Source organism: Calonectris borealis, chromosome 21 (assembly GCF_964195595.1).
Source record: "Calonectris borealis chromosome 21, bCalBor7.hap1.2, whole genome shotgun sequence".
In the NCBI taxonomy this organism is placed as follows: Eukaryota; Metazoa; Chordata; class Aves; order Procellariiformes; family Procellariidae; genus Calonectris; species Calonectris borealis.
Window position 1 is genome coordinate 6,976,527 of NC_134332.1, and position 278,133 is coordinate 7,254,659.

At 49.4% G+C, this 278,133-nt stretch overlaps 9 protein-coding genes across 34 annotated transcripts; 7 read left to right on the forward strand and 2 right to left on the reverse strand.

The window, feature by feature from the left end:
• The first annotated feature begins 1,002 nt into the window (after nt 1-1,002).
• FUBP3 (far upstream element binding protein 3) lies at nt 1,003-42,025 on the forward strand. Of its 11 annotated transcripts, none has more exons than XM_075170528.1 (20): nt 1,016-1,174; nt 1,437-1,544; nt 8,079-8,184; nt 14,505-14,555; nt 15,033-15,066; nt 17,022-17,071; nt 18,668-18,739; nt 19,490-19,547; nt 22,160-22,322; nt 23,226-23,324; nt 25,351-25,455; nt 25,849-25,951; nt 26,622-26,722; nt 28,012-28,153; nt 32,857-33,017; nt 33,874-33,947; nt 34,430-34,506; nt 38,592-38,663; nt 39,390-39,517; nt 40,656-42,025. In XM_075170528.1, the coding sequence occupies exons 1-20, from the start codon at nt 1,088-1,090 to the stop codon at nt 40,662-40,664; spliced, it is 1,800 nt and encodes a 599-aa protein (XP_075026629.1). In that variant the 5' UTR covers nt 1,016-1,087; the 3' UTR covers nt 40,665-42,025. The 11 variants fall into 11 exon arrangements, with proteins under 11 accessions (XP_075026637.1, XP_075026640.1, XP_075026629.1 ...); XM_075170529.1 differs by having other exon boundaries at nt 15,036-15,066; XM_075170537.1 differs by lacking the exon at nt 1,437-1,544 and adding an exon at nt 2,023-2,409 and having other exon boundaries at nt 1,085-1,174.
• A 10,589-nt stretch (nt 42,026-52,614) lies between these two features.
• On the forward strand, nt 52,615-60,714 carry PRDM12 (PR/SET domain 12). Its single transcript, XM_075170981.1, has 5 exons — nt 52,615-52,828; nt 53,688-53,878; nt 54,889-55,044; nt 59,241-59,352; nt 60,332-60,714. Exons 1-5 carry the CDS (start codon nt 52,615-52,617, stop codon nt 60,712-60,714), a joined length of 1,056 nt encoding a protein of 351 aa, XP_075027082.1.
• Nucleotides 60,715-63,175: 2,461 nt separating this feature from the next.
• On the forward strand, nt 63,176-73,017 carry EXOSC2 (exosome component 2). Of its 6 annotated transcripts, none has more exons than XR_012676767.1 (11): nt 63,221-63,383; nt 63,473-63,574; nt 63,716-63,761; nt 63,986-64,075; nt 64,389-64,454; nt 64,620-64,688; nt 65,556-65,732; nt 65,910-66,038; nt 66,914-67,050; nt 67,900-71,942; nt 72,259-73,017. XR_012676767.1 is itself a non-coding variant. In XM_075170540.1 (9 exons), exons 1-9 carry the CDS (start codon nt 63,259-63,261, stop codon nt 66,992-66,994), a joined length of 885 nt encoding a protein of 294 aa, XP_075026641.1. In that variant the 5' UTR covers nt 63,176-63,258; the 3' UTR covers nt 66,995-67,726. The 6 variants fall into 6 exon arrangements, 1 of the variants encoding a protein (XP_075026641.1); XR_012676768.1 differs by having other exon boundaries at nt 67,900-69,318; XR_012676766.1 differs by having other exon boundaries at nt 67,900-67,985; nt 69,179-73,017.
• Nucleotides 73,018-74,859: 1,842 nt separating this feature from the next.
• ABL1 (ABL proto-oncogene 1, non-receptor tyrosine kinase) lies at nt 74,860-156,742 on the forward strand. Of its 2 annotated transcripts, none has more exons than XM_075170543.1 (11): nt 74,860-75,207; nt 132,509-132,682; nt 133,441-133,736; nt 140,055-140,327; nt 144,194-144,278; nt 144,640-144,817; nt 147,006-147,190; nt 149,297-149,449; nt 150,029-150,118; nt 150,445-150,609; nt 153,010-156,742. In XM_075170543.1, exons 1-11 carry the CDS (start codon nt 75,072-75,074, stop codon nt 154,707-154,709), a joined length of 3,435 nt encoding a protein of 1,144 aa, XP_075026644.1. In that variant the 5' UTR covers nt 74,860-75,071; the 3' UTR covers nt 154,710-156,742. The 2 variants fall into 2 exon arrangements, with proteins under 2 accessions (XP_075026644.1, XP_075026643.1); XM_075170542.1 differs by lacking the exon at nt 74,860-75,207 and adding an exon at nt 122,875-123,029.
• A 5,379-nt stretch (nt 156,743-162,121) lies between these two features.
• QRFP (pyroglutamylated RFamide peptide) lies at nt 162,122-162,508 on the reverse strand. Its single transcript, XM_075170993.1, has one exon. The coding sequence runs from the start codon at nt 162,506-162,508 to the stop codon at nt 162,122-162,124; it is 387 nt and encodes a 128-aa protein (XP_075027094.1).
• A 4,774-nt stretch (nt 162,509-167,282) lies between these two features.
• On the reverse strand, nt 167,283-181,620 carry FIBCD1 (fibrinogen C domain containing 1). The gene is made up of 7 exons (XM_075170982.1): nt 181,549-181,620; nt 176,028-176,504; nt 174,871-175,030; nt 173,989-174,125; nt 168,392-168,488; nt 167,844-168,023; nt 167,283-167,542 (listed from the first exon to the last, which is right to left on the reverse strand). The coding sequence occupies exons 1-7, from the start codon at nt 181,618-181,620 to the stop codon at nt 167,283-167,285; spliced, it is 1,383 nt and encodes a 460-aa protein (XP_075027083.1).
• A 12,872-nt stretch (nt 181,621-194,492) lies between these two features.
• Nucleotides 194,493-215,470, forward strand: LAMC3 (laminin subunit gamma 3). Its single transcript, XM_075170983.1, has 28 exons — nt 194,493-194,925; nt 198,951-199,255; nt 199,442-199,572; nt 200,498-200,664; nt 201,084-201,272; nt 201,447-201,564; nt 201,645-201,743; nt 202,071-202,207; nt 203,996-204,112; nt 204,425-204,623; nt 204,853-204,965; nt 205,230-205,448; nt 207,313-207,501; nt 207,584-207,829; nt 208,176-208,329; nt 208,446-208,588; nt 208,670-208,848; nt 208,940-209,078; nt 209,527-209,732; nt 210,032-210,108; nt 210,406-210,540; nt 210,869-211,013; nt 211,137-211,298; nt 211,638-211,740; nt 211,853-212,052; nt 212,310-212,456; nt 212,655-212,754; nt 213,422-215,470. Exons 1-28 carry the CDS (start codon nt 194,508-194,510, stop codon nt 213,670-213,672), a joined length of 4,788 nt encoding a protein of 1,595 aa, XP_075027084.1. The 5' UTR covers nt 194,493-194,507; the 3' UTR covers nt 213,673-215,470.
• Nucleotides 215,471-216,308: 838 nt separating this feature from the next.
• Nucleotides 216,309-229,050, forward strand: AIF1L (allograft inflammatory factor 1 like). Of its 2 annotated transcripts, XM_075170585.1 has the most exons (5): nt 216,309-216,438; nt 221,452-221,518; nt 224,476-224,517; nt 225,698-225,860; nt 227,543-229,050. In XM_075170585.1, the coding sequence occupies exons 1-5, from the start codon at nt 216,361-216,363 to the stop codon at nt 227,628-227,630; spliced, it is 438 nt and encodes a 145-aa protein (XP_075026686.1). In that variant the 5' UTR covers nt 216,309-216,360; the 3' UTR covers nt 227,631-229,050. The 2 variants fall into 2 exon arrangements, with proteins under 2 accessions (XP_075026686.1, XP_075026687.1); XM_075170586.1 differs by lacking the exon at nt 216,309-216,438 and having other exon boundaries at nt 221,498-221,518; nt 224,395-224,517.
• A 1,511-nt stretch (nt 229,051-230,561) lies between these two features.
• On the forward strand, nt 230,562-275,860 carry NUP214 (nucleoporin 214). Of its 9 annotated transcripts, XM_075170565.1 has the most exons (37): nt 230,562-230,683; nt 232,223-232,418; nt 233,261-233,412; nt 233,670-233,735; nt 233,817-233,874; nt 234,359-234,429; nt 234,777-234,840; nt 235,571-235,674; nt 236,272-236,378; nt 237,006-237,072; nt 237,649-237,772; nt 239,636-239,797; nt 240,906-241,362; nt 242,750-242,925; nt 243,597-243,688; nt 244,280-244,369; nt 244,746-244,895; nt 245,139-245,297; nt 247,501-247,604; nt 248,139-248,321; nt 248,816-248,901; nt 249,002-249,085; nt 249,415-249,660; nt 250,397-250,558; nt 251,535-251,643; nt 254,998-255,073; nt 255,746-255,854; nt 257,072-257,177; nt 259,263-259,336; nt 261,159-262,925; nt 264,428-264,501; nt 265,029-265,185; nt 267,420-267,569; nt 270,367-270,538; nt 274,012-274,154; nt 274,982-275,006; nt 275,712-275,860. In XM_075170565.1, the coding sequence occupies exons 1-37, from the start codon at nt 230,642-230,644 to the stop codon at nt 275,743-275,745; spliced, it is 6,198 nt and encodes a 2,065-aa protein (XP_075026666.1). In that variant the 5' UTR covers nt 230,562-230,641; the 3' UTR covers nt 275,746-275,860. The 9 variants fall into 9 exon arrangements, with proteins under 9 accessions (XP_075026666.1, XP_075026659.1, XP_075026665.1 ...); XM_075170558.1 differs by having other exon boundaries at nt 233,670-233,874; XM_075170564.1 differs by having other exon boundaries at nt 233,670-233,874; nt 274,012-274,097.
• Nucleotides 275,861-278,133: the final 2,273 nt, after the last annotated feature.

The window sequence follows — 278,133 nt, forward strand, 5'->3', positions numbered from 1 at the left end:
TCCTGCTGGTCCGTGGCGGTGGGAGGGTTGTGACTGAGGGCTTAATCAGACCTGGGGGCTCTGGCCCAGAGGACGGGGAGGTGCCCAGGCACCTCTGGGAGCTCCAGGTCTCGGCTGGAGGGCTCCAAGGAGCAGGGCAGCACCCCGCGTCCGGGAGCCCTGGGCACACCATGGCAGTGTCCAGCCATGGCCACGTGGGTCTGAAACACGGTCCTCAAATACATGCACGAAAACAGGCAGGGAGTGGGCACGGTGCGACGATGCGTTTCCCCGGAGGGTGTTAAATGGTGCTTGCTGGTGGGGCACCTCTGTGGCCACCACCACAGCAGGGACAAAGGGGACGGCACAGGATGGCCCAGGCAGGGACAGGGTGGCAGGGAGGGGATGGCCCAGGCAGGGACAGGGTGGCAGGGATGGCAGGGAGGGGATGGCCCAGGGACAGGGTGGCAGGGAGCGGATGGCCCAGGGACAGGGTGGCAGGGATGGCAGGGAGGGGATGGCATAGGGACAGGGTGGCAGGGAGGGGATGGCCCAGGGACAGGGTGGCAGGGAGGGGATGGCATAGGGAGGGGATGGCATAGGGACAGGGTGGCAGGGAGGGGATGGCCCAGGCAGGGACAGGGTGGCAGGGAGGACATGGCCCGGCCTGGCAGGGGTGGCCCAGGCAGGGCCGGGCTGGCAGGGACTGGCGGGGCCCGGCTCTGGCAGGGCCGGGGTGGCCGGGGCTGGCAGGGGCCGGCACAGGCGGGGCCGCGCCGGCAGGCGCTGGCAGGGGCAGGCGCGGCGGTCCCCTGCGGGCAGGGGGGTCCCGGGCTGCCCCCACGCCCGCGGGCGCCCGGTGGCGGGCGGGGTCCCGTGGGGCGGGGCAGGGGCTCGCCCCGCCCTGACCCCCCCCTCCCCTCCCGTCCGGCACGTGAGCGGCCGTGACGTGCGGCGCGAGCCCCCCCCCCGGCCCCGCCCCGCCGCGGCGCCCCCGCCCCGCCGGCCCACTTCCGGCGGAAGCGGGGGGCTCTTTCCCTTTCCGGGTGCGGGTCCCCGGGCGGAGCGGCGGGACGGCGCGGCGGCGGGCGGGCGCGGGGCGCGTGTCATGGCGGAGCTGGCGCAGGGGCAGAGCGCAGCGCCCGTGGGGATCAAGCCCGAGGGGTTCGTCGACGCTCTGCACCGGGTCCGGCAGGTAGGAGCCGGCTGGCGGGCTGGGGGCGGGAGGAGGCCGCGGGGCGCCGCTAGGCCGCGGGGCTGAGGCGGGGCGGGGAGCCGCCGTGAGGGGCAGGGCCGCGGCCCCGCTGCACCTCTCCCGGGAGGCCGGAGCCAGCGGCCTCTCTCAGGAGCCCCGGAGCTGTCCGTGCGGGGGGCGGCGGCGCCGGGGCTCCGGGGAGAGGGGCAGGCCGGGGGAGAGGCGGGGGGCGGCGGCGGGGCTCTCTGACAATTCCTTCCAGCGCGAGTCGCGGCTGACACGGCAAAAACGCAGCTCTGCGGGGAGGGAGGCGGCCTGCAGCCCGCGGGAGCTCTCTGCTGCGAAGCTGTCGTCGTGCACTTTGCAGTGGGTGGGTGTGAGCCGATGTTAATTCGTTTTTTAAACGAGGCCTTAATTGTGCGTTAGGCTGATCGATAGAAACCCTGGCAGAGGGGGAGCTTTGCGTTCCTTGCTGGGAGAGAGGGGGGGAGTGAAGTGCTCCCCAAAGGAATCTCTGAACTTACACAGCGCTAAAATGGAAAGCGCCCGGACCTGCAGAAATCAACGCCCTTGTCTTCAGTACAGGATATTGCAAATATTTGTGTGCTGCTTGGTTTGTGGAAAGTGGCTCCAGAAACAAGAAGCTGCTGCTAACAGTGCAGATTTTGTGACTGTTCATCGCATCTTTTCTTCCATGTCTGTCGCAGGTGTTTGTTCCATCTCTGAACAGGTTGCACTTTACTCGTGCTTAGTAACTGCACTTTAACAAGGTGTAATACAGCTAAACACCAGGACCACAGCCCAGCTGGAGCTTAAAGACCCTGACTTTATTCTTTCCAATGTTACAGGCCAGGTGGGAGAAATCTCCTTCTGTTGCCCAGGCTCGCTTTTCTCATTTCACTGTGAAACTTCTGAAGAAACTAAGCTGGACCCTAAGACTTTTCAAGCGATCGCTCTAATGGAATTTAAGTGGCGTACCGTCACTCGCAGCTCACTTGTGGATCAGTATGGCAACAATGTTCTGTGCGGTCTTCAGCGACCCGTACAGAGGCACTCGCTGTTCTAGATGGACACCCTGCACCTTCCCAGAGGAGATCACGAGCTAGTCTGCTCGCCGGTTGTTGATTTCTTTTTCAGCATAAGTATTGCAGTAGGCAAGTTGCGTGTTAGCTGCCTCCCGGATGAGGCCACACGTCACTTTTTTCAGTGGCTAACAAAGCGCTGTGGCCTTGATGGTATGTGATGTCTGAAAGCTTTGCTATTAGCCTAGGGTTATCTACGTGATGCAGTTAAATTGAGAGGTATTGCAGCTGTGTTTGTCTGGACCTGGTTGTCTGTTACTGAAGGCCTCTCATTGCAAAAACATCTCGTTGAATATCTGGTAATATTATCGCCTGCTAGCAGTTGAATAATCTTTGAATAACCTGTTTATGTAGAAGAAAATAACTATTTGCTGGTAAGTTGCAGCTTGTTGAAATTATTTTGTGAGTGTGTTGAAAGAGCCACCATACGTACCACTCATCTGATCAGTAACACGTTAATGTGTAAGTGGGATGCCTTGGACGGTATTAGGCTAAAACATAGCACTAACTGAAAACTGATCTGAATCGGTGTTGCGTGGTTGCTGTCATCATGTTTGTAGGGTGAATCTGTGGGGCTCGCTAACCCACACGTGAAGGAGATGGAATATTAAATAATTCTGTAACCTAGCTGTGCTCACTTACTCTGATTTTGCTGTTCTTAAGTTCATTGTACTTGAAAGAATGTGTTGGGTTTCCAAGAGCCTACGACTTGAGTTAGTCTCAACTGGAAGATTTCAAAATCTTCCAAGCTGCCAACTTCGGGTCAGGCGCTGCAGCGTAGCAACCTTCTTGCTATCTTTTCATGCTGGAAACAAGTCTGTTGAGAAATGTGCGCTCTGCACGTGTTCATGGGAGCACAGTGGCCTACATTTTTGTGCAGTGAGTTACATACTGCCTGTTGAATGTGATTTATTTTTTTTTCCATTAGTATTTGTAGGATGAAAAGAATCATTGGCAAGTGCTAAACTATTTTCCCCCCTGCAAAAGTACTTGATTTAATCTAGTTCTGTAGAGGATTTGTAAGGGAGTAGGTAGTCTTCTGCACAGTTCAGCAGGTCTAAATTGTCACTGGTGACTTGTTACCAAATGTGAATGAAGATGGTCTTCATTGCTCAGTGGATGGATGTTTACCTCACCACCCAGGCAGTCTGTGATGGAAGCTCCTGGCTGAGAATCGGGTGGGATGTGAAGGCAGTTACACCTAACACTTCTCTGGAGGTGACGGCAGAGCTTTCACAGCGTGTATTTAATGTTGTATTTGCCTGAACTATACTGATCTGGTACGTAGATGTCAGCTTTTGTACTGTTTCTGGCGAATGCCATAACCTTTTCTGAGTATTACTTTTCCTTTAAGGGGATGAGGGAGCAGAGGAAAAAAAACTCAGTCATAGTTCTTCCTTCGTGGGTTAGTATGGCATCCCTCGCTTGACATTTGAACTCTCGAAGTTTAATCTTACACTTAACACTAGTAATCAAGTTTACGAAATTCAGTTCTCATGAAAGCGCTGTCATTAAAATTGGGTTGTGGAATACAATGCTTAGTTATTAATAACAAAATAATTCAGGACAGGGAAGACTTTCCTGATCAATCACAGTAACAGTGTTCCTCAAAGTCACTGGCGTGTGAGGTGAGATAAGAGTAAGAAATTTGGAATACCTTTGAAAGAAATGATTTGTGTGTTGCTTTCGATGTTCGTGCTGGACTTGTTTGGATTTTTTGTGGACTCTTAAATATTTGAGGTGTATCAAAAATTACTTTTTCAAGTGAATGCTGGGGCTTTGAGATAGTCTGTCCTGCGTCTTCTGCACCACGCCTCACGTGAGTGGATTAGTTCATGGATCATAGGTGGTGACTGATCTGTCCGGCTGCTCCTAGGCAGGGTGGCTTTTCTTCTGTGGCATTTTGGGGTGGGGGGGAGAGAGGATGTTTGCTCCCCTTTTGAGTAACGGGATCAGAAAATAAGCAGAGCTGCCTGTGCTTTGGACAAAAATGGATTTCTATCAGACTGTCCTTGAGTCTTGTTCTTATTGACAAAACAGTGTCTTGCTTGGTTCTTACCCTCTCCTGTTCTCCTTGCCACTCTCATTTTCAGTGCAACGCATGTGTTTGCAGCACTTACTGGTTCCCTCTCTATACATGTGCTATTCTTCTTGTAACCTGCCATATGTACTGCCTGAATCTGAATTTCTGGGAACGCTATGAAGAGGGAACACTATGAAGAGGAAAGGCTATGGCTTGGTAAGGCTGTAGCGTGCCATCTTGGGTATCTTGAAAGTGCATGAATATCCTGAGACTTACTGAGAGTCAACAGGCTGTATGTTTAAAATCCCTTTCTATTATCAGGCTCTAACTTCTAATTTCTGTGGGGATGAAGGGGTCTTAAGATTTACTTTTCTTTATCCCCTTGCAGAGTACTTTTTCAGATCATCCTCAGATAGATTTAGGGCTTTGCAATTACTCAGTATTTAGGAAAATCACCTGTGACATGAAACTTAAATGGTTGTGGATGGTTTTGCTACTTCCTACAGAGCTCTGTCTGTCATGTAAACTCGAGTATTCTCAACAAATGTGAAGAGTAGCAGCAGCACTAGAATTGTCTGGAGGGCCAGATGACAGCGCCTTATTGTTTTATATTCCGCTAATACCCAGAATCGGTGATTTTATTGGTTGCAGTTCTCTTGCAGGACAGCATGGAAAGATTCTTCCCAGAAGCTAGGCCCTTTCTCTTGAAAGCTGAATTCTGCAGATACTGGTGTTTGCGTCCTGCTGTGCCTAGCAAAGCAGCTTCATATTTAAAAGTGTTTTGGTATTACACCATTTTTAAAGACTGTTAAAGGTATAAGAGGACAGAAGTGCAAGGTATAGGAAAACACGTATTCCTCACACAATTTTGTGGGTTATTTTGTTTGTTTTTCTTGGCTTTACTAGTGCAATTTGTAGCTCAGGTTTGTCCTGTGTCCTTTAAAGTGTTTGTTGGAGAGCTTTATTTCGGGGAAATGAGGTGCAGAAACAGTTCTGTGGTAGTGATGCTTTTTTCCAGTGTATTTCAGAGCTTAGTAAAATGGATGTGTTGGGTTGGGGGGGGGGGGGAAGAAAAAAAAATGAAGACTGACATACAGCGGGACAAAAGCAGTGATTAGCAGTACATTACTCAAGGTCATTTGGTCAGATAAGGGCTAGGTCTGCTTATTTTTGCTGTGTTCTAACTTTTGTGCTTATCTCCCTGCTGAGCCTATAGTAAAAACTGAGGCTCCCATTTTAAGTTGAACATAAGAAGTTAAAATGTATTTTAACTGCTACATCTACTTAAGAAGCTCAACTCTTAATTTTGCATGGTATTTTTTCCTGCTGTAGTGAGGTGGTGTGTTGTCTGCCTGTAATCCGGTGGCAGCTGGGAGGCTTTAGAGATAAGGGTGCAAGTTTAAATAAAGCAGGGGGAAAAAAAAAGGAGGAAAGTAGCCCAAAAGTTGATAATGTAAGAATTGCTTTGACTCTCTTATTTTGCCCTTTACTTGGAGGGTTCTGTGCCAGGGCGATAATTGTGTGCTAAGCACGAGTAGGGGTTTGCAAAGGTCTCCGGCTCTGGGAGCGAACAGCCTTAATGCCACTGATCTGTTCATGCACACCTTTGTGCTTCATGCTAGCTTCCTTTTGCAGGGCAGCTTCTGCTATCCACAGACTATTTTTTTCTTTCGCTTGAGCGTGTGGTGGGTGATTTCAGCTCCAAACTATCAGCTAGCAATTTCCACAACTTACAGATTTTTTCAAGTAAATAACTACTAACAGAAAGAGAGTTCATAAAGGGCATGTTAAAATCAAATGTTCCAAAACATGCCAGGGTATGTTATACCTAACACTGTTCCTTTTGGCATACGTTTGTAAGTTATTATGTGAAAGCTGTTAATAGATTGTTATAAAATATATTTTTAAATTTCTTTTTCAGCATGGAGGTAGTCAGGAAACATCTATGCTCTTTGTACCTTCATTAAAATCATCTGCATCCCAAACATAAGGGGAAAGCATGTGGGCAAAGGGCTGGAACCATGGATGCAGTACAGTTTTCAATAAAAAAGCAAGACATCACCTGGCACTCCCTAGTATGGAGTGGACAAGGGGTAGTCTGTGTTAATGCTTTCAGAATCAGATTTCTGTGGGCTTATTAGTTTTTGGAGATGTTGATACACAAGGTGCTTGTCATCAAAGCTTTGCTACATGATCACTGTGCTGGTCCTGCCGGAAGACTATTCTCTAGCTCCTGGCATTTCTGACACAACAAAGTTGTTGACTTTATAAAAGAGGACAGGAGGGAATAGACTATGAGAAGAAAATGGTCAAAACTTGGAGCCTGTTTCATGCAAGGCATTGAAGAGAATGTTTTCTATTCTCTTTCTAAAAGCAGTGCCCTCAATCTTTCAAGATTATTTCAAATAGCTTTTTTTCAGTACCCTGTGGTTCTGAATCTTGGGCAGTTGTTTATTCCACTGCAGCAGCCAATAGTGTCAACAACCAGAGTTACTGTAGATGTCTTTCTGTTGCAGTAGAACTCAAATTTTAGAAACACCTTTAGTTATATTTGTCATTTGCCCTTGTCTTCATTTAAAACATATCTGTGCAAAATGCTCTTTCATCTATTCCTGTTGCTTATTCTCTGGTGAAATCCCAGTTATAATAGAGTGAGATCAGACTACTAGTAAAGAGCCTATTCAATGATTTTCTTTTTGCTGGAAAAGGAAGCAAACGCTGTAGAATACACTGTGCTTTATATTTGTTCTGTAACTACTTTGTTCTGCACTTGCTTATTGTAGCAACGTACTTTATGGAGGCAAGGGGTGCTGTGAGACTGCAGGTTGCCTGAACCTGAAGGGGGTATTAATTTGGGTGCAGCACCAAAGTAATGCAGCTGTATGTTTCTAGAGTGGGCTTACATCAGTTAGCTTGGAGAGCAGGTGAAAGAGCTCGCTTCTGTCAGCATCCATCTGTACAGATCCAAATGTCATTAGAGACAAGCTTAACTTTTCACTTTTGTTAAATGGTGGTTAGGTCTCTCTCCCACCTAGTTTACTTGCTTACCTTAGTCCCCTTACTGTGATACCTGACTGTCTCCTCTTTCCTGTAAATATCCTCCTTGCATCCTGGCTTGGCAGGGAATGGCTGTTACCTCTCTGTAAGGGATGGAAGCAGAGGCACAGGCAACGTTAGAAGTGTTTGTGCTGTATTGACCGCTGCAGGAAATGGAAACTAATTCTGGGCTAATAGTTCGCCCACTAGCTTCTTCTTTGTACAGTAAACACAGCGTGATACAGTCTCTTCGACAAGGAGTTCCCAAACCTGTCCTTGTGCTGTGTAGTTTCACGTTCTTCTCCCTCTGCTCCCCCCACTGATGTGCGAGTATGCATTTCTACATATGTGGATATGCACGGACGCAGAAGGAAGCATGTGTCCTCCTGCACGGCTATGGTGGTGGCAGCTTCTCCAGGACAAATTTGGTGAGCTAGTTTGAACTCTTGACAAGATTTAGCTTGTCAGCTGTCCATTGAGTGAACAAACCTGAATGTAATGTTCCAGGGAGTAAATACCTACTTATGATCAGGAAGAGGAACTGAGTGAATGTGATCTTAATTAAGCAGATATTAAAAGCAAGCAGAAAATTGTTTACAACTGAAAGCACTGCTATCTTGGAACTGTTATAAAGCCACCTGTATAGCAAATAGCTGAAAGAAGATTGGACTGGGGTAAATGCCTTATTGGAAGAAAGTGTGTTTAGCTGTGATGGCTGAAACTTTAGGTATGCTAATTGTACTTTTATCCCCTGTTTTTATAGATTGCTGCTAAAATTGGAGATATTCCTCACTTGAATAATTCCACAACACTTGTGGACCCATCAGTCTACGGTTATGGAGTGCAGAAACGGCCCCTGGATGATGGAGGTAAGCTGGCTATGATTAGTCAATCTTGTGGGTGCAGCTCCTGAAATTCATCTGTGGAGGCAGTTGTCTGCTTTAAGGGCAGAAATCAATGCATTTTTCTGTGTGTAGAAATTTTATACAACATTCCCTGTGCTGTTTAGTCTTATCTAGATAGCACAGGGCTCCTAGGCATTAATATTATTTATGTGAAGCAATTCTTTCTTAGTTCGTGAACTTTGGGAATTAGCAAACGAACTCTGTAATTTAAATCTTGTTCTATGGTAGTTGGGGGGAGGGAGAGAGGAGGATGTGCTTATTGGAACTGTGCTGGAGCCCATGTATAGGGTACCAGATGTACATAGTAAAGCTGTTCTTCCCTGATGACCTTTATTTTCTGAGAACAGGCAGTGTAAAGGGACAGTATTACATGTGCTCCTTTCCATATGTAGCAGTGGTCACAGCACAGTAGTTGAGTCGCTGTCAAGAGTTCTGATTGCTTAGTACATGAATTTTAAGGAGAAAGGGTGTTGATGTAAGTTGATGCAAGTTGGAAGGAAACTTCCTGTATTAGGTTTAGCTTTTTTCGTAATTATTCTTTGAGGATTCTTAAATCTCTGAAGCGTTTAACATTGGCCACAGCCAAAGAATAACTTACTGGGTGGACCATATCTAGTAACTGTAATGAGTTAATATTGTATGAAGTGTTACGATTTTAAAATAAGTTATTAGTTTCTTATCTTTGGTGGAAACAACAAAAATGTTAGAACAGGTGTGGTTTTTTTTTTTTACAAATCTAATGATGTGCACTGTTACAAGAAGTGTTTAAACTGTATTATCTGTTGCGGTATAGATTCAAAGAGCTGACCTTTTCCTGTGGTTGGTTAAAAAAAAAATATGGCTACGTCTTCCTTTTCGTATTTCCTCTAGTATTTTTACTGACACAGGTAGCCCTGCAGGGTGATTCTCTCCCCCACAGTCATATTCAGGAGTACTGAGGAGATAAGCAAAGCTTCTGCCTAGCACTTCATTTTGAAAATAATTTTTTCTGTCTGATACTAAGCTGCATGAGGCAAAGGCTGAAAATACTGCATGTCTGCTTCTCATTCTGAAAAAACGTGCTGGAGCACGGGGAGAAGTTTCTTTTATGTGGAGCCTCTGGCTTGCTAACACTACTGTTTTCTGAACACATGCCACAACCCACTTTGTTCTCTGGTGTTGGCTCTGTTTGACCAAGAGGTTGCTGCTCCTTTGGTTTGGTGTTTTAGGAAAGAATGGGTTTATCTGGGTGAGTCTCTGCACCTTATATCTCCGGCTGGAGCATCACTATGTCTGTGAGAAGTCAGAGGCCTGGTATTACTGGTATGTGTTGGTTTCTGTATGGGAAGGTGCTCGGCTGTCAAGCAGGCTGTTCAGCGTTGAAGAATGCTGAACAACTTTGAGCTGTGTCTGAATGGCTTAGATAAGTGGCTGTATGTGGAAAAGAATAAAAGTAGCCTTCTAGGAACTAGTCATTCATAACATTAGTCCTACCTGTTTCTTTCATTGATTCATCAGACTGAACTGAGAAATTTGACCTCTTGACAAAATGGTTTTCCTGAACTTTTAACATGTGAAATTGTCGTAGCGCTTAGTGACAGCGCAAGTTAGACTTTGTACTTAAACTTTTACTGGTGAGCCCTATTACTTGCTGAGCCTTGTTTGTGTTGACGCAAACCATGTCAATACAGTTGGAGTGTGGGCTGTAAATGTACGTTACTGCTGGTTTCTTGTGGTGTGATAGGTAACTCCTTGCAGCAGGTTTCGTTCCTGGGAGAGCCTTCCAGAGTGGCTGTACTCTTGAGTGTTGTATTGGCGGTTGATCTGCTGATGTAAAGACCTATGAGTGTTTGCTCACCCTGGGTGCTTGTTCAGCACTGGGCCTTGTTTGTTCTTAAATTAGCTCCAAGTGCTGTATTTGCCCTTGGGTTCTTCATATACATCTGTAGATGTTACAACTTTGTCCAACTCCCTTCCCAAAAATCTGATCTGTGAGATCTTAGAGGAGAAGAGAAACGATGGAAGTAATATTTTAAAGGGCTGGAATTTAACTAAGGAAACAGAATTGTCAGGGTAGAAGCAAGAGTTCTATCGCTTCTTTCAGTTTTGGTCGTCTTGGGTTTTATTTCTAATGGCATTAGTAAATCCTGTACTGCAATACAATTGTGTGATGAGTTCCCCACCTAACCACGTAATCCTCCTGCGCTGCTCTTTAACTGCATACCCAGACCTGCAGCCTGGCAAAGGAACTCCTGAAGCAGCGAGTGGTTCTTGCTCTGTATTTGTCCGTGCTATGACCCATACCTTAGTCAGTCTTAGGCTACCTGCTCTTGCTGCCATGGCATTGAAAGTCTATAATGCAGCTTTGGCTTTAGGCATCTGGAAGATGCAGCTGCTTTTAATAGGACACTTAAATTAGGAAAGCACTTCCCATTTGGATGATCTTTTAGCCCTCTGTTAGCTGCAAACAAGGGGCGTTGGGATTGCGTGCCCACACTTTTCTCCATTTTTTGCTTGTCTGTGAACCACAGTTTGGAGATGTTGTCAAAAAACGATTATTTATATTGTTAATGCATGCTCTAGAAATTTTATAGTGCGGGGGTTTGGATACATTCAGCTGCTCTGGATAGCTTGGAAACAAATCTGGTGGTAAATCTTTTGATTGTTTACTTTTGTATACTGCACATTCACAGCTGGGTGCAGCTCTCACTGCTTCCTTATCCCTGTGTAGCTGTTAGAAAATTACTTCTGTTCCTAATACTCCTGAAAAAATTGGGTTCAGGGGAAGTATTTACGGTGACAAGAAAACTAACCGTCTTTCAGGAAAATCTAATTCTGCCTGTCCATTTTTGTAAGTGGCTGCTGGCTGGCTGATTGATGTCAGCTTAGGAAGTGGTCTTAAGACAGGGTGACAGTGTGGTGGTCAAAACAAATTCAGCTGCTTTTAGAGCATTTCCAGGAAAAATAGATTTGTCATAGTATTGGAAACCAGAATGTGTGAGTGCCTTCTGCACTTCCCTTAACATAACCTTCATCTGAAACAAAGAGCTGCTAGGATTGGCCCTGGTGACCTGGCCTGTTGGTATTAGATGGAGCTTGAGACTGATTATTTCTCTTTTCCCTGGCTTCTTTATTTCCCCTTTCTGGAAACAACTTTAAAGTAATCCTGCAAATAGCTATAGCGCAGGGAGGAGATCAGGTTTATTTGTACTGCTCACGGTAAGTCGTAGTCAGCATTTATATGGTCACTTGCAGCGGTTAATGTTTCTCAGCGAAGGTGAGCACTAGAGATGAGGTTAGCTCTGAGCTGCAGAGAGACCTGGTGGCATCTTGCTTGTGGCTCACTGCTGAAGATAGATCCCGGCCCTCCTGTTAATGGCCAACAGCTGCTCCTGGCCTCCATTCTAATTAATGGGTCCCTCTAATTACCAGCACAATTTAATAAGTTTACTTAATGCTAAATAATCCTTAAAGAAACAGCCTCCTTGTTCAAAGGAAGCAGGAAGAGACTGATCGCCAGAACGTTAGCCTTTGTTTGCCCTGTTTTGGACTGCTTTGAAGAAGTTTCCAGTGATGTATGTAGGGTTAAGCAGCAGTGTTGCAGCTGAAGGCTGGGCCATCCTTTGAGTCTGGGGAAACAAAGATGAGAGTCCTTGGAGAAGCCTCACACCCCCCTCTCTCCATCCCTTGACTTCCCCAAGCTTCTGTGGTGCGTCCAAATATGAAGACAGCCTGTTTTGGTGTAATAAAACTTGATTGTAGTAGAGCCGAGGGGCTGAAACACAACATGATCCTGTTGTACAGAATACTTTATTCTTTTGCTCCAACATGTTTTCAATGAAAATAGCGATGGGCAGGAGGAAATCTTGTCTTACTGACGATGAAAGTTAGTAGTGATGCTCCTTGACACATCTGTAGCAGCAGTAGGACCAGGGCAAAAGTCCCAATCTCTTGGCAAAAGTTCTAGTGTAATACACAAAATCCCAATGTTCATCAAATCTCAACTTCACAGATCACCATTTTTTAAATAAGGCAGTTTAAGGGAGGGGAAAAAAGCCTATAAAGATTTGCAGTGAAGGGAGACACGAAAATTATTAGGTTTTGACCATTTAATTAAAAAAAAGCCTAGCAATATTTAATGATGAAGTATTAGGGTAACTAATGTCTTCCTTTTAGCTTTCTAAAATTTATGATGGTCCCATTTTGGTTCAAAAGTATGAAATACAACCCTGTTCCGCTGCTCTCCAGGAGATGTGTTGCTCTGATTTTATTCTAGCCATGAAGATATTCTTGATGAGATTGTATATTCCCATCATGCACATTAATTTAGTGGGAGGTGCTGCTCTGTTTTATGGAGTGGAAAAAAAATTCACATCTGTTTTGAGGGTCTGTTAGGTAGAATTCAGTTAAGGTGAAGCCTGAAACAGAGTGAAGAGTTATCAACCAGCAGGTGCCATTAATAGGAAATTGTGCTGATTTTATTTAGTATTTTTCCTTATTTGCACTAAAATGACTGCATTTACAGTTAAATTGTACTCAATAGATGTAAAAGGGGGAAATATGTTTGTGGCTGTCAGAGTTCAGCCCCCTCCCTGGTGTGAAGAGGGAGATGGTGAAACAGAACATCAGCTTTCAGTACTGCAGCGAGCACGGTCTGCCCCAGCTCTGCCTCTCTATTAGTGCCTGTCTTTCAGAGCAAAATGGGCATGTTGGAGAAGGAATGGACCTTCAGGTTGTTGGAACCAGGAGCCATATCATTTCTTTTTTCCCCCCCAAAACAGAGAAATTATAACCGACTTCAAGTAAATCACTCCCAGTTCTCTCCATCTATCTCAGCTCATGGAGAGGTTATTTGTGAAATGTGGAAGGAATGATCTCTCACATAAGTTATTGTGGCTTAATTTTTTTAACTAATTTGTACAATGAATATACAGTAAGGGGTTGATATCTGCCTGGGGTGGTGAATGGCTTACTATGTATAGTACTTGGAATGAGTTGGAGATATTATTGTGTACATCTGAAGCATTATTTCTCTGACTGATGTAACTTCTTGTGCTCGTACAGTTTTCCCCTAAGAAGTTGTCTTTTTCAAGTGCAGGATTGTGTTACAAAATGAAGGCTCCTCCATTCCTTGCGTGAACTTCAGGAGTTGATTATAGGATGTGTTTCTGTCTCATAATTTGTGGGCAGCGGCTGCAGTGGAACAGACTGCTAAGAGAGCTGTTACGGTGAATTGAAATGCGAAGTGGATATTTAAATAAAGCCTTGTAGTGTTAAGAGCACTCTTTCTGGCATCTTGGGATGATGGGTGGCCTGGTCCTTGGCAAGGGCAATCCCATACTACGGCAATAGCCACCAGACCTACTGCGCGTAGTAAAAATATTCAGAGCACAGTTTAGGGCAAGATGGCGAGATTCTGAATTTGCTTGGTCGTATTTGCTCAGCTCTGCGGTAGTAGCTTATCAGCTAGAGCAAATATTCCCCATTACATCACCCACCTTTTTCAACTGCAGTATTGATAGTTATCAAATTAGAGCTTTTTATATTCAGGGTAAGAATATGCAAAGACAAATCTAACGGAGTCAATACGCAGCAGTTGTCTTATCACTGAGCTGGGGAGAGTAATAAAATATATATGCTGTCGATATTTGGGTCCTGAACTATTATGAAGGTATTGACACGCAGCAGAAATACAGTATTGACTCTCTTTGTCTATTTTATTTGAGTAAAGTGTTTGGCCGCAAACTTTATGCATTTTTCTACCGGATTTAGTCAGTGTGGGATGCATCCGCTTTCTAACCCTGCCAGCTGATTGCCAATTTATTTCAGGTCAAAGAATGTGCAGGTTGCTGCAAGGTAGTTTGAAACAGCATCTTTATTATCACAGCTCACATGTTGGCCGGTTTCATTTGTTTCGCTACTTGTGCCCTCCAGGCATGCAATATAATCTTTCAACTGGTTGTTAGGACCAAATGGTCTGGTTTTCAGCTGGTTTGCTGCAGGCAAAGTCCAGTAGGAAGCCCAGCAGGGCATGTGTTCCCACTTTGCATGAGTTGGTCTAATGATATTTTCCCCATTAATGTTTGGAAGAAAGATCTAATCTGTGGGGGCTGGGGGCGGGGGGGGGAGAAATCTGTTTGAGGGTTGTCAGCTGGGGAGATAACTGCTAATCATAAATGGACCACCAGCTAAAGTCGAAGATATGCCTGGAATGTGTGTATTCAGTAAAATGTGGTGGTGTGGTTTTTTTTTTTAAATACTGTTTGGGTGCCACAATTTACTTAACAGACCTATTCCTTTAACAGGTCTCCGTGTAAGTGGGCTCCATGGAGCACAGATAAGAGACACAGAGAGAAGTACGTGCAAGCGGTCTTTAATGCTTTTTGCCTAGACTAAATCTCTTGAGTCTGCTCAGCTTTTATTTTTGTTTTTTAATACATACTAGTCTGCTTGAAATTTTTCTTCTTCCCCCACCTTACCCCCCTTTTTTCCTTTTTTTACTACTTTGGGCTTAATTTGGGAAGGGGGGAGGTTAGTTGCAGGGATTTGGATTTGGGCAGGCAGGATTTTCTCCCATGACTCTCAGCATGGGGAGACACAGATCAATTCCCTATCCTGTGTTCAGCTGGACACTGGGTTATGGTGTGCGTTGATCAAGAAATCCCCTCCTGTTTTGTACCACATAACGCATTCATTTCAGTCACTGAACCTAAATTACTGTTTTGCTTTTTTCTTTTTTGATGAAATGGTAAGAACTCTTTTTCTATAGGGATGAAGTTAGTTTATCCGTGCTAATGCTTTGATTTTTTTCCTTTTTTCTCTCTCTGCCACAGTAGGTAACCAGTTAGGGGCCCTGGTACATCAAAGGTAAGCAGTGGGTTATGTTTTATTATTTATTGATCAATTCTAATTGTTTATTGATCCACCATCTGTAGTAGTGTTAGGAAGTCAGAGGTTGAGAATGTGGAGAAACTGTCAGCTTAGGTTTTCTCCAGGCTGAGGTTTCTGCTAACCCTTTAAGGCTGTTTGTTGTGATGAAGAAAGAAGAGTTGATGTGAAACTTGGATTTGGTTCCTGAAAATCTGCAGGACCCAGCAGAATAAATTCTCTCTCCTCTCCCTTCCCCTGCCCTAGGAGGGGAAGAAAGAAAAAGTAAAAAAAGCTCTGGCACTTTGACAGAAGTTGGAAGTATTAAACGGGCAGGTAGATTTTTTCTTTTTTTTTTTTTAATTTTTTATTTTAGTTTTGTTGGTGTAATATGACCTGGGATGACTCCTTTGTCAAAGATGGTTTTGGGAGACGGAAGCAGGTATGAGTTGTTGTGCAGCATGTCTTAGCATCTAATAAAAAAGTAAAATTCTCAGTTTTTCTCAAATTGTGCTCTTAAGGAGTTGACTGTCTTGTTTTGAGTAGGAAGGGGAGAGCATTTCTAAAGCTGGATTCACCTTCGGGCTAATAGTAGTGCATTTCCATCATAACCAGCTGTTTATGGAGGGCCTCAGCAGAAAGGACAAGCGATATACATAAAGACTTTAGAACCTTCAATTTTTAATGGTTAGGTTAAAGCTAATTTCCAGGGCAGCACAGAGAAGGGTGGGCAGCGTTGTCTGCTCTGCGGCTACCTGCCACCTCTCTCCTGCCAGGAGTGATGTTCATGTAGGGAATTGATTAGACTGAAAAGCATGAATTGGTTTCTTTCTGGTTTTGGTGGTTGGTTTTTTGCTAGGTTAGCTTTTTGTCCAGCTGCAACCGTTCTTCCAACACAGGGTGGTTAACAAATGATGCAGGATAGGACGTTTTGGCAACAGGCTGGGTTTATTCCAGAATAAAACAACTGTAATTCTTGAACCTCCCTGTTCTGTTGCGGGTATGGATGGCACTGTTTGGTTTTGCATCTCTGCTGAGATGGGCAAAGGTGAGCCTCAGGACAGTGGAGAGTACTTCATCTGCAGATGAGCTGAAGTCCACTGTGTATTTCATACCTTCCCTCACTGATCTAAAGCAAAAAATGGGAAGATTTTAATATACCTCACCACAAAACCTGCATTGAACTTATTATGCAGATGTTTCATTGCTTTTGAGATTGCTGAACAAATTGTATATAATACATATCTAAATATATGGAGTTTGCAAATTCCATATTCATTGTGTTGTATTTTCTATGAGATAGAAATGGCTAAGCAAAAAACCATCCAAGGTAATTCCTTTCTACTTGACTATGGTCAGGTCTTAGGAAATTGCTTTGGGTGCTATGTTTTGAGGCAGAGACACATTGAAAAAGTCCAAAGAGCAGTAGATATGGAAGTCTCGAGATAATAAGACTTCAAAGGATAATTGAAGACAGCTTTTATAAATTCCAAAGAAAAGAATGATAAGGACAAGCAGGCAAAAAAAAAAAAAAGTCTGTGAATATCGGAGGGGGCATTCATACCAGGATTGGCTTTGATGAGTGTCCCTTGACAAGAGCATATCCAAAAGTAGTAGGCAGAGACTCTGGCTTGGAAGGTCTAGGATAAATATTAAAGAAGTTTTGCTGTTGTTCTGTTAAACCTGTCTGGAGCAAGAATGACAAAAAGACGTTCTGCCATCAGCTTCATTGAAGATAGTGGAGAGTAGATGGGAAATGTATCCAGCATAGGAGAAATTAGGTGACCATGAGAGGTCCCTTCCAAAACAAATGATTTTGACTGTGATGTGGTGTTTACTTGTGTGTGCAAAAGCCTTATGTTGTGCCTCATTTCCACGGCAGGGACGTAGTTGTCTTCCAAATTGTTCTTTGTAATGACTATTTGACTTTTTTTTCCTTCCTTTTTTTTTTTCAGGGCTGTAATAACAGAAGAGTTCAAAGTGCCTGATAAAATGGTTGGATTTAGTAAGTACCTTGGATGCTCTTGATGTTTCTTGATGTGTTTTTCTGTGCAGGAATACTGTTTATTCTGACATGCTCACGAGTTTTTGTGCTTAATAGCTTTGGATAAACCTTGTCTAATGCTGTCTTCATGGGGACGAGATGATCTGTGTTTAAAATCCAGGTGCAAACTGCATGGAAAAGCTTGGTGTCCCAGTAATAAGAACAAGACTGTGTGATACAAGTTACTGGGAGTTTTCGTGATTCTCTCCTTTAAATTCCCCTAGCATAGTACATAAACAAGTCAAAAGTGAATTTATTTCCCATCACTGAAACATTTTACTTCCTTTGAGTATGCAAAACTGAGCTGAGGGAGGAAAACAACATTTAAATGTTAAAATAAGAGTTGACTCAAGGCAAGTTAAACAGAATTTTGAATCTCTTATACATTTGCTGCAGGGAAGCGCAACCAGCATGCAGATGAGAATTTTTCCTAGATTTGCATTCCTGATACTGTTTTCTTTCAAGCTTGATCCTAATTTCTCTCTTCCTCTTGATGATCATTACTTTTCTTTTCAATGGCACCTCCTGCTGATGTGTTACTACAGTGATTGCATAGACTTTTCACTGCTAGATCTCTGTGTATCTCTTCCAATTTGATCTATGGAGAGTAAAAAGGAAAATAACAGGCCATGATAGTTACACCTTAGTGCGTGAAGTTTTGTCCTGACTCTAAAGATGCTATAAAACTGTAACTCAAATCCCTGCAAAGGAAACGCTTACTCTTCTCCTGCCAGATCTCTTCGTTTATCGGTCCTGGTACCACATGTGGGGGAATGTTGGAGGGATGCTGTAGCTCTGTAAGAGGGGAGCTTCCATGCTCTGGTGGTGCATCATCTCTGTGTAAATCTAATCCTGGTTCAGGGACACACAGATGCAGGAGGGTGGCAAACCCACAGCTGAGAGATGCTTCTGTGGGAGCATCTTGAGCCAGGCATACCTGTTTGACTTGACGGTTTTGCTCTTTTTGCAGTCTGGGAAGGATGTGAATGGTGATTGGCACATAGCGTCTCCTCAGTATATCTCGTTGTGAAACAACGATGTGCCGACTCCAAGAGTTAAGGGAGATGGGTATTTGTTTTCACCTAAGGTTGATAGAGCATTTCAGTATGTAGCAGTTCTGTCTGAGGGCAGACCAGCCAAATAGCATGTCCATTGAAAAGAGGCAGTAGAATATGAGTTTTAAAGAAATAAAAGCAAAAGTCTTTGCCTTTTTCAGTACCCCAAATAACTGGTTTATTCATTCAGGCTGAACAAGATATACTTAATGACTCTTCTAGCAGCACTCCAACTAGTGCCTTACTTCTTGCATACTATGTATTTCCATTCCAGTGCAAGACAGGCTTTTTTTTTTTGTTTTTCCAAGCAAATAGAATAACTTTCAACAGTATTTTAATGTTTTTCTGCTATGATAAATTTGGTCATGCTGTGGATGCCTCTTCTGCAATCCTGGAGTCAAACTGTTCCTTTATAGATAGCTGCAGCGGAGTAAAAGGGGGGAGGTGCTCTGCAGTTACTTGGAAAAATGGTATGTTCTGATGCTTGTTGAACTCATTTCAGTAATCGGCAGGGGAGGAGAACAGATCTCACGGATTCAGGCAGAGTCTGGCTGCAAAATTCAAATTGCTCCAGGTAAGAGCCTCTTTGTATGGCGGGTGAACAGGTTTTGATGTTGAAGGATGTTGTGTCCATTAGATCAGGTGCCTTGCCATGCTTATGGTGTGTTATCGCCGTTAACTAGGTGATATATACTAGGGTAACGTGTGGGAGAACTGTTGTGGGACTGACCTCCCGACTAGCATAGAAAACATCGGTTTGTCGGGTGTTTTGGGGAATGAAACAATTAAGATGAAGGAACTGTCTTTAACCAACAGATGGGTACAGTGCAAATGAACAATCCTTGTTGTACTTAGACCTGAAGTTGCCGCTGTTGAGTTTTCTCCTGGTGGTACCGCTTTGCCCAGCTCTGTTGTTTGTCTCTGATTAGTGTGGTCAGCTCCAACTCCTGACAGAAGACATTTCAGGAGGGTGGCAGCAGCTCGTCATACAACTTGCTTTGCATCAAAAAAATGGGACCATCTGTTTGTTCTGTGCTAGCGCCTGTTTGCTTTGGGGAAGACTGTACTACAGTGCTGTACAGGAAACGGTTGATGAATGTAATCTAAGTTCTTACCCCTCCCTCTAATTGGTGGGGAAGGCTTTAAAAGAATGCAGACATCCAGCAAATCATTTAAAATATGTTGACCCTGGATGTCTTTGAATTCATTAACGTTCTCTGTGTGCAGGGGGGGCGGTGCTTCCATTAGTGCTTGATATTTACTGAAACAGCTGCCATTTTTTTAATTCCACGTATTAAAAGTTTTCTTCTTGTTTCCTTTGTAGACAGTGGTGGGATGCCTGAGAGGCCCTGTGTACTCACCGGGACGCCAGAGAGCATTGAGTGAGTTCTGATTTCATTTCTCTGCTTTCTCCTTCTCTCTCTTCTCCCTAAATGCTGTGCTCTGTCAGTGATGCTACTTGGTTAGCCACACCAGCAAATGTTGGCCTAGAGAAACTTGAGGGTCTCTGGAGCATAGAACCTCTTGGTCTGATGCTTTAAACGGTGCACCTCAAAGGCTTTTTTCCAGTTGCAGTTTGAACCCTCTGCAGAAATTTCCGTGGAATTCCCCTCCGCAGGGCAAGGTTGCTCTTAGGGCACCTAGGATGCAGTTTTCTAACTGCAGCTTTCCAGGATACTGAGCTAAGCTGTTGAAGGGCACTTCTCTTCTCCCCTTCGCTTCCCTACTGCTATTGAGATGACCATCCTTCCAGCTGAAGAAGGGCTGCATGAGACCTCCAAAGCCTGTCGGTGCCACTCCAGAATAATCTGGAGGTATTGGTGTTGTTGCAGAGCAGCATGAGGCCCATGGGTGTACTTGCCTCTGCATCGCTGCCAACAAGAAGCAAAGGACTGAACCAAAGTCTTGAATTCTGATCCCTGCATGGTAGAGACACGTGGCCAGCCAGAAGGGGGTTCTACTCTTTAGACCTATAGAAACTTTAGGGACAGTGTTTCCTCCCTCCCCCTTCCCAGGAGCTGAGTTTGAGACTCTCACAAACCAGTTGAGGACCTCCTGCTGGAACTGGATCCAGGATCCTCAGGCTTACAGGAACACACTTAACATATGGAGCTGCTCTTTCTCTCCCCAGCCTTTGGGTAGGTGGGTTTTTTAAAATCCATCTGGAAATCTTTGAGTTGCATTTGATAGTGAAAATACATGGGCGCAAAGACTGTCTCTCTAAAGAGAAGACACTCATCATTCTTCCATTCCTAAGAGATCTAAGGGTACTTAAATCTCCTTATTCTACCATAATACTGCAAGCAGTGAGCCAGAATAAATATAATTGACAAGCTCACATTATAGGGCAGGCACCGTATTCTTGCTGATATTGAAGTGCTTTTCCCCCTTTAGCAAAGGATATTTCAGAACAAGAGCAAAATATTAAAAAGCTGGGATGCTTGATGAGATGCAGTTGGGGGAAAATGGGGGAGAGGTACAGTTAAGAGTTCATGGTTCTGAAATAAGCAGTTAAATGTAGTCATGTCCAAGGCTGTCTTTAAATAAAATATAAATAAATTAAAAAAAAAAAGTGAGAATACTCAATTAGTGAAGCAGAACAAGGTGTTGAGGACATGGAATTAGGCAAAATTTAATTTACTTTTGTGCTAAGATTCTTGTCAAGTTGGTTGTTTGAACTATTTTTTCAGGCTACTTGTAGAAAAAGAAAACGAAGTAAGGAAACCAATCTAGATGTCAGACTTCTTTGCAAAGGGTTTTGTGAGGAGTTTTTTCATTAGTTATATCCAGTGGCAAACTAAGGGTTAATTTCCAAATGATCCCTTCTCATCTGAAATACGTTGTGTATTGACTGTTGTAGTCTTATATTGTAACTAAAAGAACTTTATGCAAAATACAAAGGTAGATGAATAAAACCTCTTAAGACTCTTCCAGAATATTTGAAGCGGGCTTCCAGAAATTCCACCTTTTGCCTTGATTTGTGAGAAAGTCAAGAGAAAGCAGTGCTCTGATCTGTGTGCAGCCTCAGATCACCACCCCCTGAGCTGTCTCGGGTGAATATCTGCTTGTGAGGCATGACTTCGTACTGTTTCTTCAAATCGCCAGAGAGAAGACAGTCCTCCTAGGGTGCCTGATATGGCTTGGTATGAAGTGGAGAGAGGGCAAGACGCTGCTTTAGAATGAATGGTGACTTTCTTCTACCTACTTTGAGAAGGGTTGTGGGAGAAGGGCAGGAAAGGCATGTGTTGGTACTAGGAGCCTTCCAAGATGAAGGAAAACCCTATCAGTTACCTCTGACATCCTAAGGATTTTAGAGAAGGGATCTTTAATCTCCCAAATGCTTCTTTGTGTGTCTCTTCTCACTAGGAGTAGAAGAACCCAGTCTTTCACTGGTTGCTGCTGCAGTATCTTTGCCTCGCTTCGCGGTGTAGCTTCAGCACCTACTGCTTGGGGCAGAGGCTGTGTTAGAGCAATGTTCTTGTGCTGCTGGTAAGAGCAGGCAGAGAAGAGCCAGGCAGTTGCCTGTGACTGATCGGAGAGTGGTTAACCAATGTGCTGTGTTAGTATCAGAGCAGTGTGTGGTTTTTGTCTTGACCAAGAAGGAGAACAGAGCTTGAGTTTTACCAAATATTGTATACATGTTAAAAAAGTTTAGTAAAGATTAGAACCTAGAGCATCTTCATTCAAATTAAGCACCCAAATGCTATAGCTCAACTATTATCCTTAACTTCCAAAGAGGTCAGAGCATGCTGCTGCTCTTCCTTCTCTCTTCCCCTTTCAAAAATCAAACTGCTTATAAGTAATCATGACAGGGGAAAATATACATCAAAGAGTTTAAAAAAAAAAAAAAGCAAACATTGTGCTAACTATGGTTTCCTCCATCTTTCCACTTCTTCTCCTCTCCCCAGTCGCTTCCCATTCCAATGGTTCCTGGTCTCTTGGTCACGTGGAACAATGTTGTCTAATGGTTGTTTCCCTCGATTCTTTTCCAAAGACAAGCAAAACGGCTACTGGGGCAGATTGTAGATCGCTGTCGGAACGGACCTGGTTTTCACAACGATGTTGATGGCAACAGTACGATTCAGGAGATTTTGATCCCGGCATCCAAAGTGGGTCTAGTCATCGGCAAAGGAGGTGAAACAATAAAACAGTTGCAGGTGCGCAAGATGCATTTACTTTAGGGCTCTCTTCCTTACTGCAGCTTCTCTAAATCAACAAGAGCATGCTGAAATGGAGAGCCTTAAATGCTCTAACCTTCTACAGCAGGGACTACTCTTCTGCCTTCGGAGAGCTGGACTCAAATCCAATCTTGTGTTACAAACAAAATCGGTTTGGCCCCAGCTACGCATGTAGTGGAGTTTTGCCAGAACTGTGAAAGAAACTAGTGTGCTTTAGATAACATTTGGTGTGTGCTGTTTAGGAGGGGATCCTTGTAGCCAAGAAAAGGCTATGTCTAGTCTGCTGCTGCAATAGTTTTTAATGCCAGCCATGCTGTTGTAGAGTACTGTGCTTCTCTTCTGTTGCTGATCTGTGATAAAGCTGGCGTGTGTCTTCTTTTTTTTTCTCATCCCACCCCTTTCTAATTAAAAGTGTTGTGTTATGTATAAATCTGTGTTCCTAGACATTCTTTATTCCTCCATCTGGTACAAGTTTTTTAAAGAAAGAATAGAGGGTTTCAGAAAAGCACCTAGGTGAAAAATGTAGTTTTTGAGTGCTCTGATTAGGCCTCTGTCATCTAACAGTTTTAAGGCTGGTCACTTAATAACTATTATATGCAGACAGCTACAGATTTTGGAAAGGGCTGAAAAATCAGTTGTTGAGGTGGAGGGGTTCTCTTTTTGCAAGGTATTCAGCTGCTTGAGAACTTCAGGAGTAGCACACTTTCTGGCAGTCCTTTACACTCTAGGACTATTACTGAATTTGTGCTATAAGTACCCGTGAAGATCTAAAGTAGCGTTCTGTAAAGCTGCTGATTTGACCTACGTAATGTTTAGTAACCAAAACATAGTCCCTTGTTTTAGGGACTCTGCTTAGCAAAGTGCTCTGTGCTTTTTCTTCAGGAGCGAACAGGTGTGAAAATGATTATGATCCAAGACGGTCCATTGCCTACTGGAGCAGATAAACCTCTCCGTATTACTGGAGATGCATTTAAAGTACAGGTATGTAATAAAAGTAAGCACTTGCCCCAGAGAATTCGGGAGAAATTTAAACTTTAGCGTATTTGTGAGCATCTAGTGGAATTGAATCCAACTGTAAATATAATGATCCTTGCTGGTTTTGTTTGTTCTGTAAGGTTGAAGTTTGAGTAGAGCAAGTTAAAACACCAGACTAGCAAGTGTTGGCTTGTTTACAGCGTAACCTAGGAGATCTCACTCCACATAGATATTAGACACGGGTAGGAGAAGAGCTGAGGAGGAGGGTTTGGAGAAAGTAGCTTTGAAATGCTTTCCAGTCCGTGAAGTAAAAATCTTAGCTATATGTTACTTGAGCAAATGGGTTCTTAGTGACTAGCTTAACCACACATTTGAGAAAGTTTTGTGGAAGATTCATTATCTCAGACAGCCAATTGACGCAGGTAATTTAAAAAAAAAAACCCCAAACCCATGACAACTCCTGAAACCAAGGGGTTTGCTTAATATTGGTACCTCAGTCTCCTTGTGTCAGGGTTCTACAGATGTGTTCATACCTGCGATTCAAAGCAAAAACCCATGATCAGCCGGAGCCTGGAAAATTGCAGCATGATGGGAATGCTTGAATTAAAGAATTAAAGTTTAGCTGTGGCATGTTCCACTTCTCAGCAAGTGCTTTTCATACCTTGTTAAGTACTTAAATCTAGCTTAGCATTCCTGGCTCTAATAAAAATAGTTCTGTTTCATAGGATCTCCCTAATCATAAATTGCCGCAACAGTTGATGTTGCTCAGGGATAGTATGTTTGGGTTGTATTTTTCAAAACTCTTATTGCAAGTGGGATTTTAGATTTAAATGTGGGTTGTTTTTTTTTTTCAAAATTCTTATACTTATCATGGAGGTATAGATATGCAAAAAGGCATTTAATGGCAGTCTTGCTACTTTTAACCAAATCGTACTTTAAGTGCTGCTACTTCCCAGGTGATTTCTTCTGCCTTGCAAGATTTGCTGTTGTCACATCTTCCGTGCCATAAATCACGCCAAGCAATCATGGAGACTGCATAGGCTGGAAGATCTTTGAGGCACTTAGAAAAGTTGAGCACGCTTAGGAAGCACTTAAGAAGCTTGATGAATCCTTGGGTTTGGTGGGATTCTCTGGATGCTGCAACAGTGTTTCTTAACTCTCTCAAATCCCTATGAAATCTCTCCATTGCCCTTATTTCTGTTTTGGCATCTCTGAAATGTCTTGAGTTGTTTCCCTCTGTAAAAAAAATACCAGTGGGGCATGGAAAATACGTAAAAATGTGAAAGGAGTCAGATTCACCCATGACCCTCAAACTTGGAAATAGAACCAAAATGTCAAAAGCTTGACTGGTAATATAGAGAAACAAAGGCTTTGGTTTTGACGTGTAGGCTGTTTTTTTAATGGTGGCTACTATTGGCTTATTTCCAAGGTACAGTTTTACTAGCTGGGCTACATGCAAGCTTGTGAATGGCCTTGAGGGCTGCAAGTAGGTAGGAAGAATATTCATTTGTGTCAGAAGATGTCTTGCTGGATTACTGCAGACTTGGGCTTAACTTTTCTGAGTGTCAGTAAGCTCACTGCTGCCCACCTGCCTCCTTGGTACATGCTCTCTAGCTCTTAGTGGACATACTCTCTGCTATGCTACCACAGCTTCTACCTTACTATGTTGGTTTCAGTTCTATCCAGTAGGAAAGGGCCTTCCCTTCCTTTAATTTAAATACAAAACAAAACCAAAAAAAAATCGAAGATATTTTAAAAGCTAAAGGGCCTTTTTGAAAGACTGAAGGAAGCAATTGCACACAAGAAACTGCCACCTTGCACACTTGGCAGGTTTTGTCAGACATGGAAGATGCGATCAAGAGCAGATCTCCATTGAGTGTGGTAAAAGAAATTCTAAATCAGAATGCTGTTTCTGTTAAGCAGATGGAGATCGTTTTGCCTGAAGCCTGACCATTAGCCACTGTTGAGGCCCTAGCACCAAGATGGCAAGCAGAATAATTTTAAGCTAACTGTAACTTCTTTCCCCATGTAGCAAGCAAGGGAAATGGTACTGGAGATCATCCGAGAGAAAGATCAGGCAGACTTCCGAGGCGTACGCAATGATTTCAGTTCTAGAATGGGAGGAGGCAGCATAGAGGTATGTTTTCTTCACGAGTACTCTGCTAACCTCCCTGTGGGATGGGTAGGGGGTGGAAGTCATCAAATTGCACGTGTAACCTGTAAGCTTATTTTTAAATGCATTGTGTTCTGTTGCCAGAAGAGTGAGTCTGGCTGCAAAGAAGAGGAGTTCTCAGGGACTCCCAGATGGCACTTTTGTAATTGTCTTTTTAAGCTGTGTTCTTGTAGTGCAGAGTTCATTTAGCCGGGAAGGAATTGGTGGCCACATGTTTGTTTTTCTTAAGCGATATGGTTCTGTAGCCTGGAGCTCCCTAATGTGGCCTGTCCTCATAGTTAAGAGGATCTCCTTCTAAAATCAGAGTGATTCAGTCTAGTTCTCTGAGCTTTCATACTGCTTTGCCTTTCCCATCAGGTCTCTGTGCCCAGGTTTGCTGTTGGAATTGTGATAGGAAGAAATGGAGAAATGATCAAAAAGATTCAGAATGATGCTGGAGTTAGGATTCAATTTAAACCAGGTTTGTGTGAGGATGGAGAGCTGTTACTTTCTGACCAGTGTTCCAGTTTGGGATTGCTAAAGTGAATCTGATCTGAGGTTACAGCAGCTAGGCTTTCCTGATTTAAAGGTGCATTGTGACTCTTTCTGAAACCCGTTTAAATATGTGCTGCTTCCTCATGCACTTTCTGGTTTTCAGAGAGTAAGATTTTACACAGCTCACCTGCAAATATTAGATGTCACAACAGTCATATCTTGAGTAGTAATTATATGGATAAACAAAATAACAGTAACAAAAAACCTTTCATTTTCTGTTAAAGAATTCTCGTTCAGGACATTAAAGCCTTTGGGGATCAGGAGTTGATTAATTCTAAGTAACTTTCTCTGGGTCCTTGGCTGTCTGATCACCTATCAAAGCTGCCTTTGTCCTCTTAAAATTATATCAGTCTCTTTCGTGGCTTTTTGACATTTGAAAGTGTTGCCTTTTGAATGTTGTTCCCTCTGCAACGTGGGTTGGGTTTTGTCTTCTTTCAGTCCATGCAAGAGGGCCTGAAGGTGGAGGGAAGAGGTAGCTCTTGGGGTAGTTACATTATGAGAAAATGCTGCTAGCAGTGGTGGTGCTAGAAGGAAGCTTTTGTTGGCGGGTGTATGTTTTCTGCTTTTAATTTAGTGTTTGCCACCTCTCTTCACAGATGATGGGATTAGTTCTGAAAGAGTCGCACAGGTCATGGGGCTTCCCGATAGGTGTCAACACGCAGCACACGTCATCAGTGAGCTCATTCTCACAGCACAGGTGGGTTCTGGAGGTTCTTGGGAGGAAAGTGCTTGTATGAGAATGTAGTCTGCACGCATGCAGCTGTGTGGATGGATGCCACCATCTGAAGAACAGCAGTGTTAAATTTTCCCTCTAGTAGGCCACACATGCTGCTGCCCAGGACAGAGCTGCTAGGTTTGGTTTTTGTTTATTTGTTTTTTTTAATGTGATATGGGCTGACTGAGCTATGGGAAGGTCTCCTATTCTCAGGCAGTATTATGAGGCCTCATTGTAGCTCCACATTTACCCCTGATGTTTAGTTGTTCCTAGGTTATTTGGAAATGGTGACCTGGTGGAGAGAGGAGTCCAGCAGTAGTGTGAGACAATGACTGGAGGCTCTGCTCAGTAGGCCTAAGTAATGCTTAGACAGCAGAGCATTAACAGTGCTCAGTGGTGCCTCCTCTTCAGACTCCAGTCCTCTGGTCTAGTGGCTGTCGGAGGCAGGGGAAGGCAATGAATGCTCACGTATGTGGTCACTGTGCTCTAAGAAAGACACCAACATATTGCATTGCCCAAGAGCAAGAAGTATAAAGATGGGTGAAGTAGTAGAGCAGACTCACGAAAGAGGTTGTATATTCCCTTTGTAAAATGAGAAGTAAAGGTGTGAGGCCATTCCAGACCTGAGCATCATTTGTCCATCAAGGGTGGGTCTTGATATCTCTTCTTGCCCTGATATTTGGTTTGAATACTTGATTTCATACTTTTTTTAATAATCCACTTAAATTCTGAGGTCTGTCATGGTAGCCTGTGACTGCCCATGGCCTTTGCTTTTGGAGAAATCAGTTACCCAAAATAGGTATGTCCTTTAAGTGTCTTTGAACTTAAAAGCTTCCTTTGGAAGTTTTGGAAAATATGCATTTCAGCTGAGTAATTCCAGCAGTTCTTTAAAGAATGACACTTGAAAGGGTTTAGAAGCAACTTCTGTGTGTGTCAGTGCCAAGATCTATTGGTTGCTTTAAGGAAAGCCCCCATCACAAACTAAAAGTCCTTTAGTAGTTGATGCTTGTTTATAGGTTTATTTCAGCAGATATAAAGGCATGCATTTAAAAAATATAAATATCTTCCTGAGTCAGGAAGGCAACTGTAACCTATGTTACTTGGCATTTCTTTAAAGTGCTTCAAAATCTTGAATGTGAAACTGAAGTCCAAGAATATCTTAATTCAGTGCCATTGATTGTAATGCAGTTTAACTTACCTTGCTTTATTTTGTTTTTAATGTGCATTGGGGCCAGCAAAAAACCACTGATACAAATTTTTTGCCTTCCAAGGAACGAGATGGCTTTGGAAGCTTGGCTGTCGCCCGAGGAAGAGGTCGTGGCCGTGGGGACTGGAGTGTTGGAACACCTGGGGGCATGCAGGAAATAACCTACACGGTGCCAGCCGATAAGTGTGGTCTCGTTATAGGCAAAGGTAGGTCCGGTGAAACTAAATACTAGAGCTTGCAATCTTTCTCTCTCGGGATGGTCGCATTCTTGCTGCCTGACAGTGAGGCTTTGGAGTTTTCTGTAATTGCAGGTATTTAGTGGCCGGTGAATGCAGCATAGGAACAAGCTATAAGCGCTTGTGGTTGTTTTCTTTGTGGTGCTCTCACTCATAATTGTACTCTCCAGGCCCTTGTTCACAATCTGTAAGAGACGCTCTTCATGCAGAGCTGTCAAGTAAGCTTGTTAAAACAGCAGCTGGCTGAGAAAAGGCAGGTTCATTTGTGGATTCTTTTTATGGAGAATTCGTTTAAAGGACAGTTTATCAGGGACAAGCAGAACAGTCATTTTGTCGTGCTGGATTTCTGTGAGTGCCACGTGATAAAATGGAAGGTCTCTGAATGTGGTAATAATGGTAGCTGCTTCCAGCCACGTACCTGAGGTGTCTGACGAATAAAGTGAAGAGCAGGATTTGTCCGTACCTGAGCTTGCATCTGAGCCTGTTACAGAGCAAGCTGGTGCACCTTGTCTCGCTCAGACAAGCGTGGAGGCCCCGTGGCTGCCTTAGCCATTGAATCTCTCCATGCTAAGGAGATGGACGAGGAGTCATCTGGCCTTCCTCTCAAGGACCAGTACAACCCCTAGGCAGTTATGAAACCAGAGCATCAGCAGCAGTCTCAATTTGTCACAGAGCATGAGCTACACTGCAGGTAATGGCAGTACTTTAGTTAGAGTACTTACATAGAAGAGCTCTATCACTCTGAATTATTGCGATGCTTCTGAGTTAATACACTGATGTATCAAAGGACTTGTATTTAATTTTTCCATCTCCTTATTTCAGAAAGAATGACATATGCCTTAACTAGTATTTAAGTAATCACAGTTGGCTTTTAGCCTCAGCAAAGGTGAGGTGATTAGAATAGGAACAGATTAGCTACAGCGGTAAAGGAGGCAGAGACTTGAGGGCATTGTGCCATGTTTCAGTGACATTTAGTTTTCTGCCGTCCTGTTGGGCAGGAGCGAGCTCGCAATGAAATGCGTTGTGGCCTCTTTCCCCTGCTGCCCAACCCTGCTGCACCTCACTTGCTCCCTTCCGTGGGTCTGGCCCCTGTGGCACCCTGAACTGCTGCCTTTTTGGATGACAGGGGACACAGATATGGGACACAGGCATGTCAGCAGTGTATCTGCAGTTATTTTCAGGTGTTGTTCTTTGCCGTAAACCTGTTCACAAACCTGAAAACTTTTTTCAATGTGAAAAAACACCTGCTCTCCCCATTATGCAGAAATTGCAGAGCAATTGTGCTTGATCTCACTGAACAGTCCAATTGGGCAAAAGATCAAGCAAAGCAAATTTTAAGCCCACAAGTGAGAGTAATATGTATGGAAAAATAAAATTATAATGAAACTTTATTGCTGTATCCATTAGTCATCCTTAATAAAGGATCAGAAAAGGTCACTTGTTGTTCAGCAGTGCACTGAAGTGGAGCATTTGTGACTACAGAGAGCACTGTGTGCTGAAAAGATAAATGCAGGTAGCGGAGTTGGATGTCCTAGCATTCAAGTGCAAGGCCTGGCACAGGCTCACCGTGGGGGTGAAGGGTAGCTTTTTACCTTTGTTTCCACAACAGCAAAATAGGGATTCTTACCCGGCCAGATCAGAAGCTTTCTGGAGTGACTAATTACTAGTTGTATGGTGATTTGAGTGCTTGTAGCTTTGTAATACCACCTTGTAATCGGTGTTCTTACAGTGCCTATGCTCTTAGTCTATTGCAGCCTTCATTTTTGTCAAGTGAGTGATGACTGTGGCATTGCCTTTTGGGGCCTGGACCAGGATGGATGTACTACGCTCTCCATATGTTGATGCAAGGCACCTGCTGCTTCTTGTTTCTTCTCCCACTGCCTGTGGGGCAGTGTAGGGGAGAGGGGATGTTAGTGGGGTTTTCTTAACAGTGACCAATTGTAAAGCATTTGCTTCCCCGCCCTGGGGAATGCAAGTGATGCAGGACTTGGCTGTTAGCCTTCTCTGTAAAATCTGGCCGAGTCCTGTGGGCCCGCGTAGCTTGGTCTGAGGTTAGCACCCAAGCAATGGGTATCTTGGGCCCCCGGGTGTAGTGTATGTGATGTGGCCAGGTAACTGCTGCTGTGCTTCCAGCTCCATGTCACCACTCGAGAAGGGGGGAAAAGAGGGAGATGAGGAAGTTTCTCAATTTCTGCAGCGTATATGATAGAAGATCTAGGGCCCTTTTCTCGTGGGCATCACTTCTCAGCTTGGGAGTGTGAGCCTTTACGAGCTGATAAGAAGTGCTCGGCTCCCTGCAAATCCTGTGCGTAGCTTTTTCCTCTAGAGGGTGGGTAGGTGCAGCTTTTCTTTTCTGAAAGGCTCGAGGAAGGGTGGAGACGAGCGCCATACACATGTCAAGCGCTTTCTCTGTTTGGTGGTGCTTGGAAACAAACCGCAGCCTCTCTGGGCCCCCGCTGGATTTCCATGATAAATACAGCAATATTGACAGATAACGTGGCCGGCCTGGCTCTTGTCAGCTCTGCCTTTTAGCAGGTTTGATTAATTGCTTTACGATTTCACGTCCAGCTGGGGGGCCACTCTTGGATCACTTCTGCCCCCCATCAGGTAGAAGAATGGAGCGGGCTGCTGAATGCGTCTATAGACAGCCACCATGTGCCGAGCGGGTCACCTCATTATGGGGGAAGATGAACTCCTTCCAGCACCGTGCAGCATCATGTTGACTGCGTCACTTCATTTGCGTGCTCTGGAGGCTGAATTGGGATAGCTTGGATGGGAGGGAGCACTTTGGCATGTACCAGACTGGAGGGTAAGGAGGAGAAGGGCTCCAAGTCCTGGTGGCGGGGGGTGGGAGCTTGCAGCCTCTGACCAAACCTGGAGAGCCAACTAGCTTGATCCTGCAATATGGTCTAGGAGGGACCTGATGTGGAAGCAGTCCCAACCACTACAAACGTGGTGCTGAATGCTAAATGGGGAAATGATTTGAAATCTATGTTCTCCTTGCTTCCAGTTTGAGAATGCTTCAATTCTTAATCCCCTTTTGGAAGGAGAAACTTAGTCTGCTGTGTGAGTAGCAACCTATGGTTAGGCCTCTGTCGCCCAGTAAAGAAGTTCTCCCACTCCTTCGTGATCCAAATTATGTTGGCTAAAAGGGTCCTCTATTTTCGTCAACCAGATGAAATGGCTGTTGATTCAGATCTCACCTCAATATGTAAAAACCAGAGCTTCCAACAAGTCTGTATCAGACAAAAGCATTACATAAAAAAAACTTCTTGGTTTTGAAGCTTCATCTTACCGCTTTCCCATGCTTGACTGAAAATAAGTGGGTTGGCTTTTGGCTGCACAGTACAATCCCTGTTGTCTGCCCAGGGATGTGACACGATTATCTTTTGTTAAATGCATCTTCAAAAATTCATTTAGAAAGAGTTAATTGCCCTTTGGCAACTTTTTCTCCTCCCTTCCCCAAGAAGGCTTTAAAATGTTAAAAAGGTCACGAGTCCATTACAATGAAATGAACAAGTGTCTGTAACATCCACAGTTTGTTTTGAAGTTGTGCTGGATGTATAGAAATGGAAATGCGAGCAAAATTGAGGAGATTATTTTTGGAGACTCTTTTTAATTAAAACCAAACAAAAATCTCTGGTTAGTTTCCTTTGCTCTCTTTCCTGCTTGCTGTGTGTCCTTTTGGCTGGTGAATTTTGGTTTGAGATTTAAAAGTTGTAAAACTCCTTCCTTCCCCGCACCCTTTAATTTCTCCAGTTGAGTGGAGCTGGTCTGTAAGTTGTGTGAGCTTCCAAAAGAAGAATTGAACCATTGTAACATTGGCTGAGGCTTTTGTTAAGCAAATTTCATTAAGAGACCGGGACCTAGCAGGTCTTCAGGAAATCAGATCTACTTTGGCTGGCCCTGCCGCATCTTGCTCGAAGCACTCCTATGCTCTAGTGTATCCAGATGGCAAAGTAGCCAGATATGTTCACTGCATTCACAACTAACTCTGAAACAGTGGAAGACAGCCTGGAATCCTGCACTACTGCGATTGCGTGGAGGGATGCGTACACTGCGGTGTGAATAGAAAGCACGATGAGCGGGGAGGTTTCTTTAAGGGAATAAGCTATTGAACAGCACGTGATTGTGAGAAAGCTTAAGCTTTGTTTTTAAGCTACAAGGTAGGTAGCTGGTGGCTTTTTGCCTTAGTGGAATGAATTGTCTAGTGATGGAAAAAAAAGCCTCATGGAAGAAAGAAAAGTTTCAGTTGCAGGTGATTTTCTTTTCTTGAGGATTGTGAACACCTGTGCAAAACCACCGGAATTCAGTCAGTACAGTTTTTGCATCTGGTTTGTCAAAGTGTATCTCAGCCATGCTGCATTTTCTTCGGAGCCTAGTAATGTGCACACAAGGGGGACTGTGTGTATTCTTAAAAGAGCACCATCCATGACCCCAAACACCACTGCAGTAGCTCACAGTTTCAGGTCATGCTTATGAGGCAGTTTAAAGGAGCAACATGAGCTCAGGTACTGTGGTTTCTTATGCTGTTGCCATCCTCAGCCCACCTTCCTTGAGGCAAGCAGAAGGTAGTTGAAACTATATTCCATTACCAGAACCTGACTTTGATATGCTTTTATGGAAAGAGATGCTGAATATCCCTTCTTGTATCTTTGTTTTCTTTTCTTCAGGTGGTGAGAACATCAAGAGCATAAATCAGCAGTCGGGAGCCCATGTGGAGCTCCAGAGAAACCCACCTCCAAACACAGACCCTGGTGTACGAATATTTACAATCAGAGGAGTTCCCCAGCAAATTGAACTCGCTAGACATCTCATAGATGAGAAAGTTGGTGTAAGTTCCATCTCTGTTGATCTTCGTCTGTCTCTTCCAGATGTGATGTTTTCATTCTTGGGTACATGTAGGCCTGGACTTGCAGGATGGCACAGAATACACATGCTTACGTTATTCAGCTTCAAAACCATTTGCCTGTTAGCAGCTGTCTTGAACTTTGGCCCTCCAGCATCCATTGGACTAATTTTTGCTGTGGTCCCAGAAGGATCTGACTGTTTGCTGACATAATCGAGGGTAGTGTGCAGCTGTATGAGAGGGAAGAACAGCAATAATAAGGTATGAGAAGGCTGTCAAAGGAGATTTTTTTGAAGGGAAGGCAATAGTGTCACTGCGTGAGAATGACACAATCCTGGCATCATCAACCTGAAAGTAATACTGAACTCCTTGCTCCGGTAAATCCAGGATGACTTATCTTCCACTTAATGCAGTGCTGTGGTATTGAAGCTTAATAATGTCAGGCTGGAGTACTACTGAAGGGGGAGACTTGGATAAAAAAAAGTGTAGAAAATACTGAACTGGGGCATGGTAAAGCTGAAAAGCAACATTTATGCTGAATTGCCTGAGAGGAGAATGCTTGATATCAACCTCAGGATCCAAGTTGTTCAAAGGAAAGCTTCCAACTGTGCTGTAGTCCTGTTAGCCCCTTTGTGGGGTGGCTGGAATTGCTTTTGAAGCTGGGCTCCTGGAGTGTGCTGACAGTCCTGAGAACTTCGTTCTTGGAGAATCAGTCACTTCTTTCAGTTGCTGGGGTTTAGCGGAACGTGTCCCAGGCTGTCTTCTCTTTCTTACTGCTCATACTAGCTGCCTCCACCTTGTGCCTAGAGCTGGCATTAAATATTTGTGGATTCTGTGACAGGGTACCAGCATGGGTGGACCTGGAGGATTTGGTCAAAGTCCGTTCAGCCAAGCACCCGCTACACCTCATCAAAAGTAAGCTTCTCTATCTCATCACGGATGGGCTGTGGGGAATGCCTGGGAGCTATAAAAGCACTGGGAGAAGGGTGCAGGGCCTTGAAGGGGTGATGTATAAGTGGAGCCTTTTAAAAAGTGAGTGTTCAGAAGCAAGTAGCAAGTGAGATTAATCCTTTAAACCTGACTACAGGAAGGACTTTAGCTATTAAATTATAAACAAGGTAGGTATTGGCGTGTCCAAAATTCCTGTCTCTAGTGCAGTGAGAGCATGGAAAGAAGCCTGAACTGCATACAGGAGAAGGAGTGCTGTTCAGTATGATGTGTCTTCATCTTGGCTTCATGAACAGACCAATATCAGGACCAATATCCAGCAGTCACACCTACACAGCATTTCCTTTTGTTCTCATGTTCACCTGTTTGCTCAGCAGTGGGCAACTTCATGTATGTGGCCTGTTAAGAATTTTATTGTCTACTTCAGCGTGTCTTTTTGTCCTCTGCAGTGGTCCTCAGGCGTTCATGACGCAGGGTTGGGGCAGTACCTACCAGACGTGGCAGCAGCCTGGACAGCAAGTCCCAAGTAAGTGTCTAGGACCTGGTTTGCAATTGCTGCTTCGTGCCTGCAAAACACAGGTTCACCCGTGAGACCATTTGTGTGAAAACAGCAAAATAATTTCCTGAGCAGCAGAGGTGTGTGGAGGCGTGCTGTGGTGTTTGAGCTCAGAATAACCTGTAACGAAAACCGTAACGCTTTTTGTGCACTTAACTGCTTACTGCTTGTTTCTGCTGTCTTTGTCTGGAAACTCGGTCCTTGCTGTCTGTTCCTAACAAAAACGTTTCTGCCTTAGGCTCTCTTCTGCCAGGATTCTCCAGGCAAGCACTGGCCAACCCACTTCCCCCTAACCAGGCACACTGTGTCTGGTGGTGAGCCCTCCCATCTCTTTGTCCTTGACCTCATCAGTTCTTGCTTATTTTCTTTTTTAAATGTTCCTTATGAGCTCTTCTCACTGTTCAACTCCCAGTCTGATAGAAAGACTGGGAAAGAAGATGCAGAAAATGGAAGAAAGGATAGGCACAGTTTCTATCCTGGTTCATCCACGCTGGCTGTAGCAGTCTCCCCTTTTTTCCTTTTGAGAGCTGATGAGAACTGCTCAGCCTCCACAGTGCTAAATGCTCAGAATGAGGCCAGCGGGATAACCAGCTTTAAATAAATGAAAAAAAAAGCAACAAACAGTGCACACATGTCTTTAGTCATGAGTTCAAAAACTGAACCCAGATCACCCCTGCTGCTGGGCTTTCCGCTTCAAGCCAGCAGCACTGAGTCAGGGTGGCTGTTATTCTTCAAGGTTTGAAGTGGCATTTCTTCCTAATACCCTGTTCAGTCAAAATTCAGCAGGTTGGAATGAGGAGTCCCCCTTTTTAGAATAATTGAGGTAGTAAATGCTAGTGGTGATGTTGGTAGCTGCATCATCCTGTGTCTTCAACAGCCAGAGCAGGTTCACAGTCTGCTTGGTAATCTCAGAGCTCATGTGATGGGCAGTAATGTTCAACAGACACTTTTCAATCACAATTTTTTAAGAATTATGAGTTTTTTGATGGCCTAGTCTTGTGAAAACTAAAGCTAAGCACCAAAAAGTGTGGGGGGGTAATTTTAAAGGGGTTTAATGAAAGGTGCTTTTCAGTGCTAAGGCTGATTTAGCAATGAAGTAGATTATTAACTTCAGTATAAATTCCCACCCTTTGAGGTGTCTGAGAGGAAATGTTGGAGGAGCAATGCTTGCAATTGCACTTGTGATTCCCTCTAACACTAATCACATTTTAATGTTTATGAAATTGTGCATATATGAAATTTGGAAATCCTCAATGCTGCATTGTTAACTTAGTGCACTTCTAAAATGTGTGCTACAGTAGGACCTAGGAACCCTGCATGTGAAGTGTGTGTTCAACTCTCAAAAAAATGCATCTGGAAGAGTCCTACTCCTTAACAATTACAAAAAAAATTACAAAAAATTACAAAAATCATTACTTTCCCTTTGAGCTCTAGGGACCTTGTAGAAGGTCAATAGTTGTTCTATTTTCAGGACAGCAAAATGCAATGGTGAGCTTGAAAGGACTTTTTTGTACAGGAGTGGAATAGTATGGTACTGAAGAAGAGTATTTTCCCATTGGCTTCTTTTACAGGAAAAATTGTTACTCCTGTGCACTCCCAAGAGCACTGGACTTCCCTGAGCTTTGGGAAGCAGAGCAGTCAGTGCAGCAGGGAAAGCTCTACAAAAAATGTCATTTTTATCTTCCCATAAAGCCTTTGAATAAATGCTTATGAAATGTGTATCGCTATTTGCCTTGCAAGATGCCTTTAGAAACTCACCTTAGTAACTTAATCTTCTTTCTTACCTCCCTGAAACATCCTCTTATCCTGCCCACCAGCCACTGGAGAAAAAAATCTCCCTTCCTGCAACATACAGTCATGTCTCAAGCTCACACCTCCTGGCTTTGGAGCCTGGTATAAGAAGCACAGACGCTTTGAATCCCCTGATTACCGATAATACAGCTTGTATCCCGATGACGACTGCTTTGCAATGAGTTTGTCAGGCTTCTGGTGGCTCCCAAGACGAGTGAAGCATCCTTCCTTGCCGTTATCCTTCCCCTGTATGGGTTTAGTACCACAAGGCTGTGTTTTGGGGGCAGATGTTTTATTTCTGCTGTGGAACCTGATAGAAAACGTTGGCTCTCTAGTTCCATATCTACTTAGGATCCTCCATGTTCCTGTTTGTAGCCAGGCATACTGAAGGCAGTCTTGGTAAGGAGAGAGGACAGACAAGGTAATGGTGTGCTTTAAGCAGCCTTCACCACTTTCTTCTGCTACAGATCACAATGGTACCCAGTCAGGCCAGGTGGAGTTCACCAAGGCGTGGGAGGATTATTATAAGAAACTAGGTAAATACCTGCTTTTGCACTTTAAGTTTTGATTTGAAAACAGTCTTGTGAAGGGTCCCTTCCCCGAGTGCTGCAGCCCGTTTGTTCGCGGCTCTGCTAGCCCTGTCAAAGAGCCGGCTGAGTCGTTCTCGGAGCAGGCTTCCTAGGGACAGACTCGAGAGTGCCCTCCTTGTGGGAGGAGGGGCAGACCCCCACCCCCTACACATGTATTTAGATTTTAATTACTTCCCCCATCTTAAATAAATTAACTGGCTGGGGAAACATTTTGCTGTGAAATGCATTTAGCTGCGTGTCCTTTCAGCCTGCTGCGGACTGTAATTCTCCTAGAAGAAAAGGCATTGAAGGAGGTCCTTTGTTGGCATTAGCAGGTGGACAGTTGAGGCAGCCTTGACCTCTGCCAGAAAAGGTCCTGACTTGTAGCGTTGGTCAAGTCTTTTAACCCGCTTTTATGCCCCTGGACAGGACACTGCTGCCCTGTTCCCTCCACCCACTTCACACTTGCAGTGTATTATATTCCCCCTTCCCCCCACTTCAAAGCCCCCCTTCGGCCGGCGAGGGCTGTGCGTGGAGCACAGGCGGCTGGATGGGCCGGCGAGAGCTCTCCTCCACGCGAGTCCCCTCTCCTTGCCTGCCGTCCGTGTGCGTAGTGGCTCGTGCTCAGCACTCCCGCTCTCGCTGTGCCTGCCTCTCTCTGCAGTTTTCTAATTGCTGTGTTTTCTGTTCAGGGCTTTTTTTTTTTGTTTGCTGCGTGTCTGGCTGAGGGCTCTTTGCTCTGCGTGTGACTAAGGGAAGTGCGGGCATCCCGCCTCTGCACCCAGCTGGCTGGACTCTCCCCTGCAACAGCACTTAGACGTGCTGGATTGAAGGTGTCTTAGTGCTTCAAAGAGGGGGAGTCTCTCCTAGACCAAGGTTTTGGGGTCTGCGAGGTTGCTCTAAGTGCAGGCATTGGCACTGCTTATCTTAGTGCCGTGCGGGAGTCTGGAGACCGTGCCGCAGAGCCAGTCGTGGCTGTTAGGAGGGTGTTGTGGATGCCTCTCTGGACAGCGCGTGTGGGGGTAGTGCTGAGGGCAGATGGAGCTGGCTGTGCTTTGTGCAGGGCTCACGGCTCCCTTCGGTCCTGAGGACTCTGCAGCCAGTAGCAGTTTGGCTACCCCGGAGCTGCGTGCTGGGGCAGATGCTACCCTGGAGGCTCGTGTGTGGGCACGTTGTACAGGCATTGCCCGTCGGGGCTCCTTCAGATGTGCTCTGCTGGTGAGAGTGGGGGTGAAGGATGCAGACCCCTGAAAACCAAGTGAGATGACTCCAGACATGGCCGTTTCCTTGGCAGCTCCATGGCTGGAGGTGGAGGGGACAGGTCTCAGTTCTGTCAGGGGTTCGAACCCTCCATCCCTGTGCTAGGTGGGAGTGGACTGACGGCCTAGGGTGGTTGATACGCAAACTGAGCAGCTCCCAGCAAATGTTCTTTGGCTTGAGCAGGTTCCAGCATGGGGGAGACTTGGCTGAATGCCCTTTAACAGGGCACAGGTGAGATGAAATCACGAACTTGAGCTTTTCCTCAGCTTTCCCTGAACTGAAGATGCCCAACACTGTAGAAAGGTGGAAGCTGAAGTGTGAAGTCTGGGCAACTGAGATAGGTCCAGGGCCTGTCTAGTGGAAAGGTAGATGTCACTGGCTGGAAACTGTCACCTGTTCCATATTGACGTGCCCCTTGTTGTCATCTTTGCACAGGCCAACAGAGCCAGCAGCAGAACAGCCATCCCGATTACAGCAAAGCATGGGAGGAGTATTTCAAAAAACAGAGTGAGTGAAACAGGGTTATTGGAGATGAATCAACTCTTGTTGTAAACAGAGTTAACTCTAATCCGATGACTTGCGTCTCCATCCCCTGCCATTACTAGCTTCCAGTCCTCTACAAAACCCCTTTGGTCCTCTCCTGTTGGTGATGGTGCATGTAGTTCTCCCACTGAAAGCTCTCAGTCATGCTGTCTGCTGTTGTGCCTGGGGAGAAGTGCTCCCATTGAACCACAGTAGACCTCGTGTCCACGCTGGCAGTTGGCCTGCCTGGGGAAAACATAGCGCACAGCAAGACCTGATGCAAACAAAAATCAGAAAGCTGAAGCTGGATTGTTGAGAGGGTAGGAGAGCTCTGTGCATGTGGAAAAACATGGGCCTGGCTTTCTCCACTCTGTTAAGAAGCGTGTGATGCCGACTTCTGGATTTGCATTTGACACCGTGCTGCTGGAGCCTTCGGGCCAAGGATGAGGGTGCAGGCCGTCAGACCCTGTCCCTGCAGCCACAGGAACAGTCTCTTAACTCTTTCTGGTTGCCATTGGCTTGTAACTTGCAAGCCAGCTCAAAGCCTGTCCTGTCGTACCCAAACAGCAGATAGCTGGTGTCGCTCTTTCAGATGTCTGCAGCTGTCGGAAGGGGGCTGGCTCTTCTTTAAGCTTTACAAAAGGAGATCCTAAGCCTGGGCTTGGCCCTACTGAATTGCTCATCTCTCCCTTTTCCCTTCTTTTCCTCCAGGTCATGCTGCCAGTGCTGCTTCTCAGGCAAGTTCCCAGCCGGACTACACAATGGCTTGGGCAGAGTATTACAGACAGCAGGCTGCCTACTATGGGCAGACACTAGGGCAGGCTCAGGCCCACAGCCAGGTCTGTATTCGTGTTCCCTGAACCCCACTGCTCTTTCCCTTGGGGAACTGGGTACGTTGGCCTTGCCCTGGTGGGGGGACGCTGCTTTGGGTTCACGTGGTGAAGCAGGGAGATATTTTGTGGCTGACGAAGCGATCACAGAAGTGAGAAATTGCTCACTCCTCCCTGTCGTGTTGTCTCAACATCAGAGTCTTATTTCCCTGTACAGGGTGAGAGGGAGAGGACTGGGAGGTTATTTGTTTCTCTTGGGGGCCTTTCCTCATAACCCCCAGGCTGTTTTGTGGCTTTGGGGAATTAAAGTAAAAGGAGTGATGGAGCCAGGCTGGCAAGGTAGCGCAACACTGGCACATTGTGCAATCCGGGACCACGTGTGCAGGCTTTGCCTTTTCTCTTGCAAACTTTGTGGTAGGACAGGAGCTGTGCGCTTGCCTGGGGAGGGAGCAGCCTGCCCTGAGAGGGAGGGGAAAACTGTTGAAAAATGATTTGGATTAACCAGCTGCCAAGTAAAATCTCACCTCACCTGTCACTCAGACCACCGGAGGGTTGTGTGGGATTTATCCTGATCGTACCCACAGGGCTTTCCTGAGCACTGGGTTTGCGGAGCGAATGACTTAGTATTTGGCAAAATACTAAGTGGGATCAGACGCTTCTCCCCACTGAACCGTGTTTTTCACTCCGGCTCCTCGGAGCAGAAGCTGGTCTGGATGCAGGCGGTGCGGGGAGCCAGCACCGTCCTCAGGCAGCTGCAGCCTCCCCGCTGCCGCTCTCCGGCACCGCCGAGGTCGAGCGGGGCGAGCCAGGTGCAGGAATCGGCGCTTGCCGCGGGCGCTGGCCAAGTGTGACCTAGAAGCGGTGATAAAAGGGAGTTCTCTTCATTCCTCTCTCAAAGTCTGGCCCTCTAGAGAAGAGAGATCTTGTTCGATAAGAGGCACGAACTCCTGGAAGGAGAGCTCAGGGATAGCAGGCGTTAGGGCAGAGATCTCTTCGATAGCGGTTTGAAGCATTGTTTGAGGTATATATCCTGCTCGGCTGGAACGGGGAATGAGAGACCTGTCTGTCGGGGGAGGAGGGCTCGACAGCGTTAAGAATTTTCTGCCGCTGAGTAACTTCTCCTTTTTTCCCCCCTCTCTCTCTCTAGGAGCAGTAGAACAAGGTCTTCGTGGCAATTTTTTTTTCTTGGAATCATTGTGGAAGAAAACCTTTTTGTAACAGAGGTTTCTAGATTTGCAACATTTTGATGAAGACTTTTCTGTTTGTTTGTGAAACACTAGTTGTAGGATAATCTATACTGAACTTTTCTAAGAATCAGGAACAATTAGTAATGTACTAAACTTATGGACATGCTGGTAATTTTGTTTCCAAATTTGTAAAAAAACCTCCGGGATTCTTTTTGGAGAGAAGCCAGAGAATTTGCAGGCACCAAAACGCACCCCAGAGCTGTGACATTTCAACATGTGGTTTTTTGTGTGTTTTTTCCTTTTAATTTTCGATCTTTTCTGTTGCAACAGAAAGAGTGGCTTGGAAGTCTTAGGTGGTATGTAACAAATCCTAAAAAGAAAAAAAAATTTTAAACAGTATTTAAATATTCTTAAATATGTAAATTCATTAAATGTTTTACTTCTAATTTCTTGTATCTTGGCTGTCTTTGATTTTATTGCATTTTTTAAAAACTGAACTATGATATGTATTGTAATTAATTATGTGAATTCTGTATTGAGACAGTTACTGTTTTGCTGTCAGGCAAGTTATGGGTGGGGGGGCATTTTGTAGGGTTTGTATAATTTTTAGAGTCTAAAGGGGTAATATAAAAATGTGTTAATTTTTTTAGCAATACATTTTTTCATGTCTCCATTGCTAGTTGCATTTATGTATCTAAGACCTCCAAGCTTGTTTAAAAAAAAAAAAAAAAAACAAAGCAAAAAAAAACTTTCCTCTATGCTCTCAGAAATATAAATACTGTTATTTTTAATATTAAAATGAATCTGCTATTAGTACCTTTAACAAACACTGTGGAACATAAAACCATATAAAAGGTAGTAACTATTTTTTAATTCCAAGGTGTTTTTTGCTTTTTCATTTCTTTTAAATATTTTCTTATCTAATATTTGTCAAATTACCTAGAGAAATAAATGAATCTAGTATTAACCACAGTATGCGCTAAATAATTTTGATTTAATAAAAGGGATAATATGATTTCCAATGTTTACTGTAGTGTTTCTTGTACAGATAACAGTGTATTTTTAAAGGAAAAACGGAATTGAAGCTATTTTTTCTTGCATTTTTAATTGCCCTGCGGGACATTCCGTTTTGAAATGTACTGAAGTTACTGTTCTTGGGTTCTTTCCTTATTTTTCCTTATGCTTGAAATGTCTAACTATAAAGAAACGCAATTGGATAATGTTGAGCATGGTGTTTAAAAAAACAAAAAGTGTTCTTTTTATTTGACTGACAGTTGCATTTTACACTCTATATAATAAAATTTCCACAAGGTGTCTTGTGGGTGAAGTATTTCCAGTCTGTTTTGCTCAGTTTCTCCCCCTCCGCTTGCCGAGGTCCCCGCGCAGCGAGCCGCCAGCCCGCAGACTCCTGGATTCTCTCGCCTTCGTGCTCGCGCTGTGTCGCCCGAGTAGTTTGGGATGATCAGTGAAGTCAGCTTGAGCCTTAATTCTAGCGAAACTCTACTAATGTCACGTCGAAGTGTCTCTTGGCACCGTGACACCGAGGATTTCCACAATAAGGTGCTGTAATTGTAGCTCTTTGGGCCAGAAAGAGCTGTTTTAGAAAAGGGAAGTTTTCTATAAGCCAGAAGAAGCATGGATCTACAGCAGTATAAATGTTTTATTGCTCGTCGAGGAGGCGGCAGCCCCTAGTTTTAATACCCTGAACTTGTTGCTCTTCCACAACTTTGTCTTTGCGGCTGAATCCGTCCAGGGCTCGCCCTCCATCCTGTGCCCTCCCTGCAAACGGGGTTGCTGGAGCAGCGCTGGCCCGGGGCGGGAGAGGGGTGCGGAGGGTCAGGGCTCTGGCCGTTCTCATCTATTAGGGGTGCTAAGGAGCAGTCACTTTTAGTTGTATTCAGGCCAAGTTTGGCGACACCTCTAGCCCCTTCAAAGGTCCCTTTCTTGCAAAACGTGAGTTTTGTGCTCCTCCAACCTAAAATAGCTCCATCCACCGCGCCCCAGCCAGCTGCAGGGGAGTTACGGACGGGGGGAGGGAGGGAGGGAAGAAGATCCCATCTGCAAGGCAGGGAGCGGGAGGCATGTTGAGAGCCGGAAGAAAAGGAGATGTAGCATCTCTAAATATACCTCCAGAGAATCAAGAGAGACATTGAAAGATGGGATAGTAAAAGCCACTTGGAAAGAGGGGAGAGGGGGGAAAAAATGGCTAGAGGAGGGCATAAAGGCTGCTGATGGGAATTGGGAGCGGGCATTACCGAGAAGACTTCCTTCTAATTCATCTTCCAAGCTCTGTGCCAAAACAGCATTTGGCATGGTTCACAGGGAGCAATTGTGTGATAATGAACCCTAAGGTGTCCCTTAATTGAAGACTGAGTATTACAGATTGTGCCAATAGTCGTAAATGGCACAGGATTGTGGGAGGATGCATTTTCTTAAATGTATCTGTAAGTACAGATTAGTGAGTCTCCCCAGTGAAATACCCATACTATAAATTATGGAAATATCTCTTTCTGATGCAACCTTTTATTGAGGGGGTGGGGCAGCAAAAGAAATAGTTTGCAAGCCTTTGAAATTTGGCCTGTCATTAAGATGGTGCCTGCAAAGCTGGGTTTTCATCAGCAGTCTGGTGTCCTGGAACGCTAAAGTGCTTGAAACGTTCCCAAGTTCAGCAATTTGTTTTCCATTATTGCTGCCTGCTCGGGCCGGAGGGGCCGCAGCCATTAAACTTCTTTCTGTTGTGAGTCCACGATGGGCTGGAGAGGGGCAGGGCAGGAGGCGAAGAGATGCCTTGGCACCTCGTGAGGGGCGGGTGACCTCTGGGTTCCTCCAAATCGCGCTCCAGCCCTGCTGCCGTCGGGGTCTCTGGCTGTCCAGGGGGTCCTGGGGGTTGGTGTGACAGTCAATCCCACCCCAGAGCTGGCCAGGGCACCTCGTGTTTCACTCTGGGGTCTGTAGGCAGCTCCTCCTGTCTCCTGGCTCAGGTGTGTTGTGCAGCCCAGAAGCTGCTGAGGTGCCTTCAAGCCAAGTCTGTGGTCTCCAAGAGAGGAACCGCTCAGCTCTGGGCAAATTTAATCCTCAAATAAAGTGGATTAAGCACTGACTGCATTAGTTTTTGTGGCAGGGAGGGTTTGTCTGCCCCTTGGGCAGAAACTGGATGCTGTCAGGAGCAGGGCAGGTCCCCGAGGTGCCGCGTAGGAGCCGGCATGTGGGCCACGTTTGGGGCTTTGGGGTCTGTGAACAGCGGTGGGGACGGCACAGCCTTTTCCTCCTCGCAGGGGACCAGTGCCCGGCACGGGGCCATGTCCGTGTGTTAATCCCGGGGGACAGCGAGGAGCTCCCGTAAGAAGACCTTCAGTTTGGGGACCACTCTGCCTCCGGAGCGCGGCGTCTGGGGACAGAGGAACCGGAGCTGAAGGACATCCCAGGTGAGTGCCCCGGCGGGAGGTCTGCAGCCTCGGCTCATCAGCTCCTGCTCTTTCCTATCCTTTACAAATAATATTCCTTCCTTCAAGCACGATCCCCTTCCCGAGGCCTCGGCACAGGCACACGATGGCTTCGCTCCCCCCGGCATGAATCCATCGCAGTTATATCCAGCAGCGCGTCTTTCCCGGGGGGGCGCGGGCGCCTCGGCCCCATGTCCCGAGGGATTGCCCGGGCTGTGCGGCACCTGCCCCGCTCTTCGGGCACAGAGACTTCTTTCTAAGTAGAAATTTATTGCGATCCTTCTGCAAGCCGTTTCTGAGCAGCAGCCCGAAAAAGCACGTCACTAAAGCATCTTGTTGGGTTCACGATGACCCCGATGCTCTCCTGTGCTCTATATTCGGTGTGCCTGAACAGGCAAAGGCTATTTTGGGAGCAGAGGGGAGACTTTAAGATAATCTAAAATACTTTCTTTAATTTTGCATGATTTGAGAACGAACTACATTATGGACATTGCGAGTTAAACCGAAATGATTATTGAAAGAGACAACCAGGCATGGGACTTTTTTTTTCTTCCCCGAGTATTAAATATTTAATTGCATTAGAGCAACAGTATATTTACAGTAAGCTGGGTGGGTGGTGGATGGCGTGGTCGGAGGGAGAGCTCGTGGTATTTAACTTGAGGCTTTTTGACACAATGTGGATGTTTGTGAGGTCCCACTCGTGCTGCTGCTTCTCCTGCAAACCCACTCGGTTCCTCTCGCTCTCGGGGGATTTTGGGGGCTGTTGGTGCTTGTAGGGTTGTGGTGTGGGGCGAGAAATCGGGATCTCGCGGTGACAGGTTGTTCCTGTGCAGGTAAAGGTGTCGGTGTATCCCATCAAGCAGCACACGGGTGTTTTATTCCACGTAAGGAGCTGTTTAACCTTCGTTTGGCGGGTTTGGAGGTTTTTCCCCTGGATTAGCTGTGAGTAGCAGCGGTGCAGGGTGGCCGTGGCAGACGGGGCATTTCTCTGCCTCTTGGGGCTGGGAAAGACACAAAGGGAATTTTCCACAACTTTTCACGCTGGAAATCAGCAGAAACCGGGCACTGGGAAACTGCTTACAGGAGGGACACGGGAATTAGGTGACGTGAGGATGAGTTGAAACAGCCACAGCTCCCTGCTCCGTTGGCGAGGGGACAGCAGCCCCTGGAGCCGAGGGCAATGAGCGGGCGGGCACCGAGCCCCCGTCGTTGTCTCGGCATCACCTCGGCGGGTGCTGGAGATGGAGGGGCATGGTGGGGAGGGACCAGCCACCCCTGGGACAAGGGGAACAGGGTGCCTGGGTCCCCCCTGCCACCTCCCTTCAGGTCTGGGGCACCTGGTTTGAGTCAGGCGACCCAAAAGAGCATCTCTGGGGTTGATGTGGGGGCAGGTACCAACAGCCCCCCCAGATTATCTTCCCACTCTGCCCCTTATCACTTGAGGAAATCCTATTTCAAGGCCTCTATAAAGAAGCCTCTGATCTTTGCAGAGGCTGGCTCGCTCCCCTTTAATCCCGGCCGGGCCGGGGTGCAGGTGCCGCGGTCCGGGGGGATTAGACGGTCCCTTCCCTTTGTGCGAGCCGTCACTCACCGGCGGCCGTGCCCCGACGAGCCGCACCGACCGGCGGGGCTCCTTGTTTGGGCCATTCACCGGGGAATATTAAACTTCACCGACGTGGAGTCATTACACGGGGAGGCAGTGGCCGCCGCTCTGTTTGTTTTGGAGAGAATAGGGCCGGCAAAGGGCAGGAGCCGCGGGAGGGCTCGTCTCTCCCGCCTGCCTCCTCGGCCCCGCGGCCGGGGTCACCTCGCTGTGGGGCAGCCCCGCTCCTGGCACCCATCCCTGCCCTCTGCCTCGGCCGGGCACGGCCTCGCTGCCTCCAGCGTGTCTGGGCTCGTCCCTCCCCTCGTCCCCTGGCCCCGGGGATGCTGCCCGGCCGCGGTCCGGGGAGGCTGGGCTGAACACCTTGCACCCTGGTCCTGCCTGGCCTTAGCTGCCATCTCCTGACGCCGGCTCCTGCAATCCCATTGCAGCCAGACCCTGGCCCGGCCCTCGTGGGGAGCATAGAGAGGAGGAGGGGGGAGTAAGGAGGCTCCCACACGCCCTCTCCCTTTGGGCGGCTCACCCTGCTCTGCCCTGGGTGCTGGCCCTCTCCAGGCTGGTGTCTCGGTGCAGTCACCAGCGTGGGTCCCAGTCCGGCAGCTGGAGCTGCTGCTGCAGGAGAGACGGCGGTGGGATGCGGGAGAGACGGCGGTGGGATGCAGGAGAGAATATGGTGGGATGCAACTGTCCCATCCCCAGGTCACTGCCAGCGGGGAGGAAAAGGTGCAGAGATTTTCCTGCTTCTCCAGTCCAAATCCCCCCTCGCTGCCCCTGCTCCGCGCTGTCGGGGAGAAGCCTCTAACGGTGGGGAGCACCTTTGGCATCCCCACTGAGTGCAGAGACCACGGAGATGAGGGCAAGCAAGTGGGGGCTGTGCCTGGCCCCACAGCCTGGCCCCGGCCTCGCCAGGACCCCCAGGGAGCACCCGGCCACTTCGAGGAGGCTGAACCCCCCGGTGCCTCGTTCACTCCCAGCCAACACGTTTCGTCGTGGGCAGAAAAGCCATCATGAAGCTATTTTACACTTTGTGTTTCCCAGCAGCTCAGCAAGGGCCTCGCGGTGCTGGGGCTGCCTCGGCGGGTGCTGGCATCCAGCCGCCCCGTGCCACCGGCCCTGCTCGCCAAGCCGCAGTACCGCGGAGGCGGCCGAGGAGTTACCGCCGTGATTTGCCACAATCACATTTCATTTCAAGGCTGCCTGAGCCCCGTGAAGCAGTCGGACGTGGCCAGGAAGGCGCGGATGGTGGTTTTTCCTCCCCTGTTTGCTGTTGTGCACTGTGACCCCCTTGCCAAAATAATCCTGGAAATACTACTTTGAAAAAAAGAAAGGGAAAAAAAAAGGCAAGAAAGCGAGCCAGAGCGGAGGAGAGAGCACTCAGCATCTCTGCTCGGCTCCGTGGCCTCCCGCAGAGTGAAATGGAGGCAAATAATGCCCTAAAGCTCCTTTTCCGAGCAGCGCAATCAGCTCGCCTGGTTCGGAGGGGCTGCAGCGCTCCGCACCGGAGCGCTCGCCGGGAGGGTCATGGTTTCACCGCACCAAACTCCCCCCTGCCCAGAGCCACTGGGCACCCGCCGAGGGGCTGGCACCGCTCCGGGGCACCCCGAACCCTCCCCGCTGCTCCTGACCCCGCCGGAGGAGAGCAGGGACTGACAGACAGCACGTGGTTTGGAGGGGGCGAGGGTCCGTTTGGCTCCATCCCATGGATGTGGCACCTTAGGGACGGCCGCTCTCCTCCTTTTTGCCCCTGGGGAAGTGGCAGGACATCCTCTGCGCCACCCACCCCTGTGTGCCCTGTGTTGGCACAGGGAGGGGGGATGCTACAGGCTGCCGTGAGCAAGGGGTGTACAGATGGGGACCCCCCCTCGGTGCCCCAGGAATGTGATGAAGCACCCCAAGCGATGGGGCAGGGGTGCTGCGTGGGCCCCAGAGGGGTGGGGAGGTCTCACCCTATGGGGGGGACATGGGGACCAGTGAGGGATCCCGTGCTGGGGCTGGGGGCAGCCAGCCCACTGGAGCCCCCCAGCCCAGGCTCACCCCAGGCATCGCCTCGTCCCCCCGCATCTCCTGCTCCGGAGCGGCCGGCGGCGGCGGTGGGAGCGTTCCCGGGCGCAGGTAACATTTGGGCGCATTCCCATAACCGAGTGCCGCCAACTGCTGCGGCGGCAGGGCCGGAGCCCCCTCTCCAGCGCCGCTGTTTGCTTTGCAGCCTCCTTAGCCCCTATTGAGGCTTTTCAGCTCCGGCCCCTTCAGGGGGTTTAAGTAGGTAAAACCTGAGGAAGAGGCTATTTTCCTCCCTCCCTTTTGAGTCCTGCCTTGTGCCCAAAAGGCCCCCTTGTTTCACGCGTGCCAGTCACCTGGCTGGGCCCCCCGCCCCTTTCTCTCCCAGCCTCTCCTTTCTTTCTCCTTTCTCTCTTTTGACTTTTCCAGGAGCCCTCGCTCTCCAAACGAGCTTCAGATTGGATCCAGATTGAGGTCCCTTTGTCTTTCAAGGGTTGTACTAAGCTAATTAAATGTGATCCCAACAAATAAACGCAGATCTCCCCATTACATTCAGGCCTGCCTTTCAGGCAGCACCGGGCGGCCCCTCACCCCCGCCCGCTGCGCGCAGGGTCCCCCTCATTGAGTCCTGGCCATTGAAAGCACTGCTAGGATTTCTTTTGTGCCGGGGGTCTCCGAGCCCTTTTTCCATCAGAAAAGACCCCCAAACAGCAGCTCGGCCTTTGTGAGTTTGCAAGCAAACGCCAAAGAAAAGCCCCCTGAATGCTTTAATAAATGACACATTTAGCAACTTCGGAGGCGCCTGGCTCCTGCGGCAGCCGCAGGGGTGCAATGATCCCTCCTGCCCCCCCTTCCCTCCGGCTCCCGGGGCATTTGCAGCCCGTGGAGGTGCGGGGGATGCGGCCAAAGCAGCTGACCGCCTCGGCTCCCCGCCCGGCTCTCGCCGCCGTTCCCCCTTCCCCCGGCGCTCGGCGGGACGCACGGGGCAGGTGATGGGGTCGGCCTGGCCGCGCCGCGCCGGCCCCGGGCACCAGGGCCCCGGGCAATGGGCAGGGCGCAGCGGGGCTGTCGGGGATGCGGAGCTTTTGAGTTCGGACCCTGTGTGTCCCTTCGCCTGGTATTAGCGCTGGCAAATCCAAAACCGTCTTTAATAACACACACAACCCCCTCACCCCACCCCGGGTCGGGGGCTGCGCTGGACTTTTCTCAGCTCAACTAATATCTTTTTAATGACTTTGGGAGGGGGCAGAGCCCGGCTCTGCCCTAGAGCCTGGATTGCTCCAAACAGATGTTGGGGCAGAGGGAGGGGGACGCTCTTCCCCTGCCAGGGACTTTCTTCTAGAGTTCAAACGAGAGGGGAGCTTTCAATCACCGCTAAAAATGTATTTCTCCCCATTGAACAATGGGCTCCTTTCTGCGCCCGGGGGGACCCGGCTGCGATCGCGTTTCTGCTGCCGGGGAGGAGAAACCTCCGGTTTTAGAGCAGAAAAACTCAGCTCTGAAAAGCGCTCTTCCCTGCGCCGGTTATTTAGCAGCTCCGCATCCCACCTGCCTTCACTCCCCTTACAGAAAAAAAATACCGCAGTAACGAAGAAATAATAATAATTTCGCGGCTGTAGCCGTTCCCCCGCCGCGCACAGGAGCCGCCCGGAGATTTTTGCGGTAAAGCCGGGCAGCTTGCAGGCTTCGAGAAACGAATATCGGCTGTCGCCGGCCCGGGGCAGCGGCGGCTCCGCTCCCCTGCGCGCCCGCGGAGGCAGCGCCCGGGCCGGCCCCATCCCCGGCGCGTCCGCCCGCCGCGGCCCCACAAGAGTTAAATTTTAAAGCAAATCAAATTCCCATTGGCCACTGTATATTATCTCAGCAGTCTTCATTTGATACCTCTTTAATACAGAAAGGAGCTTTTCAAACCCCTTTTCTCTCTTTTCTCCCCGCCACTCTTTAAGAGCAATAAATGTTCAACGGCAATAACTATAAATCAATCTCCGCTCTGTTCAAATCCTATTCATGCGAAGGGCTGGAAGAGGGGAGAGAGCTCCCCCCTCCCCCCCGCCCCCCAAAAAGCAGCTGCTGGGCTCTAATCTCCTTTCTTGCACTGTCATTCACCCTCATTTTTCCTCCATCACCCCATCCCTGCAATCTTTTCTTGTTTTGCTTTTCTTTTCTCTCTTTGCTGCATTATGATCCCATGTCTCCCCTCATCAGACCCCAACCTTGTCCAGATCCTGACCATCCCCTTGTAGGCTGTGAAAGAAAAGAAGAGTCCATGGATGTCAAATTGGTCTCAAAAAGACCATGAAAGATTGATTTGCTCCACTTTTCTTCTGCCTGACATTATTTCTGAGGGTCCTGAATGGGAAACCAGAAAGTCTGGGACTGGAATAAAGATGTTCTCTCTGTAAGGGGGAGACGGGGGGGAAAAATGCCCATTTACTCCTGGCCCATCAACCCTGCAAAACAGAGCAAAAGAAAAGAGGACTGTGGCTATTCAAAGTCAGACCAATATGTACACCTCCCAACAATATGCCAATATACTGAGGGCTTCTCTATTAACACCCATGAATATTAAAGTGCTCACTAAACGCTCAGAAGGAACTTTGGGAATATACACATGAAAATACAAGCAGCATTGTGCGGGGCTCAGAACAATGGGGCGGCGATAATGGCCCTTCTCTATTAACAGCCATGAATATTAAACTTGTTTCCTCCTAAATGTTAAAAAGGAGGGATAGCTGCGATATTAAAAAAGAGAAACGGGGAGGGGGGGACGGGACACACACACCAAAGCAGGGAAGAAGGACCGGGAAGAAGCTTTGGGAAACAGCTGGGGATATTTAAAACCACGTAGAAAATGGAAGGATTTCTTTTTTTCCCACCTTTTTCCATCACCCCCTCCGGCCCCCCCGCAGTCCCCCGCAGCCGGGGCCGCAGCGCAGCCCGCACGGGAGCCGCGGCTTTTTTAAAAGCTTCTATTTTTTTTTGTCCCGGGATAACTTGAGGGTTGGTGTGTTTCCTGGGGGGGGGCGAAAAGCAATCCGAGGGGATCGCTTGCCTCGGCGGCCGGAGGAAGACGTGTGTTGTGAAAGCTTTCCACCTGATGCGTTATATTTAGCAAAGCTGAAAAATTCACACGCCACGTCGGCTGACGGCTCCTATAGCCAAAGACCAGAAAAACAAAATAAACTTATTTTTACACATATTAAAACCCAAACCAAACCCTGGCAGGTTATTAACCTCCCCTTTCCAGGGCAGCGCTGCCTCTCTCCGGGCAAACACCCTCAGTAGCCGCAGGTTTGGGTTAATTCCTGACATTTGCGCCTCTCCTTGATTGGGTTAATAAAAATAATTGCACCTGGGTTGTAACATCATTTTCGCCAGGCAGCCCTGCCAAGGGGAAAAGCCGCCCCATAGCCTCACCCTATAAAATACCCACCCGGGGGCTGGTATTGGGGGGGGGTCTGGCTGTGCCCAGCTCCTTCTCTGGGCACGGTTTGGACCGAGCGGGGCTGCCCGGGGGTTTGGAGCGCAGGAGCCGGCCTTTGAGTGCTTGAGGAATTTGGGGGCCCATCCTTCTTCCCCCAGCCCAGCCCTTTACAGACCCTCGTCCCCATGAAAATCAAAAGAACAAGGCTAAGGAGAGGGCTCTAAGCTCCGACACAGCAGGATTGGGTTTAAATCCAGGAAAGATTAACCCTTTGCTGAGCCGGCAAAGCTGCGGGCCCTGAGGGAGGCGAGCACTGAATTTGTGGGCACCGCTCTGGTACCACCTTCGTGGGGGACAGGGGTGGCTGCGAGGCTCCAGGGGCTCGGTGGGGCGGGGGGTGGCGTGGGCACCGTGGCTGGCCAGGGAATATTTTTGGGTGCGGAGTTGCTGCCTTCCCCGGGGTGGGGATTCGGCCTGGGGGAACGAGGTAGGACACGGTTGCCATTGCGGGGAGGTCCACTCCGGCCCTTTTCACCCGTGGGCACAATTACCGGCCCTTCCCACCTTCCCCTGGGAAGTGCAACGAGGATGCGGGGGTTTGGGGACCGGCCGGGCTGGGGGTTGCAGCCGGGCGAGTCCGTCCCTGTGTGCAAGCGGGGACCAGCCCCGGGGGCGCGTACCTCCCCCCCGCCACCTCCGCTTTGTGCTTGGGGACTGTCCCCGGGATCTGGGGGGCAGCGCTGGCTCCTCCCGGGGCCGCCGGTACTGGCCCGCCGGGCCGGGGATGCGGGGGGGAGCGGGGAGCCGCGGCGGCTCGGCACCCGCTGGGGGAGCCCCGGCCCGTTCCCCCGGGGCCGCGGGGGCCAAAGGCCGCCGAGCAGCGGGGGCTGGTGGCGCCGGGGCCGCCGATTTCGTTGTAGCCCGCAGCCAACCCAAAGCACCGCGTTTCACCCCCAAAACGAACGCGGGGGCCGGGCGGAGAGCGGGGCCGTGCGGGACCGTGCCCGAGGGTGCGCCCCGTCCTCGGGGCACCGGCGTGGGTATTTCTGCCGGTTTCGTTGCTTTTTCGCCCTGCCCGGGGGCAGGTGCCCAGGTCTGCGTTTGCCTGGGTCGGGGGGTGCAGGGGCCTGAGCCGGTGCGCGTGTAAATGCGCGTGTGTGCATGTGTGTGTGTGCATGTGCGTGTGTGCTCGCCGTGTCCCTCCCTCCCTCCAGCCACCCCACCCCCGGGGAGGGGAGGGAAGGAGGGGAGTGGGGAAGGGGGGGGCTCCGACGGCTCGCCTCGCTCCGGCAGCCCCAGTCTCTCCGCCAACGTCAGGGAGGTCATTAATAACCAATTAGGAGGGTCAATGAAGCTCATATATAGCCGGGCGGGAGCCGCCGAGCGGCACGGAGCCCGGCCCGCCGCCCGCGCCCCGCCGAGCCCGGCCCGGCCGCCGCCGCCTCGCCCCCATGATGGGCTCGGTGCTGCCCGCCGAAGCCCTGGTGCTCAAGCCCGGGCTGAAGCCGCCGGGGCTCTCGCTGGCCGAGGTGATCACCTCCGACATCCTGCACAGCTTCCTCTACGGCCGCTGGAGAAACGTCCTGGGCGAGCAGCTCTTCGAGGAGAAGAGCAGCCCCAAGACCGCCTTCACGGCCGAGGTCCTGGCTCAGTCCTTCTCCGGAGGTGAGTGGCGGCACCAGACCTCCCCCCCTCCCCGGACCCCCCCATCGGCCCCGGGACGGGCCCCCGGTGCCCGGCGGCGGGATGCGGCTCCCGGCGCCCCGCTCTCCCCAGGCGTGTAATAGCAGTTGACTGGGGAAGAAGGGCTTTAAATTCATTTGGTTAACTTGGGCTTGACCTGAGAAAGTTCCCACTTAAACCGCGGGCTGGGGAGGGGGCCGGGGGGGCCGGGGCCGCCCCGCATTCAGCCGCCCGGGACAATATCTTTTTTTTCTCGCCCCGGCATCGCTGGGGCGTCCCGGCTCCCTTTTCCCCCTCTCGGATTTCTGTTCCTCTCTTAATTTACCATGAAGGCTAATTCCATTTCCATTCACGATATGTCAACCATCTCATCTCCCCATTTTGTAAGAGGAATTCCTGGGCCCTTTTAAACAAGCCCTTGCGCCATTCAGGCACAATGTACCGCTACAGCATTCCTAAAGGACTAATGAATTTAGAATTAGCAATTTCTTTCTAGTTGAGTTTAATGAATGCAGATCACTTTAACAGCATGACAAATTGCTGGATGGGCCGAAATAGACACCATTTAACCCCCTTTCTCAGCCCCGCTCCCTCGCCCAGCCCGGGTTGCTTTTCCCAGGTACCTCCTCAATGCCCCCGGGGGAACCTTGTACCGCTTTGTGGGAGCCCGGTTGGGCGTTTAAAAGGCTCAGACCCGGGCTTTGGGCTGGGGCCGGGATCCCCGCTGCCCCCCTCCCCGGGCACCCCGGCGCGCCCCCGGCCCTTCCCCGCGGCCAGCCCGGGGAGCGGTGGGGCGGGAGGCGGCGGGTCCCTTTTCCGAGCCCTCTCCCGCCGCCCGCAGAGGTGCAGAAGCTGTCCAGCCTGGTGCTGCCGTCGGAAGTGATCATCGCCCAGAGCTCCATCCCCGGGGAAGGGCTCGGCATCTTCTCCAAGACCTGGATCAAGGCTGGCACCGAGATGGGACCGTTCACGGGCAGGGTCATCTCGTCGGAGCACGTGGACCTGTGCAAGAACAACAACCTCATGTGGGAGGTAACGACCCCCCCTTGTACCCCCAGCCCTGGCTGGCCCTGGGAGAGGCAGGGACGGGGTGCTGTGTGCCGTCAGGCACCCTCCCCGTGCCTCAGTTTCCCTGTTCATGCAAAGATCTGGCTTCCTCCAGGGCAGCAGAAGGGCAAGGCTTCTTCAGCCCTCGGGATGCAGCCAGCTCTCAGAGGAGCCCCAAAACACTATTGCTCGTGTGCCCTGCAGCAGGATCACACCCTGCCCTGCCCTTCCCTGCCGTGGTGAAACAGCCGGTTGGCCGCTGCCTGCACCGTGCACGGCGGGCGAAACCAGCTCTGCTCCGTCCCCTGCTTTGTCCCAGCCCCAGTGCGGTTAACCCTGAGCGAAGCCGTGGGGTTTGGGGGGATCTGAGCTGCCAGGACACCACGCATTAATGCCCAGCTAGTAGAGGGGGTTTTCCTCATCTTTTTTTTGGTGGTTGTTTCACTGAGTATCAGACTTGCACTTTTAAATTATTATTAATTATTATTTATTATTATTATAATTTTATGCCTGATAGAAACTTGCCTCACCTTTCCTGCCACCCTGCAAAGCATCGTCCCCTGAGGGCCAGGTCTGGCAGGCACCTTCCTCCTCCGCCCAGGGACGCCCCTGCTCCTGCGGGCACCTGCGGGATGCTGAATAGACCCTTTGGGGCTCAGCTGCTGGTGGGGCTCTGCTGAGAAGGGGGACTGAGGCAAGAAGCTGGGTTATCTGGGTGGGCATGGGCTGGTGGGGCCAGCGGTGCCAGCCCAGTGAGAGCAGGGCACCCTTCTTCAGCTCTACTGCGGATGCATGGCTCAGCACCATGAGCAGGAAGGGTTTGGGCATCTCCTGTCTGCAGGCAGCAGCTCCCAGCTGCCAGCAGGGTCTCAGCCCCGAGACTGTGCTGGCTTTGAGCTTGTCCCTGGCTGGGGACTTTATCCCAGAGGCAGGAGGTGGAGGGGCTCAGCCCGTTGTGGGCAGCATCGCTACCGACCGCTCTCTCCCCCTCCCAGGTCTTCAACGAAGATGGCACGGTGCGGTACTTCATCGATGCCAGCCAGGAGGACCACCGCAGCTGGATGACCTACATTAAATGTGCCCGGAACGAGCAGGAACAGAACCTGGAGGTGGTCCAGATAGGGAACAGCATCTTCTACAAGGCCATTGAGGTAAGTGGGGCCGGGAGGCAGCTGGGCAGCCACAGGAGGGGAGCAGGGTGCTGGGACCCCTCACCCCACAGACCCTGCCTTGTTCTTTGGGCTGTGTCTGGGGCATCTGCGGGAGCACAGGGTGGCTTTGCCATCCCTGGCACCAAGATCCCCTGGGAAAGGCCATTGCAAGGCATTCCGGGAGACCCCAGGGAGCAGAGAGTGGGCCTTCTCCTCTCTGTCCCCTTTCGGTGGGCTCATGGGGTGATGTGTGCTGAGCAGAGGGAGAGCAAATGCTGCCCAAGCTTGTTTTGGGGTGTAAAGTGTGGAATGAGCTGCAATCCTGGCCCAGCTGGGGCTTTGGGCAGGAGCAGGGTTTTGCTGCTCTGTTGGAAAATGGGATTTTGTGCAGAACCTGCTTCTCTGTAGCAGGGAAAAGTTTGGGGGGTTTCTGTGAAACCCAGGTGCTGAGTGCAGGCTGTGCCTGACTCTGCACAGCGTTCACCCGGGGGGGTCACAAGCAGCTCTGGCTGTAAACAGAGCTTGAGAGGAGGATCGGGGCTGCCGGAGCCGGGCAGCGAGCCGCAGAGCAGGCAGGGTGCGGTGCTGGCGCAGCCGTGCCTCGGGCTGTCGCAGCGGGCCATGGAGAAGGGCCTCATCCAGGCACTTCCATACGAAGCGCTGGTGGGTGCTGGCCTGGCGGGGGTGCAGGGGCAGGCGCTGGATCCCAGGGATGTCCCGGTCTGCTGTGCCGTGGGGTGAAGGCTGGAGGTACCCCCAACCTGCAGCTCCCTGCGGGAGATGCTGGGATGGAGGTTGGTGTCCAGCTCCCTGGCAGTGTTGATGCTGCATGGGTACAAGTCACGCAGTGCCAGCGCTGTGACGGCGGGGACCAGCCCTGCTTGTGCACAGAGTCCCCATAACCCAAAGCTGTTGCAGGTGGAGGAAGGTGGTAGCTCGGGGAGGTGTCCCTGTGCAGCTACTGCAGCTTAGAGTCGAGAGAGGGAACATCTCCCACTCCAGCCCAGCCCAGCACTGCGGGACTGTCCCTCTCCAATATCGGGTCCAGAGTCTCACACGCTCAGGAGCGTGGGCTCCTGCGGCTGCTGGCAGCTGGGAGAGGGTCTTAGCTGGGAAGCAGCACAGGTGCCCACTGGTTCCGTGGGCAAGGGCTGCTCCCCGGATCTATCTGGGCTCCTGCGCTGGCTGCCAGAGGAGCAGATGCTCAAATGTCCACGGCACAGGACCACGGCTCAGTCCTGCATTGAGCCAGCGTCAGGGTTGGGTTTGGGATTGCCGCAGCGGGATGGGAAAGACGAGTGGGTGGGTAAGAAGAGAACAGGTATTTTCTTCTGCTGGGGGGCAGTCCTGTGTGCCTCCTCGGGGCTCTGCCGCCTCTCCCCCTGCAGCGCTGCAAGAGCCCCAAGTGCTTCTGTGCTGCTCTCCCCATCCTGGACACCCCTCCATAGGCCTCAGCTGTACCCGTTTTTAAGACCTGATATTCTTGAGGGCAGCTGGGCCTGTTGTGACAGCAGCTTAATTGTTTTTTATTACTGTTCTTAAATTATGCAAAGAAGTAAAATAATTCCAGGTGGCCGTGGCGTAATTAGGAGTAGAGCCGTGTTTCTCACACCTTGTGCGTGCACGGATGATGGGGCAGGTGAGCCGGTGTTCGGGGAGGTGCGTGCAGAGGCCCCATACAGTCACAGTCAATCCGCAGGCTTGCTCCCGGGACTGAAGCAGCGAGCGCCAGAGCGGGATGAATTTAATTCCCTCAGTCCGAGCAGAAAAGTTGAAGTGTTGAGAGTGCTGAATCCCGAGTGACGGGGAGGTGAAAGTGGGGATGAAGGGTGCCTGCGGTCACACTGCAGCGTGCTCCCTGGGCACGGCAGGCGCCCGGCGGTGCTCCTGCTCCCGCTGCTGCCAGGTCGGCATGGGTCCCTCCGTGCCGGGAGGAGCAGAAGGGGCCGGGGCTTTCCGTGTGAGAGTGCGAGGAAGGGAAGCGTGGAGTGTGCGAGGAGCTGGGTCACAACCGGGCAGGACAGGTTGAGGATCCGCATCTCTTGTGGGCTCCCCATTCCCACCCGTGCAACACGCCTGCAGGCAAGCATGCATGCACACACACATGCAGTCCAAAACCGAGCGCTTGTTCAAACTCCTTGGGGTTTGTGCACCCAACAAGAAAAGGAAAAGCAAGAGAGGATTTTCCATTTGTGGTTCTCTCTCTGCTCGTTAATCCCCTACCGCGGAGCCATGGGCACATAAATGCAGCATCTCAGACCCGAGCGAGCTCCCCGCTCGTTACCCACCGCTCCTGCCTTGTCGCCCCCCTCTCCACAAATCCTGGACCGCGAGCACAGCATCAGCCCCAGACCAGCTGGAACAGCTCAGTCTCGGGCAGGATACGCAAACACCGATCTGATCCTAGCGGTGCCCTCTCTCAGCAGCACATGCATCTGTGCATGGGCACAGCCTCCTGCCCCCCCGGCCCTGCGCCCGCTGCATGTCCTGCCCGGCGGGCACCAGGAGCTGCCTGGCTCCTGTCGCTCTGCACCCACCTCTGCTGCACCATGACTCCAGCACAATATCTCTTAGGATGCCTTTCTCACCTACCCACCACAAAATCTGATTTATTTGGTGTCTTTTTCACTATTTGCCTTTAATATTTTTTCATGTGTTTTGCCCGTTCCTGCCCTTACTTGCTAATTTGTTTTTTCCATCCTGTTCTTCAGCAATTTCAAGTTGCCGCTGCCGGAAAATAAAGTGAGGGCAGCAAGTTTTGGCCTTTGATCTGAAGGCCATGAGATTCCTGGGGGGCAATTTAAATTGCTTTGGGGTGTATGCATCGGATACCTGCTGCTGGGATGTGTGCACCAGCTCCAGCAGAACATAAACATGCATGCACACATATATGCACGCATGCAATATGTTTTATCCTTTTGGCGATTATTTTATTCTACTTGCTTGTATTAAAAATAACTCATTTTCTGTTAAGAGAAAATGACACCAAGAAACAGCACTAATTTGGGTTGCGAAATGATATCGGCTTCCCCTGCCTCCCAAACTCCTACTCTGCAGGCCCAGTGAGGTCTTTATGCAGATGGACGTCGAATTCCCACTGCTTAAAATTAGGCACATTTTCAGTGCTCACAGGTCCACAAAATGATCGCACATTTCAGTGATCTAACTTATGATCTGTGTTTCACATGGATGATGCTTTTCTTGGACTACTCTATGTATGGAAAGCTGTCCTCTGAAACAGGGGACTTTCCCATTTCTAAATTAGGTTCTTAACACCAGGGAGCTGCAAGGGGAAAAAATGTGTATTTTTTATGAAGCGATGTTGTTGTTAGCGTTGCCTGAAGCAGCTGCTCCAGTGTGAGAGCATCCCTCTTCCCAGCCAGCCCGGCTGCCCCGGCAGTACAGGAATACAACGGGAACAGCAGGGGAAGAAGAAGTGCTATTGTTTCGGGGAAATGGGAGTGTGGGTGGTGCAAAGCCCTTCCCTGGCCCTATAGATCTCCTTGGGCTGTTGCAGGCACCGGGGCTTTGGTCTGGTTTGTAGGCAGCATCTCGCACCTGAGCCACTCTCTCCTATAGCAGCCCCCGAGCTCTCCTACCCCCGGGCTGACGAGCCCTTCACCAGCGCATCTGTACTTCCACCTGCTAAAATAAGCCCCAGCGGGGTCGGGTGGGAGATGCTGCCTGTGCCCTACAGCAGGAGGGTGCCGATGGCTCTGTCCAGAGCCGAAACGCTCTGCAGGAGCACTTGGCCGGGGCTCCGTGTCGTGGTTCCCTGCTTCGGTGTCTGTGCCTCGCTGCGGTTCACGGGTCCACAAATGGCTTATTTTGATGTGTCCTCGTCTCCCTGAGCTGCAGGGACCTCTGGGTCCTTCACTCCAGAGACCCCAGCTCCATCTGTGTGCTCTGTAGCTGCTTATTTGCCTGTCACGTTGTTTGTGGCCCAGCCTGGAGCTGGTGCAGGTTTGTGCCGGTGGTGGATGGTGCTGAGCCGTGCCATCATCTTCAGCGCTGCAGCCTGGGCAATGCAGTGCCTGCCCGGGGGGTGTTGGGGACGGCTGGCAGGTCCCAGATGGCAGCAGGGTCTGGCAGGAGATGGGGTATGGCCAGGGTAGGTCCGAAGCGACCAACTGAGGATGCACGGGGAGCTGTTTACCATCCCCTCCCGACACCCCCGTCTGTATTTCTCTCTCTAGATGATTCCTCCGGACCAAGAGCTGCTGGTTTGGTACGGGAACTCCCACAACACCTTCCTGGGCATCCCGGGCGTGCCGGGGCTGGAAGAGGAGCAGAAGAAGAACAAACATGGTAGGTAATATCAGAAACAACCACGGGTGCAGCATCCCTACCCTGTTCCCAGCTCTGAGGCCATGGGGTGGGCATGGGGCAGGGACATCCCAGGGGGATACATCAGATCCCCCAACTCTCTGGGGACAAACACAGGGACTATGAGACAAATCCCTACAGCTTGAGCTGGTCCCCAGTAATTCAGGGGGTCACCTCCGGGCCGATTTGCCCACAGCTATTGCTGGTGTGGTGGCCAGCGGCCGCTGCCCGACCCAGCCGGGCAGGGAGGAGCAGGGCAGGCGGGAGGAAGGCAGCCCCAACGCACTGCGAAATGCTGAGTGGACGCAGCTGCCTATGTCCCCGCTCTGCATTTAACAGATCTTTCCCCAAATCACCGTCGCAGGAGCCTTGTCTCTCCCAGGCTTTCGCTCTTTGCTTGTCTTGGTGGTTCCCCAAGGCGCTCCTCCGCGGGCAGGCAGCAGGGAGCTCGGGCGCTTTTGGGGGTGCTGTGCTCGGAGCCAGACCCCACCCACGCTCCTCTTAGCGAGTGGGTCAGAGCCCAGCGGAGCAGGGGGAGAAGCTGGGACCGACACAGGGACGGTGTGCTGCTGCTGAAGAGCCTGGGCTGGAGGCCAGGGCAGCGTGGTTGTGGGCTGGGGGTTCCTGCGCTCGCCCCCTCCAGCTCTACTTGCAGCCGAGGGAGGGGAAAAGCGCTTTTTGTGCCCATCTATAAGGGAGACAGATTGGCTTGAGTGTTCCCCCTCACCTAAATCTGGGTGAGCCCGTTCCCAGCTCTGGCCCCATCACAAAGCTCTAAGTGCCAGCCTGCGACCCAGCTCTGCCCGGGATGGGTGTCTGCTCATGGGCACCCTCAGCGGGCAGAGGAGCCAGCAAGGGGGCACGGGGTGGTTATTTAGGGCAGTCAGCACCTTGGGGGCTCGGGGAGGGGGTGAGCTGCTGTGTCGGAGCGCAGTGCCTGACTGTCCCCTGTTGTCCCCAGAGGACTTCCACGCGGTGGAGACAGGGGCCAGCACGACGGGGCGCATGCGCTGCGTCATCTGCCACCGCGGCTTCAACTCCCGCAGCAACCTGCGCTCCCACATGCGCATCCACACCCTGGACAAGCCCTTCGTGTGCCGCTTCTGCAACCGCCGCTTCAGCCAGTCCTCCACCCTCCGCAACCACGTCCGCTTGCACACCGGCGAGCGTCCCTACAAGTGCCAGGTTTGTCAAAGTGCCTACTCCCAGCTCGCCGGGCTGCGGGCACACCAGAAAAGCGCCCGCCATCGGCCCCCCAACGCCTCCCTGCAGGCTCACTCGCCGGCCCTGCCCGTGCCCCATCCTGCCTCCCTGGCCCATCACATCCCCACCATGGTGCTGTGAAGCCCCGGCGCGGCAGCGGGTTTTCGGACAGCAAAGACTGGCGCTGAGTCATGCAATGAACTGGGGGGTGTTGGCCCTTGGCAGAGCTGGGGGGCAGAGGCAGGGCTGCTTTGTGTGTTGAAGGGGGGATGCTGGTTTATTTTTGGAGCGTCACTGTTTGCGTGGGGTTTGGGAGGCTGTTCGGTGAGCGAAGGGACCCCCCCAGCTCTGCAAGCCACTGCTGCAGCCGCGTCGTGCGGGATCCTCTCCGGGGAGATGCGGTGTAGGGTGGGCTGCTGGTCCCTGGGGTTGGCAGGGGGAGACGGGCGAAGGGACACAGCGGGATGTCCTGTGTGGATTTGTCGGTGCACTGGGGGAGGGCTGGGGCAGCCTAAAAGCTGGGCCTGGATGAGTCATGCCTGGGTTTTACAGATAATTTGATGGGTAGAAAAATTGCTCTTCTCCCTCCTTCTCTGCTCCAGCGAGTGTCCGGCCACACGCCCCGTTGAAAGGCTGGTACAGCCCTGTTGCGGCCACCCCATTCATGCCCGTTTGTCCCAGGCGCAGCTTTGGCCCTGGTGACTCTTTCCAAGGGACATATTTCCCTCCTCGGGAGCCCTGATTTAGCAAACGGTCGCGTTTCGCCCCCCGCCCCAAATCCCCTTGCCTGCCCTCCTCCAGCCCAAGCTATGTGTTGGGGTTTGCCCGACACCTCCGAGCGATGCCATGGGCAGAGGGGACGTGCCGCAGGGACGCCCCCAGCACAACGTGCCAGCTGGCAATGCCCATCCACAGGCAGGTTTTGCGGGGGACCCTGTGCTCTGCCGGGCTGTGCCGGCTCCAGCCCCGGGAGCATCGCTCCCCATCGCTGCCCGCAGCTGTGAGGGAACCTCTCGGCTGTTACTTCGAGTGCCCTCTGGGGACAGAGAAAACCCATCCCTGGGCCAGCTCTGTCCCCAAGGACAACTCTAAGCGCCCTCTGGAGTCCTGCCGCAAGCGAGAGGAGGGCTGTGTATCATAAAGCTTAAAAGAAGGTATTCTAATATTAATTATAAGTCTAAGATGTATAAAGTTCTCACAAACTGTGTTTTACTTCCAGAAAAAAAACAAACTGTCACTTTAACTTTGTAAATATTTATGTAAACATTATTTACAAAACTTTGATATTATATATTATTTGATTGTATATGTACACAGTGTAAATACATTTGTACCTCTCTCTTGTATTCTAAATAAAAATTACTTGGAACATTTATCATTTAGAAGATGGGTAGTTTGGAGAGCTTTATTTTGCTCTGTGCTGGGGGAAGGATGTAGCAGCTGGGATGAGTAAATGTTTAGACTTAGCACAAGGTGAATAAGGAGATGTAGCATCGTCTGTTGGACCAAATAGTGCAGTTGAGAAGATGAAAGATCAGCTTTGGGCCACAGACGCCCTTTTGCAGGTCTGAAAGAGAAGGGGCGAGTGCTGGCTAACTAGGGAGCGGGTGGTCTTATCTGGTCTGGCACCTCTCTCTCTCCACGTCTACAGTCCCTATTTGAAGGAACAGCTGTTGATATCCTTTGATACCTTCCAAGAATTAATGGTCATATTTCAGCTGTGACAGGTGCAAGTCTTGCCTGAAAGAATAAAGTTTGATTTTGGCCCCGAGGAAGCAAAGCATTCGCTGAAGGTCATCACTGGCTTCTTTCTCCTTGGTATTTTCTCAGCAGCTCTGACAGTCTACCTGGTGTTTGAATTAAATTAATACAACTTCCACACAAACGTACTATTTACCGTTGGAACAGCTTTGCCAAGGGAAGGGGCAAATTCCTCGTCCCTTGGAGATGCTCAAGCCAAGCCTGAGCGCCGTCCTGGCGAACGCCTTCCTGCAGGCCCAGCCGTGGGCTTGCCGCAGCAACCTCCGGCTGAAATCCCCTGGCCCGCCTCATGTGGGCGGACAGGCCGGCCTGCTGCCCCCCCCACCCGGCTCCCTTCGGCCTCCCCGTACGTCCCTGGCGGGCTGCAGGCGCAGCCAGGAGCCTGCCTCTCACCTCGGAAGGGGATTAGGGGGTTACCGTCAGAACGCGGGGGAACAGCTTGTGTGTGCACGGGTACCCCCAGAAATTAGAGGCGCTGCTGCCCTCCAGGGCAAACGCACCCTTCGCCCGCAGTGCTGCCCTTCAGCTGGGGGTGGCCTCCCAAAGTGGGGTGCTGGGGGCGCAGGGAGAGGCCCGTGGGGGCCTGGTGCCCCCCTGGTGCGGCAGGGCGGGCTCCCAGAGTTGCCCCCGCTGTGGGGCTGCCTTCCCGCTCAGCCCCATCGCCTACCGGGGTGGGCTGAGGCACCTTGCCCGCAGTAAACATGGCCCCTCTCTCCCTTTGGATCCCAACGCAGTGAAGCCCACGACTCCCTTTCCTGCCAGGAACCAAAATGGCCGCCCAGCAGGCTCACCACCTTCCCATCACCCCTGCCCTCACTCAAGATGGCGGCGCCCGCGCCTCAGGCACGTTCTCGCCAGCAACCAACATGGCGGGCGGAAGGCGCGTGTGGACGGATCGCCGGGGTTGCACCGCCCGCACTCAAGATGGCTGAGATCACCATGCGGCTGCCGGTGGCCCGCAAGGCGGTGGCGCCGAGCGCGCCCCGCGGCGGCGAGAAGCACCTGGTGGCGCCGGGGGACACGATCACCACGGACACGGGCTACATGAGGTGGGGGCAGCGGCGGAGGCGAGGCAGCTGAGGGGGAGGCGCGGGCCGGCCGGTCTCGGGCTCTCCTCAGGCGGCCGCTCTCTCCGCAGGGGCCACGGCACCTACGTGGACGAGGAGAAGCTCATCGCCTCGGTGGCCGGCGCCGTGGAGAGGGTGAACAAACTGGTGTGCGTCAAAGCGCTGAAGACCAGGTGAGCGTGGCCGCCTCGTCCGCGCAGGGAGCGTGAGGCTCTTGTCTGCGCTGCGCGAGGGCTGGCGCCCAGCCGCTGGCTGGGCCCTTTTCTGGGGAGGATGAGGCGTTTGATGGGCTGCTCTCTCTGTCCCGCTCCCAGGTACAACGGCGAAGTCGGCGATATCGTGGTCGGGAGGATCACGGAGGTAAAGCTTGGGTTTCCTGACGGACCGAGGAGGAGGAAGAGGGTGGGCCGCTGGCCGGCCGCCAGGCTGGCGTGTCTTGGTCCAATGTGGAGCGCTTCCGACGTTCCTAAAAGCACATTAGTGTCCCTGCACAGCGGCACCGCGAGCGCGTGGGTTTTAAAGCGGTGAGACTGGATTCTGTCCAATTTTTGAGTGTATATCAACAGATTAGTTTTCTTCTCCAGGTTCAGCAGAAGCGATGGAAAGTGGAAACGAATTCCAGGCTAGATTCAGTCCTGTTGCTGTCGTCTGTGAATTTACCTGGTGGGGAACTGGTGAGTGTAGCTCACGCAGAGCAGTCCCAGAGCCCTGTCGTCTTCTGCTTCCATGGCAGCAGCTGAGGCACTGGGAAGCTCTGGAGCCCTTCCCACAGTTAGCACAAGGGTAGTGTTGGGTTTTGTGTAGTGCTCCGATATCTTTAACTGTGAGCGTTATTTGGACATAAACACTTCAGTGATCTGTCTGATTTTCCTTTGGTGACCAGATTGCATTTTGCATGGCGTCCTAAGGTCCCCCCGCAATGTAGGTATTAACTGATGTTTTCTCATTCTGAGCTACAGGTAACCTTTCTTGCATTGTGCATTTCAGAGAAGGAGATCAGCAGAAGATGAGCTTGCGATGAGGGACTATCTGCAGGAAGGGGACCTCATCAGTGTATCCTTCCACTGCTTGTACTCAGACAGAGGAGCCAAGGGTGTGGGGAGAACAGCCAGACCTTGGCTAGCCTGGCTGGTAGTGAGAGCTCCCTGCCGGGGACAGCCAGCGGCTGTTGGCACTGGGCAGCACTAGGGACCTTGTCTCCTTAAGTGGCACTGACAGGCAGAGGTCCAGTCTGTCTTTTCTGATGGGGCTGTATCACTGCACACCCGGAGTCTGAAATATGGGAAGGTAAGTTGTTCAAAAGCACTCGGTCTTGGTCTAATTCTGCTCCAGTTGACTTGTATAAGGCCTTTTGGAGGGATTTTTAAGAAAAAAGCTCTGGAGTAGAACAGGATGTTGCTATAACCCATTCCTGCAGGTTAGGAAGAATCTTAGCTCCTACGCAGGAGCGCCGAGCAGAGTTTCCCCAAAGCAGAGAGAGTGCCCTTCAGTTGCCCTTTGAGCTGCTGCTCTCCCTGTCCACAGTTACAGCCTGCAAGCCCTGTTTCCCCCACTAGCCGCTTGGGAATTAAACCCTGGGGAGAAAAATCTTCTGACTCAAACTTCATTACTACTCTTCTGCAGGCCATTGCCCCTCTGACTTGTTTCTCTCTCCAGGGCTCTATTTTAGGCTTTATGCAGTTGGCATTTCTCTCTGGTTTTGTGCATTGAAATAAGCCAATGGGCCATTGGAGCGTAGGCTGCAGTTTGGGATTACGAGACCAAGGGTATTAGCACTTAAAAGATGAAAGCGAAGTGTGCTTATTGCACAAAGGGTGAAGGACAGCGATTGGATTAAGAGGGAAAGTGTTCTGCTAAATTGGGCCTCTCGCTTCTCATTTTTCTGCAGGGATGGTCGATGTGTAGTTACGATCAAGATGTTATTAACATTTGTGCTAAGCACTTAGAGTATTCTTCATCTTCAAAGGACTGCACAGGCATTAGCTGATCCTCCCAGCACTCCCAGAGGCAGGCAGGTTTTATATTCACTGTTTCACAGGAAAAGGTGTTAAAATTGACTGGTTCCTAGACCAGGAGTGGAGTGCGTGTCGGTGACTTGATGTTATCTATGGTGGCTCATGTCTCTCATGCTGAGTCTCGTGGTCTCCTCTTCAGCTTGGCCAGGGAGTGCTCGTCCAGGTATCGCCCTCTCTTGTGAAACGCCAGAAGACTCACTTCCACGACTTGCCCTGTGGTGCATCTGTGATCCTCGGCAACAATGGTTTCATCTGGATCTACCCAACTCCAGAGCAGAAGGATGAAGAGGCAGGGGGCTTCACCACCAACTTGGAGGTGAGCGTTCAGGAAAGATGAACTTTCTCCTACCAATGATGTTTTGTTAGTTTAACATAGTCAGAGGCACATGAATAACCTGAGACTTTCAAGATTTGGTATTAGGCAAAGCTTTTTTACCTTTAGGCTTGTGTTATATCCCTGTGTATTCATCTCTTTTCCCCTGTCCTTCCTCAGCCGGTTCCCTTGTCTGACCGGGAGGTGATCTCACGGCTCCGAAACTGCATTGTGGCTCTGGTTACTCAGAAGTTAATGCTCTTTGACACCAGCATCCTGTATTGCTATGAAGCATCCCTTCCTCATCAGGTACCGAAACCAGTGTTGTTTACTTTATTCCATACTGTGGGGAGAGAATGGAAAGGCCGCATCAGTTGCTGCTAAAGTCAGTAAGTTAGGTGGTAGGGCTTCCTTTTGACTTTCCAAAGGATCCTGTGCTAAGTGACAATATGAACTTCCCCCCCTTCTGCATAATATAAATTGCCTTGCACATTTTCAGGCGTAGTTTGAAGGATTCTGCCTCTGGCGAAGTCCAACTATTCCTATAAAGAAATAGTTCCATTTTTTGACAGATGCGTATCCCTTGCTGGGATTATGGACCCTCTGTGATCCCTGTGAAAACAGTGTTAAATTTGGGATTGTATGAGGATAAGGTGCACTTTAAGAACAAATGAAAAAGCAAGTGTCATGTACTGTACAGAGACCGGTCTTCTCTTTTTATCCGTATCCTGCACTGCTGGAATTTGACCTCTTGCTGTACAGCTTTTCTCTATGATTTCTGCCAGCATGATCACTGGTAATTCTCTTCTCATAAATGGATGAGATCTGAATTGTCTTCCACTTTCATTCACAGTAGCAGCCTACTCAGCTAGGTGGGATGTTCTTTTGAACTATACTTCTGTTTAAGTCATCTCACCCCTTCCCAAATACTGGTGTGTGTCCTTCAGGAAAGATCGGGAGTTGTCAGTAGCATCTCATTTGATTTCTTACGGTCTCTGTAAGAATTGCTAACTCTGGCAAAGTTGACTTTGCCTTGGACCCTCTGCTGTGATAGTCTTGTTTGACCACAACCCTCTAAACTGACTTGCTGCTCATTGCTGTGTGCCAGGGACCCTTGTCCTCAGAGAGTGTGCAATAGTAGTAGTTGCTTTTTGGTGCCAATGTTACTCTTCTTTCTACTCCAGATCAAGGACATTCTCAAACCAGAGGTGATGGAGGAGATCGTTCTGGAAACCCGACAGAAGTTGCTGGATCTGGAGGGATAGGGCACATGGCTAGAAGCAGTCATCTGAAGTCCCAGCATGGCAGCTTTTGATTCTCAGTAATGTTTTTTTCAGTGTTCTAGTTCCCAACATCCATTCCACACTTCAGAAACCACCAAAATTACCCATTTTAACTCCTAGGATACCTCTTGAGCCCTTTTAGTACAATAGTACTAAATAGTGCTTAAGTACAATAGCCTTTTAGTGCAGCAGCCTGAAGAATTGATACCTGACCTTTATGAAGATGTAGATGCAACTGGGACATGTCTCATAGCATTTGTTGCTGTGTCTAGTGCCCCTGAACTTTAAGCAGAATGATAGAGAGGAAGGGATGTGTTTTGTGATGTTTCTCTCTCTCCAAAGGCTTTCTAAATGGTTTTGATTTTCCTTCACTGTGATCTAGATCTGCTAGTCTGTCCTCTGACTGAGAGCTCTTGTTTTTCTCTTTAAGACTGCAGATGACAGGTACAAGTCTTTAGAGGCCAGGAGTATCGACACCCTTGCTAACCATGTTTTGGGTCTGGCTGTTCACGGCTTCCGTGAGATTGGATGTGGCATGATGTGTCTGTCCATGTGAGCCAGGAGCCATGGGCGAGCAGTGCCTTCTCAGTCTGTGTGCATCCTGTTGGTCCCTGTTTTATGCCTGATGTGGTGAGCTCCTCCTCTGAGGACGCTCCAGTATTGTTCTGTGTTAAATATTTTACATTTCAATAAATTTTTGAAACAGATCAGTCATTCAGGAGTGGGTCCATTAGCTTGTCTTTCTCCAGAATGAATTGGGTCTAGCTTGAGGGCTACGCTTGGCTCGAGTGTCCTTGTGCCAGGAGACTCAGAATGGTTGCAATGTCCTGTTCTCTTCAACTGTTGCTCCTCATCCCGTTAAAGCAGGACTTGACCTTCCTTTTCAGCGTACCTTCTGTGCAGAGTTCTTCTGTAAGTAGATTGTTCACAGTGGCGCTCTCAACATTGCTTCCCTGCAGGATCCCATGGAGAGGTGAGTCATGCAGCAGCTGTGTCTGGGGGATGACAGGGAGCCCAGTATGACACTGGTGAAGATCCTCAGGCCAGTGGTTAGAGGTGGGCATGCTGAGCCAGACTTTGGCAGTCAGTCACTTGCCTTCTCTGTGCAGAATGGATGTGATGCTTTCCTTAGAACATCCTCTCAGATCTCTGATGCTGTATTACAGCCATTTGTATTATATATGTATTGTATATATATTGTATTTGTATTTTATTAGAGCTGCTTGCAGCGCAGTGCTGTAATTTTTTAAAAGGATGAAAAAGCAAAATATCTGCTCTAATTATCACTGAATCTAATTCTAACGTTGCAAATTCTTATGCTTGCCCCAAGCAAAAGGAAAAATTCTTTGCTCAGTCTTTTCCTGGGAAGTAGAAATACCCTTTGTTGCTTCTCCTCTACTTTAGACTGCTCTGCCTGCGGTCTAGAGCAAGCACTAGGTGGCAGCTTCGGATCGTGTTTGTAGTATTTATGTTCCCCAGCAGCTCTGTCTCATTGCCCTGCCAAATAGCAAGGCTGGATGTCTGCCACCAGCGCTGCTACCTAAATACTAGAGCATTAATGAGCTCAGTGGCTAAGGACAAGCAAGGACATGGTTAATCCATTCTGCTGCTGCACAACTCAAACTTCTGCCCGTGCTGCCGCTGCAAAATAGTACTTAACTTCTTGGGGATATTGGTGGAATGGTCTACACAAGAGCCGGGAATTGTTATTTTTAAGTTTTATGAGGGATTCCCTGGTAAGCGTTGCAACAATCACATCCTCAGGATGACTTGGGAAATTTGAAAACTAAAGGTTGATGGTGACACTTTCAGGTCTGTGCTTGAGGCTGGTAGCAGCATTATCCACATCTGTGTGGACAGGAACGATGCAAAAAGGCTAAAAGCTTTAGCAGCCTCTGCATCTTTCAATTAGAAAAGTACCTCTTTTTTCCCTATCCAATTGCTGTAGTTTAGCAGCTGTTTATCTTATTACTATATGGGGAGATTCAGGGATTTCTGCTGTGAGGCTTCTAGGGATAAGCATACTGGGGATATACAGGCAATGAGATAAAGTATTTGATGTTCCCTTTTTTAAAAGCATTTTTGAAGGCTGGTTGAGAGGTCTGTATTTAACCCAGTAGATCTCTTTGCATCTCTGCTACTTACATTTAAACAACTCTGTGTCAGTTAAAGGGCAAAGGGGTGAAGAGACTGTACTTCACTACCACCCAGAGAGAGTTGATGTCTGGAAATGGTTCTGCTGAACTGCTACAGGAGTGCAAAATGCTTCTCTGTCCTCAAGCAACCTCTCTGCAGGCATCTAACAGGTCAGAAAGGGGTTGTGGGGGTTATGAGGCTCTTGAAAGCGCTGTCGGTAATGTGGTGGAAACATGCTGAGGAAGTGTGCTCTGGAGGTGGTTAATTTAGAGTTGGATCATCCTCATGGGTACCAAGCATGAGCTGTCAGACCTGCAAGGTGAGACAGTGCCAGGTTCTCATAACACAGATCTTTGGAAAAGGGTGTTGGTGTCTCTGCAGCAGGCTGTGTGGGCTGCACAGCTGAGTTGTTACCTTCCCCCCCCTTTTTTTTTCTTCTTTTTTTTTCCCTCTACACAGCAGTCTTTAAAACTGTGGTCTATTTCCAGGCTTCTTATGCTAGCCCTCTCTCCCCATTGTGAACCTTTTTTGGTTATTTATGCTCAGTAAACGAGTATACAACCTGAAAAACAATGAGCTCAAGATCTGACTGCTTCAGCTCTAAGCTTTCCGATTCCTCCTGCTCGCTGCAGCATTCCTGATATTTTGGCCTTGGGGATGTATTAAATGGGGGAGAGTATGTGACTCATCCAGTTCCCGTGCTCCTGAATACCTGGCACTTTTGTTTTTAAGCCTGAGAACAAGAGCACCAGCTGGTAGGGTTTGGTTATGGATCTTTTCTGACGTGTGGGGGCAACTGAAGGTCCTGGTATTTTCCTCCCTGGCCACGAGGGGTCATTACCGTTCTTTGCAAGCCCAGACCTAAACTCTGTAACAAGGCTTCAGCGAGGGCATTGTTGGCAGTTCCTGCAACCCCATCAAGCACAGCTTTGCAAGCCAGCAGGTAACAAGAAATGAGAGTGACAAACTTGCGTGGGGAGGGAGAAACTTCCTGAACAGTTTCAAAGGTGTCTAAGAAAGGTGCCAGACCAGCTGCCATTTACTGTTGATTTGGCTGAATCCCTGTTGACTTTTCGCTCTCTTGATGAATGTTGAGGGCCACCAGTGCTCATCTGTCTCGAAAGCAACTGGATGTGCTGCTGGGGCTCACGGCTCCCATATGGAGAGACTTCAAGTGTCACTGCTCAGTCATGACCCAAAATATGGGAAATGACTTTTCCCCAGTGCCCAGCAGAGATGAGTGAGGAGTCAGACGAGGTCTGGGGGAGGTTCTGGTGTCTCGGGTAGGTCGAGGAGCCGGGGTCCTGTTTTCTGTAGGCAGGTCTGCATGGGAGTATGGGCAGGCTATATAAAAAATGCTTTTGAACAGGAAGTGCTTGAGATATAAAGGAGGACTCCAGCAAAAGCAGTGTCCTCTTGAATTCTTGAAATAGAATGTGGGATTTTGCTGTCTTGAGTTCTTGAAATAGTCTGTGGGATTTTGCTAGGCAACTTCTAAGCAGGAACGGTGAAAAGGAAGAAATTATGGCTTCCCTGGTTTAAGAACAAAACCATAGTCGAAAGCAGGGTGGGAAAAACCTAATAAGTGTTCATTTTTATATGGGGAACTAAAATGCCCATGCAGGCATTAAAACAGTTCAGACCAATCTGATTTCTTTGGTCTGTTGGCTTGGAGCCTGTTTGTAAACCAGCTGTAGCACCTGCCTGGGCTGCTTACTCCAGGGTTAATACATGGCACAGACGTGCTTGAAAGTGGAGCTAGTAAATAGTTCCCTTGCTGGTGAGTGCTGCCTGCAGAAATGAGAACACAAAATCACTCGTCTGTGGAAATAATTCTCCTGTTTCTTGGTGGCAGTGTTTGATTCATGTACTAATATGAAGACTGGCAACCCTTCCCTTTACTCCAGTAATAACCATTGGGATTTTAAATTTGTGCTAATGGGTTATTAATCCAATTACTGCTATTATTATGTTACTTCTGTAATGTAATCATCCACATGCAGTTTTGCTGTTCAGTTGAGAATGGTATAAATACAAAGCTTTGAGCAGACCCTAGAAGATACTGAAACCCCACTGAGATTATAGGAAGTCTTGAAATGGTTGTCTCAGGTTCTTGCGGACCGCTAATTAATATGCTAAGGTTTATTATTTGGTAAAGAGGTTGAAGCTTTAAGATATTGTTATGAAGAAAATGGAGGAAACATCACTGCAGCTGTTGGGTGTAACAACCCACACTTAATTGAAGGTAAACAGAAAAAGTACTGAAATTTCTTTTATGAAATATATGGGATGAACACAGGCCACATGCAAGGCTCGGTTGAAAGAAACAGTCTGTAGATTTTTTCGTAGAATCATTAAGGTTGGAAAAGACCTCCAAGATCATTGAGTCCAACTGTCATTTAATTTATTCTGCATTTACACAATCTTTCTGTCTTCTCCACTAATTTCTGAACCCACTGGGCAACTTCAAATTTGTTAACATGAGACAATCATGTTCACAAAAACTGGCAGCAGGGTAGGGGACAGAAAATACAATACCCTTCAGGAACGAAAAGAGGGCAGAATCTTGCTATGATATTTGGGAGCAACCAGCTGGCCCATCTGCCTGCGTATAGTCCCAGATTAACTACAGCACTGCTTTGGGAAACAGGAAATGCTTTTGGAGCAACTGCTGCGTGGAAAGAGGTTGGGGACTGCTGGCAAAGGACCTGCCCCACTTTGCTGCTTATGATTGCAAAGCATCAACCTGATTGTTGACCTGAATGATTCATTCACCTAGTCTGTTAAATAAAAGGTAGGTACATTCATCTGCATAGATCTCAGGTGAGGCAGGGAGAAGCGTATATACAGCCTGTATTGTCCAGAACACAAGTCCTGCTTATACGCAATGACCTTGGCGTATTTTGGTCAAGGTCTTCTGAGTATCATGGACCTGCGGTAGTCTTCTGGAGTTCACTCTGCTTTAGCCCTGCCATGGTAGGAGAGATTATCCGGGATGCTCCAGTCAGAAGGGAATAACTTTTTCAGTAAATGATGGTTGGTATTGTTTTTTGTAACAAATTTCTCTCGGGCTGCTCGGCCTGTGTTGACAGACAGCTTTGTTTCCTCAGTTTCCTTCAATCTGTGGGAGCTGAGCAGGGGGTTAGATCACCGCCGTGAGAAGCTGATCTCCACTCTTGAGATAAACCTGGAGAAATTCTGCTGAGTTCGAGGGATGTGACCCTGGATTTGGCTCATCATAATGTACCAGAATTTCTCCCTCCTGCACCTCAGCACCTGCAATTTGAGTCACTGATGGAGAAATGCAATAGGAATGGTTTGGGATCAGTCTCCTGGCTAAGAATTAGTGATGTAGGAGCAGACTGGCACAGCAGAGGTGGAGGACCCCGTAGAGCCGTATGAAATGCTACATTTCAGATGCTATTGCTGGAAGATGAAAAATACACGTCTGCCAGGGACCTTGAATATGGGTTAGGAGACATGGAATATGTTTGGATTTGTCACAAGGGAGGAGTCAGTATAAACAAGCTGCTCTGTGCCCAGATGGTTACCCTGCGCAGGAGGCTACTGTACAAAATTGCATTTGTGTGTTCTCCTGTTGATGAGTGGGAACCACAGACCTTTGACCAAAACACCCCGACCTCAAGCTGCTGCCTCAACCCTCTTCTATTCCCAAGGTGAACTGGAGAATGTACGAGAAACTATTATCTTCAGCGTCGTCGTCTGTGCTTTTTAGCTCAGTGAACTCTCGTGCTGCACATCTAAGGGCACCACAGTGTAGGCTGAAGAATCTGGGGGTTAACTTCATCTTTGTACCAAATGGTGCACAAAAGTAGATCAATAAAATATTTGTTCTATTGTCACATCCATTGGCCTCTATGGCTGGTTTTGGTATCACGTTCCGCATATTAGCAAGGAAGTCCTTTGTGCAGGCAGGGTGACTGATCCCTGGTTGTGGAAAAGCTGATGGTTGTGCATGCAGCTGACCCAGTAGGGATCTCTGCAAGAAGTCCAGGGTCCAGAGCTGGCCAGGGGCCTCAAGACCTGTGTGCAGGAGGGGTCTCTAGCTGGCTTGAGGGCCAACGAGCTCTCATTGTCAGATCTAGGGGAAAACAACTTGGGTGGCCCTTGCACAGGGGCAAGGGATTTGACATGAGCTTTCTGGGCCCTTGGGTAGCATTTGCTGTTATACTAGCAAATCCCTCTTCCACCTGCCATTTCCACCACCTTCCCCTTCACCCCACTCCCCTCCTGGGTCCCCTTCAATTTCCCTCATCTTCCCCTTCGTGCCCTCTCCATCCACTTCATCTTCCCCTCAGATCCCTTCATGGCACCCCCATTTCCCTCATGGCTTCACCCTGGAGACGCCTTTGTGTCTCACCCTCTCCTTCACCCCCCGTTCTCCTCACCGTCCCCCCAGCCCCTGCTCGGCCCCTCATTCCCCTCAGAGGTTTCCCCCCCCATCTCCTCAGGGGCTTCCCCCTCGGAACCGCCTGACGGACCCCATCGCCCCGGCTCCCCTCACTGCCCCACACCGCCCCATTGCCCCCGGGGCGCCCCTTCCCCGCCCGGCAGGTTCCCGTCATGGCGGCGGGCGCGGCGCCCGGCCGGGGCCGGGAGCGGGAGCGGGCAGCAGCCGGGCCGGGCGGGAGGCGGGGGCGGTGGAGGAGGAGGGGCCGGAAGGGGATGTGACCGCCCGCCCCACCGGCCGGGGACGGGGCTGCGCCGCGCCGGGGGTTCCGGGATCTCCCTCGCCGCCTGCAGCCGCCCCCCGCCAGTCTCGCTCCGCACCGCGGGTGCCCCCGGCGGCAGCCCCCGGGGTACCCCCCGCCTTGCGGCCCTTCGTCCCCCTCCTCCTGCCAGGCCTGGCGGGGCCCCCCCCGGGCGTGCGGCCGCCCGGCCCCTTCGCCCCCCGCCCGGCCCCCTCCGCGCGTCCCGCCGCGGCCGGGCCGGGCTCGGACCCGCTCCCGCTGCCCACCCGGGCCTTGCCCGCCGCCGGCCTCTCCCGCGGGGATGCAGCCGGCCCGGTCACCCCCGCTTGACCTCTTCTGGCTGCTGTGTAGGAACCGGCCTCCCGGAGCGCGTCCCCGGCCTCGCACCCCGTCCCCGGCACCCGGCTCCGTCTGAGGCGGGGCAGCAGGCCGGGAGGGCAGCCACCTGCGCCGGCCCGACGGCCCCAGCGTTGCTTCGACGCCACCATGGCCCCGCTGGCCCGCTTCGCCTCCGCCGGTGTGCGGGAATGGTAGCGGCGGCGCGGGCGGCCCGAGGCTTGCGATGGGAGAAGGCGAGGCACTGTGAGGCAGCACCGCAGGAGCCCCCGTCCCCTTCCCTCGCCCCAAGGAGCGCGTGGAGCCCGCCGGGCCCAGAGCTGCCTCTGCTTCGCCTTGCGAGCCGACATGGTTTCAGCGTACTTGATCCTGCTAGACTTCAACGATACTTGAAGCCAAATACGTGGCTCTTTGGCCTTTTCTAACTCAATGCTATGCAAAAGAAAAGGAGGAAAAAAAAAAAGAAACCTTGACACTGGTTGCAGTGGGAATGGCTGTTTCCTGCCCTGGGTGAGCCTACATGTGGTTTCTTGCTTGTGAGACGAACTAATTCTCCTTTACCCGGTGGAAGACGCACTACATATGGCAACCTGAAACTTTGGTAACGCTTGTTCATTACTAAGCAGTTGGAACTTTTACTCATTTTTTTTGCATAAAGTCACCTAAGGGGCCTTGTTGCCGTCTTCAAAAGCATTGGAGGAATCTGCGCTTGTCTTAATTCTTCGCCTCAAGTGACTTCATCACGCAGCGAGTGCAACCAACGCACCCACCTAAAATACATTCTCCTTCAAAGCTCCTTCCCAGCCTGGACGATCAGGGATCACAGACTTCTTCAAAAACTTCTCATCCTGGGAAAGGCTGCCCATAGTTACTTTATGGGGCAGCAGCCTGGAAAAGTTCTTGGGGACCAAAGGAGGCCAAGTCTGCCTGCCCTGCACTTTATCAAAGGAGCAGGGAAGAAGGAGTCATCGAGGCATGGGGGCCCGCACTGTAACGTCTTCGTCGAACATGGTAAGAGGTTTCTATTGGTACTTCTTTTGGTTTAATTTTGATTTTCTGAGCTAGATGCAATATGGATTTATTCAAGGGCACGGTGCAGATACAGAGGTACTGTACTTTATGGAAGTCTTTTGTTTTCTCTCCCTTGCTTCTTAAGGCAAATCTTTTGTGATTGTTTATTAAGAAAATACTTAACTTGGATCAGATTGCTTGAAACCTGGGCAGAGGTTATTATACAGCTAAATGCAAAATACCAGGAAGTAACTTTTTAACATTGTACAAGTTTCTCATTTCTGCCTTAGATGTGTTCAGTTTAAAGTCTGGGAAAGTGTTTCATCCTTTTCAAGTTGTCTGTTTCATAGGTATAGACTAAGCACACCTGATGGTGATGCTATGGTCAGCAACAAGTGTCCTTTAATTTATGAAAGAGACTCTGCTACTTGGGGGGGAAAAAAAGACTTATTTTGGAAAGTTTGTGGATACTGCTGTTGTGACAACTGATTGGAATAAAACAGTTTCTTGTTAATTTGCATAGTGTGTTTACAGCACTTTTGGTTAGTGGCTTCTCATAGCTGGTTAAGCCTTCATCTCATGCTGTGATGAATTTAAGTGCTGGAGGCTAAAAGTGGCCAAGTTAGGAGCACAGCAACCCTGTCACTTGCTGGTCTTCCACAAATTAAGAGAGGCCTGAGAATCTTAGGAAAGAAGCCAAATGAAAAGCTCAGTAGGAGTCAGAGGTAGGTTTAGTAACTGTTTCAAATGTCATTGGGTTTTTTTTCCTGTTTAAAAAAAAAGAAGACTAAAGAAATTATAAACTGAAGGCATCTCTACAAAAGTGAGATGCAGAAATGCGTTGTTCCACTAAAACTTTTTGGAGTAATCCCTGCATTTGCATAATGCTTTTTCAATTCCAATATTCTTTGAGAAGGCACGCTACTGGCCACTATCTTCCGCTGGAGGATGGGATTTTGACAAAGCTTCTTCAACAGTTTTATCCTCTTGAGGAGGTTTATCTGTGAACAAAACAAAACTGCATCTATAATCTTCATATAATTAAAAATTAAAATACTTGCTGTGTCTGAGAGCACAATCTAGCAGTTAGTAGAAAAGTTTTGATTCAGTTTTGGTTTAGCTGGCCTTTGCTTTCAAACTTTCTCTCCTCCTTTGTTTCTAGAAGGGACCATGAAATCCTGTGCAGCGTTCAGCAAAGACACAGACAGAGATGCTGTGTATGTACTACTGTGTTGAAATACTGTTTTGAGTTACATCAATGTAATTTCTTCTGATTTCCCCCACAATGTTTGTGCACTGAGGTTATTTGAGAATTGAAGGTAATTAAGGGAAGGTTAGAGAACGTAAGGGCTGATAAACCCGCTGCTGGATTTTTCCAAGCCACGCTTTCAGTCCTGTGATATACCCACTCCTCCACCCCCAGTTTGGTTGCTGCTTTTACTACTTTGGACAGAGTTTCAAGGTCAGATGAGATACAGCGAGAGCGCCAACTGCAAGCAGTACAATATTCTAACTACCTTTGGTGTTTTGATGTAGCAGAAGAGCCAGAAATGCTCCTTTTTGATCATCTAACAGGAATAGGCAGATGGTAACTTCTTGCCAGTATGACCTGAGGTCAGAAGATCCTAGCACATTTGCAAAGAAAAATAGCATCTATAATGTCCATACGCCATATGTCCACAAGAGACCTCAGTGTCTTGATTTAGAAAAGAATAAACTTGAAAGGGGACATCAAGGCCAGTACATCTGTTAAGAGAGCTGCAAAAGATCAGCCTCGCTTATCCACATGAGGAAAAGTTTCTTTCTTTGAGTGTATTAAATGGTTCTTCGAAGTACAGATAGTAAAAGGCTGTACCACTGTTGTTTGTTGTTCAGCTCTGTTTTGAGTTTGAGCTACTCCTATCCTGAAAAATGCTATCTTAAGTTACCTGGAAAAATACAGAGGAAACAGAGTTCATTTTAGGAAGTTCCTCATCTCCCTCAATTTTTTTTTATTTGATAACTTGTCTTTGAAATATATGTAGCCTGACATACTTTATAATTAATGGACAGAATAATATTTAATGTTTTCAGTCCTATTCAGAAATGATTCCACAGGCTGTAGTTCATAAAAATAGATTGGCATTTTTTTCAGGGCTTAAATTTCTGCATGTTTGTCTTTCAGTACTTTGATTACACAGTTTCTTCTAAATGCCAAACACTGTATCTGGATTCTCTGCCACACTGTGGGAGCTAGCTTGTCCCAGGAAAATCATGTTTCTTGCTTTTCATAACTAAGAAATGTTTAAGGAGAAATTCCAGGGTGGGCTGCTTAAAGCAAACCCCTTGAGAGAGTTGAACTCTTAAAGGTACATGTTTGAAGTTCTTGTGTATTAAAACCCATGATAAAACAAAAAAAATGCTGAGTTGGTAGTAGCATGGCTCTCTCGTTACGATTGTGTTTGGTAAAGCTGTTTTCATAACCCTGTTTCGGTGGGACCACTACCTGCTGAGTTCTACTAAGGCTGGTTCAGCAGACACTTAGCAGTGATTTTCAGAGCACTGAAGATCTTAATTGCTTCAGTGGTATTGAATCTTAGCTGAAAGGGTTAGTAAATATTATCAGATACTGACAGTGTAAGGCAAAATAACTTTCAGGGAAGTAATTCCGTTTCTCAGTCATCATGCTCTGCATAGCACTCAAAGCAGTGCGTCGAGAGGCTTCTGAAAAGCAAGGAGGCAACTGGCCAGGAATCAGCTCTGCTGGTGGTCAAATGTTCTGTGAGAATAATGCAGAAAGGCTCTAAATTTTGTCATGAGTTGGCAATTGAGAAGTGCATTAAGGGGGAAAAAATAATGTATGGGCAAGTTTTGGGCTTCTTTCTTTGTCTTTCTGCACTAAGGGTGTTTTGCAAGCTGGCGTTCACTCTGATGTAGTTACCCTGGGCAGCAGAGCAGCCCTTGACGGGATTGTATAGATTTCATCTTGACGCAGATTACGCCATCTCTTAGACTGCTTGCAAGCTTGAAATTGAGCGAAAGTATAAAGGCAATGTTTGCCTCTTTCCCTGTGCTTTTCTTGGCTGAGAAATGAGTCTATCATCATTGCTTTTTGGGAACATCCAACTGAAAGAAAAGCTGTGGTCAGTAGACAGTTAATGGGAAAGACTTTGTAAATGCAGATCGAAGTTTGCACAGTAGTGTATCTTGTGCCTTTCCAGAACATTAATCTCAGCAAAACTCAGACTTCTGAAAAGAAACAAACAAATCGTTAAGGTGTGTTCCCATGGGGCTCAACTCTGATCCCGGAGTTGGCAGTCGTTAACTGGAGTGATCGGCAAACACCACACCTTCTCCAACTGTCTTGGGTAGGTGTTGCTGTGCTGAATGATGAGCAGATCCCCTGAAGCATCTTGGTAGAACAGTATCTCCAAGCAAAAGCAGCACCTGAAGGCTTAAAAAATGAATTCTAATCATTAGTTTTGTGATGCTGAGGTGAAGAGGAGATGCTAGGATAACTGCTTAGCAAGGTGGTAGATTTGGTCCACAGGTTTGAATTCCAGTTACTGTACAATTGACTGTCGCGATGCTGCTTGGTCAGCAGCAGAACAGTGTTCTGAGAGGTGAAATCCTGAGCGGCGTCTCTGCTTGTGCGAGCCTGAAAGGTTGGGTTTTAGATGCATTCTTTAATGCATAGATAGTGATGATGACTGGGAACGTGGATCATCCTTCCATGGGCACATTGGTGGGAACTTGAGTGTGATTTTTGGATTTAACAATGGGAAATTATGGTAAACAATATCTTGAAATATAGGTCTTTTAAATGATGCAACAACTTTGATGTATGTATTTGCTGTCATTGGTGCCAGTTTTGCTGTGGCAGTCAGAGAAATAATGGATTTGGGAGAAAGAAGAAAACTGAAGAGGATTTGAGTATAAGACTTATATGCTGCTTCTTGTTATATATAATGGATCACTGCTAGATATCAACCTGGTCTTACAACTTTTTCATTGTCTTGTGTTGGAGACATTCTGCAAAGTAGTACAAATATGGCTAACTGTAAAGTTGGTAGAAAGAAAAGGAATTTTCTTTTTGAATCTGTGTCACAGCTTTACACTAGCAGGGAGTGATAGTTGTTCGGCTTTGAGCTTTAATTTAAGTATCTGTAGAATATAGTTGATAAAGCACTCGCACAAGAATGTTCTTTTCTTATTCTTTCATAGTGACAAAATGTTTTTCTGATCGTTTCTGTTCCAGCAGATAAGTGATAGGGAAGCTTAAACGAGCTGTTTACCTTACTGTAAAGAGAGTCGAACTCCAGGAACCGGGTCCATTTTCCTTATACCTTTAGTGCTGAATATAGCTGTCAGCCTACTACAGTCTCTTTCATCTTGTATCTGAACTTTTCTTCTTACCAGGGTGCTGAAAACTTTAGTGCTTTAACTAGGAAGTAATTGTACAAAATAGATCCATAGCATAAGCTTGCCACAGCTGCCAGTTGGAGATACGCCCTGTGAAATTCACTATTAGGAAAAAAACCCAATTGAAGTATCTTTTCCTATATTATTGATTAAGAATTGATTTTTAACAGTCTTTAGATTTAATAATCTATCTTGTTTTACGCTGTTAAATTTAATGTTTCAACTCTTTGGATTGTGGAAATGAGTAAATTACTTTATAATTGGTTCTTTCCTCAGGACTTAGTGATTGACCAGCATATACAAGTATTTACTACAATATATACTATTATAATTATATTGGTTTTTATTATTTTTATGAAATGCCAATTGTTTTCATACCATGTAGGAAAATGCATAATACCAAGAAGTTTTATTTATTTTTCTGTTGTGAGTAAAATGTTATTAAGAACCGTATGGCTTTGGAATATACTTTTATCAGCCGGGTGGTCCAGAGCAGGTTGTGATCAAGCAATAATATATGACTTTGTACTCATTATCCTTTATCGTACAGGTGAGGTCAATATATCTTCTTTATATGCAATATACGTTTATTAGATAGTCAATTGCCCATACATGGAAATTATTTAAATGAGATTCTTTCCGTACTAGAACTCTGTTTCTTTAAACCCATGTAGTTACAAACCCTGCATTTATCTCTTTCCATTGTTCCTTAGGGCATTTTTATACTCCATCTCTGCTTCACTCTGCAAAACGTGAGACTTGAAAGGAACTGCTTTAGTACTTCTGATTCCACTTCAGACCTTTCGCCTGAAACTGTATCGTTAACATCGGCCTAATAGGAGTCCATTATTTAGAGCCTGCCTTCAGTATCTCAGGTCTGCGTTCTAAAATGACAAAACTTTCTTCGTTGTTGGAGATTTGGCAGCTCCCAAACTTTAATTTCCATCTGTATTAGGTGAGACTTATCCCTGGCTTTTGAGATCATTGCTTATGTATCCAACTTCGATGTGCTTCAGTATTAGCATGGTTAATGCTGACATCTGCTGCACACCAAATGCAGATTTGTTTACTGCCTCTGACTATATCCCTTTTCATCACACAAAGCTCTTGCTATATTTTTCCCTGCTCCAATTATCAAATACCAGTAGGTTTTGCTAAGAAGCTCCTCCACAAAACTTGATCTAGGGTTGGAATATGTTAGGAAAGAGACTCAAGACTTGCTAAACTGCTTTTCCACACACTGAGGTGGAGGATGATGATGATGGGGAAAGGCTAATCCTTTTTCTGGGCAAAAGCCGTTCTGTTTTGTGCACTGACTGATCTTTGATGACTTGCCATGTTTAAGCAGTTCATCTCCTTCATGATGAATAGGTAGTGGTTGCTCGTATGCCAGACTTTCATTAGATTGTGCTGGTTCTGCATTCTTATTTACAAATTTTAATAGGAAGGCTATGTGAGAAGATCAGGACAGGAAGGCAAGAGAAAGATGCAGGGTATTAGAATAGAAATCATTGCTTGTAAGCGATCATCTCATTCAGCACACTACAACATTTACCAACAAACTCACAGTATTTTAAATGGAAGAATTTAAATCTTAAGCTTGAAAGTGAGCAGTTGACACAGTCCCAGTGCTGAGAGTTGGGAATCCTGAGTTTCATCCCTGCGACCGGCTCTGTGGCACGTGGCAAATTGTGAGGGCGCAGAAAGGTGAAAATGGCCTTGGAAAGTCTTGTCCTGTTGATTGTTTTAGGGTGGGGATGCTGTTGTGCTGTGTCTTGGAACAATAGGGTTGCGTTTCTGGCTGTGCTTATAGGAACTCTGATAAAGCAGACAAGAAATAAATGGGTGAGTATTGTCAGTCTTGGACAGTTGTGCCGTGTTTACTCATGTGGATGCGACTGTAACCACTGTCTTGGCAAGGTGTCAGATAAGGAATGCTGTTAACTGATACCAGGCTGTCTGAATGCAGAGCTGCAGTAGTTAGCCCAGCTCTTAACATCCAGCTGATACCAGTGGCGTGTACAGGTTCATAGGGTGCTGCCTTAAGCCTGGGTCCCTGTTTGGAGTATTTTAGCATCCCCAGATTTCCCAGAACATTACTGCAGCTCCACACCGTAAGGTATAAAATATGTATTGCCATGGTACTGTGTGGGAGTGGACATTCGGTATGTTATAGGTGTTATCTCTTTCAGCTATATAAAATGCTCTGATTGATTCACATTCATGCAGGCTGAAGGAAGCGTTTGAAATACTACTGTCCTTCTGGAGTTATTGTTGCAGATGGACTTTGCTTTCCTTTTTTTTTGGCAGGGGGAGGGGGCTGCCGTCTATCTGCAATGTCTGTTGATAGCCATATAAAGAGCGCTAGTATCTTCACCCAGCAGTCTTTTGTCATTTCAGACGTACTGTGCCATTTTTGTGAGAAGTAGTAAGTCTCCTTATAAAAATGTCTGTTGTGAATCGCAGAAGTCCATTACTGTGGGAACGTGCAGACCAGTTGCTTTTGTTGACTGTCTCATCAGTCAGCTCTTACCCTGCTCTATGCTGATTGAAGATCAATCTAAACAACCTGTAGAAGTTATTAATCTGCTTACCAGAGTATCCATTTTATCAGTTTAAAGAGGAATCTTGGATAAAAAGGGTAATGAACATCCAGACAATTTTAGTAAGTAAAGCTGCCTAAGGCAATGTCTTTCCTTAGTTCTTAACTTCGTTCTTTCTTTAAACTTGCACGTTTAATGCCAGTTCTGCCCTTAGATATTAAGCGTAACTTTTTGTGAAATGGCTGGAAGCTGCACCGCCCTGATGACAAAATTTGGTATGAATCTGCTAAAATGGTGTGTTATGCTCTGGGAGGAGTCCCTTTCCACATGTCTCATTGTAATGAGGGGTCAAGTGTATCCTGAATACCAGCTTGCTTTAGTTTTTGCCTAAAGTACTTCCTGAAGTTAGTGTTGAAATTAGATTTAGGTTTTTTTGTTCTTTCCCAGGATTTCTTCCTTGCTGTTGCTGGTTAGGTTGTGAAAAGCATGGGCTTGCTTTTCCGCAGAGTGATTGCTGCTAATTTACACGGATGCAAGCAAGATCATCATTCTTTCATGAGCGAGGAGACTGCCTGATTTATGTTGTGTCATTTCTATGCACTGTTTTTACCTAATGAATAGAATTTCACAACAGATTATTAATCATTAAGACTTTGGTTTCATTGTGTGTATTAAAGAATCAATATTGCTAAACATCGCCTGCCTTGAGAAGCTGCTTATCCATTAGTGCTGCTTTTCTAAGGCATTTTGGTGCATTCATCTTTTAGACTGACTTCAGTTCCTACCTTATTCCTACCATATCAACTCAGTACTTCTCATATGCCTTTCCAGGGCCTGAGTCGTGTCCAGTCTGCCTGTCTTTAGAGTAGACTCTCCTTTGAAGTGCCAAACAACAAATCCTGTTTGGTCCAGTCTCTCCTTAGAGCTCATAAAATAGTAAAACACTGAACCTTATTCTGCTGTGGTTTGCACTCCACATTTGCATGAAAGAGGGAATGGTGGCCTCGGAAGCTGGGAATAATGTGTGATGAAGACTGTATTGAATTACATATTCTGCTGCCTGTTAAATGCCTGGGTTTGGGGATGGCAAAGCTTGCTGAAGTACAGGATTCCCCCCTTCGTTGTTCTGCTGTTTGTTCCCTGTCCGACGTCCATCGCCGTTGGAAATACAGAGTGACCTGGGCATGTTCCCTGTGTTTCCCGTCACGCTGACGCTGTATAGGAGGAAATTTCACTTGCTCTACGCATCCAGAATCTACCAAGACACACACATCAACTCTATCAGGTTTTTGCAGTGACTGCAATGAGCGGATCAGCTGCCAATCCACACCTGGTGTAACTGGTGGCTTTTTCATGGCCTTTTTTTGGTATGTGTTCCCAGAATAAACAATGCTGTTTTTCCAGAGGCTGAATGTGTGAATGGTAGTGGGATAAGGACATGGAAACTTTAAATAGGAAATTGTTTGGGCTTTCAGGAAATGTTTGCTATTTCATTTGTGTTCAAGTTGCTCAATTTCAAAGGCTGCTTTTTAGGTGCGCTCTCATTTAATGTAACTGGTGAAGGGCTGCGCCCGAGTTCCCAGTTTTCTCAGTTTCTGGCATGACCACAGTGGGTTATCAACAGGGCTGTTATGCAGTAAACTCAACTGTTTTCGCTTGGATTTTTGTGATACCTTTAAAATAAACCTTGAGAAAATTAAACTGTCATTTGATGCACTGGCCACCAGGTGTCGTCTTTGAATCTTTTTAATAACTTGGTCTGGTTAAAACAAACCCCCTGCAGTAAGAAGTGTCTTGGAAATGAGCAAAAGCTAATGGCAAGAACCAGGGTCGGAAGTGACAACCATGAATTTCAGGAATAGTGGCTGTCAAGTCTTTTTAGTTACTTTTAGAGCCTATAATCTTTCTGAGCTTGCTTGCTGATGAAAAAGAAGTTGGCAGGTGATGTTTGCTTTTGCTGTTAATGGGAAAATCTTGCTCCCTCACCTCCTCAAGCTCCATTTCAGCCCATTCTTCATTTTTTAAAACAACAGAAATAGTTTTCAGTGCTGTATTCCTTTTCACTTATTGCTGTCTTCTGTATTTGATCTCATTCCCCTACCTCTTTTGTTATGCCACACTGACTTTTTAAAATTATATACATTTTTTTTTTTATATATTAAATTGTGTGGTCCTCTCAGTATAGAAATTGATTCTGTAAATCCTCTTGTAGCATTGTGTCCGGCATTTCTAAACATGTGAGCTTTTCCTGGCAAGGATGCTCAGGGAATAACTGAAAACAATATTCAGCCTGTTAACAGCTATTTACACAGTTGGTGCTGTCTGAATGTCAGAATTGCTATCACAAAGCTAATTGTGGAGTTAAACTTTTATGAAGTCATAACAATGCTAACAAAAGCGAAGCTGTTATCTAGTAATACTCTATTTCAGTCAAAGCCCTTTTGGGTGGGAGAATTTTATAATAATGAAGATTTAGTGCATCTAGCAAAATAGTTTAAACTATAAATATGTATGCTTGAATGGGTTTTTATTATTTTTATTAGCTCTAAGCTCTCTTCATATACTCTGTAAATCTGACAACACATAATGTTCGTTTAAAAGGTACATTCTAGTTTAGCCAGAATTACTGGAACCACTATTAGAGCTATTGTTGTCTGACTACACCTAATGTTTGCAAATAACTTAGGAAAGCTCAAATGAAAAATTTTGAGTTAATGCCAAGCTGTTATTTCTTCTTAAATATATTTAACTTGATGGATAAGAAGATGCATTTAAAATTCTCTGCAATCAAACCTTTACTTACTTTAAGACTATTGATGGATTGCATTAAATGTGTTTGCTATATACATTTTCTTCCAAATGTGCAGCTATTTAATAGAAAATAGATGTCCTTTATTGGAAATTAACTGGAAGGAAGACAAAGCTGTTTCCATCATTTGATACTGTTGATGTTCATATAGAAGCAGCAATTTCTTTGGGTTCTGTGGATTGTCTGTTATGTCTAAATAGTGCCTCCCACACAGAAGTTTGGATGTCAAGGTGCTATCATGTTTCAGATATTAAGCAGTAATTATTGTTATGAGGTGATCACATAAGACAGTGTAAGTGTTGCTCAACCCTTCACATTCCATGTCATTAGGAAAAAAAATCTGTTGGGGAAACTTCAGTCTAATTAGACCTCACTGCAAGGATTATTGGTGCTTTTTACCTTGCTCTTGCTAGAGAGTGGGTATACAGCGAGGCTTTGTATGATGACAAGTACACCACCAGATGCGTTGTATTGCTCGCTAAGTACAACTTGCAGACATATTCTAGGAGTTCATTCTGGAACTGCTGCGGCGATGGGTCTGGAGAGGGCCAAGTCCTAAAGGCTGTTAGTGGTTAGCAAAATGCACAGTGCTAATAACACCTCTTAAATAAGTAGGCAATATTTTGAACCAAGCAAAAGAATGAATTAGAATAATAAAGGTTGGATTTTTGGAGGCAAATACTAGCTTGAAATGCTAATACAATAATTTCGGTTACTGCAGTTTTGCCTCTGCAAAGCAAAGGTACTGCATGACATTGAAGACCTGCCGCAATGTTGGTAAGGGACCTCTCAGGAGAGTAATTGCGAACTTCACTGAGCAGTAGCATGGCTTTGTAATCACGGGTAAAAACACAGGATTTGAAGAACATTAAATGAAAACAGTGATCAGTGCTGCATTTAGTATCAGGTAAGGATTCAAAGAACCATAAAATGTTAATGTGAAATATTTGCATTCCGCTCACTGGAATAAGTAGCATAAATCCAGTGAGCTGTTTTTGTTCTAACTTGATAACTTGGGTTAGTCTTCCCCAGAAAAGTGAATGTTACAGTGTATTAGCCATGTTCACATCATTTAGTCCTGCATAACTACAGAGGCATTAAAAACATCAAGGTGAAAGACGCAGACACCAACAGAGCAGATGCTTTCCAGCTCAGCCGTCTCCCTCATCTCCAATGTTTCCAAATTAGGAAGTGGTGGGCTTCAGCTGGACTTGATGATCTGGAGCCCCTGGTATGAGACACGTTTCATGGCCACCAGATAGGCTTGAATCACCCGGTGTTTGGGGTGCCTCATCACCCTGGGCTGGGTGAGTCACGGCAGCAATGGCGGAGTGCTGTCTGCCGGTTGATAAAGGGTGGATGTTGTGGCTGAAATGGGGAGATTGCTGATGAGCCGCATCTGAAATAACTATACCGTGTGGTGTCTGAAGTGCTTGCTTGGGCTGAAATATTTTGGCCGTTCTACCTTTAAATTAGTTTAAATAGCTCCGTGGATGTCACCGTTTTTAAATTCCAGAATTAGAAGGACGGCCGCTCTTCTGTAGTTATGAGGCTTTCATCTGCTGAAGTTGTATTTCAGAAAGTTGATGTGCTGCTTGTGAAATGCTCCCCCAAGGCAAATCAGGCCCTTTGGGGAGGGGGACTGAGGACTGGAGCGAATCAGACAGGCATTTTATGTTTCAATTATTAATATAGTACTTTTTACGATTCTCAAATTGGAATTGCTAGCAGCTGAATTTTAAAAATGTACTACTTCTAAAAATGTTAGAAGTAAAACTAACCCCATGCAAGTAAAGGTGCTCTCTTCTACCTCGGAGACCTCTTCACTACAGTCTTAGACAATCACACTTGGATTTGAGTTCTCTTTATTCTTGCTTTGGTGTGTGCTGTGGTCGTATCCGTAGCCAGCCACCATGGAGGTACCCATTTGTGCAGCGTGCGTAAGGGATGAGTCTGTGAGAGCTTTACAGCCTCCTTTGGAGAGGAAGGTCTTACTCAAAGGGAGATGCATTGAAAAGGTAATTGTAGGGTGCATTTCTGCCTTGTAAAGAAATTCTGATTTATTTAAAATGGATACAAATATGCTGTACAATTAAAGATTATGTATTCAGCATCATCGTGATAAAAGCTGAACAAATGGATTTCTTTAGACTACAACAAATTGGAAGAGAGTAGGTTGGACACTTTCCCTTGCTCCTCTCTCCCCATCAAAAAAGTGTTTTTTAAAAAAAAAAATCTGAGTGTAATACTTTAGGCAAAGTACTATCAAAAAAAGGGTGGGGGGAAGGAGGTCTGTGGGCCAGCTTTTGCTAAGAAGTTCTGTCAGTGCACCTAAACCCTGACACTACTGCTGTGAGCCCAGCTGCTTTGCGAAGTCGTGTGAATGCAGGTCCTGCCCAAACAAAGCCCCACCAGTGCCAGGGACATGGTGCTGGCAGCTGCCTGTATTCCTCCCCTTGCACGATGCAGCACCTCCGACTCCTCTTGAGTACAAATCACCCGTCCTGACTCTTGATTTTGGAGGCTCACGCATCAATCTGAGCATCCTGGGTTTGCTGCTGCAGTGAGAGCTTTTAGCCTGGGATCATACCTGGAATGTTTTATGAAAGGTTTGGCTAGAGGAGCTGGCCTCGCCAGGGGTTGGGCTGGGGGTGTTGTGTGAGATGCACACGTAAAAGCAGATAAGGCGGACAGGGGGAGGAGGACGACGGAAATGTGCACGGCTTCTCCGGGGCTCTTCTGCCGCTTCCTGCTGCGGGGGCGGTTATGAGCCAGCCTGGATGACAGAGCTCCTGTTATTTTGAAACGTAGTGTACCACAGATAAACCGCGACAAGGACCTTCGTTCCTACTTTCCCTTATGCCACCTACACTTTCCTCCCACATCTGGCTCTTGCACACAGTAGAAATGAAAACTCTTGCTACCAAAACCAAACCAAGTAAAACAAAAGCCCATCACATGCAGCTTTTTCTTTCTGCCTGGCATCAGCTAGTGTTACGTTTGACAGAATAATTGAGATTTTTTTTTTTTTTAATCATTTCCCCTCAGTGTGAGGATTGTCCTTGGATACGCAAAAGGTATATTTTCAGGCTGGATAATTGAGGTTTGTGTAGGTAGTGATTCTAGGGATGCGCCAGCGCCGAGGCAAATGAAATGCTGCATTCTTCCTTGTAGCAGGGAACAGCAGTGTGCATCACGGGTAGTTAACAAGTACCTGGTTGGTTTGTTCGTAAGTCAAAAAACAGATCCTTTGTCTTTATGTTCTTTGTCATCACAAAGCTGTAACTTCTTGCTCCATAAGCCCATATAAATAGGTAATAAGACTTATTCATAGGAGTGGAAGAGGGTTAAGAAAAGGGTGGAAGTACCTGAAGATACTCAGGGATGGGATAATTTGGTTTTGCTGGTTTGAATTAGAAGCGCTGCCTTTTGTACAGGTAATAGTGCCGATACACAGAATGGGATGCACGGTCATTTTGCTTTGATTTTTCATTGGGGTGGGGGAAGATTAAACTCTTCTTGTATAACGCTCTCTAGTAGCTGCCTGTCCGATAGCCTCCTGTACTCTGCAAATTTGTGTAGTATATCCCCTGACATTTCACATGCACCTTGTAGCTGCTCACCTTTTGTCTTCCAGTGTGCTAAAACTCTTTTGGTTTGGTTTGGTTTTGGTTTTGTCTCTACCAAATTGTTGCTTTTTCCCTTGGAGAAGCAACTGTCCATCTTCAAATTGGATGCTCTTGCAGGTTGGCTGATTGCTTTGTATTGCATTGGACTATGAAAATCCTGCTGTTGAGCTGAAGGAACTGAAATCCCTGTTTAGAAAAGAAAATAATTTCTTACTGCCCGCTAGAAAAGCTGTTGGCCTGCACTTGCAGGTGACCTGCCAAGGATTTAAAAAAGAAAAATTGGATCTTATCCTCTTTTTTTCTGGTTTTAAGATGGTCAAAGCTGGCATGAAAAATGGTGGTTTTCTGAGAGGGGCTTTGTCTGCCCTAAGCAGCAAAAAAGAGCAAACCTAATCTTGTTTTTTTTCTTGGGTCAACTGTTAAGCTCTTGGATATATTAGCTTGCTATTGAAAATAGTATTTCTTTCTTTCTGCCCCTTTATGTAAAGGGAAGTAGATGCCTTGCCCACTCAATTTGCTATTTTGACATCTTCTTTCTATAGTTCTGCGTAGTTGTTCCTGCTGCATTTTGGGAAGATGGTGCTTAGAGACTGACTGTGTCCTTTTCGGGGCAGCTGTACTTGAAACGCTGGTGGCATTCGGATAAGTTGACGTGTAGACATCCCTGCTCTCCTCTCCCACCGCAGCCTGTAACTCGAGCTATAGCTCTCATCACAAGAGTGTTGCAATCTCAGCTTGCTGCTTCTTTAATTAAACATACAATTTGGTGTAACTTGTGAATAGTCTGATTTTAGCCAATACTTTGGCAGTCTTTAATGTGCAAAATATTACCTCCAGCTGCTTAGTGGAAACAAAAAATCAGACCCGGCCTTGGGAAACTTACTTTTCAGCTTTCTTGATGAGACTGATCAAAGTTTTTACCCAAACTCATCTGTATGACTGGATCATACTGTCTGAGTGGTGGACAGAAGACTGTTGTGCGTTATAATAAAAAGCTTTGTTTTGAAAACCTGTATTTTTCTCTTAGATTGCGGTTACATAGGATGGGTCTTTGATTTCCACTTTGTTCTCAGCAGTTGTTGAGGTCTGACCTGGAGCTTTGCTGGGAGGCTGGCGGTGTGATTGCAGCACTTTGGTGCAGGACAGACGCTCACGACTTCCAGTTCAGACACCTTCTTTCTCGTTCAGCCTGCTGATATGTATTTATTTTAACAAACAGTAGCAGAAATTGAAGAAACAATGCACAGGTCCACCTCTCAGCAATTTCCCTTCATCCATCAGCCCTGACCAAAACAGCGATGGGAAAGAAGAAACATAATTGTAGCAAAACGTTATCCTTCATATGTCTCCTTCATACTGTAAACCCTGTACTTTAGGAAAAATTGTATTGCTGGACTCAATAGTCCAGAAACATTGTCCTTCCACTTTTTCCATGTTGTCCCTTTCCTGCAAATAATATTTTCATAAGATGCTGTCTGAATTAATGCCATTTTTTTTTTATATGAACGGTTGTCTTTCTAGTGTTGTAAAATAATCCTTCCAGCTGAGATTGAGTTCATCATTCAGCATCCATATTCAAAGAAAACGTCTTAAGGATTACAAAAAGCTAAAAGCCGGGAGGAGGCCATCTTGCTTTTGCGATCCTTCGGGCTTTGAGATTTTGGTTCACAGCACTTGGTATTTTTTTTACCTCATGTCTGGGGACATTTTATCATCCTCCTCTTTCCTGTTCCAAGCAATTACCATTTATTTTATCTTCAAGCAGCAGCCTGTGGCAATAAATTTTAGGAAATTCCTTCCCGCCCTTTATTAAGCCCTACATAATAGCTTCCGCTACTCACTCATACATTCATTAAGAAGAATTAAATGAGTGCTGGCGGCCATTAGCAGAGCGTTTAATAACCTCTCCAAGGGAAGGTGCAGCAGATTGGAATAAATGAACAGGAGCAAAAACAAATGAAATAACTTCATAGAACATGCTCAACTGATTTGTTCTTTAAAAAACGACTTATTTGCATGAATGTAGTACTTTAAAAGGTGCTGGTTTGAGACCCCTTGAGAAGACTCCCCAGTTCAGAAGATGCACAGGCAGTGACAGTGAGCACTTGGCTGTGGTGCCTGGTGGAAGGGTTGTGGGCTTTTTAGGGAGAGAAAGGGCATTTTAGTATGTCCTGCCCACTTCCCCAGCTGCTGACGCTGTCGGCAAGGCTGATGGCTGTACTTGCGGATTCCGGTGAGGGCATCTGTCTTGTAGGAACTGGGCCATAACTAATAGCTCATCTCCTCTGGTATCAGCCACGCAGCAGTCTTCGGATGCTAGTGATGGCTGATCCCTGCCAGGCTGGGTTGCGTGAAAAACTGAGACCTGTTACCAGTAAGCCAATTACCCCCTCCTCCATGGGTTCCTAACTTCTGTTTTAAAGAAGATTCGCTCTCAGCTAACATTTAGCAAATGACGGAGTCTAAATACCCCTAAATGGCTTTTCTGAAATAAAGATAATTTAGCAGGTAGCATTGCAAGCAATTTGCTTAGGAGATCTCAACTTGTAAAGCACCGGGACTATTGATAGACCTGGAGCTGCATGTTACAGCATGTGGAGTGGCTGAAGAGTTTTGCCACTAGCTCTAGTCCTTTCCACTATTTACAGTATTTTAATGTCCACGTGCATAGTCTGATCTGTGCAGATGGAGGAAAGTCGCTGGGACTCATGTGGATTAAAGTGCTCTTTTAATAGTTTGCGAGGGTGCTTAGCTGGATATGCGCTTCCTCTTGTCTTGGTGGAAAATAAAGAGAGCTTTAAGATGACACCCGCAAGTGTTTCACCAGTCTGGTCCTGCGTGTGCATTGTGGTGGCTGGGCACGCTGGCTCAGAACAAACACTGTACGCAGGTTGGACTTCCATTGTCGTGGTTTAAGTGTATCTCAGCCTTGCTCAGTAACCTTTAGTGCTCGAGGATCTAATACTGCCACGTTGTTTTAGCACACTTCAAAGCTTCAGACTGACTTTTGCTTGAAAAATAGAAAAATTCTAGTAAATAAAAAATGCGAAGACTGTACAGTAGTAGCTTTTATGGCTAGCGTTTCATAATGGAAATGCTGACAACCTTAATTTCATTTCACTGTTAACCTGTTTTAGAGCTAAAAATATCATGATTCAAATGTCATTCAGGTATTGTGGATGACAGATTTTTGTTGAGATTTTGTGGGGGTTTTTTTCTATAGTCATTTCTGATCTCATTTGAGGAGCTCAACGAGTTGAGAACAATGACACAATAATTGCTGTTATTGAACCGAAGATGCAGTTTAAGACTTTTACCTGGATCACTACATTTGATTGATATTTTAATTTGTTTTTTTGGCAGATGAAAGATAATGAGAATCAGTTTGCCGTTGGAAATATTTGCTCTGGAGAATTCCTAATTTTTTTATTATTATTTTTTCCCCTACTTCCTAGTACATATGCATGTTTCCTGTTTTAAATTCTTCATTATATTTTAAGCATCAACAGTATATGAATGGAGCGAATCTGCACAAATCATTTCAATATGTGATATGCTGCTAATATGCTCAGAATATCTCATTCTAGCCTCTGTGCCAGATAATAGCTCAGATAATAGCTTTCAGACACATTGTAAGTAACATTGGAGAGAGATGTTACGGACATTTGTTTTTAATGTACAAATGTATATATGAACCTGGTTATTTGCATTGCTTTTTAAATGGCCTAATCACCTTTCATCAAAGGGATGGGGTAATTGGGAGAGGGGAAGATTTTGATTGAGCAGGTTGGTTTTGGATCTATGTCGTGCTGTGATACATGGACAACAAAGTGTTACTTACAGCAGAAATGAGCCTGCAGCTTAGCAGAAGAGCAGGATGAAATACTGATGATGAGCTAATGTATTCTTATGGGGTCACTCCCCTGCTAGTAAATAGCAGTATTGGTAATTCTTGCTATTTTCTTGCAAGTTTGCAGTATTTCCCAGTTAAGCTCTGGCTTCTGAATGCAGGCAGTAAAAACATTAAACACAACCAACGAGCAGCCCTACCTCCGTCTCCTGTTTTTCCTTCTTCCCCCACTGCTTTCCTTGTGGTGTGAGTTGGTGGTACTGGAACAGGTCTTTCTCCATTTTAATTATGCTGGAAGCTTTTGTCCCAGATTTGAGAAATTTAGTTAAAGGGACAATGTAAATTGCAAATGGTTGCTCTCATGCTAATAAAAGCTAAAAATTGTAATAATATCTTTATCAGTATGAAACAATTCCCCGATCCTTTTCTCCTCTCAAGTAATACAAGCCATTCAGCGCTGTGACATTTGATCGGGAATGCAGGCAGCCGCAGCGGCGAGCGGCAGCTTGCTAATGGATTTCTGATTGTTCTCCTGGTCCATTCTCCTCCTGATGAATGGTGCAGAGTCGGCTCTTGCAGTCTGGGGACCTGATAAAAAAAACTCTTTTGCCATCATGTCATTACATTTCTCTGGGAGAGGAAAAGAGCAGATTTCCTCTGCTGTCCCGATGGCTTGCTATCCTGCTCAATTAGAGAGAGATATATAGAGGAGCAGCCTCCCTATTTGAAGCTGAAATTAGTTTTACAGCTTATGTCACGTCTTTCCTGGGCAGCTGGTGGAATCCCTGCTTGCTCTGGGGAGGCTTGAGCAGGCTTTCCTATGCCTGTTTCACTTTGTGAATGCCTTAAAGCACTGATGCTACACAGCTGATTGATGGACTCATGGGGGGGGTGTGTTTCTCTGCCTCCTGGACACAACACCTTTTTATGCCAGACCTCTACATTTCAAGCGAATGTTGCCACGTCTGCCTGGGGTCAACACGCAGAGTCCCCCTCCAGAACTACCTTCAATAGCGCTATTATGCAAGGAGCTCTTAAATGGATTGTGACTGTTGGTTTAGTAACTCAGATTATATGGGTTTGGGATGCCTGTTCTAGGACTTGTGGGTGCTAATGGGGAAATTCAGGATGATCTTTTTACTTCAGTTGTTACAGGATGACAACCATCTTGAAAATAAAATAACAATGTAGAAAAAACCCTTAATAATCTTGGGAATGATTCATTAAAATGTTTTTATCAACTTAAAAACAGCATTTGCAGCCCCTCTACGATCCCTAACAACTTTAACCAGCTCATTCCTTTCCCTTGAAGGATTGATTCCCTTCCCACTACTCCCGGTGAGCTATGAAAGTGAATTTCGGGCTTTGTAATTAAGATATCTTGATTTATTTCTGATTTGTCAACATGACTAATGAAAGGGGTTATGTATTACAGCTCCTTTCACTGCTACGCTCTTGCATGTGGAGGCATTTTGGGGGCTTTGTGGGTGTAAATCAGCCGTGTGCCAGCCTGCAGACTTCGATTGCTGGAATAATGGCACAGCTTAGCCCAGTGAGATCCCCTTCAGGCTGTGCACCCGTGTGTTTTGTTTTCTGGAAAACTCCAGGTGAATTTAGGCATGGGTTTTGAGGTTGTTGAAGATAGCTGGTGATAAACTGTGTTGTAACAGACCTACATGATAAACATTAATAATACTTTGCAATACGTTTTATTCCCATGCCTCTGAGAAATACCTGATTTTGCTTGTATTTCAGTAGATCTATCTTCTTCTCCCCCTCCCAGTTTTAGAAAAAATAACTAAGGAATTGTTGGCTTAGTCAGCTTAAAAGTTTGTTTTGTGGCTTAAAAGTTCAGGCTGTGTGTTTCTTTCCATCACAATCTCATTATATTCCACAGCTACCTCTGTTGGCCTAGTTCAGATAAACAGTATTAACTTGTATTAAAACCCAAACGCTGTATGTGCGGCCTTTCCCTTCCACAGATAAGTTGTACCAAGGTTAAGTCCCTTCCATGCAGGCAGTTGCCTCTAGGGAGAGCTGATGTACAATCCAGGGGCACCCCGTGCCCGGTGGGTTTTCAGAAGCAGTATTTATTGGATTCACCTTCTTGTGAGGAGAGCATCGTTTGCTCAGCACATGCTGTCTTTTGGTAGGATTTTGAAATGATAACTCCCATAGCTGTAAGAAGCTTTTAAGCGAAATCTTCATGCTTCTCTAGAAAGAAGGCCAGTTTATTCTCTTGCTGTTAGTCACTTGTTTTGACTGGTATTCTTGACATTCTCGTTTTTCCTATTTTCATGATCTTTCTGCCTCTTTGTTTAATCTCTAGTCACTTCAGAAAATGCAAACCGGCATGATTTCCTGCAAACCTAGTACGGCTCATGGATCAGTTTCAAAGTCATCGACCCACTGAGCACTCGTCACAGGAGGGCTAATGTTCCTGATGTAATATTTGACGGTGTCACGTTGCCCAGTCCAGTCCCTGCTGAGATATGCAGCTGGAGCTCTCCTCTCTGCTCTTTTGTTTGACTCCTCGATAAAAGCAAGTTGATTATTTTAACTTGTAATAGTTATACCTCCATCCTGTGGACAGGCTAATACCAGATATCTGTATAGGCTTCCATTATCTCTTCATTCATAGTGCAGAAAATGTGAAGAAATGTGCTCCTTTTTCCTGGGGATCCATAACGCTTTGGTTTAGTAATTGGTTTGGGGCCTTGTTTGCTCTTTGAACTACAGCCATTGGGTGGTTTTTTTTTTTTTTGAAAGGATGCCAGCAAAACGGCATATTCAAATGTTTCCAAACTTTCCCGATTACGTAGAAAATAATCACTGTGCCAGAACCACCAGGAATCTTTCTTATCATACATGTTTTTTTTCCTTTGATTACAGTCTTGCTGAAAGGCAGTGTTTAGGCAAACATTCCTCTTTGTGTTCCCTGGGATGGGTTGTCAGTTTGTTAGACTTCCAGTGGTCCTGTTTATTCACGTGTGTCTTTGGAAGAGTTGGGACGCAGCAGGTCGTTTTCTGCTTTTGTTCACTGCTAAGCAATTAGAAAATAATTTATGGCTTTTGTTTCTGCTTTCAAATCCCTTAAGAAAATGATGGCATATTCTTAACCCAAGAACTATGGCACTGAGACCTCTGCATCAGAGAGAAGCTGTTCCTCATCTGCGTTAGCACAGCACTGGGGCACTCTGCTGCTGATTGGGCCCTTTGGCTGTTACTTAAAATTAAATGAATAATGAATTTTCCCATTCAACCAGAACTGGGTAAGTGGTAGAAGTGATGTACGTGCTAGATCCCTGCCTGGGAGCAGCACTGTGACTGAAAAATTGAATGCAGTTCAGGCACGCTGGCTGATGTGCATCAGTACTTGCGAGTACGTGGCATCATTAGCACTTTAGGGTCCGTCTGCCCCCCACTAGAAGGTAGTTGCTGCGTGTAACAAGCAATTGAGGTTTTATCCTAACCCAGTAAAACCTTTGTGTGGTGGGTATGGAATTAGTGCCTAGGTTTACTGATTATCTAATAGCGTGGTCTTCGGCTGTTTAACCTGCTGAAGGATAATTAAAAAAAGGGAATGGCCAACATAGCGACCTTATTGTTAATCTGAGTATGACTGGGCAGAAGTAAGAAGTGCTTTGTGCGCTGAAAGTAGTTTATAAGGCTTTTCTAGATTGCCTTCCCTCCACCCCCTGCTCTGGGCCTGGCATTTTTTTCCCAGCTTGACATAAATGTTTGGCTAAGGCTAAAAGGATGAACAGAATTACATACTATCAGCAGAATTAGAAGGGGGGGGGGGGGAAGTTCTTCTGCCAATCGCATCATGCGCTGGGTAGAGCAAAGACTTGACTTAATGCATCTTATTGTGTTTGGCATATGCTAAGCAGGATGCAGATACAGTGGGTGCAGGTCATCGCCCACTGCGTGTTTCCCAGGCTTTGGGAGAGCCCTCCATCCAGGAGTTTCAGCAAGCCGCGGGCTGGAACGAGCGGCATGTGTTGGTACCGGCTCTGCAATGTGACCTCTCCTGCATTCTCCAGGCTCATTCCTGGCATAACTTGGCCTTTCCATCCCCACCCCCTGTCCTGGCTGGTTCATGGTCAGGCTGGAGAACCGTGGTAACCCCAGCAGCATGACTGCTTTGTGGTAGAGCCAGACCTGAGGCACACTTAACAGTTTGCTTGGAGGGCTAGAGATCAGTTCTGTGTCTGAGCCCCCCGTGGCACTACAGAAACACTGTCACAGGAGGGGCTGGCACGTAAAAAGGCTCCGGTCCTGTGACGGGTGTATACCGGCTGTGCTAAACCTGACAGCCAGCATTGCTGTCCCAGCGATGTAGAGCTCATGTAGCAGGAGAGGTGAACACCTGAAAACCACCTGGCTGAAGCAATGACTGACATTAAATTTTATTTATGTGGAAGAAAATAGTTGAGTACCTTTGGCTTACCAAGCTTTAGACCTGTGCAACCTCACCATGTGAAGCTGCTTATCCTTGTTAAGGGTAGGGTAACATTTTCCGAAGTAATTTAAATAGAAAAAGAAATCCATAATGCTGGAGCAAGTGTCAGATAATGGGTTATGCGTCTTTACGTGTGACCTTTGGATTATAGCAAAATTCCTAACAGGCAAGATCTTTTGCCTTGGGTTTTCTTCTAGGGTGTGCTCATCAGCCTGAGAACAGCCGTTGGTATGAGACATAATTAAGGTTTAATTGGAGATGTCCATTAGGAGGATAGAGTGAGTAACACTGGGAGAAAATAAAGAAGAGAATAAACTGTGAAGGTTTAAAAGAAGAAAATTTAAAGAAGAATAAACTGAGAAATGGAAGCTGATGCAATATTGGTGCAATGGAGGAGCAAAAAAAGGGCTGAGGAGCCACGCTGGAGCCAAAGGGCATTAGAAGAGCTGAGCTGGCAGATCAGATCTCAGAAATACAATTGCCTGAATTATTCTGGGACGGAAGAGGAGAGGAGCTGAGGAACATCAGGGCATGAATTTGAAGAGCTTGGCAGTGAAAAGGAGTGCTTTTTGGATGACAGAAGTATAAATGGAGAAGGGCAGGAGGCCTGTTGGAGTAAAGTGACAAATGGGAAAGTGGTTTGCTGGAGGGCCCTGCAGTTCTTGGAGGATGTATGGTAATGCTCATGCCCCGATGAATGGGAGCGGGTGTTGAATTACTAGCAAAAATGCCTTTTCTCCAAAATATCATTGCTAATCTCTCTTTGTGTCAGTGCTGTGTTTAAATAGAAGTTTACAGCCCTTGCTTTTGTCATGTCAGAGTTTCAAGGGGTTTTGTTTATGTCAAGCATGTTTGCAGTGGCACAAGGGAGGTAAATTGCTCTTCAAGTGGTACGTGTCCCCGGTGCTGCTCTGGGAAAACAAAACCAAACCCCACAAATCAAAAGCCCCACAACTGATCCAAAAATACGCTCCCGAGCCCTGCTTAGCAGGCCAGTTTGTCCTGGAGGGACTGTAAGGCTGGGAAAACCTGAGTGAACACCCCTTATCTTCCTTGTAGCTCTGCAGAAACTGAGGCACTGAGAAGTGCAACGGCTTGTCCTTGGCCGTGCGGGTAGTCCAGACTGGGACGAATTGAAGACTGGCAGCCATTGCGGATTGCCTAGGATGTTTTGCCCTCTAAATTCTAGCCAAAATGAAAATAGTTCCCTTAAAAAAAAAAATTTAGGCAGCCTTTATTTAAACATCCCCTGGAGTTTCCTTTCTTTTAAATTGCATGCCGAAATGCGTTTGAAAATTCCGCTGTTGAAAGTGGAAAACTGCACGTTAGCAGTTTCCATTGAATTTTCTAATTGTGAGCATGTGCATTTAGTGCCTTCAGATTTTCATCGCGCCCTTTAGCAGAGTTGCTTCAAACTCTTTATGGAGGGAAGTGCCTTTTCCTAAGAATTCATGAATGTTTGAAATGTTGAGAACAGATTTAGTATCTTTTGACGAGAAGGTTAGCCTGGTGTTTAGAGCAAAGTCCTGGGAGCTGTAAAAGTGCAGGGCTATTATGCTAGCGGAGCCAACTGACTTTCCTCTCTGTATGACCTCCAGCAAGTCCTCAGACCTCTTTGCATATCATTCAACCCAGCTGGAAAACCTAAGTAAACAGCAGGAACCTTGCTGGAAGCCAGAAGCCTTGACTGACTGAGTTATTCTGGGGAAATGAAATGTCATGAATTAGAATCAGGTAAACAACATGTAGATTGGATTGTTTTAAAGAGAAAAAAATTCTGTAAATATCCAAAACCACTTTGATTTGGCTTAGTTTGAATGGGTGAAGTGATTGCTCTGTCCTACTTTACAGCAAAGGAAAAAAAATTATACTTGCAGTTTCCTTTTCATCAGACTGTTTACAGAGTCTGTAGAAATCGAGTTAATCAATATTTCTATTAGACACACGCTTGGGCCCCATGCCACAAGCACTCATTTTTAAACCCTTCAATCTTGTATCATTTATGGAGATTGTATTGTCAGAAATAGTGCTGTAAATAATTTATTTTGCTGCCAGTGCTTTTCTAAAGGTCTCTAGGCGTGATGCAAGATTTCCTCCAGGAGCTGTAAAGCTTCCAGATCAGTTTGCTATGGCAAAAGGATTTTTTTTTTTTTTTGAGAGACAAGTAGGATGGTAGAAATGATTGGTTATTTCAGGGAGTGGCTGGCGCCTGGTTTTTTTGCATCATTATTGTAATCTAGAGTAGAGCAATTAGTAAGTGAAGTTATTGCCATCTCATTGTTTCGTGGGTTGTGTGGAATGAGTCAAGTTTCTCGGTGTGCACAACCTCCTGAAACCGCACATGTCCCTGTCCGAGTCGGTGCCCGTGCGCGTGGGTTCGGCGTGTACGTGCACGGCCAGGACAGTGCGTGCCCTACGGATGCGCCGGTTAGCTCGGGTGCTGGAAGCAGCCAAGGGACAGCATGAGGTGAGAGCTAAGCCAGCCTGCTCTCGGCCCTGCTGGGCTGGGATGAAGATATACTGGTGCTGCAATAGGTAACATGCTTCAGCGTAACAGATTGTGTTTTTCAAATTGTGTTGTGCAGCTACAGCAGAAGTGTAGAGACTCCGGTTTACATATTTGATGTTTCCCTCTCTCTCAAGTGACACCGTTTCTAACTAGATCATCAGTTGCAGAAGAAATGTGGCACCGTCTTCTCTTTGTATTGTTCCATGCAAATCCCTCGTGGGCTGCCTGGGTCCCCTCTCCTCCAGGCAGCCGGTGAACACACATCCTCAGCCATCCAGACCGATTGCAGCTGGGTCTTCCAGCCTGCAACAGAAGGTTGAAATCTGTCAAATTGCTGTAACTTCTCAGACACTAGAAACTTTGCAGATTGAAGAGAAAACCCTATAGTGGGCCTAAATAAACATGAGCTATGTTCTGGGAGGCTTGCAAGAAAGTCACTATTTCCAATTTACTCTTGAAAATCTTCCCAGATCTTTAACGCTGTTATGGATTTCTGGGTAATGAGTAGAGAGTGCAAAGAAAGTTCCATGTAAACTGACTTGGTTGCTCCCCAAACAAATTAGAAGGCAAGTATCTAACAGGAAGGCAGGCACAGGTAGCCTAAATTATCTCCAGAAGCTTCATTTGCTGAAAGTGTAGATCCAGAGAGCTGATTTGCTTTAGTGATGGTGTATCAAAGCTCTTTCTAGAGCATTAACAGCCAGTTGTCCAGAGACCACTTGGGTATCACATGCTCCATCAGTGTGCTGCTAGTCTGCATCCAGCGACGACCCGCAAGGATTGGTTGTTGCTGATGTAAATCTTAGTGATTCCTGGAAATGCCCTTGCCTGTCCTTACCTTCAGTTATGCGTAGAGAAGTCAACAACTTCAAGTGAATTAAGAATATGAGCAACTGAAGAGAGAAACTCTGGCTTTTTGCTTGGAGGAATAACCAAGAGCACAGCCTGGCCACTGTTGTATTGCAGATGGCGATTTACAGGTATCAGGTGAAACAAACAGATCCTGCACTTCCTACCTGGATCGTGATGTGCCTGATGCAGCTGAGGAGCCTCCGTCCCTGTGGGCACGATGTTAGTGCCTTTACTAACGGCTTAGCCAGCCAGGCTCTGGCTTGATTAATAGATGAATCCTCAAACGCCTGTTCTTAAAAATTGCCTCTTTTAGTGCTTTGGGAAAACACTAAGTGTAATAGTTAAAAACAATTTATATCGCTTTGTGTCAGGTGTAAAACACTGCATTTTGACTCAAGTTGTAGATTAAAGTGGGAGGCTGTGTCTCTCCTTCTTTTTGTTTTAAACAAGCTGCATCCTTTATTGGTCTCTCCTGTGTGCCTCTATTTAGCCCCCAAGGTGGCTGTTTCATATGAAACAGTATCGTTAGACTTTGTTGTCAGTGATTTTTGTGCTTCAAAGGAAAGGATCAGAAATTGAATTTATCAGGTTTTGTACTGAAAGAACTAATCTCGCAGTATTTGAAGTTTCCTTCTTAGATAATTTTTTTCATGGCTTATTTTGGTTTTGTTGCATGATCCATCCTGACATTTCCATCAGTGTGCTTAGATGCACGGGCATTTTGGGACAGTGAATTTAGCTGATGGTGTATTTGTGACTCTGCTTTTCCAAACGCTGCAGCGTGGTCCTCTGACCCCAGCACAACGGTTCGTAGCTCTGCCACTTGGTGACAGTCTTTCAAAATAAAACCATCACCGGTGAAATGGGGGTTTGAACTTACTGACTAGTGTGTGCTTCTCCTCAGCAAACCTCAGTATAAATAAGTACTGATATATAATAATTTATTTGTATGTGAAGTAGAGGTGTAGATACCTAGCTCTCTGATGCCAATTTGCTCTGAATGCCACGTTATCACTTCCTATTAAATTACTCCTTGGAACATCATGTGCTGGTAGGACTTTTTTGTGGCGTTATCAAACCCGGTAAATGACAAGTCTCTCCCTCTGAGCAACGCTCCAGCGATGCTGTCACCAGGGGTGACACATTCCCACATGTTCACACCTTGTGAGCAGCCTCTCAAAGGCTCTTTACACCACCTTGCTCCGTCTCTCCATAGATGCATACAAAATCCAGGTGCCAGTGATGTTTCTGCTAATTTGTTCCAGGCTGGCCTTTTTTCAAGTGAAGAAAATATGTTTTAAGCAGGTTTCCTGGGTGGTGTCTTTCTGTCCGTGTGGTAGCTGGTCCATACCTAATAACTTGCAACCAAATTTAACCCAGAAATAGAGGGAGAAGCAGGGAAAATTCAGCTGTCAACCTTCCTGCCCAGTAAGAGCTAGTCACTCCAGCATACATGTCGTGCTGGATTAACCGCAGCATATCTTCCTGAAGTGGAAGGCCAAAAAGTCATAGGTGTTGGGGGAAGCTCACAAGAGGAGAGAAGAGCCTGCCAGGCTGCTGAGGGACAGGTACGAGGAAAGACTGAAAGCAGAGGCTCTCCAATTTCTCATGTCTTTTGTACAGCATGTTGCACAGCCCCAGACAGCTGCTTTTTCCATGTGGCAGACAGAGCTGGGGCTTTTTCTTCGGGGGGGAGTACAGATATGTCTCTGCAGGGCAGGACTTGGGCAGTGCTTGCCCTCCTCCTAGTCAGGCTTTCTGCAAGCTTTCCATCTTCCCATTCCCCTCCCACCCCCACGTCTCCCTTTCTCCCCTCTTCCAGTGGGCCAGGCACACAGGTCCTTACTTAAATTTTGAAATCTTCTATTCACAGCCTGGTTTCAATTTCCTGGTAGTGCTCAGCAGTTTTATTCTCTGTACTCTCTACCTAAGGTTAAAGAATAAAAAAGGATGAGGTTTTTTTTTTCCTTTGAAAATCATATTTGGCCATTATCTAGGTTTCAAATACAGTTCCTAATAAAGGACAGTACGTACAATTACTGTGACAGAGACCAATTGCTGTCTGAGTTGTGGAAGTGCTGAGGTCCGACTTTGTAGGTCTTTTTTCCATTTATCTTCTCTGATCAAGAAAAGCTGGTGCAAATGTTTGAATAAATCGCTGTAAGCTCACAAAAGATGTGTGTTGCAATGTATCCGTCGCTTTGGGGAGCTTGCATTTTGAGAAGAAAATTACTACCATCGTGTTTGCTTGTGCTGGGATTTATTTTGGCCACCAAAATTGCAGATATTTATTTTCCTTCTTTTTATTGCACATTTAATCCTTTCATTCCACTGTATTTTATCTTCTCTTTCCATTCAAGTCTGGTAAAATTCTCCCAGAATTCCAAAGCAGTAGAAGAAAACAAAAAATTAGCAGTTTGCTCTTTTTCTATATGGCACCACTTTGGCCGTTGAAACATTCATGAACCCATCCAGTATTGAGCTATTTTAGTGGATTTCGTGCTGCTGGTGCCAGGAGAACCTTTCTAGCAGATACAGTCCTGGAGCAAATCGGTAATCTCAAGAATTCGGGATTAATTTACTGGGGTTCTGAAATCTGGTGTGCTACAAAGTGACATAATTTGTGTTGTATTCGGTTCAGCGCAGAACTGTGCAGCCACACAGTAAAGTCAAAGCACTAGTGCTTTTAGTAGTTTTTTTATGTTTTGTTTTTAATTTGCAGCTATATCCCAGGATTAAAATAAAGACAGAAAGAATACCTGGTAAAGACTAGAGTTTCCTCTAGAAAAAAAACAGCTTAATGGGGTTGCTGGAGGCAACAGAGAGATTCTGATGTAGGGCCTGTTTCTCACCTACTGCAGCCTTCGATTAAAGCATAAACATTGCAGTGGCAGTTTCCTTGTTTGATTTGGCCTGCTTCTTAAATTCCCAGGGTGGGAACGTTGGTGTTATAGAAAATGATTTTCCATTTTCAGCATTGTGAAACCTCCGTTTCTGAGCTGTCTGACCGGGGAGCGCAGATGCCCACACACCGCTGGCCAGTTGAGCACGATTTCTCACCTAGCTGAGGGCTGGGCTGCAGGTGAGCAGGAGAAATCCAGGCTTCTGCAAATAGCGAGAGCAATCCCCTTATGTTTCCATCCTGCTCAATTCCAGACAAAAGGTCATTCCCAACACAAACTCTGAGGGATTCTTGGTTTTTTGCAACCTGAGATGCACCGGCCTCTCCTTGTGGTGTGCACGTCTGCTGGTCTCTGACATGGGAGGACAGCAGTCTCTCTAAGCCGTCTTTATGTCTCTAGCAGCAGTGTATCCTCTGTCTGGGCAAAGGATACTGTCTGCAGTGCTGCTTCAGCTGCTGCTTTCAGACAGCGTCAGCTCCCGGCTTCTGATTCTTAATGGTTTGGAGAGCACAGAAGGGGGAGGAGGGGCAGAAATCCTCCATATTCCCGATTTTGACATGGTATTAGTGATATAGGTTGGTTTTCATGCCATATGTTTAAGGTAGGGCACAGTTCCCTACTGTAAATCTTCTGATGCAGAGAGTAATACTCAGAAAACAGAGCTTTATTACTGAAGGTGTAGGATGCTTTAGGTTTATGATAGTGAGCTCAGAGTTTCCAACACAATAAAGTGTACTTCTGAGAGTTGTGGGTTAGCAGCACCAAGGACACAGTCTGGCCCTCTTTCAGAAGGCTGGTATCTGACTTTGGGTTGTGTAAGTAATTAGTTTGGGACACTTGGCACATGACCACAGTCAGACGATGATATATCGGATTATTTAGATGGCTTGATGTGCCAGAGAGCTGAATTTTGATTCCACTCCTTTCAATCTCGCTCGAGCCAGTACACTGGAGGAGCAGGGGAGCAGCTTCTGCAGCTCAAAGCTGGTCTGCTCCAGCTGACCCTAAAGAGCACTTGCTCGTGTCAATACCGGAGACTCAACCCACTTGGAACCCATGTCATGAAGGATAACACCACGCATTTTTTTCTGTGTTCTTCCTCTTTTCTGCATTTCCTGAAATATTAATAAGCCGTTTCAAAGTAATTGACATCGGTTTCTCATCAGCGGTGTCCATGAAGCAGCGCTCCGTCGCTAGCCGTGATGACGTTGTTTGGCACGAGCTGCTGCCAGGTGAGTGAAAGTTGATCTGGAGTTGTGGAGTGAGTGGAAATAATGTGGCCCAGGACATGTGTATGTAATTTGTTCAGATGATTCAAGTGAGATCCATGGCAACTGAGATAAACAGAGGAAAAGATACTGGAAAACCAGCAGCGGCTTCATTTTAATAGCACAGCCTTTATTACAGACAGCTCAGATGTTTACTATAAGAGCTCCATCTTCCTGCGTGTCTCTTCCTCCCCACCACCCCCATCGCTTTGCATGCACTTAGTCATGAGATCGGATCGCTTCTTGGGTAAAGCACCGCAGGCCAAATTCCACAGTTTCTACCGGAGCAAAAAGCCATCGGCTGTCTTCAAATACGGGCTGCAGAATTTCTCTCTCTCTTTTTGCACATCCGTGATTCAAAGGACCCTAATAAAAACGCATCTTATTTGAATTTCCGGTGGGTCAAAATACACTTTCTGAAAGCGTTACAGATTATTTGGCTAAGTGTGATGTCTGAGCTCAGGATGTGCTTTTGCTGGAGATAAAACTATTGGGCAAGCATAAAGTCTGTGCTGTGTAAAGGTAACGTCTGAAATGGAAAGAGTGGAGTAAAGCACACCACCGCCGCTCTTCCCGTGTGAAGTTAAAGTTGGCTAACCTGTGGCTGTTGAATAACAAACAGCTCTTGAGAAGATCGAGTACGATTTCCATGCCAGGGCTGTATCACGTGCTTGGCAGCGGGGCTGTGCTGGTGTGTGGGCTTCTGGGCAACTGACACCTCAAGCTGCAAGTGGAAACAACCCAGCAAGAGCAGCAGACGCCTTGTGCTGTGCGGTGGAGAGGGGACTGGGAACGAGGACCTGACCTCTGTCTCCAAGTAAACGATCCTGATGTCTCTGCTCACTGCCCAGGGTTGTGTAATCTTGCGTAGGGCTACAGTTGGGTATGCTTATCCCAAATCCCACCCCCCAGGGGAGCTGGTGGTGATTCACCTCTCTGAATCATAATTCCTGACAGTTTTCTAATCGCTGCCCTTAGTGCGTCCTTGCTTCATGGGCTGCAAATCCAGTCTGATTGGAAGAAACAAGCTTTCAAGCAGTTTAAAAGCTGTCCAATTTCCTACACTGATACTTTAATCCTGCATCAGAGTTCTATCTTTGTTTCTTTTCTCTGTTGCTTTAAGAGTGAACTAGGAGACACAAATAATTGGAAAAAGAAATTTAGTTAGCTGTAGAAATGTGATAAATATCCAGTAATTTGATTGTGAGAAAAAGCATGGCATGTATACAGTTTTCAGTTCACAGTTTAAAACTGAGTGTATTTATCTGTATAGAAAATCTGCTCTTTTTGTCATAAATTGGCAGATCCTCAATTCTCTGTAGTTTGAAGATACTGCAAATACCAATAAAATAAATCTAAATCTAAATAAAGTTGTTTGAGTGTACTTTCACTCTAGATACCTTTTTCACATCTGGTTCAATAGAAAACTCCCGATGTCTATACAGAGAATGCTAAGTTGTGTGTGCTTTTTTTGAATGACTGAAAATAAGAATTAAAGCGAATTTTGCAAGTATCCCTAAGTCATCGTTTCGCAGTAGGAATGGAGCCAGGGCACTGGTTGCTAAACTCTCCGTTAACTAACCATGTGAAGCCATCCTGCATTTCTTAGCATGTACATGCTCCAGTCCCTCTGCCTGCTTGCTGCCTGCTCTTCTCCTGGTGGCTCCAAGCTACTGTCTGCTCCATATTCTTGGTCACAGACATTGCAGTGTCTGTGGCAACACTGGCTGTGTTACTCTGCAATGTGAGAAAATTAATGTTAGGTGCCGCCCGTATATCCCTTGCCTGCCTAGGTGCAGGTCTGGTGATACTGCCTTCACTGTGACTGCTTGCGTTGAGCCTGCAAGCCAACAGTCAGGAACCCTCTGCTAGGAAAATATTTTGCCTGTGTGTTGCATGCTGTAGAGAGTGAAGTGTGAACAGGTTTGTCTTAGACATTTATCTTACTTAACTTGGCTTGAAGGGAATAAGCAGGCTCTCTAGCAAGGGTGCCTTTTTCCTAAGATGTGTGTTATCAATGTTAGTGCAGATGATAAAACAAGACACTCATCTTTCTCTCTGAATTTTTTCTCCACTTCATTATTCAGTTTTACGTTTTTATGTCACTTCCAGTTCTCTTATCACAGTGAAATCTTTCAGAGTGGATAAAAACTGAAAGCTACAGGCAGAAACCAAAATTTTTCAGCTGCCTTTGCTATCAAGCAGCAAACATAAGTCAGAAGCCCGGTGTTTATTTTGCTTTTATTACCATTCCTGTATGAAAAAATGTACGTAAAAGGTCTGTTTGCTGACTTGCAGTGATTGGGGGAGCAGAAGAGCTGAGTGAAGGGAATCAGGAGGAGATACAGAGTTCAGTCTTGAGTCATGGAAGATGCTTTCCCCAATCCAGTGTTTTTGCATGTATCTGTCCCCATGGTGGCTTCAGGTATCTTCATAGAGTCCACCGATGGTACAAGTGCTCAGCCTGTTTGAGTGTTCCCTAAATGTTCCCTCCTGGAACAAATTTTCTCTTGCTTTACCTGCCTGCTGGCGGGTAGAATTCAGAAACTGGGAACCAGTGTGGAGAACTTGGGAGGGATTTTAAATTTGTGGGGTGCTTTGAAAGGGTTGCAGCTTGAGAGCAGAGGTTTGCATGAACACTCAACAACAGAACTGGAACCACAAACCGGCAGGGAGAAGGGGCTGAGCCGGACAGGTCAGAGGAAGTGGTGGGCCAGCTCTCGCAGGTGTTCAGTCAGGAGCAGACTATTTTCCATAGGATTTCAGAGTGGAAACTGAAGCTTTCCTAGAAGTATTCCTGAGGAGCTGAAGTGCCAGTGATTAATATATTTCCAATAAGGTTAGGAAGTTTGCTCCCCGCTTCACGGGGGCGATGCCTGCTCAGGAAGAACACCTGATTTGTGCGGTTCTTTGGTGGCCAGTTTCTGACTGGAAATGTTTGGAGCCTGTTTTGAAGCTGTGCAGAAGAGCGTGCTTGCGTCATCCAGAAAATGCAGTGAGTCAGTGAAGTCCTGAGGGAGCTGTAACGGCTCAAACAGAAACTTGGAAAACGAAATGGGGATGGATTTAAAGATACAGCATTTGTGGCCGCTGCTCTGTTTAGAGATGGTCTGCATTTGTCGAAGGCATTGGTGATGAAGGGGTTCAGTAAGGACTTTGCTGCTGTAAATACAAGTGGAGCTTTATAAGAGTGATCCACCCGGGGCAGGGTGTGGAACTGGAAGAGGGTGTTAAGCTAGTTCTGCTTGCCATTATACTCAGTATTTTGGTATTCAGGGAATCTCCATGAATTCTTCATTGATATGTGTGTTTTGGAATGTTAATGAATAACTTATTGGGAGGGACAGGAAGGAAGGCGGGGGGCAGCCTCTCGGTTTGGCCCCCGCTCATCCTTTTCCTCAACGTTTTCAACCGCCTTCAGATTTGGGATGGTTTCTACAGCATCACAAGCTATGCTATTGCTGCAGTGCAGCTGTGTTGGGATTGCTCTTGGGCCATTTCATCTGCCCTGAGAAGACAAGGTCCTGTTAAGAGACCGCCGAGTGGTTTGTAAACACGTGCCCAGGTCCTAGCTGGGTCGCAGGGGGTGTTAGAAGCACCTGCTGGTGCCACCACCATGGGGAGGTTTGCTGTTACTGGACGCTGCTCTTTCTCTTCACGTCCACTCGCAGCTAGACAAAATGGATATGGGATACCTCCTTCCTTCAAACCAAATGTTGATTCACAGGAGGTCGTTTCAGGGATTAGGTGTGCTCTTAAAAGCTTTCGGTTCCTCTCGCAGGTGAAATAGCCAAGGTCTGTTGTGATACTGTTGGTGCATTGGTTGTTTTATCTGAAAACTTTCTGTGGTGCTAACCGCTGCAGTATTTGGGTGCCTCAAAACCACAGATGAATTAATCTTTATGATATATGTCTGGAGGGGAAAAATATCCATACAGTGGCATAACAGTGAAGTCAAAGATAATGTCTCGTGCTTCATATATTCCCTATTGAATCCCTAGCATTTTTGCTTCGGAGTTGAGAGCCCGTTTTCCTCATTTACAAGGCCAACAGACTGAGGCTGTTCCTCCCAGCAGAGATAGTAGAACATAGCAAAAAAAACCCCTGACGGATCTCCCCGCCGGGTAGGCTTTTCCCCTGCTGGGACAGAGCACTTGTAACGCAACTGGAGGTGCTGAACTTTGTTGATTTTTATCTGAGCACGACAGAATAAGATGCATCAAAGCTAGCTGTCTCTTACAGGTAAGGTGATCCTCCAGAGTGACTTTTCCGAAAATAAAAGAACCAGTTTCTGGAGGGCCAAGAATGAAGAAAAATGAGAAAACCCGGCTTTTCCCATTTGTTTCTTTTTTTTGAGCAGGGCAGCTCAGTCTCTGGGCTCCCTCGGGAGTCCTGCCGGGGTGGCTCGGTAGCTGTGTTTCTTGACAGGGTGCTGAAGCGTTTTGAATGAATGTTCCTGTCTGTCCCACCAGCCTGGCCTCGTCCTGCTCTGCAAAGCTAAATCAAAAATCTTCTAGCTCCCAGGGCTTGCTGCTGTCTCTCTATGGTTAGCTCATTGCAAACCGTGGATCGTTTGAATGAGTGCAGTGGGATTCCTTGCTGGGCCTTCAGTCCCCCCGTACTTGCTAATTCGCTCTGAATATACCCCTTCCTTGAGTTTGCTTCCGTTGGGTTCTATACTGACCTATGTATTCTTCCATGTGTATAGGCTATTCTGACACTTTATTATCAGGAATATAAAAATGTTTTGTGACTGTAATGTGCATGCACTTCAATGTTGTAGTTCAGCTTTAACTCTCTTGCTGTAGCTATTACATTCAGACCATGAAAGCTTCATTAGTTCATTTTGATTGAAGAGTGATATGGTCCCCAGCAATGCTTATGCAAATTGATGACTCATTTATATCTTTAGAGTTGAATTTAAATATCTATAAATTTTTACACTTAGGCAAGTAATTGCATTACAGTTTTGCAACTTCTGTGAAAGTTTTTTTTTTTATACCTAAGGCCATATTTCAAACCTGTGACCTCATTCCCATAAAGCAAAGCTCTTTCATTACATCATAGCTGTGCAATTTGACTTTTGATAGCTGACATTTGCATTTTTGTTGGATCCATTAAATATTTGTCTGCTTAAAAAGCGGCCAGCTATTTACATGTTAGCATGTAAATGTTAATTAAAAAAAAAATTAAAAATTGGTGTTCTTTTGGCCTTCTTGCTGGCAGTTCTGTTGAAAACAAATTAATTGTAGTTTTTCCCTTCCATCGTCACCCTCTGCTTGGTTTCCAGCAAAAATGATTAATGATTCTTTTGCCTTTGCAGCTGCACTATTTGATTGCAGTCTGACTTCACTAGTGATACATACGGAAAAATTTCTGCAGTTAATTGGACGTTATCAAATCCATAGCAAGTGACCAAGACCATACTCAGATGTAGTTGTTCTCCCTCTGTTGCAGTGAGCAGGATCTCTGAGGGCAGGTTCCACTCCATGGCACTTTCCCCCTTTGTTTAGTGGTATCAGGTCACAATTTACATTGTCTAAATAAATAGTTGAGGAGCTTAGTGTCCAAGATCTGCTGCCATTCACTTTTCTTTGAGGCACTGTGGTTTCCATGCTGGTCCGATTAAAGTTAGATTTCAGATAAGTTGGATGAGACTTGTATGAATCCTTTGGGGTGGGAAAGATCAACATATATTTGAAACAGTACAATGTGTCAGTCTCTTACAAGGTGCCTGTTTGCAGGCTTCATATGAACGTTGAATATTTTAGCTTAATACTTATTATCCGTAGCAATCGCCAACCGTCTTTGAATCCTACTGAATTCCAGCACTAGCTTCCCCTGCTGAAACGGGTTAAAACACATCTTTGATCACTCTAGAACTTTAAATTGCCTTTTTTCCCTCCCTGAACCTCTTCTGTCACCTATTTTTTGCCAGCAAGTCTTGTGAAAGCAGCATCCCTTGTGATTCAGATCAACTGACTGTCTGGCACCGGGGACTGACGCAGGGCTAGGGAGGACCCTCCCGCAGGGAGCGAGCCAGGGGCGATTGCCTAACCCCCCCTGTGCCGCACCACGCGTTGCTCAGTAGTAGGATGCTCGGTGAATGGGATTGAGAAAACCTTCCTCTGCGCACGCTGGAGAGGGTAGCACCAAGATCAACAGGAATGTTTTCCTGGCACAGTAGGCTCTGGAGCTGCAGAGTTAAATTCCTTGCTCAAGCTTACCCCCTTGGTAACACCTCCATGCCACTGATTATTCATATTAAAAACAAAAACAACGAAGGGATAATTGCCCAAACTTTGTAAAATGGCTATTTTTGCACATTCAGCCTCAGATGGCGTTTGACCCTTAATACAGATGGTTTCACTTAATGTATTTTGTTTAAACAATCCCTGTTCCTGGAAGTGGTTTCAGAATAGGCTGTTCCTCATTGCTGTTCATGTTTGCTTTTTCTTATGATATTACAAGAAGCTTGAAGACAGCGGATTCAGAAAAGGGCAGTAATCAGTGTTAACAGGCATTTGTGGAAGCCTTTGTATTTTCCAATTAAGGTACTGCAACTTTGTTGACTCCTCACAGCTTTCAAGACTGAAGTGGTTTGGAGCGCTTTTGTCGTTAGGCTGTAGAGCTCACTACATTTCTGTTATTCCTCGGTCTGTGTTAGAGACCTCGGGGAGTCCCAGCACATTTATGTGGAACAGCTTGTCATCTGAGATATCTGCTTTCCCCTGGTTTTCCCCCATGGGACAGGCTTCTTGGTGCTCCGACACACAAACCCCTCCTCTTTCTCTTGGATACAAACGGAGCATTTCTGTGTGAGGGGAAAAAAAAATTGTCTGTTATCCTTGGATCTAGCTCCTTTTCATGTCTGTTGTAATTTCTGCATGTGCAAGCTTTTCGCAGATTGTGCAGGATGTGTTGTTGACATTGAAGGCGGCCTGGGCGAGCTGTGAAAAGCCGGCATCAAGTTCAACGTCAGGAGTCTTTATGTCCTGTCCTCTGCCACAGCCACGCCGCCACGAGGCAGCTCCGCTCGATGGAAAGAATGCGAGTGCTATTGAAGTACATGAGAAATGTGGTTTATAAACTGGAGGTTGGTGTATCGGGTGTGTCACTGAACGTTTCACATCCGTATAGTACCTTCTAGCAGTGGATCTCAAGGTTGGGAGGTGATTTGTAGTTAGCTTGTCCAGAAGCCAGGTGACATGAAAATCTTTTACGTTTGGAAAAAATGGAGGCACAAGTCGGGTAATTGGTTTATCTACAATTACAGGAGAAATCTAAAGAAAAGTTGGAAATAAAACTGTGGCATGTTTTTTCCTACAGCATATGATTAAGCTGAATGGTTAATTTTCCCTTAATTTATTTGTTTGTTTCCTAAAATTATTTTCATCTTAAAATCCAGACCCTGTTTGAGCGGTTGACAGCGTAAGCAGAAGCGAACCAAGCTATTATCAGCTCTTTCCAAAACAATAACCTGCTAATTCTCCCAATGAGGTTGTGACATCCTTTATATAACACTTCAGGTACAATTAAAAAAATGAGAAATCACATAGTCTGTGGGGTTTTTCCTTCTTGATCTTATAAATGGTATGTAACATAGCATAAAATACTTCTGCATTACCCTCTTCAGTATCTTCTGTTATCCATGCAATATGAAGCATTGGCTTCATCCCCCTCCTTGACTCCAGAGCTGCTGGAGATTTCTAGTTGTGTTTCTTTCTCCAAACCTTCCTCTGCTTTGAGATTAATTTTAAAATAGGTTCTCCTGGCACCCTAACTGCAGTGCGTGTTGGAGGGAGGGATTAGGGGAACACAGCAGCTCTTTTACCCTGAGAAAATCCTCTGGCCACGTTCCAGGCATGAGACTTGCAAAGACTGAGCTGAACCAAGAGAAGGGAGAAAACTGGGACGTGTGGTCTAACAAAAACCAGTTGGCTTTCGCTCTGGGTTTTCCCACCTCTTGTTGGTTCAGGCCAGAGCCTGCCTTCTCCTTTAGTGGTACATGTTCTAGGCTGCTTTTGTTAGCTCACTTATTTTGTAGGCCTTAATCTTTATTCTTGTGATAACTTGATATAACTTATCTAGCTTGGCTGGGCAGGCAGAGGAACTTGCACAGGGAGTCTTGAATACACCATGGACTAGTGAAGTTAAGTCTGGGCTTTCTGCACTACACTTCAGGTATCATCCAGGTAATCCCAAATTTTTATATCGGATACCATCTAGTAAAGTCAAACAAAGGAGTGTCCATCGTGTCCCAACTGGGCAATATGTGGTATTTTCCATTCCTGTTGCAACATGCTGGGAGAGAGATGCAACTTCAGAAAGTGTTGGATACTGTTTATTTTTACTGAGAGTGTTGCATGACTTCTTTCATGGAGAAAGTAAGAACAAGAAAATACAGTACGAAATTGTACCAGAGGCTCACAATCTGTAGAAATAACATGGAGCTTAGTTGATCCATGTATCACTGACATAAGACTCCAATATGGATTGGAGTTTGATCAGAAATAGGAAAAGCTGTGAATTTAATTAAGGGTGGTATCTTCTACTTGGAACTTCATGGAACACCCCCAGAATCAGGAGAGGCTTACAGGGGAGCTACAGAGGAACTTCCTACCCAAGAAAGGGTTTCTCACGAAGCTGTATTTTCAGAGAGTCTTGTCTCTATTGCAGCACTGTTGCATATCTGTCAGCTCTCTAGGAATTTGAGGCATTGCCTTCCCTAGATCCAGACTGGAGCACGGCCAGTTACTCGAGTACTTCCATTTCAGGTGGAAGCAGGTTTCCCAGTGCTCAATGACTCTGTGGTCCATTTGATGGTCTCTGAATGATTAATGAAATGCATCTATATCTGGTCCATTCCTACGTTCACATTTATTTCTTCTGGATTTGTTTGTAGATCTTTCAGTGGGAAAGGCTGGTGAGATTAAGCAGTCCATCCAACTCAGTACTTGCCAGTACAGATCATTTTCTCAGTATTTTGAATTAAGAAACAGTTCTCCTGGCCCCTTCGTGATGCCAGCACTGTTATTTGTATGAACGTGTAGTGAGGGAGAGTCTTCACATCGTTGAACTGGGTCGCCACACGGTTGTGCGAGTACCGGTGCCAACAAAAGGGAGAAGATGGGAAAGGTGGGACTGCGGCACTCTGGATTTAGATGGGGTTAACTGGCCGAGGACCCTTACTCTGTGTTAGCGTGATCTCTTCCCAACTAATCTCGATATTTGCCCGTAGCACTTTTCTGCTTCCTGCCCTCATGTTCCATTGTGCAAATTTTCAGAGCAGTGGCAGGTATTTTACTTAATTTTTTTCTTTTTGTTTAATCATTTGTGCAGGTCTTCAAAATCTACTTCTCTCCCTGTGAACAGTAAAGTGACTCAGCTGAGCCTGAAATGCAAGATGTGGCAGCTATAGGGCCGGTGTGGAGCAGGGTTGGATAGCTTATAGGGTGCCGACTGTTGCTATTCATTTATACTTCCGCACTTTTCTTTATTTTCTGTCTGGTATGTGGGCAGACAAAATCTACAATCTTTATTCACGCCAACAGCTGTAAACCTCAGACCACATGTAATATATCTGCTCTGTGAATGGCTCTGATTAATGATGGGCAGGTAGGGTAAGGGAGGAATGAATAGAAAGGAACTTTGGATTTCTCAAAATACACGGAGAGGCAGAGTTTGGGGTTACTGGAGATCAGTAGCACTGATTTCTTTTTTAGACCTTCCTTCTCTTTATCTTGCCTCTTTTGCCTGGAAAGGCAGAAAACATGGAGGTATTGCACAGTCTCATGCCATTTTCTAAATCTAAATGCAGATATGACAAGCATTATACTCTAAGCATACCAAGGAAACTCATCCTGAAAGCGTTTAATTTAAGAACTTTTGCCCTGATGAATTCAGCATCAGACTTTTTCTTTCTTTGTCTTAATGGTGTAACCTAGAGGGAATGTTCCCTAGCTTTTCCAAAAACATTCAAATTAAAATGCTTCTTTCAATGTGTTTTTATGTTTAGGAATTGAAAAACAGTGTTCTAAACCCTTGTGAAAGTTTAGCAGTAGGTCTAGCACTTGAACTGCATCTGTCTATGCTCAGCAGTGCATGAGTAAAATGGATACCTCTTTCTGCATCCTTGCTCCAGTTGGACCAGGACAGAGGTGTGTATATACACTTTTACATTTGCCTTTCTTCACAGTGAAATAGCTTATTTCTGTCTGAAGTTTCTGCCTGTGGCCCCAGTCTTCACAAGAGAAAATACTGGTCCTGCCTTTACGTCATAGTCCCAGCAGGACTCTTAAAACTCCTTATATTGTGTCTTGACAACAAAATAAAATGCTGAACTGTTTAGAGGGAACCACGGCTGCAGGCAGTTCTAATTAACTGGAAGCTTTTCCTTTCTGGGAGAATATATTTGATTTCTTATACTGGGAATAATAAGCAATTAGTGCTATGGAGTACCACTTCACCTGCAAATCTGAGGGCGGATAAACACTGTAATTCAAATCAAGTGACTGTAGATTCTTTTATATAGCATCTTTTATATTTATATAGATGCTTTTATATTTGTATAGTTACAAAGGGCTTCTACTTTCTCAAAAAATATGTACTCCCCTGTGGATGAATTAGCAGAGTCTTGAATTCCTGATTGGAAGGCACATTTTGGTTTTGGTGGGGGTTTTTTGGGTGTTCTTTTTTGTTTTTGTTTTTTTTTTTTTGTTTGGTTGTTTTTTTTAAAGTACGCTCGTGACAGTGTCAGGAAATGTGTATGCTGTGATCCTGTAAAGATTTCTGACCATGGATATTGATACTATTCCGAAGTTTAGGACTAGATCCCTAGAGAGGAGCGATCCTTGCAGTTGAATTTATCCTAGTCTCCTGTTGCTGTGGGTGTTACTTGAAGTTTTTGGCATTTCAGAAAACGATCTTTGCTGAATTCAGTGCTGAAACAGCTTAGGTGAGCGAGGACTAGAGGAGCGGTGTACGGCTGGGTAGGGAGCCCTCGCTTGCCCTGAAATAGCTGTGAAAATGTTAATGCTGCTGTGAGACCTCCTTTGTGTGATCAACTTTAAGGCAAAGGAGCTGAATTGCTACTAGGTTTGATGGATTATTTGTTTATTGATGGATTATTATTTGTGTCTGCTATGCATGATTTTTTTTCTTTGCTTTTCAAGTACCTTGGTGATTCCTATACCTGTGGCAGCAGCAAGTGTGCTGGACACATTCACAGAGCTGTGTCCCAAGTTAAATTCTCCACTTGGGAGAGAAAATGCAGCACAACTGTATGGGCTGGGTGGAGAGAGCAAGTGGAAGAAAGAAGTTTCAACTGTTCCAGCCATATTAATTCAATAGCTGGTGCACAAAAGGTTTTTCGTATTGGCCAGAGTTAAGGTGTGCAGTACAGGTCGATGTTCCCGAAATGCGAATGACACGATGTGGGTAACAACCAAGCGTGTGCGTTTAAGGCACTTGGGCTGCTGCTGGATGAACCTCGCCTCCTCCATGTTCCTCCTAATCCCTGCTGGGTCTAATGCAGCAGTGGTTCAGTAATACTTGTTTTCTTTTCTTCTTCTCCCCTTCCACCCCCTCCTCATGTGTAATTTGATCTCTTAGGCCTGGTCTTCTGCTTTGGCAGATTTTTCAGCTCTTGAATGGAAGAAATTAACCACTTAGTTACTGTCGGGACTAAAACACGTTTTGCTGGTCCTCCTGGCTCTTCCTGCGTACGTGCTCAGAATTACACAAGATAGCCATGCAGTCATCAGCTTTGAGCTCCCCGTTTTAACCTCTTGTGTTAACTTTACTTTTTCATCTGCATTTCCTTGCCTTTTCATTTAAAAGAAATACGGAAATGCTCCCACTCAAGATCTGAGTCAGTATTTGGCAAAGAAACTTCTCTGAAATTTATTTTCTGATACTTTCCAAGTATGTATCTTTTCTGATTGTGTCCTGGCTGTCTGTAAGCCCTCTCTGCTCTGGTCTGGCAGAAAATACTGAACTTCAGTAGGAGCCGTAAGCTGATGTGACTCTACCTATCGCACAGAAACTCTCAGTCCCCGCTCCCTCTCTCACAGCCTTAATAAACTGACCAGACGATGAAAGTTAGGTAATTGTAGTAGGTAGGAGTTTGTGTGATTTTTGTGTCTTTAAGGTAAGCTGCTATATTTTTTCAGTTCTGAAAAGTGCAAGATGCTTCTTTCTTTTTCTTTGCCTGCAGATGTTTCAAAAAGCGTTTAATGGAAGAGGCCCAAAACTTTTTCAGTGATTTGTGAAGAGCCCCTTTGGACTTGAATTTAACTTTGCAGGCTTCAAATGCTAATATCCCAGGCAATTCCCTGTGGAGCTCACAACCCATCTTGCTTTTTTACACGAGTATGGTGAAGACAGACCATTGCAGGAATTTAGTAGTACCCTCTGCCTTGTTACTACCTTAAAAAGAAGGATTCTGCCCTGTTGCTTGAAAGGATTTTCAAATAGTTGAACATCCCATCTCTGAAATCCCACCACTTCTCAGCAGCCTCCTTCACTTATGAAAATTGCAAATAACAAACATCTGTTAAATCAAGGAGAAAAAACAACAAATGCACATGCTTTATTGCAAAATCTTTTGGTTGTCTGTTGATGTGTACAGTGGACTTTTTGTAACCTGGCTTTTTTTTTTTTTTTTGGTGAAGGTTCTTCCTAGGAGAGTGGGACTTGCTAAGTCCAAGTGCCAGAAGTGTTAATATTTCATTGTATGTGCAGAAATCACTCTATGCTCTTGCAGGGCCGTTCAGGCTGTGCTAGATGGTTTCTGAAGGAGGGAAAACACTCTTTGCCCTCAGGTGTTAACTAGCCTTTGTTCAAATTCATGTGTGGTGGGTTGTGTTTTTTTTTTTATTTGCAATAATGCTTATTGTAGAGTGGTCAGAATAGTAGCAAGAGGCTTTTGTTTTTAACATGCTATTTTAACTAGCTATTGTAAAGATGTCAGCTGAGCTTTGAGAAGAGCTTCAATGGAAAGGTAGAATACTGGTCTCTAAAAATGTTTTGTACATGAACTGGAAAAGGAAAGGCAGAGATGCCTATATAAAAAGCTGGAAGAAAACAGACAACGGTGGAGTGGTTCCGAGGCAGGGCAGTGCTGGAGAAACTCGAGGTAGCGTTGCACAGATCGCTGAAGGCACGAAGGTTCAGCTGAGCAAGGTATCTGGGCACAGCGGTAAAACCACCTGAGTCCTGTCTGGGTATACTTTATTAATGCCAATGGTCTTACTGATTCCTAGTGATCAGCAAAATAAGTGGTAGTCAGAGATCCTTCAGTGTCATGGTTGCTTGGGCTTTCTTCTTAGGTGCATGGACAAACTTGGAAGGTTTTAATGGGCTAATGTAGTCATTCCATGTGCAAACACCACCAAGCATTTCTCTCACCCTCTACCTGCTACGTGAGAGGTATTACAAATAAATCACCAGTAATTGCCTTTTTGTGTAGTGCTGTCATTGCCAAGTAAGCAGAGAAGGTCGGAGTATCCTCGAAGACTTGTTTTCACTTGTCTTTAGGACTAGTTACAAAGTGTCAATGAACAATTGTTGAGACTAAGAGGTGATTGACTCAAGAGACAGTTGTTTAAATCTGAGGTGGCTTTTAATGGGCTGGGTGTGGGATGTGCACTCAGCGCTAACCCTGCCAATCTTGACTCAAATTCTGCCGTGCTTTCTTTGGCATACCGTAGTAAAGCTCTCAGGACTTAATGTGCACGACCCACTGAAGTTGTATTCATTGCAAACAGTTTTACAAGACTCCACCAGACAGTGTTCTGTGCTGCATGTGCCAAGAAGGTAGAGTTTAGTAGCCAGGATTTTAAAGCTGCTAGTCCTCTCAATCTAATACACACCAGTATCTTCCCAGAGTTTAGCACGTTGTATCTAAGAGTGGATGGAGGTGTTTAATGGTGGAGGATCTGAAAACCTGAAGGAAAATTGGAATCTGTCAGACAAAGCTGCACCAGCCCCCAGGAAAACAGGCAATACCGCATTTGCTGTCGGATCAAAGCCCAGCTTTGTTACAGCTGTGTCTATAGCACATGCTGTTGGTCATTCATGGATTTCAACATAGGCTTCTTTGATCATTTTCATATACGCATATATTTTTAATCAGGTAATGGTGTTAGAATGTGTTATTTCACTACGTGAAAGATGTCATCAGAAGAGAGCTGTGTAGTGTGGCAGTGCTCTGTGGCATGGACCTATTTTTAATCATAAAGACAGTGACCTGTGAATGCCCCAAATCACATGTAACCTTATCACTTACTAAGAAAAATACATCTTAAAAATGATGTGATTCTACATTTCGTTGCTCTGTATGTCCAGAGACAGCAAAGTGCTTTTACAACTGGCATTGAGTTAGTCTTTAACACCTGTGGGGATATTCTCAGCTGCATTTAAAGAGCAGCAAGATAAGAAACAGGTAACTCATAACTGTAAGCAAGAATTTGCTCTTTTTCTTACTCCTTTGCTTTAACCACTACTTTGTGCTGCTTCTGTTTCAAGTGACTTTTTCCATCCCAAAACAGCTGAACGTGCCTATCAAAAAATGCCCAGTGTTTGAGGCTTCAAATTCTGTTATCTTTCTATGTTTCAGAAGAGGATTTTAAAATAAAATTAAGCTCTGCTTTTAAATGGGTGACGAGCACTCAAGCTGTTTTTAATGGTATCGCAGCAAAATTCACTCCAGCTGCTAACGTCGTGGGATCATGCCAAAACTCACTTTCTGCTCATGGAGTCCAGTCCTTTCGCTGCCACTGTCGTGCGTGTGTGTGATCGTTCTCTCTTGGAAAAATCTGTCCTTAAATTTTGGGTAGCTTTAAGAAAGTAAAGAACAAATAGCTGTGTGCTAGGAGAAGTTCAAACACGAAGGCAGTTGACTAAATAGGTTTATGCTCTTGTATGAGCATGAACAATAAAGGCTAATGGATACTGGATTGCATTAGCAAGAGCAGAGCCAGCAGGTCGAAGGAAGTGATTATTTCCCTCTTTTTGGCGCTTGCGAAGCCACATCTGGAGTACGGCGTCCAGCTCCCTCCTTCCCCCATAGCAGACGCTGACACGCTGGAGGGAGTCTGGCAGGGCTGGAGCAGACCCCTGGGGCCGAGGGAGCTGTCTTCGCCCGGTCGGGGAAGAGGGGGCTGAAGGGGTCCCAGCACGCTCGTAACCACCCAACTGGTGACCAGGGAGACTCTTCTCAGAGGTGCACAGCAAAAGGAGAACAGCAACACTTAAAACTTGCAGCAAGGCAAAGCTGGATAGATATAAGAGGATGAAAAGTGCTTCACACTGCCCAGCAGACTCGGTTAAAGTTTAGCTGCAGAAAGCCTGGAACAACCCGATCTAGATAGATAGCCGCCCTCTAAGCAGGAGGTTGAACTGGAGACCTTCCGAGTCTGCTCCCAGCCAAAATTGTTTTGCCATTCTGCAACAGAAAGCCTGAGTTGAAGGTTGCATCAGTCACTCTGTAGTCCAAAAGTCTGCACGCTTTCCATGACTGATTTTATTCTAAGATGTGTATATGACAAACAAACATGAAAGGGATTAATAGATGTCAGCCGTAAGAGTAGCAGAGTTGTGTGACACCACCAATATGGCTTTTATTTCTGTATCACCAGTTAATTTCATGGCATGCAGGAAAGGCAGAGGGTATTTGCTCAAAGTATTTACAGCCTAGTTTGCCCTGACACAGAAGAAGAAATGTTGAAGGATGAAGTTTGTAGCAGAGGGACCACACAAGCTTGTCTGTGGAAACATAAAGGGAATTAATTTGTTTATCTACAGAGGAAGTTATCCCAGGATAGCTCTTTGTGTTTAACTCCCCGAGTGGATGCCTTTCTCCTACAGTGAGGTTCTTCTGCAAGCGGGTTAATTTAATTTGAGATGAGGCATTCTTCTTCTGGAATAAGAACCCCAGGAGTTCATCAGGAATGTAATCCGCATTAATTCTGCCGGCGCTCATTGTATTAACCTTAATTGTAATGGCTGGGTGATGTTCTTGGGGGGCAGCCTTTGTACTGGCAGAGGAATGCTATGGGGATTCTGCATTCCTACAGCTGCAGCTGAAGGAGAAGCAGGATGGGGATGCTCCTCACATGGAAAAGAAGTTGCGTGCAAGATGCCTGGTCTGCTCTTACAATGTTATTCATCCCAGTTGCCTAAACATGACACTGGGCCTAAACACGTGATGACTGAGCTCCTCCTGTGATTTATATAACCTTTCTCCTCCAAATCTGCTTTTAACTCTTTTATTTCGTGTTTTTTTTTCTTTTCTAGTGCAGTTCTGCACAAGTTCTCTGTTGGAGTCTCATCTGAAGTTAGGTGGGCAGGGAACAAGTAGATAGGTGTTGGTTTCTCTTGAAACTCTTGTGCTTCCATAAAGTGGAAATCCTCCTCCAGAAGTGGAGGGAGGAAGGGAGAGCGTGGGGAGAACTGCATCGTTGTGTTTCTGATGCACATGCAGGCTGCCAGAGGTGGGGGATTGCATCTGTAGCCTCATCTCTTCGCTGGACTAAGTTGAGGAAATGTTTAAGTTCTCTCTCTGTTTCCTGGTTTATTAAATGGGGATATGATATCCATGTTCATCTTTTCTAAGAAAAAGCGTGAAAGCCCTTTGAACATCGCACTGTCCTTACCGTGATTATTTCTCTGCTAGAAATGATGTGACTTGCGGTATTTAAAAAAATGCAAATGCTATTACTGCAGTTCAGTATGGGTTGAGAGACCAAAGATTTCTTTCCAAGCTGTCTTTCAAGTGTACGCCCCATGGATCAGAAGACTGAGGCAAAGTAGTGCTGTAAAATAATGTTTAAAGAGTCTGAGCAATGTTTGCTGTTTCAGAGGCACGGTCCTCAGATGCTGGAAGCATGCAGAGTTTCCCCTAAAGTATTAAATGTTTCAAAACGTTGGAGAGCAAAAGAGCACTAGCTAGTCAGTAACCTTGCCAAAATAAACTGTCAGATGTGGAGGGAAGTTTTCAGGGACAAAAATGAAGATCTCCTGCTTTGTTGATCCTGTGTGTGACACAAGTGCTCCACACGTTGCGGTGGGGTTTGTGATAGGGTCGGCTTCCCAGGCCATTTTCCCCAGCCTTGCTATTTTGCACCCCTGATGAACTCTGCACCCTTGAGCACCTCTTGCTCCGAGCAGCAAAAGCACCCCAAGGTTCAGGAAATGAAAGGGGATTTTTGAGTGGAAAAAAATGCAATTGTATACACACCCAATTTGCTACTCCCTTATATATATATTTTTTTTATATATATATACACACACACATATATATACACACACACACATACAGAATATAAATATATATAACAAAAGTGATGATTGTTTTAAAAAGGAGACACACAACAATGCTAGAAAGTAATGTATAAAAAATGCAAAACTGGAGAGCCACAATTAAGATGTAGCCTTGAGAAACCTGCAAGGGAAAGGCACAGTTTGTAGGGGAAAAGAATAGTAGGTAGTGGGAGAGTGAAAACTTTTGGCCCCTTGTCCAAGAGGAGTAGTAATTGCGAGTGTAATTGCATCAGCTGAGATTTGAATATGTTTGCCTGTAATTATCACAGAGATGTGCAGACAGCATCTTTTGGAGAAGGACCTCCAGCTCCCTGGCAGATTTTGTGCTGGTTTACCAACGGGCATAGCTCCGTTTGCTTCTCCCTGTTACAAGGCGCAGCATTTAAACAGTTCCCTTAATACGCTGTGAAATGACACGCTCTTAAGACTTTGACTATTGCCTACAATTCACTTGATTTAACAGAGCCATGCACAAAGCACCAAAGCAGCAGCGTTATTCCTGAATCCTGCCTTTCCCCCCTTCCCAAACCAAGGAGGGCTCTCCCGAGTGGGGGAAACTTGTTGATTTTTTTTTCTCCCTCGCGTTGGGAGAGGAGGCAGGCAGGGTGCAGGCAGGCAGGCAGGAGGAGGGTTAAGGAGCGAGGGCGTTGCTCGCCTGCCTGATGTCATGGAGGCAGCAGCGGTTGAAGGGGGCCCTTTGTTGGCAGCGGAGCCCCGGCAGCCCTGCCTGCACCCAGCGCCCGGCGGCGTGCGGGCAGCTGCCGCAAACTGCGGGCAGAAGTGACTGCCCAACTTGGTTGGCTTTGCTTTTCTCTTCGTTTTTATTTTCCCTTTCCCCCCCCTCCCCTCCTCTCTCCCGCCAAAAGAGTTGGGAAGGAGGGAAGATGGCTGGAGTTAACTCCCCGGGAGAGGAGATGCGGGGCCCCAGGATTTTCCGCCTCTCGGGCTCGCCCTTGTAATGGTTTTCAGAGCGCTGGATTTCTTAGACTTTTCCTGGATATTTTGTTTTAGACTTTTCCTGGATATTTTGTTTTAGACTTTTCCTGGATTTTTTTAGACTCTTACCGGATTTTTTTTAGACTTTTTTTTTAGACTTTTACCGGATAATTCAACAGCGCGAGAAGAAGCTGAAAGGGGGGGGGGGGGGAAGGGAAACCAGACAGCCGAAGCCAAACTCTAACAAATGAAAATGTTGGAGATTTGCTTGAAATTGGTGGGTTGCAAATCGAAGAAAGGGCTTTCCTCCTCCTCCAGCTGCTACCTGGAAGGTGAGTACCCAAGGGGGCCGGGGTCGGGCCGTGCCCCCCGGGAGCGCAGCAGCCGGGGCCCCGGCTGCTGCGCTCCCGGGGGGCACGGCCCGACCCCGCCGCCATCCCAGACACGACTTTTATCCCTTGCTTGCAAGCTGGGGCCAGGCTTGGGGAGACGTTTGGTCCTGGCCAGCTTTAGGCTGGGCTTTTGCATGTGGGGGCGACGGAACCGAGCGGTGTACGCGGCATCCAGACCCCAGGTGACTTTCATTAACTGCAGTATACAAAGGGAGCGCGGCTCTACCATTTATGGTTGTAAAATGTCAAGTGATCTTATTGCCGAGCCCATAAACAAAGCCGTATCTTCAGGCCTCGGCTTTAACTTTTTTTGCCCAGGGAAGGATCTCCCTTATTTTGGACGTGAGAGGAGGATGGTAAAACCAACTCCAGGCTCAGGAAGAAAATTTATATGAATCCTCAGTAAAATATTTTCAGCGTGCGTTAATACATCATCTCTTAGTTCATTTTGGTTATCCCCTTGTAAGTTTGCTTTCCACAGGCGTTCATTTAACTGAATTTTCTTGCATATTTGCTTTTAAAAGGTGATTTTTGAGTTGCACCCATGGTAATTTTGAGATGTTAAACATATGGACCCGACCAGTTCAGATCGAAAGCCTTGGTGACAGAGGCACTGTGCCGGGCTGGGGGACTTAGGGCTGAGATCTTGCTTGGCGTGACCTCGAGCAAGTTCTTCACCCCGGCGTGGCTCCCCCCTATTCAGCCCCAGCCCCTTCGCTGCGCTAGCGGGGCTGTGTCCATCCCACCGGGGCGGCCCGGCCTTCTTCAACTTCTTTTGTGTTGCTGGATGTTGCTTCAGTAAAAATAATCCGCATGCCAGGAGGACCGTGCTAACTCATCAAATCAGAGGCACGAAAGGCAGCAGCTGATTTCCTGGGGCCTATCGCAAGTCGCTGTTGCTCAAGTCTCGAATATTCAGTGGAGAAATGGTCCTTGGAAATTCATAGGTTAGGAATCTCAAAATCTACAAATGGCTTCTCGTGGCAAACCCATCTGAAGGCATTTCGGATCAAGAGTCTGTATTCATCAGATGCATTTAGTGGGCCTGAAGAATTTTCTGTTTCTAAAATCAAAGAACAGTTTCCAGAGGACTTGTTTTTATTTGTTTAAAGTTAGAGAAACCTAATGGTAGGTGGATGCGTCTGAATAGTTTTGATCTTTCCTATGCAATTGAATTCTTCTGTGATCTTTTTGGTCTATAAAACCTCTATCTGTGTCCCCTGCCTCTGGTATTGCTCGGGCACGGCCGGGCTGCGCGTTGAGGAGCAGCTCCGAGCCGTGCTGGGCCCCTTTCTGTGCCGTTGGATCTTTCAACACAGCCCTGGGAGAATAGGCAGAGCGTCTGGGGCCTCTCTTCCCTGCAGAAATGAATGCTAAAGGATGATGTTACAAGGGTGTTACCCTGACTGTTTTTGCAAGTTCTCTCTTTTGTGTGTGTGACAACCACTCCCCCCCTCCCCAATTTGCGAGGCATTTACATAATAGGATTAGAGCATAGTTTGACTTGCGCCATATAGGCAGTATTGAGTTAAGAACATGATGGTTGATGCAATAAATATTGTAGTATTTCCACCTTCTGCTTCCCTGAGACTGTGGTTGCATATTTATTTTTTACAATGGGATGGGAAATGAGCATTGAAACAACTTTTAAATGATCTTCTATCAAAGTAGCTCAGTCTCATTTCTCAGCTCAGCATGGGGCAAAGCCGAAGTCAGCATTCAAGCGGCGTGTTAAAGGCGAACAAATGTGGCAACTGCACCCTTAATGCTGTGACAGTGGGTTAGGACATAGGCAGCCCAGGACCCACCGTAATCGACTGTAGGGTTCTTGGAAAGCAGGGTGAGAAGTGAGGATCTATAGTCATCTGGAGAGTGGGGAGTGAAAACAACAACAACAACAAAAAAGTAGGCTTTTGTGTTATTCCTTTCTAAAGCTGAAGGTCCCCACGTGGTATTCCTAGGCAGCTTTCTTATTAAAATTATTGTGACGTTGAGGACTCTTCAAAAGAGTAGTGGTGGCTAGCCCCAAACCCCTGTACTCCAAGGGCACAAGTGAAAATATGCTTGCGTTATTACCCTTAAGAAGATAAAGGTTTTTACATACAGATTTGTTAATTTTGATAGCAACCGCTTCAGCTTGCAGTCCTACGAAGGCCAGACTGACAGATCGTGAGAAGTGGGCAGGCTCGTGTCAAGGGCCACAAACTAGGGACCATTGCTCCTGAGTCCGAGCAGCCTGGGATGGCCAGTCCGTTCCCATGCGCGTCCCACAGCCTCGCTGAAGCTTCTGAAGGGATTAAGGAGATGATGGTGATATCATTGGAGGATTTAACTCTGCTCTTGTTATCTTAGTTGTATGGGAAGCTTTTGTGGACATGAGGGGAAAGCTGAAAGTTTCTTTACTGTGGTAGACTATGAAAACTTGAACGTAACTGCTTAAAGGATTTAAAGTCCATTAGTTGCGTGGAAAATCAGTTGCAGCCAGGAGGATAGATTAAATTTTACCTAATTCAATTTCTTATTTTGGTTTTATGTGTTAACAAAAACACGACAGTGTTTGGTTGATGAATAGCATGGGACTGTAACAAAATCAAATCTATCTGTTATATTTTTAAACACACTTCTTGAAAATACTGTATTGAGGTTGACTTTGATATAGGGCTGATTTAGAGTCAGGTGCAGGTGTAGGTGTACATGTCTTTTGACCAGGTAATCAGAAATGTTTGTTTTTCATAGTGGTCCTCTTCTGAAAGGCTTTTATGCTCTGTTAGTTTGCAGGGACGAGGATTGTTTGTAGAGTCCTCTTTGTGGTGGTGTGGAGAGATGGCAGGTGCTACGTCCCATTGCTGTGCGCTTTGCGGTGTACAGGCAGGCTTGCCTGCTTGCTGAAAAAGTTGAGACCTTTTCTTAATTTGATCAAAAATAAGTTTAAACTGATTCTAACAATTACTGAGATTTCATGTTGATGTTTGAGCTGGCCATTTTTTGCCCTCGTTTCTATTCTCACTAGTAAATATTATTTTAAAATGTGAGAGATCTGAATTTCTGTCATCTGCTTTCTCCTTTCTGCCCGTGCCAAACTGAATAATTCCTCACCCACTTCACACCAAGAAAGGGTAAAGAGTAGAAGGAAAGAGGCACAGCAAGTACTGCTGCCAATCTGATCTGGAAAACAGAACGTGTCCATGTCCCAAATAGGGGCTGAAATAGTCTTGCTGCCTTTTTGGGCTTGCTCTACTGCTGAAAGGCAGAAGTCTTGTTTAAAACCTGTCAGTGTTCTCTGTGAAGTTTAAAAACTGTTCTGAGGACACTAGTAAAGTCCTTTGTTTTCTAACTGAAATGATTTCTGTCCTGCCAGCTGTCAGATTGGCGCTCTCTCTTTTTTTTTTTCCCCTTTTCCTTTAGAGTGTCTTGTTACAGCTAGAGCAGACGAGCCTGGGGAGGAGCAGCAGCCCGTAGCCATCGCTTCGTTCCTGGAGAGTTTCTTTTTTATGTGTTTGGGCAGATATTGAGCCAAACCCAAATCTGCAATGCCAGCGACTCGTCCTGCCCTGGTGTCGCTGGGCTCATCAGGCAGGTCTTCGGTCAATCTGTTAGGAAGAGCGAGTGCATTAAGACGGTGTTGCTGCCTCCCAGGAAAGAGCCTTCTGTTTGTTTCCTCTCTTCCTTGGCTATTTTCTGCTCCTCACCTCTTGGCCTCTCATCTCCCATCACTCAGTAGAGTTCTTCCTTTTAAATATGTTTCTGGCTTTGTAATGGCTTGCTAGTTATGTGCTTGCTCCAGCGGTTCGCGCCTGTCCCATCCTTATTAAAAAAGCTGGCTGGTGGTGCTTGCTGCCATTTCCCATGGGTTGTGGTAAGGAAAGTATCATCGTTTCATTGGAAGAGCTGTAACTGTCTTAAACTGACCTAAAACTGATCATACACAGACACGTTTGTCCTTCCCTGAGCAATCTGGGGCTGCTTAGTAAAATAGGGAAATGTAACAGTAAATCTCCATGATTCTTGCTCGGTACTTCCCCTCCCCAAGGCTCAGAAACGGGCAAACCTTCTGCTCCTTTAGTAAGGAAACCAAAACAGAAATTGTAAAAGTTTTCAGAGATACGCAAGTGTCATTGAAATTCACTTGGATCTAGTTACTTTCCCCTTCCTCTCCCAGAGGTTATAATCTAGGGTCAGGCAGCAGTTTAGTAGCAGATTTGGGAATAAAATCCCAATTTCTGCCATACCCACTATTCCATTCCATACATCTCCAACTGTGATTAGCTGGCTGGAGAAAGATGATATTTACCATGTCACTAATGGGTTATAAATGGAATAAACTCAGTGAATGAACTCGAGTGGAACCTGCAGGCTAATATAAGAGTGAACTTTCAAAAAAAAAAAAGGGGGGGGGAGGGAAAACGCAAAACAAAAAACCCAAACAAACAAAAAACCCAAAACAACAAAAAAACCAACACAAACAAACAAACCCCAACCTCAAAAAAGCCCCAGATGACAGAATCATCTCTTGGAGGAGTGGGAGAAGCCACATCATCAGGGGTGCTTAGTGTTAGACGAGGTAAAACACTGCAGTTGACTGTGGGGGCCTGTTTGTGCATGGGCACTGAAGCAGGAGCCATGGCTGGCCTTGTTCTCTCGTGTTTGCGTTCAGCAGACTTGGTTTTCAGTATTTAGAGTGCCAGAGGTTGCTGGTGGCCGTGCAAGAAGGGGTGCAGCCTGCCTGCGGGGCGAAGGCGCCTCGCTGGGGGTGGAAATAGGGTAGCACAGCTGGGGAGGCTGGCCCAGCACAGGAGTGGGTCTGGTTGAGAGAGCCATTTTTGGCTCTATTTTGGATCTATTTTTGCACTGCTTCATCTCTGTATAGAACTACACAATATTTAAAAAGTGATCGTTTGTCCTCATGCTGGCTGTAAGAACATGGACTTGCCAAATATCAGCCAAGAGCAGAAGCAACAGCGATAGCCTTTGCTGCAGAAGGTTATATGGCCTTTGCTGGAGAGGGTGACAGGAGAGGCCGAGCATGATCTCACTAAAGGGATGAGTCTGAAATAAAACACAAAACCTTCCTTTTTTTTTTTTTTTTTTTTTTTGGAAAGATCTGGTTTACAGATTTTTTTTTTCTTTTTTTTTTTAAAAAAAAATCCATATTCCATCAGGCATAGGGAATCTGTGAGGGCCACTAAGGAAATACTGGGACAGGGAGGCGGCTGCTCCATCATATGTGCTCGGAGTCGGGAACATTTGGATGTATTAAATCTGCATAGTTATTCTGCCATTTATCATAATCTCTTCCAGGGGAAAAGGAGAGTAGGGGGAATGTAGGGAAAGGAGAAGCTTTAGATAGCATGTGCTGTACCTCCACAGAGATTACTAGATGTATTCTGCCTCTAGAGCTCCCTCGCTCTAGAAACCTTGTGGAAAAAATGCCAGCACAGTTTGTAAGGCCACAGGATGTTTGTTTTGTAGGGAGACAGGAGGTCTCTTCCTTCCCTCGGGACTGCCCGCAGTCAGCTGTGGAGGAGCCGAGTGTAATTCTGTGCTTCTGCCTCTTTTCCAGCCCTTCCCTTAAATTACTAAGGAAATTTGCTTGCGTTGGTCTAGACCAGAATTGTTCATATCTGAGAACTTCTTACACAGTCCCTAACAATGATTCATGACTTCATATAAACAGTAATTAGCAGGAGAGAGTTACGCTTATGAAACCTTTTAGTGTGCAAACATAAATATCTCCTGGTAAAAACTTAATTTACGGGAGAAATGAAGACATTCTTATGGCTAATGCGTCAAAATAAAAGCTGCTGTTGTCTTATTTCAAAGTCTGCTCTGCTTTAATTAAGAGTCATCATTTAGTTGGTGTTAGTGGAGAACTGAATTACACCATTGCCTCAGGACTCCTCCCAGGAATCCAGGTGTCATTCGGAGCACGCTATAATCAAAGTAATAAATTACAGTCTTGCTGGGACGCAGCAGAAGACAAAGTGGATGCGTGGAAGGAATCACAGCGCAGAGATAGCAAACTGAATTACGCTCGCTTCCTGCCCCATCGCCGTGCCAGGATACCCTCCTGTAGGTATAGCAGCCGGGCTGATTTATTAGGAGGAATCTGGCCCATTGAAGAGCTCAGCAGTGCTGTAAAATTGTAGTTAAAACTAGCAGTAGGAGGTGAAGAAGCTGTAGTGTCTTGAAAAAGACCCTCTATACGTCTGAACAGCAATGTCTAATCCCTGCTCTGAAGGACTGCAACGTCTAGGCAAATTGACTAGAGAGTGGCTGCTGACAGCCGGCTGGACGTGGCTCCCAGATGGACATGTCCTGTCTGCCTCTCTCACTTCATGGTTTTGTGTCCTGAGTCTGCTGACAGCCTCCTCTTGGGGCCCAGACCTTTAAAAGTGTGTTTTGTCACGGTCTATCAAGCTTCTGCTACACTCGGGTCACCACAACTCTGCTCTTTCCTTTACGCTCTGCTCCGTGTTGACTCAGAGCCTCATCCTCCCTTTCTTGCTGCCCTTAAGCTTCATTCAATCACTGCCTTCCCCACCCTAGCTCTTAACTTGGGGTTCCTATCTTCTGGAAACGCCAGCCCTAACCCAACTCAAGAGTTGGGTCTTGCATCGCCCTGTCGTGTTCTCCCGCGCAGCAGCGTTCACACGCAGCGTGCATCTCCGTCGGAGTGCCAGCGGCTGAGCGGGGGGGGCCGACTTGGGGGATACAGAGGATACGAGCCTGTCTGTGTGCAGCATCCTATGTATTCACTGGGGGACTTGTGTGGTTTTCCAGCTTAGCAAATTCTCCTACATTTATTTAACAGCCCTTGCTCTTGCCGGTCCTGGGGTTTGCAGACAGTTATCACTGAGTCAGTGTTTGTAGGAATGTCATGGAGCAAAACCAGCCTTCCTTGACTTTCGCACTGCAGCTTGTGGGTGTTTTCGGTGTTTGACACAGTGTTGTCTCATGGTCTGAATCGAAGCACAAACCTTGGCATCCGTGTGTAATGAGTCAGTCCCAGCATCGCCGCGGCCTGGGCACGAGGGAGGGATTCTTGCGGAGCGCTTGGCTTTCCTCCCGCATCCCCATCCGCGGCCGTGCATGAGCCGTCCTTCGCTGGGCTGCGATCACGCTGGAGTTGGAGGGAAGCCTGTCTTGGATTTCCTGCCTTCCTGTCGAATCAGTCCCCCATGGGGAGGCATTTTCCTTCCTAACGGAGGTTATGATCCATCCCACCGTGCAGCATGTACCGGTTTGTACCATATTTGGGGGAGAGCATCGCAGCGTTGCTCCTTGCTGAGGTTGTGTATCTGCTACTTGCAGCTCTCTGCTGTCTGTCTGTTCCAGGTGTTTACTGATGGTGTAACTCCTCGGAGTATCTCCAGTCACTGCAGCGCCCTGTGTTTGATAAGGGAGCTTAATGGGCTTGACAGGATCAAAACGTTTTCATGGTAAAATGGTTACAGCTTAATTTTCTGAAAGTGGATTTTCTGTTTCTTTTCTCATTGTCCCTCTTGAAGCAAACCCAGACTATTAAAATGTATTCTCCTGCAGGAAACACGAGGGGGAAGCAAGGATGCTTTAAAAAACCACCCAACACACCACCACCTTTTCTGGCTGTGGAATCGTTTAGAAAGCAGAATTATTTGACTTCTCTGATTCACTATAAAAATATCTATCCCTGCAGATATGGTTTGGCTAGGAAAACAGGCCCAACAGTGTGTATACTTGCTGTTTTGCTCTCTGCCCACATATATGATACTACCTTTTCCAAAGAACGCAGTAGTACTCGTGTTCATAAATAATCACCAGAGAGCATTTACCAGTGATCTGACTGATACATCGAGGATGCCAGATTGGCTGTGGGTGAATAGTGGCACTTTCACCACCGAAGCTTAGAAAATAATGGGATTTGTTATTGTTTGTAGGGTTGGGGGTTTTGGGTGTGGTGGTTTTTTTTTTTTTTTTTTTTAGCATTTCCCCATTGGTAAATGTACTTTGGACCTGTCCCAATCCACACTTGACTTCCATATGTTTTCTGGTGTCAGTCGTATCAGTTCTTCACTGGGTTATTGGTGCAGCTTATGCTGGATTTCTGACCAAACAAGCAATAGTGTTAAAAGCATATTTTGGTATGATTGCATCTACATAGCAGCCCCTTGCTAGTGAGTATTACAAGTATAAAGAGAGAACTGTGCTCCCAGATGACCTGATAATGTAGAAGACACTTGGCCTGGGATTTCTCCCTCCAAAGCCCTCTGCATTTGCCTGTGCAGAAGAGGGATTCAGCAGTGAGCGGGGGGAGCAGGCGGGGGCTGGTGCTGTGTAATGAAGAGCAATTTCGTGGCGTGAGGGGCTGGGTGTGATCGTGCCATGTTTCCTGTCCCTGTAGCTGCACTGACACGATGGTTTGTGTGTGGTGCTGTGACCTCGCTCAACGAACTCATCCAGATGGAAAATAACCCTTCAAAACCCAAGATTTTCACAGCTTATTGTCCTGGGTTCGTGCCAGCACAGTCACCCGCGGGGCTGCCAGCACAGCTGGGGGTGGCACATTGGAGTGAGGGTGCACAGCTACCTGGAGCATCACTGCCCCAAACTCTTGAGTCATGGTCTGGAGGGGAGGGTTTGCCGGAACGACTGGAATAAAATCCCCTGATGTACTTGGACTTGCCTGATATTTACTGAATACTACACGCCTAATGTGCTGCAGTGTACAAAAAACTTGGGCAGTTGGTTTTTACTCACCTGTGAAGCTCAGTTTTTAGGAATCTCTTTTTCTGGAGGTATCTCGGGGCTCCTAAAAATGTAGAAAGCTCATAGTGTGAAGTACGCTCACTGCTGCGCTCTGGTTTCGAGAGCGGCAAGCAGGAGAGTGAGTGACAAAAAAGGCACATCCTTGTACTCAAATAAGAAGGGAAATGATTAAAAATACTGTGAAGAACACAAGTATGTATCTCATTCTTAAATACCATGTCTTATAAATCTCGCCCTGCCTGGCTTTCTGTGCTGCACGTTCTGGCAATTTCATTTATAGGATAATTAAGGGATTTACCTTTTAAAGGTCTTGGGTTTGTTTTCAAATCTAACCATTCCAGCAGTCAGGCATGAGCCAAAGGATTTACAAGCAGCAACACCCTATGCGAGCAGCATTTACTGGAGGGAGGGAGGGAGGGAGAGGGGCTTTCCCTCTCCTGCCTGCTGTGGGAGGCAGGAGCTGGGGGCTGGGGGACAGCTCTGGGACGAGGGTGTCCTGCCTATGTGGCAGGAGATCTACATTAAAGAGCTGTCCGTATCTGTCCTCTGACGCACGAGGAGCACACCTGTCAAGAAACAATGTAAATTAGAAAATCGGAGTGCGTGGGTTTACCAGATGGCTTTTATCAGCAAAAATGAACCTGCCTTTCCCCCCCGCCCCCTTCTTTCTCCAGAAGCCCTTCAGAGGCCGGTAGTGTCGGACTTCGAGCCCCAGGGTCTGAGCGAAGCAGCTCGCTGGAACTCCAAGGAAAACCTTCTGTCCTGTCCTAGTGAAAATGACCCCCATCTCTTTGTTGCACTGTATGATTTTGTGGCGAGTGGGGACAACACTCTCAGCATAACTAAAGGTAAGGTAACTGGGCAGAATGGTACTGGGAGTGTGTGAGAAGGCGTAGAAAGAAAAGTCACTGTGGAATAACTGAGTTATACACTAAACGCTATGGAATTTTTTTTACTGTGGGAATTCTTCTTAAACAAATACAAATACTTCACAAAGTCATAACCTTTTAAAAGGTTAAAACTGTCTGAAGTTTTTGCATTGGGCAAGAAACTATTTGCCAAAACTAAGGTCTCCATTAGGAGCAAGAATTTGAACTGAGAAATTAAACTAAGCTGATTTTTTAGAGGCTGGCCTTTATCATTTTCATAGTTCTCCAAAACACAGTCCCTGTATGAAAAATGACTGTACAGATACAGTGTTTTTTTACTCAGTTCTTCTGTTCCTTATGTATACTCCAAGTCATGTCTGCTTACTTTGCTAATTGAAATTATTTTTTTATTGTTTATTCACTCCTGTTCTCTCCTAGCCCCATCAAGCCAACTCAGTTCAAATAAAATTTGCTGGATTGATTTTTTTAAGCGCAAGCAATATCAGAGCTCATGCAGAACTGCACGAGAGCCTATCAAACTCCTGAAGCATGCATGCATGTGACTTTATTTGGCTTTGAGGGGTCCACTCAAGCTTAAAGAAACACACATGCTCCCTGCTCGGTCAGATACCTATTCTTATAGGAGATCATTAATGATCTGTTAGCCAGAAAGAACCTGTCTTTCTCCTCAGCTCCCAAGTTTGCCATGTCTAAATATATTTTCTTCTTGCGCTAAGGTGAAAAGCTCCGTGTCCTGGGCTACAATCATAACGGGGAATGGTGCGAGGCCCAAACGAAGAACGGACAAGGCTGGGTGCCCAGCAATTACATCACCCCAGTGAATAGTTTGGAGAAGCATTCCTGGTATCACGGACCAGTGTCACGTAACGCTGCTGAGTACCTTCTGAGTAGCGGAATCAACGGCAGCTTTCTTGTGCGAGAGAGTGAGAGCAGTCCAGGACAGAGATCTATTTCACTGCGATACGAAGGAAGGGTGTACCACTACAGAATAAACACTGCATCTGATGGAAAGGTAGGTTGCAGGCTATCCAAACCATGAAGGAAAACCTTGCCGGTATACTTTGTCTGCTGACTGCATGAGGTCAAGTAGTAGCAATTGAATTGAGCAATTCTGAACCCTGTTCACAATGTTCATCATCGGTGGTTACAACAAACTGTAAGATTCCGACACGGCTGTGACAAAACAGTTTTACTCCTTTAGCAAACTTCTGGTGAGGTGTAGTACAGCTAAGTAGCGAAACACATCAGAGCTGAATGTAATAGATATCATTAATAAGAGATTCTGAGGATGAATTCTTGTCCCTTATGTTCAAAAGATAATCTCTTCGACTGCCAAATCGGAAAAGTCAGCACCTGTTGCTAATAATCCTGTAAATATTAGGGACAGAATGTTTCTTGAGCTATTCTGTAGTATTTTTAACTACTGTTTTGATTTCTCTACAGTATTTCAGCGTGATCATTGGAGACGGGTAGGCACTTTCACTTTTATATGGGCCCAGTCTCTAGTTTCTTCATTTATGTCTTTTTTCCTAGATCGTTGTGTGCTGTAGCAGTGTTGCAATGCTGTGCTTTGTGGATGCTGCAGAGAAATGTTAGCGTAAAAGTGTAGTTTTCCACAGGTTTTTGTTTGAATGGAAACATTTCTACTGGCATTGAATTTCAGAAAATCTTGGTTTTAACGAATCTATTTTAAGCAGTGTCTCTTTAGATCCTGCGCAGAAGTTGAAGTGTGGGTCTGGAGCATGGCAGCTGAGGCTCTTCATGCCAGCATCTAGTAGATGACAGATTCTGTGCCATTAAAGTATTTAAAAAGAAAAAAAAAAAAAATCAAGTATAGTAGTGGCCCACCATGGCCAATTTTCCTTTGTTCTGCAAGAGCTTTATTCTTCTTACAGCAATGTTGACAGCAAAATCTTTAGTATGAAAACATAGGGAACCAGTACATAGTGTTTCCTATTTATCAGACTCATGACTCTAAAACCTTTAATAAGATAAACAGCTTTTACTCCGTAATGAAATAGGTTTTGTCTGCGTTAGCAAACAGATTGTAATTGAGACAATTCTGACCATGTTATTTAAGGCAACGTATTTCCAAGTTATGGCGCTTTGATTCTTCCTTTTTCCTCCCATGTAGACACGCTCTGTGGTCAAAATCAGCACTGTGAAATGCTGACGTGCAGCATACTTGAAGGACTGCATGGCAATCTGGAGTATTATTCCTCCTCCTGTCTCTGTAGTTGATATTCCTTCTATTCACACGGATGCTGGCAGATGAGCAATGTTCACACGTGAACATTTTGAACCCTTCGGTTCCTCCTTCAATTGGTGTAAATAAGCATGTGTCCATGATGCTATAGCACGTGGTCTCCATTTTAGCTGTAAAAGGGTTTGGCATATGAAGGCTTTCATCCCAGCAGAGCTGTTTTTATCCCAAAAACCAGTTCTGCAGACCTACGATAATCCGTTCAGGTCTGTATTAGCCAGGTTAAGTGTTCATTTTCCACAAAGTTGCTTGAATTGGTGTTTTTGAGAAAAGGTGCAGGTCAGCACAATTCACTAAAGCAGACCTGCAGCTGATGGTGGTTGGAAATACAAAATGGAGAAGCGGCAGTGACCGAGAGCTGTGACTCCCGCGCTTTGGCTGTTCGTGCAGGGGCGAGCAAAGAGGTAGCCGCAGTCCTCCCCATTGCCAGCATCCCTGCAGAAGGGGCGATTTGCCATGTCCATGCATCAGGCGCTGCCTGGTGTGTTAAACCACATCAGTTTCAATTTGTGTTAATGAGCTGGGCAGTGAATTGCGACAGCTTAGTGGCAGACGTGCTGCCTGCTCTGCTGCTTCTGCTGCTGGGGGACGTTGCACTCTTCCAGCACCCTCTCCCTGGCTGTCAAAGCTGAGGAGCTAGAAAGAGAAACGGCTAATATCTCTGCTTTTCCCTCTGCAAAATGGAGACTGCTGGAGCAGGTCCCCCGCTCTGAGCTGCTGGTGCTGCACTCTATTACCGCTTCACAGCAGAGCATGGCTCTGCTGAAGGAAAGCTCTTACCTTCAACTCCCTGAGCACCTGGGGCCTTCCCAGCCTGCTGTATCATTAGTCAGCCTGTCCGGGGAATTTAATATCTGCAAGTGCTGCAGTAAGGATGAATGGCTTTGGTGGGATCGTATCCTGTGACTGAGAGAACATGCTGTCGGGAGAAAGAGGTATTAGAGGAACGTGTGGTACAACTCCTGCTCGGTGCAGAGGTGTGCCGTGCATCGCACAGCCCTACCCAGGCTTTTTCCTGGGGAAAACTGAAGGGTCTAGGAAGATGGTCAGAGGTGTGTATGTCTTAATTTTAGCACTGTTCATACTGAATGCATTGGGGTTTGACAACTTTAAAAAAAAAAAAAAAAAGAAAAATTCCTCAGGGAATTTGTTCTTTATTTTCCAGGTTAGTGGATCGTATTCTTCCGGACCACCTTTTAATGTTTTGTTGGTTTGTGGGTGTTTGGTTTTTTTGTTTTTTTGTTTTTTTTTTTTTTTTTAAGGAAGGCATTAAAAGTGATCTTTCTTGATTTGGCTGGCACGGTGCAGCTAGTCCTCTGGTAAACCACTTCCGTGGTACAGAGGACTTGGTTCTCCTGACTTGATAGTACTTGAGGCAAAGCCTCCTACTGAGTAACCCAACTGAATAAACAGCGTTGTCCAGCCAGTTCTTCAAATCCTGCTATCCTCAGCATTAACGACACAGGATGCGTGTCCTGCTTGAGTCTCTTGGAGCCTCCAGTGGCTGAACTGGATGCAGACTCGCTCCTTTATCATGAATCTTCATGGATTTTTTGTGTGGATGTTCAGTTTTGTCTGCTGACTGGGGAGGGGGAATCCCATCAGGTTATGGGCCAGTTGAACCACCCTTATAAAATATACTAGCCAGGAAAAAGAGATGTGGTCTGGTGACAGAAGCTGCAAATGAGCAGCTAACTTGTACAAGCAGAGCCCCTTGGAACAGGACTGCTGATGATATACAAAAACTGCCCAAATAATGTGTCAACAACATAGCCAGGGAGCAAATTGTGTGAGTCCCTACGTAACCTCACGCGGTACAGGAACGCTGAGTCTGTTACCTCTGGATGAGTACAGTTAGCAGCACCAGGAGGTTTTCTTGGGGGAAATTATCCAGCAAGCAGCTGAGGTAAGGCTTGGTAATTGGGGTCAGCGGAGAGGGGGGTTGCAGCGAGTAGTCAGAGCGCGTATGCAGCTCGCTGGGCTGCCTCGGCAGCATGCCGTTCATAGCTGCTCCTTGCTTCATCCTCTTGTGAGACATGCTTCAAATTCCAGATGAAGCGTAACTCTGATTTCCAGTAGTGCTAATGGAATAAAGGCCTTCAGAAGTCAGTGTTGAGATGTAATCACTGCGAGGTTAGAAAACCTCTGCCTACAGAATGAGCACATTTAGTGGGTGGATGTGGAGTTTTTTTAATGTAAATGGAAAACTTCATGTGTTGGAGTGTTGTCCTGTGACCTGGACAGGGTGATCCTGAGTTCTGTTCCCCATCCTGCTACGGGTTTGCTGTGAAACCTTTGGCCATTTATTTAACTTCTCTCTCCATCTGTAACAAGATCATATAATGTGTCACACAAAATACAGATACCTCTAATTTCCATGAGATTTTGAGATCATGAGATATAAGCCATCATAAAAGCATGGGCAGCTTCCTTCTCCGTACATCTCTAATACTTCCAAGTGATCCTGGAGTTCAGCATACTTTTCTACATCCATACTTTTATATTTTAGTCCTCAGTGTAACATGTGAACTGCTCGTACCGCTGCTAATACTATAAGTCATTCCCAAACAGGTATGGCTTGTTTTAAATTGTGGTTGTACTGGCTAATGCTTGGTGGTCCAAGCCATGCAGCTGTAAAAGCCTCTCTTATGTTGTCACTTTTCTGTTCTCAGAACATCTGTTTTTAAGGTGATTTCACCTCTTTGACCATGAAAGGTGGGTTTGTTTTTTTTTTTTTTCCTTTAATCATAGTGTTGAAATGAGATTTGGTCCAGTTACTTTACCAAAAGAAGTATCTGACTCATGTTGATGGAGGGTTGAGAACATGCTCCCCAGGAAAATGCCTTTATTTTCTAGAGATAAAGTTTCCATAGGAGTTCTTTTATCAGCAACTGCAGCAAAAGAAAAACAAGAGTGAAGGGGAAGTAGACTTCTCCAGCCCAGAATGTAAAACCCTCCACCCTGAATGCCCTTGTGCATCCAAAAGTGTATGTGTGGTCACCAGAGTAGTTAATGGTGCGGTTTTAGCTCAAGTGGCTTACAGGCAGATTGGCCACTCTGCATCTTCTCCCATTCCCCCAAGCCCAGGTGCTATTGCCACCAGAGGAAATGCCATTTTAACCAGGGATTATGATTTCCCAATGCTGGAAAGGTCGGTTTCTACAGCATAGTTGCCTTTTTTGGATGACAAATGCTATATAATGTTCATTTCCCAGAAGCCTTACAGGGGGCATCGTTCTGTTAGAAAGGCTGTAGCTTGAAAGCCAACGGCCACCCTGTGCCTTGCAGTAGTCCAACGTGTCTGTGACTGATCTGTGGGGTCATTCATGTCTGTGTTTGTTTTCCCCTTTCTGGGTTACGCTGTGTGCCTGAGGTGAGCATTTTACCTTTCTGCAGCTCTTTCAAGTAAGTCCATGACATACATAAATTGGTGGGTTTTGCCAATTCTGACCATAATAGTTACCGTACATACATAAGCATGTGGCTCATTCTCATAAACTTAAGTAGGGATTTGGGCAAGCAGGATGCTGAGGGGGAGAGGCACTTTCGTCTCTCACTCTGATTTCCTTAGATGATATGGCTGCTCTTTTCACTCACCTTTTCTTATATGCAGTGCCTGTGCTCTCATATGCTTCAGAATATTTGGTCATCTTCAATGCCTCCCGTTCTCATTTTGGGTTTGTATAGTAAACAGATGCCTGCAAAGGAGGAGCATCCATACGGGAGTTGCCAGTCTCCAGTCCAAAGGCCTTACTCAAGTTTGAGGGTGGTTTTGTCCCTCCCTGCAAACCTTTTTTTGTTTTTTTTCCTTGCAGATGCATCTGCCTTTTCTGTTGGACATACTTGCTTATTGCTGGAGCTTCACAGATGTATTTTCTTTTTCTATCCAGAAATTCTGTCTAGGTGGAAGAAGCAGAATTGGACCCTAAGTCTGAGATTTTTGGATGCCTGGCAGCCCTGTCAACTTTCCGGCCTCCTGAAATCCCAGACAGATGGCCACTGCACATGCACAAACTGAGTGCCTATCCAGCGAGTCAGAAGCATTTGGGAAGTTTGATCATAGCTATTAGCATGTAATGTGCATAGTAGGACCAGTGCGTCGCACTCATTTTACAGTGCATGGACTGGACAGAAATCTGGGTGGTTAACACGGTGCTGCTCTTCCTGTGAGGCTGTCCCTTGCCAGACCTTGGTTCTTTGTGAGAAATGGAGCTCTTCCATCTCCTGTGTGCTGTGTCCAGCACAGGCTGTTGCACTTTGATACAAAGATTTCTCCCTCTCCTTCAGTTGTTATCAGCATCGCTTTTTTTAAAATTAAATTTCTAACTTTTGTCACCTTGCCTAGCAGAGGACTGGGCTTGAGTGTGAAACTGGAAATACAAAGCTCTGGTGGTAGGGAGTCAGTTGTCCGTTATCTTTAGTAGGCTTTTAAGCTTAAAATGGATCTTCTGTATAAATGTTAAAAAGGTAACAGATACGGGTTATCATGCCTCACAGCAGGTTTTCATTCGGTGGTAATGATTTTACTTCTGTGTTATTGATCAGTGCCCGTCACAGGAACGGAGCAGACCAGCTGCCCGACTTCATGCAAAACACTATGCAGAAGCTTAGGCCAAAAGCAGGGAAGCCACCAGTTTGCTAGTGGCACTTCAAGGAGGATTTGGGCAGATGAAAATGTCGTAACCCAAATAGTAATAATGGAATCAAGACACCGAGGCTGACAACCCCCTACTCTCCAGGAAACATCCCACAATCTTTACCGACCACCCTTTTGAAAAAAGGCATTTCAAGCAACAGCATGCCAATCTAATGCTGTTTAGAGTCATTCCTTCCATATTGTTTCAGTGAAGTGCATGTATTTTCTCCTGGATCCATGCATTTCCCGTGTAAGCGTTGATTGTTCTCAGCTCTGAGAGCTAGTTACAGAGCTTGTGGAGCTCATAGTGCTGCAGCTCGAGTAGAAGTGATGCAACACTTCGCTTTCACAATTTTATAATGTAGTTTCTACATGTGAATGCTCCGATCTGCGTTATGTGAATGAGCTTTCTCTTTCTCTTTGGTTCCTAGCTGTATGTCTCTTCAGAGAGCCGCTTCAACACCTTAGCAGAGTTGGTCCATCATCATTCAACTGTCGCAGATGGGCTCATCACCACTTTGCACTATCCGGCGCCCAAACGCAATAAGCCCACTATCTATGGCGTGTCTCCGAACTACGACAAATGGGAGATAGAGCGAACTGACATCACGATGAAGCACAAACTCGGTGGAGGGCAGTATGGAGAGGTCTATGAAGGAGTCTGGAAGAAGTACAACCTTACAGTGGCTGTGAAGACTCTAAAGGTAGGACTCAAGTCTCTGAGCGTTCCCATTCATCTCCTTTCAGCAGGAACCGAGTTCAGGCAGGCTGCCTGCCCTCAGCCATAGCTAGACAGAGTGGGTTGGTGACAGCCCTTCCTTTCTGTGCTGTAGGCTTGGAATAGAGTATTCTTCAAAGGGCTTGATCCTATTATGGTTTTATGTGATACCTGAAACGCTTGTAACTAAGCAAAGGAGGATGATAACAGCGTAATTTTAACTTTAGAATGCATGAAACCTTAGAACAGTAAATAGTGCCTTGATGTCTCGCATTCAGGGTGTGGCAAAGGTGAGCTGTTCATGGATGAACACACTAACACAAGCTGGTGTATTCAGGAAAATTGTGGATTGTGAGTCAGGCAACATAAAATTCAAAGGCTGTGCTTCAGGGAGGCTTTACGTGTTTTGATTTTCTGTCTTATGTGGCATCTTTCCCAAAATACAAGCTCCCTGTGTACCTGGAAGTCTTAAACAATTGTTCACAGCTGCTGCTTATCAAAAGATACAAAAGGAGGAAAAAGTGTATCCAAGCTAAAATATATTAAAATTCGTAAGTGGCTTTAATGAGGAACTGTATAATCAGTTCTCTTTCTGGCTCTGCTCCCTCATTTCTGTGTCTTGGTTTCCTTGTCTCTTGAAATGCAAATAATGCTCTGTGAGTTCATAAGGTCATTGCTTAATTCATTTATGTTTATAAAAATGTCTTGAGATCTTCTGGCAGCATCCACACACATTGCATTTGATTGCTTAATAAGAGTTTATGCTAACTTGACACCATGTTCTCTCTCCCCAAATGGGGATGTGGTTTGGTCTTGCAGAAACAAACAGAAACAGGTTTTTTGTTTGTTTCTTTTTGTTTTTTGCAATGGAAATTTTGAAGTGGAGAGAACTGTGTAGATACCTTGGTGTTAGGGGAGGAATGTTTCCTTGATTTGGGGAAAATATTTCTTCTGTACGCTCTGAGCAGCGGCTCCCTCAGTATTTCTGGGTTGCTATGGTTGCAGAAAGTATTTTCATTTTGGCCTTTTTTGTGCTCTGGAGATTCCTGTTCCTGCTCCCCAGCGGAGGAGAGTCCAAATGCCTGCTTGCGCAGGGAGCGAGTGACACCTAGTGTTATCCCTGCTCGGATCCAGTCTGCTGGGGACCGCAGGGCTTACTCGGGAGCATTGCAATGCAGGTGGGGCTGGGATGTGACCAGGTTGAACAAAATGCCTGTTTATAGTGAAAAGGAGAAACCAGTTCTTTCCTGGAACGTTGTTTGCTGTAACATCTCCTTTCCTGCTTCTGGTTGCAGTGTGAGGATACCCCACGTCTTCAGACTTCTCGTTTTGCTCCAAACTGTAGTTGTTGCTTTCATTCTCTTCTGCCTAAAACCCATCAACAAAGGCAAATTGTGTGTTATCCCATAAAATCTGTTTGTGCATAAGGAGAAACCTTAATGCAGACCATGGATGTTTCAAATATACCAAATAAATATTTAATGAAACATGACTAAAAGTGGTTCATAATGTAGTATGGAGCAGCATGTTCCACTGGGAAATGTAAGAATAACCAAGAAGAGAGTTGAGAAACAATTCAACCTGCAATTATGCACACTAAAACCATCCTTAAAAGCAAATTTATAATCCACCTTCCTTAAATCCATCAGTCTACTGCCTGACAGGTGGGATTATAGCTTTCTTCGAAGTTTTGGGAAACATTTAAAAATCACATTTATATCCCAATTCTACTGGGGAAAACAAGCCCTTGCAGCTTCTGCACAAACGTTCAAATGACTCACTTGATTTTCCTCTGAGAGAATATTTATCGAAACTTTATATGACTCTTCTTGTTCCTTCCCCATCTACTCCAGATATCTCTATAAGAAAGATAAAGGGGAGGGAAAACTAAAAGAGGGGGGAAAAAAAAATCATTCCAGCATCTTTTTGAATAGCGATGCTTACAAACACCCATTTGTTGTTCAGTTTTCTATCAAGTGTCTAAACATAGCTCATAGCTGGCGCAAAACACTAGATCACGCAAGAAGGCAATCAAAGCAGCACACACTGTTCCTCAGTTGCATTTAACTGGGAAGTGCTAGACAATGTCTTGGTGCTTAGATGTTCCCCATTAAAATATATCATTGGAAGCTCGGTGAGTTGCACAGGACACATCAGTATTTGTAAGGGTCTGTTATCATAACATGACATGCTCTGAATTTGTGTTTTTACACCTGATGTTGATGGAGAGGGGCATGAGGTAGGCAGTGACCTGCATAGCGTGGGACTGAATGCAGCCTGCTGTGACTGTGGCCAAAGCTTGTTCCCCGTGAGGGCCATTTAATGGCTGAACTTTTGCGAGCTGGTCATCTCAGCACATTTCTTACGGCACACCTCAAGTCTGCATCCATTAGGACTGCCTCTTCTTTATTTCCCTGTTTTTTTTTTTTTATTGTTTCCCCAGCAGAGAAGCCTGTGTTTTAAATTAGGCAACGTGCAACCCTGGTGTCCCTTAATGCTGTGCCATGGTCCTCTGCTCTGCTAGGAAAATATTGTATAGCCAGAAAGGTTTTATTTCTTCCATGGTTTTGTACAGTGGAAGATGGAAGCTGGTTAAGCTTGGTCCTTTGCATGAGATCAGGTTTTCAGAGAGATCATTGTTACAGTTGTTCTCTGTATGTGTCCTTCCTATTAATTTGGTTACTGAGAGGTAAGAGATTTAAAACAGTGGAACAGCTACGCAGAGGATAACGCATAAGATAAACGCATATTTAGGGTAATTTTGCAACCTGAATTATTAACCCAGTTTCCTTTGCCAAAGAAAACAGTTTAAGGTTCTGCTCACAACGACCTTTGGGCTATTAGTTTTGACAGAGCCTGTTCAGCAAATCACAGCTGCCAATCAAGCTAATTGGCAACGAATAGTAAATGATTGAATGAAACTGAAAAAGGTTCTCATTGCTAACTGCAAAGCAGAGAGCTGGCTGGATCTTACAGCGGCAGCCCACTGTTATCATTCTCACCAGCAGCAGTAAATCCTTTCCAATCCTTCCTTAAAACACTTCGTCCATGTAGCCTGTCAACATTAATCCACCAGTGAAAAAAAAATATGGATATAGAAAGAAACATTGCTTTAGGAATAGATCTGTATTTTTGCACCACTTTGAAATGACCTTCCGGCCATTTGGGGCATATTTGCTTCAGAAAATAATGTCTTTTGAGCAAGATTGTATCTTCCTTTGTTTTGTGTTGTGCCAAGCAACTTTATGGCGTTCAACAAATAGGTAGTGACACGTCTGCCCAGAATGGTTACGTCATGGGTCAGGATCTAAATGCCAGAAATGAAATCTGTGAAACCTCGGGCTTTCAATTATGGAGTGGCTGCCATCGGTCATGCCTCCCCATCTGAAAGGGGGGATTTCTTGCTCCTACCCAGTGAAACTGGTGGCCCGCATTTCAGCAGATTCTCAAGCATTTGATTGTGGTGTGTCCTTCCTTTTATATTCATTCTTGTTTCTTTTCTTTTCTGTACTTTTTATTTCATGTTATCTTTTTTTCTGTTAGGAACAAACACATTTTTCCTTTTCAACTCCCGAGTGGTCCTGTGAGAGGCCCTTCACAAAAGGGATATGGATTTTCTTGCCCCAAAAAGCTCAGTTAGAATAAGAATAATAAAAATATGTATTTTTAAAATCCTACACAAAAACCAACGTTCCTAACTCCCTGGCATTGCGATGTGGCTGCAGGGAAAAATTACCTTGAAAGAACTGTGGCTTATGTTGTAACTTTGCAGTTCTTTTTGTGTCCTCATACAAAAATCTGTTCCTCCTTTGTGCACGCTGTCCTTGCCAAAGCTTTACCGTTGTTCTGCAGGAGGATACCATGGAGGTGGAAGAGTTCTTGAAAGAAGCCGCAGTAATGAAGGAGATCAAGCATCCGAACTTGGTGCAATTATTAGGTAAGTGATAAATACCAAGCAGAGGGATTTGAACTAACTCTTGTGCAGTGATATGGATGTTAAGGAGCAGATAAGCTGCTTACCATACCAAGGCTTTAAATACAGACACTTATTGTCTGGCAAAATTCACAATTTGTACCACTAATGCATGATTTCTAATGATCTCGTCTCCCTAATATTTAAGTTGCCAGAGCCTGAAGCAGGAAATTAAAACCCTCTATTAACCAACTCCAAGCAGAACTCATTCTTTTGTGAGCCCCATATTTCTACCTTCTAGAGGTATAAATTGCCCTAGAGGACAAAACCTGAAGATTCATTGATATTCTCAAACATTCATTGTAAACTTTATGTTGCTCCCTAGGGGTGTGCACACGGGAACCTCCTTTCTACATCATTACGGAGTTCATGACGTACGGGAATCTGTTGGATTATCTGCGTGAGTGTAACCGGCAGGAGGTGAATGCTGTGGTGCTACTGTACATGGCAACTCAGATCTCCTCAGCCATGGAGTACCTGGAGAAGAAAAACTTCATTCACAGGTAGGAAGAACAGTGAGCGCCCCTGAATCTTGAGCACAAAACACCCCTTGATTTATTTTCCTGCCTTTCAGATTATCACGGCATTGACCCAGATGCAGTTGGTGTCCTGTATTTAACACACTAGTGCGTTGTATTCTGATACAGTACATTAACCTGTCTATAGGATGGTCTTCTAATTGTTTTTCTCTCAGTGTTTTTCTCTTACCTTTGAAGTAGATGCAGGTGAAAGATGTATCAGTACTTTTATATTTTGGATAAGGGCCTCGAATGTAAATGCTTCCCAAAGTAACAGGGTCTTAATGGACCAGATAAGCTACTGCTCTTCCTTGATTCTAACAGCCATTAAACACTGCTGCAGTTGATGTTGCTGGATGCGTGCAGGTGCTCACAGCAAAGCCACCCTCTTGGTGCCTTCTTATCCCATGTTCTTTCTTGTTTGTTTCACTTTTTTTTTCTGTCCTCTGTAGGGATTGTTTCCCACTATTGTCCAGACTGCGTATTCACTTTAATAAGCATCTCTGCAGTCTTAAAAGTCTCAGAGACTCTGACCTTTAAGTGTGCTGCAATTATGGCTAGAGCTTTGCATTCTTCATCTGTTGAAATGGCCTCCTAGCAATATAATGACACATCCTGCGTGAAGGTTTGAGAGTCGCTGAGCTTTATACAAGATGCTCTCTGTGCCATAGCGTGACCTTTCCTGCCCAATTAACTGGGATATGAAATTAGCACATGTTTTTTCATAGAGACAAATATGAAGATCGTGTGTAAAGTTCTAGGTGCTCCTCTAAGCCATGCATTGCCTTTGCTGCCTGAAAGGCCTGTTTAAATGCTTCTGTCAGTCAATAAAGTGAACGGTGATGCTGCAAATTAAAATTTCCAGCTTTTGATTTGCTCTGTTGAAAGTATTTCATCCCTTCAGCCTGTAGGAAGTGAACTTTAAAAACTGCTTTGTGTGAATCCCATTTGTCTGCTCTCCCGTTCATTTCATTTCCTCTTATTTCTGATGACCCATTTATCTAAAATAAATAGTAGCGTTTTTCCTTATCAGCCACCCCCATACCCACCTACCCAATTATTTTAAGAGTGTTGTCACCATTCACATCCATGGATTCAAATGCTGCGCTGTGACCTCATTTAATGAATCAGGAAGGAGGAGGAATTTGATTATGAAGAGGAGCTTTTATTTAGACACACATTGTAGTAATCAGCATTGATAAGAAGGTATATTCAAAAACACTGTGAAAATTTAATGGGCATCTAGTAAGGTGTACTTTTTTTTTTTTTAAGTTATTCTGATTGAGCAGAACAAGCAAAAGAAACAGCAGTGTCTGCCTCATATCTAAAGATCTCACTCGAGCTTTCTGGTAGAATCAATTTTTAGTTCAACGTGACATAATCTGGAAAAGTGTTTTTAACAAAACCTAATATTAGGAGAAATGTACTTCTGTGCTTTACATTTTTATACTCATGAGGCATTTCCGAGGGTGCTAACAGCATGTACGAGCCAGGGAAGTGGCAAATGCAACATGCACATCTCTCACCTGCCAGGGGGGAGGCCGGTGAAAAAATGTGAAGGAAAAGCTTAATTTGCTTATTGCCCAGTCCTTTAAAAATTTAAGTACTGATAGCAGAGGCTACACCAGGTTTGGAAAGGCCAAAACACGATATGAAAAAATTGTGTTGTAAAATGTGGTGCGCTTGGGAGGAAGAAGAGCATAGCTGGGAGCTAAACTTGGTGCTTGAGCAAGGACTGGAAAAGGAGTTCTGGAGAGCGACTGGTGTTGGCTGGGGTAACCAAAGTGCTAGAGAGGTGGGCAAGAAGTGAGGCATTAAGACTTTGTTTATTCAGTGCTCATCCTCAGCTATCGATAACTTGAGCACTGACATTTCTTTAAATTATTTTTATCCTGAGGGTGGCAGCTTTTATTGAAAGTGAGGGGGCTTCTTGAAGCTTTCACTTCAAATTAAAAAAAAAAAAAAAAGTTTGGATGACAGTCCTACAAAGCCGGAATGGAAAATAACTTTCTCTCTTACATGTATGCGTATAACTACATAATTTCTGTGTAATATTCTGATCAAAATAATCACACGCAGGCCCAGGTTTCTTCAGGAACAGCAGGTTTCCTTGCTATCGCCAAAAGTGAGATGGTAGAGACTTCTCATTGCCTATTTTTGTTCTTGTTTTCAGGGACCTTGCTGCCAGAAACTGCCTTGTAGGGGAGAACCACTTGGTGAAGGTGGCAGACTTTGGCCTGAGCAGGCTAATGACAGGCGACACATACACTGCCCACGCCGGAGCAAAATTCCCCATCAAGTGGACTGCACCAGAAAGCCTGGCCTACAACAAGTTCTCCATTAAATCTGACGTCTGGGGTAAGAATTTGCATGTACGAATTAATGCAGATTATAGTCATCTTTTCCAGGGCTTTGAAATTGTGAAACATTTCAGGAGGGAGCGCATTCCCTGGTTTGAGCCATATTGTTCTATGAGCTTGTCAGTGTGCAGGAACTAATCTCTGCTAAGTCAGTCTTTGGGCGGAGCGCTGAGGATGCCGACCTGTCTTTATATATTTGAATTGTTGGCAAGTATGAAAATAAAGGATGCTGTAGTGTTTATAGAAATGTATGAAATGGGGCTGGAGGGCACTGCTACTGCTGCCTTGATAGAGTTCTGGCACAGGACTATGAAGCGATATATTGTTATTATAGCCAGGAACTTTCTAACCACTTCAAGGAGGAAAGTGAGTATCTGGTTCATTTTATGTTTTAAAAAAAAAAAATATGTGTGTATCTGTCTAGTGATAGCTCCAAGCTCGTCTTTCTGCATTTTAAAAGAATAATCTTTGGAATGAGATGAGGAGAAACAGAGGGAAAACTTGATGACAAATGGTTATTGAAGAGCCCTGAGGTGCTGGTGATAAGAGTAGGCTTAGCTAAATGGAGCTACATTCTATCAAATCTGACCGCAGAAAATCTCATTGTACTTTTTATCAGCCTTTCTTTGGGTTTTATCTCTCTGCCATAGCTATTGGTCAAATTCTCAAAAGTGCCCAGTGACATGAGATAGAAGTTTGTGGGACGTGGTCCCAAAGGTACTTGGAAAATGTTATCCTGAGCATCTTCTATATATAAACCAACAGATAGTAATGAAGCAGCAATGAAGTTTTCTGGAGTTTTGGGGAAAGTGTGCAGAGAAAGGCTTTATTTTGAAGAAACTTTTAGGTAGATGGCTGAAGCAAAATATTTTATAGACGGGGGAGGAAAACCCAAAACAGTCTCCTAAGGAGCGTGTGATTGCTGATCAAGGTGTTTCTTCTGCTTTGGACTTGCACATGGTGGTGTGGGCTGCTGCCAGGTATCTGCCACAGTCTCAAGGATGCTACTGTATCGCTGTGGTGGCTGCAGGATCCCTCTTGCATTTAAATAGTAAAGTACTCGGGGAGGAAAGATCCAAAAGGAGTATTGGGTATCTTTAATTAGGCTTAGCGTAACCTTGCATAGTGAGAGTCAGGGCAGTGGACTCTGGCATCTGATTAGAGCAAGCCAGCCGTCCCCGTAGCCCACGGCTGCTGCTGGGCATGCCAAAGCTTAGATGATTTCACCTCACTGCCTCAAGACAGCAATCAAAGAAAATTGTGCACAGAAATGTGTAATGTAAATTGCCCTTGGTGGTGTAACCATGTAATGTGATGTGATTTCCTTACTTATGCAGAATTGTAATCGCTTTCTCTTCAGGTTAAGAACAGAATAGGGTGACTGAACTAATTACATGCAGGTTGTTGAACTGGTGTTGAGTCTATTCTGCGTGCCTGACTTCTGGGTTAGCTGCCTGACCCTGGTGCTGACCTGCATCCCCACCGACTTCTTGGACTTGAATGCCTCGCCTGTTTCAAGACCTTTTTTGTGCTCTCCCTTTTCCTGTTCAGCTTTCCCTGTGACCAAAATGTCTCGCCCTCACCCTGTCTTGCTGGTAGCAACTGCTGAAACTTTCCTCTCACCGCTGCCTCCCAGATTTCCCCTCCAGACCATGCTGCAGCTAAGCAAGGGCACCCCAAAACCACTGAGCTATTAAAATGCGCGAGTCCTCTAGGGAGAGGTTGCAGATGAGAGGAGCTGTCAAACTGAGGGAGAGACTGCAGTGCAGCAGTGAAACGGTTTCAACTAATCCACTGTGAAGTCTCTTAATTGTGTCTTTAATAGGACTTGAAGGATCTCAAGGCGTTCAGGTTTGAGACAACTGATACATTGAAAATTAGTCTAATTCTACCCTGTCATATCGCAGGAGACTTGTCTGTGCTGACGAAGAGGCTTGTTACGCTTCTTTAAAATTTAAGCTGCTGCTGAGCATGGGATCTGAGCCACCCAGAGCTGGTTTAAATGTGCAGCACCGTTTAGTGACTACTCCCACTGAACATCCTCTCAAATTTAAGATGAAAACAAAGCTTATTGACTTTTTAAATTTCTTTTCCTCCACTGCAGCCTTTGGTGTTCTGCTGTGGGAAATTGCGACCTACGGCATGTCCCCTTACCCTGGGATTGACCTGTCTCAAGTCTATGAGCTGTTGGAGAAAGACTACCGTATGGAGCGCCCCGAAGGCTGTCCTGAGAAAGTTTATGAGCTCATGAGAGCATGTAAGTGTTCCTCAGCCCTGCAAATGCTGCTTTTTAGCTCGTCAGAGGTGCAGTAAAAGTGCCAGGATCTGGCCACACACAGCAAGGCACGAGAAACCCCCTGCCAGTTCCAGCGAAGGTGCAACGCTGTGTAGAAGTGCTTGGTTAAAACTGCTTTCCCCAGAGGATGAACACGCTATGAAACCAGCTGTTCTTCTCTACCGAGAGCACAGAGGCCTGGGGGAGAGATTTGTTGTTCAGCTCAATGTTTTTTTTGTCTCCTTTTTCCTGACAATTTAAAGAAAAGCTTGTGCTCTAAGGATGAAGCAGGAGCTTCATTAGGCTTCTTAAGGGACTGACTGTTACTCTTCCACTGTGGCCTTTTGGTACGTGACTTAGTGTGATAAGCATTACTTATCCAGCATTACTTTGGCTCAGTGGTGGTTGCAGATACCCAGCACCCTTCAAATGAGGTTTCCATGTCATTATTTTATCTCACCCATTTTATAAAAAAGGAACTGCGATCGCTAGCTCCTCCCGGTGTAGGGTACTGAATGTCTAATGCTGGCGGGAAGTTTTGAGTGGTGGTGTTTTTTTCAGGCTGGCAGTGGAGCCCTTCCGATAGACCCTCCTTTGCTGAGATCCATCAGGCCTTTGAAACGATGTTTCAGGAATCCAGCATATCGGATGGTAGGTCTGGGTCCCTCGTGGAGCGGCAATTCCAGGGATGGGTGACGGGCCAGCTGCATCCTTAACTCTGCACGTTTTTCATAGGCTGCTCTGCGGTGGAACTCAGTCCTAGGCTTATACTGCCTGGTGTAAACGGCATAGAAACCAGACGTGCGTTTACACATGGGCTTTTTCTGTGCATCTGATTTTAAAGGGCCAAATGGCTGAACAACCTCAAGAAACCTCTACTTCGTGTTGTTTGCTTTTCTTTTGCACTATTAACTCTGAACAGCACAATAGTTTTTTATCGTCTGTTGATTGTAGTGATTTTCTTCTGTGCATTGCAGAGGTGGAAAAGGAACTGGGAAAGAAGGGCATGAGGAGTGTAGTGAGCAATTTCCTCCAGGCCCCAGAGTTACCAACCAAAACGCGAACATCGAGGAGAGCTGCTGAAAGCAAAGATGCCAACGAGGGCCTGGAGACTACACATGCTCGGGGCCAGGGAGAATGTGGTAGGTTTTAATTAAAGTCATTATTCCTTCAGGAAATACAGAGGAAAAACATGTCCAGCTCCAGGTCTTCACCTAGGAAAAGCTGTGTCTATTAACAGGTTTCTGTACCAGTATTGTGTTTCTGGGTGACAGGCTGCTGAGTTTGCTTTCCTGGGTTCAGAACTTCTTCTGTTATTTTTTGCAAAGGTAGGTTGTTAATCTGGGACCAGATACACGTGCACACAGAGCAGCTGGGAGTGTGAATCCTTAACTGGCTGAGGGATTGGCGCTATACCTGCCGTTGCTTAGAGAAGCCCTAGGAGTTCTTTTAACTTAATGGCTGTTGCCTGCAGCTCCCTATAGACCAGAGCCTGAGCACGGAGCTCTCTGATCATATCCTCTTCCCATTCCCTGGTAGGAGCTATCAGTGGGATCTCCCACTGCATCTGAGTGCTGGGTAATCTGCTGTGTTCAAGCCACTTTACACTACCACATTGCATAATTTAAAGCAGGACGATTGCTCAGGTTTAGCAAGCCCCATAAGGGAGGTTTCTTCATTGTTCCATCCTACCAGGTTTTTGCTTGCAGCACTGAAGAGTATTACTCTTGGCAGGTACCAAAGATAATTTCAGCAAGGGACAAAGAGGTATTTACAGAATCTTCCATGAAATTAAACTCTCTTTCAATCAGTTTCTTCAGCAACTTACCTTGCATTCTGAGGTAATAAAAAACGCTGAATGTATACAGTAGATTTGTATCTAGTTAATCTGAAAAATAATAAGGTAAAACAAAATACAGTGTTTTTTCCCAGCTCCTGTTGAGGGTGCCTTCTCTAACCATTCCTGTGACTGACCTTTCTTGTGTAATGTCAGATTCACTTAGTAGTACATGTTTCAGTAGCAGATGTACGTACATCTAGACAAAAAGGGGAAAAAAATAGGGGATGTAAAATGTTGGAAAAAGAAAGTATCAGTGACTTAGAAAGGAAGCTTATTTACCATATGTAGGAAATATAATTGCCTAGTATTGGAAGCTTTGAAGTAAAATAACTTCATTTAAATACTTAAGGGCTTTGAGAGATTCAAGTGCAGCAGGAATAATATGATTTTAACATTATGCTGGGAATAATTTCACTCTTTATTGTGAAAGAAAATATTTCGCATTAAAGTTTTATTGCAGTTTCCCCTTCAATTATCAGTGTTTCCATAGCAAGTCCAGCAGCTGGAAGCCGATCCTCAGTGCAAGCTGCTAGTTTTCTCTGGATCTCCGCAGCTCCACAGTGTCTAGACATAGTAAGGCCATGGCCTCCCGAAGTGCTGTGAGAGCTCTTCTGGTTGTCCAGGTCCCCATAACTTGGTGTGTGGGAATGGTTTAACTGCACGTGGTCCTGTGGAAGCGTGCTGTCTTCTCAAAGTACACAACTATTTTTCTTCAAATTCTCTCTCCTCAACCAAAATCCCTTCCTCAACCAAAATCCTACCTATAGCATGATGATCACCAATACGTGACTAAGAAGCTCCTTTTCCCCTATGACTCTGCTTCATCTCCCTGCTTACTGCCTACTCGAGCTGTAAATGTATATGCTGCCCTGAAGGCATTCCTCTTTTGAATTAAAATGCCATCTCAGTGCCTGGCCTGGGAATGAGACCCCCTGTCAGTCAAATACAGAGGCCTTCAGGACTCTATAAATGTATTATAAACCACTATTCATTTTTAAATACCTCTTGTAAGTGGAGAAAAGGTCACCCCATCATTTCCTTCTGGAGCAACGCTGCTGAAGGAGACTGTTACTACCACTTTCCTCCATTATTGTACAAAGCTGCCCATCTTCACGGTGGTACGACCTGAAGTGTTCAGCTGTCGAAGGGCATTTTGATTTCTGCTTTTGAAAAAGTTATTTCCATTCCCCACAACGGATGACATCAGGAAGGAGGTTAGGAGTATCAGAATCTAAATGAACAAGGAGACTGGGGATGGAGGTGGGTTACAGAGATGTCTTATTAATTCAGAGGGTCGGCTATTCAAAAGACAGCAACAGCACAGGGACTAAAGCAAAGGCCTCTTCATATTTATCTTCTTCATAGTGTGAAGTTTAGACAAGTCTCTAGATGTGAGGATGGGAATCTGAACATAAACACTTTGTGTTTGTATGTCGCTGTTTAAATTGGAAGCCTACAGGGAAAGTAGTTCGGCAGCCGAGTTCTGGAGAGGCCACCTCAGAAATGAATGTATGCAGGACTAGGGGCCGCGTTCAGTCCAGGCTTGAGTGCAGCTGTACTTGCTTTACTCCTGGTCTGACTTGGCTCTCTTTACAGAACCTGCACCTTTTTGAGGTGCTGCGGTGGTTTGATCCTGGAAGAAAACCGATTATTCTGCGTGTTGAAGCAACGCTCAGTAGACTCTTTTCTTTCCCTTTTGCAGACCCTCTGGATCATGAACCTGCTATTTCTCCCTTGCTCCCACGGAAGGAGAGGGTGGCCCTGGAGAGCAGTTTGAATGAAGATGAGAGGCTGCTTCCGAAAGACAAAAAGCATAACCTCTTCAGCGCCCTTATCAAGAAGAAGAAGAAGACTGCCCCTACCCCTCCGAAACGGAGCAGTTCCTTCAGAGAGATGGACGGCCACTCGGACCGCAGGGCGGGTGGGGAGGAGGAGTGCAGGGATGCTGGCAATGGAGCTTTCATTGCACCGCCCGCAGACGCAGCTGACCCCTCCAAGTTTCAGAGCCCAAGCAACGGGGCTGGTGTCACCAACGGGGTTGTCGCTGGGAACTCTGGATTCTTATCTCCCCACTTACGGAAGAAGTCCAGCACGATGAGCAGCAGTCGAGGGGTGGCTGGTGAAGAGGAGAGTAGTTCCAACTCCAGCAAGCGTTTCTTAAGGTCCTGCTCAGCCTCCTGTGTGCCCCATGGAGCAAAGGACACAGAGTGGAAATCTGTGACTCTGCCTCGGGATTTGCAGTCCACGGGACGCCAGTTTGATTCCTCCACTTTTGGGGGACACAAAAGTGAAAAGCCAGCACTGCCTCGGAAGCGGGCAAATGAGGCCAAGACTGACATTGCTGTCAGGGGAACAGTGACCCCTCCTCCACGGCTGCTTAAGAAAAATGAAGAGACCACTGATGATGTGTTCAAAGACGCCGAGTCGAGCCCTGGCTCCAGCCCTCCCACTCTGACGCCAAAACTTGGCCGTAGGCAACCTGCTGCCCCTCCTTCCTCCAGCGTGCTCCACAAGGACGATGGAGTCAAATCCAGTGCCTTAGGTACCACTGTGACGATGGACCAAGGTTCTGCTGCCAAACCCAACCCTGCTGGGTTTGTGGGTGCCAGCAAGGCTTCCTCTGAGGAGCCACGACTGAGGAGGCTCAAGCAGACCTCGGAGTCGGCAGGGAAGGACAAAGGGAAATTATCGAAGCTGAAGCCGGCCCCTCCACTCCCGCTGTCTTCATCCTCCATTGGCAAGCCTGGGAAGGTTTCTCACAGTCCCAGCCACGAAGCAGCAGCAGATGTGGTGTCTGGGCCTAAATCTAAACAGTTGACTCAGGTTGCGGATGCTGCGAGCAGTGATGCTGTTAAGCCAAACCAGTCAGGGGAAGGTGTGAAAAAGCTGGGGATCCCCTCTGTACCAAAGCCACAGTCCTCTACAAAGCTGCTGATGAGCACAGCAACCCCGGCTGCCTCTTCCTCATCTGTACCCTCTGCCCCAGGCGGGGACCAGCCATCATCTACAGCCTTCATCCCTCTCATATCCACCAGGGTCTCACTGCGGAAGACCCGGCAGCCCCCAGAGAGGATTGCCAGCGGCACCATCACTAAAGGGGTGGTATTGGAAAGCACTGAGGCTCTACGGATCGCCATCAGCAAGAACTCTGAACAAATGGCAAGCCACAGTGCTGTCTTGGAGGCTGGCAAGAACCTCTACACCTTCTGCGTGAGCTACGTGGACTCCATTCAGCAGATGAGGAACAAATTTGCCTTTCGGGAGGCCATCAATAAGCTGGAGAATAACCTACGGGAGCTTCAGATCTGCCCAGCAACAGCTGGCAGTGGTCCTGCAGCCACCCAGGACTTTAGCAAACTTCTCAGTTCAGTGAAAGAAATCAGCGACATTGTTCAGAGGTAGCAGAAGCCAGGTTAAGAAAAATAAAATAAATCACAATGGGCCAAAGCCAACTGTGGAAAGAGCAACATGTGGACTGACAAAGGACCGGGGCATTCAGGTGAGGGCTGTGCAAAAGACACAGACTGTGAATGGATGCCCCAGCTCCAAAGGGCAGGGCTGTGTTCAAGAGGCACTTTCCACCCTCTTAACTCAGATTCCCTGTGTTTCATATACTCGTAATTGTCTTATCTGTGGAGTTCTTGCCTTGTGGACTACAAGTCTAAATGCTGATGTCACACCATGCCTTTTTATTAATATTTTATTGTTCTGGACAGACCATTAAGACTGAAGCCAGACTGATGGACACTGAGATGCCATCCTCCTCAGGAGGACTTTCTACTGCATTTTTGTCCCCTCCCTCTGCCCCACTGTCCACAAGGATGAGTGTTTGAATAGCAATATACCCACTGTGTTTCTTGGGAGAGTTGCAGCACGTATCCTGTCCCGAGTCTGACATTTACCTGACATTAATGCAACAGATTTGGCGCTTGGGAGGGAAGGGGGAAAAATTGTTGATGTAAGGTTTTTTTAATGACAGAATGCTACAAGTGATGTTTACCCAAATTTTTCCTATGATTCCACCTGCTGCCCTTCGTTTCTGTGTTTTCAGCAATTTCTTAATGTTGTTGAGCCCAAATGAATTGCTTGGGTTCAAAATGTTGCAGACAGCACCCGCTAAGATAGTGGCACAGGAGCCTGTTTGCCAATCTCCCTTGGTAGTGAAAAAGGACCGGAGAAGGTCTGAAGAAGGAGGTTGCTGTCACAGTCTCGTGATATCTAACGTTAATCGGGCTGACGTTTGGGGTGGGGGGTTGCAGAGCAGGTCTGGGAGCAGTAGGGGCTGGTGCTGAGCAAGGCATCGCTCCCTGAAAGGCAGGAGGGTTGCAGCAGGGATGAGTTCAGAGATACCGCTGTGCCTCTAGCAGTTGTTTCGGCTGAGCTTGCACATCGCAGGTGGGCGAGAACTGCTGCTTCTCCAGTTGAATTTCCAGACTCTTTTATTCTGTGAGCGGAGATGGGACCTGGCTTCTGCGCTCCCCTAGAGACCTGTGCTTTGAGGGGCTGCGGTGCCTCCCTTTCTGTGCCAGTGCTAACTCCCCGTGAAGAGCTCAAATGCCAGTACTTTGGGGTTAAAACCGTCACTACCTTCGTGCCGGTGTGGTTCCATCCAGCATCAAACAAGGATCTGTGAAGACTGCAGACACTTCTCTTGGGTGCAACTCCCGAGGAGAGAGCCACAACATGCTGACAGCAGGACTCCTGGGCTTCCTTTCCAAGGTCCTGTGACCTTCCCAACTAATGCAACACGACTGGGAACTAACTGTGACTTGTGACAATAGTGAAAGAACAAGGTTTAGGGCTATTAACAGTGCAATTTAACTCCTCTTAACAGTTCCAAACATGAGAAAAAAAGCATTTTCCATGTCCTATTCCCCTGTAACTCTTGTGGCCCCTCTTGTGTATCTTAAACACTAATTGCCTTCAATTGTATTTTATGCTGTTCTCTTTGGAACTGTTTGTTTTGTATATGATTTCTAGTAGTTCACTCGTGTGTGTTCACACCACTTCTCGCCCTCATAAACAGCCATGACTTAACACGTGACAAATGTTCAAAAGAAAATACACACTTCTGCCACAGGCTGCCTTTAAAAATGTAAGGAAAAAAAAAAAATCCCAACCCTTGGACTGTCTCTTTCCTGGAGGTACTGTTTTTACTTTGATAACATATTGTGCCACTATATTATACATTTGTATCTCGTTATTACACACTTTTGTAGACTTGTCTTTTTTACAGTGTGTAAATAGCTCTGTCCTTCATCTCTGTGATACTTAAGGGGGTTGTTTCCCCTTTAATTTGGTCCAGTACAGATTGTTTCTGTACACGACTTTCAATTCTTCCTCCTCTCTTTCTCTAGTTTTCATTTTTTTGATTTATTTTTTATTCCAGTCTCTCTTGCGTAGTATATTTAATAATAAATCAATGTTGAGGAAAACCCGTGTTTGTCTGTTAGCAAGGCTTTTCAAACCCAGTTACCTCCCCTTAGACTCTGTGTCCGAAAAGAGGGGTTCCCTGTTGGGGTGGTTCACCGGGGGCCCTTCGGCACAGCGGGCTGATCAGAGCCAGGCAGCGGCACCTTTCCATGTTCTTTTGATCTGGCTCTGAAAAGTCAGGAGAGAAAAAAGATGCACGGAATAAAGACTATGTCATCACCTCTTTGGAAGCAAAGACTTTGCTGTTGTCTTCAATGAGATTTAAATCAGAGATTTGACTTTAAACTTTTTTTCCTGTTGATTGTTTGTACTCTGTAATTTGGCTGCTGTTGTTTTTTCCTCCTCCTCTGCTGTGAAATGACCTGTGAGTTTCTTTCCTCAGATATTTGTTGCTGCTCCCTCCCTCATTTCTGGTTGTCCGTCCTTATTTTCTGTTTTCAGACTACCTTCAGCCCTTCCAGCAAATCTTGAGGGAGAGACATATCCAGGTACTAAGCAGCCTCTAAAATGAGATGCTGCCTTGATTAATGAAGATGCTAAAGACTAAAACAGGGTGAGAAGGAAACAAGGGTAGATGACTGAGTGGTGCGCCCAAGGTCCTGCAGTTGCTCAGTGATGTTTTAGGGTTATAACCCAGCTCACCCGATTTCTAATCCCCTCGACAAGTCCCTGGTGAAATCTGTCGGATCTAGCACAGGGAACCGCTCGCTCCTGGGCCATGGGAACAAGGCTCATCAGAAACTTTGTCTTGCTGTGACAGCGATTGCATTGGGCCACTGCTAAATGAGCCTGAAGAAGATGAAAAGAGGAGCAGGAGGATGTTGTTGGCAAGAATAAATGCAATTAATGGCCTGCACTTGGCAAGGCTCAGGCTACTTTTCAGCAAAGTGGTGGTGTCCGGTGAATGTACGCGCAGAGCTACAAGGAGTTCCTGGTTTTGTGACAATGACCGTGGCAAAGATCAATGTCCAGGCTGCTCTTTGTGTACATCTCTAGCATAAAGACTTGACTACGGTGAATAATTGTGGGCTGAGGGAAGATGGAGAAGCTTAACCTGCCCCTAAATACAGTCACTCCTGGTGATTCGATCTCTGCTTGCTTAGGGACCAGTCCACGGTGTCGTGGGAAGGCAGAGGCCAGTTGACCTGGCTGGGGAAAGCCTCGGGATCTGCAGTGTTGGGAGTGAAAGAGGGGATTAAAGGCTAAATTTAGCTGAGTACAGTAGGAGTTGATTTAACAGATCGATGCATTTAACAGTTTGATTGCTCCAATTTTCAAGGCTATTGAGCTTGAAAGTGAGAGTGCTCTGGGGGGAAAATAGCTCTGTGTGTGTGTTTTTGTTTTGGTTTTCATCTGTTTGAGATTACAATGTTCACTCTTTTAAGTTTTCCTTTAATGTTATCCTGCCTTTTGTTGAGAAGTTGCTTGTCACAAGATGTAAAATATGGTCAGTGTTTTACACTCAATCCTTTTCTCAAAAAAAATTATTAGAGAGAGGCTGGTGCGGCTGGTGTGTCGCCTGTCTTGCAGAGATGCTGCTGGACCAGCGGCACTCTCGGGTGTGCAGGAGTGCTGCCTGCCCCCGGGAATGATCGGGGCCAACTGACAGCCTCTTCCTTGTTTGACATTAATCCTTTCACGATTGAAAAGAGCGGAAAATATACCTAAGCGCTCTGTCACCTCTGAAGAGAGGGTTCCTGACATCGCGCCCGCACCTAAAAGCGGGCTGGCAGCAGAGCGGGACGGGCTCCTGGTCCGAGGGTGAGCCCCGGCCTGGGCAGGTTGCTGGGAACGATGCTCCTGGATCAACCTGCTTTTCCAGTCAGTCCTGATGCCTTGACATTGCTGTTGGTGCCCCTAAAGCTGTGGGTTAGGGTCATTTGACTGTTTAGGCTAGGCTTAAAACTGTTCTCCCTGGGAGTGGAGTGCTGCTCGGTGTTTTTTGAAGGGTAGATCCAGCTCAGCAGAAAGTTTACCTGCAAACCAGGCTATGCTGAACTGTTTTCCCAGCAATCACCCCCCTGTTGAAGGTTACGTGTTTGTCCTAGCATCCAGTCTGCTGATAAAGGTCCTACCTGTGCTACCGAAGGCGCAGTGCTGAATGACCCAGTTATGATGCATTAGCCCCTTCATGAGTCCCTTGGACATGATTACGTCGGGTTCTTTCTTTGCAGAGGATCCACTTGGGTTTCTGAGATTTGCTGCTCCCGTTGTGTCGGTAGTGCTGCAGGTCTGCTCGGGACGGAGGAAAGATGAGGAGCAGCCTACAGGAATGGAGCAGAGGAGCGGAGATGGAGCCGGGGCAAGGACGGGGGTTGTACCCTGGTCAGAGTCCCAGCAGTGGTGATGTTGGCAGCAAGTGTCTAAATTGGTCCTTGCTGGCTGGGTCCACTGGCCATATGTAGAAGAATCCAACGCCTATTTGATGCTGTCCCTTTGCGGGCTGGCTTGCACGGCAGGCGATGGTGCCGGTGCTCCAGGCACGTTGTCCTGCCTTGTCTACGCTCCGCTCTGCCGCCTGCGTGGCCGTGCTGCAACGAGTCTGGCTCCTTACGGTTCGGTGTGCAGGTGGGTTCTGAGCTCTCCGGCTCTCAAAGGTGTTGGGGGTCTGGGTGTCCCCCTGGGAGCTGCGCCACAAAGGGACCCGGGAGGGGAGGACTTGGGAGGGGGCGTAGGTTCCCATGGGAGCTGGACGGGAGACCAGCATGCGGGGATGGGCTTTCCAGCCTCCTGGGGGTCGCTCCTGGTGTTTTCCCCCTTCCTCCCTCCCAGACAACACCCCCAAACTCCAGGCAGTTATTTTCCATTCACTTTTACCTCCTCCCCCCCAGACTCAATCACCGAGGAGCAGTAACGAAGAGCCTGGAGCACTGCCTTTTCCCAAGCCCATCAGCCATCCTAATGCACGCCAAGGGGTGCTCCGGGGGTGCCGCGGCCCCTCGCCTGCCAGTGGGCGAGGAGGGTGATGGCATCGCTGCCATGGCACGGAGCTGCCCATTAGGAGCCCCCGGGGCGCACGGGCTGAGCCCAGCTCTGTCCCACCCGCCAGGTAAGCGCTGTGGGAAGCGCTGGCTTTTACTTTTAAATAAGTTATACAGAGGGTTATTGCGCTTCAATCAAAGCCTCGTTATGCGTGGGGTTTTATCACGCTGCTCTGACCCTGTTCCATGCCTGGACTTGAGAGCAGGAGCCCAAGCATCCCCCCCGGCCCCAGCATCGCTCAGCAGGTTTCCTTTCCCTTCCCGCAGCAGACGGTGCCACTTTTCCCTGCAACGATCCATCATGGCAAAGCCAGGGATTTACCGGCCCTCACTAACCCAGCGTTGCTCCAGAACTCTTTCCCCTTCCTCCCTTCCATCCCTCCCCCTGACTCCAGTGCAGGGTAAAATTGATCAGTGCATATTTATTGATGGTTTGAACACTCAAAAGAAAGGGGGGAGAAAAAAAAAAAAAGAGACGTTGCCATAGAAACATCGATAAAGCTCCTGTCTCCGCTGCGTGATGCGAGCGCTGCGCCTGCGTCCCCCGAACCGGCGGCCTTTGGTGGGGTGGGAGTCGAGAGGGATCGGAGGTGGGTTTGGGGGTGCCGGGGGTGGGGATGCTGCGTGGGCTCAGTCTCCCCGAGTGCCACTGGGTTTGTTGGTCGCTGGCGTGGTCCCTGTGGTGCGAGATAGTTACCGCAGCAGAGACGCAGGGGAAGGAAAATGCCCTTCTTCTCCTTTTGCCCTCGCAGCCGGCGCAGTCCTTGTGCGAGGACCAAATCCTGGCATCATCTGTATCCCTGCAAATCTGGAGTCCCTCCTTTTCTGCATCCCTGGGGCTGTGACCCAGGCGTAGCCCCCGGAGGAGCCTGCTCTTGTGCCTCCATCACTCCTCCCTAGACCTGCCGCCCCACGGCCGGTGTTTTCCTGCGGCTGCCAGCTCGCCTCCCTTCAGCCTTCTCTTACACACCGCTCCTGCTGCAAGAACAACTCGCGCCGGCCCCGGCAGCGCTGTATTAAGTGATCTGTCTTCTTGATGGATATTACAATGCACCTCTTGGAGCCTGATTTTTATTTTTTTATTATTTCTTTTTTTTCCCCCCCAACTAAGTCCTGCCACGGTCTTTGATTTTGAGGGTGCAATTTAGCGCTTGCAAATAATTGCCCTGCTTCATTTTTGTGCCTGCAATGAAATATTAGCAGTCGTTAGGTGTCTAACTTGCCGTGAGTGCCTGCAAGCCAGGTAGTTAGACCTCTGATTACTAATATCTCTGCCTGCAGTGGCAGGCACAAAAGCAAATGTCGTTGTTGGCATTGGCAGAGCTAAATCTGCCCAAAGGAGGAGAAGGCAGTCGCTGTCCTTCACAGCCGTGGCTGTGCTGGCTTTTGGGGCTAGCGATTCCCCAAGCTGCACCGTTGGCAGCAGAGGGGACCAGAGAGCAGGAGGACACCGAGCACCCGTTGGTGGCCCTGGGTAGGTGCAGGGGTCCTTGTTTCAGCCCCTCTGCACCCAAGTTTCTGCAACAGCTACAGCTGGGAATAGGTGGCGATGAGGCCAGGAGGGGGTTAGGAAGGGCTGGGTTTTCAGGCAAGTGCTGGGGCGATGTGACAAGGACGCTGAAGGTCGGTCATCACCGTCTCACCCTGGCGAGGACTCTGGTGGCACCTGAGGATGGGTCTTGGGGTCAGGGCGGTGGGACTGCAGCAGGACTGGCGATGCCAGGGCAGGTTTCCATGCTCACGCCGGGGATTTCTAAGGACAAGATTTTCTCGAACCCTGCTGCTCTGGCCTGGTTTGCACGTAGGAGCCGGCTCGTGTAAGTGACATCTTGACACTAAGCAGAATTTGCTGCCGGAGGGACTTTTCCGTAACAGGCAGTAGAGCAGCAACTCTGCGACTCCGCAGAGAGCTCCGAGAGACCTGCTCCTCCCTGACAGCCCTGCCCTGGACGGCAGCTACAGGCAGTCCCCAGGGGACTGTCACCACCAGGACCATCCCGCTGTAACCCTTCAGCCCACCTACCTCCAGCCTCGACGCCTGGCCCTGCCAGCTCTGCCTGTCCCGGGGTGGCATCCCCGCCCTCTGCCTGCACCGCAGTGCTGGAGACCCGGCGCAGGGGACTTGCACCGTGTCCCAGCAAAGGCCGCGTGTGACTGGGGAAGGGATGCGGTGGCTTCTTTTTAAGGCACCCTCCTCTTCTTCTGTTGCACCGGCTGGGAACGGGGATGTGAGATCTGTGGCAGGGCTGCAAGTGGAGCAAACGCGATGTCCCCCCTCCCCAAGGCAATCCCAGCAGCAAAACTCCCCCAATACCCTTTTGTCCCAGCAAACCTAGGTGAGATGGAAGGGAAGGATGGGATGGGGCAACCCACAGGAGGTGAGGAGTCGAGTCCAGGCTCTCATCTCCCGAAGCGGAAGGTGAAGCCCCCTTTTTTCCTGTTGTAGCCGTTGAGCTCCTCGGCCAGGTTGCCCAGCGTGCCACTGCGCTTCTCCCCTCCCACCGGCAGCAGCTCGGAGCCCCCCTGCCTGCCCAGCCGCTGCCTGCTGCCCTCCTTGCCGTAGCCCCGCAGCTCCCGGGCGATGCCCAGCAGCATGCTCAGCTCCTCGCTGCGTCCCCCCTTCGCTCCTGCCCTCCAGCAGACACCCGAGTCCTCGGCCGCCGCTTGCCAGCTGGGCTTGAGCAGGGTCCCTTCCCTGGGGTCTCCTGGCTCCTGCCGCTCGCTGGGAGGGAAGCAGGCCCCCAGGCTCAGGAGGAAGAGGCAGGACAGCGAGTAGGGTGCTCTCATCTGGGGGAAGCAGAGGAAAGGAAAGACACGTCGGTAAACCGCAGAGCATCCTCGGGCAGTGGCTAAAGCAGCAGCAAGGACGTGTGGCTGCAGAAGGGCTGCCCTCGGCTAGCACGCGTTCCCCATCCTTGCTGCAGCACCCACAAACCAGCCCTGCCACCCCTACAGCCTACGAGAACCCCCCTCCAGCACCCACCACTCCTCCTGCAGCCTGCACCCCAGCACCCGGCTGCAGCTGGGGGGCTCTGAGCTCGCTCTGCCTCTCCCCCTCCCTCCTTCAGACTTGCTCCCCTTCATCTTTAGCCACTCTGTGCTCACAAATTACAGCCTTGCAGCTACTCCCCTGGTTCGCAGCCAAGAGCCGGGCTCCGCTCGGATGGGGGTGGCTGAGTGGGCTATTAGCCGGGCAGGCTGATGGGCTCCGGAGCCGCCTGCTCCTCTTAGAGGCACTGCGGGGAGGACTTAAGTGCATTCACCTGAGCCGGCCTTATCTTCCCCAGGCGCAGGTCCTACCTGCAGTGCCTGGCTAATGTGAGTGCGGAGGAAGGTGCTCGACATCCCTCTGCTTTATGGGGCTCGGAGGTGCCCCGCCGGCAGCAGGGTCTGCTGAGCAGAGCGGGAGGGAGCGTGGTCCTGGGCCCCATGCAGCAATGCCGCAGGCACCCGAGGTGACCTTGAGTGCAGGCAGGGCTGTTCTGCCTCCCCTTCCTCCTCCCGCAAAGGCTTAGAAAGGGGAAATGCATTTTTTTATTATTATTATTATTTTTTGCTGGAGATGTTGCCTTAAAAGTCACTGCTGGTGATGGGGGCCAGGGTGTCTGCCCTGTGCTTGCAGGGTGGGGGGCTGCTGTGGGTGCTCCTCGCTCCTGCACCAGACCCCGCTGAGCCCAAGCCCCTGCCTGCCCTCCCCAGCACCCCCCTGCCCGTGGGCTTTGCTTTGGGGTGCTCCCTGCCTCATTCGCACCTTGTCGCTGTTCTGCGCTCTCCCCTTTTGCCCCCAGTTGCCCATCGTGGAGCCAAATCGCTGGGTGCAGCCAGAGCGGGGAGCACCTTCCCAGCACCAGCAATCGGTACTGCTGAGTCCCGGGCTGGGGGTGCGGGTGGGTGCCCCCTGGCCCTGCCCGCTGCCCTCCCACCAGCCTTCACCTCCTCGCTGGCTGTGCTGCCTGTCGAGGCAGGGTGCAAAGCAGGCACGCGGGGGAAGACGGACGGACGGACAGACAGACAGCCGGCCGCCAGCGACTCACCTCTCCACCTCGGGCGATGCCCCAGCGCCGCCTGCCCTGGCCCTGCTCCGTGCCGCCCCGAGCCCGTGCCCAGACTGAGCTGGCCAGCCCGCCTTGCCCGCCATTAAATACCCGCCGGCGTTAATTGCCGTGTCACCCCTCGAGTGCGTGGCCGGCTCGCAGGGCTGTGGCTGCACAGAGCAGAGGCTGGGATCCCCGCGGGGAGGGGGCTGGAGAGGGGGGACGGGGGCTGGCTGAGCTGCTACAATGGGAGCGCGGCAGCACCGCTGATTAACGCGCCTCCTTCGTTTGCCGCCTCATTTGGAGGAGAGGCTGGGTGTGCGCTGTGCTGGAGCTGGCCTTGAGTCACCGGATGCTGGCGAGAGGGAGGGTCTCCTCTGGGGGTACAAGTGTCCCCCACCCCCTTGGCTGGTGCATCCTTGTGTGCGGCTGTTGGGGTCCCAGATGTGTGTGCCAGCGTGGTGGGTGCGCAGGCACCGGCGGAGACCCCTGCACCCCCAAACCCGCTCAGGGACTGGCCCTGAGCACAAGAGTGCTTCCCCCATCCTTGGCCAGTGCATGCAGCCGAGGTGCTAAAGCGTGGTCCCCAACGCCTGGCACCCAGCTGTCCCCTCCCGGGTCCATCCTGGCCTGGGCTATGGGGTGGGCAGCACCCGGCTGCTCAGCAGGAAGGGGCCAGGGGCACCGCTCGGTGCTCTGCCCCTCAGCGCAGGCGGGGGGAGCAGGTCCCCTCGGCTCCGAGACCTGCCACCCCCGAGGTCCCGCGGTGCCTGGGTTTGGGCTGGAGCCCGGGGAAGCCTCCGCTGCCCCATCGCTGCCCCGCCGGGTCTCCCCAGCCCTCCCCGGCAGTTTTGCAGAGCGGTTTGGGCAGGCCGAGCCCGCGACGGGCCGGTTCCCGGGGATGCCGTGCTGTGAGCCCGGTGCAGGGAAGGAGCCGCAACCCGCAGCGCGGCGGGAGCTGCAGTGATCCGGTGCTGCTCCCTTTGCCGTCACCACGGCAGGATCCTCCGGCGATGTCCCCGCACCGCACCGTGGGCACGGCTGCCGACACGCCAGCTAACGATGAGTTCCTTTTATTAAGGAGTTTAGAAAGTCCACATGTACAGCGTCGGACACCACTCACACATGACCTAGACTTCACGGCACTGCTACACACCACGACCCGGCCCAGGGCTTCACCGGGACGGTACGTGGCCAGGTCCCGGCCGCCCCCACCCACCCCTCTCCAGGGAGGTGTCACCGCGGACGGGTTTAGCCTAATCCGGGGCTGCGGAGCGACGCGTGTGCTCTTGGGAATAATCCTGGGAAATCCTGCGCCTTGGCGTGGATTAAATACCTCTCGTGCAATTCAAACCAAAGTCATTAGGGAGTCCTGGGTGACACGGGCAGTTACACAAGGGTGTGCTACCAACAAACTGCACAGTGTCCCCTCCCCGGCACGGAAAAACACCGGTGGAGGGGTCCAGGCAGGGGACGAACCTTCCCACCCGGGGCACATGGCTCCGTGTGCCTTCTTGTCCTGAAGGCGAGTGCTAGAAAACCCAGCTACAGCTAATCTACTGAAATAAATGAACGAGAAGTAGAGACGGGCATTGTGCTCCCTGCCTGCACGGGACCCTTTCCAGAGGGGTGCGGTGGGGTGCGGGAAGCCCCTTGGGAGCTGCCAGGGGCTCCCGCTCTTGTGCTGGCTGGGAAGTGCCACCACCGAGCTCCCCCAAATCCCATCGCTGGAGAAACCCAGCCTGGCCGGCTGCTCCAGGCAGGGACGGAGCGGGTAGAGCTGGTGCCTGTGCTCGGAGCTCGTCCTCACCCGAGGCCTCCGAGGAACGTCTCTGGCAGAGGGGAAAGCTGCGGTGATCCCCAACGCGTTGTTTGTCCCTGTTTCCCCAGCAGGACAGACAGACAGGGACTTGCCCAGCAGGCGAAAGGGCTCATCCAGCACAGGGTCCGAGGCGGGGAAGGCTTAAAAAAAGGAGATGCACGCAGGGAAGTACAAATCTGCCACAGCCGGGAAGATGAGCCTTTGATCTCCCCGTGCCCTAAGCCCTCCTGGAAACGGGGACGGCGGGAGCTTTCCTCCCCTGCTCCGGCAGTTTGTCCATCCGACGGGGTTTCTTGGGGCCAGAGCCCGGTGCAGGGGCCCTGCTCCCCGTTGCTGCTGTGTCACAGGCAGAAAATCATGTAAAGGGTGGCGGGGTCCTGGCTGTCCCCCTCCCCTCCCTGTTCTTACACAGCCTGCTCAGGCTTGGTTTTATTTTTTTTTTGGACAAAATCGTGCATGTGAGTCCTTCCAGGGAGCCAGAGGGAGAAGTCAACCCCACGCCCCGTGGCAGCTCCTCCTCGGGTCGGCCGGCACGAGGCATCACCTGCCGCCCGGTTATCAGGGTCCTGTAGATGCTAAGCCCCACTCGGGGCTTCTTTTTGCAAAACCTTAATGGGATTTGAAGAAATGAAAGGCTTTGAATATCTGCAGGTGCTGAGCCAGAGTGCGGCTCATCCTGGGTGAAAACGAATGCGGGTCCCCAGGCCAGGAGCGAGCGGAGGGGGCTCGCGCGGGGCATGTGGGCATGCCCTCCAAAGTTAAGGGTTTCGGGAAAGGTCACAGTTTTTGGATGGTGAAAGTCCGACGTGAGTCTGAGCGGGTCTGGTTGGGAGGGAAGAGCTGTGAAACGCAGGCAGAGCCAAGCTGGGAAGCGAGCCTTCCTTGCCTCCTCCTCCTCCTCACCATGCTCCCCGTTTCCCCAGCACCACCAAAACAGCTCCGCGCCGTGCTCCGTTCTGGGTGCACGTCCTTGCGGCACTGTGCCAGCTTGCTTTGGGGTGTCCCGACCCGTCGGGAGGCTCCAGGAGCCAGGACAGGGACAACGGGGACGAAGGAGTTTGTGGTTGTCCCTTTCCAGCTGCATTGCTCTTGCAGGGGCAGGCGAGCGTTCTGCAGACCAGAGAAGGAATCGCTGGCACGGTCAGGCGTCTGCACGGGCTGCAACCCAGCCGAGCCCTCCCCGTCCCCAGTAGCACCATGGGGTGAGCTGGAACTGCGGAGCAGCAGCCTCGTCCCAGTCCCGGGGGCTCTGCGGGGCTCGGGGCTCCCCACGGTGAGTGTCCCCCAGTCCCTCGCCAGCTTGGCCAGGCTATCGCCGGGTGTCTGTGCCCAAAGTGGAGCTGAGCGGAGGTGCCCAGCCTGCCTGGGCTGCTGCATCCCTTCCTCCCTCCCTTGCCAGACACCGCCGGGTACCGCTCCCCAAATCCCTGCATCCCGCTGCCCTCTCTGCCGCAGCCATGGGGTCACGCTCTGGCCAGGAGACCCGTTTCGGCTGCGGGGGAGCCACGGCAGCAGGGAGCAAAGGTCCGGTGATGTCCGCAAGCACCCGGCAGCTAAAGCCGCCCTCCCCGGGGGCAGGCAGTCCCCAGGGGCCCCGCGAAGATGGGCCAGCCCTCGGGGAGGATGGCAACCGGGGGGGACAGGGCTGCGGGGCAGTGGGAAGGGCAGGGGCGGGGCACGGGGTCGGGGGGCTCATGCCATCCAGCTAATTCTCCTCTCGGACAGGCCGGATCTTCATCTCGGTGAACTTGAGGGAGTACTGCCAGCCGGTCCAGGAGGACCACTCGATCCCGTCAGCGTAGGAGCTGTGGTGGCCCTTGAGGTACTGCCCGTTGAGGTTGGAGGTGTGGCAGTTGCGGTACCACCAGGCGCCGTGGTAGAAAGCCGCGCAGTTGTTCTCCGAGTGGTCGTTGTCCAGGTCCTTGGTGGTGAACTTCATCCCGTTGTGCTTCAGGAAGGAGTCTCCTGCCGCCGGAGGAAAGGAGCCGTGATGGGCCCTTCCTGCCCCTCACCCTGCCCTTGGGCTGTCTCCCACCCCGGGGGGTCTCCTCTGGGCACCCCAATGGGGCTCCTTCAGTGATGTACAGGGCACTTGGGGTCACCCACCCTGCAAACGCCCAACTGCAGCCCCTCTCCTGCCTCCAGCTCCCCGTGGCTGCAGGGATGCAGCTGGCACTGCCACCGGTGCCCCAGCAAGGCGGTTTGGTGGCCTTGGGCTTCCCCTGCCCCGAAGGACCCTGCACGTCCCCCCGTCCCACCACCCTACCTGCCGTCCCCGAGTAGTCGGCGATGGAGACGGGGTACCCGTCCTCCTCGGGGTCGACAGAGAAGAGCCCCACGCTGAAGCTGCCGTAGTGGGCGAAGGCGGTGCCGTTGTCAAAGTCCTCCAGGTCGATGCGGAGCTCGTAGCTGCCCTGCACTGTCAGCACGTGGATCCGCTTCAGCCCTGCGGCGGAGGGAGGGGGTGAGTGCAGGGACCCCGGCAGGGACGGGGTGGCCGGGGGTCCCTGGGGAGGGGGTGCGGGGTGGGACGGGGAGCGGTTCCCACCCTCCAGCCCTCGCTCTGTTATTGCTGCACGGCCAAGGGCACGTGCCCAGCTCGCGGGCAAACAGCCCTATCGCTTCCCTGCCCCTGTGCAGCCCCCGGTCCCCTCCCCGCCTGCCCGGGCTGTCTCTCCTAGGACGTTGTGCTGGCCTAGGGGGTCTTGGTGTCCTTTCCTTTGCAAAGGAAACCCCGGACCTCCCCAGGGGAGCTGGGGGGGGCCCCAAGCTTTACCAGCCCACCCAGGAGCGGGCACTGCCAGCCCCACGCACCTAACCAGTGCTCTCCCGTCAGCTTCCCAAAGCCGTCCCGGTAGGCTTCCCAGCCACGGAAAAAGTTCACGGAGCCGTCCTCCCGCCGCTGAAACACCTGGGGAGGGAGACACGCGGGGCGTCACTCGTGGGGCTGCTCCGAGCCTGCGCACCCCGAGCAGCCCCCCTGCTCCCCGCCGTGCTGCCCACCCCTCCCTGCCGCCGTCTTATTAGACACGGGCACAAATTAAACCCTTTCAGCTCAGTAATTACAGAGGGATGCTGGCGAACAGGTCCCCAGGGAAATGCCAGATCAGGCTCTTGGGGACGGGTGAGTCGGTTCAGATAAAACACTTCGCCGGATCCTCCGCCTGGCCATGGGAGCGGAGCTCGGGAAACCCGCGGTGTGTTCCTGCGGGAAGGTGGCCGGTGCCCCCGGGAGGGGTGGGCACCCTGCACCCGGCTCCAGGGTGCGCACGGGAAACAGCCTGGGCTCTGCCATTGCACGCAGGAGCGGAGGTATGGACGGATGGACGGACGGACGGACGGCATGTCCCCAGGTCTGTCCCTGCAGCACGTGCTGCCCAGGTCAGTCCAAGCCATCCTGCAAATGGCGGGGTGCTCCGTGCCATGTAAAACTCCCGGGTCCCCGCTCTCTCCTGGGCAGCCACCCCATTCTCAGGCATCGTTCCTGTGACGTCCTTGTTAGTCATCCCAGAGAAATTAACTGTGGGGCACCAACCACCCCGACTCCTGCAGAGCCCCCGGATCCCGGCCAGATCCCCGGGGCTCAGTGTGGCTTTTCTCCTTGGAGCCTTTCCTTTTCCTCTCCCGTCTGCTCATCGGCATGTCGTGCCCTTTGTGTTTCATCCCCTTTCATCCATAGTTTCGGGTTTGATTTATTGATAATGATCCAGAAAATGCTACTCCGTGTCCGACCATTTGAACTTAATTAAGCCTCCAGCCCTGGATTAATTGCATTAAACTTGGCTGAGCCAGCCTGCCCGACTGTCACCGAGCGTCACGCTCCCATGGCCGCGGTGGCAGGGGTTGGGGCCCTCGGTGATTTAGGAACAGCCACCCCATGCGCCGGCAGCCAAGGGGTCAGAGCACCCTGTTTTCGGGGCTGGGCTGTGCCGCCGAGCCCATTCACCCAGCTTCCAGCATCCCAGGCTCGGGCAACGCCGCCGAGCCCCCGCGCCGGCCGGGAAGCCACCGCGCTTTGCTCCACCGCAGCCTCCCCCCGGCTGTTCCTGCCCTCCTGCCCGTGCAGGGTTTCATCCCGGCATGCGGAGGAGACCCAGCTCATGAACTTCTTGCCGTTTTGCCCTTCACCAGACGAGCATTTTTGGGGCTGCAGGTGCCCAGTGCAGGCTCGGGCGCGCTCCTCGACGTGGCATGGCTCTGATCCTGCTGTACTTACCTTCTAGAATTAGAGCCTTAATTTTTATCCCTGTGTTGAGCACTTGAGAAGCTGCGGTTAAGCCCGTTTAAAGGGGCTTTCTTCAGACTTGCCGGGAGAGGGGGGATGGTGTGGCTGGATGGGCGCCCGAAGCTGATTTTCCCGGGCCGACGTCGGCTCCGGTGCTGCCGCACAGGGAAGGCGGCGGAGGCAGCACCGATGCCCCCTTTTAATCGGCTTTGACCCATGGTTGTAAATAGGCCAATTGCCCGAGCAGTGCCCAGGGAAGTGTGCGGGGCACGTCCCCGTTGGCTGAGCCTCAGCACGGCTCGGCAATCATCCCAGGCGCCGGAGGAGCCCCGGGTGCCCCGCTGCCCACCGGGCTCGGCCCCAAGGGGCTCGAAACTGGGTCAGAAGGGCTGGAGGTCCTCTGTCCCCCTGGGTCTCCTGCTCCATCCTCATCATCTCTCATGCTTCACTCGTGCACCCGCCTCTCCCACATGCAGGTGGGGATGTGGGAGCCTCCTCCTTGCCCCCCACGCCGGGATGCTGCGTGCGCCGGGATGCTGCATGCACTGGGATGCTGCATGCACTGGGATGCTGCAGGCACCGGGATGCTGCAGGCACCGCGATGCTATGCACACCGGTGACCCACAGGCTCGCTGCCACGCTCCCAGCCCTGCCTTGCTGCTCTTTTCCTCCTCATCAAATATGCATTGCTCCCTCTTAAGCAAAAAGGATTTCCTTCCCTTCTTTAAAGGCAAGGCTGAAATATTTATCTTCCCCGCTCTCTGCCTCCCCCCGTCGCACTGAGCTCACGGGGCCGGGACAGGCTCCTGCGAAGGCACCGGTGCAGAAAAATGGGTTAAAAAAAGAGAAAAGCGGGAGCGCCAGCCTGTGCCTGCCGTGGTGTTGGCGGCGAGGGAGGGCTCTGCTCCCTCTCCCCGCAGCCCCCTGATGCCAGCCCCCACCAAACCCCCAGCGGGCTCGAAACCAGAGCCGCAGCCCGGGGAGACGCTCGGCTATCACTTTTCTGCCAGCTCGAGCTCCCGGTCAGGTTTTCGGCAGCCACGGCACAGCCCCGGCCCCGCGGCGTCCTCTGAGCCCCCATCACAGCAGGGAGACCATCGTCGGGTTCAGCCATGGAGAAGACAAACTCGGAGCATCGCAGGGAAGTGCCAATCCCGTGCGATAGCCTGCGAACACCACAGCTGGCAACGCTGCCCGTCCCGGGGACCCGGCTGCTCCTGCCTGTCCCCGCCAGCAGAAGTGTCTCGTCCCGGTTCATGGTGACACATAAACCGCATCTTTTGGAAACAGCACACGTTTCCCCAGGCTCGTCTCACCCACCGCCTTCGGCTTATCCCGGCTCCTGTGTAAATACATCAGTGTCTGCTCAAACCCCCCAGCCTGCGCCGGGACCCCTCCGGCGGGTGAGGAGCAGGCTGGGCGAAGCCGTCCCCGCGAGCGTCCCTGGCACGGCAGGTGCCCGCGAAGCTGGAAGCTGTCATTTAACATCACCACGGCCCTCATCCTGCCGGCACAGCCTTTTCTTCCGCATCCTTCGGCTTTCCCACCGCTTCCCAATACACGCTGTACATGGAAAATGATGCTGAGGTGGCCGGAGCCGTCACGGCACCGCTGCTTATGGGGATGAGGTGCCGATCCCGGGGGGGATTTGACCCAGCTGGGCAGCGATGGAGGCTCAGGGGCGTTTGCAAAGGCTTCCAAAGGCAACAACACGTGAAGAGGCAACTTTTTCAGGCCTTCTGGGATGCTGAGCCTCCCCCACCCTCCGTCACCCCGTTATTACTTTAATAAAGTGCCAGAGGTGAGTGTCAAAGGGAGAAATCAGGGTCAGGCTGGGCAATTACACGGCTGCAGCCCGGCGCTGCCGCGAGGCTCGGGTCAGCCCAGGGGAGTTGCTGCAATTAAAGTCGGCGCTGAGCGCAGGACGTGGATGCTCCGCTGGCACCAACCCGAACCCACGCCCCAGCCGGCTGCAAACGTGGCCCCGCTGCTGGTGGGCAGGACCGAGGGGGGGACAAAATGGACTGGGGGGTGCGCTAGGGGCTCCCCGGCTCTTCCCTCCCACATTTCTTTGCCTTGGTGTCACCCTGCCCTGCACGGACACTGATGCTGGCTGCCTCCTCTGCCAGATTTCTGCTTTTTGACTATGCAAAATAGGCAGCAAACAGCCCCAGAGCTGCAATCGCTCGCACAGCGCAGGGGACTTCGGCTGCCCCGGGCTGGATGCGGCCGGCGCGGGGAGGAGAGGTGTTGGTCCAGCGAGGGCTGTGCCTTGCTCAGAGAATGGGGAACGACCAGGGACCCTGCCTCTGGCAAGGGGACAGGGTGACACTGCAGATCACGCCACGGGGACAGGGAGGTGGTGACAGCACCCGGTGAGCAACCACAGCCGGGTTTCTCCCCAACAGGGCATCGGAGTGGCTCTTCCCCCAGCCCCGCTCCCCATGGTCTCTGAGCCATCCATGCAGGCTAAGGCTTAGCTCAGCAGCTCCCAAACTCCCGAGTCAAAATTGATTCAGCTGCTGCCATCACTTCCACCCACCCACATGCAAATAAGCCCAAATGTCAGGAGTAATTGCTCCAGAGGAGGAGGGGAGGGAAATTTCCCAGGCTCTGCACCATGGTGCTCAGCCGTGCCATAGCTTACCTGGAGCCCAGGTGAGTCAGTGCCCCAGGGACCCCCTCCGTGTCCCCAGCCCCACGGGAGATGGCTGAGACACCCCCCACCACCACCCTGGGGGGCTGGAGGTATGTTTGGGAGCCTGCGCTGCGGAGCAGCCCCAAGAAACGGGAGCTTGGGGTGAGCACCCTCGGCCCTGCTCTGGATGCACCCATCTCCGGAATGCCGGGATTTGGCACTTGGTTTGGCTCCTCTGCCCCGGTGGAGGTCGTGGTGCTGCAGGCAGCGCCGTGCCGGCCCTGCTGCCGGAGCCGATGATGCTGCTGGGGGTAAAATCATTTGCTTCACCCCCTCCCCAGCCCAGCCGGATCCCTCCTGGCTGCAGCAGCTTTAAATAAGCCTCTGAGTGTCTCGCTAATCACCTTGGGCTGCTCTTCAGGCAGCGCTTGAGCGCGGCTGGGGCTGGCGAAAGCTGTGCAGACTGTGCAGGGGGTTTGCAAGGACCCTCCCCACCCTGGGGAGCAAGTGGGGTCCCCTCCTTTTCCTTCGGTGAGCCCCCCAGTAGCTGGGGTCCCCAGGGCTGTGCTGTGCCTCAGTTTCCCCACTGGAGTTGCTGGTACCGACCTGTGCACGACAGGTCGCTCCCACCCGCGGTGGGGTCTGGGCAGACCGAGGCCGAAGGCTCATCAGCCCCCCGAGGGCAGGGGGGCTAAGCTCCCTCCTGGCACCGCTCAAAGCTGCTTAGGGGAATCAGATCGTGGGGATTTGTTTCCTAGAGCACCCAGCTGGAGGAGCGCTGGCCGGCTCAGCTCACCCAGGGTGTCCTCGGGGGAGAGGCCGCCTGCCCACCCCTCCTAGTGAGCCCCCCGCCGCCTCCCTGGGACCCCCTCCCTGGGACCGATGCCCTCCTGGGTAGGGGCTGCTCGCACCCAAGGGGCCCCCAGGGCGAGGGGGGTCTCCAGGCTTGCGTCCCCCCGTCCCCTCTCGCTCCCTGCCCCCATTACTGTGATTACGGGGCCGTTGCAGCCGCCACAGTAAAGCAAATCAGACAGGGCGGCCAGGGAGCGGGTGAATCAGCACGGCACCGGAGGTGCCCGGAGCACCCCTGCGTTAGACGAGGCAAAAGGCACTGGGTTTGGGGTCCATCCTGAGCCCCAAGCCCAGCTCACCAGGACCACGAGGACGGGGCGAAGCACAGCCATTCGCCCCACGGCACAATCGCAGCTACGCCGGGCCCCAGCCCCGCCGAGAAGGACGAACTCCAGCCATGGCATCCCCCTCCCTGCCTGAAACCACCCTCCAGCTCCAGCCAAGCTCCCCCAGCCCGGGGCAGGGCCACTGGGCTCCAGCACAGGGCTCACCCTGGTAGATCTCCCGATGCCACCGGCATGGGTAACATGGACAAGCCTGTCTGCTTGCTTCCCCACAGGACCGGGCACCCTGTGCAGAGCCAAACCCGATGAGTATTTATCCCCCATCCTGATGAGACATCCAAGCGCTGAGGGTAACATCTCCCACCCCCGGCACCCCGGCGCGGGGACAACCCCCGGCACGGCGGCAGCTCACCGTCCAGCCGCCCCCATCGGTGGTCATGTCGCAGTAGACCTGGAAGCCGGAGGGGTAGTGTGTGGGGAAGATGGAGTAAATCCCATCCTCTTGCTGTCCGCTCGCATAGATGTCAAAGCAGTCTCGAGGCCGGGAGCCTGCAGCGTGGCATTGGGATGGGGTGGGACGAGAGGACAGCTGGTTAATTAACGATCTAATTTAATGTCTTGCCATTTCTTTCAGGCTCTCAACCTTGCTGCCAGCTCTAGTTGGCGGTTCGCTGCTGCCTTGCTCTTTCCCTCCTTTCTCCTCCGATGCTCAGGGCGAGCGGTGCCCGGGGGGATGCAGCCACCACGGGGACCCCCTCCCCGGCAGCTGGCAGGGACCGACCCCATGTCCCTGTGTGACAGCAAGGACAGGCTGGGACCCAGCTGGGGGGAGGGAGGCGATGCCCAGAGGCAGCTGCAGGCAGAGTGTGGGTACGTGCTCGCGGCCCCAGGACGGTCTTACTCAGCTTCTTAACCAAATGATGATGAATGTGACCGTTCGGAGTCCCATGCAGCGCTGCCGTCTGCACCCGAATGAAGGCGAACGGTCGCTTCTTGCTCTGCTTTTGCCCTAGCTACCTCCGCGTGGGAAACAAGTGGGTCTGCAGGGATGCAAAGTGGCTTTGCAGGCTGGTTTATGGACAACTGGGAGTCACACGGTGAGAAACACCCCTTCTAAGACACAGCTTTCCATCTCCCTCCTGCCCCATCTCCCCGTTCCCCTTGTCAGCCCCCCACTGTATTAAATCCCTTCTCCAGGCTGGTTGTCTCCCTCCCCTTTTCTTAGGCAGAGACCTGCCGAGAGCAGCCCCAGGCGCATCCCTCTCCCCGGGGACCGACGGGGACGCCATCTCACCGTTGGAGCAGCCCCGGGGCCGCGCTCCCCGGGCCGGTGCTCGCTGCAGGTCGGCCTTGAGCCGGGGCCGGGCGCCGCCGCGCTCCTTCTGCAGCGTGTCCAGGACGTCGCTGACGGAGCTCACCAGCCGAGCCATGTTGGTCTGGCTCTCCGAGAGCAGCTGTGGGTGGGGGACACATTGGGGGGGACAAGGTTAAATGTGGTTAAACCCTTTCCACCCCCCCAGTCCCACCACCACTTTATTGTGAAGATGCTCTGCCCGATCCCACAGCTCCCCAAATGCCTGCAGGCAGCAATGCTCCCTGCCAGGGTACAGGCTGCTGGGGACCAGGTGGGGACATAAAAGCCACAGCAGAGCCCATACAGCATCTCTGGTGCTTTTTGGCCCCGGGGTCAGGGTCCAGATAGCGCCTATAGCTACCGGGGCTGAGAAATCCCCAAACCTGGGTGCGTCGGTGCCGCCACCCTGCGGGATAAAGAGCATCTCTGGGCAAGGGGATGGGATCGCGGAGGTGGCAGGAATAGCCGTGTCCTGAGACAGCCGCCGGCTCTCCGCCGTACCCCGAGGTGACCCGAGCCGGGCGAGTGACGTGGGGTGGCCGTGCAGAGCAGCAGGACGGGGAGCAAAGCGAAGCAGCAGGGATCGAGCAGCTCCGGCCAGGGCACCAGGAGGGACAGGCATGGAGCCAAGCATCCAGCCGTGCCCCGGGTCTTGCTACAATGCCCGGCAGGCCCCCGGCGTACCCAGGTAAGCATTTCAACACAGGTCATCAGCTGGGAAATTTTTGGGACTGTAAATAAGGAGAGGCTGATTGCTGCATGAACTGCCCTTGGGATGGTCCTGTGCTGTGCTCGGCTCTGCTCGGAGCCCCCAAACTGGACCTGGAGCCAGGACACCCACGTGGGAGGCTGCACGCCCGGCTCGCCAGCACCGGGGCGGTTTGGCAGTGGGACACAGGCGGCCGATGAGCTGGAGCTGAAGTTGTGCTTCCAAACCTGCAGTTCCCAAGCGCCTGCCTTAAACCTCAGCCCCTTCTGCCGGAGGTCTCCCCTGGACACCGCGCGCAGGGGCTGCAAGCAGCCATGCCCTGGGGACATGGGGACAGGGCGGGTCTGTCCCCAAGAAGCACCGTGTGGCATCCCCAACCCCGGCTCACCTGGATGAGCCTGCCCTGCTCGCCCTGCAGGGCGCTGAGCTCCTGCCCCATGGCGCTGTGCCCTTTCTTGAGGCCATCGCAGTCAGCACGCAGCTGCACGGCGTGCGTCAGCAGCTTGGCCACCTCGTCCGCCATGGTGACCAGCAGGGCCTTCTGCTGGCTCTTGGTGGCCTTGGCCTCGGCGTCGTGGTCGGTGACGGCACGCAGCAGGGAGGTCTGCAGCCCCTCCAGGCGCCCGAAGGTGCCCGCCGCGTCGGGGCAGTTGGGGTCGATGAAGATGTTGATGCGGGAGCTGTCGGCTTTCTCGATGGTGACCAGCGCGTTGGCTTCCTCGGGGTTGGTGCTGATGACGGGGGGTGACTCGGTGACGGGCGTGTGGTAGTGGTTCATGAAGAGGATGGCCCCCGTGACCGTCACCGCCAGGAGGACGGCCACCGAGAGCAGGACGGTGCACAGGATGTACCCGCAGCTCATCCTCTGCGGACAGAGAGACGGACGCCGTCAGGACCCATCCGGATGGACCCATCCCACTCCCCTTCATCCGAGAGGTGGGTTCGAACCCTCATGGGCTTTGGGGGGTCCAGCAACAAGAGGAGGCGATGTTAGACACAGGGGTGGTAGCAGAGGAGGGGACGCGGGGACCCCGGGGAGCCCTGCGGTTCTGCCAGGGACACGGAGGCCACGGGCGAGTGCTCAGCGAGCGAAGCAGCTAAACCCGCCTGGGAGCTGGAGGTATGAAATAATAAAGAGAGCGAACGCGCGGCGGCCGCCTGCTCCCGCTGGCATGTTTTATTTAAGGCGGTGATACTCAGCCGGAGCAGCCCCGGCTCCCCGGGAGGTGCGTGCGGGGCTCCCTGCTGCCCTGGGCGCAAATATGGGGAGAAAAAGGGAAAATACCCCCGGTGTCCCCAGGACCGCGGGGAAAATGAGGAGGCGAGGGAAGGCAGGGGCTGTCCCCAGCAGCAAGGGGAGGCTGCGGGTTGATTTTGGGACCACACCGCCCTGAGCATCGTGGGGACCACTCTGCGCGGGGCATCTCCCAGCTGAGGGGGGGCCACGCATCCCTGTCCCCCGCTGCCTGCCGGAGGGGAGCAGAGCTGCTCCCAAAGCCCTCGGATCTGCCCCAGGGCCTCCTGGCAAGGGGGAGTCACTGTGGGAAAGGTCTCCGACCCCCCCCAAGCCGCTCTGGCAGCTCCGCCGCTGCAGGGCCCGTCGGCTCAGCCCACAGGAGCTGCTCTGCACACACAGAGAGCCTTTTCTCCTTGCAAAGCGTGAAGTGCCAACGCCGTCAGCGTGGATGGAACGAGCTGCCACCCAGCTCCATCAGCCCTCCGCCCCCCCGCCACCTCCTCTTCTCATTACACCTGCAGGACAGAGGCTGTGATTTTCCCCTGACCCCGGCCACGGCTGTCACAAGGAATTGCAGGGCTGCCAGAAAGCTGCAGATTTGGAGAGACAAAGACTACTTTCCCCAGAAACGAGGGGAAAATTGCTGCATCTGCAAAGATTTCCCAGGCCCTGTCCCCTCCCGTGCACATCTATCTGGAGTGACACCTTCCTTCAAGCACCCTTCATTTCGTTCACGCTCCCACACCCATTTGCATTAAGGTGACCCCGGCTGTGGCGGGGCTGGCCAGGCAGGGACCGGGGGGGCCGTGGATGCCCCACCAACCCCGGGGGGATGCTCCGGGTTTCTCCCCCAGCCCAGGGGGCGAGGCTGGAGATGCAAACGGTGCTGAGCTGAATGGGAAGCCACCCTGCGGGGACCTCCTTAGCGAGGCAGCCCCAGGCTCAGCCCCTCGGTGTGCATTAAAAGGAGATGTCAAAGGCAATAAGGGGAGCTTTCGGCAAGCAGAGGGTTGAGGAGTTTGCCCTATATTTGAAGACAGAGAGCCTTGGCTTGAGGGCACCCAGGGCACCCGGGAGCAGCAGGATGGTGGCAGATGAAGGTAGGAGATGCCTACCCCTGTCACCCTCATGTGGACACCCGGGACCTGGGCTCGATCTGGCCCCTCGGCACCCTGTGAGTGCAGAAGTGACAGGAGGGATGGCTGCTGACCAGAAGCCAGCATTGGGTGGTTTGAGACCCGTGGGGTGAGCAGGGACCATGTCCCCGCGGCTGTCCCGGCTATGGCAGCACCTTCAGCTCCCCGGCTCTGCGCCCTCCCGTCCTGCGCGCTGCTGCTCCCCACCTTGCTGACATCCCCAGCCCAGAACGTCCCCACCGAGACACACGGATGAGCTGTAACAGCCAAGGGACCCATCTGAGCATTAAGGGCTTCGGGAGCAGAGCCGTGCACAGCCACACAAATCCCAACCGGGCTTTAACACACCAAAATCCCACAGCTCTGCCCGGGGGCTGCATCCAGCTGTTTTCCAGCCTTCAAGCCCCAGCATCGCTGCCCTCCCACCGGCACCAGGATCTGGGGCAGGAACCAGGGGCCGATCCCCTTCGCACTCAACCACCTCTGCTTGCGACCACGAGATCCCGAGCGGTGGCAGCTTTACGAGTCCCACGGCATTTTGCTGGCAGGTTGTGTTACCTGGCAACCTGCAGTGGGGAGAGGAGGGAAACACTCAGCCAGCGGCACCAGCAACGCTCCAAACTGGGGTGTGGGTACCTCCAAACCCCCCCAGCACAGCAGCACTGCAGCTGCATGCCCAGGTCCCGGCATGGGGCCCTGCAGTTGCCTCTGCTGCACGTTCCTGCCCCACCATGGCCGTGGCCCTCATGGCTCCAGGGCTTTCTGCCCCCCATTGCATGGCCTTGGGCTCCTGGATCTTCTTGCCAAGGCTTTCAGGAAGCCGCAGGACATCTCCCTGTTGACCACGTGGCAGGTGCCCTAGTTATTGATGTCCCCTTGGGGACATCCACTGGGCTGGAGGTCCCAATGTCTCCAAATCACTTCTTCCTAAGCAGAGCAGAAGCTGCGAGGCAGGGAGGTGCTGGGGACAAGCGGAGCTTCATTTGCAAACCTGCTCTGGAGCGGGGGCTGGAGCTCGGGAGGGACCCCCAGGCAGGAACCAAGACGCTGTTGCCTCCCTGGTGCAAAGCTCAGCCGGGCTCTCCATGCCCCGCGCTGGCTCAGGCAGTATCTCTGTGCTTGGCCCCTGTGCCCCACGGGGGCTGGGTCCTCGGTGCCCCAGCCGCACTGCGTGAGCAGCCCATGGGCTGCCCTGCACCCTGGGGCTGTGGGTCCCTGCAGCCCCAGTGCCCATCATCCCCCCACCAAGCATCCCCCAGCCTCCTCAGCCAGCCGGACAGGCGAGCGGCTGTGCTGGATGGGGGAGACAGCAGCTCTGGCACACGCAGCCTGCGGGGAGGGAAGGATGCGAGATGGCTTGTCCCCGGGGCAGCCGGAGCAGAGCTGGCGGTGGGCTGGTCCCTGGGAAGCATGGACGGAGACCGGTGGCAGGAGAGGCTGAGCTCTGCTGTAGGAGATGCACTTTGCTCCTGCCGGCTCGCCAGGCAAGCTCTGCACTGTGGGATGGTGGGCAGCGATCGCGGGCAGCCCTGGGTGCTCTCCCCCTGAGCTGTGCCCCCAACCAGGTACAAACCAGGACCCCAGTTGTGCGTCTGAGGCAGGTGGATACTGGTTTGCATTGCCCAGGCTCAGCTACTGGGACAAACTTTAGCCCAGCTGCCCCTCACCTTACTGCTGGGGTCCACCCAGCCCCAAAGGAGCCCCGGGGCAGCAAGGGCCAGTCCCCCGCCCCTCCCAAGCCATTGCTCCCTCCAGAGCAGCTCAAGCAGCTCATTTTGCATCCCAGCCGCTTGCCCTGCGCTGCTCCGCTGCCCCTGTCCCTCTCCACCCTCCCTGCCTGTCCAGCTCTGTGCTGCTCAGCTTTGCACAGGGCTGCAGCCCCCGTCCCTGCTCGCCCTGGGGCAGGGGCTGTACCCCAGCCGTCCCCCCTGCACCCTGCTGCTCCCCGCGTCTTCCCGGAGCCTAACGCCGCACTTTGCTCGCTCCCCGCAGGCACGGAGGCAGATGAACTGAATCCCGCTCCCGTTACCTGCTCTCCTCTGTCATCCAAAGCCTGCCTGTTACCGCTCCTGCAGCTCAGCGCGCTTTGTGGCTCCGGCAGAGGAGCGGAGAGGGCTGGTGAGCGTGCCGGAGCCGGCTCCATGGGTGAGCATGCAGGTAGGCTGGGATGGGTTTCCAGTGGAGCTGGGAGCCCAGCACTGGCTGCATAGCAAACTCCGTGCCTCCTTTGCAACCCCCTGCGTGAACCACCGGCTCCGGGCTGTGTTGTCCAGCCCCGTACGGGTGGTGGGGCTGGATCCATCCTGCCCAGCTCATCCTTGGGGCCATGGCAGGGCACAAAGCCGGGCGGATAGCGGCTCCAGCCGGGTGGCACCGCTCGGACCCCTGCGTGGATGGGCTGCGCACCAGGGAGGCAGCTCTGCCGGGAAGGGGAAAGGAGAGTGGGGTTTCTCTCTCAGGGGGGGTCTGGGGCCTCCCGTGCCTCTCGGGGTGGGTAGCCCCTCTCCAGCGAGGTGAGGGAGCCTTTTGGCATGTATGGACTGACCAGGGAGAAGAGGGCCTCGGAGAAGGGTGTGCAGAAGGGAGAAGTCAGGCAGAAGTCCCTTTCCTGCATCGCTGTCGGTGGAAGGGGAACAGGGAAGCGGCAGACCTGGGGGTGAGTGGGTCCCACGGCCGGAGCCGGCTGCTCCCCCCATCCTCGCCCAGTGCCAGGGTGCTGAGGGAGGGCAGGTGCTGCCGGCTCTTGGCTCCTTCCCTTGACTCACAGTCTCCATCAGAGACTCACTTTCCCCCAGCTCTTCCCAGGCACGCTTGCCCATACTCTGCACCCCTTCCCTTCCCGCCCTGCCTGCACCCAGAGTGCAGGCAGGGCAACCACATGCCCCGGCCCATGCAGCCATGCCTGCGCTGCCCTACCTGCTCCGGCACGCTCGGCGGCTGGAGGCCGGGCAGCTGGCCGCTACCTGCACGCTGGGCTGGAGGAGCTGGCACACGTGCGGTGGGTTGTGCAAACAGGCTCCGGCACGTGCCGGTTCCCCCGCGCGTCGCCGCAGGCTCTGCCACCGCTTCGCTGCACCCCGCCGCAACGCCGGCCTCTCCCCTAAAAACCAGGGGGGTTCCTGGAGGTTAAGGGAGGGCCAGGCGGCTGAGAGTCCCCAAACCAAGAGGGATGGTTCCGGCTGCAGTAAGGAACCGAGATGCCAAATCCTTCTTAAAGGGTTATTTAAGCAGTTTAAAACGCGCAGTGGTTCGTCAGAGGCGTGTGTGGCAGCCCCGCAGCATCGCCCGCTGCCTGGCCGAGGGGCAGCCCCGGCGCTGGAGGCTGAGGGGACACTGCCTGCAAATAAATAAACTCCAGAATTGAGGGGGGGTGAGGGGAGGCAGCCGGGGGGCTCCGCACGGGGGGGGGCCGCTCACCCCGCCGGGCTGCACCGGGAGAAAAGCTCGCTGGGGGGGGGAACGGGGCGGGGGGGGGGTCGGTGCGACCCCCGGGCTGGCCCCTGCCCCGCCGCCCCCCGCCGCCCCCCGCCCCGTACCTGCGATTTCTCCTGCTGCCCGTCCTCAAGTTGCGAGGCTCCTCCCATGGTTTTCCAGCGTTCGTTCCCCATCGCGCCGTCAACTTCCAGCCCAAGTGCCCAGACCCCCCCAGACCCCCCCCAGACCCCTTTCCCGGCAGCGCAGCCCCCGACCCGCCCGCGCTGCCCGGCTGGCCGCGGCGGGAGGACGGGCGGCGGCGGCGGCGGCGGCGGCGGCGGCGGAGGAGGGAGGGAGGAAAAGAAGGGAGGGAGGACACAGGCACGGACACGGGGGTGGATCTTCCCACCCCGTCCGCCCCGCTCCCCCCCGGGGGCTTCCCCGGCCCCGCTCCGGGGACACCGCCCGGCGATGCCCCGGAGACCCCCCCCCGGCCCCCCAGCACTGCCCTCACCCCCGCCGGCCGCCCCAGCGGCTCCGGAGTCACTCCGGATCCACCCCGGGGCTCGGCAGCCCCGCAGCTGCCCAGATGTGGCAGCACAGCTGGAGGAGCGGCAGCAGGTATGGCAGGGGTTGGTGCCAGAGGGTCCAGGGGTGTTTCAGGGGACCGGGGGGCAGGTGGGGGTGGGTGCCCCGGGTACCCGCTCACCTCCTTTCCAAAGCCACGGTCCCCAGTTCCAGCACCCCACGCTGAAGGGGCTCAGTCCCATTAGTGGGCAGGGATGGGTAGGGTGCTGGGCAGAGAGGAGGGGAGGTACTGGCATCGGTCCCCCGAACCTTTGTGCCCACGGGTAGCCAAAGTGCTGAGGGGCCTCTTAGCAAAACCCAGCGCATGGTGGAAAGCTGATGCTGGCTGGCAGGAGGCAGCAGCCAGACCCCCCGGTACGCAGGGTCACACCGATGAGCATCACAGGAGCATCACTGGCAGCCAGTGGGGTATCTTGCCCAAATCCCAGTGTTCCCAGCCCAAAGCAGCGGTGCTGGCCCGGCGTGCCGCCAGCTCCCGCGCAGCGGTCCCTCCCCGGCCTGATTTACCGCCAGCTCTCCAGGCGTGGATGTGGTTTTCTTTACCGTACCTTTGCGGCACCTCCCTTAAATCTTTTATTTGCCGTTGTCTGACCTGCGGGCAGAAGCGTTGCTAAGAGGTTCAGAGGAGCATCGTGAGAGCAGCGGTGGCTCACCCCTGTGTTAATCTGGCTGGGGGGAGGCTGATTTCTCTTTCGATGCTGAGAAGCCCCCAGGAAACCTTTCCAGGAGAGAACCTGCAGCCCCCCGGCATGCTCCCCCTCCTGCAGCCCAGAGCTGTCCCCTGGGTGGGCAGCACAGTGGGGCTGGGGGTTGCTCTGAACCCCCCTGAGTCTCTGTCGCAGGGGCTCAGCCCCGGTTGGGACCCCCCAGCAGCTCCCATGCGGCTTTGCTGGGGTGGGGGCTGCCTTCCTCCGGCTGCAGACAAGGCGCAGGGGTGGGCAGGTTGTGTGCGCGGGGGGCCGGGGGTCCAAGCAGCTCCTCTCCAGAACACACAGCCCATTTTGGGAAGAGTTGGGTGCGTGCTGGGCCAGCAAACCGTGCTCACTGGGATGGGGAGGGAAGCTCGAGCAGTCGGTACGTGTGTGTGTTTGTGTGTTGTCTCCCAGCCAGGTGTAAATCCTGCCTTTGGCTGTAGCGATGTTGTGTGGATTTACCGGGCGATGCTGATGGCCGGCAGCCCAGCTCCTTCCCCACGGATGGTTTTCAAGGACTTCCCTTTACTGCTGAGACCGTCCAACTCGTTCCACCAGTGAGGTGTTTGCTGTGCCCGCACCGGCCGGGCTCAGCCCCCGCACCGCTCAGCCGTTCTGGAAGCAGGGAGGCTGCGGGCACCCGGGAGGCTGTTTTAGCTGAACTCCAAACAATAAAAACTTATCATTAAAAAGAAATGTATCTTGGCTTCATGTGGCCTGGCAGCGCGGGGAGGAGTGATTCAGTGGCTTGTCAGCCCTGGGTGTTAGGCACACCGAGCTGCACAACTGGACACTCTCCAAGTCCAGCAACTCATTTTCTGCAGATGGTGCCGGGACCATGCAGCAGGCTGACGTCTAATTTGCAATCCAACATACCTTGACATAACCCACAGCCGAATCGCGGAGGCTGGCGCGGGACGGGATGCTTGGGAGCCGGGCGGGGGTGTGCGAGTGGGGCTGGGATGCCCCTGCTGCACCCTGACACTGGGGTGCCCGTGAGGGTGCGGGTGCAGGGTCTGCCTCGGTGGGTCCCAGCACCGTTCCCGGTGGCCAGGCTGGTGCGTGGCTCTCCGAGCCGTGGCAATGCAGCGGTGAGTGGGATGGAGGGTGCCTGCCTGGCGGAGGGGGCCGTGTTTCTGGGAGCCCGAGCGATGCACGTCGCTCAGGCAGGCTAGGGGCCAGCGGGGACGCTGGCCTGGCTCATCACTGACTCACGCTGAGCCGTGTCACCTCGCGTTACCCATCACGGGGTTTGGCTGGAGCTGTGGTGCTGGGGACCCGGGAAAGGGCGTCCCCAGCCAGCCGAGCCCCATGTCTCCAGCCCTGCCAACCCTGGTGGCCCCACAGCCCCAGATCCGGCCCCATGGGCTGTGCTGGGAGGGATTGGTGCTCAGGGTGCAGCCGTGCACCCAAGGACTTGGGCACACACCGCAACCGTGCGTGCCCAAGGACTTGGGCACACACGGCAGCCGGGTACCATTGGGCACGGGACCCCCCCGGGGGCTGACAGCAGCTTGCCTGGGTGGGGAGGGGGTTTCTGCCAGCGGCCCGGCCCAGATCGATAGGCAGATGGAGGAGATGATTCATGTCTCAGGCTGCGGCCTGAGGGCAAAAACAGGAGAGAGGTTTGATGTGAGGATGCCGGCAGGCTGCGGCGGGTGGGTCCTGCTGGGAGCTGTGGATCCTGGCAGCGTTTGCCCTCCCCAAGCCGGCTCTGCCCACACTGCCCGGAGGTCCCGGCTTGGCCCGGGGGCAGCAAACCACTGAAGCAACATGGGATCAGACCCATGCACTAAAATGAGTCGTTTTTTAAAAATTTCAGACGCTATCTTCTATTTTGTGGTCCAAGAGAGCGAGCAGAGTTGCAGTAGTGGTGGCGGGCAGAGGCTGGGCTCGGGTTGGCTCCATGCCCCCTGCGGGGACGAGACCCTCTGGGGAGCAGGACACCACAAGACAGGGCTCGGTGCCACTTTACCCCCCTCATTGTGTTCAGCCAGCGCTTGGTCTGCATCCCCAGGATATCACGGGGCCAGAGCCGGCGAGGGGACCGATGTCCCATGGGTCCAATCCAGCGAGGGGCTGTGCAGGGCAGAACCACTCCATTATTTACCGTCCGAGACACAGAGCGGTGCTGGGGACGGGAGAAAGGCTGACGGGGCGGGGGGGGAAAGTGTGCTTTTCTTGGCAGGGTGCCACCGGAGGCAGAGAGCCGTCGCTGCGCACACACGGCGTCAGACATCATCATCATATTAATAATGAAAGGGCAGCTCCTTCAAAGCTCTTCGCCCCTGCGCTGGCGAGAGCGCAGAATGCAGAGGAGGTGCGTGAGCCTCATCCCAAGCAGCTGCGGGGAGAACGCTGCGATGCCCGGCCGGTCCTCTGCCGGGCCGCTGACCCGGGGTGACAAAAAACGTGCCGGGTCCTCCCTGGGTGCTCTCCCTGCTGTGAGTTTGGCTGCCGGGGGGTCCCTGCGTGGGAGCGGGGCGGCCCACGGTGTCCCCCAGCTCCTGTCCCCATCACTGCCCTGTGCAGGCTCCCCAGTCCCCCCATCCCAGGGGGAAAGAGCCTCTCTTGCAAAGGCAGAGCGCTCTGTCCATCATTTAGCGACATCATTTAGCAACACCGCTCACTGTGCCAGGCCCTTTTCTTTCCATGGGAGGAATCGATAGCGCAGACAATGAGACAAACTACCTGCAAAAAGGTCTTGGGCTGCAGCCAAAAGTGGGTTCCTGGCAGCAGCTCCCGGAGCATCTCTTCTGCTCATCCCTGTGCAAGACCTTTGGCTTTCCAAAAAACCTTCTTTAACATCCCTCCTTTTGTCCAGAGCATCCCCGAGCCTGGTTGCTCTCTGTGAGGGTCTCAGCAGGACCAGCCCAGGGGCTGAGCATCTCTTCACCTCTCCTCTCTGCCAAACCCCCTCCTCCACCTTTCGCCCCGCTCGGGTGGCCAGAGCCGGGAGGGTTTTGCTGTGGATGCCCCGATCTGGGGAGGAAGGAGTCAAACCCCCTGTGCCGGGTGGAGGTGGAGCACCCCATGCCCACCCTGCGCCCACCCCATGCCCATGTGCTCTCCCTGGCACCACACGTGTTTCGGAGGGTCCCACCCCGCAGCGGTGCCCCCGTGGGGGGGAGCCTGCTCTGCCCCCCGCGGCCCTTCCTGCCCAGCCCTTTCTCAGGCTTTTTCTTTTTTTTCTTCTCCCTCTGAACACAACAAAACCCCCAAATCCTCCACAACTGAGAAACCTCTTTTTGTTCCTCTTTTCCCTTTGCTTTCTGCCGCGGCAGAGTATCGATTGGAGCTGATGTGCTGTAATCCGCTGTTTCTGTGAAAAGTTGGCATCCCGGAGTCCCTGGAGGGGCCGGATCCTGCCCCTGCGTGGGTCTTGCTCCTCTGCCAGGCTCGGGGAGCAGCAGGAAGGCTGCATCCCCCCCATCCTATCCCATCCCATCCCTCCCATCCCATCCCGTCCCTGCAAAGCCGGGGGTTAAATGCTTGTTGGGGGAGACGGTGCGAGCAGCTGCCGGGTGGGAAAAGGCTCTGGTTTGGAGCAGAGCCAGGTCGGATCCTGCTGGGATGGATGTCCAGAGTGCCAGGCATCTGAGGGACCCCTCCTGCCCCTCCGGTGGGGCAGGGGACGGTGGCACAGGGGGACATCGGAGCTGGTGAGAGGGGCTGGCTGTGGGGCTCAGCGGGGGGCTCTGCGGAGAGGAGCGATTCAGCTTCCCGACGTCCAAGGAGGGCTGCGGAGAGCTGGGGCCGACCCCGGCCTGAAAGGGGCTCGTTGGGGGGTGCACAGCCCCCTCTGCGGGGCAGAGCCCCGGCCGGAGACCCCCACCGAGCCCTGCTCTGTGCCGGCAGCCCCCCCCGCCCCACTCCACCGCGCTGCCGCTCCATTTATACTTAATGATGGCAAATGGGTCGGAGCTCCGGAAAGCGAGAGGGGAGAAAAAAAAAACCAGCCAAAAAACCTCCAAAAAACACAGGCAAGATTTTAATTTAAAACCTTTTCCCACATGAAGAGCAGCAGCCTGGGCCATCTGGAGGAGCATATGCAGGTGAGCAGGAGGCGGCGGTGCCTCCCCCAGCTCCCCCGCTCTCAGCAGCCCCCCGAAAGGGCTTTTGGCTGCTAAAAACTATCCCTGGCGGGGGGCCGGGTACCCCCAGCCCAGCCGGCAGCCTAGGGGAGCCCCAACTTTCCCTCCTGAGCTCCCAAGACCTCTCTGTTTAATTGTTATATTTGCAGGAAAAGTGATTATGAATCCCAATGCAAAGTGCAATAGTGGCCGAGTTTATTGCAAGAGATTAATTCAGCGGTTTAATTGAAACTGCAGGAGCAGGATGGGAAAGCATCGGTCAAGGGCTGGGAGGAGGAGGGTCAGCTCTGCTCAGCCGTACCCACCTGCACCCCTAACCCCCAGCAATCAATGAAACCCAAATTAGCAGATTTACTCGTCAGAGGACTCCTCCATTGGCTGAGCATCACATCCAGCATCCTAAAGCCCCAAGTCTCCTAGCAACTCCCCAGCGCTGCCTCTGCCCACCCGTTAACCCCTTCCCCGGAGCCCCCCGCGCAGCACCCGGTGCTTCGAAGGCGTCGCTGCCGCGCCAGGCGTGAGCAGGGCTTTTATGCAGTAAATAAATCTGCAGCGATACCTGAAGGATGCTCGTGATGCGCGGCCGGGCGGGTGAGCCGAGGCTGGTTAGTCAAGACTCGGAGTTTTTTTATTCTGGAGAAATCCTCAGGTTTAGGTATTGATGGCAGAGGTTTGGGTTTGAAATGTCACGGTAGTTTGGAAGGTTTCATCCTCCCGACTTCCCAGCGGAGATGCTGGGAAAAGGTCAGGGAAACCCCAAATCACGGCCAGCCCGCACAGCTCCTGGAGAGGCAGAGCACGAGTCTCCCAGCCTCTTCCTCCAATTTCACCAGTAAATCAATTATACCGTTTCTTTGTGGAAGTGGATGAGGAGTGCTGAAGTCGTTCTGCTCCTAAACTCCCTGCACATGAAAATAGCCTTGAAAGTGTAAAATCGCAGCAGGACACGGTGTGATGCCCGGGCCCGGGCTGGAGGGCGTAAAGCTGCTCCGTGATCGTTGTTATTTCGGTTCGGATACTTCCCCGCTTTGCCTTTGGAGATCAGAAGGCTGGCAACAAGGGTTGGAAAAAATAGTGGTTTGTTGGTTGAAAAATAACAGTTGACATGAAAAAAAAAAGTCTTTTTTTTTTTTTAAAAACTGTCTTAATATTTATAGGCTGGGAAATATGTCCAAAGATCATGTGCCACTGAAAAGGATAAATCACTTCTCTTACTTTGACATGCTTTGTTGGGCTTTATCTGAAACGCCGTCATAAAATTACCAAATTGAAATTTTAAATGGGGGGGAGAGGGGGAATATCTGGAGGGTTTGTTGCTGCTTCTATTTTCTTATTGCCAAATAAAATACAATTAAAGCAACATTTTATATGCCAGCCAGCATAGCTAACATTGGTTTTCTGACGGCACTTCTTTCTGTCAGCCAATGAATATAAATGATGCAGGATTACCAGTGAGCATCCAGCCTCCATGGCTGGAGGGGGATTCGGAGCAGCAGGCATCCGAGTACAAAACAGAGGGATTTTAGACCCACGGGAAGTGGAAATCTCTGGGGATGTTACCCGCAGAGTCTCTGCCGCCGCCTGGAGCGATGCTTTGCCTTTGCTGCTCTCCCAGTGCTTCCAGTTCCCACCAGTGCTTCTCAGTCTAATCCAGTCCCTGGCACAGCCCCTGTCTGGGGGTGGCAAATTTACTCCCGGTGCCTTTGGGGTGGTCCTGGCCAGATCAGCGTGGGTCCGGTCCCCCGTGGGGCTCGCTCCCGTGCCGGGGGCTGCCAGCGGCTCAGCTGCTGACTGCACTGAAATCCCCGTGGTAATTGGATGAGGGCACTGGTTTCCATGAGAATATTAAATCAGAGCCCCAGCGCCGATCCGGGGTGACACACTTGGGAGTATAAAGACACGGTAGATCACATTATAGGGGGGGTTATTTCTCCTGCTTTAAAGTCAAGGGTATCACAACAACTTCTTATTTGTCACAGAGTCTATTGGACCATCTCTTATTGATGGGAGGAAGAGGAAGGGGGGGGTGTCGCTGCAGAGGGGCAGCCCCCGGCAGAGGGGCTGAGCACTCGCAGCTCATCACAGCGATGGGCTCTCAGGGGGCTTCGGAAAAGCAGGCTCGCAAAGCCTGCTTTTCGCTTAAGTGCTTTCTGAGCCTACTTTCCCGAAGCCCCCTGAGAGCCCATCGCTGTGATGAGCTGCGAGTGCTCAGCACCTCTCAGGAAAGAGCCTGGAGAGTGGTTGCAACCACGGACTGTTGTGGCAACACTGATGCAGGTGCCCCAGCACTGCAAAGGCCCCGGGGGCTTTGTGGGCAGGAGCTCAGTGCCATCGTCCTGAGCTCGCTCCCGTCTCCCCACGGGACCGGTACAGGGAGTCACTTAGCAAATGAGGGGGCTCCAGCGCCCTCCCGGTTATCGGTTTAGCCGGGTCTCCGGTTGGGGTGACCATCTGGTGGCATCTGCTGCTGCTCAGCTGTCACCCACCCTCCTGGTAAGGGGATGCTCAGGGGTACCCAGGGGACATGTCCAGGGACCCAGCACAGGGTTAAGGGCAGCCATGCCGGGTACATCCCATGGCTCCTGCCACGGTGGGGACAGACGGACGGACGGATGGATGGATGCATGGGCAGATGGACTTCTCCCCACCCGCAGCAGGAGGCAGGGGAGGACAGACAGACAGATGTGCCTCGTTAGCCAACGAGGTGGCCTCAGGTGATGCTAACAAGCCCATTAAAGGGGTTTATCAAGAGAGGCCGCGGGCTGGCAGGAAGGCTGCTGGTTTTATCTGAGATGCTGCTTTTGGGTTGGGAGAGCCTAAGCTCCTGCTCGTTAATTAGAAAGGCTTCGAGGAGGTTTGTACTGGTTGGCCTCACTTGTGAGCAGCCATAATATGATGGGTGATTAGGGACTCTGAAGCTTTTTAGCGGGTATCATTAAGCTACTGATGAGCTCAGGCGGGGAAAGGGTCTTTTTGGCTGTGCCTGAAACCGGCTGGTCCTGCGCTGACCCGGCTCTTCCCCCTGTGGTGGTCCCTGAGCCCTGAGGAGATGGGTGAAGCGTGCGTCCTGGGGACAACGATGGCTCGGCTGTCACCCTGTGTCCTTGGGCTGGGTCAGATCTGGTGTCCTTCAGCTCATCTGTGAGATGAGGAGCTTGTGGTCATGCATGAGTGAAGCTGGGATGTCTCTATTTTCACTGTCTGCCAGGTATGGAGAAAATTTGGGGATGATTAGCTCTGAAAAGGTGGCTTCCAGATTATTTGTGCATCAGGGGAGAGGCTGGTGATGCCCGTCCTGGCAACTGCTTTGGGAGCATCTTGCCCCCAGAGAGCTCATTTCCCAGTTATGAGGTTCCCCGCTTCTCTGGGTGCTAATGGTGAAGCTTTCTTGCTCAGGGGACATCCTCTCAAGGGGCAATGTCCCTGTCCCATCCTCCTCTTGCCCCCCTGAGACCCCCAAGGGCTGGAGCAAGGCAGGGAGCAAAATCTGCTGGATTTTCTCTGCCCTCCCTTGTCTTCTCCTGTCTGCTTTGGCAAAACTTCACGCAGCTCGGCAGCATCCTGCCCCGTCGTGGTCTGGTTGGCATCGCTAGCACTGTATTTATGGCAGTGTTAATTAAATACTTTCTGCAATCAGTGCCGCACATGACCCTGCTCCGCGAGCCGGGGTTGGGCTGTAATGTGCCATCACCGAGCGAGAACATGACTGCCACCGTCCTGGGGAATTTCTAATAGAGATTTATTCATCCCAGGCCTCCCATTTCTATGTTTCGTGACATTTTGCAAAGTTCAGGTTTACAAAATAAGCCAGCGCACAGAAGAGATGCTCCAGACATTATTTACACTGCATGTGCCATTTCCCACGCAATGGGGTCTTCACCCCACGGTGAGCAGAAGCGGGGGGGGGGGGGGCTGCCAACTGCCTTCTCCTGGGCTGGTCCCTCTGCCCAAGGGGCCACTGCTTTTGACGAGGACCACCCCGTCACCCTGCCGCAAAGCCCTCGGCGCTGGAGATCTCCGCTCCTCCGGCTCTGCATGCCGGGAGAGCGGCAGAGCGCTGTGGCTGTGCCGATTGAAATGCTCGCGGCATCGTGCGGCTGAACCTGCCTCTAATCCCCGCTCCGGCCCTGGGGCGAGGGATGGGGTGGGAGCGGGTACGGCCCCTGCCCGAGGGGCGAGGCAGGAAGGGTTTCGGGGGGGTAATTTGGGATGCTCAGCTGCTCTGCTTTTAAAAAGAAGCCTGGGCTAAAAGCTGGCAGGGCAGTGGGGAGCGCGGGAGGCAGCAGGCTGCTAGCAGAACCCTGTTAGCATGCGAGAGCCTCTCGGGGTCTCGGCTACGGGCAGAAAAGCCCCTTTCAGAAAATCGCTGGTGGCAGGAGCTGCCTGCTCCAGGAGGACGAGGCAGCGCGTATGCCGAAACCCGGGAGCAGGGGTCCGTCCCGGCGGGGCGCAGTCACCCCGGAGGCTTGCCCCTCCTGGCACAGAGATGCACCGGCACAAAGTGGTACCCGGTGCTTTCTGACCTGCTCCCGTTTAACCCGTGCCCAGGCTTTGGCGGTGGGACCTGGGGCAAACTGCCGAGCTGGGGGACCTCCTTCTCCTCCTCTTCCTCAGGATGGAGCTGGCCGAGGGAGACCTCATCTCACCCGGCGCTACAGCAAGGGCAGCTCATCCCTTCTGGGGAAGGGTCTGCTGGAAACCGAGCGTCTGCCGGTCTCACAGTGCCAGCCCGGGCTGCAGCCAGAGCCAGGGGCACCCCCCCAGCTCCCACCCCAGCCCCGTGGGCGGTGGAGCCAGGTAAGTGGGTGGTGGTGGCCGGTCCCACGCCTGTCGAGCTGGGCTGCGGGAGACAGGGTCTGCGGGCTCCGGCACACCTCGCTCCCGCCCCGTGCCTGCCTTGTCAGGTCTGATCAGAAGGAGGATCAGTCGGCCTTGCACTTTCTCTCCAGATTTAATTAACAGGCCTTTCATCTCTACCCTGAAGGAATCTGCTATCTTCTGTCTTCTTAATTAACGTTCATTAAGCAAATCAGAAGAACGTTTTCTCCTCACCACCTCCATGGCTTTTAACCCGTGCGGGCTGCCAGGTCCGTGCCAGGGCAGGAGAAGGCTCCTGGGCTGTGATGGCAGGTTGGGACAGCACGTGGACACCAAAGCCTTGGTCACCATGTCTCCACCATGCTTGGAGCAAAAGTCCTGGGGCAGTGGGTGAAGTCTCTCCAGGTACAGAGGGCTTCAGCTGAGGTTGGGCCCCGCTATATCAGTGGGGCTGGGGGCAAATCTCCGCTCTGATTGCTCTTAGGGGCACCCTCGTCCATGTCCCTGGAAGACAAGGGGTTTTCCATAACCATCTTTAGCTCTTCATCCAGGGGTGAAGCTCACCCATGGCAAGGTGATGTATCTGTGCGTGAAGGTTTCGCTGTGAGAAGCCACCATCCAAACCTGGTAGGCATCGCCATGCAGGAAAGATGTGTCCAGCGTCTTGTTCTCGGGAAAAGGGGATTATTTGGGGCTACTTCTGACCCTTCTCTTGCGGATTGAAGTTAGATGTGACGGTTTTTTCCTCGCCCTTGGTGGACATGCATGGGGGACAGGGTTGGACCAAGACCCTTGCCTGACCATCTTCCTCCTGTGAGCCACAGCAGGGTGGTTGCCAGTCACCAGGACTTGGGGGGGGTGTGTGTGTGTATGTGCAGAGAAGGGGTCTCCCATCTCCCGAGTTTGCCTTCAGGGATGCCCAAGGAAACCTGACTGGAGGGAACTGCTGCCTGTGCATGGGAGAGGTGCTGGGCTTTTCCAGACCTTCTGTCCAAGTCCCCTGCAGCAGCCGGTCCCAAAGCAGTGCCAGACCATGAGCCGGGGCCAGATTGTGCCCGGAGCACCCATCCCATGCATGGCAAGTGTAGGGCAACTCCCTGGGCAGGAAAGGGCTTGTGCCCAGCACCGGCCAGGAGCCTGGCGAGGGGCTTGGCCAGCCTGGGGTGCAGCTGAATCAGTCTGGGGACGTGCTGCTCCCACACCGGCTGCAGCATCCCCACTGCTGGGCACAGTGGTGTCACCACTGATTCCTGTCAAGTTCTGGCCCCACGGGCTGTCCCCCCACACTGGGTGGGCTGTGCTGGAGGAGGAGGTGAGGTTGGGATACTCTCATCAGCTTTGCTTGAATCCTCTGTGCATCCCACGAGCAGCCACTGAGCCCTGGCTGCGTGGTCTCATCACTCTCTAACGCAGACCCCTCTGCAAGAGGGGATGGGCTGGGCAGGGAGATCATCTCCTGGGTGTGTGTAACAGCCCGGGGAGGAGGTGGCAAACCCATGGCACGAGAGAGCCTCTCCTACCCAGAGCTTGCAGCCTCACCAGCAAGGGGAAAGCAAAACACCTGGAAAACCTCATCCCTGCGGGATATAAATCCCCTTAGAACTGGTGGTGGAGATGTGCAGGGCAATTATTGAGCTGAAAAGCCTTCTCTTTCTCCCCGGAGGCTGACAGTGGGTTTGCCACTGGCCGCCCGCTCCCAGGCAGCTGATGCACAGCTCCTCAGTGCTGGGAAATTCGCCCTTCCCAGCGGAGCTGGCTCTGGCTGTCAGAGCCCGGGTCAATATATGGTAATGGGGCTTTGAAACGGTGCTGCTGCGGGAGCCGCTGCCGAAGACTCTGATTCACAGCTTCCCTCCGGTGCTTTCTCCCTGCAGTGTGCACGGAGAAGGAGAATAAAATAAATAAGAGTAGAAGGGAAGGGGAGGAAGAGAGCTTAAATTATAAATGACAGCTAAGTTTCCAGGGCTCCTGCGGGCAGCTCAGCTGAGCAGTGCGGGGGGCAGAGGCGGTGGTCCCCCCGTGCACCCCACTTTTGCAAACACCCCCCTGCAGAGCAGGGCTGGCAGAGGTCGGGGTCTGCCCAGGAGCATGGCACCGTGCCCCTGCCTATCTCCCTCTTTGCTGTCACCCTCCTGTCCCCATGGGTGAAATCTGGAGGGTGCCACAGTCCCAAAAGGGATCCCCTCTGGCACAGGCTGTAATTAGCATTACCTGACAGGCTGCTAACGAGGTCTGGTGACCATCTGGTTTTGCCACCCCATGGAGATGCCTCCACAGGGATGTGCCCTGGTCCAGGGGACTGGGCTGCCCCGTGGCAGCAGGCAGGGATGGGACCCCCACTCGCAGGTGCTGATGTGGAGGCATTGGGGGGTGTCACAGACCCACGACCCAGCCAGGTTGGTGCGAGTGGGGGAGCAGCGGGGTCCCCATAAATCAATGTGAGGGGAGAAGAGGGTGCTGGGTCTGCCTTTCCTCCGCTCCCTTTTGATTTTGGGGCTGCAAGAAAATTGGTGATCCCCACAAATTTAAGGAAAAACCCACACGTGGGGCATGAATCGCCACGAGTTCATCCCCGTGGCTGAGAAATGGAGGAGCTCAGCTCCATCCGTTCAGCCGAAGGTACAAACCCTGTCCCCGAAGCTATGGGACTGAGGTGCATCCCACTGGAGAGGTCCCATCCTGCCTGGCCCCACAGCCTGGGGACCAGGGTGGCCTGGGGGAAGCCCAAACCCCGCAGCCTGGGCTCACACACGAAGCTTTTGACATTCCCAGCAGCTTCCACAAGATGGACCTCGGAGCGAGAGGAGGTGCCGGGCAGGGGGACCCGTCCCATCCCATCCTGTCCCATCCCATCCCGTCCCATCTCATCTTGTCCCGCCTGCTCCCGCCATGCCATCCGGAGGAGGCTCAGAGTCCGGCCAGGCGAGCCCCAGCATGGCACGGCCTCCCGGGCTCTGCCTGCTGGCCCTGCTGGGACTGGGGCTGGGGACGGGGGGCTCACCTGCCTGCCGGGACCCCCAGGGCCAGCCCCGCCGCTGCATGCCCGTTTTTGAGAACGCCGCCTTCGGCCGGGCCGTCCAGGCCACCAACACATGCGGTTCACCCCCCGAGGACTACTGCCTGCAGATGGGTGCCCGCCACGCCAGCACCCTGTGCCACCGCTGCGATGCCACCGACCCCCAGCACCACCACAACGCCTCCTTCCTCACCGACTTCCACAGCCAGGAGGAGAGCACCTGGTGGCAGAGCCAGTCCATGGCCTTCGGCATCCAGCACCCCAACTCCGTCAACATCACCCTCCACCTGGGTAAGTGCCGGCGGGACCCCCCGCGGTGCCGGCGAGGGAAGCGGGTGGTGGGTGCATCGAGACTCGGGTGTGTGGCTGGGGGGATGGATGCTCCTGCACCCTGCAGCTCTTGGTGCTGCTTTTGGGTTAAAAACAGGACCCTCCCCAGGGCTTTTAAGGGGTGCAAGGAGGGAGATGCCCTCTGTGAAGCACTGCGGGTAGATCACTGAAAAGACCCGGGGAGGGTCTGCCCCCTCCATCAGCCGAGCCCCGGTCCCTTGCGGGGCGAGGATGCCGGTGGCTGCGCCCGCCTGTGCCACTTCCCAGCCAGCCGTGCCCACGGTGTCTGCTCTCCCGCTCCCCCCAGGCTGCTTTTTACCGATTATGCAAGTTTGTGGAGCAGGAGGCAGGCGGGGGGAGGCACAGACCCCCCTGCAAGAGCCTTGCCACTGGGGTGAGCACCGTGGGTGCTGGGCCCGTGCCGTTTCGCCCCTGTGCATTGCTGAGGCTGCCCGTTACGTCCTGGGGGGCAGAGCTCCGCACACACCGTGCAGCCCCCGCAGGCTTCCCCAGCTGGCATCCGACCCTCTACGTTTTAAATATTGTGCAAGCCGCCCGCTTGGAGAGTACTTAAACCCATGGGGCGTGCCTGGCATTTTAAAAAGGATTTTTAATATTTTCCTGCCATCTAAACTATCCTGGCTATTGACCAGCGCTGTAAAATCTTCATTCTCTGCCGTCTCTGCATGCCCAAGGGGGGTAGCGGAGGGGCTGCGGTTGGAACCAGTAAGAGGACAGCTGGGCACCAGTGTGGCATGGAGCTGTGCTGGTGGGACCCAGCGGCTGGAGTCAGGGTGACGGTGGAGGGTCTGTGTGTGCCCCGGCGGGGACGCGGGAGCCGCCCGGCTGGGCGGAGGTCACCGCTTTCCCAGCCCCCTGCGAGCGGGCGGACATCTGGTCCTCGTCCCCGCGCTGGGGCTGGGCTCCCCGCCGGGCATGAGAAGCGATGCCGGAGGAGCCAGCCAGCCCCGCTCCCTGCTCCCGCTCCTGCCAGCCCCACCGGAGGGGAGCTGCCAGCCCCTCGCCCATCTAATGCAGGCTGTCAGATCACCCCAAATTCCTTCGTGTTTGACCTGGAGCGCAGACAACCCGAATGCAACCTGCATGGCTGAACAAACTGCCACTGGTTCCTCCGGTGGCCGGTGGTCCCCCCCCCACTGCAGGTGACTTCCAACCTGGATTTTCTTCCTTTCAGCCTCTGGCACGGGAAGCTGGTGGCCGTCTCCGGGATGGCCAGGCAAGTTTGTGGCCACCAGTCGTGACTCGGCACATGGATATGTGTGGGCTCCCAGCACGCTGATGTGTGCAGCGGCCCCTTGCCCCAGTCCGAGCTCCCCAAGCCTCAGGGCTTGCATCCCAGTCTCTGCCTTTCTGCTGGCTCTTCCCCAGCTCCTCTGCAGACCCTGCTGGACCCCGCGCTCGGGTTTCCAGTGGAGTCTTGTCCAGTCCCTGTGACCGTCCTGCTTGTGTCTGTCTCCCATTAACACATCCAAGGCCATAACGTTGCACCAAGCTCATCTTCACCCCCGGTCCCTGCATCCCCTCTTGAGCCGGCGCATCCCTCTGCAAACATACCCTTGTTCCTGCGTGGCTCGTATACCTTGCCATGCTAAAAAGTGCCATTTTGGTGCCCAGCGCATTGCTGTCTGACCTTTCCCATAGCCGCTGGGCCCCGTTCTTGTCCCAGCTGCAGACCTTTTTATTGCTACCTTAATGCTTTCACGTGGGTTATGGAGGGAAAGCCCAACCGTTCCCTGCAGCCCCCCGGGACATGGTCCAGGACAAGTCCTCGCTTGTGAGCTCCGCTGAATAATTGGGTTTTTTAACTCCGTAGTGCGTCCCGGCCAGCCTGCTCGTCTTGCTCAGTCCCGACTCAGACGTCTTGTAGGTTGTCCAGCGTGGTTACCTGGGGAGCTTATTAAATAAGATATTGAATGAGTTGGACAACACCTGTGTTTACCTGCATGCTGTTGATTGGCGTTAATTAGATTATCCTCCTTTAAATCCCTTTTCTCTGCGAGGTTTCAGCCATGCCGTTACAGTGCATTGGGCTCAGAGCGGATCGATAATCCCGAGCACCCGTGGCCGCTGCATTTACCCTGTCAGACATCAGGGAGGAACCCAAAATATCCGCAGGCTTGCAAAGGCACCAGGGCTCCTCGGGTAGCTCTCTGAATGCCAACGGCTCATCGCAGAGTGTCAGGATTCGGCAGTATCTGCCTCTGTGACTCTGATTTTCCTGTGGGACGCGAGCCTGCGGTGGGCTCCTGGGGCTGAGGTTTTTGGGGGCAGCTGGGGACACGTAGGTGATGTGCCCATCCCACACGCTCCTCTCTCCTCTCCAAACTCCTTCGCCTGGAGCCCCCGGCGCGGTACGAGCTGCGGTTTGGGCTCTGCGGGAGGCAAACACTTTGTTTGGAGGACAGCACAGCTGGGAGAGCATCCCGGGGGTCCTGGTGCCAGCACCCTCAGCCGCCTGCACACCCGCCCGGTGTTCCCGTCCCACGGCACACCCGGCTTTGGGACACATCACGCTTTCCAGAGCAGGAAAGAGGAGACAACCAGCCCGGGTTATTTTCTGGATTCTTTTTTTTTTTTCCTCTAAGCAGAATTTGGCTGATTAAAAGGCCTGTCTGGGAAAAGCACGTGCTCCCTCGGGATGATTCCCCACGACAGCGAGTCTCCTCCATCCCAGCCGGAGGCACCACTCGGGCTCCCCCAGCCCAGCCACCCCCTCCCCTCGCGCAGGGCCGCTTGGGGAGGGGCTGTTTATTGACACAGCGCCGAGCTCCCTTCCTCTCCCAGAGGAAACTGCTCCGGGAGGCGATGGCCCCGACCTCGCTGTTTTGGTAGACGTCCCCCCCGGGACCGTGCTGTCTGGGAACGGGCGCCCGCCGGGTGTCCCCCCCACCGTGGGGTGCAGGGCAGGGGCACCCCCACTGTCGCCAGCCCAGAGGGGTCCCAGAGGGAGGTGAATTTGGGGAGAGGCACAGGGGAGCGCGGTGGTGGTGGGACAGCCTGGTTGCAGCCCCTTCTTGGCCCTTGTCACCTCCGGGTGGGCTGCGAGCGGGTCTGTGTCCCGCCCCGGGTGCTTGGCCGGGTGCTCCCTGCATCCCTGATGGGAGGCAGCTGCTTTTCCCAGCGCTGGTAGCCGGGCTGCCTCGGCTCCCCCGCAGCAAAGTCACAGCACATATGCGACAGTATTCATATGGGCCCAATTAAAGGCTTGTTTTCCTAGTCCCGGAATAACCCCTCTAACATTCCCAACTCATTATCTTTTCAAATAAAGCCAAAACCTTGCAGCTAATTGTTTTGTGCTGTCAGGAACAGTGCTGTTATGGAGCAATCCGGTCTTTGAGCTGGTCCTTCATCTCTGGCAATTAAGCAGTTCTGATGTTCGCTTTGGTGTTTTCTTTTCCCCTTTTTGCTAATTCTTTCAAGTGTTTTCAGAGCTGCACCAGCCACCCCGGGGATTGGTGGCCGCTCTTTGTCTTCATGCCGGCAAAGACGGCAGCGATGCCAGGTCCTGGCACGTGGCTGCCTGGGAAGGGACCAGCCTTGACCCTTTCCAGCTCCCCATCCCCGTGGGGATCCTGTGGATCCACCGCTGCCCCGGGGATGCTGCTCAGTGCTGTGGGCCTGACTCTTCTTCCCCGGCCACTGGTTAGAGCCCGGCTTTGCAGCGGCTCCTTGCCCCTGCAACCCGCCTGGTGCACCCATGCAATGGGTGGGCGGCTGCGGTGGGGCGAGAGCCGATTTGGGGCTGGACGGGGTTTGGGCTGCAGCAAGGAGGAGCTGGATAAGGGCAGTTGGATGGTGATTTCTGCTTTGCACAAAAACGCTCCTCTTTTAGCTGCGGCGGGGAGAGGGGGACGGTGCCCACAGTGGGAGCGGGGGGATGCTGGCAGCAGGGATAATTTCAGCCCTGGCACAGGCTGTGGTGCCCATCGGGCAGCCGGGTGACAGCGTGGTGGGTCTGTCCCCAGGCAAAGCCTACGAGATCACCTACGTGCGGCTGAAGTTTCACACCAGTCGCCCCGAGAGCTTCGCCATTTACAAGCGCAGCCGCGCCGAGGGGCCCTGGGTGCCCTTCCAGTACTACAGCGCGTCCTGCGAGAAGACCTACGGGAAGCGGCAGCGGCATTACCTGCAGCCGGGGGAGGACGAGCAAGTGGCCTTCTGCACCGACGAATTCAGCGACATCTCCCCGCTGAGCGGGGGCAACGTGGCCTTCTCCACCCTCGAGGGACGGCCCAGCGCCTACAATTTTGACGGGAGCCCCGCGCTGCAGGTGCCGTGAGGATGGGAGCGGGGTGGGTGCATGGTCCCCCAGGACCGGGTGCACTAATGCAGCCACCTGGAGTAAAAGCACCTGTGATGCCCTGCACCCTCATAGGAAAAGGTGCAGGATGCATCCCGGTCAGGGTGGGGAGCAAGGTGACCCCTTGCCGTGGCACCTTCCCCGTGTCCCCTGCAGGAGTGGGTGACCGTCACCGACCTGCTCATCTCCTTGAACCGGCTCAACACATTCGGGGATGACATCTTCAAGGACCCCAAGGTGCTGCAGTCGTACTACTACGCCATCTCCGACTTCTCCGTCGGTGGCAGGTGAGGGGCAGCCGGGCCGGGGTAAGGGCAAGACGGGGGGAACCTTCCCGGGGCCGTGGGGCTGGGGCAGCTGCTCCCCACTTCAGTCTTGTTTGAATTGTGTTTTTGGAGCAAACCACTCAGATGTGGCTTCCTCCACCTGTAAACCGGAGCTGGCAGTGCAGAGACGGGTGATGAAACCCGGAGCCCTTTGAGTTGTGCACAAAGGAGGTCTTTTCCCCACAAGTCCTCTCCATTTGCCACCAGCGGTATCTGCTTTGCCCCATCCCAGCCCCATGGATTTTATCGGCACGGGGGCTCCTCTTGCCCCTCCTGTGGCCCTGCTTGGTCCCTGGGCACAGCAAAAGAGAGGTCCTAGGGTGTCAGCGAGAGATGCCCGAGGCCACAGAGGCTGGTGGAGGAGCTTGGAGTCGGCATGGCCATGGCCCCAGGAGCCGGAGCAGCTGCTGGTGGGGTGGGGGACCTGATAGGGGACAGAGACATCGGTGGCACCCACTCGGTGCTCCCCGTGGGCTGTGCTGCATGCGCCCTTCCCGGGCTGGGGGAGCGGGAAATCTCTCCATCCCGGTGAGAGCTGCTTCCCCCAAGGCAGCGGGGCCGGGGCTGCTCCCAGCTGGCCGGCAGCCCCCGTCACTGTCATCTCACCCCCCCGGGGCCCAGCAGCTGGAGCTGGTTAGCATCTCGCACAGGCCACCCTCAGCGTGTGACCTCCCAGCTGGCCGGGCCGGGAGCGCTGTGGGGACACGGCGGGCGGCCTTGACGCCGGCACAGCCCGAGCTGCTTTCTGCCCTGCTCCTCGCTCCACGGCCACCCCGGGAGAACTGGCCCGGCCGCACGCTGCACAGCCTGGGCACCGTCCCGCTGCCGGCTGCTGCCCATGCCGGTGCTGAGAGCAGCTTGTCTGCGCGCCGGGGTCTTGCTGCAGGTGCAAATGCAACGGCCACGCCAGCGAGTGCGCGCCGGACGAGGCTGGGCAGCTGGTCTGCGTGTGCCAGCACAACACGGCCGGCACCGACTGCGAGCGCTGCCAGCCCTTCTACCAGGACCGGCCCTGGGCTCGCGGCACCGCCGAGGCCGCCAACGAGTGTCTCCGTGAGTATCGCCCGGGCTGGCTCCGAGGTCACGGTGTGCGGCCGGGCCCGATGGGCTGCGCTGGTGCTGCATCGGCTCGTCCAGCAGCTCCTGCCCTTCCTGCACGGGTAGAAAGTGCCTGCTCGGTTTTGCAAGGCTGCTCCAGGCAGGGAGGGAGGATTTACGGGGCCCCCCTTCACAGCACCACCCTGAGGATCCCCCAACATTTCCTTACCCCATGAGTGCAGCCGTCTGCTCCATGCACGGTGCTGCACCCACCTCCGCTCCCAATGGCGGAGGCATTCCCGAAAGCCCGCGCCGCTGAGCCAAGCAGCCCCTCTGGCTCATCCAGCCCCCCCAGGAGGTTGCTTTAACCTGTGCCCTGTGCCCCCCGGGTGCCACTGAGCTTCAGCTGACCACCCTTCCTCCCCCCTCCCCAGCTTGCAACTGCAGCGGCCGCTCAGAGGAGTGCTTCTACGACCGGGAGCTGTACCGTCGCAGCGGGCACGGGGGCCACTGCCGTAACTGCCGTGACAACACGGCCGGGCCCCACTGCGAGCGGTGCCAGCAGAACCACTACCGCTGGGAGCAGCAGGCAGCCTGCCAGCCCTGCCACTGCCACCCCGCAGGTGCGTGGGGCTGCGCTGAGCCGGGGTCCGGTGCAAAACCCCTGCCCTAGCCAGGGCTCGGCTGGGAGGGATGATTTTGGTCAGTCCTCCCTTGCCTGGGATCTCCCCCCCATCTCCTCCCCGTGTCTCTCCCCGGCTGGGGTTGAGCCTCAGGGCTGGCCGGGGTCCCCGCAGGCTCCCTGCAGCCCCAGTGCGACAGCTCGGGGACCTGCCTCTGCAAAGCCAACGTGACGGGCTGGAAGTGCGAGCGCTGCAAGGACGGCTACCACAGCCTCAGCGAAGGCGGCTGCAGGTGAGGAGGAGCCCGGCTCCAGGCAGGAGCTGCGGGATGGGACTGGGGCTCACCTCGCACCATCATCTCACCCCATCCAGACCCTGCGCCTGCGACCCCGCGGGCAGCGTGGGCACCTGCGACCCCAACACGGGGCATTGCACCTGCAAGGAGAGGGTGGAGGGGCACTTGTGCAACAGGTAAGCACCGCGGGATGGGGATGAGACCAGGCTGGGATCAATGCCAGGGCTCGGTGGTCGGTGCAGGGCAGGTGTCTTCACTCCCGCGGAGCATTGCTGCTTCCCCAGCCCCTACACAGGACCCCTCGCAGGGGCTTTGCCAGGGGAATCCTGCGAGGTCGCTCCCTGCAGAGGACCTGGCTGGCTGGCGAGGCCATGGGGCTGCAGGGACCACTGGGACTAGGCTCACTCAGAGCTGCCACCAGTGTCCCCTTCGGGATGCTGCTGTGGTCCCCCACGGCTCTGCCTGCCCCATGCCATGTGCTCCTGTTTCCTCCCCATGCCCAGGTGCCAGCCAGGCTGGTTTGACCTGCAGCCCCACAACCCTGCCGGCTGCACCAGCTGCTTCTGCTACGGCCACTCCACTGCCTGCACGGCGGCAGACGGCTACGAGGTGACCCACGTCCGCTCCGACTTCAGCCAAGGTACCCACCCCCCAGCCTGGGTGAAATGGAGTGCACAGCTGCCCCAACTCCAGCCAAAAAACTCTGGCAGTTTGGGAAGGCTGGGGCTGAGCATCCCCCTTTGGGGCTGAGCATCCCCCTTTGGGGCTGAGCACCCTGCTCTGGGGCTGAGCATCCCCCTTTGGGGCTGAGCATCCCCCTTTGGGGCTGAGCACCCTGCTCTGGGGCTGAGCACCCTGCTCTGGGGCTGAGCATCCCCCTTTGGGGCTGAGCATCCCCTTTGGGGCTGAGCACCCTGCTCTGGGGCTGAGCATCCCCCTTTGGGACTGAGAATCCTCCTCTGGGGCAGGGCATCCAGCTCTGAGGCTGGGCATCTCCCGTTGGGGCTGACTGGTGGTGATGGCTGAGGGTGATTTCTCTGGCTTGCCCCTATTTTGCAGTTAAACCTCTGCTTTTGCCCCCAGCTCCGTGGGGACGGGCTCTCCCTGGCTCCCCGTGGCATCCCTCCATTCCGACCTTTTCCCAGGGCTGTGCATGGCTCAGGGAGGGCTGCGGGGCCGGCCATGCCGTCCCACCACACCAGGGACTGCAGGAGCACTAAAAATCATCTCAGAAAGATAAAAACTAAAAGGATGGAGCCTGGTGGGAACTTTCCCCTTTATTCCCTCCTCTCTCCATCCTTGGCTGGGACGCGGCAGCGCAGATGGGGGGCCGGGGGAACGGGATGGGGTGCTCTTGCCCAGCTGCAGCCAGGGCTGTGCGTGGCAGGGCTGGATGTGTGCGGGATGTTTGGGGAAACCCTGCCATCTGCCGCACAGCCCGACGCGTGCAGCCCCGGCTGCGGGCCCAGCGCAGCCCCCGCTGCAGCCCCCGCTCACTGGGACCCCCGCCTGCACCCCGGCAGGGTACGGGCACCCATCGCGGGCAAACCGGCTGTCTGCCTTGCCTGTACCCCCACAGGGTGCACACGCCAGCGAGCAGATGGAGACGAACGCGCCAGGCGCGGGTTTATCCTGATTGCCTTTAAACCCCGCTGCCAATTGCTGTACTGCCGTAATGTCTTCCATGGCCTTGAAACGGAGCCAGGCTTTAAACCGTGTCTTTTTTCTACCCTTCATGCAGCCAATTTGGGGCTGCTCCTTTAGGGACAGGTTTGGCAGAGCTCTGGGCTGGGTTGCAAAAGGCTCAGCGTGGCCGGGCAGCGCGGGGCAGGGCGCAGCCACCCGCCCTCCTACAGCCCCGCTCCCCAAAGCGCTCCCCAATCTGCAGCTGAGCTGGAGCAGCTGAAAGTTTCCTGTGCTGGGTGAAAGGGTCCAAATTCGGGGTGATTTGATAATCGAGTGCAGCCCACTCGATAGCCAGGGAGAGAAATGCAAGTGTTCATCCTGCGGGTGCCCAGGGCTGGAAAAAATAACTAACCCTGGGGAGGGGTGGGGGTTTTAACTGATTTCCGAAGGAAACCAACTTAATGCAATTAAACCTCCTCTCTCCCTGGGCTTCCTGCACTCTCCAGCCCACAGTAACGTTGGAACCACAACACAGGCAGGGGGGCAAAAGTTTAAAGATAATAATTTCCTCCAAATCTAAGAAAATAAACAGCTGGGCGGGGCGGCTAGGGCCACTCTCCGGTGTGTGAGAGCGCAGAGCCTGAGCGGAGCAGGGTGTTACAAAGCGCTGGCCCCTTACAAGACCCTGGAGGGTCTCGGGAGGAGGGACAGAGCCCCCGAAAGCAGCACCCTGCTAGTGCTGGGCTGGCGGGGACTCGCTGCTCCCTTCGCCCGTGCACCGCCACTGTGTGCTGTCATGCAGGGCTGGAGGGCTGGGCTGCCGCAGCTCCGGGCGCCGCGGAGCTGCCTCTGCGTTGGGCTGACGGGGAGATTGTCACCGAGTGGGATGGAGAGGAGCCGGTGGATTTTCTTGCACCAGGTATCATGCGTGCCGGGTCCCTGGGGTCCTGCTCTGCCACGGGGACCCTCCGGTGCTCTCGTGGGACATCCCACTGCTATGCTGGTGCATGAGGCGCTGGGCTCCATCCCAGAGCTGAGCGTGTTTCAATAACACAAGGCAGTGGGGGGGACTGGAGCGGTGGACCGGGACCCTGGGAGGGCAGGTTGGAGCTGGCCCTAAGAGGGTGACCATGGCTGCTGGTGATGCTGGTGGGAGCAGGACCATGTGGGGATCCCCAGCAGAGTTGGTGCATCCATGTCCTACAGACTTTCCTTCTCTTTCTGCTTGCAGAGAAGTTTCTGCAGAACCAGCGTCTCAGTTACGGGCAGCTCCTGTCCCTGCTGCTGGGAGCAGAAGCGAACGGGACAGGGATGGAGACCGGGGTGCCCCTGCTCCGGGTCCAGCTGGTGCTGGAGGGCGAGGGGATGGAGATCACCATGTCCAGCAGCGAGAGCCAGCCCCAGCGCGGAAAGCAGGCTGTCACCTTCAGGTACCCAGTGCGGTGCTTTGGGGAACCTCGGCTGGATTTGGGACACAGTGTGTCTGATCTTGCCTGTGCTGCCCTGTGCTGTGGGGTTCAGTCCTGCTCCCTGCCCCCCTTGGGGATTTAACTGTGCCCCCAGCGCTGTGCCCGGGTCCCAGTTGGGGAGCTGAGCTGTCCTGCAGCACGTGGCTGTCAGGCTGGCCCTGTCCTTCCTCCCATGCTCCTTCTCCAACAGGCTTCACGAGGCAGAGGAGGGTGCGGAGCCTTTGCTGTCGGCCTTCAGCTTCCAGCGCCTGCTCTCCAACCTGACTGCCCTCCACCTCCGCGTGAGCCGTGGCCCCGTGCAAGGTGCGTGGCTCCATGCAACGTCCCCATGGGGACCAAGCTGGGATGGGGCTGGGGACATCGAAGCAGCATCAGGCTCTCAGGGATGAGAGGCATTGCAGGGGGTGTGATGGGGCAGGGCCTGGCTCCTCTCTGTGAACACCCCTGCGCTCTCCAGGAGGTATTTTGGGGTCTCCTACACTTGCCTGGAGCATTTCCAGGCGGGATGGAGAAAGCAGGGCCAGGGGCCGTGCCATCCCATTCTCACCCTGCTCTCCCCTCTCGCAGGCAGGCTGTCCCTGAGCGAGGTCCAGCTCACGTCCGCTCGCCCCGGGCCGGGAGCACGGGCGGGCTGGGTGGAGGAGTGCACGTGTCCCCCGGGCTACACCGGCCAGTTCTGCCAGTCCTGCGCACCCGGCTTCAAGCGGGAGATCCCCTTCGGCGGCTCCTTCGTCAGCTGCGTGCCCTGCGCCTGCAACCAGCACGGGGACTGCCACCCCCTCGCAGGTGCGCACCCACCGGCCCCTCCGCTCACCCCATCGCTGCGTGCATGGGTGACAAATTCATGTCTTTGCTTGTTTCTGAGTGATGCTGGAAACCATCCGGGAGGGTGCGGTACCCAAAACTTGCAAGCTGAATTGCTTGGCTGGTTATAGGGACTGGGTTCATAGCCACAGAGACAGAGATAATTAGTGAACTGTAATAACAGTGGTAATTTATAATAAGAGGGGCATCTTTCATGGTACTTTATGGTCTTAAAGGAGGAGAAAGGAAAGGTGCTGGTCCTCAGTGGGGAGGCAGGGGTCAGGGCAGGAGAGAGGCAGAGGGTTTTGCCAGGACGGCTCTTGCAGGCAGCATCACTGCCCGAGGAGCCGAGCAGGACTGGGCACAGCCCTGGTGCCTGCAAACTGGGGGTGAACCTGAGCAGAGAAACAAGTAAAAGAGCAGGAAAACACAGCGGTGCCAGGCTTGCGGGAAGGCACCAGAGGAGCTGGTGCTCTGCTCTGCCTCCAGATCCAGCTCAGCAGTGCGTGACTGCAGCAGGGACTGTGGCTTGAAGGGAGGAAAAAGCAAAAGCAAAGTCTTCAGGGCAGCTTGGCTGTGTCTGGGGCGGTCTGCGGGGTGTTGGCTCTCCCTTCTCCTGCCAGGAAAAGTGGCTTTGGTTGAGGAAGGGGGACAGGATTGCTAACTGCTGCCCTGGAGCTTGAGGTGGCTGCATGAATCCAGCTGCTGTCAGCCACAGGGAAAGGCAGATCAGAGCCGTGAGGGGCTTGTGAGATGCTGCCTTGCTCCCCGTCCACACCTGCAGAAAGCAGCAGCTCCGATCGGTGCTGAAAAGAGTTTGGAAATAAAATGATGCATTTGGTACTCGGACGGAGCCCCGGGGGCTCCTCGCTGGCCGGCTCCCCTCAGTGAGCAGCGACAATAGTGTATTTTCGGGATGGAAAGGGCTGGAAGAGGTGTTGTGCTCAGAAGTGCCCCTGCCCTGCCAGCGGAAACACGGCAGCAGCTCGGCAAACTCAGCCCTCGTCTCGCAGAGCCGGGGCTGGCGCCACCGACTGCACAATCCCCAGGGACGGGGCCAGGCTTTTGATGTCCCGGCCCGGGCACTGCCAGCCCGAGCCAGCCCGCGCGCTTCCTTTCGTTTATTTTTCCACTCCTTCCTACCACCCACTTTTCCTTTCTTTTCCATCGTCCGGATGTGGGAAAAATGGAAAAACGCCTGTTCTCTCCTGCGCAACCCGCCTGGTATGACTGACCCCACAAATCATGGGGAAAAATCCTCCCCCTGGCTCCTTCTCTCTCTCCAGTCAAGCAGAGCGTCTGCCTGGAGGTGGGGGGTTCCTTGAGCATCCTTCCTCCTCCTCCTCCTCCTCTTCCTCCTCCCAGCTGATTTCAGAAGGCCATGACTCACCGGCTCGGCTCGCGAGGAGACGCTCGTTCCCCGCTGGGTGCCGGCCGGCCGCTTGTGTTTTCCATGACAGGCTGGAAACGACGCGCCTCGTCGCCGAGAAATGTGGTGTCGATTATTGCAGGCGCCGACAGACCCCGTGCATGTTGACGGTGCTGCCTGCGTGCGCCAGCGCCGCCTCGTCCCCGCGCTGCGGGGGAGCACAGGGCTGGCGCTGGGGCCCCGGCATCGCCTCCAAAACTTTCTCCCTTGAGCAAGGACGGGGCAGGGAGGGAAAATGTTCCAAGTCCTGGTTGGGGATGTGCAATCCCAGCGTCATCCCTTGACTGGAGCTGCAGATCCCTCTCGGCACTCACGGTGTGCCATGCTCAGCCGTTGGCTCTTCATCCCTCCCGTGGTCCCTGCTGTTATTCGGGGCTGGGTTTTTGCAGACCCTTACCTCTGTTTTCCTCCTCGCAGGGCACTGCCGGTGCTTGCACAATACAGAAGGTCCCTCCTGCGAGCGCTGCAGCCCCGGGTTTTATGGCAACCCCTTCGTAGGGCGCTTCGATGACTGCAAGCCGTGCCCCTGCCCCGGCCACTCGCCCTGCACCGAGGTGCCTGGCAGCGGGGAGGTGGTCTGCACCCACTGCCCCCCCGGGCAGAGAGGTGAGGCTGGGGGTGGGTGGGCGAGGGAGCCGCAGGCAGCACCAGCACAGCCGGACTGTCCTGACCTTTTCGCCTTTCCCAGGGAAACGCTGCGAGCTCTGCGACGATGGGTATTTTGGGGACCCCCTGGGGCAGAGGGGCCCCGTGCATCCCTGCATCCCCTGCCAGTGTCACGGGAACGTGGATCTCAACGCTGTGGGGAACTGTGACCCCGTGTCCGGCCGGTGCCTGCGCTGCCTGTACAACACGACGGGCGAGCACTGCGAGAGGTGTCGGCCGGGCTTCTACGGGGACGCGCTGGCTCCCAACCCTGCCGGGAAGTGTGCACGTACGTACGGCCCCGGGGGCTGGCCCGGCTCCCCTGGGTCCCACCGCAGCCAAAATCCTCCCAGCAGTGGGGGCAGAGGGTGGAAGGGGGATGCCCAGCGGGTTTAAGGGCTGATGGATGATCCAGGTCGGCCCCAAATGCTCAGGAATGGCCTTTGCTCCCTCTCTCCACTGCCAACCTTCCCTGGAGATACCCCGCTCTGCAGGGGCTCAGACTCTTGGAGCCCTGTTTGATGTGGGGGGACACGGCCCTCCACATTGTGAGGGGCTCAGCCCCAGCACCCCATTCCCGCTGCCCCATCCACCAGCCCCATACTGGGATGTAAGCAATATTTTGTCTCCCATAGCTTGTGATTGCAACCCCGACGGCTCAGTCCCGGGGCTGGAGGGCTGCGATCCCGGCACGGGCCAGTGCCACTGCCTCCCACATGTGATGGGCAGAGCCTGTGGGCTCTGCCAGCCCGGCTACTATGGCCTGCAGCCCGCCGTGGGGTGCAAGAGGTATGTAGGGCATGGCATGGGGCTGCGAGGGGACAGCGGTGACTCTGCATCCCCGGCTCTGGTCTCTGCTCTTTGCACCCATTGCTCGCTCATCACCCTCCGCCTCTCGGTGCCAGCTGCGAGTGCCACTCGACGGGGTCGCAGGAGAGCGGGTGCCATGCACTGACGGGGCAGTGCTCCTGCCAGCCGGGTGTCACGGGGAAGCGATGCGACCGATGCCGCCACGGCTTCTTCGGCTTCTCGGCCAGGGGCTGCAGAGGTAACGGGGATGGCGACCGTGCCTCGGTCCCTAAACGGGGGCTGGCAGCCACTGTGTGATGCCTTTCTGCCACTGTTGCAGCCTGCAACTGCTCCCCGCTGGGCTCCGTCACCCCGCAGTGCCATGAGAACAGCACCTGCCTCTGCCGCCCCGGCTTCGTGGGCTACAAGTGTGACCGGTGCCAGGCAAACTTCTTCCCTGACCCGCCGAGCTCCCGCTGCCAGCAGTGCCCTGCCTGCTACGGGCTGGTGAAGGACGAGGTACAGCCCGTGCCCTGCCGAGGCAGGCACAGCACGCCGGCCCCCGTGCTGCCTCACTGTCCCCCTGTGTCGCCCCACGTCTCGCCCGCAGGCCGACCGGCTGAAGGCCAGGCTGCAGGAGATGGAGGAATGGCTGCAAAAACCAGGCTGCGACGCCCGCCCGGACCAGTCCCCCATGCTGGGAGATGCACCCCGGGGAGACGGGCTGCCCAGCCCTCACCTCCTGCAAGGTACAGGGGACACCCTTTCCCTCCACCATGGGGGGAGCCCCACGTCACCCCTCTGGGGAAACTGTCAGGGTGCTGTGACATGCTGGGTGGGTGCAAGGAGGTCCCAGGTCAGCACTGGGCTCAGCATGGGTGACGGGGTGACCGAGACGGGGAGGACAGCCGGGGGGGCCATGCTTTTTTGCATAGGACAGAGCACCGCAGGGATGCTTGCACCCGTGAGGTTTTGGAGCAGCTGGTGATGGGCATTACTGGGGGCTGAGCACTGGCACATGGGGTGCCCTTTGGGTGCTGCATCCCTGGGTCCCTCCTGAGCACCCGGGAGGGACTGTCTTCCCCTTTCATTAGCAGGCAGAATAGGGGATGCTCGGCCATGGGGCAGCCCCACAGGCAAGTGGGGAGCCCTGACCACCTCTGTGGGCAATGGAGCAGCTGCTTGTGCTGCCCACAGGTGCCCGGGCTGCCCTCTCGGCGCAGGTGGGGCGGCTGGCAGAGGCGCTGGGCACTGCGCGGGGCCGTCTCAGCAACACCAGCCGGGCCACCGGCTGCTCCAGCCATGGACCGGCCAAGACCTGCGTCCTGCTGTCAGAGATCGGGGCCGTGCTGCAGTCGGCGCAGCGGGAGATCCTGCATGCTGCGGACACCGTGGCTACCATGGTGCGGGCTCCCGCCGGTCCCGGGTTCCTGGGGGGGTTGGTGGCCATCCTGGGGGGCAGTGGGATGTGCAGGACTGGTGGGGTGGGATGTGACCAGCACTGTGGGTGAGTGGGAAAAGCCCAGGGTCCACATGGGTGTAGCCCTCCTTGCAGCTGAGTCAAGAGGAGCTATTTCGCTTGCTCGCTCCTGATTGCAAACCTCCTCCAGCCCTTCGGGAGGTTCTCACTGGGTGCTGGGCTGGTGGGGTCCGGGGGTCCCTGCTCCCCGCTGGGTCTCACTGCTGCTGTTTGCGTTTCAAGGAGATTCCCCAGGAAATCCCTCAGCAGCCCACAAACTGGAGCCGCCGGGCACTGGAGGCGCGGGAGCTGGCCGAGAGGTACACCTGCAAGTCCCGCACCACGGGCTGTGTCCGCCAGGACAGCCGCTGTGCTGGGACCCTCCTTCCCTCCCCGGCTCTCTGCTCACGGCTGGCAGTGATGGATGGAGGCACAGGAGCCCTGAGCCTGGGCTTCGCAGTCCCCATCGCAGAGGGTCTGCGTGAGCCTGACCCTGTCTGATCCCGGCACGCACGGGCAGAGGAGGCTGCCTGCCCGGCTGGGGGTGTGGGATGGCTGCTCCTTTCCCAGGGGGGCCAATCCTAATATTATGTCTCTGGGTGCCCTTGTCCCCGCAGCCACAAGGACGCCGCGGCGCAGGTGGAGGCGGTGGTCGGGAGAGCGCTGCGAGCCTCCAACGCCAGCTCCGAGCTCCTGCGGAGCCTGCTGGAGGGGAATGCAACGTGGGAGGTGCAGCGTGAGCTGGAGGCCGGGTGAGGGGCTGGCAGAAATGGGGGGGCTGGCAGCAAGGGGGGGCTGGCAGGGCACCGCAGCCCCTTGCCTCTGGCCCGGTCCTTGTTACAGGACTCGGTCAAGGTGGTTTGGCACCTGCCCAACAGGGACATGACTGAGTCCCATCAAACTCATTGCACCACAGTGTTGCAAAGCAGACAGCCAGGGTGCTCCATGCTGGGGGTGTTTCATGCCCTTTCGCCCAGCGTTTCCCCCTCCATCTGTGTCCGGGGCCAGCTCTCAAGCCATCATCTCCAGCCTTCAAGGGACCGGAGGGCCCCGGGTGACTGTGGCGTCCTGTCCATGTAGGTATGAGGAAATCCAGCGGGCGCAGGAAGAGCTGGGCGCTGGCGTGGCGGAGGTGGCAGTGGAAGCCAGGAGAGCTTTCGCAGCCGTGCAGCAGGCAAACGCAGACATGGCCGAGAAACTTCTGCAGGTGGCTGCACTGGCGCAGGTAAGCAGCGTCCAAGCTAAGGCTCCTGCTTGCATCCCTCCCCCTAGCTTTACCCGTTGGGCAGCACTGCCTCCCGGGCTGGGAGATGCTCTCACGGAGCCTTTGGCATCCCTGATCCCGCAGCAGGCGCTGCCGGCGCAGGCTGGAGCCCTGGCACAGGACCTGGCAGTGCTGGAGCAGGCAGTGGAGGCACAGGAGCCATCGGCTCAGCAGGCCATCGAGGCATCCCACGCTCTGGCAGCCGGATTGCGCCAGGAGCTGCAGAGGACTCACGGCTTCCAGCAGGTAATTGCTGCTGGCTTGTGTGGAGTGTCCCTGCAAAATAAGTGATGGGCACCCCCTGTTCCAGCCAGAACAGTGGGCATGCCGGGTGCATCCCTCTCCTGCCTCCCACCCAGGGCACAGCGGGGTGGGTGAGTCCCAGCCCCTCTGCTCCAGCGACTGGAGGGACCGTGCCTGCAGCCAGGGGGTTGGGAGCAGATGTTTTGGGACACATCTCCCCTGGGGCTCCCGGATCTCCCAAGGAGCTTGCCTGCTAAGTGGGAGCGGGCTGGGTCCCACATTTCTGGGCTGGGTGCAGCTCTTTGCCCCTCCCCAGCCTCACCCCTGCTCTCCTCTCCCCAGCTGCGGGACCGGGCTGGCTCTGCCCACAGCATGGCCACCTCCGCCGTCTCGCATGGAAAAGCTGTGCTCTCTGATGCGGAGTCCCTCCTGGCCAGCTTGGAAGGTAAAAGGCACCGGCCAGAGCATCTCTGGCCAAAGCTCGTCTCTCACCAGTCTGGCTCTGGATGCCAAGGGGAGAAAGAGCCAGTTCGGTGACAGCCGGGTTGTCCCCACAGGCATGAGGAAGGTGCTGAGGCATCGGAAGGGCCAGGCTGCCCTGAGCAGGAGGATGACACTTGTGCGGGACAGGGCGATGGTGGAGGCCCAGAGGAAGATTAAACAGGCAGAGAAGACGCTGGGAAACTCCTTGTCCATCTCCACCGCAGCCCGGAGGATGGCTGGCGAGGCTGAGCAAGTCTCTGGGGAGAGTGCCAAGGTCCGAGTGGAGGATGTGGGGTGCGGGGAGCCCATGGCGGGCTGCAGGGCACAGCCAGGCTGGCAACCATCGCAGGCAGAGCCCAGCCTGTTGCAGGCAGGGCCACAGAGCTCCCAAATACAGCTTCTGCTGCCCCTCCAGCACAGCCCACCCTTGTCTGCAAGCAGACAGGAGGGGTGCACCCGACCCGCCTGGGAGCCAGCCGCGGTCCCCCTGCGTGTCCCCAGGTGACTGTCCCCATCTCCATCCCTTTGCAGAAGGCAGTGGCTGTGCTGCAGGAGAGCAAGCAGGCCCGCAAGCACGCCAGCCAGCTTGCCACACGTGCCAATGAGACCCGGCGGGAGCTCTCCCGGCAGAAGCGTGTGGCTGAGAAGCTCAAGGGGGACCTGGAGGAAGCACACCAGGTGAGCCGGGTCCCCTCAGGCAGCTTGTGTACTCCAGAGCCTGGAATGGGCTTTGCCCACAGACCAGAGCAAAGGCAGCAACCGAGCTTTTGGGCTCCACCGTACAGGGAATCCCTTGGGGCTGTTCCTGGGATCCCCTCCCCTCTCCTGTCCAGGGTCAATGATGTCCCTGATCTGGGTGTCTCTCTGTGTTGGAAGGTGGGGAGAGAGGTGAGCAAGATGGCAAAAAGTCTCCAGGAAGCCCGGGGCTCGCTCATCTCAGACATCGAGACCCTGAACGACCTGCTGAGCAGCCTAGGTGAGACCCCGGGCGGGAGTGGGGTGCAGGCTCCCGGGGAAGAGCCAGGCTGTCGGGGCCTGGGGCTCTCCTGCTCGCTGGTGCTGGATCTCCTGCTCGCTGGCCATTCGGGCTGAGCTGGGTGCCCTTTGTCTGCGATCGCTCGGAGTCTTAGTAAAGCTTCTCGAGGGCTCATGTCTTGAGGAAAGCCCTTGTGCAGAATGAATTGGGGCTTGCTGCATGTGTGGGCTCATGCCTGGTGCGGGGACACTGATCTCCCTTGGTATCTCCAGGAGGAGCAGGGCTGGGACAAGGGCTCAGTCCCTTTGGAGCCGAGGGAGGTGCTGGGCTGGGTTTGCTCCTTGTTGCTGGTTGGTTTTGCCCCAGCTCCTTCTGCTTTGATCATCTGGGTACATTTCTGAACACACCAGGACTCCTGCATCCGAGAAGTTTTGCAAAGGGGTGGAAATCATCACCCATCTGTAAGAGAAAGATGTGCCCAGGCCCTCCCTGGAGCCGCAGTCCTATTTGCTTATCTGTGATCGCTGCAAAGCTGCAATGCCTCCATGCCCCACTGCACCCACTCCCTCCAGTTTCCCTGGTGCTGAGGGTCTGAGCCCCTGGAGTATGTCAGAGCCTCTCCTGCCCGACTCTCTGCCTCTGATCCATGTCCTCTCCCCTTGCCCAGGCAACCTGGAGCAGGCTGCGCAGGTGGAGGCGGTGCTGAGCGCTGGGCAGCTGCAGCTGGAGCGGCTGTGGCTGCGCCTGGCCGCGCCGGGCACCCTGGCTGGCCAGCTCAGCCTGCTGCGGCAGGAGGCGGCGCGGCAGCAGGAGAAGATCCAGGCGTTCGAGAGCGACTTGGCTGAGATCCGGGCTGACAAGCAGAACCTGGAGGACATTTTGCGGAGCCTCCCTGAGGGCTGCTCAAAGTGGCAGTGACAGGTCCCTGGCCACTGCCCCATCACCTCTGTGCCCCCCTGCACAGGGAACAGCAGAGCGAAGGACCCTGCCTTCACCAGCATCGATCCCTCCCGCTGCTCTTCACACTGCCCTCCATACAATATCACACCCCAGGTCCTTATCTGCACCAGCTCAGGCTCAGCATCCTGAGTGCTCTGCAGCATGACTTCAGCCACCAGCTCTGTCCTCGGGGTAGGGGGACAACCAGCTACCAGGGACCACTGATGTTTCTGTGCAGGATATGGAGCCATCACAGGGTTGGTCTTTCACCCTGGAGTGAACGAAGAACCGCCACAGATCTCCTCCATGCTAGACACGTCCCTCCATCCCTCCTTCCCCACTGGAGCGCAGCGCACCGGGGAGGGACAGCTTATCAAGCATGTAACGTACCAAAGCTGTAACACCCGGCAGTCCCTCCTGCCCCAGGAGATGAGAGAGGCTGTTGCACGCGTGCTGGAAGCTGGTCCTGCTGTGCAGCACCCTGCAGTGCGATGCTCATGTGCTGTGGTCACAGAGGTGCAGAGATGAGTCTCGGTGAAGCCAGGCAGAGAGCTGCTCACCGGAGGGCATGCAGCTTGCCTGCTGCCCAGGGGAAGGGAGTGCACCGCAGGGAGGGCTAAACTGGGGCCAAGGAGAGACAAAGCTGGACCCTTAACCAGGTCCTGGCAGGCAGGTGGGGCATCCTCTGCCTGCTGCAGGGTAAGAGCAGCTCTGCTCTTGCTGTTCCCCTGCTCCAGGGTAGTGCAAGGTTGCCGTTGCCCGCAGCTCTGGTCTTTGTGTCCTGTCCCAACTCCACTTGGCTCACTGGATGTCACCAGGTCTGGCTATAAACCAGCCCAATTGTTGGCAGTCCCAGGGTCTGGGTGGCATAGCAATGCACCGGGCAGAGAGGTGGGAGAGCTGACACTTGCAGCTGCACCACCCACAGCATCAGCCCCGGCACACCCTCCCCACTGGAGAGGAGCTGGCTGGTGGCATCAGGCTGTGCAGCCAGCACAGGCTGGACGGGGAGCAGCTGGACGTGGCCAGCTCCTGCCAGTGTCACTCCCACTGGGTGGCAGAGGTCGGCGGCTGTATCGCCTTTAAAGGAAAGGCATGTGCGTTCACCCTGTGCTCCCTCTGGGGCCAGGCAGGCAGCAGAGCCAGGTCCTTGTTCAGCCCACCTTGCACTGGCTGTGCCGTGACTCCAGGTAGCAGTTGAAGTCACTTCCGTAAGACCAGAAACGAGTCCCCAGGCTGGAGCCCACTTCACTTTTTAACCTGTTTTACCCATGTTCTGCTGCTCACAGTGCTGGAAATCAGGTTTGCTAAAGTCTTTTGTAACGCTGTGTGTAAAACTGCTGCCATAGACATTGAATCCCCTCAGTGTCATCTCTGGTGGGTCCAGTGGTCCATCTCCCTCCTAATTCTGCACTCCCTCCTAAAGCTGCCCAAGGAATGGGGTGCCAGAGCTGCGGTGCTGCAGGAGTGTAATGGCAGGGGCTCCCCTCTCGCTGCCCAAGGACAGCTCTGCAAAAGCAAAACCATGTAGCAGTGAAAGCACAGCGTGATTCGGCTTGGCGGAGAGGCAGGGATCCACTGCCACTTACAGTTTTCCTGGGAGGACAATTACACAACTCCAATCAACACACAAATTTGCTGCTGTTACAGAAATGTCAAGCCTCTGCCTTGTACCTGCTGCTAAAGATGCAGTTCATCCTCCCTCCTGCTTTCCCTGGAACTCTGTTTTTTTTAGCTGGTGATACCTGCCTAGAGCTGTATCCATTAAAAATTCTTAATATAATACATAGCTGCCCATCTACCTGAGTGCATGGCAGCAGGAGGGGCACATGCTGTACCTGTGCTTGCTGCTTTCCCAAAGAGCAGGGGTAGCTGCACCCGGGGTTGAAATGTGTCTGGCTCTGGGATGGCGTGGGGCAACTGTCTGACACTTCCTACCAAAAACCACTTTAGTACAGGTCTTTAAAAAAAGGTGATTAGCTGAAATTGCAGGGGGAGTGAGGGGGCTGAGTGCAACCGCCCACATTAGATCCCGGCCAGGACGCGCATCAGCTTGGTCGTGTCTGTCCTGCCTTTTCCTGCTGCTCTTACTCCAGGGCTTACCCAGCACCGACCTGCAAGCGGTTTTGCTTTATCACACCACGGAGTTGCTCCCAAACAGCACCTTGCAAACCTGCCACCGGAATCAGTGCTCGGTACCCGAGCGGGGAGCCCCGAGGCGGGTGTGCACCTGCCCCGGGGTGGCTCCGGAGCGGATCCCCGGGCTGCCCCGGAGCCGCAGCCGCTGTGCACGGCGGGCGGTGCGCGCTAGAGGGAGACCGTCCCTTCCATCCCGCCGCGTCCCGCCCGTCGGGGGCTCGGCCGCTGGAAGCTGACCGGGAGCGCTGCCGCTCCACCGCTTCCCCGCTCTGGACCTTGCAGTTCTCCAGCAAGAGCCTGCCGAGCGGCTGCACCCCGCGGGTACCAGGCTTGCCCCCACCCCCGCCCCCGGAGAGGCAGCCCGGAGCGGGGCGGGCGCCGTCAGCCGCCGGTTCTAGGGCGGCGGGGCGGGGAAGGGGTTAACGGCGGGGGCGGAGGGCCCGCACCGCCCGCCCGGCACGGCCCGGCCCGGCCCGGCCCTGCCTGCTCCTACTTAAGGCGGCGGCGGGCGCGGGGCGGCTCCGTGAGATGGCGGCTTCGCGCCGGCCGAGCGGCGGGGGGCTGCGGCGGGCCCCGCAGGACGGGCGGCTGGAGGAGATCAACAAGGTGGGGTTGGGGCCGCCCCCCCGACCAGACCCGACCCTTGCGGGGGCAGCCGCGGGCGGAGGGCTCCGAGGGGCGGAGGTGCGGGATGGGGATGGGGGCGGCTGAGCCGGCGCCCGGCGGGGATGGGGGCTGCGGCGGTGCCGGGCGGGGGAGAGGAGGGGGAAGGCAGGGGCAGGTGGAGCTGCCCCCCGCCTCTGCCTGTGCCCCCCTCGGAGGGAAATCCGGCTCGAGGAGGCAGGCGGTGGCTCTGCAGGGGGGTTTGCTCCCCATCCCTTGCGCCCGCGGTGTTGCCCTCGCGGGCGGCTCTTCCCCCTCCAAGCGCCCGCAGCCCGGGCACGGCCGAGGGGGCCGCCGTGTGCCGGTGGGTGCTCAGTGGCCGGCTGCCATGAAAGTCCCTTTGGGAACGTGCTCCAGCAAGAATAGGAGCTATTGTTCTCCTGGAGGGCTTCAACCTCCCCTCTGCTGTATCAAGAGCTTCAATCTCTTCTCCCAGGAGTGAGGAGTTTCTGCTGCTCAGAAGAGATGACTCAAGTCTTTCTAATTTTTAATTGTAGCGGGTGAATGGGGAACCCAGGATGGTTGGATGTCTCACAAGCCTTGGGCAGGGGGAATGGCAGCTCCTGGATTAGTGCAAAGTACACTGGGCTGTATGCCCTTCATGCTAGGGTCAGGCAAGGTCCTCTCCCCGGAGCTTCGGGCTTGCCCCATCCCTTGCTTGGCATGGCCTGCAGGGGCAGCTCCGTTGGCATCCCTCCCGGCCACGAGCAGTTCTGAGCGTGAAAAGAAGGTTTTAACCTTGAAACAATCAACGATGGGCTTTCTAGGGTCATTTTTAGGTGGGTTTGGTAGTCATTTGCTGATATAGCTAGTGGCGCCTTGATGTTACAGGTAGAGAAATCAAAGAGCTGCACAAGATGGGACCCTGGAGGAGACAGTGGGCTTGCCTTGCTGCTCACATTAACTGGGCAGTGAAAAGTACCAGTATGTTCCTCCAGGCAGGGGTGAGACAGCGGAGGTGAAGTTTATGTAGGTCACTGGATAGGGAATTACATGATTAGAAACCAGGAGGTGCTGTGGAATAGGAGTGGAAAAAGAGGTGCTGTGGCATAAGGTGTAGAATAAGAGCACTTGGCTAAAAAGGAGCCTTTGAAACCTGCTGTTGGAAGGCAGGCACGACACCCCCCGTGCCAAGGAGGCACGTAGGTGAGTCTAATGCATCCCCTATAGCCAAGGTGGCGTTGACCCTTGGGTTGGGGAGGAAGGGAGCGTGTTGTACCTATTGCTGCAGTTTCTGCTGCTTCAGAGCTGACCTCCAGCATCACTCAGGCACAGGGTGGATACGTGATCCTTCATCTGGTAGGAGCTGTAGGACTGAATCTTGGAAGCTGTGCTTCCCCGGACACTGCTCGTGTGCCACTGCTGTGCCTCAGGGCTGGGGGCTCTTCCTCCCACGCAGGGGACAGGCTCTTGTCTCTCCCCTAAGTAGCCATCACTTCTAGCAGGCTTTTTCTCTGGGTGAGGTTTGGATGACAAAAATGAAACGAGCTACATAACTTTCTGCTGATGGAGGTGGGAGCTGCTTGTTCGTGTCCTTGCTGCCCTGTGTGTTGGCTCAGTTCTAAGAGAAGGGATTTAAGCAGCTAGAAATCAAGCTGCAGATAGCATGGGTAGCGGCTGCCCGCAGATCCTGAGCAGCCGTTGCGCTGTAGCGGCTCTGGGCAGCAAACTGCATGCTGCTGTGCTTTGCTTGCTCTGCCAGCTCTGCGCGGCGGTGGTGGGGGAATTCGCCGTGAGCAGGCGTGCAGCAAAGCGGCTCACACCTCCCTCTGCCACAGAGCTGATATGTAAACCTGTGCTGATACTGTGGCTGGAGCCAGAGAGGGGGTTTCCCAAGTCCTGAAGAGCCCCAGGGCTGCAAACCAGTAAAGTGCTCCTAATAAAACCTATCAGTCCAAATTCTTATCAGGCTTAATCTCATTGTCTCATCCTAACACCTAGCTCCCTCCCAGCCGTATTTTCCTGGCTGGTTTCTACCCCAGAGCTCTTGCTGGGATAAGGGTCTTTGGCAGGCAACCGCCTGAGTGCACACGTGCTGCTGAAGGACAGCCGAGTCCTAGTATTGAATTCTCTCTTCCAGCCTGAAACGCTCCTCTGGGATCCCCTCTTGGCTGTTCCCCTCTTCCTGGGGAACGGCGATCACATTGTTCAGCCTCGTGCATCAAGGTGGCAAGTCTAATCCAGCACAGATTAGTTTCAGCCTAGTTTTACCCTCTAATGCGCTGGGCTGAGAGGAAGGAATTCAGCTTGCTGGAGAGCAGGTGCCTGCTTCTCCCATCCAGGGCAGGCACGAGCATCCCTCAGCCCCTTCCCAGCCGCAGCAGGCATGGCGGCTGGCGTCGAGCACTTAAACAGCCCAGTGAGAGCTTGGCCTCCCAGTTGGAGCCACTTTTTTGGGGAGCGAGGACGGATCTGGCTTTGCTCAGAGTGTTTTGCAGGTAGCTGGGACTTGTGTGGCTGAATTTATTGGCTTAGAAAAGTCTCTCTGCGCAAGAAAGCCTGTTGAGGGCGGGAGCAGGGGAGAGGCTGGGGCTTATTTTTAAGCAGTTCTTATTAATAGAACATGCCCCTTAAAATGGGAGCTTTAGCAAAGGGCTCTGGGAGGAACTTCAGCCTCTTGGGCTGAGTCTGAGTCACTGGCCCTGGGGATTGAATTCCTCTGTGCTATTGTGAGTGTTTGCCTTATCACAGTCACAGCCCGGCTCGCATACAATGTGGAGGGTGGAATGCCTTTGAAATATGCTCTCCTGTTGCTTCCTCCGGTCTGGAGCAGAGCTGTGACACTGGTGGGCTGTCCAGTTTCCCTCCCGTTGAAATGCAAGGGGCCTGGGTCCTAGGTGTGTGCACAGTGTCACCCATCCTGCTCTCGTACCATGCTGCCAGGGGCTGTTGGACCCCGGGCAATGTCCCTCAGCCATCCTGTATGGATGTAGCGTTCCCTTCAGTCTTTACCATTTCTGTGCTGCTTCTTGCTCCTGGAGAACTACTGTGCTCTGCTCTCACATCCCCTGTCCTGCTGGTAGGTGCAAGCTGTCTGCTGTTCCTGCAGGGCAGGAATGAAGCTGTGACCTGGTGGCCAGGAGATGCTCTGGCCCCTGTTTTGGTTCTCGGTGATGTTTGGCAAGTTCCTTCTACAGAGACTGTTCAGTGGCGATGGCAGTAGGTAACACTACTCCGCTTTCTGGTACCTTCTGCTGCTGGCTGAGCCCAGGTCTCGAAGCTGAATTGGGCCCTTTGTGTTGGGCTGGCAAACGATACCCCTGGGTAGAAATAACCGAGATAAATGAAATTGAGTTGGCAAAGGAGAGCGAAACAAGGAACTGGGAACATTGCTTTTCACCACAGCTCTCAATTTGAGTTGGTGTCCATGGTGATAAGGGAAGTCTGTGTCACGCTGGTTTAGTGGGCATGGTCTCTGGTGTCCCATCTGGAGTTTGTGAGATGGGAGGAGGGGATAACAGTCACTTCTGTCCTAGTGGGCTTCCTACAAAACCTTGGTTCAGCTGCACAGAAAGGACTCACCAAAGTGGTGGTGGCAGTGAAGGTTTGAGGCATTTGGACTCCCTGGGCAGGTCCAGGCTCCTCTGTCCCAGCGAGGAAGGAGGGAGCGAGTCCAGGCGTGTGGGCTGGAGGGGCCCGGAGCACGTGCTGCAGGGTTAGGGTGGCAGGCAGCGATCAACCATGAAAGGCTTGGGGCTGGCTGTGGCAGCAGGGACCAGGCATCGGCTTGGGGCTGCAGTGCTTCTGGAGCTGGCCCAGCAGCCAGACTGGCACAGCTCATCGCACCTGGGGACAGCTGGTTTTAATCTTCCTTCTGGAAGAAATGAGAACATGCTCTGGAGGCTGGAGGGCATTTGGGTTATTGCTGGCTGTGTGGACCTCCTGCAGCCCTGATGCCTTAGTGCCTGCAGATGGGGCTTCTTTGGGGGTGGTGGGTGTCTCATTAATCACAAATGATGCTGCCCCAGTACTACCACTGCCGGAGATCCTAGTCTCTTGGGGACCCGCTCCTGCCTTCCTTGTGAGCATGGCTAACAGTGGTGAGGAACACGTGCCCAGAGTAGGGAACAGCCTCAGCCCTCTATCCACTCTAACCCCTGGAGGGGTTTTATCCTGGACAGGCCATGCATAAGCGGTACAGATGTTAATGATTTCTGCACTGAAGAATGCGATGTTGTTGCTGAACACAGATTGAGTCATTAAGCTGTGCTGGGCTCGCTGGAGCTAGGCGGTGTGGGAGGGTAGAGACCGGAGCAAGACCCCGCTGCTCACAGCTGCGGGGGGGTGTTGCTGGCAGGGCATAGCAGTAGAGCTGGCTGTGCAAGTCCTGGTCTGTTCTTTTGGATACCTGAAGGTTTTTGAGGTGGAGCTAGGGACAAGTGACCAAAACTGACCCGGGATTTCCTCTCCAGCCTGAGCAGGGTAGAGCGAAAAAATGGATAGCCAGTTTGAGAGAGTGAGAGCCTGTTCCTTACCCCAAAATATCTGTCCTCTCTTGGGTGCATGATGTTCTGCAAACTTTGACTGTTCTTTTTGCTAGCCCTCAGAGTTATCCAAGAGTTTGAAATCTGAGATCAGAGTGCTTTTTGCAAGGAATAGGAGCCCTTGCTGGGAATAGGTGCGTGATCCATGTGCTGTGCATGCTTAAGCAGAGATGAGGGGAGCTGAAACCTTGGGTGAGCAAGAAGAGGGGGCTTCATGCAGTTATTCCAAAGGCACGTGGGGTCCAGTCATCCCTCAAGCTGTTGGGAAATCTGAGACACCAGAAGCATTCCCTTTGCACTGGAATGTTAATGACAAGGTGTGGAGGGATTTAACCATTTTCAAGCCTTCTGGCACTATTGCTCAGATGTGGCTCTCTGGGAATTGTGTAGGTAATGCTGAATTCATATGTGCCCTCTAGGGTGTTTTCCTTTATATTTTAACCTTGGGAATACTCTTTTTTCTCTGTTTTAGGAATTTCTCTGTGACCCAAAGTTCAGTGATGAAGAAGATCTGGAAGAGAAGTTGGCAGTGTTCAAAGGTGAGAACTGGAGGGTTTCTGTGTCCTGTTTCAGCCTATTTGCTCTGAATAGATAATTTTCCTCAGCACTTGGATCTTACCAGCCTGAGATTCTCTGCCACATACAAATGACTGAGCTGGGATGGATGCCTCCCCCTTGCTTGTGGGACTCAGCGAAACTCCCCAGAGAGGTGGTTTTCCCACGTGAGCCTTTGTGCTTCCCCCACTTGCAGGGCAGGGACATGTCACCCTGCAGACATCCTGCCTGGCGGCTGCTATTACTGCAAAACCTGCTGCGTGGGCAAAACCCCGGGGAGCAGCAAAGGAGGAAGGTTTCTGTCTAGATACCTAGACAAGCTAGCTAGTATAATGGATGATGCAGTAGCTGAACTCTTTTTTTTTTTTTCAGTGAGTAGAAGCACCTCTTCCCACAAAGCAGAAGTCTCAGCTGCTTCCTGAAGGAGTTTCCCCAAAAGTTTCTTCCTGAGCCCCTTGGTACCAGAAGCAACAGCAGTCATGTGTCTCTAGTCCTGGCCAAAGCCTGTCTAACTCCAGAGGGTCAGCAGATCTGGGGCTTAGGTTTGGGCCATTTGCTGGGGTGGGGGATAGAGAAAAAGCCTGGGGCCCTCTGGAGCTTGTCCCCAAAGTGGTTACAGGACAAGATTTGGCAGGGCATCCACTTTCTTTCCAAGCAGTGGCTGAAGGCAGTTGAGAAAACATGCCTTTTGTGTGACAGTGCCCTCAAGGTTTGTCCTCAGCCTGGCTCTAACCAAGTAAAGCCTGACCTTGCCTCCATCTCAGGCATTGTCTGCTATTTCCCTTTGAATTTTGGCTTTGCAATCCAGCATGGAAGAATCTGGCTAGGTTTTTGTGATCCTTTACCCTGCTGGGGACAGAGGAGCCTCCTATGCTCGCTGTTCTTTTTCTGTTGCCTTTTGTATGGCTTTGGCGTTTGGCTGCAGCCCCGCATTATTTTTCCCATCACAATTGGGGCTCTTCAAACATTGCAACTGTAGGTCACAGGCGCAGAATTCCCTGTAACGAGAGCCCTTGGCATCTCCTCCTGCTGCCTCGTGAGTTTGCCTCCGTGGCCTGTCCCACTCTCCAACGCCTCCTCCGGCTCCTCCAACAATCGACTCATTGTGTGATGATGGGGAGAGTGTTTCTTCTCTGCCGTCCTTCCCGCTGCCCTCCCCAGTTGGGCCTGGGGAGCCCCCAGTGTTTGTGTAAATGCGTTTGTGAGGGGTGGGACCATGCATGGTTTTGCCCCACCAAATCCCTGCAGCTGGGATGGGAGGGAAAGACGAATGTGCGAGCCGGGGCTCAGAGCACGATGATGTAAAGCTGCCTCTGTTCTCTGCGCGTTTGGCTAAGTGTCAGCTGAGAAGAAAAGAAAACATGTGCTGGGCACGGACACGGCAGAGCAGGGTTTGTGTCCCCGAGCACATGCTGGGTGCCTGACCCCTGCCCAGGGAGGCGGCAGTTCATTTGCACAAGGTCATTATGGTGGAGCAGAGTGTGGGGAGAGCCAGTTCCACATCAAGCATCGCTTTGGCCCCTAAGCAGATGTGTGACAGCCCCAATTTCATCTAGGATTGCTTGCTTACTGCTTGAAGGGAGACATTTATTCCTGCCTGAAGCGTGAACAGCTTCAGCTTGTACCTGGTGCTCCTGTAGGTCTGTCCTGGTCAGCTTGTGACAGTAGTAATCCACCAGCTGAGACCCGGGTGAAGACATGCCAAGCCATTCCTCTGCCTCCTGCCTGTGGCTGCCCATCAGCCCAGTTAACCCTTCAGAAGCACAGGTCCTGGGAAGGCTCCGATGTGTGAAATATCCACTCTTCCCTTTGGCTCCTTAAATTAGCCTGCCTTCTCTGTTCACGCTCATCTGCTTGCTGGCGTCCCTGGAGCAGAGGCAAAAGGTCTTTTCCCTTGGGGGGGAAAGGAGCAGCCTGGGAGCTCTCACTTCATTTGAGTCTTCTGAAGCTGTTCCGGGGAGTGAGTGCTAACTGCAGGGCAAGTGGAGATTTCTCCAGCTCAGCATGGATGGTGGCAGCAGGCATCTTGCTCTTCTCATTTAGCAGAACTGAGATGATGGGGGGGCCCCCTGCGGCACTAGGAGCTGTATGGTCTGTAAGACAGACAAATCCTTGCCTGAAGAGCTTAAAGTCTAAATGGGGAACAGCTAGCAAGGGAGGGGGGGTAGGAAGCACAGGTGTGCCACTCCAAAGGTCAGAAGTAGCACAGGACTGAGATCTTGATTTTCTGACTCAAATCAGTGCTCTGTCTGTTACAGCATGCCAGCTTTTGTCCTGCAAAGCTAACCAGACCTTTTTGAGCAGGCTCTGCCTTTCTCTGAGGATGTTGGAGTTGCTTTATTCAGCAATGTTTGACAGCAGGCTGGAAGGGCAAACAGCCTGCTCCGGCATAACTGCTCCTAGGCATGTTCTCAGCTTTGCCCTCTTGGTGTGGTCCTTGAGCATCTCTGCTGGCAGGTGCTGCTCTGGGAGCACAGCATAGCGTTGGGAGAACTGTAGAGTCTGTCCCTTGCTATTGCAGGCAACTACGTCATTTAATCCCCCTCTTAATCTGATCAAGCTTCATCTTGGGAGTGCTCAGGGTTTTGTTTTCCTTGCTACTCCTTCTGGGAGGCTGTTCCAGAGCTTTGTTTTTCTGGCTGGAAACCATTTAACGCTATTCATGGCTAGCTGATACCTTGTTCTCAAGCCAGTGTTTTCCTTCAGCTTAAATGAAAAGCAGCCACAATTACAGAGCACTTAACTCTAGAGCCCTGGAATTGAGATAAGGGTGCTAAAGCCAGGTCTTGAGATGGTCTCCCTCTCTGAACCGTTTGCATTCAGCAGTATATCAATCTTATCCCCGAATCTTTTATTTCAGTGCTCTAAGCAGGCAGTGCTCCAAAGCCCTGCACACCCCCTGCTCTAGTATCCTGCTAACTTGCTTCTGCGTCTCTTCCAGAGAAGTACATGGAGTTTGACCTGAACAACCAAGGCGAGATTGGTGAGTGACTCTGAGGGATGCTGGTGCTGGGCTGGAAGAGCAACAGCCTGCTGAGGTGGTGTCTGCTGCTATATCTGCTGCTTCCCTCTGCACTTGGGTTGCTGAGGAGGAAAACCTGTGGGCTTTTCCTGTGTCCAGCCTTGCTTGGATCTTGATTGCCAGCCAGGGGCTTCCTTGGCTCTCCAGCCCCTGCCTCTCAGCTTCCTCAGTCTCTCCTCCCCTGCTTCAAGATCTAAGTTCTTCTCAGTCCTGTTCTCCTCCTGAGTCTCTGCTTAGCTCCTCCACTTCTTTCTGTTCTAAATGCTTTTTTTCTTCTCCCTATTTCTCCACCGAGGCCGCCTTCTCAATCCTTGGCATTTCCAGAAACTGGGAAGCTGCAGGGCTTGGACAATCCTGCCTTTTGCCTGGCTTGAGGCAGAAGCTGTATAAAACCACGAGCACTTCTAGTGCAGAGAAGCTCTTTGCTTTGCTGGGAGGGGAGTGGAGGGAAGTAGGGGACTTGGGGGCGAGTCTGGCTCAGCTGAGCGGCCCTGGTTTGGGCCCAGAAAGCACCAGTTATGTAAAAATCCAGCCTTCTGCAGGCCTGGAGCTGACACTGAAGTGTAATCACTCGCAGGCTGCGCCCTTCCAGGAGGCTGCTGCCTCGCTCCCCTCCTCCACCAGCCCTTGAGCTGAAGTAAAGGCTGTGGGGAGCTGGAGGAGGCCTGACTCAGGGCTGCGCTGCGTTTCCGGGAGGGAAGGGGCCGCAGGTCTCAGCGGGCGGCAGAGCAATGGAAGGAAATGGCCTGTGGCGATGGGCAGGGGCACCCGCTCCCCACAGCGTGTTTGTCTCCGGCTTTAACCCCAGCGTGGCTTCCCTCCTCCCCAACCTTGTGATTCTTGGCACCACGCTCTGAGCTAGAGAGCTGTGTCCCCATGCGCCCCTGGAGCACTTGGAGAGTTGTCCCTCTTCTCCCTTTTATCTTGAGCTGCGCAAATGGGAAGTGATGCTCCGTACTGGGCAGTTCAGCAGTAAGCTGTACTGGAAGGCTTCTCTTGGCTTCAGCAACAGCTTAGTGCTGCCAGCCTCGGAGCCTGCAGGTGAGGTAGCCTGAGGTGGGAACTCATCCCTGTATCCCTGGGGTTGGTCTGTGCTCAGTGTGGTCACCTCTTGACAGCACCGATTGCCTTGCTCTTGCAGATCTGATGTCTGTCAAAAGGATGATGGAGAAGATGGGGGCTCCGAAGACCCACCTAGAACTGAAGAAGATGATCTCTGAGGTGACTGGAGGGGTTAGCGAGACCATCTCGTACCAGGACTTTGTCAACGTGATGCTTGGGAAACGCTCTGCTGTGCTTAAACTGTGAGTGTCCCTGGGAGGGAGCTGGGGAGGTGCAGGACCTGAGCCGGCGTGTTGGGGGAGCCGGGAAGCAGGAGCTGTTCTGCCTGGTGGAGGTGGAGCTGTGCGTGCTTGGTGTTTGTGGAGGGGAGACGAGGACCCTTGCGAAGGGGGAGTTTGCAAAGAGACATGAGAGGGTGTATAAGTCCATGTCTATGCTGAGCAGTGGCGAGCGCTTGCAGTGGAGCTGCCTGCTGCGTGTTAACACAGGCTTCCTCCCACATGCTCCGTGCGGAATGATTCTTCCCCTTTCCCGAGGGTGTGCAGGCACTCAGCACTGTGGCACTTCTTCCCGTCTCTTCCCTGTGGCTCCTGCTGGCTTCGGGGACACAGGCTTCCCCTGTGAATGGTGGGAGGACTTGAGCGGTGAATGATGGTCCTGCCAACACCAGTTGGCTGGCTCCTGTTTCCTGCAGGATGCTCCCTCACTGACTGATTTTGGAGAGATGGGCAGTAGACGGAGACGGGACACATGCTTGAAACAGCTGGCTTGTGCTGGGAGAGGTTTTCTGCGGTACAGGCTGCCAGCACTAGCCTCCCACGGCCCCCTCTGCCCTCTCGACAGGGCTCCGAAAGTCCTGCTTATAACAAATGGCTTCCGAACACTTGCTTGGCTCCATCTCCACACCACTGAAGCCTGGCTTTTCCTTTCACAGCCACAGAGGCTGGCCCTGCTTTTGTGTCTGTAACTACCATGAATAGGAGCTGCTCCTCTCCATCCCCCTTACCCCTTTCTGAAGGCAGCTTTAGAAACACGGCCAGCTTTCAGGGCAGGTTGGGAGGAAGGATCTTGCCCCCACGTCTCACGTGGTCCCTCTAAGCTGGTATGTGCTTGCTGGCGATGAGTCTCTCCTCTCTGCACTGAATGCCCTGTGTCTGTGTGTTGGGATGCTCCTCTTCCAAGCACGCACGGACTTCTGACACCTCTGTTCCACCTTTCTTTCTCCACAGAAGCAGGCTGACCCTGCAGCCGGTCCCATGTCTTCCATCCTTCCTCCCAACTGCAACAGCTTTCACAGACGGGTCCGCTCTTGCTAACAGATGCCCCATTGTCTGTTGGACTCTTTAGAACAGGAGCAGAAATGTAAAACTCGTCCCAAGAGCAGTGCAGCCCTTTGATCCCGCGTGGCAGCTGGCATTCCCAGCGTAGCTGCAGTCCTCAGGGAGGAAGACAGTGCTGGTGGTTGCAAAATGCTTGAGATTCTTCTAGCCAGTGCCTTGCCCTCTTTCCTGGCTGTAATTGCTGTTGCTTGCTTGGTGTTGGCTTTTGAATGTTCTGCTGTGTGGTTATGTACAAGGTGGGCCAGGGACGGTATTTGCTTTTACGCATCAGGAGCATTTGGCATGCAGTGTGTGCTCAGGGGATTTCGGAAGTGGCTGTCTAAATAAAATGTGCTAATCCTCCGGGCTCTGAGAGGAAAACCAGCAGAGACTTTGGGAACCCACTCCTGGAAGCTGCTGGAAAAGCAAAGCTGCCTGCCAGGCTGGCAGCACTGCCCTCTGTTGTCTTTCCCTCCTCTGTTAATTATTGAATGCCCTTTGCATAGAAGGCAGTTGCTATTTTTCAGCAGATAAGATAATCCCACCCCCAATGATGGGTGAAGATGCACCTGCTTTTTTCATTGGTATTATCTATTGTTTTGCAGGGTCATGATGTTTGAAGGAAAAGCCAATGAAAGCCACCCAAAACCTTCTGGTCCGCCTCCAGAGAGAGACATAGCCAGCCTCCCTTGAAGAGGACAGGCTGAAAAATTGGCACTGTTTGCTTTGCTGGTCTGTAACAGAGGTTACCTGTGCTTTGTTACTCTTTACTGTGGACAGTTCTAGTTTTCATCTAACCTGCCTTAGAGGAACAGCAAGGGAAGCTGGAGACCCCCAGCTCACGTCTTTCTGCTGCATCCCTTAGCCAACTTGATTTGTTAGACAGAAGTTGTAGCACCAAGTGTAATGTGAGACCAAAAAAAATAATCCTGTGATTTTACTCTTTCCTCTGCCCTTCCTGCATTTCTCAGACGAGGAGCTACTTTGCTCCCAGCGTATGGATTCAGAGCTGTGCTTGTCACGACAGATTCCTAAAGGGTCTTGCTGCCAGATATTGAGCGCTTCTCTGGCAAAGCCCCTGACAGCAGCTTCATGGGTGCAAAGAAATAAGTGCCTTCTCTGCTCCAGCCTACGCTTCCTGACTTTGGACTAGTTCTTCCCCTCCTGACCTCACCAAAACGCAAGTCAGGCTCCCTCCTCTGTTGCCTAGTCGCATGCCAGGTGAACGTGGGAAGATGCATGGACACAGAGGTCTGCTGCAGGACCTTTAAGCTTGGAGGTGGGCATGGCTGACTGCAGGGACAGCTTCTGCCCGCTCCGTGGGTTCATCCTGCAGTCAGATCTCGGTGGGTCCAACACCAGCCACTGCAAGTGAGGAGGATTAAAGCTACCTTAGGGGCCCCTTCCTGATAAATCTCTACTTGGATCCAAGCAGGAGTATAACCTCTGAACCTGCTCGTCTGTCCATCGAGTGTAGAAACAAGCCTGCTGTTACGCCTTTGCAGCCGCTCAGGAAGGCCTAGGGGAAATTGAACCTTCAAGTGAAAGGAAGCTGGGTGACTAAACTGTGAGCCCTGCCAGACCAGTTGCGGATGAGGATCTGTCCTCATGCAGCTGCTCTGTCCCTCTGATTTTGCAGACCTCCCTGTACATCTTCCAGCTTGGGCGCCTGGGGCTATCGGGTACGTTTCCCTGATGGATAAGCCCTCAAGTCTGCAAAATAAGAATGGCTGTCAGCGTGGAGTATGAGCCGGGATCCAGATGTAGCTGGGACTGTGCTATCCACACTCTGGTTACTGTGGTGATTCTCGCTCTAGACACAATTTCTGGAATCCAGATGTTTGCTCTTTGCCCTTTCCCTACTCTTTTCTTAAATGTTCTTGGCAGCTTTTAACTTTTTTTAAATCATGGTTTAATAAATAAATTTTTTAAAGGAAATACGGATGATTAACTCCACTAGGCTGATTGTTCCTGCCAAAGGCTGTACTTTTAATTTAAAAAAACATTCTCACTACTGTTTGCATGAAAACCAAAACTGTAATGGAGAGACAAAATTACAAGCAAAAGCAGCACCGGTCTACTTTAAGGACTGAAAATAAATTTTCTGAAGCTACATTGTGTGTCAGTGTATTTAGTTTAGCCCCTCTGAAGCTTGGTTCATATGAGTGGTTGCAGATTAAGTGAGCTGGTTTCCAAGTCTGTTAATATAAACCCTTAAATAGATCCTAGAGATAGGTTTGGACTGCCTTGATCTGATCTTTATCTGTAATAACTGACCGAATGCCATGGAGTTTGTGTTATGAAATCCAGAGGCCACCTCCTGAAAGCTGTCTTTTTTTTTTTATTTTTTATTGACTTACTGAAAGCAAGCAGGTGGCGGTGCTGGTTTTAAGGAATAACTTGTTTATCAAGAGCAGACACTTGTAATCCTTCTCTTGAAAGACTTTTTTTTTTTCCTCGTCCTCTCTGCTCTTGAAGCAATTGCCTGAGGTTCTTGTCTGATGTGAGTTATCAAAATGGAGACCAGGCTTCCTGGGGGAATGACTGGGTACACTTTTTCCATGTGTTCCTCAAAAGGACAGAATTGCCCTTAGATCAAAGCCCTGTGTCTGCTTTCTGCTGCCTGTTAGCCTCTGGGAATGCACCTGCTTTTCTGGGCTATGTGTGTTAAAGCTGTTGTTCGGTTAGAAAATAAAGGGAGCATATTACACGAGGGAAATTTGGATGTGGTTTGCCACTGTTCAGGTCACTGCCCAAAGCCATCACTGCTTTTGTCTCTGTGGAAATCCTTGTCCTTCTGGTCCTGGAAAAGAGAAGCACAACCTGCTAGAGCCGGGAGCAGCCCTTCTCAACATGTCCTTGTCCCCACAGGGCAAAGTGCTAAGGTGATGCACCCCCTGTACTGGCACTCTGTGGGGGCTGAACCCCCCGAACTTGAGGCAGGGAGGGAGCAAGGAAAGAAACTGGTCCTGCTGTGAGTGAAAAAACACATGCTGCTTTTGTGGGGCCCTGGGGGGCAATAAGGCTGTCCCCGCTCACAGAGCTGCCCTCTTTCCAGCTCAGCTGCGTGTAACTGGAGGTGTACAGGGACAGACCCCGAGCTCTGGACCGTGTGCTCCCACTGCAGTCCACGCTAAGGGAGCGGGATTTGCTTAGAGCTGCAGCGACACCGGACCTCTGCTGTGGAAAAAGCACCGAAGCCCCTTACCGAGGGTTGATGGTCAGGGTGGAGCAGCTGGGAGAGCTGGCTTGCTGGCAGCCACGGCCCATCCCCGGTGGGGTCTGTCCCCTCAGGGCTCCGGGGGCAGCCCCGTCGGGGTGGATCTCCTCAGGGCGGACAAGGACCGGCGGGTGCGGCCTGCAGCACCCACCGCGACCCACCCCGGAACATAAGGAAAAAAGGCTTTATTAAACACAGCCGCTTGCTAAGCCTCGCCGTGCGGGCGCGCTCCCGGCCGTGAGAGGCAGGCGTTTACCCTCCCATCCTTCAGCCCCCGGGCCCCGCCGGAGCCGAGCGCCGCAGCTGCGACAAGGCGGGGCCCGCTGGAGGACTCCCGCCGCCTCAGGCCGCTGCGGAGCATCGAGAGCTGTGGCTAGAGCGGCCCCGCCGGAAGCGGAAGTGAGCGTCCTGGCGGGCGCGCGGGGCTTTTCCGGCTGTGCGCAGGGCGGCGGGGAGCGCGGGCCTCGGGGCTGCCGGCGCCGCCATGGGGGACGATATGGACGTGATCCCGGAGCGGGAGATGAAGGTAAGGGGCAGGGGAAGAGCAGGCGGACTGTGAGGGGGCAGCCCGTGGTGGTGGGGGAGTTGACAGGCGGTTTGGCTCGGGCCGGGGGCCTTGGCTTAGGCCCGCAGGGGAGGTGACAGGCCGTGGTGGGGGCGTCGACTCGGGCCGTGAGGAGAATGGGGCTTGGGGAGGGCTTGGCCTGGGCTGTGAGTGGTGGTAGGCAATGCGAGGGACTTGGCTTGGGCCGTGGGGCTGACAGGGCGGTGGGGGAGCGTGGTGTTGGCGCGGGTCATGGCGGGGGCCTTTTGAGGCATCCTTGCAAGGTTTGTGGAGCACTTGAGGACTTTTCAGCAGAGTCTGGTACAAGCCTGTGGGGTGGAAGAGGGAGGGGCTGGCGTGGCCTGTGGTGGAGGGGGCCCTCGGTAACGCCTGAGGGAGGAGAGGCAGAACGTAAGAGTTGGAGGAACCTTATTTTGGGAGAGGAGTGCTGTGTTTCTAAGTCTTCCTGTCAGCGTGCCTTGTGCTGGGAATTCTTGCTTTTGGGAACAGCATGTGTGGTTGTCTGCTATGGGGCAGTGTAAACTGGAGTCTTGCTCTGTGGTGCCAGCCTAGCCCATCACTGTGTCTCCCGCAGCGTTACTGTGAGGCTGTATAAGCAGGGACGTGGGGGGACGGATTCCTGAAGCCCATGTGGATCTTTGTACAGCTGCTTTCTGCTCAGGCACCTTCAAAAACAAGGGAGTTGGGCTGTTTGTTTTGCAGAAGTTTCTGAGTTACTTACTCAGTACTTTGGCAATAATTTGGAAATAAACCTCAGATGCTTGATTTGAGTTGTTGGCGTTAGATCCAGTGCTCCGTTCAACAAGTGGCACTTGGGAAGAGAGACTCATTCCTAGGGGGAACCTCAGGTTTTGCATGGTAATAGTGCAACTGCTGTTTCTTAATTCGGTTTGTGTTTTTGGAGTTTTTATCTCTCACTCTGCTTTTCTCTTCCTGCTTTTACAAAAGGACAATGTAAATGATGAGAGCAACAAATGCAAAAAATAAGTCTGATTATACAAAGTAATTACTGGTGGTGGGTGGAAAGAATAACCGTATCTGTTCTGTGTGTCATAAATTACAATAGCAAACAAAGATGCATCTAAGCACACGTGTGCTTTGTAGCTCTGCAGCCACAAGTTTTGTTCAATCGTGTTGTATCTCTGCTTTCTGTTCCCTTCTCTTTCTTTTTTCTTCTGTATCCGTTGGCTGGTTTTGGTCTGTTTCTGAGAAGGTTAGATGTCCCGGACAGATTCAACTCCTACGGGTTTTATGAACACAGGCACTGGGTAGAAGAGAGATTCAGCCAGTGGAAAAAATGTGGTGTGATCTCAGTCTTTCTTAGATGAGACAGAAAATGTGATGGGATGGCCAGTGACAGTGTGGGTGTGGACTCTGCCTTGGCAGGTGTTTTGCAGCTCTTGTGGAGAGACTTTTCAACTTACTGTCTTAGAGAAGCTGAAGTAAACTATTCCTCTTCGCCAGCATACGTACAGCTACTTCCCAACTCTTTTACAACAGGATTTTCAGTTCAGAGCACTGAAGAAGGTCCGCATCTTTGATGCTCCGGATGATCTTCCCAAAGAGCGCTCCAGTCTCCTTGCAGTGTCTAACAAATACGGGCTGGTCTTTGCTGGTGGAGGAACCAGCCTACAGATCTTTCACACCAGAAATCTTCTCATGCAAAACCAATTGGGAGAAGATCCCAATAAAATTGGTAAGGCACACTTATGTCTCATGGTCTTTGCAGAGACAGCTTTATATGAGCTTTTATGATATGGAGCTCTTGGCTTCTGATACAGTCCTTGTCATGCTCTTTCATGCATTTGAAATTACTATGTTTTCTTGTGTGAGAAGGCAGGAACAATATTTGCCGTACCTCTAGCTGAAATGAAGTACAGTTGTTTGGAATGCATCACCAGGATGCTCTGTGCTAGCTCCTTTTCAGGTGTCATTCAGGTTTGGTCACCTGTGTTCAGTGCCATACAGGGAGGTTGACTTTTCCTAACTGAGAATGTACCCTTTCCTTGCAGCCACACACAGTCTTGGTAGCCAGTCTTTGAGCTGTGAACCTGTGAGTGCATCAGGGATGTGTGTGAGTGGAGGGACAGAGTTCTCGTACTGAGTTATGCACTCTGACTAAACAACTGTCCTGCAAGGGAGAAAGCAGTCGCTGTTCCGCCACCTAAGTGCAAAATACACCTAAGCGCAAAATGGTTTTCGTTCTCCCGTTGTCTTTAATAACTGTACCACCCGAGGTATTCATGTGCATACATAAGTAAAACCAAAAATCTGTCCACTTATTTTTCCTCTAGGTTACTGAGGAAGGAAAGTGGAATTTTCTTTTCTTGGGAATTTGAAAACTCTTGAGACTCTGTTGATAGAGATGAAGGGGTTTGCTGTCACTCAGTTTTTCTACATGTTAGCTTTGACAGCTGGTGTTAATAGGACTGGTGATTTTTGCATAAACTTGTTCTAACGGTGTTGTTTTACAAGAACAGTTCTTGCTATTTAAATTTGTTCCCTTCATTGTATCTTCCTTTCCTTTTGTGTTTTAAGTGGAGAATGTTCAGAGTACCTTAGTTCCCATGAAGTTTCCTGTGCAGCACCTGGCTCTAAGCTGTGATAATCTCACGCTGTCCGTCTGTATGATGTCCAGTGAGATCGGTTCCTTCATTGGCTTTTTTGATGTCCGCACGTTCTTAAATCAGGTAAAGCATATGCAAAGTGTGGTTTTTTTAAACTTTTTTTCAAGTTACAGCAGGAGGAGAGGCATATCTTGGGTGGGATTTTGTGTCTCTCTGTGGGAGGTGTCTTGTAAAGGATTTGTTCAATAAACTCAAAATCTGCTTTTTATTTTTATCAGTCACTAATTTATAGGAAGGTCAAAAACGCTTTGGATTATGACTTTGGGAGAACTTGGTTTTGCTCAGCTTCAACTGTCTCATGTGTTTGTCTCTCCTAAAAGGCCAAACAGCAGAAACGAGCATTTGCTTATCACAAACTGGCCAAGGACTCGGGAAGCGCAGCAATGGTCAATGACCTGAAGTGGAACCCTGCTAGTCCCGCCATGGTGGCCATCTGCCTGTCTGATGGCAGCATCTCTGTCCTGCAGGTCACAGACTCTGTGAAAGTGTATGCCACGCTGCCTTCCTCTGTAGCTGTTACATCTGGTGAGTGGCAGCGTTGGATAGCATACAGAATGTCAGACACTGAAGAATAAAAGCGAATTGATAGGTGTAAAAAGACAAGCTATTTGTTTGGGGAAGAAGTTTCTTAAAAAAAAATTCTTCACAAAAAGGAAGGATTTAAACTCCCTAAGACTCGGAAAATGTGTTGTAGTGTAATTGCTCTTTCCCAATTGAGTGGAGGAGCTGCATCTTGTGAACTAGAGTCAAATGTGCCCACCTGTGGCTTGTGCTGTCTCAGGCTTGACTGTTATTTCCAAGGAAGCATGCAAATAAGAGTCATCATCTGTTGGTTTTTGATCTGTGCAGTCTTGCTTTCTCTGTGACTGAATGACTCCGTTTGTTTAATTGAGATTCATGGTTTTTTGCAGGGGAAAAAAATTGTGGTTTTAATTTATTGGTCCTGCTTTTGTGGGGCCTTGTAACTCTCCAGTTCCTTAGCACTAATGAAATCCTCTTTTTTGCTTAGTGTGTTGGAGCCCGAAGGGAAAACAACTGGCTGTAGGGAGGCAAAATGGCACCGTGGTGCAATATCTGCCTGTAAGTATTGTTGGTAGTAAGGCCTTATGTCTGATCGCTAGTTTGCGATATGCTGTATTTTCTTTGCGTCGCAAGCTACGGAATTTGGTCAGGTGGCACATGGTATGAGCTGTATGAAGCTGCCCAAGCACTCGATGATAATCAATATTAAAGTGTCTTGGACCAATGCTGGGTTTAGTTTAAGGTTTGCACCTGCCACTGAAAAGTCATGATTTCAGAGTGGCACATGATGAGTATTAAAGAGTGGATGAGTTGCTCTAAACCAGTTCACTCGGCTTTCTGCAAAACTTCCAATTGGCTTTGTTTGTTGGCTTTTTCTTTGTATTAAAGAGTAGTTTTATTTGCAGAATCTGCAGGAGAAAAAAGTAATCCCTTGTCCTCCCTTTTATGACTCGGACAATCCCGTTAAAGGTACATCTTTTTTTTTTCTTTTTAACTTGTTTTCTCTTTTAAAATATTTTTATTCATTCCTCCTCATGTTGTTTTTAGTTATAGCAGCTGATACTGCACTGGTTACGTAATTACAGTGTGATTTTTGAATATTTGGAAAAAAATAATTATATGCTTTGTCTCTGAGTTGCATAGAAAAATTACCAGTTGGCCACAGTCCTTATCTATTTCTAGAATGTTTTAAATATGCATTTTAAAAGCTATTTTTTGCTCACTGATGTGATAGACAGTACTGTCACAAATAATCCCCCTTTAGCATGAAGATTTCTGGATATAAATCCTATTTTCATATTTCATGTGAATTTCATCTCATCGTTTTGACTCTTCAATAAAATGTCAAAGCAGTAAGTTTAGAAAAGCAGAAACAATTCGTTTGGATCTGTCAAAACATCATCTATGTTTGGAAACACTGGCATTGTCTTGCCTGTAATATCATCAAGCAAATCAAATAAATTCTTTTGGTTTGTGTTTGAAATTTCTGGGATCAAATAGTCTTTCCCCCTAATAAGACTGATATTCTGGAGACAGATCATTGAAATTCTTTATCTTGGTAGTGTAGAAGTTAGTGATTCCTTATTTGTTTGTTTGTCTGTCATTTACTCTTATGTGCTGTGCACAGTTAAAATCAAGATACAAGAAAGTATTGTTCTGAAGCGTTTCTGGCTGAGGTATTTGTTTCCTTCTCTTTCAGTTTTGGATGTACTGTGGATTGGCACATATGTCTTTACTATTGTATATGCAGCGGCTGATGGGACACTGGAAACACCTCCAGAAGTGGTCATAGCCATATTGCCTGTAAGTGCCAGAAAGCCACAAGGACAGAAATGTTTGTTGCTTGTTCTTGACTTGTTTATTGCAATGGCAAGTTGCTTTTATTATTCACATTGGCATCATATAGAATTCGAGTTTAGTACTACTGTAAATCATGGTTTTGGGATTGGGGGGGATTGAGTGGAGGAAATTAGTATCCACTTGAAAACTGATCAGTAACCTGTTCTCTGCTGAGATCGGATTATGACATGAAGACTTTTAGCCTCTGAAGTAAACACTTGGGAAGAAAACCTTACCTGATGTAGAGTCCTGATATATTTTTTTGTTTAAGTTTTTGGGAGATTTTTCAGGCCTGATGATATGCTTCTATTTAGTATTGGGTTATTTATTGCTAGGGGGGTTGTAAGATCTAAACTCCCTGACAACCTCTTTCTTGTCCCTTTATCTTTTGGAGGAGGGTTTTGGGTTGTTTGCTTTGTTCTTTGTTTCTCAAGTGGTCTCATGATGCCTGTTCTTTCCTGAAGTATGTGGCAATTATTGCTGTACCCTGATGCAGTCATATATATGGGAGATTACTTGATTTCTGCATTGGAAGGTAAATTATCAATGTTGGTCTTACAGAAAAAGGAAGAGAAGCGACCAGAGAAGTTTGTGAATTTCATGGAGCCTTGCTATGGAAGCTGCACAGAGAGACAGCATCATTACTTCCTCAACTATGTTGAGGAATGGTGAGTGGCAGGAATCATGGCAAAGTCTTTCCCTTGTTATGCATATCTCAGTGGTCAATGCTTCTCAGTTATTGTGTTCCTCCCTTTTATAAACTATATAATACCGGAATGTGAGACAAATTGAATTGTTATTTTAAAAATGCTTTGTGTAAGTACAGCTAATTTCTCCTGCGTGCTTTATGTCCATGACAAACATACCTATTTGTCTGGTGAGAATACATATTATTGTTTAAAATCTGTCATAACAATTTCCCTTGAGATTGTAAGTCATAGGTTGGGTGAAGCGTGACCTTTTGTCTTTTAGTTGTGTGCCTGTGTGAAGAAGCTGCTCCTAACTTTTCAACTACCTGACTTGGACCGTCATTATTTATAATGATACAGTGGCTGTCAAATCATTGGTTGGCAAAGGGTTTCAGGCCCTGGTGACTAGTTTTAAAGGAAAAAAAAAATGTTCTACAGTGATGTAGCAAATCATGTTTCCCTCATCTTGGGAGCAAAAGTCAGTTTCCTATTGTTAAAACTGTATTCCTAGTTACGAATTTGTATAGATGATGATGAATTGTGGAGCTGGGGATCTTGCTGTGGATTGTCATGTTGGTTTTAGCCTATTTGTGTCCATGCTTACAGGGATCTAGTTCTGGCAGCTTCAGCAGCTTCCACAGAAGTCAGCATTCTTGCCAGGCAAGGGGATCAGGTAATATTTTTGTTCCTGTTGCATTTGTGCATATGTACCTCCTCTTTCTCGAAAATCTAAGCAAGTATAACCTATGTAAGACCTGGAATACAATGAGATGGTATATTTTTAAAAAACACCCCAAAACCAAACAAAAAACCCTTTCTTTTTACATCTGAGTTGTACAGAATCTTAAGAAAAATATAATTCTTGGATGAACAAGAGATCTGAGTGACACAAAAGAGAAAGGATAAACAGAAAAACAGTATGTTGTGAACCAAGTGCCAGAAGTCTATTTTTCATTATTCACTTGGCAGTCTCAAAATTTGGTCAAGCTCACTATAGTAAAGTGATTCATCAGTTGAAGTTAAACATTTAAACTGTCTGACCTTAACTCTGGCGTGCAATGATGTGTGAGAAGTCACACAGAAATCTGTGAAGGGCCCTGATACTTTTGGCATTTGTTAATCTGACAAATTTAAGTAGATGCTTTCTAGCTTTTTTGTAGTCTTATCTTTCAACTGTAGTAGGCTAGAGTTCTGCAGAAGGCTGATCACAGGAAAGCAGTGGTCAAAATAATAATCTTACTTTTTGCAGAACTGGGAATCGTGGGTTTTGGAGGACTCCAGCAGAGCAGAACTTCCTGTGACAGATAAGAGCGATGACACTCTGCCTGTTGGTGTTGCTGTAGACTACACCAGTAACATGCCTATCCCGATCAGTAAGTCTTGTTAGTCTTTCTTGTGGAATAGTCCAATAATAGCAATATATGAGATATTTTTGCGGGGCAGCCAGGTTCTCAGGGTTCTAGGAGATTGTTCTGAAAGAGAGACCAATACAAAGAATCCATCCTGCCTTTTCATACCAAGCTTACTCCTGTGTAAGGATTCAAATGGCCAAGCGTTAAATACAGTTCTTCCTCAAAGCTTTCAGCAGCCTGGGATACTACATTAACAGACATGGCAAACAAAGCACCTGAGTTATGGCTATGTTTCACAGAGCCGGGATAATAGTTCTAACACCGGGGATTTCAAACTGCCTACAAGGTTTTCTTTATACTTGTAGCTTATGTCGTTTTGCAAACTGTTTTGTGTTAAGTACATTTGCACTCATCTAAAGGCAAAGTGGGTTAGTTTCAAAGCCAGAAAAAGCAAAGATCATTGAGGTGAATGCATAGGTTTTAATTCTGCATTAAAGCACAGGGCCTGTACTGACTGAACCCTGCTGTGCTCTACATCTAGCCAGTTGCATTATTGCTGTACCTTCTGTGCTGCCTGAAGGCTCTTCAAAGCACCTTGTCAGAGGCTGAAGCTACATCTGAGCTATTGTTTTGTACCTTAGTGAATTCTGAAAACTCTCCCTTGAAACTCAGAGACAGATTGAAATAGAGGTGCCTTCAGGCAGAGTGGAAGGTACTGCAGTCAAGAGTTCCTGAAGAGCACAGGAGGGTGCCGATTAACTGAGAACTTTACCTGAATGAAAACCTACAGAAGGGAATTGAGGTCAAACTTTGTACTTGAATGCAAAATTGAATTTGAAGCATTTTCTTTGTTAACTTACACAGTTGTTGGATTAAGGAATCTGTCAGGACAGCTTTTTTTAAGCCTAGGTTGTGCTGCCTTAGAGTTTTTAGAAAGGTTTTTGGAGAAGCTTTTTGGTAACACGTTCTCTGTGTTCTCACAGAGTGCAATCAGCTTGGTTTTGGCTGGACGTTAATTAGCTTGCAGTTCACAGCAAGTTTGGATTGCAAAGAACATTTTTTCCTGGAGCTTGTTCCCATGTGGGAACTGCCCTTCCCTAGCATGCTTTTCCTCAAGAACCCATAGGTAGAGAAACATGGGCATCCACTGCACTGCCCGACAAACAAAGCACCGGGATTATAGCAGATTTTTCCTGCATCCTAGATTTGTTGGGTTTTTTTGTTTAATTAAGCACAGTTAAACCATTATAGAAAATTTTTTAGAAGTATGGGGAGTGGTTTGCGGCCTTTAACTGTGCTGAGAATATTTGAACTGAAGCAGACTCTAGGCTTAACGCTGCAGCTGCTCAAAACGCAAGTGTTTTATATCAGAGGTTCAGATCGTCAGGATGTTTGTCTGATGTTGGCTTTCTTTAAAGTTAAAAAGCTTCCTATCTAGCAATTCTCTTTAGTACTTTATGTATATGAATGTTAATGATGTACAGGACCCAGTGGAATGTGGGGATGGCTGAAAGGCATAGAGGATTGAAGGCGGGAGCAGCATATAGGTGAAGAAAAAGGACTGCTTCAAAATATGAAAAAGCTTGGCACAGGAATTCACAGGTGGAAGTTGGGCTTTGTCATTCAGGAGGTGACATTTGATTGTTAAAATAACCCTTCATCTATGAATTTATGAAACATGAAGTCAGCAATAGGAAGGAATAAAGAAGGAAAAAAAGAAAATTGGGCATTCACAGAGAAGCAAGGGAACAAAGATGCAAATAAAAGCAAGAAGGGAGAAACATAAGAAATATTGTGCTGAGCAAGTCACATGAAGGTGCTAATGCCAGTAGGAACAGAACAGGAAACTTCGGCTGCAGGACTTACATATGTGGTCTCTGACAGGTGACGAGAAGACCCTTGCTCCAGCTCCAGTTCTGATCTTGCTCTCTACGGACGGTGTGCTCTGCCCGTTTTACATGATCAACCAAAACCCAGGGGTCAGATCGCTTATTGTGACCCCAGAGCCATTGCTGTTAGTAGGGGAGAGAGTTCCAAAATCAGCAGGTAAGTACTCCAGTGGATTAGAGAAACACTTGCATTTGTGGATCTTTGTCATCTTCATCTGTAAGTTTGGTATTCAGACATGTATGTGATCACGGAAAATAAATGTTTTTCCTTATAATGATAATGGGGAGCAGTTCTTGAGTGTTTTGTGCTCCCAGGACTGTTCTCTGTCCTTTGTGCATCAGTGTGAAATTATCTAGTCCTGTTCCTTACGCAGGATCTCAAGCACTTTGCAGACTCTGCACTTAGACTCTACCGTGCAATCAACCTTCGGGGAATAGGGCCAAAACAATTCTAGGAGGCCCTTTGCCCAGGTTTGGGGTGCATGACTGGAACTGCAGCAGTGACTGCAGGTTCTGCTTGGGGACAAGGATCCAGCACTGTGCAGACCCAGAGCATGGTCTGCATGCTGCAGAGAGGTGATGGTTTTCCTCTCTGCAGGAGAGGCCACAGGAGGCCATGATACGAACTAAGGTGTTTGGCTGCAGCTAGAGCTTATTTAAACAATAGCTTTCTGCAGCACTGTGAAAACTGTATTAGCAGGTGAAGAGTAGTAGTTTTATCTGAGTTACATATGTGTTGCCATATGCAGTGAGAAGTAGGCAGTTTCCTATGCTGGGGTAGGCAGGTAAACTGATTGTTTTGCTTGTCTGCATGCATGCAATAATAATTGGAAACCCACCATTTTCTTCCCTAACCCTAAATTTGCTTCTCCTTCCCCAAACAGAATGCTTCTGTTTGGCAGCCTGCCTCTCTGCAGCACTGGCAGACTTGTGTGCTGACAGCCTGTTTTATTTGAGATGGCAGGAACCTCACCAAAATCAATGGAGAAAGGTGAAGTCTTTTCACAGGAAATTCCAGACAACATTAATCTAGACAGACTGTAGTATTGATCGTGGCTTGGACTTTGTGCAGTTTCTGTATCGCTTACTGGGTTTGGGGACTGGAAGCCTGGCTCTGCCATCTCTCTTCCTCACTGTACCGTCTGTCCAGTGAGCGCGATAGTGCTGAACTGTCCTCATCAAATAGCATTTGGCCTTGCGATACCTTCTGCCATTAGTCAATGCAGCCAAATGAGTCTCTTCCTTCCCCATTTGTCTTTTTGCAGGAAGTACTGCCACAACTCCAACCACTCCTCCAACTTCTTTAAAGCCTGACACGGTACCAGGTGTTGCTCCTACTGCGCCTGCCTCAAGTCAGCCTCCTGCAGCGGGTGGAGCAGCTGCTTTTTCCTTTATGCCTTCAACTGTGAAGATGCCTGGCGCTACAGGCAGTGATCCTCTGCCTTACCCCTTTGCCACTGATGCCTCCAAGCCAGCCCTGGCTCCCAGTCTGACGGCAGCAGCAACGTTCTCTTTCTCCTCTGCTTCTCCTAAGGCATCCATGACTCCTGCTCCTTCTGTAGGCACCACTACAGTTACTGCCACCTCCTTTTCCTTTGGATCCATGAACTTTAAACCAGCTGCAGACAGCTCACCTGGGCCACCACTTTCTACAACACCTGTTGCACAGAAGTCATCTTTTGCCCCTTCAGCTTCTTCAGTCAAAGTGAACCTCAATGAGAAGTAAGTAGTTACAGTAGTTAATGCAGTGTCTGGATGCTTGTTAAATTGCTCCAGGCACAGACAACATACAGTAGTTCTGAAGATAGTTTCTGACTTTTTGCCCTGATAGCTGTTCCCCATGCTCCCAGGAGAGCACTGAGGAAGCCTCTCTTTATCCAAGACATAGCCATCTTGGCTGTGAAAACCCTCACTGCTTCCCATGCTAGAGGTTGTGTTTGTGGGCAAAATATTAGTCAAGGGACGATGCCAAAAATTAGATGGATAATTTGCCAGACTGCCAGAGACCTAGTTTTTTCATGTCTTTACTTCATCGGCATCAAACAGCAATTCCGGATGCCTTGGTTTGATGCAAATCATGGTTAAAGACTCTTGGGGAACACTGGGATTTGAAATCCTTTATATCTGGGGCTGGTTTAGTATGGTGGTGATCGCACAAGTTTCTTTGACTGTTTGAAGATTACTTACCCCCAGCTTGAAGAGTAACTTGCAGAGCTGAGAGGAAGATGTATCCATAGCTAATGGATTTCTTTTCCACTCCCGTGTTCAGTGGAGAAGGTGCCAGACCTTTTGGTTTTGTTCTTAAATGGATGGTTGGTCACTGAACACAGGATCCGAAATCTTCAAAACTTGTTCATGCCAACTGAAAGAAAACATGTATTAGAAACTATGCAAAGTGGATTTGAGTGATGAGTGTTCTCAGATTTCGTATATCCACTCTTCCCTCCAATTCCTGAGACTTGCTCTCTTTTTTAGAAAGAAAGGTTTAAAACACAGAGCTATGTTAATTGGAGCTGCTTTCTATGGAGAGCAATTTTCATGTAAATGCATCATAAGAAATTTCTTATGGTTCAAATGATTATTTTTTAATTAGAAAAATCTTTACTATACCAGGATCTGATGGTAGCTCTTATGGCTTTTTAAAATTTATATTTTGTGTATAAAGCAAATTATATGCTTGTGAATTGGCTGAATATTTAAATTGGCTGCCTTGAGAAGCTGAGTTTGCAGATGAATGGAAATTCGTATTTTCTTGCAGAATTTCTGTTTGAGCCTTGCTGCAAGGATGACACTGAAGGGCAGCTCAGATTTGCTATAGTTGGTGCTTTGGTGTGGTTTGAAGCAGGATAGTACTTTTTGCTGGCATTTAGCTTTTGCTCACTGGGTAGGTCTATGGTAGCAGTTTTTGTGGTTCCACATATTCAGAAATGATCCTGAATGGCTCCTTCCCACTATCTCCAGAAGCTACACTTGTGATTTTGTATCTGGAGCTTGAGTTGTTGCTGATCCCAGAGGATGCTAATTCATTAGCATTTAGTCCTTCATTTTGGATGGAGGGAAACAGCCAGGACCAGTTCACAGCTGAAAGATGTTCCGCTTTCTGTTGCAGGTTCACTGCTGTAGACACCTCTTCTCCCACTAGCAGCAGTGGTCAATGCACTTCCACAATGTTTTCATTCTCAACCACTTCAAAAACTGCTTCTGGAGGTCCTCTGAGCCAGTCCACGCCCCTCGCAGCCTCTCCTACCACACCACTGAAGGCTTCGACCCCTGTGCCTGCCACGGGTAGGAGTCTGATGCATATTGTTGGGAATAGTATAAACAACGTTCTAAAGTTTTTAGGGCATAGCGAGCTTCATTTGGCTTCTTTCTTTCTTGATTTTCCTGCTGCTTTTACTGATGCAGCAGACCTCCTGATTTGCACACCGTAATGATGTCATGGACTGAAACTGAGAAGTTTTTCCATTTGTGCACTTTGTTCCCCAGAAGGCTGTATGTGAAATGAATATATTCTTCTTAACTTCATCCAGAAGTTCTGGCATTTTCAGTGCTCTGTAAATACAGCTCTGATTATGAATGTTCCTGAGCAGTCACACAAATCAGTGCGTTATCTTGCACCTGGAGTGACTGGAGTTCAAAATGGTCACAAATGAGTTTAAATTAGATAGCCCTCATTTGTCAGCAGAATAATATTCTCTCTCTCAAATGATGGTGTGACTGGGGGTTTTGAGGTCCTTCAGGAGTGGTACAGCCCGATATTGGAGAGTGACAGATGTTGCTGTTAACAGAGGTTGGATGGGAGTAAAACAGCACCTAAGGAAGGTGTGTTCTTGCACTGGGGCCCGTACCACTATTGCTTTTGGATTTGACTGCAGTGATTATGGTTGTGTCAAATGACAATCTGTTTTCTCAAGCTTTGTATAAGTTCATAAAAAGTTCCTCTTTTTAAATTCCAGTGGCACGTCCTGCTCAAAATATGCCTTCAGCTTCTTTACTACAGAAGACAGCCAAAATCACCCCGTCTGCAGCAAAGCCAAGCTCTACTCAGGTAATGGGAACTTGAGTGGATTCTTTAGAGGGTGAATGTTTTACATGGCCCATTGGAATTGACTATTCCTAGGTCAAAGAATTAGCTAGCTTTTGACATTAAAATAGTAGCGAATCTGTGAGACTACAACTATGTTCTATGCATGTCTTCAGAGAGCTGTGTTTTGATGTATGTTGTTGTAATCAGAGTTGTAGAAACTAGTTCTTCCTGTTGTTATGGAAATGAGGTTTCACAGCTATTCTAGCTAATAAGCAGTCAAGAGATGCCTTGACTGTGTATTAAGAGAGACACCAAGTTTGTTGGATATTAAGATCAAAGCATTAATACAGAGCAGCACACAAAGATTTCCTTTGCTTTTGTAAAGCTTTAGCCACATATCTGCAGGTAGTCCACAGTCCTACTTCAAACATGCACATACCAGTCTTAGTTTACTGTGGAACTAGTATTTATGCTTATGACAATTGTCCCCCTGGTGACTGGTGTCTGAATGGAGTTTCTAACAGCAGGCCTCTTTTGATGTTCTAAACTCCCTGTTGTTAAGGATATATCCCTAATACTGGTTTTGGTTTGACTTTTTTCCACCCCCCCCAGGGCAAATCAGCACTCCCCAGCACAGCTTTAGAGAAACAGGCCCACCAGTGGAAGGATTCAGACCCTGTCACAGCAGGAATCAGAGAGGAGGTGAGATTTTCAAGCAGTTTTCTTCATTTTAGAAGCTATAAGACCACTGTATAGGTATACAGACACTTATTTTCAGTTCACCTATGTTCTGATGGTGCTGTCAGTAGTTCAGGAATCAGAATGGAAATTTTTCCCAAGATAATCAGCCTGGTTTGTGATTGCTGTTTGTGTCCCCTGTTCAGTCATCTTTAATTTCAGTCACTGTGCTGGAAAAATTGAGTATTCTTTCCTGTTGATGTTCGAGAAGAATTTCCTGCTTTGGCTGTAAAGTGACAGGTGTTTATGGTGTAGCAGAAACGTTATCCAAGAGCTGCGACATTTGTTCCAGACCCTGCTATGTTTCAGTGGCTGCACTTTCTTCCGCTTGACGTTGTAGATTGCACATTTTCAAAAGGAGATGGAGGAACTGAAGGCCCGGACTTCCAAAGCCTGTTTCCAAGTTGGTACTCCAGAGGAAATGAAGATGTTGCGAACTGAGTCGGATGATCTTCACACCTTCCTCTTGGAAATTAAAGAGACAACAGAGGTGAGCAGAGTATCTTTAAACTGCTTAGCTCCTCAGCAATGACTGTTCCTCACCTGATGTTCCTACTTAGCCTGCTAAAGCTGAACTGATATAGGTGGAACATCTGACTATGCTGCTTTAATGTGGGGGTGACATTTGCATTTGTGCTTTCAGGCAAACACTTGCAGAAGCCCCTGTGCTAGAGATGGCAATGAAAAAACGTTACTTTGAACCTTGTCCCGTCTGTTCTATTTCTATTTGCAGTCACTTCACGGAGATATTAGTATTCTGAAGACAACCTTGCTGGAGGGATTTGCAGGGGTAGAAGAGGCTAGAGAACAGAATGAACGGAATCATAGCTTGGGGTATTTACACTTGCTGTATAAGAAACCTTTGGATCCCAAGAGTAAAGCACAGCTGCAGGTATGAAGCATGTCAGCCAACTTCTAATCTAGAGTTTTAAGTAAAATAAAACTGAGGCTTGCGTGTGCAAGTGCCCAGCCGTTCTGTTCTGCCCTAGGTATTTGCTGTTTCAACACAGTCTAGTAAAGGTGTGATGAGCTTTGTTTTCCATGAGTTTGCAAGACATGCTGAAAATCCTCTCCTAAAGCTCCTCTGTGGTGTTGCCATTTGCAGTGATGATTCAGAACTCCTGCTGAAGGGAAGTAGTTCACCTGAGATCCAAGTCTATTCTAAGCTTAGAATGTGACTCTTGACATCCTGTTCCTTCTCAGCCTGTAGTGTTTGCTCAGGGATTTCAGTTGAAAGGATATTTTTTTTTTCAACACTTTGTAGAAGAATTCTTGGAATTATTTTTATCTTCAGCAAGTGCCTTATGGAACTATTTGATGATTTATTACGACTTACAGAATTGCGTGGTTAATTTCATGGATGGTGGAGCATAAAACTAAATGATATTCTAAAAGCTGGGGCACAAAGGAAAATAACCAGCAGTACGTAAAGAGGCTTTCAAAGACATGAAAGAAACAAGGGGTGAAGCACTCTTTTTGTTACAGCTCTGGTGATGAGAGGGCTGTTTAACCCTAAGCAAAATAGAGTGAATGTGCCCTACAAATGATACTTGGTCTTTTATACACTGGTAAGTTCCCCTCAAGAAGTTTGACTAGCAGGCTGAAGACATAATTGAATGTTACCTATTTTTGTTACAATAGGTATGGAGAGCATGCACGCAGACAGTTACTAGAAATCAGCTGACATGAAGTAATTTCTTTTAGGTCTGATCTCTAATCTTCACCTGGATTCTGTAGATTGATTCACCGTCTTAATTGTATGCTTGCTTTGATGTCCAGTATGTCTCTGTGACATTTCAAGCTTATGCTTGTGACTTCGGAGAGATGATAATCTTGAAATGTTTGTTTCACTGATCTAGAGAGAGGGTCATGAGGAAAGAATAACAGAGTGGGAGAGAAGTGGAAGTGGATTGGAATGTAAGGAGAGAGCTTTCAGGTCAACTTACTGAAAGTTTACGAGAAAGACAGCTCTAGTCTGACCCTTAAATTTTGTTCAGTCTACATCATCCCCATTCTTCTGGGTGAGAAAAGCTCACTCAGTCAACTTCGTGTATTAGTTTTCAATGAAGTTTTAAAGATCCTGAGGCTTTTCTGATGTCCAGCCATATTGATTTGCTGTCCAGAGAGTTGCTGCTATATCATGCTCATAGTTGCTGGGGAGAGGAAACCTGTGCTTGGTAGTGTGTAACGCTAAGCCCACGGTAGGACTGGATTTGGTTTCAGGTTGGGTATGTCACACTAGAATTTCATGCTGTATCTTGAAAACAGTTGCAGTGGAATTTTTCCCAAGCTGTGTTACTTGGCTGCTTCATCATTGCATTTCAGTGAGCATTCTGTTGAGATGAGCTGAAACCAACTGCAGTTTCCATTTCCATTTTACGAGATCGGAGTTCAAGATGTGTTCATGCCATGACAGGCTGGAGGGATGACAATAATGAGACTGAACGCTGGTTTTGTTTAGGGAGCAGGGCTTGTAGCCAGAGGTCTCTGGCTTAGTTGTGCCAATTGTGCAACTATGTGGTTGTGGATAAGTCACTTTACTCTCTCTGTGCTTTTTTTTTTTCTTTCCTACCTATAAAAATCAAGTTAATTCTTTGCCTTAATGTGGGAGTTGTGAGCATTTGTGAATGCTTTCATGAATCACAGTCTATTAATGCTGGTATCCTAGAGCCGTGTGAATAGACTGCAAAGCTTTGATCACCTATAATGGTTAGAAGTTTCAACGTTGTAAAATGGGAGCAAATGACTCATGTTCTGGAAATGAGATTTGAAATAAGGTTTGTTTTGTATAATGCCCGATGTTTGTAAAACCTTTTTGGTAAAGACCTGGCAATGTTTTGCAAACATTTTGGAAAGTATTATTTCTAGTTGAGAGCTGGGATAAAATGTCCAAGCCAAGCCCTGTGGGTACCCCATTGATGGATAAGTAGATTTTCACTGTGTTGGGCTCTCTTGTGCTCATAAAACTTTCCAGGTAGAAATGTGGGAAAATGCGGCATGGCTTGGACTGCATAAGCTCAAAGAGTCTTCAGCTTCTTCAACTGAAACTGAGATTTCTGAAGTGAATTAAAAGCTGACTTTATTTTGCATGGTAGGAAATTCGACACTTGCACCAGTACGTGAAGTTTGCTGTTCAGGATGTGAATGACGTTCTGGATTTGGAGTGGGATCGGCACCTGGAACAGAAGAGAAAGCAGAAGTAAGTAACTGAAATTAGAATACAGAACAACTGTAAGGAACATGTCAATGAATCGGGTGTTAGTCTCTACAGACAAAAGCCTTTTTCCATTTAACAGTATGATCTTTTTCAAGGGGGTCTGGGAAGAAAGCTTGAGTAAGACACCTAATGGGAGCTATAGGTTCAGACTATTTGGCTTCATACGTGTTACAAGCTTGCTGCATCTCTGTGTACAGTATAAATAGTGTTTATAGAAAAAACTATAAAATAAGCTTTGTAGAAACCAAATGCATCCATTGGTGGTAGCTAATGAAACCTTTCTAATAAATAAAACATCTTGAAGTAAACAAGGTAAATTAATAAACTTGCAGCATATCCAAAGGAGAAATATGCATTTGAGATGAACTGAACTGCTTTGGTGTTCAAACCAAACCATGTTTGACCTCATGGAGTTTAAATAGCTAGAACCACTAAACTGCTTTGTGTATGCATGCCTGCTTTTGGCCAGATATATAGAATGGTCCTTATCCCTGTCTCTTGATCTGATGTCTTAAGGCGTCTGATAGTTCCTGAGCGAGAGACTTTGTTTAACACCCTGGCTAATAACCGGGAAATAATCAATCAGCAGAGGAAGAGACTGAATCACCTCGTGAACAGCCTGCAGCAGCTCCGACTGTATAATCAGACATCTCAGTGGAGTGTTCCCAGTGATACATCTTCTCTTAGCAGTGCTCAAAGGTATGTGAAACGTGAGTTCCTGAGTGGTGTTGACATTCCTTCTCTCTTGCTCCCAGCAATGTGCAAGGGTGCATCCTCCAAAGAATGATGTTTTGTGGATGTGGTATAGGAAGACAGGATGTCCTAAAAATTACACTAAACTATGGCCAGGTGATACAGAAGCTCATTGGCTATATTCTGTGGCGCACTGTTCGATGCTTATCAGAAATTTCCTCTAAAAGTTACGGGTTTTTTATAGTAAACAGGATATAACAGAGCCTCCGGGCTTAGGTGCTGCTGGTTGTCTGTCTGAATTCAGGGGAAGTAGTGAATGGCTCTTAGAGTTTCCGAAATAATTAAAGATGCCTGTGTTTAAATAGCACAGTATCTAGAGGAGCCAATTGTTCTTCCAGATAAGCCAATGGTTCTACTGGCTCCTTTGGCCCTCTCTTGTTCCTGATTTGGTTGGTTTCTTTCTGCTGATCATGGTTTTTCACTGCTCTGCCTTGTCCAAGTTTTGACAGTGACCTTGAAAGCCTACGCAATGCCTTGATGAAAACTACCTTGGAATCACATGCCAAACCTCTGCCTAAAGTACCGGGTAATTTATTCTTTCTTCCTGGCATTCACACCATAAATGTGAATTAGTTTTTTTGATTTGCAGTTTGGTTATAGACTGATGACTGTCTTCGGTTTTCCAGCTAAATTATCGCCCGTGAAACAGGCACAGTTGAGGAATTTCCTAGCCAAGAGGAAAACTCCACCGGTTAGGTCTACAGCTCCAGGTAAACCTTTAGTTACCATAGAAGTCTGAAATGCTTTCCAGGAGGGTGGCTTACCTGCTGTGGGAATATGTCCTGAAGTTAGCTTTTGGCTTCTCACTCCTCAACCCCTACTTTTCATTTCCTGTTCCCCCATCTGCTCTCAGTAAGAATTTCCTTCAGTTACCGTCTTGTTGAAGGCTGCCTTTCCTGGCAATTAAGAAGTCAAATCCCATCAATGCAGGATTAAAACAAGCCAGTAGAAGAGCATCCTAAAATCTCTGCCCTGGCTGTTAGGCTGGATGGTTCCCTCAACTTAATACACACATGTGATTTTGTTTCTGATATTGCAGCAAGCTTGTCCCGATCTGCCTTCTTGTCCACAAGATATTATGAAGATTTGGATGAAGTCAGTTCAACATCCTCAGTTTCCCAGTCGCTGGAGAATGACGATTCACAGGCAGTGGACCAGGAAGAAGAGGCTGCTCCAGTCCAAGTCCCTCGTCATGCTCCTGTGGTCCGTACTCCCTCTATCCAGCCTGGTTTGATGGCTCAGTCTCCGTCCTTTGGGAAACAGCACCTCTCCCTGGGTACTTTGCGTGAGTTGCAATGTCTCTCCTATTCTGCATGTGTTCTTGTCAGTATCTTTAACCGCTGTATCCATTGCCAGTGCTTCAGGTCCTGGAGAAATGAGATTGCAGCATGCAGATTTATATTGCCAAGTTTCCAGAAGCAGTTAGCAGCGTGGCCTTGTAACCTCATGCACTTGAGCTAAAAGTGCTAAAATATCTTGACTCATTGCTTCTGTTTTTCTGATAGCCTGTTTCTTTCAGATAGTACTGACCATAGGTAGCATTGTCTTCCTTTAGTAATTTGCCTTAAGTGTATGCCATTATTTCTTAAAATAATGCCCAAAGACCAGGAAACTGAAGTGTTATTGCATTTGATTGGTGTGGCCAAGGTTAGGAGTTCTGAACTCAGTGAGTCACAGTAAGAACTATATTTGCATAAACTCAGTTTTCCTTATGAAAGAGGTTTTATTTATCTCTGTAGCCAGAGAGAAATATAAGGTGTCAGCAGAAATGTCTGTAACAGCAAACTGAAAGTCATCTAATGCATTGAAATGACAGCTATTGAGACTTACTTGCGAAATTCATTGGGATATACAGAAACTGCCATGGACAGATTGTGTTGATTGTTTAAAAGGCCTGCGCACCAGTCTTGTCAAAAGGAAGCTGTGTACTTAGAGGAACGGTAGTTCAGCAAAGGCTTTCAAGTCTCCCTGATTTGTAGAGGTACAGTGAACTGTAAAATTTTTGTTTGTTTGTTTTTTAGTGCCTACGCCTTCAAACAGAATCATACCGCAAGGGGCAGACAGTACAATGCTTGCAACAAAGACTGTGAAACACGGGGCCCCTGCTCCCACTGTCACTGTTCCAGCACCACAAGCAGCTGCTGCTGCAGCTCTGCGGAGGCAGATGGCTAACCAGCCCCCAGGTAAAAGGATGGCTAATTGCCCAAGTGACCTCTGAGCAGTTGAATGTGGCTGTCACAGGAATTTTGTGCTCTCAGAGGAGAAGATCATCAAACAAAATACGACGCAGATCTGTATTTGTTGCACCTCTGAGCTATCCAGTGTTTCTTTGTCTTCCTTCTTCCTGTAAGCTACTAGTACAAAATGCCTGAGGAGCTCCCGTCTCAGGTTTCTTTGTACCCCTTCTCATCTGTGCGGTGGCAGAAATGTTGGTGACTCTTAGGAGATCCTGGTTGGCAATTGATCTGTGTGCAAGAAACTGTTGGAGAGCAGAGAAAGGATGTCACTGGCCTATATTAATAACTCTTCATTATTAGCTATGCAATTAAAGATCTGAATTGTAAAACAATTTTAATATTGAAAAGTTAAAGGTGAACTGTTGAGTTAAGCTTTGGATCTGCTTGTAATGTTTTGAGTTGGCAGAGAAAGGTTCCCCAATTTAAGCTTTTCTTGTTTGGTTTTGGACATTTCTCAGTGCGTCCCCAGTATTGCAGTGTCAGTGCAGAAAAGAAACAAAATTCAGTTACTGGTAGAGGAATTGGATTAGTTTATTTTCCTTGCCCAAGGAGAGCATAAGTGCAGAAAGTGGACCAGTGACATAAATTCTGGCAGAGACTGGGGTGTAACTACACAGGTCGTTTCTGTTAACCTAAGATGTTACAATGTAGGTAAGGGAAAGTTCGTAAGAATAATTAGACTTGGTCAGCTAACAACGAAAAATGTACCAACTATATAGAAAGCTGTCCGCTTCTTTGGTGTCCTTATTATTGAAGGCTGAGATACCAAACGTTTTGGGCCAGATACACCACATACCTTCTAGAAACTTGGATGGATTTCTTCTGGAGTTACTCACAGGCACCATATTGAATGAAATGCTTAATATGGAGATGATCTTTACCTCTTTTTTTTTTGTCCCTTTTTTTTTTTCCCCCCTTAAAGCTGTAAGCACCTCCTTGACTGAATCAACTCTGAAGAACGTTCCTCAGGTGGTGAATGTGCGAGAACTCAAGACTGGTGCATTGACTCCGGCTGTCTCGGCGGTAATAGGGTGAGTGGGTGCTCCCCTTCTTTCTGGTAGCCTTCAGTAGCACTTGCAATAGAGCACATCTGCCAGTGGGGAGCAGTAGTAGCATTTTACATAGTCTGACTATGTAAGACCTAAAGTGGATGCATTTAGAGAAGAGTATTGGGTTTGTGGAATGAAAGGAAGAAATATTTTCTTTCCAGGTCATTCAAGGATTTGCTAATGGCTTGTCCTGAACAAATGACGAGACCGGTATTAACCTCCTTCTCCATTAGTCTGTGAAATGCATTTTAGTGCATCCTCTCCTTTTGGGATCCAGTGGTTTTACTGCTGATATGTACTTTGGATCTGGTATCTCTCCAGTCACTACCTCTGTTCTGCCTCTTTCTGAGAGGGAAGTGTACTCCTCTCTCGCTGAGTGTGGTCTGTGGCCTTAAGCTGTCCACATGTTGTTCCTTCTACTTCATCATCCATAACAGAGAAGATCTTCTCTGGAGTTATGCCTCTTCTATCTGTTCCCAGATTCTCCCCCTGAGGGAGAGAGAACTGTGCTCTGGCTTTTCTGGAAACTTGTCTCAAATTTTTTGACATCAGAATTTTGACTGAAGGGTTGGCTGTCAATAGGGGCCGATCACTTTGGAAAAATAGAGAGCTGCAAGGTTGTGTTCCTCATGAGTAAATTATGAATGTTGTCTTCTGGTATTTAACCTTGAATTTGTTAAGATTTCTTGTGAGTTAGCTGTAACACTTGGCTTCCCTACTTCTCTGCCTCCTACAGACAACGGCCAGCTCAGCTCATTCCTGAGATTTCTGTCTTATCACCAGGCTCTGTCACCAGCCACAGAACTAGTCCTTTTCCCTGTCATCGTAATGACCTTGAAACTGTCTTTGCTTGAAGTTCCTACTATTGCTTAAGACCAAGACAATGCGTGGCCGTTTCTGGGCTGGGGAGGCAAGGACACTACTGAAAAGTCTGAGCAAAGTTGGGCTTGCTGCATAAAGCAGGATAAACTTACCACATACATCTGATTATAAGTCCACATGGAATTGCAAATGCTTTATCCATATGACTGTGGGCTATACGTGCAGCTCCTGGAACAATTTCTGTTGTTGCATCACTTCTGGTTTTCATACATGTGGGTATACTTTTCACTGTCAAAGAAAAAAGGTGAAACTCCTTTGATGCAGCTTTTCAAAAAGGGAACAGAGTCTTACAGTGGTGGTACTCAGCTGCTGACCTTGAAATTTACTTCATGGTTTCTTCTGCATTTTAATTGGGAAACAGTTTGGGAGCTTTTTACTATTTTATTTTCTCCTAAAAGTGATAAACTGAGAGGGGGAAGAGCAATGCTACATCTTTTGAAAGTAAAATTTGCAAATTGCCCTGCTTGGGAGATTGTGCTAAAAGCAGTGTTATGACCAAGAAGAGTTCTTCACCCTTTGTTTCAGCAAAACTATGATGAAAAAAGTAAAGAGTACTGGCTGTACGTAGACAAGGACATGAGTGAGCGATACATATCTGAGATTGATTTTCACTTGAACTGTAGTTAAAGACCTGTCTTACTTTCAAGTAGTTTTAGACTGGCAGTATTGATTGATCTCTCTAATTTATAGAGCACCAGCTAGCTTGATATCTTGAAGGCTTTTTACAGTCTTACTTTATAGCTGACCTCATAAAAATGTACTCTGTAAAAATTCTACCCAAATGAACCGTGCCTGCCAGTCAGATTCAGCACTAAAATAAAGAGCATTCACCCAGCAAAGTTAATTCATCAGTTTTTTGCTACTTCAGACATCCTGGCTCTCTTTTGCCACCACAGCACACTCTTCGGGTTGTTAAGCAGTAATCATTTTTCAGTTGTTATCTGTTGTTCAATGGCCTGTGGCTAGGTGTGTTGGTGGTCCCAGTCCAGTTACTTATATATAGTTTTCAGTGCAAAAAAAACCCCTCTTTCCACAGCTGAAGTCAAAACCAGCATTTTCATAGCCTTGTCAGAGAAGCAGTGGGTCAAGTGATCTTGAGACTTTTCTGGGGAAAAGGTCCCACCCTATCATGAATTTCACAGACCTTCCATTGTTTTCTTCTTTGTTCAGGGTGCGTATGAACTTGAAATTTATATCTGCACCTTCCCAACATGGACTCTTCCCAGTGCTAATCTGAAGTTTTCCTTGTTTGCTTTACTTCTGCTCTGGGCAGAGGGCAAATCCAGGCCATGCAACGTAGAGGGAGAGCGCTCGTTGCTGGAAGGAGGCACTTACTAGTAATGCAAAGCTGTTTAAGGCACAAAACCCTATCCAAGACCAAACGGCTATGCAAAATTACTGTTTCATGCGTGTGTGCTCTTCCTTTGGAATATCGTAGGAAATTTCTGTGAGTTGGCCTGTAGCTGACCAAATAGTAAATATAGTTTGGGAGTCCTCGTGCTTTAGGAGATACACAACTTTTGAAGCCCGGATTCACTTACTGTCTGGGATTTGCAGCCTCAGCCCTTTCTATAGCATAGAGAATGTTTATTGCCTTAGGGAACACCTGGCCTGAGTCAAGATGGAAAGAGCCTGCTAGGATAAGAGAGAGCTGGCCTTTGCCACCAAGAGAATGCAATCAATGTTGAATTTAAGCTTCCGAAAGCTTCTGGTGTTGGCCATTTAAGCTGCTGAACCTGCTGAGCCGCAGACTTGAGGAGAAAGCTGAAAAGCTGAAACTGGGTGGCTGTTCCCAAGTTACGGTGATTTGGTGTGTTAATGGCCCACAGCATGCAGGTAGGATGCTTCATCCCAGAAGTAGCTGCTGTTCTGCAGCAATTGTCTGTGGGCTCTGATGTACAATTTATTTCACGGTCAAAATTCCCAAACCTATAATGTAGAATATAGGTGAATTTTATCACAGTTCTTGCCATGACTTCATTAATGTTTATACTACGCTTCAAAGACATGAAGCGCTTCCCCCCCACACCCCCAGCTTTGTCTGCTTGCTCAGCATTTCTGAGTTGCATGTACTTGTCTGGGCTCCACACTATAAAGGAAGCTTCTTAAATTTGTTATCCACTAGGCATAAAATTGTAATCCCCTTACCTGCTGATTTTTCATCAACTCCCTGTAAAATAGAAAGCCCTGACTCTCTTCAGAGACAAGAGTGTGTGAAGAAGACTTGATCGTTTAAGTCTAGAGCTTTAAACACATTTGCAGACTTTCTTTGTTAAATGTGGCTGATTCATTTAAGAGGTTTATTCCTTAATCAGATTTGTTCATTTGGAGTTGTGTGTGGAATCTTTAATAGTGGCAGTTGTTCAAGACCTCTGGAAGCTGTGCTTTTTGAGAGGCAAGGAAGTCCTCTTTTAGACTAGTCATTCATGTAACGTTTTAATTTTTCTTTTTAAGATCATCTGTACCTCACTCTGCAGCCCAGGCAGTCCACCAAGTTTTGGCAACTGTTGCTACAAATCAAGCTAAACAGGTATCTCTATATAGAACCCTTTCCCTGTATCTGGGCACGATCAGCACAATTTGGGGGTTTCATTGTTGGTGAACAGGTCACCTAAAAATCTCTCTTCGCAGCTTGCCCTGCATTCTTGGCAAATCATTTGTTTATCTGTGACCTCGACAGTGTGATGCCAGGCATATCTTTGTTATGTCTTGCCTTTTCTCTCTTCTGAAGACTTGCAGCTTTCTAATGGCCACAGCCTTGCAGCAGTAAGGGTTGCAAGTAATAACAAAGGAAACTGTATTAGGTAGATATACCTAAATTTCACCAAAAAAAAAAAGTGATAGGCAGTCAAGGGAGAGAGTAGTTTACCTATCGTGTTTTCTACTGAAAACATTTCTTATTGATCAGCAAGCTGCTAGGTTTTATGTCCACACATCAAAAAACCACACAGCAGTCTTTGTCCCATGGAGTCATTGAGCTGCTGCCCGTGGAGGCTTACTGGCCTCTGCCAGTTGTGTTGACCCTGTATTTAAGTGTCAAGACATAAGGGTCCAAGATTGAAGGGCACTTCTAAGTACTTCCACCACCTTCCTCTAGTTTGTTCTTAAGTTGTTGCATGACTCTCATAATACCAGACCAAGGTCAGAAGGACCTTTGTTAATGGACAGACTGCACTGACCTGAAGTGGTATTGTGTTTTTAGACACCTCTAACAAGCTCGCTTAAGGGACAGACTCCACCTTCCTCTGTGTGTGCACCCTGTCCTATGGCATCTACGGCTGGTCCAACATCATCTGGCAACAAAATGTCAGGTAAGTTGTCTTGAGTGCAGATGGAAATAAGGCCTGGATGTCTCTTGCCACTTGTCAGGGTGCGCAATCTAGAGAATGAAGACACTGAGGAAAAAAGATTTGCCTGCACTGAGAGGCTGCTGTGCCAAACTTGAGGGAGAGAATTTGAAAAACCAAGATACAGAAGAGCAGGAGAGTAGTTTTGTATACAGTGCTGTGTTTTGTCTCTGTGCCTGCATCTAGAATTCAATGATACAATTCCTTGTTCAGAGTGGACTCAGAATGTGTAACCCTTATCAAGAAATGTTGAAAGCACATCTACCAAAGGCTCCTGTGGTTTGACAGCAAATCAAAACCAGCTATCTTTGCTGTTTCGTTTTTCAAATGTGAAAATCATGCTGGTTTTGAAGATTTTAAACATACTGGTTTGATTTTTAAACATGCAGTGCCATAGGAGTACCTGAACTAGCTTGAAATGAACTAATTCAGGGACTGGATCTGTTGAGCATTCGGCTGAATGACCAACTTCAAAGCCAGTTCAGATACTGCGATCAGTTGCACACAGTTGAGAAGCTTCTAAGGAAAGGAATGCTCAGTTTACATCATTCAGTGCCAATGGGGGAAGAGGAAACACTTAGGGAAGGAAGGAATAGATTTTTAATGTGTATTAGATAATAATGCTTGCATTGGACATGGTTTTATAAGCCTCTTGCATAAATGTCTGAAATCCATCTCTGTTGCTCTTCTGCCTCTAATCCGTGGATGTAGGTTGCCTCTTAGCCAGGGGTAAGAAGCAGTATAAAAATAGCTAGGAATCATATTTGACTTGGCAAACGCTTCTTAAATTTTGGTTTATTGAAAATGTCAGCTCCTGAATTTGATAGCACTTCCTTTTTATTCGAAATGTGTTTTGATATGTTGATGAGAGATTTTACCAAGGATTTCTTGATTTTATTGTTTAATTTTTACTGTCAAGATGATGACACCTATCTTTGCTCTAATCTGATATATGTTATTGCCTTAAATCTTTGAAATAATTTGTGTGTTCTCTCGTGTTGTAGCAGTAGCAGGAATGTTTCTGTGTACGAATATCAGGCCTGGTATAAGTGGCAAAAAAGCTTTGCTTCCAATTGATAAAATTGGAGACTGTGTGTGCAAACTATTCCTTCTTTTTCTGATAGTTGGATGACAAGGTGCTTTTTTTCTTTTTTGTAATGCTTTGTTCTTGTAACTTACAGGACAAGGGACAGTAAAAACAGTTACAGCTGTGACTTCTTCTACAGTGACATCAGTACAAGCAACAACGGCACAGCTTAACAAAGCATTCTCGTTTTCTTCTGTGGGGTCTGTATGAACATTAAGATTTCTTTGTAGTTGATGTTAAATATGAGTATTGGCTGTTACAGCAAGTGTTACTTACCAGCTGCATAATACTGTAAAATGGCACCTACAAATGTTAGATTGGGAGGGCAGGGATTGCATCAGAGTTCTTGGAAGACCTTCTTGTTTGTGGAAGCCTACCTGAGTGAGGTCTGAAGGTCTGTGAGAATTTGACACAATATCATGTTGCTTTAAGATTTTTCAGTCGGTAACTAATCAGGAGTAAATAATGACTGGCTTTCTTTTCGGGTTTATCTATAGTGGACTATGGAACAAATCGTACACTGTGTGTCCTGGTATTTCTCATCATCAGGTGATGATTTGAGATTAGAGCAATATGACTGTGGTTAAAGCACCCACTGATGGTCTGGTGCACCGGGTTCACTGACTGTCTTTGAGTGCAAGTCACCGCTTCTTGTAGAGTCAGAGAAGAACATTTATGCTGTATCTTGTATGTTGAGGTTAAGGAAGAGGAAAAAGAGGCAGACCATAGCTAGTTTTAAACCTTGTTCTTTATTTAGTGAACAAAGAGCAGTAGCAGAAAAATCATCCGTAGCAAGTTGTGCAGAGGCATGTGAGAATGAACTTTGGCTTTACAGCAGCAGAAGAGGTTTAACACTGGAAGCTTCTGCTCCCAGAGAAGAAGAAAGAACCTGAACATGGTCATATTAACACTTGTCATCTGTGAAGAGGGATTCCAAAGAGAATGATGTTGGGTTTTCTAACCTGGGCATACATATACGGGTTTCCGGGTTTCAAATGCTGGCAGAGGTTCGGGAGACAAAAGTGCCGGAATTCTCAATTAGGACTTGAAATTTGTGCTGATGGTCAAACTTGCTGAATTACTTATTTATTTTAGTACAACATAACAAATTCTGTGTTTTGGCTTGAAAAGTAGTCTGTTCATGAAGGTGACTAGAGAGTCCCCATGCCATCTGGTGATTCCTGTTACATAACAATAACACAAAGCAAGGCGCATGTTATGAACATACAGTTATTCTGTAATCTCTCTTACGGATTTTTTTTTTTCAGGGATGACAAAAGTATTTCTTTGATCATATCTTATTTGGGGGAGAGGGATGACTCCTTAGAAATGATTGTCTGAAATTCTGCATGTTTACCTATCTAATACTCAAGTGAATTTCTCTTTATGAAGTGGGTAACATTAAGTATTTCAAAACACGCATACTTTCAAATGGCTGGTTTCTTTCAGTCTTAACCATTTCTCTGCAAGTTTGTCAAGCGGATGTTACCCAAATGCCTTGCTGTGCTCTTCAAAGGGCTAAAATAGTCCTTCTGAGAGATGAAAATTCAGATTCAAAAAGCAAACAAATCCTGCCTTTGTCCCAGGCTGAAGTGCCTCAATCTGTAAACCATATGCTAAATACAGTGCCGGTGTCAGTGGTGTCTTAGTTACATGGCCTGACTTCTGTATCAGCAGCTGGTCTTTGAGAGTCGGAGAAAGCTTAAAAAGCCTCAGGGAATGAAGGTCTCTGGAGGACCCCAGTGCTCGTTATGAAAGATCACAGTATTTTTGCAAGACAGAATATTTTTAGTGTGAAATAGTCCTGGAAACTTTTAATTTCTGTCTTGCTATGAGTGATCTCCTTTTTGGCGGGTGGTAGTACCCAGTTGTTCCCTTTTGTACATGCACTGTCTCTTACCTTTTAGCTCTTTTAAATAAACTCTAGTCGCCACTAGCTATCAGGATTCGGTGCGTGGTGTTCAGTTGCTGAGCTGAATGGGGAAGAAAAGAGCAGAAAGGAAAGAATATGGGAGGATGAGGGGTAGTCAAAAGAACTTTGAACTCTTGACTCTCTTTAACCCTCTAGAAGCCTTGTCAGAGGGGAAGCAAATGGAGCCCAGTCTGCGTGCATGCTTCTCTCTGGCTATTTAGTTGTTGGAGAAAATGTTCTTGTGCTTGTGTGCCTGACTTTGTGCACGTTTGTACTGGAAATCTGAGTTTCAAAGTTGTGTTAATCATGGGGTTGGAAGCTTCAACACTTTGAGCTAAGTGTCATTCTTTCCCTTTCTCCTCTTTCCTCCTAGGTCTGGATTTAATTTTGGTGTTGTCACATCAGCTGCTTCATCACCAACACTGCCCAGCCTCGCTTCCTCACAAGGTTAGTTTGGAAGAGTGTGCAAACAACATCTCTTCCCTGCTAGGAGAATGCTTGTTCTTCCTAATTCGTGTGGTTCTTGTTTCATGTTGCAGTTCTATTATTAAAATTGCAGTAGCTGCAATAACATTATATACGTATGCTGGATTATGCCCTGTAATGCACAGAAATCTAGGCCACCTGCCTTTCAATTAAAAGTAAGCAAAATATTTGCTGCCAAGAACATCTAGGAGGTACTAGTTTATGAAAAGGGTAACATCTGTAGTCATTTCCTCTGCTGTCTGTAATCTGTAGATTTAAAGTTGCCGAGGTGATCTGACATAGAAGGCTGTCATTAAGAGGAATGAGCATTTAGTAATGGGAGGAGAATGCTTGGGATGGCTTTGTGTTGCTTCTAAAATTGAGTTGACAATATATAGGCTGCCTTTCCATTTCATAGGTAGATCATATTTGCCCAGTCTGGAAAAAGGGGACTGATGCATCTGCTTTGTAATATTCTTGAAGTTTTCTGCCTCTAATTTCAGTCTTGCAAAAGAGATTGTATGGTCAAAAACTCACTTCCAATGTTATTGGTTGCTCTAATAAAAGATATCACCTCTTCTTACGAATCTTGGCTTGCTTATATCCTTAGACCATCACAGCCACAGCAATGCTACTAATAGTCTGTTGATGTTAAGCAGAGAGAACTAACTTGGCCTAAATCTTGAAGATTCAGTTAATGTAAAAGCTTAGATAAATAACACTGATTAAAGGAGGAGTGGGAGGTGTGGGAGACAGACTTGTAAACCACAGCCTTGTGTGAGGGCAGTTACTTCATGCTGCTCTGAAATGGTAGGAGCACCTTTGCCTCTCGTTAGCTGGTGATGGAAGAAGAACAGAAGGAATTTTAGTGCCTCAGAGGAAACAAATGCTACATTATTCAGTGTCAGTTGCTAATATACTTAATATACTTATAGGGTAAAACACAAGAATAATACCAGCTGTGCTAAGAAGCTTTTGCTCTTTGTTATTTGATCTCCATGCAAATTTCCTGGACCTTGTCCAAATCAACCCATAGTCCAAACACCAATGCAGTGTCTTCAAGTCAAAATTTGTGTGTGTTTGGTGCTCAGAAATGAAATGACAATAATACGTCGAATAAAACTAGTCCAATCTCCCCTAAAACTTCAGCAGTTTCACACTGTTGGGCAGCGGTGTATCTTATAAGTGGAGCTGCTTTGGCAATTACATTTGAGAGCTTTTCTCTAGTCTTTCAAAGCTGAAAATAGACTGCATAGAAACTGGTCAGTGTTCTATAAATAGTTGAATTTGTAAAGAAGGATTTGATTCTGTAGAAGACTTTTCAAGTGCCAGAAGGTATGACCCAAACTCTGTTCTGAGCCATTGGTTTAAACAGAGAGTTCTGTAGTGAATGTCAGGAATCTTTTAGCTGAACCAAGTACGAAGGGATGAAAATGGTGTTAACAGCGAATGGTCTGTAGTAACCAGGTCTTTTATGTTTTTATCAAACTGTTGAAAAAAGAGGTAGGAGCCAAAGGCTGAAGTTGTCTGTACTCGAAGAGAAGGATGGTTAAGCAGAGGCTATGACATGAAAGTAACAGTGTTTGTCACTGCAACCCTATCCATAAAGGCTTCAGATGTCACTGTTGTCTCCTGAATGCACATGGAAGTGGCAGTTACCTGATGGTCAGAGGCTTTATAGTTTTGAGGCAAGAACACTGTCTAACAATCTGTGAAGCACTAAAGCATGCTATTATTGTAAGAATGATAAGTGAGCTTTGCATACCGTAACTCAGTTTGTAACTTCTGTCTCTCTCACTGACAGCCCCTGCTAAAGAGTCCACCCAGACCGATTCGTTTTCGCTTGCTGGCGCTTCCAAATTTGGAGTAGTCCCTGAGAGCTCCTTTGCTTTTGGGTCCCTCAAACCAGCAAGTGCTCCAGGAGCCTTAGTAGGAAATAGCTCCTCAGCAGATGGCACCCAGTCAAACAAACCTGCGGCAACCACATCTTCTGCTCCCTCCACAGCCTCTGGCAAGTTGGATATCCCTCCATCTAAACCAGGAGATCACTTATTTCAGAGCAATCTAGCTGGGGAAACTCTTGGGAGCTTCTCAGGACTACGGGTTGGTCAAGTAGATGATAATGCCAAGACCACCACTAAAGCACCATCTACCAGTGTTGCAGGAGCACAGTCAACTAAAGTATCTACAATACCTTCTGGGTTTACTTTTGGTCCTGCCCTGTCATTAGGAAAAGCTGGAGAAGTTGCTTCAACGTCAGTCGTGTCGGCTGGCACAGCATCCCCGTCCATCAGCACTAGTGCCACAGGCAGTCTCTTTGGCAATGTCCAGATAACCAACACAGGGTCTTCTGGGGTATTTAATCTTGGAGGCTCTAGTGGCAACAAACCCACCTTTTCCTTTGGTATTCAGCAAGCAAACAGTATGAGCACATCCACCTCTACCCCTTCTACTCTCTCTGCTTCAACGTCCCTCTCATTTGGAAGTTTCTTGAGTTCCTCACAAACCGCTGCCCCTGCTGCAACTTCTAATAAGGGTGCAGGAGATGCCAAATTACCGTCTGTGTCAGAAAAGCCATCTGAAAATGAAGCTGTAGCAGCTGGGTCTTCACCTCCAATGACACAGTCACCACAGCCACAGATACAGCTTTCGGAGTCCGTTAAAGAACCCACTTTACCCCAAGCCACAGCCGTGGACACCGTCTCCACGGGCTCTGGCACTACATCGGCAGCGCCTCCCCCTGATGCCGTTGCTACTCCTATCTCCACAAGTGATTTGAAGGCACCGGTGCCTCCCGCTGTCTCTGCATCTGCCCCACCAGATCAGAATGTCTTGGCAACAACCTCTACAACAAACATTGCCTCTCCTGTAGAAGCCACAAGTGCGTTGGCTGCTACCTCTGATGTTACTACATGTGTTCAGAGTCCAGCTGCTGGTGCCCCTGCGTTTGCCCCAACTTCTGCAGGCTCCTCGGTGTTCTCTCAGCCTCCAAGTTCCAGCTCTTCTGGCTCAGCATTTAGCCAGCCTGCTGGTGATACAACTGCCACTCCTTCCACACCACCTGTTTTTGGACAATTACCAGCAGGTACCACAGCATCCTCTCCGTTTGGGCAACTCACCACCAGTACCTTGTCCACTGCCACCGCTACCACACAGGCTGCCAGCTCAGCTTTTGGTACTTCTGCTTTCGGCACCACCACTACCGGGGGCTTTGGTCAGCCAACCTTTGGACAAGCGCCGACCTTTGGGCAACCAGCGAGCAGTTCTTCAGGTGGTTTTACCTTTAGCCAGTCTGGTTTTGGGACAATGCCAGCCTTTGGCCAGCCAGCGGCTTCCACGGCAGCCTCGAGCAGTGGCAATGTGTTTGGAGCACCGGCTAGCACCAACAGCGCCAGCTCCTTTTCCTTTGGACAGCCATCTGCCAGCACGGGAGGTGGGTTGTTTGGACAAAGCAGCCCTCCAGTGTTTGGGCAGAACACCGGCTTTGGGCAAGTGGGATCCGTCTTTGGTAGCGCTGCCGCTGTTACTACTACAACGTCATCTGCTGGGTTCAGCTTCTGCCAAGCTTCAGGTAAGAACAAACCACAGGGAGATGCGATACCCAGCGGTGCTGTCTGACTGAAGTGCAGAGAGCAGCATATCACTGGGGAAACTAGGACGTTTTTTAATGCCCTTTTTTTTCCCCCTATGGCACTTGAGGGTTTTTGGTTTAGAGTTGTTTTTTTTTTCCCAATTAGTAAGAATAGGAGCTACAGTGTGTGTGAGGGGGAGGCTAATGCTGGAGACCAAAGAAGCTTTTGCTCTGCTTCGCTATTCATCAGTAGGCCTCGTAATGTAACCTTTTCAATCCAATCTTGCATTCATTTTATACTTACAAGTCTACCTTGACTTAATTTTGAATTATGTATTGTCCTGCCTGTTGCACAGAAAGTGGGTTGGATTCAGCACAGTGTGAAAGATCTTAAACTAGTATGTTGTTGTAAATTGTTACAACGAAGTGGCAAGGCAGCTCTGAGACCGTAATCAAGGCAGTGAATACAGATGCAGCACTTCCTTCAGTGGGCTGCATTGAGTACGTGCAACAGTGGATGTATAGCCAGGGATAGTACTGTATCATGGTCTGGGATGGCAAAAAAATTTTAAGCCTTCAAAGTGATGGGTTAGCAAGGAACTAATCTGTTAAATCCGCTTTTGCATTTGGAAACATCTCAAAATTAAATACAGTGGTAACATGACCATCAGCTACCTGTCTACACAGTTAAATTGAATACTTGCACAGACCAAACCTTCTTTGTCAGCCTCCTTTTGTTCTCCACATTGCTACAATATATTGTTGGGTTTTTTCCAGAGCTTTGTCTGTACAATCTTCAGAGAGCTCCCAGGGAAAAGTGAAAAGTATATAGTAATAATAGAGAACATGTATTTCCAAGGAAGAAAAACTAATTAGGCTTGTTTAATTAAAAATGATGGCACTGTAGGCAAACTGCTTGCTCATTTTAACTACAGTAACAGAGAATAGTTAAGCTGGGGGAAGTGAACTTTGCTTGAGAAAGGTGTTTCTAATTATAGAAATGCAAGTTTTATTACAAAATGCACATTTAAGTGAACTGGGAAATGGAGTGGGGAGTTCTTTTTTTAATCAAAACATTTCATTTTCTATAATGGGAATCTTTAGGTAACAAAGCTTAGGTCCTCCCTACACAAGGGAAATCAGAATGCTACAGTGCTTGTTCATGACTTTCAGCATTATTATAGCACTGTTAACAGAAATCCAGTTCTCTTATATTGTTAGCAACAATCCCACAAGTGAAAAGGCCTTTTATTTTCTGTTTGAAGTTGGCCAAAGAGAAAAGGAGAATGACTTTCAAATAAACTTTTAAGGGAATTCATTATTTGTGTGTTGGAACATACTTTAAATTTGTGCAACCTAGATACATTTGGTAACATTAATTGTATACCTGTGTTTTGGCATGGGAGATCTGTCCTTTCCCTGTTCTGGGCTAGTGTCACCTCCCTGAATTGTCTTATACCCTGGTAATAGTCCTGGTGGTTTATTTTCCTTTCTTTTCTTAGCAGGTTTTGGTTCTAGTAACACGGGTTCTGTGTTTGGGCAAGCAACTAATACTGGAGGCACTGTCTTTGGCCAGGCAAGTATTTATTGCTTTTGTAGAAACAAGGGACTGTTATGTATAGTGGACTTGTTCAGGGCTCCCTACCTATTTCTGATATATTGGGGAAAAAAAAAAAAAAAAAAAAAAGATACAATTTGACATGCTCAGTAAAAAGTGTCCCACTCTGTACTGAAGGTACTTGCTATTGTAGAGGGCAACAAAGCAGCATCTGTGTGAATGTTTTCCAAGGGGTATGGAGAGACTAATGATTTATCACGTGCAAGATAAGATAGATATGCAGTAAGTCACCTGCCTTTATTCCATGCTAAGTGGAAAGTGGACAGTGTAGGGCAAGTTTCAAAGGCATTGTTGTGTACCATAGACAAGGTTTAAGACAGACTTAAATAAGATTTCATTGTATTATGTGTTGGAAGGTAATTGCTTGCTGGTTCATCAGCCCCTTCGTACATCCAGAGGAATAGGCCAGACAGAAAAATCAGCCTTGGGGACATGTGCTGCTTTGACTTTGCTTAAATCCCGTTCTTGTCCTTTTTGTGTTCTAGCAGCCATCTTCTTCCAGTGGAGGCTTGTTTGGAGCTGGAAGTGGTGGGAGAGGTGGAGGATTCTTCAGTGGTTTGGGAGGAAAACCAAGTCAGGATGCAGCCAATAAGAATCCTTTCAGTTCCTCCAGTGGAGGATTTGGATCTGCAGCTTCCCAGAGTAAGTGAACAAAACAAGAATACAAAATGTGCTGTGATTTCCATCTGCTTTTGTGATCCCATCTGCTTTTCTGCCGTTAGTCGTCTTTGAGTAAATTCTGTGTTAACATGAAAGGCTTCTAGGGGTAACGGAGACAGAGAGTACGCATGATGTGTAATCTGGAATTTTTCTTTTCGGTTTATGGAAGACAAGTAGGGAAGCCATTGAAACAAACAAGCAGATGCAAGAAGTGTGAAGAATATCCATATTCTGCAGGGAATTCTTGGCCAAATGCTCCTTTAAAATTGAATACTCTAAATTCTTGTCACTGAATTTCTGCTTCCAACTTGGTTGGAAGTTAGAAAGCTTTAATTATTTCTCATCTGCCCTAACACTGTACAAATTGTTAAGAATCCCATCTTCAAGAGAAACCAAGTTAGTAAGTGTGTGATGGATAGCAGTTTCCTCAGCTTTGTCCTAAAAATGGCTACCTTTATGCAGCACATGCAATATATTTTATCAAAATTTGCTATAATGTATTGTATTATGATATAATATCAAAATTTGCTGTCAGTCATTTTTCATGTCTAGGAGAAGATGTGAATTTTTTCAGTCACGTGGATGTCGTAAAGAAAAATAAATATGCTTAGTGGTTGGTGTGGGGATGTAGTCTGTTTTGGTAAGGAAGCAGAATTGTAGAGTTCCTTTTATCAGTTTTTATCCAGATCTGGTAGATGGGTGTGGGTCTCACAGATAAACTCTTACAAGCATCGTGAAAGCTGGGTAGATGAGAGGAATTGTCTTAAAGCCCTCTTTGGGAGGAGGGACTTGTCCTTTCTTTTGCTCCAGTTGTCAGCTAAAAGGCATCAGTCCGCACCTGTGTGTTAGCTAAATCAATCTGCATGTGAGGTGCCACACCAACCCTCCCACACGTTGCTTTTTGCCCAGCCAGCCAACCTAACAAAAGGAGGTGTGAAAAGTAGTTAAGAATACATTAAAGCTACCTGCAGGTTCCTTTGCACCAGGGACTTTAAGGGACTATTAGAAATTTTTTCTAGAAGCTATAAAGGATTATAAAGGCAAGAATCAATCACTGTCTATTAGTATAAAGATTTTTCTTTTTAATGCCAGAGTCAAGTTAAAAACACATCGGTCTTGAGTTTTCTGGGGTAACAGGTCTTGGTAATACTCTAAAATTTGAGCTGAGATGCATGTATGCCATTTGTCTGCTGTAGCAATTATTTTGAAATACTAGCAGGTGCTCTCGTGCCTTTCATGTGCAGCTATTGCAGATCTGCGCTTGTTACATACCTTTGTATGCCACAAAAGTTATTCATAATGATTTCTTAACTGTGGCTTTTATTTAATGACTGCCCAGCTTCGTTATTTCATCACTTGTGACTTGGGTTTGGCAGAAGGGGAAAGCAGAAGGGGTGGAGTCCAGCAGGTAGAAAGCACAAAAAAGGGGGAAGCAGTGGCTAAGACGTAAAAGTAGGGGAGCAAAGGAAACCTGTAGAATGAGCTGCAAGTGGTTAGAAGTAACACTTCAAGTCTTGGGAGAGCAAATCCATTTTTTTATTACATCTTTCATGATCCATTGGGATTAATGGTTGAGGTCAGTTCTCTAACCTTGCTAATTTAGTCCTCCTTTATTGCAGTGCTGCATTTTGTGATGAAATAAAACAGATGGTTCACCAGTGAAAAGCTTTGGTTATTCTGTGTCCTGCCACTAGAAACTCTCTGTAGCCTTGAAAGATGAAAACTTGAGTTATTTCTCAGTAAGGCTGGAAAAGTTTGGCTCCTACTTTAAGGTCCTGTCATATAGTCATGTTAAGAAATACTGGCCACTGCCAAAATAGCAGAGAATCTTTAATTTGTGGGGGACTGATATTTGTGTTGTCAAGAGAGACTGATTCTAGCTGCTGTGATTTCTCACTTGAGGGATTGTCTTAGTGACTGCGGCACAGGATGCAACTAAACAAATCATCCATCGCTGTGATTTGCTAGATTTTAGCAATAAAGGGTTGTTAGGGGTCCATCAGATCCAGAATGGATCTTGGTGGAACTAGAAAGCCCTGTAGGAATAGGGGAAAACTCGGCTTCTCTCTGCAGAGTGCTATTTTCAATGTGGTGTTCGTTTTGTGCTTGGGGGTTGGGGAAGTAAAAGGCGTTTCCCTTTCTCCTGATCCAGTTAATGAAGTGTAATGTAGAATATTGTCTGTTATGAGCTTCACAAGTATTCTTCATCTCCCCAGATTCTTCTAGCTTATTTGGAAACAGCGGAGCAAAGACTTTTGGATTTGGCAGCTCATCTTTTGGAGAGCAGAAGCCTACGGGCACTTTCAGCTCTGGTGGTGGAAGCGTGGCATCTCAAGGCTTTGGGTTCTCCAGTCCAAACAAAGCAGGTACTTTGTTAATCCACCCGCTACGAACACCCACGCTTATCTGTGAGATATTTAGTAGAGTATTCTACCATTTAGATGTCTACAGCCTGGACTCAGTACATGTACAGGAATTGTCTCTGAACAATGAATAAAAAATAACTAATGGCTTAGTGAATGGAACTTTAGCTGGTGGATTCAAGGCAGAGATTTACAATGTCTTTGCAGAAAAGCATTCAGTGAACTACATTTTCAGGTATTCATTCCAGAAATTCCCGTTGCAGTTTAAGAGCAGAGCGCTGTGTGAATTAGTTCTGGTCTTATGTACCGTACAATGAAGAGTACAGAATACGGAACTGAATAAATTTTTCCTATTTTAGATGCTTCCTTGGAATATTATTTTCCAAACTTCACTCTGGGTTTTGTAACCCTTTTTGTCCCCATTTCTTCGTGTGAGTGAATGCACAGGTTTCTACAATGGGAAAGCTTCCTCATAAAACTCGTATCGGATGTGCTTCAGGCCCTTCCCTTTGAAATCAGTCTGACCTGTCATCATACTTTCTTCTGTGGTTGAGCTGTTGTTCCCTCTGTCAATTGAGTTAATTGAATCAAACATTGGAAATTTCACAAAACCTCCTTTCTTTTTACTGTCATCTGCCCAAAGAGCGAGCCACAAAAGTAGTGGTGACTGTGATATGTTCATTGGAACTGAATGGCAAAATATTCATTTTGTTAATTACCAGGCAAAAAAGAAGGCCCAAAGGGTCAGGCAGAGCAAAGCTTTTCTCCTCTATCCTCAGACCATTCTTACAGTGAACATTGATGAAGATAGGTGTCCTGCTGCAAGTGTGTCTATTGAAGCTTCATCACGGGGGGGAGTAGGGGAGGCTTGGTCATCCTTCAAGTTGTCTTGAGACAATGGTGCTCCAGAACTCCCTTTGGAGAAGCAGTGCTTTGAGAGGAAGCACTCTCTGCTTTGACAGTAGCCGTGCTCTCGTGTTGGTGAAGTGGCTGAGAGCATAATCATGATGCTATCAGATCCAGCAGCCATTTGTAAGGTGTCTCTCAAGTTTTGCATTCTGCTTGATAGCGGACTGAGTTTCTGGTCTCAGGCAGACCTCCCATCTGTTATTTTTGCTAGAGGAGGAGAAAAGCATTGCTGAAGGAAGTTCTTCTTTCATTCACCCAATGACTCTTTCCTTGCTTTTGATTATTTTGGTTTCAAAATTCTTCTTGAGACAGGATTTTCAAGAGGTTTCTGCAGAAGGCACGTCCAATCACACAGAGCCCCTCAGATCCTTCCCTCCTCTGGTTATATTTGCTAAATATTGAAATGAATGGTGTGTCTTCCTCTCCCAACTGCAGTGGAAGGGTTTACTTGATTTGAATCCCCCTTTGTCCTGGTTTCACTACTTACATGTTTCACTTTCCTTTCTCCACTATTTGTTAATATGCATTGCAGAAGAGAGTGTATGCCGAGCAAAGCTTCAGCCCCTGTGATAAATACTCTAACTTCCTAGAGATAGACGTAACAAGATACCTGATCTGTGTTTAAATAATTCAGGCCTAGCATTTATTTTTTTCCAGACCTTTTCTGTTTACAGCCAAACAGTATCCATTACCTTGACATGGACTGGAATTTCACCCAGGGTATTAAAATGTGTGGTGGTATCCCATCCTCATCCCTAGTCAAACAAAAGAGCAGGTGTCCTTTGCGTTCCACAGTGTCAATTAGAAACAGGCCAATAATATCAGCAGATGAACATAGAATAAAATAATCTGGGTAGAAGTCCATTCAGAGCTGCAGAAGGCAGCTAAACCCCAAACAGAAATCGCCAAGAGCAGTGTTCAGATCTTGGTTTCCTGCAGGAATCGTGCAGTTCCACTGACCTGGCATTTAATCATTGCATCTTAGTTTCCACCACTTAAACCAGGATTAGATAATACCCTACCTCCTGAATCTTTTTGCATCACTGGAGCACCTAAAAAACAAGCTTGCTATCTACTCTCTGATCTTAAGAGATGGGGGAGACTTGCCCATTGCACTGGGGAGTTCTTCCAGTTTAAGCACTTGCACGCATGAAGGTCTATCTGCAAGACACTTGTATGTCCTTCCAGAGCTTTAGATTAGAAGCCAGGATAAAACTCTGCAACCAGACCACAGCAGCAAATGTTCATGAAGCTGACCTGTACAGGAGACTTTTCATTCTGTATTGTTATATGCAGTTCCTTTGGATAGTAACTCGTTTAAATGGTGATGAGCAGAGCTTTACTTTAAAACTGACTACATAAGCTAAGCTTTTTTTCTGGTAAGGAGTGCTAGTTTTATGATGAAGGATGGATATGTCTCTTTTTATAATAATAAAAGCATCAGTCTAGCACCCGTTGTATGTATTTTTACTATAACTTGGTTGCACGCTTGCTATCTCACAATTAAGATACCGGTCTTTTTTATGTAAAGGAAATAGATTCCTTCACAGTGTGCAGGCATGTATGATATATTACCACCTTCTGGGGATTGAGTTGATCTTGTGCTCAAACGTTCAGGAGACCCAGAATGTAGTTTTCTTCTGGATAGTCTCTTAATTTGGTTACAGTTTTTTGCATGCATTCAGGCACTTTTTTTATCCATGTCTTTTGTAACAAAATACCCTGCAGTTTGGAAGCTTTGTGGCAGTTAGTTTTATAAATAATGCTGTGTCCATGTGATAAGATGAACAGCCCCATTATGGAGATTGTCTACTTGGAAATCTAGTTTTTGTCTTTCTGCATTATTGTTTACGTGATGTTCTTGTCCCTTTTTTGCCTCTGTTTTGCTCAGGTGGCTTCGGTGCTGCTCCAGTGTTTGGCAGCCCTCCCACTTTTGGGGGATCCCCTGGGTTCGGAGGGGTGCCAGCATTCGGTTCAGCCCCAACCTTTTCAAGCCCTCTGGGCTCAACGGGAGGCAAAGTGTTCGGCGAGGGTACGGCAGCAGCCAGCGCTGGAGGATTTGGGTAAGCCAACCAGGGTCCAGGGTCTGGGAAAACAATGTTCTTGCATGACAAAACCTATTATGCTTAGTTACCTCTGCATTAACGTAAACAATACATTCTGTGATAGATTACTAAGCTCTAAGTGTCCTTGGTTTGTTTGTGTTTGGGGTTTTTTTAAATTTAAAAAAAAAGTATAAAACTAAGACTTTAACCCCAAAGGAAATAATGTGTATGATCTCCTTCTAATGCTGAGACTACTATGTTGGATCTTTAGCTTTAGAGGTTGGGGTGGGGGGGAAATGTGAGTCATCTTGCAAGTGTCTAAGGAAATGCAGGAGTGTTTTCTGTGTGCACACTTAATGAGTTCAAATCTAGGTCTACAAAATATGCCTAGCAGAGAAAATAATAAATATCATTATCAGTGAGTCTGTCTAGCCACCTTATCCACTTGTGAGATTTAGGCTAGAGATACTAATGAGAATTCAGTCTGTTCTCTCACCTTTGGGGGGTGGGACAAAGCACTTGTAACAGCCTGCGCTCCCACAGTGATTTGTGTTTATCCCACACTGCTTGTTTTTACCTGTTTCTTTACCCTGTGTGCTTGGCACCGGAGTAGACAGCACTTTATTCCTTGTTTTGTTCAGCAAATACAGAATTTCAAACCTTGCTAAGCAGCTTCTGCAATAGGCAGCAAATGCACTACTTCAATATCGCACTACCAGCAAGCAACTCTCTTTCACACCCTACAATTATATTCAGACCGAATAGACCCAATTAAAAAAACTTCCAGTGAAAAGAGGAAACTGGGTATCTTCCCAATCTTAGTGTTTACATATTTCGCAAGTGTTTGTCAGGAGGACTGTCTTTACGTAAGGCATATTAGAACATCTAGAAGTGTAACTTGTTAATTCCCCATGAGGTTAGGCAGATACCCATCTGCCAGGGCACCCCTGAGCTGTTCTTCTGGTATGTCCTGAACTCTGGTGCAGCAAATTGGAGAGTCCCTTTGGAAAGGGTAAAAATAGAGGCAGGTAGTTAAATCCCCGCAAAGAAGGATGCGCTTGTAGGGATGGCTTAGCTTCAGCTCAACTGATATTTTGATAAGTTCCAACTTTCAGCCATTGTGCTGCAGGATTTTGTATTGAAACTAGATGCACTCAGTGGAAAGCTTTGGAAGCTTTTATCTTTGGAAGCTCAAAGATAAAATGGGATTCAGAACAAGCAGCGCAGTGATGTAGAGGGCTTGCATAAGCAGTCTGCAGACTCAAGAAAGAATTCAGTGGCTTAACTCATGGGAAGTTTTTAGAATTTCTTCTCTATTAGAAAGGTGCAGGCTCACTTTGATATTTTCAGAGATGCCTGAGGAATTTGATTTTTATCGTAAAATCTTTAAAAGAGTGTGCAAAATTCCCAGGCAGCTTTACAAAAATCCAAATCTCACCACAGAATTTTGTGCAGTAGTTTAATTCTGCAGTATAATGTAGCATCTGTGTAGAACTTCCTTTCTGCCTTTCTCTTGAAGTGGAACTTTAAAAATCCCAAATCCAGGGAAGTTACTTGCCAGTACGTTGTGTGGTATTAGCTCCGAGTTCCTGAGAACACCCTGCTAACTTAAATACATGTGATTCATTGCTGCTTCAATTCTGAAAAATCTGCATCACTTGATAAATGATTTAGGCATCAAAAAATAGAAACTACTACACTTCTTCAAAGTGTGCAATTTCTAATGTTTGTGAGCAAATAATGTTTTGCTTCCATAAACTAACCTCAAGTGCCTCTCAATTCTGTTTTGTATAGGAGATGTACAAAAGACCTGAAAATCTGGGCAGGATAGGTTTGATTAAATTGTTACCGGGCATTGACTGTATCTCATGTCTTTTATATGTTTAAAAAAAAAATCTGCCCATAGCTTAAGCCGTTTCTCTACTCGTACTATGCTTGGCCTTTTTCAACAGGCATGTTCTTCTAGTTGCAACTGAAAGAAGCAGTTTGAACCACAAGTTTCCTTGTCACTGTTTTCACCTCCACTTCCTTTCACCGGGTAGACATGATTTGTGTGTTTAGTGGCATAGTCCTGAGAAGATGGAGCACTGTAAAAACCTCTTGTTCTAAAATGCATCACCCCATCTTGCTTTTTTTTTTTTTTAAAAAAGAACTACAAAACCTGTTCTGCCCGTCCTGAGAAAACCACATTTGTGGTTCTGAGCTGAAGTTGTCTGCAAGGTACATGGGTCAGGAGCTGAACCAGAGGCACAGGGGACGGTTAGCAGGGCCAAAGATGCATAGTCGCTGAACTGCCCGTTGTATCTAATGCTGTGTATGGAAGAGGTGTGTACGGTTGACAGTGTCTGGGATAGGAGGGGTGATGTCCTTTACCAGGTGAATTGCTTGTCACGCTGCTACAAGGGTTGTCTCTTATCTGGAGAGATATGTTTTGATGTGGGGTTTTTTTGTTTTGTTTTTAAAGTCTGCTAGATCTGGATGGATGGAGAGGTGGGTTAACGTGCTGTCAGTTCATATTTTAAGTCGGAAATGACAGGAGCGTGTGTGAGGCACACTATTTGACTTGACCAACTGTCTGCTCAGGGGAGGGCTGGTGCTGGGTTAGTACTAGTAGCATTGTGCACTTGCAGAGCTTCAGCAGAGCTTGTCATTTGAAAATGTTGCCCAGTTTAAGTTAGAGAAACACTTGAAGCTCATTTTCTGAGAGCACCTCTTATGTTCAGAATTGGGAGAAGGTGGGGGGGGCACAGAGAACCATAATGCATATCGTGGTCTCATTAGTGTGTCATGCTGATAGCTTTACAATGCCTGGTTGGACGGAGTGGGTGGAGAAAGGAGACCAATTTCCATATATAAAAGTGTTTCTTATTTCAGTCCTCAAAAGCAATTAGGGAAGTAATCCAAAGGTGGTGGGGAGAAGTGCCAGCTAGGTGCAGATCTTCAGGAAAGCACTGGAACTGTGTGTGGTTCAGAACGGGCTGGGGAGAGAAAGGAATTGAAAAATCTGCAGACGGTTTATATGGGCGGTGGGTGAGGTACCATGTGAAAGTTGGGAGTCTGGGTTCTGTATCTGGGCTCTGCTTTGTGCTCTGGCCATGGGCAGCTCATGCCAATTTCGTGTTTGCTGCCCTCTTTGTGAAATGAAACAATGCTGTACTTTTGAGCTTAAAGGGTGAAAACTACACACAGGGGTGAGTTAATATATTCCATTTGGCTGAAGTTGGTATTTCCAAGCACTTGAAAATGTACCCTGTGTAAGCATGAACATATTTGCCTTTCTGCCTGGTGTACATTAAGAATGGGAGCTGAACAGACATTTGTATGTACAAACCAGAAAATCTGTTTCCAGAATGAACAATTATAATTATTCATATCAGGTTTTGATGTATCCTCGTTTAAGGATTGCACTGTTATCATTGTGGGTATGGGGACAAACTTCCAGTGTAAGTGAGAAGATGCTTGCACATACAAATTTTCTCTTTAAACTGCAGGTTTGGCGGTACCAGTAACAATACAGCGTCGTTTGGCACGCTAGCAAATCAAAATACCCCGACATTTGGATCACTGTCACAACAAGGTACCGGTTTCGGCACACAAAGCAGTGGATTCTCAGCTTTTGGGACAGGTGGAGGAGGTAGGAGAAGCTAAAATACAATAAACCTAACAGGCCCCATGTCTCCAGTTTTCCTTGGAACTCAGGTGCGACGACTCAGCTCCCTGTCAAAAATCTGCCTGGTCCTGATCCTGCTATAGGGAAGGCACCATGGCCTGGAGAATTGAGCTGCAGAGTGGGGTGTAGCATCCTCTCAGACTTTATCTCATAATTCCATCACTGATTGGCTGTGTGGCATGTCAATAAATCTTGTTCTGCGCACCCCATCAGATTATTGTTTTTCACCCCTTTTTTGTGGAGTTGTTCTTTCTTCTCAAAGGAAAATATTGAGAAGTAATGAATATTCAGTACCATATGCATGGGTATCTGTATGTAAGTACTTAGTGTCAAAAGAATATGCACTGCAAAACTGAGCGATAACACCAATAGCCAAATTTTTATCTGATGTAATTCAGTGAAGCTGCAGTGATTTACACAGGCTGAGAACAGAGCCTTTGGTGGTCTGCCTGTCACCACTGGCTTGCATTAAGCACAAACTCCCATCTTCAGAAAGCAGCCCTCTTATTTTCATGGAGAGGTGAACAAACCAGGCACATTGTATGCCGTTGCTACTAATGAATGGACCTAGCTGATTAGCAATGAAAGCAAAGCCCTCTTAAGAACTGAGGCAAGTCACTTTTCTTCTAGATGGAGATTTGACTTTCATTGTTTACGCATCACTCTTTCCCTGGCCTAAGGCAGGAAAGAAATGTTTTTCAATCTGTCTGTGGGAGGGGATATTTACTACAAATCTTAAGCATTCATTTTACCTTTTAACAATTGTTTTTGTAATCTTGCATTTCTTTCAGGGTTTGGTTTTGGATCATCGAACACGTAAGTGCCATTTTGTGTCTAACTCTTCATTAAAAATACAAATAGAACCAGAATAGAAGAATTGCAAGGTTTACAAGAGCAAGCTTTGAAAGTAGCTGTAACATTCTAGTTCTGATTTCCTTTTCAGTGGCCCTGCATAGAGGCTTATAGTCCAGGCTCTGAATGTGTGCTTTCCAGTGAGGTTAATCTTTCATATAAGAGAGAATTTTCAGTTAGATCACACTCTTTCTCCACCTCTCAGGCACATGATGTGTGTGCTCAAGCTGTGTGTGTGAATCTAATATCTACTCCATTTGTCAGGTTGAAACAAGGAATGAAATAAATTGGTACCTTTCTGGCTGAACTGAGATGCTGATTTTACAGTTAAAGAACGGGACTAAGATCTGAGGTTAACTCTGTCATCCACTCTGCCACTGGCTTGCTGGATTTCTTCTAGCAAGTTTCTTTTACTTTGTTTCCCTGTCAAGTAGAAAGAGCATGTGTATCTCCAGATGGTAGGCTCTAGAATAAGCATAATTGTTATCTAGTTAGTATGTGTTGATGCAGTCTCAGGTAAAAGATGCTGGAAATACCAATGCGTTCTCACAATAAGTTTCTGATACTAAGGAGACTGGAAGTTTGTTTGAGAGATCTGCTGAGTTAATACTGCCTGAGGGAGACTCTAGCACTCATTGCTGTGTTGGTTTTTTTTTCCTTGCTCCACAGATCTTCCTCTGGATTTAGTGGATGGAGAAGCTAAGAACATCCTGAACTTTCCTGTAGAACTGTGCCGTAGCTCCTGCGTTCATGAGTCACCTACGTGATCAATATCCAAACAGCTTTTCTTTTAAATACGAGTTCTTAGACTTTTTTTTTAAGAAAAAGATTTTGCTTATTTTTATGCAACACTTGTTCTCGCTCTATATTAAACTATTTTATCTGCCTTGATGTTATTTGTGTTGGAAGGGTTTCTCTCCTTGGATCTAGAAGAAATAGATGTATGCTGTGGTTACCAGCCCCATACTGGACTTGGCTTTCGGTTGTTCTGTTGTTCATCCCTTGCCTAGACAAAGGAGTAGCTCAAGTTGGTTCCTGATATAAACCAGCACGTTATTCATTGAAGAGAATGACTGATTATCCTAGGCTCTTAAGAAGGGGCTGAAGTTTGCCCTGCTAATTTTAAGTATAGGATGGGGCACATGCTTATCTCACTGAAGTGCTAAAACTGAGTCATGTGTGAGCCAGAGGCTTAGTGGAGAAATAGGAAATTATCTGAGAAGAAGCTGGCAGCGTGCAGAACACGTTCCCATGGCAGTAACATTCAGCAAAGAGGTGGGAAGTAAAAGCTCTCCTATTTTTACCTTTTTGTAAATTCTACAGAACTCAGAAATTGGAACTCAGGTTATAGGGAAGACTTCTGGCCCTTGAATTAGAAGTGCGACCTCCATCCAGAGGCATTAGTGATTTTGCAGCTTGTGGCTTTGGCTGTTGGGTTCTACTGTCAGCTACATTTTTTTCTAACGTGTGTGAGATTGTACTTTTTCCCTGTAGCTCTTAACTTTAGTCAATAATGTTGGTGAAATTCTCATATATTTATACTTGATCATACTGAGCAAATGTTTTAAAGAATGCCCTGAAGGCATTCTGGACAAACACTTTTTCTATTTGATGCATCTGACCTCCATGAAACCTCTAAATGATGTAATGGGTTTTTGTTGCTCTGTGAAAAATGCATTTGAAATAACAGCTTATGTATTAGTTGAATACATGCAGATTGGATGGTTTTATCTTGTTGGTCCTATTAGGACATTCTGGGATACTTCTGCTTTTTCTATTTTCAGCAGAAAGATTCTAACGTTTCTTTCTTTTTAATACCACACAATATGCTGACAAGTGTCATTTTCTGGTTTGGTTGGCAAGTGGGCTTGTGGTCACTTTTTGGAATTGTAAATAGTTGATAACTGCTTGTTTTCACATCCAGTGTTATAAACTAAATACTTGTATCTATCAACAGTTCCTGAAGAAATTGCTTTTTTCAAGTCAACCTAAAAAGTTAGCTTTCGACCTACCTCCTGTCCTAGTTGTGGAAAGTGTCCTTCCTATCTCTGCACCTGGGAATGACGTTAGGTAGGTTCGCCTTAAAAAGGAAGACCACTGAAATAGGGGGAATATAGTATACAAGGAGGGCTTATTTTTAGATGCGGAGAGGCTTTGCCAAGGCTATAGGCTCTAAAGCTTTTACATACGCCCTGGGTTCCTGAACTCTGGCATGCTGCATGTCGTGTTAGAGACAGCACTGTTGTCAGGGGTTTGTTTATAACCTCCCTTCCCCTCGAATGGAAGAGGGCGAGGGCTAGCGATCTGGGACCACAGCACTAGGACAGAGGAGAAAATTTTCTGAAATTTGCTAGTTTGGAAGTGGAAGAAGAAGCTGAAGATAGGTTGAACTGTGCCCTCCCAGTGTATGTTCTCTTTGACTATACAATATTTCTTAAGGCCTAGAGGTGATACTGCTGTTCTGCTTTCCTTCCTCTTTATAAATAGCAGCTGGCCCAAACCACTGACCTTAAATTCTTTGCATTAATCTCCCCTCGCTGTGGCATGCGACACCTCCTAGCGAGGCTGTATCAGCTGTGTTCCCCCAGATAGCTAATAAACCTCTTGCTATGGAGAAGATTGGCTTGGTAAGAATGTGATGTTGGCATGCTGAGCCATTTAAAGTTTCTTTTTTGGAATGATGGGAGCAGTTGGGGGTTGTCTCTGCTGTGCTGCTTGGTACCTGTTTAACTCCTTTACCCTCTGCAAGTGAAGGGCCATTAGAATTACTCCAGACCTTGATTGAACATGCAAGTTATTTTCTTGCAATGCTTCCAAAATCATGGCTGAAACAACCCAATCCCCTGAACTATCTGCCTTTGAGAAACGGGTGCTGCTCCTGGTTTCCACAGTAGCTGCTAGAGGAGCTGAGCAGCGTAGAGAGGCTGATCGTGACCACAAGCCTACAGGAATATGCACAAAACATAGCAAAGTCAACTCTGAAAAATCCGCATTTTTATTAGATGACTCAAGGACTTGGCAAGTGCCTGCGACGCTCGGTTGGTGGTTGCCAGAAGCTGTTATAGTCTGTCATCTGTGTTAGGTGGCCTGT

Coding starts and splice junctions, on each gene's coding strand:
- FUBP3 (XM_075170528.1), top strand. CDS start 1,088: ATGGCGGAGCTGGCGCAGGGGCAGAGCGCAGCGCCCGTGGGGATCAAG. Junction 14,556..15,032: donor GATAAGAGACACAGAGAGAA/GTACGTGCAAGC, acceptor TCTCTGCCACAG/TAGGTAACCAGTTAGGGGCC. Junction 25,952..26,621: donor TAGGATTCAATTTAAACCAG/GTTTGTGTGAGG, acceptor CTCTCTTCACAG/ATGATGGGATTAGTTCTGAA.
- PRDM12 (XM_075170981.1), top strand. CDS start 52,615: ATGATGGGCTCGGTGCTGCCCGCCGAAGCCCTGGTGCTCAAGCCCGGG. Junction 53,879..54,888: donor ACAACAACCTCATGTGGGAG/GTAACGACCCCC, acceptor TCCCCCTCCCAG/GTCTTCAACGAAGATGGCAC. Junction 59,353..60,331: donor GCAGAAGAAGAACAAACATG/GTAGGTAATATC, acceptor TGTTGTCCCCAG/AGGACTTCCACGCGGTGGAG.
- EXOSC2 (XM_075170540.1), top strand. CDS start 63,259: ATGGCTGAGATCACCATGCGGCTGCCGGTGGCCCGCAAGGCGGTGGCG. Junction 64,076..64,388: donor ATTTACCTGGTGGGGAACTG/GTGAGTGTAGCT, acceptor TGTGCATTTCAG/AGAAGGAGATCAGCAGAAGA. Junction 65,733..65,909: donor GCTTCACCACCAACTTGGAG/GTGAGCGTTCAG, acceptor GTCCTTCCTCAG/CCGGTTCCCTTGTCTGACCG.
- ABL1 (XM_075170543.1), top strand. CDS start 75,072: ATGGGGCAGCAGCCTGGAAAAGTTCTTGGGGACCAAAGGAGGCCAAGT. Junction 75,208..132,508: donor TAACGTCTTCGTCGAACATG/GTAAGAGGTTTC, acceptor TTCTTTCTCCAG/AAGCCCTTCAGAGGCCGGTA. Junction 150,610..153,009: donor TCGGGGCCAGGGAGAATGTG/GTAGGTTTTAAT, acceptor TCCCTTTTGCAG/ACCCTCTGGATCATGAACCT.
- QRFP (XM_075170993.1), bottom strand. CDS start 162,508: ATGAGAGCACCCTACTCGCTGTCCTGCCTCTTCCTCCTGAGCCTGGGG.
- FIBCD1 (XM_075170982.1), bottom strand. CDS start 181,620: ATGGGGAACGAACGCTGGAAAACCATGGGAGGAGCCTCGCAACTTGAG. Junction 168,489..173,988: donor CCGATGGGGGCGGCTGGACG/GTGAGCTGCCGC, acceptor CTCCCTCCCCAG/GTGTTTCAGCGGCGGGAGGA. Junction 167,543..167,843: donor CGACTACTCGGGGACGGCAG/GTAGGGTGGTGG, acceptor CTCCGGCGGCAG/GAGACTCCTTCCTGAAGCAC.
- LAMC3 (XM_075170983.1), top strand. CDS start 194,508: ATGCCATCCGGAGGAGGCTCAGAGTCCGGCCAGGCGAGCCCCAGCATG. Junction 208,330..208,445: donor CCCGCCGTGGGGTGCAAGAG/GTATGTAGGGCA, acceptor TCTCGGTGCCAG/CTGCGAGTGCCACTCGACGG. Junction 210,541..210,868: donor CAGCGTGAGCTGGAGGCCGG/GTGAGGGGCTGG, acceptor CTGTCCATGTAG/GTATGAGGAAATCCAGCGGG.
- AIF1L (XM_075170585.1), top strand. CDS start 216,361: ATGGCGGCTTCGCGCCGGCCGAGCGGCGGGGGGCTGCGGCGGGCCCCG. Junction 224,518..225,697: donor GAACAACCAAGGCGAGATTG/GTGAGTGACTCT, acceptor TTGCTCTTGCAG/ATCTGATGTCTGTCAAAAGG. Junction 225,861..227,542: donor CGCTCTGCTGTGCTTAAACT/GTGAGTGTCCCT, acceptor ATTGTTTTGCAG/GGTCATGATGTTTGAAGGAA.
- NUP214 (XM_075170558.1), top strand. CDS start 230,642: ATGGGGGACGATATGGACGTGATCCCGGAGCGGGAGATGAAG. Junction 241,363..242,749: donor AAAGTGAACCTCAATGAGAA/GTAAGTAGTTAC, acceptor TTTCTGTTGCAG/GTTCACTGCTGTAGACACCT. Junction 244,896..245,138: donor AAATTAAAGAGACAACAGAG/GTGAGCAGAGTA, acceptor TTCTATTTGCAG/TCACTTCACGGAGATATTAG.